Genomic DNA, 274,025 nt, shown 5'->3' on the forward strand with positions numbered 1-274,025 from the left:
CAGCATCATGCAATAAACAGCTAAAATATAAAATAGGACACCAGAACTCTTAGGATTTTGTTCCTGCCGCTGATCTTTGATTCACTTCCCTCATCTGTGCCTTGGTATCCCTTGTCTAAATGAGGGTGACAACACTTTCCCATGTCATGGTGGCTTTGTGAGGTTTAACCCTTATTAACATTTGCAAAGCAGATTGGGACCGTTGAATGGAAGCGCTGAAAGGAATTTTCAAAGCTTTATTACTTGAGAGGAAAAATATTGGGGGGAAAAAAATATCCCTGTTAGGAGCAGAAAACTCTGTCCCCCTTCTCAGAGTGGCAGGGGTCCAGTCTGTGGGACCAGTTTAACCCAGCCCTGTAAGGCTGCTCCCTGACTCCAAACAACCCTGCTCTGCAGCCACCTCTTTTCATCCCCATTACAAAAGGTGAGCAATATTTATTGGTTCAAGCAGGGCCAAGGGCTGACATTAAGCAAATTTCAAGGGTTATTTGAAGTTAATTGAGTTTAATCGTGTAATGATTTTATAATTAGTCATAGTTCCCAGTCTTGTACTGAAAAAGTCACACTTAAGAATTATTTAAAGGAAAATTAAAGCCAATTTAGAGCAAGCAGGAGGAAGCTGTATCAGTGATTGGTGGGGCTGGGTGAGGGATCAGAAAGTGCTGGCTAAATGCACTTACTGCTTTTGTGCCCTAAGCCTCTGCCTGCCAGGGCTGGGATTGTCCCAGCAAGGACAGCAGCAAGTTCCCAATGCTGGCCATGCAGACTCCATGGCATTTCTCCCTGGCAAAGAGTTGGGTGGATCCTGCCCCAGGGCAAAGGAAACTTCCATTTTTCCACCCCATTGCATCCAGGTCCACCAAGGTAATTCAAAAGCAGAGACCAGGAAATTGTGTTTATAGACCCTTCAGAGAGGACATGCCAGTGACAAACTATATTCCTCAGGGGAAGGAAAGTCTTACCACCCTGCACAGAAACATAATTATTATTAAAATTATCCTTCTCATCACCCACTGATAATTCTTCCACAACTGTCTTGCTTATTTTTACCAAATTACAGAACTGATGTGTTCCCAGCCACTTGGCAAGGATGAGCCACAAGGAAGATTAGCTGGGACAATTTTTTTTCTTTCAAATACTCAAATTGTGTGGAAAATTCAGCCAAGGAGAAAAAAACAGATGAACAAAAATTCAGAGCAAAAGTAAACTAGAACACTCTCGAACTGCAATATATTAAAAATTAAATTGATTTCTCACTTCATAAATAAGATTTTCAAGTGACACCCTCCTAACTTTGTTTACATATTATAAATATATGTATATATATTCCAGTTTCAAGTAACTGGTTCTGGTTTTACTGAGGGAGAAAGGATCTGAGACAGACAATTTGGTGCTAATTTTTTCAGAGCAAATAATGGAATCACAGAATGGTTTGGATTGGAAGGACCCTTAAAGATAACCGAGTTCCAGCCCTCTGCCATGGGCAGGGATGCCACTCACTACACCAGGTTGCTCATTTGAACACTTCCAGGGATGGAACATCCAAATCCACCTCCCAGGACAATTTCCAGAAGCCAATGCCATAATTCCAAAAGGCAGTGTTTGAAATGGTCCTTACAAAGGCTCCTTTTCATTTTAAACACAATTTTATCCAGTGTATTCTTACCCTCTCCCTACAGCCATAAATAATACCAGTGTATTACTTAATGATATGACTTATTTATTATTTAAATGATTTATGTAGAGCCTATAACCTTAACAACTATAATGATAACGATTCAAAAACCAGAAGCAACATGAAAAGGAGATGCTTAAATAATTAAAAGCCTCCCTCCTTTCCTGAAACAGAGCTGAGGAGCAGTGTGGTTTTCTTTCTTTAGGCTTCTGGCTCTCGTGCATGTGAAAGAGCAGAGTGCCATTGGCTAAACAGCAAAGGAAAAGCAATAAATCAGGATACCCAGCGCTGCTCCATTCCCTCTCATCCACACGCCTCAGAGGAGGGTAGGTGCCTCAGGACCCCTTTTCCAGAGGGTGAGGCTGAGGCCAAGGAGGTGACACAGATGGTCCATGGTCACCCAGAAGTTCATGTGCAAAGCTGGCCATAAATCTCCTCCTCCATCTGCTAGAACAGATCTCATCCACCGAGCCACATTGTTTTCACATTCCTTCTTCTTAATTTTTTTTCCCTCTCATGATCCTCTGCCTTTTCAGCATTTACCACTTTTCTTCTCTCTCCTCCAGTGCCTCTGCTCTGCACCCCAGGCATTCCCCCTCCCCTGGTAGCCTTTCCCTCCAGGTTTACCCCATCCTGCCTTTCACTTTTTGCCCGTTTTTTTTCCAAATGGGTTTTATCCTCTGCAAGTAGGCAAATACTTGGCAACTCACAGCCCAAGTGGGTAATTGAGCACAGTTGTAAGTGGATTATCATGGAAATTACTGATTATGCCCAATGCAGAAAGCTCAAGGCAGCAACAGGGTGCTTTGCAATTTAAACATTGTAAAGAGAGGGAAAATATTTTCAGGTTCCATTTTAAAACTTTCTAACTGCAAAAATGGAAGCTGATTCCCCAATGGCAAGGCATAAATACACATTGTAAACTCACATCACCAAATGTTTGCCTAGTTCTATTAAGGGGAACAGATGAATTATCAGAATCAGACTTAACAGAGCAGCTGGAGCAATAAAAAATAAAATAAAATTTTAAAATATATTCTGGGCTACTCTTCAAACAAGCCAAAAACACAGAAGTTCCTTGACATCAATCTTTGGGTGCAATGAAAACATTACCAAAGTAGACAGACAAGCACCTCCAAAAGAAAACCCCAAATACTTAATGAGATCTCAAAATTTACACCCACGTTGTGGGGAATTCACTAAAATAGCATTGGGAACTCATAGTCTTAACTAGAAATTCCTAAAGCCAAACCAAGCATCTCTCTGGTCCAGGGATCTTCTCTCTCTATTTGACACTAAGCTAACTCTTTAGCAAAGGGGATTTTTTTAAATTTAATTACGAGTAGAGAACAATAAATACTTATGGATGTTTTAAAATATTTTAATGTGTGTTTGTGTGTGTGTGTGAGAGTGGGTTTTTTTTAAAAGGAAAAAAAGACCAATTCAATATCCAGCTCTGTCATGGACATTCTGTGTGACCTTGGCAAAATCATTCAGGTCTGCACATCCACATTAGGCAGCTAATCCACCTAGACAATGCAGAGAGACAGAGGCAGGCACCAAAAGAGTGGGGATGCAGACCACCTAAATAATACATAAACATATTTTTTTTCTTCTACTCCTCATCTGCTCTATTGAGCATTGCTTGTTCAATGCTGCATTATCTTTATGGCAGAGACTTCTCTCCCACCCCCAACAGGATCCCCATTTCATAAACCATCCTGGAAAATTGCATTAATACAAATAAAAGTAAGACTCTGAATTCCAAATTGTTGTATTTATCTCATCAGAGCTGCTTACATTTAAAAGATGTAACTGTCACAGTGAACAGCTCACAAGCAATCTGCAAACGAAAAAGGCAAATAAATGTTTTGTTAAAAGTTATTTGAGGAATGATTCTAAAAACCACAATCAACACAAGAAAACCGCAGTCTGCTCAGTGACCCATTGAGAACATACAGAGATATGAAGTTTGAATGAAGAAAAAATTCACAACTTAATCTGCCAAGCTACCCTCTTTATTCTCAGAAATAGCAAATAAAGGCAAGCATTTGTGAATAAGGACTATTCATGGCTGGAAGCAGGTACATTAGATATGGTGGACTGGGGAAGCAGGCTCAGGCTGCTGGAGACAGACAGTCGCAACAATTTCCAGTGTCAAAGAAAAATCTGGCACCTTGTTAAATATTAATAAGCTGTCGGGGTCAAAATGTTTAGGTCCTCCCGACTCAATCACTTTCATTTCTACTTCTCAGAAGCCATTCAATTGGAAATACCCTTTCCTGTCTTGCCCCTCCTCATCCTGCCTTCTCACCAAGAACCATGCAGAACCAGATGAAAACGGACAGCAAATGAGTTGGCAGCCAAATGAGGTTTTTGTCTGCCCTGCCTTTGCTGCTATGAATTCTGTTATTGTTAGTGAGGCACAGAAAACTTAAATACAAGAAAAAGAACAATGTGAAGAGTTGCTTTAGCAAACCTCTGCTGCATTTTCTGCAGGTTAGTGTTATTGATTACTGACACCTAAGGGTCTGACACATAATCAATAGACCCCATGACCCACATATGTGACATGGCCTGTGGGGGCTTTAGAAACAAGAATGAACATGGCAGCTCCATCCAAAGCTTTTCATATAATATTTATTTATTTATTTGCTGGCAAAGCTGTTTCCACTCAAATTACTGTCATGGTGAAAACTAGTGTCAGAGGGGTTTGTTCATATTTTTCTCTGAAACCCTAAGACTTGGAGAAAAAAAAAAACCTGCTAGTGAAACAAAAATCTAACTCCACACCAACAATCTTAAGAGCTTAACTTCCCCTTCCCTCGTGAATTTAGTTCCTCATAGTGAGAACTAAGTCATCCGAAGGAGAAATAACTGCTAGAATAAGAGAAAGAGGCAGAAGGTGTCTCACCAGCTTACCTTTATCTCTCTGCAAGGTGCCAGGGGTGCACAGAGCAGTGTGGAAAGCACCAGTTTGCCTTCAGAAAACTGGGCTGGAGGGGCTCCTTGCTGGTGTGCAGTCCTCAAAAGCAGGTGGTGAGAAAAGCTTTTGTACTGCAGTTCGCAGACCAGAGTCTTCTCCAAGCGTAACTCCTTGTTTCGTTGTGTCTTCTCCCAGCACAAAATGGTCACTCAGGATCACTGCTGGGACTCAAGGAGCCAGATGTGCTCATTTCCTTGACTGCAGCCTTGGTTTTAGCTGGGATTTTACACTCCCAGAGCTTTCCTTCCTCTCACAGTTTGCTTTGCTGTTTCTGAATGTGTGTAGTCTCCACTAAGCGTTGTTCCCTTTTAGTTTGAGGAGTCTCGGTGCTGAATTCCTACACATATATTATTCAAATGAAGGCAACCCTCTGAAACTCTCCACCTGAATTTGCAGGTATCACTAAAGATTTTCCTCCAATTTCTCCAGAGTATACTATCAATTGCCAATTGCCTCTGTCAATTTTCTATTTTCTTTGGCTTTTTGCCCTTAAATTGATAATGCAGCATTTTAAGACCAATCCATACACATAGGCTACATGCAGGCTGCTTATGAAGACACCTGGGATAAACGCAGGCATGAGCTCAATGAACAGCTGAGATGACTCTGTAGAGAGTTAGGAGATTGTGGCTGGAAGAAGGGGAACTAGGAAAAGTTAAGCATGATCAAGTGTTCTGAATCGGGCTCTGGGTGTGCATTTTCACCCACAAAAACTGATATACTCACACAGCAGGGCTGACAGTGAGGCTGAGGAGCAGCAGGAGTAAGTCCTGGCCTAGCCTGATGTTACTGGAGTGCTCTGCTGCACAAGGGCGACTCCTCACTGTTTTGGAGACTTCGGTATCCCACAGAATGGCTGAGACTTCCATCAGCAATGCCTTCTTACAGCTTGCTTTCAAGCCAGGCCCCAGCACTCACTTGGTGGAGCTGTTTGAGGCCACAGAAGGCATCCTGCTGCTCTCTTCCCTGTAGCCTTTTTGCCCTGCTTCTGTCACATTGACACTTTCTTGGCAAATCTTCAAGGAAAAATACATTTCTGACCCAAAGCTATGTGGACTTTCAATGCTTATTCCACATCACAAAGAAGCAAACTGCTGGAACCAAGGAGTTCCCACCAACAGCAAACAACCAGGACTGACATTAAGACCTCACAACAATCCTTTCTTACATTAATGTCCTACAATAGCATCCAGTCTTGAAGTATCAGTCAGCAAAATTCAATTGAGAGGCTGTTGACAAGTTCCTCCACAGCCCTGTTCTCTGTGCCAGCTTCTGTGCAACGCTGGAAAGGTTTCAGTTCCAATAAACTCTTTGTCAACATGAGCAGAGTTTTTTAGTAGGCCAGTGAAGCATAAATTTTGTAATGCATGCAGGGTACAACACTGTTGTTGAGGGGCAAATGCAGATTAAGACAGAGGTAGAAATTAAGAGAGTGGGGAACACACAACCCCCACTCTAAGTGGCCATAGAGCCACTTGCTATTGCAACTGGTCACTGCTGAGCTTGGCAATTCAAACCTTTCCACTCCGACCATTTCCTGTCCTTCTTTAATAAAAACATCAATTCCTGATGCTGGGCAGCTTCACCTCAGTGTTGTGCTTCACATCAAATACTGAATTCAGCTGGCTGAATTTAAGGGAGGGTGGCACAGAGCATCCCTGGTCTGTAAAGGTTTCTGAATCCTTCAGGATGGAGCATACTACACATTTTAAACATAAACACACACACACTACACAAGTCAACTACTGACATTTTTCTCTAGTTTTCAATCTCTTGCAAGACACTGTTATTTTATAGAGAGCTGAAAAATACCCCCAAGTTGCAGACAAATAATAATACCCATTCAGCTCCACACTAGAAACCCTACGAAGATTTTCTCTTTCCAACAGACCTAGCAATATCCTGCAGGAGAGATGACCTGCTGCTATCATTTTAGAGGTGCAATCTCTTCTTTTTTTTTTTTTTTTTCCATCCTTCCTGCTGCAGAAAATTCTTCATCAGCTCCTGATAAACACTATTTCTGTTCTAGCCTGTTGTGCTGCATGGGGAAAAGCAGTGCTGGGTGCAGGAAGTTCCTGGTATCTATTTTACGCCTCCAGGAGTTTTCCAGCAGCCAGCAATAATATAAAAGATCACCATGGGCTGTGATATGACCAATTACAGCAGACAGCAGTTATTTATAGAAAAGGCAGCAGCACTGAGGCTTTAACACCAGCCAGCACACCCCTCTGCTTCCCATCACTCGGAGTGAGCACCAGCATCCTGCAACACCCTGCGTGGTGGGGAGGGTAAGGCAGTTACCTTGGAACCTGCCAGGACTGTGGAGACACATGGCATATGCCCACAGGACAGGGAAGGAGTAGCACTTTACACACACCGTAGCTTGGAGCTGCCACAGCAAATTTCATTTTCATAAATCCCTGACCCCAGATGTCGCCCGCGTTCTGAAATCCTTGTCTGCCCACTGAGCAGCACAGCACATTAGGGCACAGCACAGCCAGTGTAAGACCCTGGGACACACACCTTCCCCCATCCTGGCTCTTGGCTAAGTGGCTCTTCTCTTCCTCTCCAGGACCTGCTGCAAGGTCTGGCCAAATATTCCCGCTGAAAGGAAAACAACATGTAAGCTATGAACCTCCCTGACCTTCCCCAGTTATGATATAAACTAAAAGAGTTGATTCAGCTTTCAGTCCCTTGATGCAAAGGTAAAAAATTCACTGGAAAGGTGGGAAAGTCACCAAAATGGAGGATGAATCAAAAAAAAATATTAAAAGGTTAAAAATTTACCAAAACCGTAGACAAATGACAGTATCCAGGTGGGAGATGTTCCTTCCAGGGGTCAGATACTGCCTCATTGAAACCCTGCCACAGGACAGACAATGCTGATGGTCCCTAACATGCAAATGCCCATTCTCAGAGCTGACAATCAGGATCAGGACTGGTTGGGTCCTGCAGTTTGCAGCTCAGGCACTTGACTCCAGTCACTAAAGAAATTTGGGTTCAAAATGGGGTTTTGAATAATTTCCCTTCTGGAATACCTAATGCAGTCTGTAAGTGCAAACGTGCTCTTGGAAGCTGAGGGGAAAAGTTCATGGCCCCTTTCTGAGGTGAGCATTTCTCACAGAGCAGCTGCAGAATGAAATGCAATATTGCCATCTACTGCCCTGCCATGCAGCCAGCCCCTCTCTGGCTGACACAGCCAGCTGGAGATGAGATCAATGTTTCAGGACAAGGAATCTTTTAATCATAATGAAAATGTGATCTTGACTGATCCGAGGTCACATTACATTAATACAGTCTTCAAAGCTTTTTTAATAATACAATTAATGATTTCTGCCATACCATTAAGAGAATTAAAGACCAAAAAGCTTAAGGGGTATTGACCTATTCAGTTTCAGTTTTTAAAATAACCTCAAAGCAACACAGACTTTTTCCTTTTTTCACTCCCTCCTTTTAACTCCCACATCCATAATTCTTGGATGCATTTTTCTATTTGTGTTCATGGATATCACACTTTTAGTAAAGATTTGGATAAGCCAATAGAGGGGATCTCCATTCTGATGAGTTAACCCCTTTTATCTTGTGATCCAACAGGTCAGCCTGGGACCGCTTGCACTGCAGTAAGAAGAAAAACAACAACATTAATTAGGAAGGTCAAAAACTACAGTTTGATGCAGAAAGAGACTTACTTACACAAAGGCACTGTAATTCCTCACCCCCTTTTCTCCAAGCCAACATTCTCATTCTCTTCCTTAACCTACCATCTCACTGAAGTTCTCACCCATGCCTCTGCAAATCACTTGAAAGCTTTAAAGGAATTTAATAAATGCAATTAAAATACACCCTGGCTATTTTCCCTCCCAGTCAGTTCACTCCTCAGCACCAGAAGCCACAGATTCAACTGGTATTTCTCAACAAGTGGTGCTATTAGATGGCCACTGAGGGTAGCCTGAGCATCCCTGGGTTCAAACTGCTCCCTTGGCAGCAGTGCAAGGTGTGGGATGCTGGCTCCCAGGCATATCCACTGCCAGGACATGGTGAGGCTCAAACCACCCAGAGGCTGTGATCAAGCAGCCAGGACTGACGTGTCCTGGTGAGGCAGCTGAACAAGCAAGGTCAGCATCAGTCACAGCAACACTGTGACTTTCACCCTGGATGAGTTCCAGCATTCGGGAAAACACTTTAGCCAAACTGGCACTATGTCGTGTGTCCCTGTACCAACAGGGCTCTCTTCTGTGCTTCCTTGTTTTCTTTCTTTTTTTTTCAGGCTTTATATATAAAAGCTGTCAGTCCTTGCTTATGTTTTAGGACAAGTGAATCCCGGGTAAGTCATTTTCAATCGGCTGCAGATGATTCTGTAAGGGAAAGCAGCCTGCTCTAAGGATCTGTGTAACTCCTGAGCAGGATACAGGAGGGGAGAGCAGAAAAAACTGCAGACAAAACCAGGGGGCTGTGAAAAATCTGTAACAACAGTGAAGAACACAGCTCAGCCCATGCCACCACCATATGAGCTCTTTGTCCTGGGCAGGGGTTCAACCTTGGGATTTGGCAGAGAGGATTCTTTCTGATCAGTTACATCAATCCACTGCCATAAATACAGGAAATAATCCAGTATCAAAGCTGCCAGGCTTGTATTTCCCTGCATTTCCAGTCCTGAGCAATAGGATTCTGTCTGCCTCCTAGATTTCTAATACCAATGACCTTTTCCCTTGACTAGGACAGGCAATATTGGTTGTCCTGACCCTGCTATGTTGAGAGGTGAACTATCCACATATGTGTTACCTCCCCTTCAGATCCCATTGCTGGAATCATCTCTGCCACTGTAATTACACTGCATCAAAGAGACTGACTGGTCTGAGAGTAAGTCACTGCAAGGCTGCAAGCAGGCAAAAATACAGAGGCAAAAATCAAGCACTTCTATCGCTGGGAACTGGTGCCAGCTCTGTCTTTGGTAGAAACCTGCCTTCCCCTTCCTCTGTAGGCCCACAGCACCACTCCGTGAGCTTAGGCCTGTAAGTCAAAAGCCAGGCAAGGACAGAGCACAGCATGGAATATCCATCTGTGGCAGCAAAGGCTCTCTGAAGCTCTCAGTCTCAGTTACCTCAATGACTAGAAAGACATAAGGTCCCTCCCTCCCATGCCCAGCATGGCAGAGCAACGTGCTTTGCAATCTATTTGACAACTCATGAGGATATTACCTATCCAAGTGCTCGTGTCTTTGATGCCTTAACTGTTCAGGCAGGACATGCTAAATATCATCTTGCAGAAACTTCTGATGTCTACAGGGAGCAAGACCCCTTCTTGACCTTTTCTCTTGCTATTTTGCTGGTTTTGTTCTGTGCTTCTCAGAGCTGCTCCTCCATCCCAGATGCACAAAAGGGGTCAAGCTAGCAGAGGTGGCTTGTGCCAAAGGCTTTGGCTTCTGCCAAGAGACACTTTAAAAGGAAGATATTTGTGCTTGTGACATAGAGCAAAGAGGGACAATGCGTCTTTCACTCCAATTGATTTACCCATCAACCTTCTACGCAAACAAGGATAAAAGCAGCATTTCAGTCTGTATTACAGCAGATGGGCTCTGCATGCAGCACAAGAGAAATAGCTTTAAAAAAGATTGAACCAGCCCCAAGATCTGGAGAGGGCGGGGGAATCAGAAGGCTCTTTTATATCACGAGGCTTGAAGACAGCATTTACCAAAAGGCATCTTGGTTAAGATACTCATCAAATCCTTGGATGAGAAGGGACATGCCAAGCAAGGAGAAACTCAGAAAATTAGTCAGTTCAACTAATCCTTTTAGGAAGGGTTTCTGTGTTCTTCCTCCCCACTCCTTGCAGAAAGCTGGGACAGGATTACTGGTTCCAGGTAGGAGGATTGAAGGTATGCTGCACATCTGTATCTTTTAAAAGCAGCATGAAATTAAAGCCATTAAGCCAAGGGCACTGTGCTGACCAGAGGGCACGCACAGCTCTGAAGTGTTTCTCCTCTCATGGTCACTGACCTTTAACATACCACAGCCCAGAGAGGCTGAGCTATTAATTTACAAATCCAGTGTTGGTGAATGAATGCCGACATCCCCAAATGCTCTCATCATGGTGAATGCAACCTCTGATCTCCTCCCTGAGAATGCAAAAAAACAAAAAAGAAAAAGTTCAACTTCATCTAAGTGTCAGGTGGCTGGGAGAAAAGAATTCTTCCAGATGGAGTTTATTGATCTTCCAAAAATGGAGCCTTCAGTTTAAATTAAAACCAAAAAGACTTCTTAAAAAAACGCCAACAAAAAAAAAAAAAAAACCAAAAAAAAACAAAACAAAAAAAAAACAACCTTCAAAAGAGATAAAGTCAATAAAGCCTAATGCAAATAGAGGAAATTAAACTGTGACTTTACCATCAAGCTGGACTGAAAGAGGAAACAAATAGCAAAGCAGGCTAATTACAAACTCCTAATTTGGTTTCCCCTGTACTTTAATTTTATTGCATGCTCATCTATAACAAGAAATATATAAAGTACATAGGCAGTAACAAACAATGAACTACAGAGGGATGCATTCTTTGTTTATGCAGTTGAGCAACAATGTTGACAAAGCAAAAATTTAATTTGGACATGTTACTTTCCCTTTTTTCTGCAATATCCTCAATATGCAAATGTTAAGAAGTATCCAGGTTGATGAAGTTTACATTGTTCCCTCCCTTCACCCATAGGAAAGGGCACTGAAATGTGAATCTGAACATCCCTGATTCTTTTCTACTTTGGCACCCACTTGTTTGGCAGACTTCTGGATGGCTCACTTCTCAGAATCAAGTCACACAAGTCAAAGCAGTTATTGAGTGCTCATTTCTATTCCCAAACATCTAAAAATTTTGCACAAATGAGCCAGAATCTTCTGCTGGGAAACAACGAGATACAACACAGAAAATCACAACCAGGGTTCCTGATGAGATAAAAAGGGGCAAAACCTGGGTGCAATTTCCATTTTGTGCTACCCCGACCTCACCTTGACTTCACAAATATTTGAAAAAAATCATCCTGGAGCCCACTGAAGACAAATGAGCCTAATGCCAAACACCAGACAAGCTTTACCACACCCCCATCCTCCTCTCCAAGGAAGCCAAGCCAGCCCGGGATGCATTTAAACCCCGGGCAGGGTCTCCAGCCCCGAGAGATGACGCCAAAGTTCCGCTGTGTAATGGTGCCATCTCGTGGTACTGAGACAGGGGACACTGAAAGGCTGCATTTTCAGTGCAGATATCACAAACCAGGCATCAAAACACACTGGTTAAGTTTTACCAGTTATGACCTTACCAAGGGCTTGGCCATCCAAAGGAGAATTCAGTGATGATTTACAACCACAGGTCACGGCAGCCCCGCATTGCTCAGCGTGACCGGGACCAGGACAGGGGCTCTGCTGATGTTTCTGCTTCTAAAAGGAATTTGAAAAATTGGAAATCTATCTGAAAGGACAAAAGAATGCTGCAAGGTCAGCAAAAGCTGCCTCACAGAGGCAGATCCAAAATCCAGGGCTGTTCACTGATGTCATGACAGACCACAAGGTCTCCATCCCCGCACTTGAAAGCATCTTGACAGTACCAGAGCCACAGCTCAGAGTTAAACAGAAAACCAAAATCTATCACAGGAGGCTGAAACAAAATTAATTCAGACTAAAGAAACTGGATGCACTTGTAAAGACAAAACTTTAGAACAACTTGCCAACAAACATTGGGCAGTGGGAAATCTGCCACATCTGAAAATCAAAACTGCCAAATCAAAACAATTCCTCCAAAAAAAATGGATTGTTTCAACCAAAACCAATGATTTTTGACAGAGAAACCATGCACGAAATTGTCTGGCTTACATTATGTGAAACATGACAGATTAACCTAATGAAATTTCTAGCCTTAAAATCCATATGTTTACTTGTCTTGAGAGCAAATCAAATCCTTTTTTCAGTTGGCACACACCCACCAGATGACTGCTAACATTAATTCTGATGTTTAACATCTTATTTGCAGGCCAGACTTCAGTGTCTCTGCTTATAAGAACCACAGACACAAAACTCCCTCTCTACAGATCTGCCTCCCCTCTCTCACTCACCTCCTTGTCTCCAGAGCAGAATCAGCACCATGTCTCACCATGACCAAAGTGTAGATTCAGAAAGACAATAAATCTGAGCTTTTGAAAACTTTCCTCCAAAAGCTGGAATGCTCCTTCAAGCCCTTGCCAACTTTTTCAGCACACTGAAACAATCCTATCCCTGTGTAAATGCAGATTTGTTTTAAATGAAAGATCTTCCACTGAAAGAAAAATTGTGCTATTAGGTGTGGGTTTTCTACTCTGTTCTATTGAGACAGTGAAAATACTGGATTTGTTTCTGATTCTGACCCTTTTAGGATTCCTCTGATCTCATCAAGCAGTGCTTCAGACTGCTAAGAATGAGTTGAAGGTCCAAGCTTCTGCATTTATCAGATACCTTAAGGCACTAATATAACAAAAAAAAAAAAAATCAATATTCAGACTAATTGTTCTGTAAATCGGCATTTCAGAAACAACATGGAACAAGCCTCTGCCCCCCTGGAACCTGTAGCCATGGAATTTAGTACAGTTAAGTAGGAGCTCAGAATTCCTGGCTCTAATTGTCACAAGTTTTGATGAGAAGGATGATCTCTGTTTGATTAGACAGAAACAAGCACCTGCCACTACAACCTCAGCAAATGCACCTTCACTTACCTCAGCTGTCAGCTTGAGAATTCTTCATACTTGGAACACAAAGAGATACTTAGAAAACAAAAACCTAATAAAATCCAGGAAGGAGGTTCATACACAGAGGAAAGAAGCAACTTTTCTGTGAGAACAGCCAGAAGTGGTTGCTAATGTAGCTGTGGATCACTGGCCAATAGGTGAAACAGAAATTCATGTGGGGAATTTTGAAAAATTGATGGTTTTACCCTCTAAATAAAAGTGTCTCCAGGTATAGAATGGATTTAATCTAATTAGTCATCTGCCCATTCCAAACAGTACCTTATATTTCTCCTTTATCCTCATATAAATTCATTTAGTTTCTGGGGCCTTGTTAAATAAAATTTTATTGAAAGACTTAATTCAGATTAAAATTCCTAATGTTCCTCACTTGCTGGAACAACCCCAGTTTTCCTCACTCTGCCATCATAATATAATGAGCAAACTGGACATGAGTTCAGTTTGCCAGGGCACTGCAAGCCCAGATCAGCTTTCATGAGCAGAGATATAATAATTTTTTATCATATTTCAAAGCAACTGGTATTGCAACTCTTCACAATTTTTTTTAAGCATGTATTTGACCATACCTTTAACAAGAATATAGGGTGTTCCACAGGAGGACATGGAGTTTCTAGAAGTCTTCACAGCACAGTCGTGGTGGCTTTTTAACAACCTTAAGATCAACTGACTTTAAAGTTAGTCCTAAATGCACTTTCTCTGCAACAAGAGAACCATAGCAACATGATTAAGGCTGGCACACGATCCAGTGTTTTAATTCTCTTGGCAAAAACTTGTAAGTTCCAATTATAGCATTTCTTTTTCTTTTTTTTTTTTTTCAAGAGATGCTTAGGAAGGTCTGATTTCACTGTGTCTCAGGCATATGGTTTACAGAGCAGCTCAACAGGGAAGGAGTTACTTGGATACATGAATAAATGCTACATTAAATCACAACCTTAAACAAAAACAGGGTGATGGGGCTATGTGTAAGCAATTATGCTGTACAGGGAAAAAATATACATCTCTGCAGTGTACCTACAATGCCTGCCCACAGATCTGTCTCCCTGGAAATGCTGGATTAGTTTCTGGAAAGAAACAACTACCTCTCCTTGTTCCAAGGCAGCCACTTAAGAATTACAGGTTGCTGGATCTGTTCAGGATTATCAGGACCCTCCTGCTGTTAATCTCTTTGCAAAGCCTTCTCTGCCACTGGAATAAAGATCTGATCCTTACTAGTTTCACCTGAAATTCATTAACACAACACTCAGGCTTTTGAAATACCCCACTAGAAAAAAAAAAAAAATTCTAACACAGAACCAGCCTGTGGTAAAAGAGCAAAATTTCTTTACCAAGCCACAGCATGGTAATCTAGTGAAGTATATTTCCAAGTTAATTGATTGCAAAACATAAGGAAAGAGCCTACAGGAAATGAAACATGCAATATGGAATCTACATGCAGTTCTACATCCTGAGCTTGCACACAGAATTATCACAGTGCCTGAACTGAAAGGCAGTTTAATGCCTGTAGCTTGTTCACTCTTCTTCTCTGCACCAAACTTTTTCTGCATGAATGGCCTTTGTGCGCCATCCTGTCCACCACAGGGTTTAAGGCAGATTTTTCTGCTAGAAAAGCTCAAATGAAAGCAATTCAAGATCAATTGTTCACTCTGAAAGGAAGGTTACAACTGCCATTCTGATACCAACGTGTGTTGTGGTACCTCCCTTCCATAATGCAGGATGTGGTTTCCATAGAAATATCTTCTTCCATCAGTACCTACAAGCCCTCCAATTATTCCCCTTTGGACACCTCATGCAATCCAATAAAATCTTTTCAGAGCAGGGAAATAACTAGGCTCAGCTACTACTTAATTACTTGGTGAGAAGAAAAAGAAAAGCACACTTAGTAAACAAAAGCTTTATTTAAAACACAACATAAAATTAAGAACACGTACTGCAAAAAAATATCATCATACCTGGAGAAATTTCTCCATTGTTACAAATTAAGAACAATCAATTACAACTTTTAAGATCATACTGAATTTTGCTGGTTTCTGAATTTGCAATTATGGTGTCATTTTAAATTGTTTGGTGGCCTTTTCTCCATCTAAGTCCCCAGGACCTTCTCTTTTCCTGAGTCCTTTACGTTGCTGAGCATCACCTGCACTTTGTTCCAAGTTCTCCTCTTCAGGGCCTTGTGAGTTGAGAGTCCCTGCTGCTGTTTTGTCATCTTCTTTCTCCATGGCATCTCCTGCCACTTGCCCAACGCCAAGAAAGCAGTCAACACCCTGAAATTAGAGCCAAGACAGAATGATCAGCAAATTATACACAAACAAAATAAACAGTGACTTGATCCTGACATCAAACATTTTCTGTTGGCCATGGCTGCCATAAACGTGCAAGGCACGAAACTCAGCTGCATTTTTTGCCTAGAACAGCTTTATTCCTGCTGCTCTGCCTGCCTTCCCAAAGTGTCAGCATAAGGAAAACTGGGAGCACAGGGAGCCTTGATCTGGCTGGGTGGGCTCTGGAGCCATGGCCACAGCACACAACAAGAGCGTGCACCACAGGGGCTGGAGCCATCACAGCTCCCCTGGGACACCCAGGGCTGAGGGAAACAAAGTGATTTAATTGTGTGGCAACCAAAATGTGCTGGGGAAACAAGCCCTGCAGCTCTCTGCTTTGCTTCCACTCATCTCGCCGTTTTCTTTATTACTTGAAAAAGCTTCATTCCTGTGATTTGCTTTCTCAGATACATGGCTTAGGCTTCATCTAAACCTCACTGCCTGTTTTAGGCCTAGGTGCTAAAAGTACCTAAACACGGCCAGATCTGCAGGTCAGCAGTGAGATAAAATAATTAGGACAATAAAGAGTTAGGCCTATTCATTCTGAAGCCACACTCAAGCTCCTGCACAGAAAAGATCACAAGTGGAGTTCAGAAAGTCATTCCATGTGCAAACATAGAATTCACAGACTCACTAGGTTGGAAGAGACCTTCAAGATCATCAAGTCCAACCCAGCCCCAACACCTCAACTAAACCATGGCACTGAGTGCCACATCCAGTCTTTTTATAACACAATCCAGGGATGGTGACTCCACCACCTCCCCAGGCAGGCCATTCCAGAACTTTATCACTCTTTCTGTGAAAAACTTTTTCCTAATATCCAACCAGTATTTCCCTTGATGCAGCTCAAGCCTGTGTCCTCTGGTTCTTTCAGTTGATGCTTAGATAAAGAGACCAACCCCACCTGACTACAACCACCTTTCAGGAAGTTGTAGAGAGTGATAAGGTCACCCCTGAGTCTCCTTTTCTCCAGGCTGAACACCCCCAGCTCCCTCAGGTTCCTCACAGGGTTTGTGTTCCCAGCCCTTCTCCACAGCCTTGTTGCCCCCTCTGGATGTGGTTGAGTGCCTCAACGTCCTTCCCAAACTGAGGGGCCCAGAACTGGACACAGCACTCAAGGTGTGCCTTCACCAGTGCCTTCACCAGCAGAATGACCTCCCTGCTCCTGCTGGCCACACCATTCCTGGTACAGGCCAGGAGCCATTGGCCATTGGCCTTCTTGGCCACCAGGGCACTCAGCTGGCTTGTATTCAGTCAGCTGTTGACCAGTACCCCCAGGTCCCTTTCTGCCTGGGCACTGCCCATCCACACCATCCCCAGCCTATAGCACTGCAGGGTTATTGGGGCCAAAATGCAGGACTCAAGCCTCGGTACAGCTTGGCCACTGTGGTTCTGATTTCTTTTTTTTGGGGTTTGGTTTTTAGTAAAACAAAACAAACAAAAAAAAGTAAACCAAAAAAGCAACAAACAAACAAAAATACTATACCATGGCCCAGGAAAGGGGTGGGAAAAAACAAGGTATTAAGTCTGGCTTTCATCAATGTCCTTGTCAGGATCCATGGCTGCCACTTCGCTCTCCAGCTGCTGCTTCTTCCAGAGCTTTGCCATAGCCAGGAGTTTGAGGTTGGGCTGATTGGCAGCGTCTTCTGGGAAAATATAATCATAGTACTCCTCCCATCCAGCATCAGACCCATCTTCAGCCTGCAGCGTTCTCCTCTTCTTTATTCTCTCAGGCATCAGTTTGTCTATCCTGTCCTTAGTGGCAGGGGTGCCATGCTCCTCCTCAAAGCTCCTCCAGGACTCGAGCAGCACGACCCTCTCCTCCTTGTCCTTGCAGCTGCGCGTGGCCGCGTTGGCCTCCTCGTAGATGCGCCGGCAGCGCTGCAGCCGCTCCTCCTGCCCCACCAACAGCTCAAACTGGGCCAGGCTGATCCACACCTTGCTGTGCTGTGTGCGCTGCAGCAGCCGCCAGTAAAGCCTCCTGGTCCTCTCATACTCCTCTTGCTCCATCTCAAAGTCAATGTAGGATTTCCAAAGCACCTCCGGCATGTCCAGCCGGGGCTGGCCAATAGCCAGCTCGTAGATGGCCCGGGCACGGTCAATGTCCCCAAGGATGGTTTCTAGCTCAGCAAACTTAATCCAGGACGTGCAGTTTTCTGGTGCAAACTCCAGGAATTTTTCATACAACTTTCGGCAGCGGTCAAATTCGCGCAGCTGTAACTCCAGCTCAATGGAACCTTTAAACAGTTTGTTTTTTGGACATTTACTTATGGATGTCCCCAAAGCCCTTCTGGCAAGAAGGAGGTTTTTCTGGCGAATTTCAAACTGTGCATACAGCAGCCACACCTTGGCAAGTGTAACCTTCTCGTGGGGCAGGAGCTGAAGGCATGCCTGGTACACCTGTCTGGTTCTCTCTGCATCCTTTGCCTCCAGCTCCTCATAGAGCGCATAGTTAATCCAGAGGTAGATGTACCTCTTCCAGTGGCGTTTCTCCTGGATGGGGGGCACGTTGGCAATGGCTCTCTCGTACACCTCCCGCACGGTCTCGGCGTCCATATCGCTCTCCACCAGCCGCAGGTAGTCGAACCACGCGTCGTAGTTGTGGGGGTTTGCCTTCACCTCCTCCTCATACTGGAATCTCCTCTTGCTGACAATGATGTCCTCAATTCCCCTCCTGTCTCCAAATTTCTTCTCAAAGATGGTGTAATTCTTGAGGAGATCCTGGGCATCCTGCTTTGGAATTCTATCCAAGGCATACTTGTAGATAACCCTCACTCTTTCAAATTCTTTCTGGTTCTCCTCAAACTTGGCAAATGCCACATACAAATGCTCATCCATGTGCTCCTCCCCAAAGAACTCCACCGCCCTCTCATACACCTTCCTGGCATGGGCTAAGTAGCTGTGCTTCTCCTCAAAGCGGGCATACTTGATCCAGTTCTTCACACTGGGGTGAACAAGGACAAATCTCTCATAAATGCTTCGTGCTCTGTCCACCTCTTTGTATCTGAGCTCGAAGTTGATGTAGGAATGCCAGGCTTGCTCCTCTGGCTGCCACTCCATCCACCGTTCAAACACCTGGCGTGACCCAGCAATGTTCCCCAGCATCTCCTCCATGTACGTGTACTTGTACCAAAACTGGTCCACCCTGGGCAAGGTGGTGATGGCCCGGTCCCAGATGTTCCTGGCGTGGTTGACCTGGCGGTTCTTCATCTCCATCTCAGCATATTTCAGCCAGAGGGTGACACTCCTGTAGTCCACATCCAGGGCACGCTCGTAAATGGAACAGGCTCTCTGGATTTCCTTCAGGCTTTCCTCCCATTGTGCATACTTTAACCAGTTTCTGATAACAGTCCTGTTCTTTCTTATGTTATCTTCAAAAGCCTTCCTCTTCCGGAGTTTATAATCCTTTAGCTCTTCAACATCTGTGATCATCTGCTGCGGAGGTGGTGGGAGAAGCTCAAGTTCCCTCTCCTTTGCCTCTCTCAGAAGCTGCTCTGCTGTGATCTGAACTTCAGCAGGTGCCTTGTTTTTCACCTTTGCCATTTTGGGGATGTGCTGCTTCCCAGGCTCCATAGAGGCCATCTTGCTGCCCTGGTCCATAGCGCTCCTCTTCTCCCAAGATTATTTGCAGCAATTAATTTTAAGTTCTTAACTAGATCCTATAACCTTAACTGCAGCAGTTCTTTAAAGTTTGGAAATAATTTGCTCACAAAAAAAAAATATTACTGCTCAAGCAGACAAAGGCAAAATACAACCTGACACCCTGTGGGTCAGGGTGCTGGCAGCAGTCCAAATAAATGGCAGCTGCAGCTCTCCAGGAGTGACAGGAGTGGTTCTGTGGTAGCACTGATCCTGTAGAAGGGTGGAGTTTCCCTCTGAAGATCCAGTGGTGGCGTAGAAGTGTCCAGTCTTCCTCTGGGAATCCAGTGGAAAAAGGCTGCCTGTGGTACTCCAGGGCTGAGATTATATCCAGGTGGGAATGCTTGGCTCCTCCCCCTGGGCAGAGCATCTCCCAATGGGATGATGTAATCTTATCAGTCATGCGGGGAGGCTAAATGGGCCATTAACAGAAGATATCTCCTGGAGGGAGGATGGGTCATGGAAGAGATAAAGAAAAACTGCCCCACCTGGTTTTAACAGATGTTGATAGAATACACCTGGTTACATCTTGCAGTGCAAGCTAAGACAGTTAAATACTACTTTTCTATGTTGTAAGATATATAGTTGTTTTCTTTTAAGAGATAAAACAACTCCAATAAAACAGCTGTGATGAAACAATGACAAACACCTGTTTGTGAATAAAGAAGATACAGTTTGTTCATCCTTGATTTTGTCAAAGATTGTGTTGCTTGTTACAATCTCTGCTGTTTTATCTTCCATAGATAAGACAGAAGAGTCAGTGATGATTTTACATTATTGCTGTTGTTGATTGTAAGGTGTTTTCCTTTGTTTCATTTTACTGTCACAGGTACATTACTGTTTAGAAAGGGAGAAAGGCACCAAGGGAAAACAACGTCACAAGATGGCATATTAGTTACTGTACCTTATTCATCTGGTCTAATTGTCTGGGTTTAGTAGTTGGAATCTTCTCCATACAAGAGCCCACTTCAGCTTCTGGAGAAGTTGGGAGAATATTTTGCCACAGAAAGAGATTAAAAAGGAAAAATATTATTACATTTGCACAGCTATTTCCATTTAAAAAACCACCAGAAAAAGCCACCTCTCACCCACAATCCCTCTTGCCTTGTTTTTGTTAATTAACCAAATCAGATGGCCCCATGACACTACCACAAAAACCTAAGGTGAACAACTATACTAGAAACACACTGTCTGTGGATCTAGAAAGTGCTGCTAAATAGATAATCTGTTCTCCTCCTACACCTAAAAAACCCATATCCCTTTCTCCAGAAAATACAGGTACTCTGACCAATTCTGATAAAGAATTAAATGCAATCACTTGAAATTTATTTTAATAATTCTCAGCCTGCTTGGTTCTGCATTAGCTTCACATTTACATGCTTTATGCATATTACTAAACTACTTCCAAACAGCTCTGTTCACTGCCTGGTAGATTTAGCAACCATGACCAAACCATGTAAAATGATTTCTGTTCCTCCAATCAGCCCCAGAAGAGAAATGTCATTATGTTCCTGTTGCTGAGACTATTTGATGAAACTAAATCTCCTACATTTTTCAAACAATAAGAATTAATTCAGAATGAATGACTGCAGCTGTGTGTGACAACATGCTAAAAAGCTTGATTTTTATAGATATATATGCAGACAGGAATATGTGTGTGTGTGTGTGTGTGTGTACATGCCTATGTATCTGTGCACATCCAAATTGAAGTATCAGCCTCAACAGAGGGCTGCAGTTTATATGAACTGCCACTAGATGCAGCCACACCACCTTGCAAAATTGAATATTCTGACCTCAAGATTACAGAAACCTGTTTTGGAATATGCATGACTGCAGAATTCCTACAAGAACATAAATGGTATTCAATCCTGAGTACTGGTGTGGGGAAAAAAAATCCATAATATGAACAAAATATTCAATTTTTCTTCTCAGTAATTTTGTTCCAAAACACAGCATTGCACAGCATTGCAAATGTCAACAGGAATCTAAGAAATCAGAGCAGAATAAGACTTGTCTATTTTCACAGTTGTTGCCATAGATCCTGATTGGAGCTGACAATATTGAATTACATTGTGTTTTGCTTTCTGCATAACAGAGAAAGTAGGAATGACGACCTTATTCCCAAGAGACATCCCTAAAGATAGAATCATAGCATCATAGAATAGTTTGGATTGGAAGAGACTTTTAAAGGTCATCTAATCCAATCCCCAGCAACAAGCAGGGACATCTACAAGACCACGTTGCTCCAAGCCCCATCCAACCTGACCTTGGACACTTCCAATGATGGGACTGTCACAGCTTCTCTGGGCACCTTGTACCAGGGTCTCAACACCCTCATAGCAAAAATTTATTTCCTTATATCTAGCCTAAATCTATCCTCTTCTAGTTTAAAATCATTATCCCATGTCTTGTTGCAACAGGTCCAGCTAAAATCTTTATCCCCACCTTTCTTACTGTCCCTCTTTAGGTAGTGGAAAGCTGCAGTTCCCCAGCCTCATGTGTATTTTTTACTGACAGCAATTCTGGTGGAATGATATTTCCCCATTCTTTGGGTCATTCATCTATTTGTTTTTCTAGAAGATGGCAAAAAGAAGAAAGAAAAAAGAAAGCATCTTCTCCCCCAGGATCTGCTGAGTTTTGATCTGATTGTAGTTGTGTTCAGTTGCCATTAATAAACTTCACTTAGCAAGATTAAAGGTTTAGCTGGTTTAAAGCACAAGGAACACAGATATAATGGCTTCAGAGGAACCCAGCCTAGGGCTAAAGTCTGACTGAACTCTCCTGTGGGTGCTGCAGACAAGATGAAACGTGGTGTCTCAACAGAAGGTTCCCGAGCCAAAACAGAGCAGGATGGATGTGGGAAGGCATGGGAGAAATTTGCTGCACTTCCAGAAAGAGACAAAGTGTGCCCTTTTTTTGGAACCCAGTGCTTATCACAGCTTGTGGGCATGCAGCAGAGGGGCCTGCCTGGGTCCTCCAGCCACCTGAACAGATTACATCAACAAGATTCCCATATGAACCATGAAAAGGTTTCCCCATTCTGTCACTATCTTTTGTGAAGCGGGCAGAAAATGCTCCCAAGCAAAAAGGATTTACCCTGTAGGAGAGTACTTGGAATCTTCCAAAACCCATAATGAAAACCTTTGTGTTTCCATCCAAGAATGGTATTGGCAGCAACTGAAGGTAATTAAACACACTGCCCACTGGCCATACAAATTTTTTCTTTATAACAATTTCAGAGAAACAAACCCCTGTCTATAACCCAGACAATGTGTTGTGCAACAGGGATTTTTTGGGCTAACTTCTACCCTGCTCTAAGCACACTGCAACAGGAGTTCCAGCCTTTTTATGCCAAGGCTGTGCTTTGTTCAGGATCTCTCAGATGCTCTGCGGTTCCATTTCATTACCTCATAATTTCTAAGAATTGTCCTGTTTACTGTGAAAAGATGAGGAAACTGGCCTGCACACTCAGTAGTGCCTCCATGTGCAAACAACAGAGACATCACCTCTCCATGATCACTACCTAACCCTTGGTTACATTTCTTATCTTTATAGAACTACAACACAGACAAGTTCACACTGCTTGTTTTAACTCACTTCCTGAAGGGGATGACTCCATCTGAATTTTTAACCAGATATTCAGTCGCTGGCTCCAATCTCCTGGTGCTTCCACTTCCCACAGTCGCTTCTGCTCCTCAGGATGAGCCTGCAGGAATTTCTGGCATACTGAAAGAAGAAACCAAGGGGTAAAAGTATGAATGAGTGAAAAGTATATTGGAAGAGGGAGCATGTTCTATCTCAGAAATTCTCTCAGACCTACTTTCATTAGTTCTTTTAGAAATCTTTCTTCTCCCTTCTCGTCTTCCTCCCCTTTGTTTTAGCTGGGACTTTTAGGAAAAGTCTATTTGAAATGGCATAAACACTCATGAGCGCATCCTACCATCTGCTTCAATCTAGATTATTTCCTTGTGAGTGCAGAAATAAGACTTGAAATGATTTGCTGAGCACCTTCTACTGACACTGCAGCACAGAACAATGCCCAGACAATCAGTGGGTTTCACAGCAGTGTGGGGTTTTTTACCCTCACTACTCTGAAAGGAGAGGGGCTCCTCTATCTTCCAGCTTTGGCCATTCAGAATGCTACTTCAATTTCTGTTTATAAAGAAAAGCTCTGCTTCAGTTTGGTTTTGGGCCAAAGTCACCCTCCTTTTCACTACTGCTACCCTAGGCCCCATTGTTATCTTCATTTATTTCTTTGGATGTGGAAAAGAAGAAATGGGAAGAACCAAGGGAAAAATTACAGGATACATGTGACAGGTGTACAATCACCTTTAAAAACCATATTGCCACAGATTCCTACGACTGTCAGTACACACTGACCATCCAAAAATTTAGGTCTGCTTATGTTGTCAAACTGAAGTATGTTCTATTTAATGGTATCCTTAGGATGTGTGCAGTGTCAAGAGGAGCCCCACGCTGTAGAACAAACAGTTCAAAACATTTACAGGGCATTTTTCAACTTCCCTTAACCACTATCTTATCAGTTGCATCAACTGCTCTAAGATAGGGATCTGTAAACAACGAAATTACTGTCATTCTCTGTCCATTGTAGTTCATCATACTACAGAATGGGTCATTTATCTTCAACATTCAGTTGAGTTTAACAATGGGATCTCGAAACAAAAACCCTAATTCTGGTATGTAAACATTTGCCTTACACTAATGACCAGATCACAGACATTAATTTTATCCAAGGATATACAGACCAAATTATTCATTCCAATAAAAGCTACTAAAACTAACATATATACTAGAATCCAGGTATCTGCCACACAGCTTTTTCCTTCCTTCAACGCCTCTACAGCAGCTTAAATATCATGTCCATGTTAAATAAACTGTCCACAGCTTCAGAGATTTCAGTACAGAGATTTAAAGGTTGCATTCATTTGTCAAAGCATGAAAATGTGGTTCCAATGAAATTAAAAACAGACAGTAACTTCAATACGCTCAAAATTTAACTAAGAGTATTGGTATTTTTATAAAAGTAAACCTAATTAAAACATGATGCAAGTCAAATTTATTCACTACTAGCTCTAAACTTAATTGAGACAAAAGCAGAGTCTTCCAACATATTGCTAGTGTTAACACATAAGAAATGCAGCTTTCTCCTCCATGCTTTCTAAAGCCCTGAGGTCTGCCAAAGGAAAAATGGATATTATTGGGAAAAGAGAAGGAATGCTGTCAATACTATTCCCTCCTGAAATCAGAAGTAGCAGTACCTGCTCAGGTGCTTTTGAATACATTCAAGGGCACATAATAACCAAGAGAGAGAGCAAATGGGGCCAAAATTTTGTTGACACTTACAAGAAAATAACTGGAAAGCTGTAAGTCAATCAAAACATCTCCTCAAAAATGATGGTGAAGACTGCACCACACAGAGAGCAACCTCAGAAAAAAGTACTTTTCTAAAGAAGACACTTTTATAAATAACATGAGCACGGATTTTTTTCTGAATTTTACTACCAAAACCAGAGTTTTGACCTGAAGACAGAGAAGATATATGACTACTTTGTGATCTTTTAAAAGTGACAAATGTTCAAAGACAGTTGATACAAAACAAGTATTGATGTAACTGCATGACTGAGTAGAGCCTGGGTATTTGGATTATTAAATGTAATTTCTTAAACATGCAAGATCTACCAGAGCATTATGTGCACAGTGTGGGCTTGTCAAGATCTTATGAGTCTTTTCCCTGTGGTGTCAAATAAAATGTGTAAGTCCCTGTCTAGGGCAATGACATAGTTCTGAGAGAGAGCAGTTCTAGGAACACAAACTGTCAAACAGGCACCATGAGTTTTGTGCTTCTTGTTGTCTTACATAAATATTGGCCTACCTTTCCACAGGAAATTCCAGATGGCTCCAGAAAAGAACCATTTGCAGGCAAACAACAGTTCAGTTCAGACAAGGGCACTGAACTCTTACACAGTGAGGACAATCTTCCCAAGACCATATTGAAAATTATACATTATACATGACCCTTACCTAACGTGTCCACATCAAAGGATTTACCTTGATACATGGCAGCAGAAATAGGGCAGCTGATCCCCAAGGCATCCTCAGCCAGGAAAGACTGACAGAAATCATGCAACATTTTCATCCCTAGGCCACCTCTTCTGTACTTTCTCTGGACAAATATAGTATCCAAAACTGGCAGCAGGTAACACTGACTGGTTGTACCACCACACAGGCTCCCTGAAAACAGACAGGGAAAAACACATCCATTTACAAACAAAATTGGTGTTGCTGCACTAACTGCTGTGTGATTTCAGCCACATACACCGCCCTGGTACCTTTCCACAGGCTGTGAGGATGATCCCAGCTGAAGTGTATTTGCACAGACAGTAAAACACTTTCCAGGAGGATGATTTTTCCATGAAATGGAGAGGACCTGCCTAACGTGGCTGACAGGTCTCACCAGAGTCTTTTCCAGAGTCTGATTCTTCATCACACTATCTTGGTACACAGGCAATGTATATAGGAAAGCTCACTGCAAAGATTTAAGATTTATATCTCTTTGGTCTAAAACCAAACAGATATAAATATTCTGAATGTAATGTCAGTATACTCCCTTAAAAAAACAACTGAGTTGTGCATTTTAAAAAAGCACTGTTAGAGCTCCTTTGTAAGTCACTCCATTTCTACTGAGTGATAATTTATCACACATGTAGGTGCTTCTATTCCATCACTTGAATTGCCACTATCAGTGTTAAACCAGGGGTTTCACTCAAGGACAGTCCTTGCTAACAAACACATTAAGTCAGTTAACTGAAATCATGGGGTCATGACATAATGCTCTACATGTGGACAAAATACAGACTCAAGCATAAGCCTCCAAACTATTAAAACTAGTTCTCAGTGAAAATTGTCCAAAATAACCCCAAAACACAGAATGAAGGGATTTATTTTGCAATCACAAATCACAAACTCAAACTGGAGTCAAGAGAGAATTGATTAAGAACAGACATTCAGCATCCAAAATTTTGATGTTCACCCTAATCAACCTAGGGTCCTATTGCTGCATGCAGAATACCCTAAAAATAGAACTTCAAATGCCCAAACTTCAAACTACTTTACAGCATGAACACTCTGTTCTGAAATTAATAACCAACATCGGTTCCCCAACCACCTACATATAGGAGAGGGTCTCCATAGAAAAACCTCATGGATTTATTTTAATTTCTAGAAAATATTTATGAAGATTTTATGCTGCTTTTGAGCACATGGCAGGTTAAATAAAAATGGGTATCCAGACCTTTATAACAGAAAATGGTTAGATTTTCATACTTTGTTGTTTAAGTCTCATCAAGACTTCTCAGTTTATCTTTCTTACTACTTCCTAGTGGACCTGACTCAGTCTAGTTTTCAGAGTTCTGAGACATGAAGCTTTCATCACTTCACTAAGACCTATTTCACAGTTTTATCAATGCTCTCTTGATTTCACAGTTTTATCAATGTTCTCTATTGTTCCTAAATTCCAATAAAAGACTTCTACTTAACAGATCCTTTGATTTATTTTTTTTTTCACATTCCCACAACTGTCTTAAACTGGGGTCTATTTCTGCTCCTCCAGTTAGTGCCCAGCACCTTTCACTGACACTGGACAGGCCTGACTTTTACTACTCTCTTTTCTAGGATGCCAATCCAGCACAGCATACATGACTATTTTTAATTCTAGACCCTGCTTTGTCAAGCTCACCATTTAGCAAGAATCCACGTCTCACAGACTGAGCCATACAACAAAAGTGTGTAGCTACATAACCACCCATTCACATCTTGATTAAGCTTGGTTCACTCCTGCTTAACCAAAGTGCATGCTTAACTTCAAACACATGTTCCAGCACATTGTTGGAAGAGGGTGGGTTGTGGTGGTGTTTATAACCTTTCAATATTTGTAACACATGATGGGTAGTTACTCTTTTTGTCATGAGCCAAAAAATTGAGTATACCCCCGGTCCCATTGTTAGCTGCCAACCCAACAGAGATGTCAAATTCCAGCAGAATTGCACCATACGTTCTAAGGGATAAAATTTTTCTCATGAGGTCTTTAAGAATCCCTGCATGTTGCAAGTGTTCTTTTAAGTATATTATTATCTCATATAGTCTGTCTCCTATAAATCCTGAGGAGAGTGCTGTGCAGCAATCCCAGGAGCTGAGTGATTTATGTCTGAGCTCCTAATTTTGTGTTGAGAAGATGACAAAAACTTGTCATGTCTAAAGGCGCTGTAAATAAAGAAACCATGAAGCCATTCTTCACCTTGTCCCTGGGAAACACATTAGGAGAGTCACAGCCCACAGGCATTTGAAATAAAATAAACAAACAAACCAACCTTTGGAACAAAGGCCACTTTGTCCCTGTTTCCCATCAAAGAGCACAAGGTTACTGTTAGCTAATGGTGGCCCGGAGGTGGCCACTGGGCTCTCACACATTTGGTTGGAACACACAGACAAAGTTTTGAGGTGAGGGAGGAGACAGGGAAAATAAGGGCATTGGTGATGGAGAGGGAAACATTCATGCAGCCTGCCCTCTGAAAGCCTTTGATCTGCTTGGTTAGGTCACGAGTGCCAAATGACCAACTTAGGAGCCAGCAAAATGGCAAACAGATATTACAAGGGCAGGAAAGCAGACAGCCATTAGCATTCCCACAGAGCCACAAACCAGAAAAAAAAAAAACAATCCGGTCCCCACATCCAACAGACCCAAACAAAACAAGGTTGTGCACACTGACTGTTTCCCTGCTGAACAACTTGGCTTGGCACACACATGTTTGGACAGGCCTGAGCACTTGTGTAAAGGGTGGGGAATATTTCTGCAGAGCAGAACCCAAGGTCAACCCATTGTGTGAGTTTGTATGTGAGAAGGCGAACAAAGGTTCTGGCTTCAATAAAATTAAATGAATTCATGTCTGGACTGGTATGTAGTCATTTCATTTTCATTACAGCCAGAACCTTCAATCCGCCTCAGAAATGCACATTAAAAATATTATTTCTAGCAAACAGAAGGAGACAAAAGCAATTATTCAACAAGATTTCAGCTAACTGTCTGTCAGGTTAAATTCGACACCGATTTTTTTTTTTTCTAAAAGAAATTGATGTAATTGATGAAAAAATCAAATCCTGTTACGTCTTTCTACAGGATAGTACCTGGGCCACCAATATCAAAAGACATTTCCAAAGGCTTGTATGAAGAAAGGTATGAAATGAATTTGAGCTCAGGAAGCCACTTCCAAGGACCATCTCTAAGGCTCTGGTGTAGGAAAAAAGCAGAGATAGAGACAGGGATGCTTTTTTGCTTAATCCACATCTGCTTAAGAGTTTTTGCAGTCAGGTGTTCCCAAACTGTGACTTGTGGAGCATTTCTAAAGAATGAATGAGAAGCCAACAACGCACCTACTCCTGATACACCTGTATGTTTTACAGCCTTCTCAGAGGACTCCGTTTGGTTAAGGCTGGTTTGATTCACATCACTCCAGATTTTACTACTAGGATTTGTCAGGAGGGAAGGGACAAGCTTTGACAATCTGACTCTTTTGTTTTTCATACCACAGACAGCTTGGTCTGCAGCTGGGCAGCTCATGTGTGTTACAGAGACAGTAATACATAACAGTAGGGAAAAAAAAAAGGTCTATAAAAAAGGGATTTTGTTCTGGTTTGTTCTTAAAAGCACTAAGACACTCCTGGCTCACTGCATCCTCCAACTTTCTTGTTGATTTATTTGCATCATGAATCTTCTACATTCTCCTGGCATTTATGTGAAGGTGGTAAAGTCCATTTTCAGTAATTATTAGTCCTCAGTAAATAAGAAAGGAAAAACTTTCAGGGAATTACATGGTCTCACTGCACAAGAAACAAGTGTCAGTAACCGTGGTAATTAATCCTACATCACCACACAGAACACATTCTTTCTGAGGTTTTCACACAGAGCATGAAATAAATACTTTAAACAGCATAAAACAGATCCCAAACCCCAAGTATCAATATGAAGGCTTTCTGCAAAATATTTCATTTTCAGGTTGCTGCCTGTAGAGGAAGGCACAGGAAGAGGGAACTGTGTTTCCTATTGTACCTTTAAGTAGCTCCATTTAGTGAGGTCTAACTGCTCTGCTGTCTGATATGGAAGCCGCTGACATAGATAAAATTGGAGACATTTATCTTGGCACGTGACAAAGTGTCTTATCAGCCTCATTAGTGGCTTAGTACATCTCATCAATCTTTAGTATACCCAGTGGTAAATGCTGCATGCCTGTCATTGGACAGGAATAGGCACATTCCAGAGAGGCCAAGTTGATGATCTGTGCAGTCATGAATAAATTTTGCTTTAATAAAGGTGTCTAATGCTCACAAAAAGTGATAGCCTTGAAGAATGAGACTTCTGTTTATCTATACAACAGGTGCAGGGTGGCCAGTGCCAGAAAAGTGGCCAAATTGTCTCAAAACCTTGACTTGCAGTAGTTACTGCATCTCTGAGCAAGAAGGGTGCTCGAGACCATCTGTGCCTCTTTAGCTGGACTATTAAAAGAGATCCAGCTAAGGGTGGTCATAAGATGGATGGAAGCATGGAACTGAACCAAAATTACCGAGTTCACTTTGTACAGGCCACCTAGGAATTGGCAAATGGAAATGACATTACAGTATTGCCAAGATAGTTAATTGGAATCACTGAAGTCCATTGAAAATTTAGTTTGCATAACGACACATTAAATCTGCAGCAAAGATAGAACAGACTCACTGCTCCTTGGTCACCACTTCTGTGATTCACCCAGAAGACTTATGTTTGAAAGGGCCATGCTCCACAGACCTTTTCTGGCTTATTTGCCTCCACTGAAGCATGTTTTTTGTCATGCTGTAGATAATGAAAAATTCACCAATGAGAAATACAGTTGAATACAACATCAATATGAGAATCTCAATTATCCAGTGAAAAAATCATACTGGAAAGAATGGTCAGGTAATTGCAGGGCATGGAAATAAAGGGAATCAGAATCACATGGTGGGCACAAAGGAAAATAATTTTTTCCTAGGACCAGCACAATAAAAATTCCTGTAGTTAAAGCTGCCTCTACTAAATGTTCTGACCAGGACAGCAAAAGGAAAAAGAACTTATAATATAATTTCTAAAAATTAATTATGAAAATATACAAAACAACCTTGTGAAATACAGCTTCTGAGTGAAGATATTTATCTTGGTCTGTTTTGGGCCTAATAAATCCAGGGCTCTTCTAAAAAGGAGAGAGAATAGAATCAGTCACAGCATGGCTGGTATGAAATCAAAATCACAGAACTTCAGAAAGAGGAATTATTTTCTAAATGCATACATCAAATAGCAAAAAGCAGCAAAAACAATCAGCTTCAAGCTTCCCAAAAAGGCTTTGGCAAAAGACTGCAGCAATTTGTGACACAGGCCAAAAACTAACAAAAATAGCTGCCCAGAGAAAAAAAAACACTGGCAAGAAAAGGCAGATGCTGACAAAGCTGGACTTGAAGGATTTGTATTTTATGTGGACCTGGTTTAAAACCAAACTGTGACTCTCAACTTACTCAGAAACAGTTTCAACTTGGCTAATACTCCACCCATAACAGACTACTGTGCACATTCATTTCACTGGAGCATGAATCATTACAGCCCCTACAAGTGTTTCTTTCCAAAAGCTTTGCTCAGGAATATTTATGGACTTGAAGGAAAATGCACTTGTGTTTGGCATTACAAACCAGTTCATGAGCATAATCAGAGACACAGACAAGGCTCCTTGATCAGAGGCTGAGATCTGATTCCTCACTGACGGCGCAGCAGCACCAGCACGGCGCTGTACACGCTACACCTCTGTGCGCATCAGGATTTTTCCATCCCAAGGAGCAGAACATCTCTTGTTGCTGGCCTTTGGGACTGCAGCAGAGAGGCACCTTCAGAGTGTCCTCTGGAATCCAAAACAACCCATCTCTCAAGCTGGGTTTTTTTCTCCCATTTTGGATGGAGGGCTATCAAGTCCTGACTTGGGCAATATCTTACTTCCAAAGATCCCACCTTCTCTGTGTTTAAACTTCTGGTATCAAGGTGATTCCCATGAATCTTAAGCACAGGCTGGTAACCAGCTCCCACATGGGGGCACAGGCTCAACTGCAAAACTCGAATTATTCCAATTAAGCCTCTTCCACTCCAGACTGGTTGACAGCAATTATTTGCATTAATACAGACTCTGTGTTTAATAAGACCTTTACTAAAGTTAATAAAGTATCCCTAAAGAATTAAAACACATTTTCTTTTCTATGCTACTTAATCAATTAATTATGAAATCAATTAATCATCATCCTTTAAACTGGGAGTACCACAACTGCATAAAGCATTCCAGAAGTGATCTAGTGCACACACTTTCCTCTACACAACCCAGCCACGGCTCCTCACACATCCAAAGATCCTTCCTCTTCTTGCCACCACCAACTCCCAAAATGTTTATCCACTGGGAACTGCACTCCTTTTTCAGGTATCATTCTTTCCAGGATGCAGTTCTCCATCCTGTGGGTAGCCCTACATTCTTTGTTCCTAGATGTACAACCTCCTACTTGGCTGCATTGAGCACCTTTTATTGGAGTAAGCCAGTACCTCAGATCAGAATGGGGCTTGGAACTACCATGTTTAAATGAAAATAACATGGATGGCGTCCAAATTCTGGGAAGGTTTGTTCCCCAGATTAATTCTGAGGGAGATTTCATATAAAAATGTAAATGAGAGCCAGGATTATTTATACTGAAAGATAAACAAAAGGATTACATTTCTAGCTATTAGGAACCAGTGGAAATGTGTCTCTAAAATGACCTTACCTTTCATCTTGACCGAGTAAAAGGCAGCAGCCTCGCCGTTCCTCCAGAGTATCTTGGCACGCTCCGTGGCAGAGTGAGGTAGAAAGAATGCATCATTAGCTGAACTCCCTTCCAGCATTCCAAAAATAATGCAGTTCAGAACAAAGAGGACAATCCTTTCTCCAAATGTCTGGACCTAAGAGAACAAACAAAAACAGACCAAAGAAAAATGAGGCAGAGAATAGTATTTTGCATCTCATAAAAGGTTTCAAAATCAAAAGAGGCTGGGAAGGAGGAGGTCAGGAAACACATACACTTAATTTGGGGAAAATACCTCCTGAGTTGGTTCAGCTACAACAACAAAAACAGTTTTTCCTATTGTTTCACCCTCTATCCAGTGGGCATAGAATAATTTAGTACCTATTTATAAAGCTTGACATATCTCTTGTTGTCACAGAGAGGAATTCTAAAGCAGCAGAAGTATCTTGATTGCAGTCACAGATTTGGAACCAGGACCAAGGCAATCTAATCCTGCTCAAAAGTGAAATGAAGATTGGATTCACACTGTGGGCCTGGTCACCTCTCCCCTATTACCTGTGTTGCCACAGCATCGAAGAATTTCATGGGCCAGCACCTTACTGAGTTAGACACTGTACAAAACAGAGAATGGTCTGTCCCAACCAGCTGTAATCTAGGTGCAACATGAACAATTATTCTGTGTTGAATTCTTAGGAGACAACTGACAGGATAGGGAGATGAAGGAATCTAAAGGAACAAGATTATATTGATCATCAAGGTAAAAACTGTTGCAAAGCTTCATATGAATGCTGAAAAAGAAATTAGTTTCCACATATAATGGCAATTTACCTTTCAGCAATGAGCTAGAGGGGGTAAGATTTCTATTTTCAGACATTATTTTCATTCTCTGTTGATACAGAGATGCTTGAAAGCCTGAAGGCCTGTGTCCCTGCTCCAGGTTCTATCTTGCAAGGATTGTTATCTCAAAATCCCTCCAGTTCAGTTACCCATAAAAAGCCTACTTAATTCTGCAAATAATTAAACACTATGTATGACAGGAGAAAATTATAAAGGAATGGAATCATTAAGGACCAAAAATACTGAGAGTTATGTAGGAAAAAAACCTGACTTAATAACCTCATGACAACACAGCTCATACGCAGCAGGCATCTGACTTTTTCGTTGCGAACAGACTCCAGGCTACCCAAATCTTTCCAATTATGAAAAAGTAGTTCTATCTTACCAAGATAATTTATTTTGAAAAAGACTTACGGACATATAAATGACTAAATAGAAACCATTTCATAAAATGAATACAATATAAACATTATCCAAGGGGAAAAAATCATAACTAGCTAGATAAGACATTGTTCCAAAGGGTAGTAACACCTCCCACCAGACAGTTAATGTGAGAAATTATTGCTAATGTAGTAATTCAATTTATGATTACTCCTTTAGGAGGCAGTGAAGGTAAACTAAAAACCAAAAGAAAACAAATCCCACAGATGAATCATAAGCTGCATGCACAGAATTGTTTAGAGAGGGCTAATGTGCTTGTCGCTGTGTCCTGGAGACGTGAAGCACTTGGTGAGCCACAGAGCCCAGATCCCACAGGTTCAGAGCAGGAGCTGCTGGAGACCAAAGACAATTCCATATAATTGCTCTGGCTGGGAAGCTCCAGGGTAAAGGCAACTGTTCAAAATAGCATCCTCACCAAAATAAGCCCATCTCGAGCAGGATCAGCTGTCTTCACAACATCTTCCACAGGCCACCAGCGCTGGCTCAAATAAACCGCCAAAACTACAGAAACAAAAACAGGGGAGCACGTTACCCACAAATACAAAGCAGGTTCTCTATTTTTCCACAGGCAGCCTCAGACCTACTTCTCCCTCCAGCTGACTCCAGCCTGTTCTGCTGTGAGACAGAAGAACAACAATTGTATTTCAATTTCACCTCCACGTCCCTTGATATCCAATTTCCAGTACTGCACGAGGCATCAAGTGAAGGTAATTTTTCTCAGGAATTGATGTGACTTTGGTGTGACAGCCTGTGTTCCATGTCAATAAAGCACTTCCTGCTTAATACTAAGTTCAGTAGCAGAGTAGGTTTGAGTGGCATTTGGGACAGTGGAGCTACCTGGATAAAGGTTACAGTTTTCAAGTTTCTTTCAAACATTCCCCTACCTACACATATGTATTTGCATGTATTTGAGTGCACATATTTGCACTCATGCAAGTCAAACATGAAAATTCTCATATCTGCTTATCAAACAGCTTTTCAGCTCTCTCTGTGATTGAATTTCTATCTATGGGTAGCTTTAGAGTACAGACTCCTAAATCTCTGCATGGACAGATATTTTCTGAGGTTCAAATGCACACTGAGAGGTTCCTATCAACAAAAGACAGACATAGACATGCATAATAAGATACACTTTTGCTTCAGGGCAAAGTGTATCAGCAACCCACGCAAGTCAAGTCCTCATGTAGGTGTGATGTAAAACTTGCACCCCACTTCTTCCCATCCTTCCTCAATTTTTCACATTTGCAGGAACAAGTATTTAAACCCTACTCCTACATGTTCATCTACAGAATTCATTGCCTGCCAATAGATTTACAAGGAAAAGACTTGAAGCAGCAACAATGACACTGAAATTACTTCCAAGCCTTGTTCAGAAAGAAAAGTTTTGACATGGGGTCATTTCAAAGGATAGAGAATAAATTTCAAGGATTTAGATGAGGTTTTGGAATAAACACAAAAATCTGATCATTTATGACCACAAACACATCAAACAGCAAATATTTCAGCCAAAAGAATTCTTAGTATCCATGTACTGGTGACATTCACCTAAAGTACATGGCCATGATTTCAGGATTGCTCAAGAACACCAAATAGGGCACCTACCATGTCCATTTTTATATAGAAAGATAGAATATAATAGAGGAAGAATGTTGCAAAGAACAGCACAGAGTTCACATGTTTGAATCCTAAAAGAGTGCTCCAACAACTGGCTCTAACCTACCCAGCTAGGGACAAATATAAGAAAGTTCAAAACCATCTGTGAGTTAGAAACAAATTCACACACAGGGAAATGAAATGACTTTAAGGACAGGATTCATCATTTACCTGTTTTAGCCTCAGGTTATATGATTGTCACTGATGCACACAGGTTAATTTCCCTTTTTGCTTCAGCCTCTATCACTCCTGCTGGTTTTAAGGCTGGAGATTCAGCTTAGCTAACTTATATTTCCAATAAATTATTAAAGCATGTGCCAAAAAGCATTACACTTTGTGTGCTGGGTTAACAAGGAAGAAGTATTGCACGCAAGGGCAGATGCCTGTTTATAGCAGCAGACTCAATTCATTAAATATTATGCACTTACTTGCATGGGATTTTCATACCCTTTCTGTGATGGATTCAATCTGTTCCCTCAAACCCTTCCCTCTGCTTTCAAATGCAGCAGCCACTGCTCCATTACACATCCATGAAACATGCAGCTACAAAGGGAGCTGAGTCACACAAAGGGGACATCATGGGCCAAATGCTGACTTTAATAAGAGCTGCAAAGAGGTTTGGCACACAGTTCAGACATACAAGACACATAGTAAAGGTCAAAAAAGTTTTTAAAAGCTTTGAGGAAAACAGGAAGATGCATAACCACGTTGGAAGGAGCTGCTTTTATAGAACATTTACTGTGCTGTTCAATAATTTAAATGTGTGGAAGGGAACACTAGTTGACATAGCAACTGTCACATCACATTACTTGAGCAACCTTATCTATATGGATGCCTTCCTTGAAGGAAAAAACATTTCTCCAGATTTCACACAAACATATGTACTTTGCTTTTTGTTATCATTTTTCAAGTCAACATCTGGTCCACAGTTAAATCCATCCATGCTTCCCCATACTCTCATTTTCATTTTATAATCAACTTTGAGGAACACTACTTCAAATGCAAACATGATTTGTGAGACCACATGTTCCCTCTCTCTCCCTTCCCAGCCTTGTTATCCTTTCCAAAACATTCAGTCGAGTTCACCTGATCACAGGAGATGGAGTTACTGCCAGCACACATCACCTGCACCCTGTGAATCAGGATGTGACTGCAGTGACCTTGCAGCTGCAAAACCTGATGTGCTTGACTGTGCAGTTGCAAGCCCAGGTGAAATGCATTTCAGGTCACAATTAATGGGGTTTACACATGCTCAGGTGGGTGGCTTGCCCTGTAAGCACCAGCTTGCTAAACCTCAGTACTTTCATCACCTGCACTCAGACAAACACAGAGTGTTGCAAGAAGGTGACAGGCAGTGGAGCACAGGATTCCACAGCACAGGGTGTTTGAAATCCAGGACTGAACTGAATTAGGCACCAAGCATAATGCAATTGTGATTATGAAATGTCTACTTTTGCTGGGCAAACATGGATCCCTTCCCAACTCAGGCCTGGATTATATTTTTACTTCCTAGGCTATGCTGGCCAAATGTTCCCACACTGGTGTTTAAATGACTATTTAAATGAAATGTGCACATCAGGATTCTACACACAGAGCAAAGAAGAAAAAATAAAGCAACATCCAGCTTGGCTCTTCTTTTTCCCCTGCCTTATCTGAATTGCTGAAAGACATCCCTCAGTTACAAACTAAATAAAGGTGATGTTACATATAAGAGATGTAATTAGAGTTAATAAATATCTAAGATAAAGTAGTGGCACTTTCTGTCATCTTTAAAGCCATCTTCACCTTAATCCTGTCACTCTTTCAGATTGCTGACACACTTAAAGAGGTCACTTCTGTAAGACTTCCACTGTGGAAATACTCTGATACTGGAGCAAGGTCAGAAATCCTACTCTGAACTGCATTCTGCAGCACTGACATACCCTGAACTAGCTGGGTTCCACAGTTCCCTGTCTTTAAAATGGAATAAGAGCATTTCTCACTCTTTTCTAGGAATTTTATCAAAATAAATATATTAAAGTTTGGGAGGCAGGCAGATTCCTGCTGGAATGGCAGCCATTCAAGTTTCTCAGATAGATTTTTCCTGCAACCAGTTACATTTTCTTCTACTATTCAGGCTTCACTCAGCGATTTGTTGCAAATGTCTTGTGATAAATGTTCCAAGGCATCTCACAGTTATTGTGAATTATTACATGCAGCATACAGAAAATGCCACAATAAGGTATGTTTATTTAGTGTTATAAAGATGTTAATCACCCATGTTATGCTCTGTAAGCCCTTACAATGCAATTTACATTCTCATAAAAAATATCTGTACAGATATACTAACAGAACACAACACTCAGCCCATCAAAAATAAATTTAAAATGCTTCCAACCAAGACCAAGTCCTACAGAAAAGCTGCCATACTAATTTTCTCTTTGAAATATGCAGATCATTTCAAACCACAAGCTATTCATCGCTTCTGGACAACCCATCTTATAAAGATGATCAGAAATAAATCTCAGTGGTGGAATCCACCCCTCTTTAAACCAATTCTCAAGAATTAAATACCATCAAACAGAAACACAGTATCTGGGGACAACCAGAAAATTTGCTTCTAAGAGTGCTCCTGCTGTGGATGAAAACTAAAATGCAGAGGTAGAGGACAGGTAGAGGAAGAGAAGATATTAACCACAGCAAGACTGTTTCCCTCTTCCATCTGGATGAAACTTGTTTCACAAGAAAAGTGTAAAGCTCAAGTCAGGAAAAGAAAATTATGTAACTTGTTAAATGGTTTCATTTTCTGCCCTTAAAGTCAAATGTCCTTAAAGTAACAAAGACTAAGTTAAAATATATTGCCTTTCTCTGAAGGAATTGGTTTGAATTAATTTGAGCTGTTCACTGGTCAGAACAAAAGGTCATGTAGGTGAGCAAATCCAGGTGGAGTTTCCCCATTAGCACAGTCTGCCACCCTAAGAGTCAATTCCAAATCTGCTGAGCTGTTGGAAAAAAATTAGGACAAAATACTTCAAATGTATATACCCATCTGTATAGGTATGCACACACATCCCAGCAGGCTTTAAAGAACTAATGAAAATTTTTTAACACTCATCTGAAAAAAAAAATCACATCAGTCAAACCTGATGTGAGCAGGAAGACTGATCATATGTTTATAGTATATAAAATCTAGAAACAAAGAACTTCCAGAAAATCCTTTAAATCACACTTTTGGAAGGAAATATCAAAAGCCAGGTGATGTAGCAGGCTTAGAGATCTCTCTGTTCCTCTGACTCTGGACTGGTAACTTGAGCTGAGATTTTGCAAGGAGGGGTCACAACACTCAGGCTGTTGTTTATAATATAATAAGGTGTTTATTCTGGTAGGTTTAAGCTTTTAATGAAGATAGCTATCAGGTAATTTAGGCTCCAATTGGACTTGTTTGACTTGTTCCTGTGAGAAATCATTTTTCCTTGTGTGCTTGTATCTCATTAATACTTCTTGTTCCTAATATTAAATGAGATCATTTAACTGAAGAGCTGTGCTAAATGCACTTTCACCTGCATCTATTTAGTAATCCTTTGTTTCTGCACTGTAGTTACAGAACTCAATTCCTCTTGTGAAGCCTAAACTAACTCAGTGCTGTTTTCAGCCATGTTCCTCTGAACATGAGTCAGGAGATGAGCACAACTGCACCAAGAGTCAGTCTGGCCTCTGGTGTAGATGCTTCTCCCCTTTATCACACCAGTGTGTTTCTCTCTTCAGAAAAACATTAATGGAATACATAAATTAGTGTCAGAAGAGTAATTCTACATCAATAGTTTTAGAGGGACCAGGAAGTCTTTTGACTACAGCTGGAACTTGGAAAGGTCTCCCACCTTGTCCTGTGAACCACAGCCCATTAGCAAAGGCCCAGCTGAAATCCTGTGCAGAAGGAGCTGGGAAACTGCAGAGTTCACCTCTAACCACAGGTGATCTTAATCTGCTTTTTGTTCTTCTGAAGAAATTTCCTGGTCACAGGGTAGGACTGAACAATGAACACTTACACTAACAGAACCTGTTCTAGGAGTGCAAGATCATTACCTGCCACATTTGGAACTGAACAGAGGATTTTGCTCTGCCTTTGCTGTATTATTAAGAATACTGGCTATTAAAGCCTTTCAGGTATAATTTATAGCTTATCCTTTTAAAAAAAGGACACTCTTAATGACAGACGTCGTTAATGACAGACAGAAGCTGGAAGTTTAGCAGGTTTCATGTGTTCTGTATTTCCTAAGTGACACAGTGAGTCAATATAAAAGTTCATGTCCTCGTTGCAGATATTCCAAAAACTCTACAGCCCATTGCTTCACAACAACACCAACACTCCTCACCTAATCTACACACCAGTTGATAGTCCTCACACACCAGTACTGGAAATAAAAGTCAATTAAACCTAGGACTGAAAAAATATTATAAAACAAAACAAAAAAATAATATTAATAAGAATCAGTAAGAAGCAATACAATTTCATACCTGTATTTTATTGTTTAAGGATTTCAGGATTCTATCCAAACCATATTGTATTTAAATTTCACATCATTCTGAATTAGAAAAATATTATCCTGTTGAATAAATTCAGACAGAATAACAGATTTACCCAAGGAGATTTTTCAGCTATCAGCAGAGAATTTATGCATAGAATTTAAAAGCCCTGATTATCAATTCTTCCATCTAATCAGCAGCCCACTGACAAAAATCCTTGACAGATAAACTGAAACCACTTCATATTCAAAACAAAACCCAGAATATTTAAATACATAAACAAACAGACCATCTTAAAGGTAAAGAAATTACAACTACTCAAATTTCAAAATATTGTGACCAATTCTAACCTGTCTTTTTATCCTTTGGATCAGTTAACAGCAACAGTTTGCAAGTAGGATTATTTCGGTAGAGAGGGACAAAAGACACACAGGAATCTTCAAGTTTAACCTAAAAAACAAACAAGCCCTGTAGCTCTTTGTACTGCAAAGCTCACAACAAGTACTTCACATATCAGATGCACTTATGACATGTTTTGCTGACATGCATGGTACAAGCTTAGCACAACACCCTCTCAATCCTCAACTTCAAGGCACTGAAATACATATAATATTCTAATATTATCCATAAGGAAAGTTAATTTTTAAAAAATCAAGCTACTGAAGTTAGTGAAGACCTTAATGCTGACTTGTCCTGGTTACCACATAACCTGGCTTTGAGCACTGTCACACGCAGACAAATGGTGTTATGAAAGACCAGACACATCAAATGAAAACAAATACAACTTGCACTTCTTACAGCATCCTCCAGCTGAGTATTTGTGGTGTTTTGCAAACAATGAATTAAGCCTCAGGGTACAGGGAGTATCAAAGCATTAGGGCAGTGCCTGGGCAGTTTATCTTCCAGGCACAGCGAGGGTAGATAATTGGCACAAGGTGGTTAAGCTGAAGGCAAAGCTAAAATCAAAATGCAGCTCTCAAGCTTCTGCTCTTAGACTAAACTTTTAAATGATGTGACACAAACACAAAATTACTGTGCTCAAACAGCTCTATATGCATAGAAATGACGATTTCCATATGAATATTGCAAATGCTGTCATGTAAGTTTAGGTACAGGCGAAGAGCGTGCATGACTTAGCACAGTATGTACTGTACTTTCCAAAATCTGGTCCATTGTGTATGTGTGGGTGTGCCTCTCTCTCTAATTGCACCCATTTGTCAGTTTGCTATGAAACTCAAATCAGTCACGTGTTACATTTAATATTTCTTGGTACATGGAAGAAATATGAATATGGATTATTCTGGATAACAACTCTAAGCTGAAACCAGTGTTCAGTAGTTGATGAGTGCCAGAATCCTGGAAGCATCTATGCAAACACTGGACTCCAGGAAAAAAAAAAACCAACAACTTGAAAACTGCTTGAAATCTGTATTCATGAGCTTGCCTAAATCTGGGGATTCAGTTGTTCTTTGCATGCTTCAAACATAACAGCATCAATGTCATTACAGCACGTGGGAGCATTTCCATAATGAAGAGGCCAGGACTACTTCCAATACTGCCATGATTGTTATTTTGTTTGATAAGGTAATGTGCACTTTCACAGGTGTTAACAAGAGCAGCATGAGCCAAGCACAGCTTTGTGTGTGGCTGCTGCCAGCCTGTGGGGCTCTCATCCTGACTTGCAGTAATCCTTGCTATTTGTGGCCTGAATGCTTGACCAAGCCATACCAAAAAGAAGTTCTGTGACCCCAGCAAAGGGGCTGACAGCCACTTAACTCCTGCTAAATAATTACTCACTGTTGCCAGTCCTGCCACTTCAAACCTGCTTTAATTCACATGCAGAAGGGGAAAAAAAAATGTTTGGCAATGCAGCCATTATTGAAACACCAAACCCGTCATCCCTCAGGTTCTGGGTCTATAATAGAGACTGTTAGCTGGGATGTTCACTGGGAATGGGAGTTGTGCCTTATTACATTTGAATTATTTTAAATTACAAAACATCAACATTCTTTGAGCTATTTATTATAGACTATAAGGAAAAAGACAATACAGCAAGAACACTACCATTACTTATGCCCTTGACTGGCTGACTGCAGATTAGATTAGACCTGAATTAAATGAATGCAAAGAGAAATGTGTTGCTATGAGACTCAAATCAGTCATGTGATATATTTAAGGGCTGGTGACAAGCCACAAAATCAAGACAGTTGTGAATCAAAAGCCAGAAGTTCATCTTTAACTGATCTCAGTGTGTGTGGCTTTTGCAGGAATACACAGAGCACTGCCTGGGATTTTAACCTCCTCCTCCTCCTACTGGAACAGGAAATGAACCTCTGAAAGTACAAGCAGGCATGGAAGGTAAGGACACAGAAGCCCTAAACTGGGGGAATTTTGCATGTTCACTCTGTATTTAGCCCCACAGGCTCCACTAGAGGGCATTAAAAGAGTATTTAAACCCCGTTACATTCCCAGCTCAAAGCCGAAGCTGATCCCACCTGGAACGGCATTTTTCTGGAAACTACTGCATATTATTTTCCTAAATTGCAGAAAAGCTACTCTATTCCAAACATTCATTTTAACTAATCCAATTCCTGCTTTGATAGCACAATAACAGGTACCTCAGCACGCTATTTATGATCTACAAAATGCCAGATTCAAAGGTTTCATAGGTTGACTGCAGTAAAAATGTTTAATAGGCCTGTTCAGTCATCTCTATTCCACCCAGGTGTCTTAGGAACAGAATTCCTTTGGGAAAATCCACACTCAAAATTACCAATATAAGTACTGGAAAGGATGGAAACAAAAGAGAGACTGTATCACAATGCCTGTGTAAACTGCACAGCAGAGGCAGAATGCTGAGCAGCACCATGGTGTAAATCTCTCTATAAAATTCACTTTTGATTCAAGATGCAAAGTTTTTTTGGTCAAGATGCAAAGTTCACCAGAGTACTTCAAACCCTCTTCAACACTCAGACTTGGAGTTCAAGCTTATCTCTCATTTACAGCATGCAAATTGTTTGAAATAATGCAGGATTTACTGATTTTTTTCTGCAATCCAGCCATACCAGTTTACCCCTATTAGCATACATGAGCACAACCAACAAACTAATCTGCAAGTATCTAACTTGCAGCATGAGAAACATCAGCCTCCTACCTCTCCTCTTCCAGGGATGGAAAAAACATCAGGAGTGGACAGTGACTTCTTCAAGAGTTTTTCATAGTATGTTTCAGCATCTGCTTGCAGAACCCCTGGATCTCCTGTTATTGTATCAACCAAGTAAAGTCGACCTGTGATTAAAATAAAACACAAGATATTTTTACTTTTTATATTAAATAAGAAACTTAAGTCTTAAAACCTCCATTTCCCCAGCAGCTGCTTGGTGTGGCTGGGCCCTTAATGGTCTCATTAGAGCCTTTTGTATAAGCCTAGTCTAAAATAGTAAGGCTGGTAAAAACCTGCCTGTATGTTATTTTCTGTATGTTATTTACCTCTTGACATGCAACTTTACAAAGCAGAACCATGACAGCATCAATTCACATTTGTCTCCTTTGAATTCAGCAAGCACAGTCTCAAATTTCTCTAGGTGTAAGAAAATTGCTTTAAAGCTGGAAGAACATTAAAAAAAAAATTTCAAAACACAGCCTGAGTTTAGCACTGTCCAAAAATATAACAGGGAAAGAATTCCAAAGCTTCCATGCTTTCTTGGAAGACTGCCCCTTTTTGGGTCAGTCTAGGATCTGTTGTTTGTCATTAACTTTTTCCTTCTCTTTTTTGACTAACATCAGTTGGGCACTTTCACAACAATGAAATAATGTAAAAAATTTACCTACACAACTCTTTCCAAAATAGAAACATCATCTTTTATGCAACATAATTCTGAATCCATGTGACTCAGTGCTGGAGGGTATTTGTTAATTGCATGCAAACAAAAATTATATATATCTTATGCCTGTAACCTAAATGCAAAGTCCAACTTGGTGTTCCTGAAGGAGCAATAATCTCCTTCTGATCTAACAAACCAGACTTTCTGGTGGCTCATCACCAAGAAAAAGAACATGACAGGGAATTTGTTAGCAAACCAAATGGTCTCCAGCCACTGTTCTATCACAGGAATAAAATAGCTTCAATTTAAGGGGCTTTCAATCAACAAGCTACACCTGCAACTCTTGTAAGCCCAAGTGAGGACCAAATCTTCTACCCACAGCTGTTGTTGATATCTTAGCTCTGAATTCCATCCCTTTTTAATGATAGTTTGGTCTCACATGGCACCTCCCTTGGTAAATTAAATGTGAAATAACTGCACTGATAGTAAATGGCTGAGACAAGAAGTCTTAAAAGGACCAATCAATGCAAGATCTGTCTATACTAAGATTAACAAACCATGAATCATATAGGTACCACATTGAAAGTGATACCTTTCCACATAAAAGCAGGAGTATGGGATTTGTAGTACCAGCTCTGACTATTCACCCATGGTGCCTCCACTGTCTCTCCAGCAGTGATCAGCATCTGATTCCTCAGCAAAAGGATAAGAAATTTAAAATGCTTAAAATGCTTGAAACACTATTTTCCTGCCCTTTGCAGGCAACCAGCTTCCATCCTGAGGCTTGCCAGCAGAGCTGTGTACTCAGAATGCTGAAGAGAAGCTGCTCTGTAGATGGGTTTCTAGCATGCTTGTACGTGACAAAATGGGAGAAAAAAGAGCATTGCAGCACTAGCAAGGCAAGTCATATTATAAAATCCCAGGCAGAACTTAAACACCATTGAGCAAAGAGCTTATGTCAGGAGAGAAATTAAAGATTGTTATTCAAAACTTTGGTAATTCACAAAAGCAAATTTACTAGTAAATTAATCCTTTACAAAAGAGCAGCATGTAAGACTTGAGTTTAGCACAAAGAAAAATATTTGCCATGATAATAAATACTGTTCATGAGGTGCTGCTTACAAGGCTCCCTCCTGGCACGGTGCAGCCAATGCAACTTAACAGCACAGCCATGCTCTCTCCTCACTGAACAAAGCTATTGACTTTCTGCTACACAATATGCTTGTACTCTAAGGTAACAAGGACCACTCCAAGGACAAAATAAGGTCACAGATTAAATAATGAGGCATTAGAAGAAACTTCTGATCAACTTTCCATCAATACAGCTTTGCACAGAAGTAATCTTTTCCTTTAAAAAATGCTTTTAGATTTCCAGTGAACTTGGCTTTCCTGTGCAATACACTGAAAAGGCCCAAGTGAGTTAGGAGCACGTGTTCCTACACAAACAGAACCAAAAAATTTCTTGTGAAGAAGAAAACTGTCAGCAGGGGAGAAAGACTGAGGCTGTTTAGGAACAATATGGAACAGAAGTGTCACCTGAATTTCTTTTTATGTTAACTAATGTGTTTCCCAGTTTTTCCCAGTATAAAGTGACAAAATAACATTTACCCTGCTGTATATGTCCCTTTTACACTTCTTTTGTACACAGGCACAAGAAAAAACCCTCAAAGTCTATCCATAACTATTGTTACTAAGCATTTAACTAAAGCCATAATTATTGCTGGCTAACAGGGTGTTATTGGTTAAAGGTTGCTAAAACAAATGCAGAGTAACTTTGCTTTAGAATAAAAGTAGTGCTGTTCTCTCAGGAGTACTTCAGTCTGAGGCCCAATCAGCATCTTGGGATACCAAAATTACAATGTTCCAAGGACAGCCTGTTGACCTAATCGGAATTTCAGGATTTTATTTGAATTTGGACTTACCTAGCAGCAACAAAAGAGCACATGATGGCAGCCAGCCTGCCAGGACCTTGCCAGCAGCTCCTGCGAGGGGCTCTGTGCACAAAGGGGGACCCGAGGGGCTCCTGCTGCAGCCACAGAGGAGAGACCACAAAGGAAATTCAGAATGAGAGGCCTCCTGCACCAGAGAGACTCCTGGCATTGGGACTGACCTCTTAAACAGCCAGAGCTGCTCAACAAGGGCAAGGCATCCTCGAGGTGGATGGTGCAGCAGCAATGATGGGAGGGGGTGACAGACAGGTACCAGCCTTTGTCTGCATGGCACCTGCTTTCAGGGCAAAGGATGTGGAGGCTTTGCAATTGCACAGGGAAAAATTATCTAGAGGCAAATAAATGAGAAACCCAACGAGCACATTTCCATTTCAGGCGTGCAGAAGAGATTTTAAAGCAAAAACTAGCAGCGCATCTGCTTCTCTCTTTTGTTTCCATGGAGCAGTCTGGGCCACATTCTCAAGCGAGGATGTGCAAGTACATCTCCTCTCACTCTGGTGATCTGTCATCAATTTGCACAAAGAATCTGATTTTTTGAAGTGAAAAGCTACAGCTAAAACCAGCTATAAATATCAGCAGGCACTGCCCATACAACTCAGTCATCTTTAGGAGATTCTACCCTCTAAAACCTCAGCCTAAAACGTTGTCCAACTCTGCCAAAAAGAAAGAAACCAAAGCCCCTGCTTCAATCTAGACCCCTAAACTCAGCTTTTTCTACTCCCACTGCTATTCTACCCCTTGTCTCCTCCAGAAGAGAGAACCTAATTTCATGGGGGTTTCACCAAGTGGGCAAATATCCTCCTTGAAAGGTAAAAGTCAGAAAAATTTTACTTCACCTAGTACCCAAAAAAGATCAATATGTGGGAATCCAGATATATCTCACCAGCACACACATGTTCTGCACCAGGTACATAAATGCAATCACAAAATGGGAGACAATATTCTACCCTAATGTAGAATTAATTTTTATGGATTAGAGACAGACCCCCATCACTACAGATTCAGGAAGATTTCATTCTATCAGTTAAAGTAAGCAGGAAATATTTTTCCACAGGCAAAAGAATTTATTGTCAACACAACAGAAAACACATGGAGCATGCAGTCATATGTGAAATTCCAGAAGTGAAACTACAGACTGTTGTAATGTCCAAAGGTAAAGGACATCCTTCCATCTAATCACATACTCTGAAGTATCTGATTTATTCTTGAGCATGAAGCCAATACACAATTTACTAAACAAGAGATAATTCCTATAACCACGGAATGGTTTGGGTGGAAAGTGACTGTAAAGATCATCTCATTCCAACCCCTGCCATGGGCAGGGACACCTTCCACTAAACCCTGTCCAACCTGGCCTTGGACACTTCCAGGGACTGGGGGTATTTGCTTTAGTTGTTAAGAATCTTCTCTTCCTGCATTCACTTGTAGGTAATTAATACTGCTCCCTCAAGCCAGCCAAGTTGGTGATGCAGTTTTCTCCCAGACTAGACACACCACTGGCTTGATTAAGATGCACTGAGGTATTGCTGGTCCTTCCAGGAAAGTCAGACTTGTTGAAATGCCCATTTCAGAGTAAGGGCATTTAGGATGCAGCCAGATTGTAAAGCAAAATACATCAACCTCACCGTAGATGAAGCATGAAAAGTGTTATGTCTGAAGTGAATTAATCATTTATCCTACAACTACTTTTTCATGTTCTACAAACACAGAGAAGGATACTACATGCATCCATTAAGAGCTGTATGTTTACAGAAGAGCCATCAGTCACCACAGGACTTGTATCCGGATTTTGTACATTTGGGCAAATTTGTGAATAATTTTACATGTAAAAATATGAAAAATACCTCAGTCAGATTTCTAGTGGTGTAGGAACAAGAGAGATAAAAAGAACTTAACATTTCTAATTTTCAAGTTTCATTATTTTTTAATTCAGTTTTGCCATTTCTAATGCTTGCAATTGCAGCACTGGCTTTGTTTATTGGCTTTATTTTCATGCCAATACATTTCACAATAACAAAGGAGGGGAAAAAAAGAAAGAAAAAAACAAAAAAACAACTTCAGCAGGTTTTAAGTGTTTCTAATGATGTTCTGAGGGGTTCTGTCCAAGAAATATTTTCCTTTTTTTTCTTTTTATTTCAAAAATCAATCTGCAATATGAGACAAACATGCAGCAAAACAAAATGACAGTATATCAGATCAATATTTAGGAGGGAGTGTTGTAATTAAACCATGCAACTGAGACTAGAAGTCCTAAGATTTATTCTTAACACAGGTGTGTTTTTGTGGCTCCTAACAAATCACTGCATCTTCTGACTGGTTCTTTATCAGTTAAGTGTGTCTTATCTACCACTTCAAAGGGTGTGATGTTTTCCTTATCAGTGCCTCTGAAGCCACTATGTAAAAAGACCAAGAAGTCACATAACATAAATTGTTCTCAGTTCTCCACGGGCTGCCACTGCCATGCAACAGAAGCACACCCAGGACAGTGTCCAGGATTGAATAACTACTTTTTTTTGCCCTTCTGAACCATACACACGTGACTGAAGTGCTGTCTCTCACCCTCTCATAGGAGCAGGATCTCTGTGATGAACAGCAGGGGCTTCACATCAACTCCTCTCCTTCCCTGCCCATGAGCCTGAACAGCTCCAGGCATGTGGTTATCGTTAGACAACCATATTTGTTTAACCTTTCAAAGGAAGGAAGAGGTCTCTGGCACGCTCCCGGGAGTACACGCAGAACCTGACTCCCACATCCTGAATTTAACTGAGCAAATACAAGCCAAAAACCCAAATTCTGGTGGGAGTGAAACTGCAGGATCACAACAGCGTGTGGTGGCAGCTGAGCCAGCGGGTGAAAGCCGTGCTGTGGTATCTGTCCAGCACAGCAAGGCAGCTCTGCACCACGTGCTGCTCATCATCCATGAAAACAGTGTCCTTCCCACTGCTCTGCTGTCCCCCATTTCCAACAGAACAAGAACTCCTGGAACATTCAGGATGTAGGATTCAGGGTTGTAGGTTTCAATCCCAAACTTCCATTCATGTATCACTTACTATTCTATCACAACTCAAACGGCCAGAAGGGCTTCAGGACACAAACTAATAAAAGTCTGTCTGTAAACAATCTTCAACTGTGGAATTAATAACTTAAGGCAGAGGGGAAAAAATAATCCCAATCCCACTCTCAGTCAAGAAATCTGTTTGATTACATAGATGAGTTTAGCTATATATTACTACAAATTTTGTCACTCAAGTGGAGGGCAGACCAAATCCCAGGCATTGCAAACACAGGCTGCTATCCCACCAGCCATGCTATTCCCACAAACACATTTTCACTACTGACTTCAGAAAAGAGAAGGAAAAAGCTTTAGGTATATACATGTTTTTAGCTGAACATAGATGAGACAAAGGAAAACACCTTCAATTTTCACACTCTTCCATAAGCTCTGAAGGCCTTCCAAACCTTTTATTACCAGGTCCATAAAACACATGTTTTTCATTTCTCAAAAACTTAAGGTAATCCACAATTTCTGAAATGGAAAAAAAATAGACGAGGAAATTAAATAATTGATTTAATTATTTAGCTTTTTAAATAAAAAATACTTAGCTAAAACCACATTAATTAAAATGTTTTGAAGGCTAGAAAAGCAAGTGCATATTAAGGGGAATCATGTAATGGTGACTGCATACTGAAGGGATATTTCCTCCACTCCAACCTGCACTAGTCCCATAATGAAAGTTCCAGCAAATAGGTTCCAACTATATCTGTTTCTTCTCAGATGGCTCTTTAGCAGTGTTACACTCACAAATATAAATCCACATCCAACTCATAGTACAAATAAACTAAAATACATCTGTGTAAACAGGCTACCCCTGTCCTATTACACACACAATGCACATCTGGACTGGCATGTTTAGCACAAAGCTTTAACCCAATGTAATTGAAAAAAGCTGAGGTATTACAGCCCAGAAACAGACTTCACAAATAAAAACTGCAGCATACTGTTAAACCATGGAAGTGCTACCAGCTACAGCTATGACATATCAGAATTCATACTTCTGCACATTTAACTTTGTTTTTCACAGAGCTTAGATGTAAAAAAGAAAGAGGCAGCTTACAGAATAATTCAGGGGAAAATGCAGTGCTGGAGAAAAGGGAGATTCAGGACTGCCATTAATTCAGGCTGAACATGAAATTCATGTTCACATCAGGTTTCTCAAAGAAACTTCTAATGATTTAGGGTGATTGCTGCTAATACCTCTGACTTTGTGAACATCAGCATCAAGTTCTTAATAAATACTGGTTTTCATACAATCAAGAAATGGGCAAAAGTGCTCCTGGAAAAGTCTCACTTTGACTACTGAAGGCAGAGGTATGGATTTTGGAATTATAAAATGATTCAGGTGGGAAGGGACCTTAAAGATCATCAATTCCCTGCCATGGGAACCTTCCACTATTCCAGGTTGCTCCAAGCCTGGTCCAAACTGGCCTTGGAGATTTCCAGGGATGGGGCAGCCAAAGTTTCTCTGGTGTCAAACTTGTCTTTTCTTGCATATGGAAGCAAATACTCAAATGGCAAGAATTTGTCAACTTAATTATTTGCCTATCCCCTAAACAAAGTAAAATACACAAGCTCTCCAGAACAACTGGAAAGAGACAGATTTGAAGGAAAATGGCAGGAAAGGTTCTGTGAACAGCAGCAGATCTTTTATGAAGCACAAGAGCAAATGCAGATAGTGGCAATTCAATCCTCTACAAAGATGGAAGGTAGAAAGGAGGATGCATCACTCCAAAGTCCTCCTGTAACTTGAGGGAAAGGAGGAAAACAATGACTCCCATTGTGATGAGCACAGAATGGTGAAATGGCAGGAAATGACAACTGAGTTTGACAAATGGTCCAGCAGGGAGATGAATTCATCCCACAGGGAGAAGCCAGGCAGACCGACAGGACACTCAGAAAATGGCTGTGTTTGAATAATTAAAAGTTATTACTGGAACACACACGGTTACAACCTGGCACCAGGACTAGGATTTAAGTACCACATCAAATACATTTCCCCTTTACTACCATCATCCAAAGGAAGTGTGAGAAACCTAAAGCCATGCCACACACAGCCCTTAACATCGGCTCATACAAACCACAGCAGAATGTGGCACACCAGGAGGACCTGAAAGCCCTGCTCTGCTATCAGAAAGGACGATATTCCCCAAGCAAAATAGCGATGAAAATCTGAGACAACTGTCTGGATTTTCAGAGATACTAGCTTCAAATACCACATAATTTGAGCTGCAAATGCTTTACATCTGACAGGCCTACTGCTCCCACCAGCAGAGAGCATAAGTCTGCCTGAGAAAGCCTAGCAGCCTTTCTCCAAATTACTTGCAAGGACCAATTTGCACAGCCAGAATAATTTCAAAATAAAACAATTAATTTGGGTTGGGGGGAAGAAGGAAAGAAACAAAAACCAAAATCCCTTCCCCCACTAATTTCCACTTTGCTAAATTTATTACATGGCTGCAAATTAATACATCACCTGCACCAGCTATCACAAGGCTGTCTCAGAACTTGCTTTAATAAACAGCTGCCAGTAGTGGAGGAAATATGTAAACATCGCTCTCGTTTCTCTGTGCCATTGTGTCAGCTATTCTACACGTCTTTGAAGGTGCTCCAAAATCAGCATGGCTCTGCTTTTCCCTTTTTCTCCTTTTGGGAGGAGGAAAAAGCAGAGAAGGAAAGACAGGCTGGCAACAGAGGGCTAACTCTGTGCTTGCTGTGCTCTTGATAGTGAGGCTCAGTGTGTTCAACTTCAGTTTACACAGGCTCTTCTGTAAGGACAAAAGAAACCACTGCTGGTGGTTAAAAATGCAAAAGGTTTTGATTGCAATTGCTTGACAATCAGCCAAAGATATGACTAGGGGGAAAAACACAGCAAGGCAGCTATGACCAGAATGGAAGAAACAAGGAAAAACACATGGCTCGACTTCAGAGCAGAAAATTGACTTAGGCTTTGCATAAACGACAGCATACCTCCAAGCCTGCCTTATCCACAGTCTGCCTGCAATGGGAACATGCAGGCTAAAAGCAGAGCCTATTAAAAGGCATAATGTTTCTAAACGGCATCTGTTACGTCCTAATAAGCATTACTTAAAGGACACAGGCCTTAAAATTGCTACCAAACGTGCATTTATCTGAAACTGCTGCAAGGCAATCGTTACCACAGCGTCACATGACACCACTGGAATCTGAAAAATAGAAAATGTTTTTATTTCGTTTGGCTTGAAATCATTATGCAGGAAAAATATGGAGGCACTTTCTGAGATTTTGAAACTGTGCAACTTCACAGGAATGAAACACCAGCAAGAATTACATCAGCGGAGCCATTTGCCATCTGTTGTCAGTAATACCATAAAGCCCAGCCACCAGACAGCAGTTTCAAAGGTTACAAACACAACGTTTTCAAGCATCCACAGACCTCTGGGTAACTGAGCAGGACACAGTTTCCTTCAGAGATATGTGCAACCTGAGGGTCTGCCAATCATTCAGCAAAGACAACATGCCAGAGCTGGGAATTGCCAGGCGAGGCGTTTGGAAGTCTCTCAGTATGCAACCTTTACACAATGTGGCAAATGCATACCAGCCCCATCACGTAGGATCCCATAACGCGCTCGCAGCCATAATGCCTGCACACCTCCCACTTGCAAACTGAAACCGGCCAGACTTTCTCCTCTGCTGTTTGTTTTCCCAAACTTCCCCTCAAGGGAAGGAGTGTGTGCACTGAAATGCTGCTATGGAAAGGGATTCTGGTTTGTTTGCTGGGTTTGGGCTGTAATTTTCCTTTGAGGGAAGTATTTTGGATTTTGTTTCCTGATTTCTTTTCTTTCTAGACCGTAACTACATATTTATGTTAAAGACAGCAAAGTTTCAACAACTTGCCTTAGCTGTGGCAATGTTATGGCAGCCCTTACCTCTTATGTACACACAGTCTGAGTAAAATTCTACCTGTTCCATACATGAGATTTTAGTCTGGCTGTTAATCAGTCTCACCTTAGAGCTCTGAGAAGCTTTTTCAGTTGCACAGGCCACATTCCTGACAGTGCCTATGTGCTACCTGAATTTTGTGTTTCCACCTTCCAGGCTGTTGACCTCCTTCCTATAAACTGATTAACACGGATTTCATGGAGGGCAGGGAGATTTCCACCTTCCTAGAGAGACAGATGGAAATTTAAGGCTTCATTAATGCAATTGCCAAACTAGACATACAGGTTTCTCATCCACTATTTCTCAGGCTCCAGAGCTGCACAGACGTGGTTGCTCACTGTTTCTGTTAGGTGGTTCACATACAAATCTGCCTTTCAAGGTGTTCTATAATCAAAATGAATTTGCAAGAAGGCTGAATTTAAAACAAGTACCTCAAGTTCTAGGTCAACAGCTGGCCTGCTTCTCAACAGCGAGGTTTGCCTGGGACCTGTAAAGGGCTTTAGAAACCTGGAAGTGTAAACATTCTTTCCCTGTGAAAAACAGTTACAGGAACAGCAATCAAGACCGAGTTGTAGCATCTGAATCACAGCACAACATGAACTGAAAAGCAATTTTTGCACAAGAGCTAATGGCTGACTCTACGCACTCTTTAAGTGTATTGCATATTCAACCTGCTTATTGACAACTGCTCCACAATTGTTTTAAACATAATCTATACAATTACATAACCTCACCAAAACTCAGACAACACCTAAAAACAACATCAGCTGTCCCAAAAAGGAAGGGGATGGAAGAACAACTATTCTAAACATTCAATCTGAGGGTGATGAAAAAGGGAAAAATGTAGACATTAATCGAACTGCCCAACACTACAATGCTTCCTTGGACATGAAAACCCAAATTCTATTCATCTAGAGATATTTTATTTAAGAAAATCAGTAGAACTGAGAATCTTTCATCACTCCCCCCAAAAAACAGCATTATTACAATTGTTTGACTTCCATAAGTGGTTGATAGGAGGGGAAAAATAGAGCAATCTGACTGCAGTGCATTTAGCCATGAGCAGCTAGAGGAACTAATGAACAACATCATTATTTTACTGAAGGGGATGAAGTAGGTGCTTTAGATAAATGGCAGCAACTTAAAATGTGTTTCAGAAGATAAATTCACTTTCTCTCCATTTACCTGCTAGCGTGACAAATTAAGAAAGAAGAGTATAAAAACAGAGCAGGAGGGAAAGCAGTGCAAAAGCTAACTGAGGTGATGCAATGGGCCCTTATCCAAACAAGTGCATGAACAGAGATTGTTGGAAGTCCTCCTAGCCAAACACAAACCCAGAACATTGCACATGCCAGACTCCTCTGCAAATCCACGGTGGAAGGTGTACAGAAGATCCACCTATGCTAAAATCACGTTCCTTACCAAGCACTGGGAGCTTGGCCATTTGGGAACTGACACAATGTCTGTTCATTTCAAAGCACTGCAAATCCACCAGGTACTGAAGGGCTGAGTTCTGCTGGGCAGAGCAGCTCTTCACCCACTACCAGAAACATCAGAAAATCAACCCCTGCTGAAAGGAGATGAGGGGAGAGTGGCTTTTTCACAAAGAAGTTTATCCTCTATGTCCATGTGCTTCTTGTTCTAGTCACCTCGTCAATAGCAAATGAATACTTTTAAAAGGAAGGGTACTATATAGCATATGTATTGAGTAATATATTTATATACTAGACTTTGTACACTACTTTGCAGTATACAAAGCCTTTTACATCTCAACACCAAACCAGTCCAACTATTTTTGTGTGGTCAAGAACCAACTTACTGCTCCTTTGTCCCTGTTGAATCCTGCTGCTTTTGTTAAACCCTGATTTTTGCTCAGTTTGGGTAAACAACTGCTGATGTACTTTTGAAAATGGGTATTTTTATGCAATGTTTCCCATGTTCCTTAATGGCTGAGTACTTGAGATCTACTGACCTACAGGTGGATCTGATCCACCTGTGCTGAGACCCCGAACAGGAGCTCGGGGATCATCCTCTCCCCAGCATCACCGAATCACAGCGAGCAGGACCCACCAGGCTCTCTCTGGGCAGGCTTGGACCAGCCGAACACCTGGAAAAGTCACCTGGACGCTGGGAAATGGGAAAATAAACCCTGCAGCACCTGCTGAGGGCGACCCTGCGCGCAGGGCTCGGGCTGTCCGCCTCCCCCGGGCGCTGCCGGGAGCGCGGCCGTGAGGGGCCCGGCCCCACCGGGGCACGGCCGCAGGCGACCGGGCAGAGCTTCCCTGGACAGCCCCGAGCGTTTCGCGGCGTCTCGGCCGCCCGTGGCCTCCCCGAGCCGCCTCCTCCCCCTTACCCGCGGCGGCTCTTCCTCCTCCCTCGGCCGCCATCACTTCCTGCGGGGCGGCGCGGGCAGCCCTGAGGGCGGGCCGGGCCCGGGATGGGGCTGAAGGGGCAGGGAGGGCGGAAGGCGGGGAGCAGCGGGGCCGTGCCCGGACAGGCGAGGGGAGCTGGCTGCGGGCTCGGGCAGTGCCCTCAGGCTCAGGCAATGCCCACAGCCTTAGAGAGTGCCTCAGGCTCAGGCAATGCCATGCAGGCTCGGGCGATGCCCACAGGAATGCCCTCAGGCTCAGGGAATGCCCTCAGGCTTGGGCGATGCCCACAAGCTCAGGCAATGCCATCCCAGCTCGGGCAATGCCCACAGGTTCAGAGAGTGCCTCAGGCTCAGGGAATGCTCTCAGGCTCGGGCAATGCCCTCAGCCCCCGCCATCGAAGCACGGCCTTGGGAGAGGGCCGGCCCACTCTGCGTCTGAACTTAAGAAACTCCGACAAAAATCTCAAATTATTTCTTTTAAATGCAGAATTATTTCTTTTAAATGCATAAATTTCTTTTATCTTGCACAGAATGACAAACCGTAAACCCAGCGCCGGTTTGTGTTAGCGCAGGTGGCATAAGGCAGAAGGCATAGGAGGGGAAAAAAACTGGGTTGCATGTGCCCTGCTAAGTCCTTTCTCCCTATTATAAAAAAAACCCTAAATTTAAAAACCTGTCCATGCACAGCCATTAGTTTTGCTAATACTGCATGAAGACCACAACTGATATTAATAATAGCCACTCAGCAGTTGGCTATATTCAACTCATATTCAGTTGTGATTTTCCCCATAAAAATAGGTATATACCAAATCGATTAAATTGCTGAAGAACTAAAATAAATAATCAAACAACATAAAACACATGACAATTTCTATCCAAAACCAGACCCTGGCACAGCTTGCCCAGAGAATCTGTGGCTGCCCCATCCTTGGAAGCCAGGTTGGATGGGGTTTGGAGCACCTGGGATAGTCTCTGCCAAAAAATAAAAAAAGTGAGTGAAACTGCCACTATTTTTTTTTTATTTACCATTTCTATGGATTTTATTGTAGAAGAGGCCTCTTTCCTCAAGGAAAAATGAGCTTTACACAGAAATGTTTGTGTCCTCTCTTTCTGTGACACCACTTTCTATCTACATAAAGACCAGCTTCAGTCTTTCCTGAGGACCATTTATTTTTATTAGAATGGAAAAGAAATATGGAGTTTTAGATACTGAAATTTCTATTTAAAGTTCCATTATAGTTTAGTGTTAAATAGCATAACAGCTTGATTTCTCCCTCCTCTCATTAAGTGTTGAACAGCTGAGATAAAAACTGAAATATATTAAACACTTCCACTTCACAGTTTAAAACACTGGTCAGTGCCTGCCAATAACAAGAAATAAAAGAAATATATATAAGTAATAATAAAAGAGATAAAAATTAAAGAGCTGTTTCTAAATGAAGAGCCATATTCTGGTCTTCTTGCCATCTACTAAAAAGCTACCCAAGCAGTGTGCTGCCAGCTCTGCGGTGTGGTCAGAATGCATTTGCAGAAAATATATTTTTCTCTTACTCAGCAGCAGTTCAAACAATTTTTGAAAGTATCAGACAAATGTGCAGAAAAATATTCAAGGTGATAACCAGGATTTTCATAGCTGAGTTGCTTCCATTTCATCTCCACCTCAAGATGAGTGCCGTGCCAATCACATCCATGTGTAGCAAGAAGAAAAACAACCAGAGTTTAGCTGAGTCAGCTATGTCTGTGACTTGCCTTCAAATAGCAAGGGCTTGGGTTCTTAATTATGAATGGGGAGATTAATTTGCACAGACCTCAAATATCCAGTGACCCTCAAATCCATTGTTTTGGGCACAGATACCCATGGGAGTGCTAATATTAAAGCTCCAATCATACTTTAATAAAAACTTCAAGAGTGGCTTCGACTTCAACTGAAGAAATATTAGGGGAAAGAAAAGGTTTCATTTCATCTCTGAATAATTTCTGAGTAAGGCCTAATTCAAATTTCTCAATTCTTTTTTAACTGTGTGGCACAGCTGCAATAAATGCATTATTCCTCCAAGTATACTACCATGCACAGAAAGCTTGGGAATATGAGCAACCAGTTAAATCAGTGCAAAAATTAATTTCAGTGGTCTCTGTCAAATTCTGGTTTACTTAAACCACTAGCATTCGTCCCACACTTGCACAAGCATTTACCAACACTGAATCAGAATCAGGTCTCAGAATCTTTACTTCCAATTCAGCAAACATCTGCTTAAGAAAAGGTACTAACTTAGCTATTCAAGACAATACTTCTCCCCCCACTACAAATTTCTATCAGCTTCTTCATAAAGGCTTAGTGAATTAATCTTTGCTACCCTGTATTTCTTTTCTACTCCCTTTTGCCAGCTGTAAAAACTTTAAAAAGTAGTACTACATTCCAAAAAGATCATATCAGTTGTTACAGAGTGCATGGAACTAATAGACTTACATCTCCCCTCTGGAAGAATATCTCATGAAATACCTAATATTTTACAGCATTCAAGCAATACCCTTCATATATATATATATATATATATATATATGTATGTATAAAGCAGCTCTCAGGTCCCAAAGAAAATATAAATTCTCACTCTGGAAAATAATTAAGACTTTAAATCTTGCCTTATTATTTACAAATTCTTAAAAAAAACAGCGCAAATCAAAAACAACTATGAGAAGACTGGTATGTCATTGCCCTGTTCAGAATTATAGGAACTGTTTTAATGACTGGTCAAGCATAAAAATTAATGGATAAGAGTCTTTGACATAGGAGTGTGAAGGATTTTAAAAGTAATTCAGTGCTGCCAGTGGCAGATTCTGCCTTATTTAAAGCTGCAGAAAGCTCTGAAATTTCCTGTATTGGAAGCTCCTTCAGCCCCAGCAGCCAGCAAAAGTTAATTCTGCAAGTTGTGTTAGTCAGGGGAAGAAGTGGATGGTGGAATCAGAGTCTTTTAAATAAAGAGACTCCACACATCATTTTGTGTCTCAGCACAGGACAATTTAAATGACAGACACAGGTCATAGCTCCAAACCTCATTCAGCCACCACCCAACCCAAGGGATTTCTTCAGGGATTTTTCTTTTTTTTCCCTAAGGTCTCACAATTACCAGCTCTCTTGAGATAATATAGTGGCTTTCTATTCTTAGCTTATTTCTCCCCTCCCTCTCTCTTTCTCACACACACACACACATACACACACACACACTTCCTACTCAAAACAGGACCCAGTGAAACCCTCTGCCCACATAGTTATAATTCCCAAGAGAACTTGCATATGCTTTTGTTTTGGGCAGTGACAATGTGCATATGTTTTGATTTCAGCCCCCCCCCCCATTGGCTCTCGGGCTCCACTTTAATGAAGACAGACCAGCTATTAAACTCACCAGTTTCAGCAAGCTACAACCCAGCTTCCAGAGTTCCTCTGACCTTGCAAGTTGGAGTGAGATTTTCTAACATGTTGCCTGTTAAAGGGTACTATGGAGTAAATGTTTTGGGTTAGCAAATACACACATTTTCCTGTTGGTGTTTGCTTTGAAAAGTCTACAGTGCTTGGACTCTTTCATAACAAGCCTGACATAAAGATCAAGAGGAGTAAGTCAGATAAGTGCTGTGAAGAAGGACAGCAAAGTTACCTCTGAGCTTTAGTTAGTAAGGAGAAGTCCAAGAACAGTGGAAATGGACAGTTAATTTTTTGTAATTGTAATTCCTTGCTGTTAAAGTGAGTTACAACTGCTAAAAACAGAATACCCACAGAGATAATCAAACTGATTCAATTAATTTTCTGTTTACTTGCACATAAACAAGTGATGAAAAATATTGCTGTATATTTTGCAAGAAATTTCTTAAGCTTTTCCTCTTCTTCCTAAATACTCCATGCCTGGGAGAGGAAAGAGTTTGGGGCAGTCCCAGTCAGTCAGACTTCTATCTTTAATAGAGACGTAATCATTTTTGCTTTAGAAGTTACATGAGTCACAAATCATCCCTGTCATGTGAAGCCAGAGTCATCAGAGTTGGAAGAAAAAAGGTGGCCCAAATGAAGTTTGCCACAGATACCTGAATTATGATACTGCTTGGAACTGAAAGACAGGAAGATTCCACCTTCTGGAGCACAGATATCATGGATTCAAATTCCAACACTGTGGTGGTGACTGGTAAGATTTTTATTTCATTCTTTGAGCCAGAGATGGTATGCACGCATGCTTGATCTTTGTCATAAACAGTTTCCTGGAGGGAAAAAGAGTAGCAAATGGTCATACTAACATTTCCAAATGGAAAATAACTTGCTGTGCCTTCCTAAGAAAAATCAGATGCATGTCAGCGGAAACAGACTGCATTCTGCCCTCTTTCCTGCCATCCAGTTGGGTTTGTTGTTCATTCTCTCCATGTTTTAATCTTTGTTGACATTCTCTCTGATCCAAACCACATAGCTCAAGGCAGTGCAGGCTACTATTAGATAAAGCTTACCCAAAAGAAGCTCTGAAGCAAGAAAACCAGGTTGCATCACAATGTCATACAGTCAGTGTCCAGAATTAGAGCAGCACGTGGCAACTTTCAGGGGCTCAGTTTCATGGCAAGGTAAGGGAGTTTTAAACAGGAGATGCTGCCTCATCACTGCTAAACGAAACCATCCCATTTAAATATACCAAAGGAACATGCCTGAACATGCAGCACAAGGGACCAAATTTGGAATTTCTCTTGCTGGCCCCAACTAGTGCAGCATCACAGAGTCAGAACCAGCAGCTCAGAGAGTGCTGAGCTTTAAAAGGTTAAAGCTCCTAAGGAATGCTGCTGCTTGCTGTTCCTCTTGTTGCCACTGGCTCATCTAAGGGCAATCATTACACATATCTTGACATGTGAGTTGCTGGATAATTTTCCACTGCAGGTCATCTGAGGATATAGGAACGAGGGTGAAGCTACATCAAAGAGATTTGCATCTTGCTGTTTTCAATTAAACACTTGTCTTTTTTTTTTTTTTTTTTTTTTTAATAGCTGCAAGATGGGCAGAACTAGTCTGGCTTGCTCCAGCCCTAACTGCAGATGAGCTGGATGGGAGTGCAGGAAAGGGCAAGAGGTATTTGCTAACCTCCTAAAAGGCTGACAGTCTGGTTCTCTCCTATGATATTTATGGCACATACCCTTGTTGGGAACACTTCTTAGCACCCTGTTAGTTTTTTCCTCCCTTTAGATCACCATTTATGTCCAGAAATCTCCTTGGTCAAAAAGCTTTAGACTAGTTAAGACACATGTGCATCTTTAATCTACTACAGAGATTATCACAGCATGTCTCTGTCACATTTTCACCTGCTCAGAATACAAACCTGCTGGCAGGGAGCCCAGGTTATTATATGGAGCCCAGTCACATTCATGCAGTTACCTCTCCACATTGCTGCAGGAATTGCAGTAAAATTCTCATACAATTAGCTATTTTTCATAACAATTTTATCCTAAGCAGTAGTTTCTTGGGGCCACCCCTGACACAAGTGTTTCATTGTGAGCTACTTAATAACTTTATTATAATTCTGCAATTCTGCACACACAGGTACAGAAACTTGTACAACTACAGCTCCAAAATGGAGCAGGTGCCACCTGAATTTTGCTCTCAAAGCAAAGTGGGAATAATGGGGTTTTATGTTTCCTGGAAATGTGAAATGAACACCATTTTCTTTGTTCCCTCACCACAGGAGAAACTCAAACCTTGTCAAAAATATAAGCTTTTCATAACATAAAAGAGAAAAGATGGAGCAGTTATGAAATAAATATTAACAAATTAAGAAATGCTTAAAGTCCAGCACTAATTAAGCTGTCACAAGCCTGCATTTAGGCTTAATTGTCTCTACATACAAGTAGCTTTCACTGTGCAAAATAGCAATCATCTGCTGTCAAGTATTTACTTTTCCATTTAAGGATTTTAAATATTTAAGAGTTATAGCATTAAAACCATTTCACAAAATCATTTTCCTGACACCCAGTATCTAGGACTTAGCAACACTCTGGATTGAGAACATTAATTGAGATTAATAAAGATAGTGGGAGTTTTCCTGCAAACTTTTTAATGACAAAATGCCCATCTGCTCAAAATTAGGTCTTTTCCCTTTTTATTAAAAAAAATCCTTTCACAAAAAAATATGCATAAAATTGAATGCAATACTTGGGAGTCAAAGTGTTCTTTCCCCTTTTCTCCTCTCTTTTCCTGGGGGAAAAAGTGAAGACATTTTTCCCAGCATCACAAAAAAGCACATTTTCCCAGACAGAAAACTAAGTTTTCATTACTTGCTATTAAAATAAATTTTACTCTTTCAAACATTTTCATTAAGTATGCATGTCTTAATCTTCATGAGCTTTAACAATAAGAATGATACATTAACTGTGACCCAGGAGTATTTAATACCATAACTTTTAGTAGTGGTATTTCTAGGGATGATGAGCCTTCCCCAAAATTATCATTTACATGATCTGTCCTATTGGAGGTACATTTATCCAGCTCCAGTTAAGGCTCTCTCATAAGAAAGGCTTGACATGAATGAAGATTGCAGGATTAGTTCTTTTATCAGTGAATATACAAATTGAAAATACTGTTCCCTTAAGTGTTACTAAAGCTAAATCCTATCTAAAAAACTCAACCTCCATAACCAAAAATAGGAAGATAAAAATCCAATATGTGTGTGCACACATCAACACCTAATCTGAAATTGTAGAGTAAGCACAGGTTAAAACCACTTTTCTTTCTTTTCAGGTTTTGGTCCCTTCAGACAATACCTGGTTAATTCTAGCTGGGAAGCAGTGAAGGTAGGCATAAAAAGGAAAAAAATGAGGGAGGCATTTTATTTTTCAGCCATCCCAACACAAACTGGTCTTATGCTTTCCATTCCCTTTTCATGACTCATTAAACAGAATTGTGCCTCATGGAGCGGACACACAACATGGAACAAAGAGGATAGTGCATTGAAATATTACTTTACTTGCTTTATTTTTGGTTCCATTTAGGCACTTTAAAATATTATTCTTCATTTAAAAATTTTATTTTTTCTTATGGTGCCTTTTCTACAACTATTGCATGTGCCACAGGTTATGTCTGTCTGTAGTAAACCATCATCTCTCCTATCACAGTTCATTTTATCCTGTGTGAGGTGATTTGCTTCTCACACAAGTGTAGCCTATTGAGTTCTTACTGCCTGCTTCAGGAACACAGAACCTAAATACTGCCAGCTCTGAGTGGGAGTTCACATTTCAGCTTTGGCTTCCACTTTCAAATGACAGTGAATTCTACAGTTAAATTGAAAACAAGGTCATTCACAGGGGTTTTTTCCTCCATACACCTTGACCAGCAGTAATAAATCTCAAATGCAGTTCCTGCTTGTTTCCTAAATCTGTGTAGCAGAACAAATTTAGCTGGGGGATACAAAGACATGGTTTGGATACCTGGCTTTCAGCATCATCTGATTCATTCTCCCTGTGACAGACAGCAGCCTTTCCTGGAGTTCAGTTACTCTCATCAGGTACCTATGAACAGAGTCATTGTGAGAGGATCTTCCACATAAGTTTTTAGCAATCCCAAGGTAGAAAGGAGGTTACACAATGAAATCTGAAACTAGTGGGGGAACAGTCAAAGTAGTAAAATTAAATTGGAGCATTGGTCCAAAATATACAAGAAATGACAGATAATATTGGTAAAATGGAAAGTAAGACATGTAAAACAAACCAAGGGGGCTGTGTTCTCTTATGAAGACTGAAACTAGTCCATACAATTTTTAATGCTTTTGGACAATGAAGTGAGAAAGTCAACTATAGGAAAGTATTAGTAATGACAGAAAGGTGATGGCTCTATAGGACTAACCATAGTAGAAATTTTGGTGACAGCTACTGAATATCTGTTTTGAAACTGAAGTGCACTCAAGCCAAGATGATTGAAAAACAAAGAGCCAGTATGTTTTCCCAAAGACCAAAGCTATAGTAATTTCACCAAAACATACGTATTTTCTATTCTAGCTTTGTTGAGTCAAGAATGCTGAGTGCAGCTTGGTGTTTGGTAGAATAAATCTATTGCCCCTTCCAGGTCTTGAGGGGTGTTATCCCTGTAGGCTAACAAGAAACAAAAATCCTTCTGTGATACCTTTCCACATCCCAGTCATGACAGGAGACCCATAAATTATCTTAACTCCAACTTGACATGTGCCCTAAACCACAAATATTTGTCAGTTGACAGTGTTCTTGCTCATTATTTCCTGATTCCTATTGGTTCTAATTTTGGGTGCAAGGTCATCCTCTTCTGGCTGAAAATAGAGCATATTCTTTATCTGCAATCTAAACAGCCTCGTGAGGACACACCAATGGGATGAGTTTTCTGTAACAATGCCATGAGCTGCCCATGCCAGGGACTCATAACAAGGGCCACAGCATTCCCGAGCAAAACAGATGTCAGTCCTTGTACAGGGAGGAGAACAAATCCATTTCCCTCTGATGTGGCACCCTCTATGTGGAATTAATTTGTATTCAGACTGGGGATGCTGCTTTGGTTTCCTACTCCCCAGCAAAGGTGGTTAATTCAGGCAATTCAGAGAAATTTACTGCAAATCTGGAAGCACTTTGAATTTCGATAGGCTTCTCCACACTAAATAGCAATCTTGTAGTATTGTTCCATTGGCCTCATTCAGGGGAGTAGCCCTATGATCTTCAGGAAACTTATGCACATATATTAAAGATAGCAAAATTTAGTATTTACATCTGGAAGTAATCCTGCCTTGGCTTGCAGTACCTGCATAGATCACTGGAGTGACATAAAACCCTCTGGCCAAGTCTCTTTGCTGTGAACCACGCAAGTGTGCACTCAGATTCATCCTCGGCAACGTGCTGAGCAGCCAGAACAGACCTACTGAATATAACTGGACATATGGCTGAATGCCTTTGTAGCATTACCCAGAACTATCCTAATTATTACCCCAAAATGAAGTAGGTGCTTATCAAAAGCCTGGATAGCACCCTGAGTGATGATGTAATGCTGATACACACAGCCTTAGAAGTTCACATCCCAGAAGGGTCCTCATACCAAAAGCCTCTGAAATCCTGTAAAAATACAGTTAACAGTTCCAGTGTCCTAATTCCAAAGCAAAACCTCACTCTCCATGCTCTTGAAATGGATCCTTGGCCAAAGAACCATGGCTGCCCTTCTCTGAGCAATACTTGATCTTACTGTTTCCTTAAGCTCCTCCACAAGGGGCTGCTGATGGGATCAGCTGTGCCAGTCCAACCTTTTTGCTGTGCCTCCTCCTGCAGAATGTCCTGTCTGCATCTTGGCTGCAAAATGACCTTTCAGGGCACTCCACCATCAAGGTCAGAGTCTCCAGTTAATAGGGCACAAATGTAAGTTGAGTGACAACATTCATAGTAATTAAACTGTTAGTGCAAAGAACAGGTCACATTTCCAACTGCTTCTGGGAACTATGTCTGCTATCAGGAGATGAGGATCAGATCTCCCAGCACAGTTTTTCATCCTGCCACTGACCATGTGGTCTTTGGAAATCTGTCATTTAATCTGTCTCTCTCTCCCCTTCTGCTTTAGTTTCATCATCTGTGAAACCAAGACATTGCTATTTAGTGCCTTCATTTCTGTGTTGGAACTCTGACATCCCTGAAGTTTTAAGAAGGTTATCTACAGGATTAGAAAAAAACCCAACAACTTAAAACAACCAAAACCCCAAACCAAACACATAAAACCCCACTAACCAGCCACACAAAACACCTTTGTTTGCAATGTACTTGCAGTCTGGCTGGGCCAACTGAAACCTGGTTTCCTTTCTGCACCAGCATGAGCAGTTCACAAAATTAACACACACAACAACCTTCCCAGCAACCCAAATCAGTGAGAACTCAGGCAAAATCAGTGATGTTTTCCAGAGTTTTCTAGAAGTTCTAGCTATTTCCAACACACAGAGCTTCCAGCACCAACCTGAGCACAGTGCTCTGCGAATCACTTCTCGTTGGATCAGAACACCAGTGGACCAGGACTATGACCACAACTCACAATAGCTCAAGGTCAGCAGCTGATAATGCTGGATTTCTTCTCCCTTCTAAAAGAACTTCCCAAGAAAGAATCTTCATGTTTTGTTTCTAACCACTTTTCCCACAAAACAGTCCTCCAAAACTCTTCTCCTCCTTCGAAATTTCCTTTCCTGTTTCAACTACACAAGACAGGCACTTGTTTACTGAATTCACTCACCAATGTGAGTTTCCATGTGCTGTTACCCTCCTCTAACCATCTTCAGTCTCCCACCTTTAATGCAAAATTGGTTCTGGTTAAGGCTGAGACAAGGAACAGCCTTTTTTTATTTTGCTCCATGTTTACACATCTGGTCTAACAGAGTGTAAGCCCGTGGCTGGGATTGTTAGACAACACAGTAACACACATTATTGACAACACACTGAAATTGCTTAGGACATAGAGAACCATCTTCCCTTGACACAAATTCTCAGGCATTTGCTATGGCCAGCTTCAGTTTGGTTCTGCACAGAAGTATTTCTGTGTGATTCTGCCATGACAACTGGTGACAACAGAATGTCTCAACCCAGAGAGCACGAGAGGAGAGCAGCATTACAGCTGCCTTTGGGTCTCCACATTCTGCACCAAAATTAGGGGTAGTCGAGTCCTCTAAGCCTTATAGTTTAAAAGAAAGACTCTCACTAAATGTAAAAATTAAAAATGCTTTGGAAAAGCAAATGCTAATTGTGAACCAGCTGGGGTTTTCTTGTGTGGAGGCTCAGGCACAGTACAGCATTCTTCAGCAGGATGATGCAATGGGCTCTCAAAGACTGTCAGCGCCCACAGGAAAAAAGGCTGGCACTGTTCTCCAAATGTGTTTACTTCCCTGCAGGCATTGTTTCCTTGCTTGTGTCAAATAGTTTATTGAGCACAGCTAATCAATGCTTCCGCTGACAAGAAAATTGGAACAGTTTATATAGGAAGCGAGTGGTGGAGGGCAGATTTCCCAGAACTGTGGGCCTCATCCGCAGGGGTATCCTGAGTGAGAAACAAAAACCTGAGATGATGATGACACTGAATAGTTACAGGTCTCCTGGGCCAATCAGACACCTCCACTTTTGCCTGTGCCCCCTTAAAAATTTAGCCTGTACCATCCTTTGGGAGTGGTTTACCCAAATGGAACAGGGATTTTCAGCCACCATTCTGCTTTTCTGGGACAGAGCTTCCCACTTCAGATGAATTCCTTCTGCACCCTGCCGCTGCAGCTGCTTACCTTCTGCTAAGGCCTAGGCCTGGCTTGTTAGCCCTGTTCCACTGACAAAATCATTGCAAGTCACTTCCATGTGACATTTATTCTCCAGACCATCTTCCACACCTGGCCAAGCTGCTGCTTTGAAGGGTGCCCTTGCTCCATTCACCTCAATTCTGGGCATAATTTTTTCTTCAGGAAAATTGTGTGGAAACTCAACTGTACATAATTGACAGAGAAGTAACATCTCAGTGACATATCCTTTTACTAGAGAAACATTCTAGACCAAAAAATAAATTAAACTCATTCTAAATGTGACTTCCTCCTGTCGACAGTGACCTTCAGCACAGCTTACCTGAACCTGGTCAAGCCAGCAGATCTCTGGAGTGAAAAAGTCATGATTAAGGTGAATTCTCCTTGGTTTTGTCTCTTGGCAGTGCAGTTTTTCTACCAGATCTTTCAGAGAAACAGCTCTTACCTACAGCAAAGCCTATTTAGATGCTTTCAATGGTGGAGCTTTTCTGAGAGATGCTGCCTCATGGTTCCCCAGGGACCAGTCCCAAAGCAATAACCCCTCCCACCCACTGGAGGCTGAGCATCTCCTTGGAAAACACAACAATGGCTCCACACGGATAGACGTGACATTAGGAAACTGTTTAGCACATTTTAGTCTCTTCCAGTTAAAAGAGAGGGAGCAACAACAAAACCAATCTCATTGCAGACCAACGACAGGAACCATGGGCTAAGGTGTGGCTCTTTCAGGTGTTTCCTCAGTTGAATCAGCCCAGTTTGTTTATCAGTCAGAAATCCAGTGCTCCTTCATGTCTTTGGTGGCTTTTTTGTAAACACAGGAGCTGTCCAAGAGAGGCCTTGGTGAAAACATTGATCTCCGCATCATGCAGCTGCCAGTGGTTTACCAAAAAGCAAAGGAGCAAGTCTGCAAGATATGGACAACTCTTCAGCCACTGGTGGGTAATGATGAAGTTAAACAATCTCCTCCCCTCCCCTCAATACAATGAAAAAAATCTCCAAGGGAGTATTGCAAAACATCAAACAACTCTGGAAAGTGACTGTTGAAACTGTGATCAAGGTTCCAAGCTGAAATTCGGAGCACACACTAATTAGCATGCTGGTTTAACCCCATGCCAGTTAAACAGCATAACTGATGCTGAACAAAGGAAAGGAAAATATCTACCACAAACTGCAAAAAAGGTACTGCTGCTCTGCAGTCCTGACTAGACTCAACAAAAACTACAGCCTAATTTGGTTCTCATTTATAATACCTTATCAAAGTTTTCTTTAGACATGAGCAAGGCTCCCCACCTTGAAGCCAGTAATTCACATACTGCTTGGACCTTTTGCACCACATGTTTTTAAAAGCAGGTCTCATTTTTAATTTCCTATTATTCACTCTGGTGGGAAAAACCAGCTTACAGTTCACGTTGGGCTGGCTTCGTCCACCACAGCACTCATCATCCTGGAGCAGTGTGGGAAGAACAAAGGCTACCAGGAGAGGGATGCTCGTGGCTTTCACCCAGAAGGTGCCTGCTGCGTGCTAGGTGGCCCAGAAAAGATTGAATCTACAATTAATATGAAGACTCTCTGGAAAAACGTCTCAGTGGAAGGGATTGATATCATCCTTTCCAGAGATGCAGGAAGGTAAACATTGCGTATCAGGGGCTCACAAAAACAACTCAATCTGCTCATCTAACCCTGGAGAATCTTTGCCATGAGCTCTCCTCCAATCAAAATCACTCCAAAGCAAATTCTTTAGAGGGGCACAAGTATGAAACTGGGATGATTTTAAATTTTATGTAAAGCAGCCTTCATGAAAAGCTACAGCCAGTAGATATTTTTCCATAGATTTGTAAATTCCAAAAGAAACAAGTTCCAACATAGCACACCCTGTGATGAGCAACTCCAGTAAACCTCAGCTATTTAGAGAGCCTGAAAGCAATACAGACTAGTAGCAGATTTTAATCTATTTTTCTCAACTGGGAGGGATACAAAATGTAAATAGATACACTGGAGAACAGCAATTACAGGTACTGTTAGAACCAGGCCTGTGATCTCATTATGTGTTCCAGTAGCACTGAAGCAATTTTCTACTATGGTAGTCTTCACTGGAAAGGAAAACAAACCAGTAATTTTATTTTAAATAAAAATCAGCTAATATTGGCCCTTAAATTCAAGATTTGCACCTGAATTTTAAAAGGTGGAATGATCAGAAAAATCTCTTCAGACAGAGATTTTATAACTTAGACAAAAACTGTGTTACATGGTTGTAATTTCCAGTAGGGTGTGTTACCTTTCCCACCCCACAAGAATGTCTTGTGATTTTATTTTTTTTTTATTTAAAGTTCTTTGTGGGTGGGTGTCTGAGAAACCAAACCATCAGATAAGCAACATTTGTTTCTCAAACTTGGTTTATTTCAGCATTTCCTTTATTCACTAAGCAAATATGTTCTTAATAATTTCATAAACCAGATCTGGTTTGGCTACTTAAAATATTTAAATTTAATCAAGTTTTACTGAGCCTTAATTCAGATTCCTGGTTTTGTTTTGTTCTAATATTGCAGGTACATCTGTGATTACACCTACTACACTTCTCTGTATTATGGCAATGGAAGAGCTGCTTTCATCCACGTCCCTCCATTATCTGAGTTGGTAACAGCAGAATTTCTAGGAAAAGCATTACAAACCATTATCTTAGCAATGTTAGAACAGTGTGGGGAACAAAGAGAGATGGATCACAGAGGGAAAAAATGAGGATTTCTTAGAATGCAATTCCTTACCTGTGAAATGAAGCAGATTTAAAGATTATTTAAAACTCACACACAAAGGATTTTATAGCCCATGTTACTTTCAGTGAAATTTCCTTGCAAAACCCAACCAACCATTTGCATCTCTTAGAAAGGGCTTGAGGGGAAAAAACCCAAGTGATTGGTGGTTCATATTGCTAACAATAAAGTTGTTCAGATTTCAGAAATTGTGAAACTGGATTGAAAACATTTTAGGATGCTTAATCCTGGTTCTGTTGGTTAGAAAAAAACATCAATAAAGACTTGCTGACCCCAGATGGATGCTCACAGCTGTAAGGACTCAGCATGGGATGGACATAACAGAGATCCTCTTCAGCCCCTGTTTGAGTCCAGAGTTCAGCCCACAAAAAATTTGGGTATGGGGTAAATCAAAACACACTTGGTGATTCTGGTGTGGGAAGTTTTATAGTTCTCTCTTACTGACCTGCTGTGGATGCTGCTTTCCACATCAGCAATGGGTTCTGACTTAGAGTGACTTCAGAGAACACAGAAAACTGGAAACCAGCAGGATCTGTAATACCTATAATGCTGTTGGTAACTTGAGTTTCAGCCCAAAACAGCCACTTCCCCAAATTCTCAGTGCCTCTCCCAAGGAGAAAACCCCACAGTCCTTCCACAGAGCACAGCCCAAAGGCAAATCCAAGAGCTAACCTGTCCCAAGAGAGGCAATCCTGAAGCACTGTGCTGTGGGGAGGGTTAGGGCACGTGAGGTTCCCTACAGAACGGGCACCAAAGGAGATCCCAAATTGTAAAACATGGGAGCACAGAAGTGCTGGGTACCACAGAGGGTCACAGCACTGCCTTCAGCACACAGGGAATGTCCACGCTCTCCTCTGAAATCCTGCTGCCAGGACACAAGGACAAGATGAAATCAGTCAGGAACAGCACAGCAGCAGCTTCATCTGGACACCTGGGATTTCCTGAGGGAAACAAAAGCCTGTTCCTCAAGCACCATCAGTAAAGAGGACAAGACACAAACACACCAGCACAGGCTGGGGCTTCAGGCCACCACTGAGCCCTGTTTGAGTCAACACCTTGATGCCAAGAGTCCGAGGAACTGGAAATGCCAAGACAATGCTGGTTTTCTGGCCGGTCCTTTCCAGTGTTACAGAAAGCTGAAAACCAGGTGCTGGCTGGCTGAATGCTTCACCTGGGGATTGCTCTGCAGGTAAATAAATAACTAACAATGCTCACCTTATTCACAGGAACCGCCTCGTGCAAACTGCTCCAATCTCAGCCATGAAGGATCCAAAAGCTCAGTGTCTCTGGATGAAAATGCTTTTGATTTCAATCAAACAATGGCAGTACTGACTCCTATTAAGAGTAGCTCAATTAGATGCAGCCAAAAGGGCAGTGGAAGACCAGAGCAGCTTTGCTCTGACTTTTCTGACCTGTATTCGCTTTGCATAAGGAGCAACAAAATCAGAAACAAACAAATGCATACAGAATTCTTTTATTTAACTTAAATCATGTAGTACTGAAACTACTAGAAAAAAGCAGAGTAAGAGAAACTAAAGGAGCCTTAGCTTCAGCCATTCAAAATAGACAAAGTTTCTTCTTTTCATAATGTAAAGAATCCCGAGTATATCGCAATAACAGGAATAAATTCTTACAACAGAATATACAAAAACATTTTGAAATTTTTTATCTACTGATTCATTTTAATATAAACACAGGAATTTCTTTAGGAATAATTTATACACAGCAAGTCTTTTAATGTAATAAATTGGCCATGTTATTAATTTTCTCTTAAAAAAATTTAAACAAGAATAATTGGAAAATGTATTTGCAACTGCATCCATTCCTTAGCACTTTCTAGTTTTTTGTCCCAGAGGTAGACAAACTCTGGCCAATCCTTTCATCTCAAACCTCACTGGTTCAGAAAACAGAAGAAGAGAAAGGTGTCCCTGTCCACAGCAGAGAGGTTGGATCTTCAAGATTTTTAAATAACAATAAATAGGGACCCTCCCTTGCTCATTTCAACAAAGCTTCCAATGGTGCTCTACAGCTTTACACAAGCATTTAGAAGTGATAAGAAATTTGCAAAGAACTCTTCAATAGTAATTACCAAAGCCACCTTCCCTCTTTCCCTGATGCAGTGGCTCCTTCACAGCAGGTGCTGAGCAGCCCCGGGAGCCTGGGGAGCAGCAAACCCCGCTCTGCTTCCCTGACCAGTGAGGTTCCTGTCATCCATGAAGGTAACTGCCCTAGACAGCAAAGTGAAATGACCACATAAGAGGATCCCACCCCAACCAGAGGGCTCTGGAAAACCAGGATACTGAAGATACAGAACATTTTCCCACCTCCTTTACTCACTCGTTGTATACTGAGTCACAAAGCTTGGGAGGGACGGGGGAGAGGGACAAGCCATGAACTGGACAAGTCAGCGATTCCTTTTTGGCATATTGTAAAGCTAACTAGTAACTGGTACCATGGAAAAACTGATCACAGACAGACACACCCACACACGGACACAGAAAAGTGCCCTTAAATTATATTTTAGGCATTTATAAACTACAAACATTTTATAAAATTATTCTATGTACTTACAAAACGCAATGAAACATTTAGTTAGTTCTTGTAAACCAGATCTTCGTCAACTGACTACCCGTAATCTACTGGACTTGAAGCCCTATTGAAAATGCTAATTAATGGTTACTAATCAACAGAACGCATACCCAAAAAATTATATATGAGCACACACGCATATGCACACACACAAACTAGTGAAGTCCTAAGGTACTTGCAGAACAGGCCGGCTGCAGGCGAGACCGATCCGTACAGGCCGATGACCAACCACTGCCACACTCCTGGTAAGGCATTTACTGCTCCAGCTGCAAAGTCCAGAGGTTCATTTACAAGTACCAACAACCTCAATTGGGACACCTGAGCGCTGCTGCTGTCCCACAGATTAAGCTCAGGGATATTACCTCAAACTTCTGCCAAGCCCTGTGTCTCTGTAAATCCCCACTGCTGCATCCTTTGCCGTCAGGTGTCTCCCCACAAACTCCTCTGTGCTGACTGACCCAGCTGCTCCATGTCAGAGGCTGTTCAGCACCTCTGAATGAGGTGTCCTTCAAAGCCCTCCTGTCTACTTGAGTTCTGTATCTTCAGCACCCCTGGCCACTTGTGTTGTTTCTACACATCATTCTTCAATCCTTGTCTGCACATCTACTCATGGGTTAAGTTGCAATATCTGGCTTTATCACTGGTTAGTAGGGAGTGGATCCCTTGCACCTTCCTCCACTGTTGTTCAGCCCAGTGATTGAATACACGGTTGACAAACAAAATAAGAATAACAGGAAACAAGTGTTACTTGTACTAATGGAATGAAAAGGGTTTAAATATATATATATATATATCTATATTATAGATATACATATGCAGATATATATATATGTATATATAGATATATATGTATGGAGTTACACCAACAATAGGAGTGCTGTTCAGTTAGACTTGGATTGAACCCAACAGCCCTCAGCAGTTCCCAGAGGGCCTGAGAGCAGCCCCCTCTGGTCACCAGTCATCCTGGGCAAACTGGGCTTCCTTTCCTTTGTTTTAGGAGACCAAGAGGAGCATCAGTGCACCTGGAACCACACAACACTTGGCACCACCTGGGAGGAGCAGGGGCATCACACAGGGCGGCTCCACACCTTGCGCCGTGCTCGGCGGCTGCCTCTGGTTTATCGTCCCTCCGAGGAGCACCTGATTTAGGGCCACGGCTGTGTCTGCACAGCAATTGTGTTCCCTGCAAGCACACCAGCTCCTCTGCCAGGGCACTCTGCAGTGCCACTCAGGAGGGACCCGTGGCTGAGCCCTGCAGTCCCTGCTCCCCTCGGCGACGCCAGCTCCTGTCCCACCGCATCGGGACATCCTGGTGCCATTCCTCAAATGCTGCTTTTCAGGGCTGGGTGGGCTTTTGTGTTTAATTTATGAACAAACTGGATTACTTTAACTTTATTCAAACATAGCTGAAGTTCTAAATAAATTTTCCATACCAGACAAGCCAGTGGTCTCAGGGAAGAACAACATTACAAACCATATTATGACTCTATCAAGCCAACATTAATTCTCAGTTGTTCACATGCATAAACAACTCGATTTACTGTCCAAGGGAAGTCTGCATGAAAAACCCATGTGAATAAAGCTATTCAAAATGCACAAAACACAACAAAAAAAGCTATGGAAACAAACAGAACAAAAAAGGAATTAAGCTTGAATTGCAAACACAATGCAATGGTATCATGAAGGTGGTTTGGTCCAGGAGAGCTGACTGCCATCACACACAGACACGAGGCCTCGTGGCTGTCTTCTACTGAAGTGCTTTTTGAAATGCTTCTTGTGATGCTACGTCATTAGTGTTTCTTCCTAATGCATTGTAAAACCACCTACGTACAATTCTACAAACCAGAAACTCGGACAGTTTTAACAAAACCCTCCTAGCCAGCTGAAAGATCTGAGGATCTCCAGTTGTGGTAATCAATATGTGCAAGGGAGGGGAACAGCCACTGCACCCAAAGGTCACTTGAACATCAAACATGGAAAACCAAACGAGTAATAGTGAAAACTTCCAATTTTGCTGGTTTCTCAGGACTAGGGAGAAACGCTCCCTCCAAAGACAAACTGTAGTAGTTAACCACAGCACTGTGTATCCAAGAGGTTGGGTACAACTCCAAGTAGCCAAGCACCACATTACTCAGATACCACAACCAACACCTGCATGAACAGCTGCCAGAACTGGAAAAAAAGGAAACATTATACAGCAAGCTGATGGCAAGCTCATGTTAGTCCTGTGTGCTTGTAAACCAGTTACACGCTGTCAGAGGGCAGTTAAAATTTGATGGCTGGTCCATCAGAATCCACAGTTATAATGCGTATAAACAGGGGAAGAAAAGGGAACTGACTTTTTACTGGCACATTAAAAGAAATCAATTCAATGTTAGTTTAAAAAAAAAAAAAAAAAAAAAAAATCAGTGCTCTCATCAAACAGAAGCAGCAAAGACCAAAGCTGTAAATTTGATGTAGCAGCCAGTGACAGGTTTTGGTCAAGAAAGCAATGCCATCCCATAGGAGCCAATTTATTTTTGGGTTCTGATTCAGCCAAATATCTTTTTGATGCTTGTGACATCTGAGCAAGAACTGGCAGGAATGACTTAGTCCATTCTACAGGACAAACAGAAAGAACATTCCCTTTAGTATTTCTTCTGGACCTTGAAACATTGTAAACATTTGATTTCTGTAACAGATTTCAGGAAATACTCACAATTTGAAGCTCCCATATCAGGTCAGCTGCATTTCCACTCCTCCAAACACGCAGCGTTTTGCTGCTGACCCAAGGGCTGCTGTGACAGCACATTAAAAAGCCTCTGTGTTTCCTTAAAGAATGGTCACCTTAATCACACAACTCTTGGATTTCTCCTCACAACAACAGATTTTAAGAAATTGGAGAAACCCCTTGGAATTGAGGCAAATATTCTGAGGTGACCCTCTGTGACAGGCAGTGACTGTTCCCCTCCAGAACCTAGAGCATGTGGTATATGGAGTGAGAGGTTACCAGTATCAACGGCATTTATTGGCTGCTGAGAAATGTGAGATGTATTTTTTTTATATACACACATATAAAAAAATAAGAGTGAGGTAGATAAATGTTTGAAAAAAAAATCAAAAAACTGTCCCCCTGTCATACTCTAAAACCCTTATCTCAGTATTTAAATTCATTATGGGGCATCTCTACAGTGATTTAAACTGATATCACAAAAATAAATAAAAAATCCTACATAGAATACCTTCTTAATTAACTTTTTTGTCTTTTTCATTTTCAAAAAGGAAAAAATCACTATGGGACAGAGGCAAGAGAAGATAATGGGACCTAAACTACACAAGCAAAAAGCACTACAAACTTTTAAAAATCTCCAGTCAAAACTAGCAATCAGTATAATTTTTCTCATTGTTCTTACTCAAAACATTTGAACATTTCCATCCCAGAACCACCTCTTCCTGCCATCGTTTGGTTGGATCAGTGCTAAACAAAGGCCTAGACTGGAACTAAGGTAAGATGAGCAACTGCTGCGACTCCTCGGGTGTCGACTTCCTGACGGCCCCTCCTTCCCCTCTCACCAAGGCTTCTGCAACTGAACAAACAAGCTCACTCGTCTTCTTTTGTTCTGAGGTTTGGTCTGTGATTTAAGCCACAAGCTTGGACTTGTACAGGTTTCCATAGCTGCCAACACTTCACTGTTTGCCAGCCCAGCCGCCGGCCCCAGCTCTGAGCTTCCCACCAGCCCCATGGGAAGGGCACAGGGGCTGCCCTTTGCCTGGGGGTGGTTTTCTTCACCAGGGCTGGGAAAAGCAGCCCAGGTGCCCTCCAGGAGGGCTTCCCTCCAGGAGGGCTTCCCCATCAGGAAGGTGAAGAGCTGGGGTTGGCTGGAGCCAGGTGATCGACGGCCACCTTAGGAATGCCTGGCATCGCCAGCTGCACCTGGCACAGCTCTCGTTCACAGGGTGGAAGGGTTAAAAGAATCTTTTTAAGGATCAGTGTCCCAAAAGCCTGGTGTCTGCTGTTGTACCCAACTAATAATGCAAAAAGAATACATGTGTGTGTGTGTGTGTGTGTGTGTCTGTGTGGGGACGGGCGGGTGGATGTGTGAACAAGCAGGGAGGGCAGGAGGGGTAGGACCCTTGTACAACAATGAATATAAACACTGAACAAGGATGTACTAAATAGTTAACCTTTTGTTTCTGACCTGAGTTTGTATCACGCCTTGCACTGTAAGAGACTCGTGTGCTGTCTGGGCAGAGGTTAGTGGGAAGGAAGGAAAACTGGGGCTTAAAAACACCACACCACAGCACTGCCAGAGTGTTCCTGTGCGGGGTGTCCCTTCTTTCTCCTCGTCCCCCTCCAAAGCCCCATAGCCCACACAGCCAAGATGTTGTAAAACAACTAATGGGAAGGAAAATAAAATTAAAAAAAAAATTAAAAAAAAAAGGAGGAAATGTATTTATAAAAAGGCATTAAACAGTTCATGGCAAATCATATGAAAGGTTATCAGTTACTGGGAAGGAGGAAGTAAAAGTTACACACTATAGTACAAAGCATAAGAAAATTTGTTGAAGTGGAAGGGAAGGAGGGCAGACCTGAAGGTTTTCATAGATTAAATCCACAAAGATAAAGAACAAAAAAAATAGCAGCTTTTTTCTGTACAGACATATAGATGAGTATCTGAACCGTAAGAAAGTTATAAAAGTGACACAAAAGACAATGTGTATGCAAATGATCCATGGTCTAACATAGAACTGCAAGACCCTTCGAGAAGTCTTAATAATAAAGAGTAAAGGTCAACAAAGCATCGTATACTTGAATCCGGTTACTGCTTTTTTTTGTCTTCTCCAATTTATGTTCCTAGGTGTTTTTTCCTTGCAAGCCTGGGAAGGAAGGCAGGCTGCAACGATGGAGATCTCGGCCGCTCATTCTCAGCTTTTTCGTAACTCATTTTTGGCGGGCGGTTGACTTTTTTGTACGAAATGCACGTGTGTTTGTTTAGCTCACCACTGCCAGTTTTGTCCAGAATTCACTGGGATGGGGACAGGGGTGGAGGGAGGGCTGGTTCTTTACCCCATCCCTTTTATCTTCTCCATCACAAGAAAAGAAAAAAAAAATCACATTTTGTCCAGTTTTGAAAGAAGATCTAGACAATTTGACTTTTTTTTAATTTTTTTTTTTTAAATACCAGTGCATGACTGAATAGAACATATTGGTCAGGATCTGTTTTGAACAGAGCAGTTGATTACTGTGCTCCTTCCATGACTACAAAAAAACACAAAAGAAAGCAAAAAAACAAACGAAAACAAAAAACAAAGAGTTCATTTTTTTGGCAAAATTTGGCAGCGTTGAAAATGGTAACAGCCTTGGACGAATGATGGCCCTTTTTTATTCTTTTACATGTTCCTAAAAAGATTAAAGAGCAACATTAAAAATCCAGTCTTTTTTAGTTTAGCGTTTTTTTGTGTGTGGTTTTTTTTGTTTGTTTGTGGTTTTTTGTTTGTGTTTTTTTTATATAAAGACCTACAGTGTTAGGCAGGTGCTTGCAGGGGTACTGGGAACCACCTGGCCTGCAATATCTTTGATCTGATAAAAGTGCTGTACGGTTGAACTTGCACGCAGATATGTTTCCCATTATGAAGCAAAGAGACAGAAAGAAAGAGAAAGAAGAGAGAGAAGAGAGGAGAGAGAGACATCAGATCTCAAGTTTTCTGTTGCTATTAAGTGTTAACATTTAAGAGTTTTAAAAGGCCAACTGTGTGCCCCACGACTGGAGTCCTTGACTGAAACAAACATCTGCTTGCATATTGAAAAAAAAAAAAGAAAAAGACGGTAACTTGTTTACTGAAAAAAGGGTTCTCCCAAGTGCAGCTATGGCAGTTCTGAAGATCCACTGAGGTACAGTAGGCTTTTGAATATATTGTGATTTTCTTTCTTTCTTCCCCCAATGCCTGTGTTTGCGCGTGCTTCGCTCCTGCGAGGATCAGCAGGCCGAGGACTGGGGCAGCGGCAGGGCGCGCTCGTTCTTGCGGCCGCCGTTCATGTGCGCGTACGGCTGCCGCTCCTCGAAGCTGGCGCGCAGCACCACCACGCCGGGGCCGTTCTCGGCCTTGTGTCCTGAGTGCTTGTCACTGGGCTGCAGGGTGGAGGAGGGGTCTAAAGGAATGCTCTCCATGTTCTCAGTCTCCAGGTCAAGCTCCTCTGTGTCCGGAGGCTTGTTCTCTTCACTGTAGAAGAAGGAGACCTCTTTGAAGGCTGGGTCCAGCTCGTCTTTGATGCTACCGATGATTTCCAGGAAGGAGGGTCTCATCTTGGGGTTGTACTGCCAGCACATGCGCATCAGTTCGAACCTGGGCAGGGAACACACAGGAGAGACATTTACTGAGGGCTTCAGAGCCATGACTGGGTCAGTTTTAGAGAATCGTTCCACCCCCAGGGAAGGCAAAGTGACAGAACTTCCACAGGCCGAGATCCCCAGGGTTGTGGGTTCAACACCCATAACTGGTCATTTGCTTAAGAGTTGGAATTGATGATCCTGGTGGGGCCCCTGCAGCTCACAACATGCTGTCAATCTGTGTCACATTTCCACCTTCCTCTCATCACCCATTTACTCCCACACCTCCTACCTCACCTCTCCTGCTCTTTCCCACACCTTGTGTCTCATGGGTACCTGATATCCAACACCACTGCATACTTTTATTCTGACTTGGTATTTCTCTTTTTCCTCTAAATTACTCTGTGCTTACTCAGCCATAAGCTACATGATTCCACCTCTCAGAGTATCTTTTTCAAACAACTCATCCCACCCCATCAATACTGACTTGGAAAGAAATTAAAATAGGAAATACACACAAGGTAAAGCACCGCCTTTTTCCCCTGAAAGAAGAAAATTACATTAAAATTAACTGTAATCCCCAGTGGACATTTGCCAATCTCAAAGACATTCTCTAATCTTTTTATTTTAAAATTAGGTTGTTTTCATTTACGGCCAGGGATGCATTAATATTTTACAGAGTGTGAGATCATCTGTTTAAGCACATCCATGATTAGATCTGTACAATGTCCCATGCTGGCAAAACAAAACCACAAAATGAAACTGTAATACAGACATAATGAAAACAGCATTTTCATGACACAGCAAAATTGGATATTCCCAGGAGATCGCCCTGAGCTTTAAACATAACACAAGAAAGGATTTCACCGTCTGTGAAGGTGGAATAGGGATGTCTTCTGTTAACACAGCAGAGTAATAGGACAAATTTAAATAAGAAAAGGAAGATTAGCATTAATTCTTCCAGCCAACCCTCTGTGTACACAGTGCTCAGAGGAACATGCTGTGTGGAGGAAGTCACTGCTGGCCAAAACTACTACTCTGTGCTAGAGTAAGAATGGATCTAAAAATAAAATAAAGCCAAGAAAGATATCTCAGTTAAGGTAATGCACATCTCTGACTCACCTGCCAGCACTGGGACCTGCAGCCCCAGTCAGACCCCCTTGGCTTGCTGGGGTTTATTTCCCACCTCTGCCAGCCTTCCCTTAAGCCAGGTCACCTGAACTTTTAGCTTCAATTCTAGAGAACAACAACACCATATTTCCAACTTCCACAGATTTTCAGAGTGCAAACAAGCAATTCTATTTGATGTCTTCATTAGCTCTCACTGCCTTGTGCCCTCAGTTGACCAGATCTGTGCATCAGTGTGGAAAAATTTTATTTTAAAACTAAATAGACCAAAACAAACAAACAAATTCACTCTCTTTTTGTATAGGAAGTAAGTTCATCCCGGAGTAATGTCCCTGCTCTAGAACAACCCTTCCAACAGGACTGACACTGAGCTGGAGAAACCTGGGCTCCGCAGCCCATGGTGGGTCTGGAGAGAGTTCAGGAGCCCCGGCCTGAAACAAAACCCCAGCCCAGAAACTCGGGAAACTGGGAAATACTGTTGCACCTCCACTGTGCTCTCAGCTGACGTGAACCAGCAGAGAGGGCAAGTGGCTGTGTTTGGGCTGCAAACACCGCTGAGTGCTCCAACCAAACCCAAAGCAATCTTCACTGAAGTGCATCTAAAGTGCCCAACATCCCTGCCAGACTCCACTGGCAGCGCTCCGCGTGAGCAAACGTCAGCCACCTGAGAATGGCCTTGTGACACCCAACTGGGGCTGGCAAAACCAGCCCGTGCTGGGAGAGCTCCCCGGGTACTCAATGCTGCATTGTAACCGCACGTAGACACGCAAACACTGCCCAGCTCCTGCTTGTTTTTGAGTCTGAAAAGCCTTTCAGAGCAAAAGCCGAGCCAGACTATAAAACTGCACCGTACCCTCACCCACAAGGGTGAGGAAAGCTTGAGACATAAATATATAAAATCCATTTCTGTTACTTCATTGCTGTTTCCCTTCCAGCTGACTGCTGTGTCCCTGAATAGAAGCTTGGCTGGAGCCAGGAACTCTGGATATTCGCTGGCGCTGCGCCCCGAGGCCTAAGGGCAATGCTAAGGAGATACCACAAGCAGCGGAGTAATGCATGTGACATCAGCACAAACAAGGACATGTGATGTTTCTTTTAAGCCATTCCAGATTTAAAAACCCTACAGAGTTCCCATAAAAGGATTTTTTTTTCCTTTTTAACTCTGTGTGTTCGCAGGCCTTGTTTACATTATCTCAAACAAAATAAAAACCTTTCCAATAGACAATGGAGGAATTTACAGGCTGTTAATACAACCTGAGCAGATTTATAAAGTACGTTCCTGACTGGTGGCAAGTGAGCTCCAGGGAGCTGGAGGCACCACCATGGGATAGGGGAATAGCCAGCATCCCTCTGTGCATCTTTTGCTCAAGGAAATGAGCAGAAACTGAGCTCTGTTTTACACAGAGACAATAACAGAAAAAAACCAAAACCAGAAAATGGAAAGTTCCTATAGAAGCTGCATTCCATTTGTGCTTTGCAATACACTTGATTTGGTGGGGAACAGCAAAAGGACCTCTCCTCCCCTGCTGGTGCCTGTGCTGCCAGTGCCTCTGCAGAGCAGACCCCGGGTTCTGAGCAGGAACAAAGGGAAATCAGCACTGCGTAAATAGTCTACAATGCATGTGGGGGAAGCAATCCTGCTTCAAAAACAGAGTGGAATTCCAGCCTCCACAACTTTTAAAAGCCCCATGGGAACACACTGTCTGAGAGCTTCAGCTGTACCACAGCTCGGTGCCACGCAGCCGTCACCTGATGAGCAGTGCCATAACAATGGGAGGACATAAAAACATCACTGAGTGCACAGGAAGAGGAGAAAAACAGCAAAGCTTCTCCTGGCACTGTCTTACTGAACCATCTGTCTTATTGCATGGTTCTGTCTGCAGAGCCACGCCAGCTATGCCAAGAGGGTGTAGCATAAACACAACTGAGGCTTGTTTCACCCTGTGCAACAGTAAAGAGCCTCCAGAAATACCCTCCCCTTTGTGCTTTGCCCTTTTCACAGGGATTCACCACCTCCAGCCACAGGACAACCCCCTGTAAAATCCCCCTTTGCCCTGCTCAGCCATGCTGTAGAACAGAACCCACCCAGCTCCACCTAAAAGCCACCGACCCACTGTGCCAGGCTCAGGAGAGCACAGGCACTGACAAGGATCCATATGCAATTTCAGGGCTCTTAGACACTGTTAAAAACACTCTCCTGCCCATGTCCTCATCTTCCTGCAGGTTCCCAGCTGAGGAGGAGGTTATGGGCCCTGGAGAGGAACCAGAGCAGGTCTGGTCCTGCCAGCAGTGTGTGGGGCAGTGGGGAGGTCACTGAGGGTGGCACAGCATTGGCACAGCTTCCTGGGCAGGGAAAGAACTGAAAACACGCAAAGAATAAAGCACCACAGGAACATAAGACATTTTTTGATTGCCAAGTGCATGTGCAGGGAACAAAGGTGAAGGTTACTCCTGGAGCTCTCTACTGTTATTCCTACAAATGCCTACTTGAATTTCAGTAGATTTGGGTGTCTGTACTGAAACAAAGACAAAACAAGCTGAAAGGGAGCAAAAGCAAGTCACAATAAGGTCATACTTTTTTTTCCTCCCCTTTTTACATTTGGGATAAAGCCAAGATGTTTTATACTCAACTTTATCACTAAAAAAAAAGCAAACAAAAAAATTCACCACCAAAGTGGCTGTGCCTTAGGTCTGAGTTCAGCTCATTCCTTTTTCTGACAGAGCAAAGCAGCACAATTCAAAGGCAGATTTTTTTTACTCAGCACCTCTTGTCAGGCTGAACCAGCCTGTGAGCAGCTTCTCCATGAGGAGCAGCACAAGAAAGGCCTTTGCACACCAGTGCAAAGATTTGCTCTGCCAGACTTTAACCAAGCTCTCCCAGCTCAAAAGCAGGACCTTGAAAGGGGATTCATGCAGCAGCAACAGCCCCGGAGCAGAGGAGATTCCCTGAGGAGGGGGAGGAAGGAGAGCTGGGTGGGCTGCAGCAGAGAGAACTTCGGGGCTGACTCCCTCCCACCCTGCTCACACCACACACACCCAGCTTAACAGGGAATTCCTGATGCTGGATCTCTCCCCACTGAGGCTGCTCTCACTGCAGAGGTGCTTTCTCCTGGGAACCCAGGGAGCTGAACCCACCACATCCCTGCCCTTCCCAGCTGTGCCCACCCCATTACACAGCTCTGTGTGTTAAACAATGTCCAGTCCATCCAACTGCCAGGAATTCTCCTCAGCATCTCGAAAGGGAAGGAATGTGAAACCAAGGAATCACATGGCAGCTACACCTCCCCCTGCATATACCACCCACCCCCCTCAAACAACAAAACAACACTGCCTGTCATCTGAAACCACAGCCAGGCTCCAGCCAAAAAAGCTATTTTCCTAAGAATCCCAAGCAGCTGAGGCCCTTAAGTGATTGTATCCCTTCTGGGGGCCTCCAACAAATTTCAATAAGTGCAAGACGCAGTATTTCCTTCCCAAAAGTCAGTTTGGGAAGTATATCAAAGCAATAAAGTCTGAACAACTGAAACTGCTGTACACAAAGGCCAGCAGAAGTATTTCAGCAATGTAAAGCTAAAAACTGAAGCTGCTGCACTGCACACCCTCTGCTGCTGTGAGGCTGTGGGTTGATCCTGGGGCAGGGAGAGGTTTTTCTGTGGAAAACCTCACCCTGTGCTTGCAGGGAAGGAAACTGTTAGCAGGGGGGATTGGTTTATCTCAATGGGACAAGTGCCGTGGCTGAAACAGCAGATTCAATCCAGCCTCAGATACACTGATTTGTCTGTATGCTGAACTGAAAAGTTGAATTCCAGTGTTTACACACATTTCAGCTTGTCCCTCGCTCTCTTCTCTCTTTATGCTCAATTTTAAGCAGAAGAGAGATGATTTAGGCACAGATCCTCCTGATGCAGCAAATGTCACTATATAGTGACATTTTTATTAAGCCTCATTTTATTCAGTAACACAAAGCCTGGATTTTGTTTGCCTATTAGAGGAGATAGCCCAAGGTGAGATTCTGGCCACAAGCAAAGTTGTTTTCTGGAATGTCTCACCACCATACAACACTGGGTTGACAGAGACTGAGCAGCCCCTCCTGTGGTAGCTGGCAAGGGCAGACCCTGCAGGAGGCACAGGCTGTGCCCACAGGGCAGTGTGGCACTTACAGCATGTCAGGACAATTGTCTGGCTTTTCCAGCAGCCCCCCTTCCATGACGAAGCGCAGCACCTGCTCGTTGGTCATGCCCTGGTACGGCTGCTCCGCCAGCGTCGCGATCTCCCACAGCACCACTCCGAAGGACCTGCAGGAACAGCACAGCTTCAGCCTCCCAGACAGTTCACAAGGTGTAATTCTTACAAGATGCCGAGTGCTGGGCGTCCATGGGTGTTTTCTTTTACCAAAGAATTCCAGTTGCTCAAAAAACACGAGCCTGTGGTGACAGCCACAACCCCTCCCTCCAGAGACTGCTGACTTCAAACACCTCCACTCCAGTGAGAAAAGGGCTCAGGTGGGAAAAACTCAGCTACCCCTTGTGACATGCGTGTAACTGTGTTCTTGAAACACAGCTTCCAGCTCCTTCCAGATAACTACAAAGGACAGCAGAAGTGAAAAAAAAAGCAGTTTGTCTAATAATAGGAATTGATTACTGGCAAAGGAAGATAAGCATAGTTATGTAATTGGGTAGTTTGGACGTAAGTATTGACACTTTCTAAAAATATCTCCATTTAAAATTAGATTATTGAGCAGACACAGCTCAAATTGTCTGCGCTGCACTGAAGAGTCATCTGCTTTTAGAGCTGCTGGGCAAAGAAGGAAAATCTCAATGCTGTCTGTGTGGTAAAATGCTGAGTCAAGCTGAGTGAAAAACACACGGTTCCACTGGGGGGGAGTTATGAAAACAGGAGTCCAGTGCCATTAGCTGGTTATGGCCCTGTGGTTTTATCTTTCAGATATCCCTGGGATCTAAACTGGTTTGCGTCTGGAGCCAGAAGCCACAAACTGCCCTGCAATTGTTTTCCTTTCAGGGGAGGGAGGGACAGGGGGTCAACTCAACATTTGGGCGCCTTTGAAGCTTCTTTGATCACTGCAGGGATAACAAGGACAAGTCTTGCACACCTACTCGTCAGATTATCCTAACAAATAAACTCAGATTGCTCCTTCCAGGCAACTACCAGCCTTGAGAGAATGCAAGATGCTGGGGATTTATTTATAGAAATCCACCCTCACCCTGAACAGTATTACATTAATTTTAAAATGTCCTCCTTCCCTAACTACAACAAAACCAGCCCTGTTTAATTACCTCATTCTTCAGCCTGAAAAGCATTAAAAGAATGAGTTGCTAAAATAAAGCTCCACCCTTCAAACCTCCAGACACTCTTCCTTCCTGCAGTTGCCATTTCACCTTACAGCTTATAAATCCTGGACTCCAACCACTCAACAGGGTTTTGTCTTTTTGACATCTTGGCTTCTAGAACTGATCTCGAAGAACATGGAACTACATGTCACAGTATCTGCCCAGAAAGGCAGGAAAAACAATCTCAGCCTTTTGTTTACTGCTTGATGCAAATAAATGGCCCCTAAAACAGCCAAGCTCCACAGTTTACACTGAGCAACTTCAAATCTGAACAAATAAAAGGATTCAGGGAATTTTTCCTGGCATGAAGAGACTTCCAATGTACAGTGCCTGCTTTAAAAGTCACTGAGAAGGAATGATCCGTTTAGCCATAAGCAGATCAAGTAAATAGACAGCATTTCATGACAGTGTTAAGTCAAGTTCCACTACATTTGGAATTTAGATTGAAATTTCTCTGTAGCTGTGGATACATGTTCTAAACAAACAGCAAATTTCTCATGTTGAGCCTGGTTTTTTGTGCCTCCAGACAAGTAGACCCCTGTGAAACAAATTTCAGAGTAAATCACTTCCAACAATTAAGATGCCAAACCATTCCAAGGAGAAACTCTCTGAAATACCCACGAGTACTGTGAGCCTCCTCTCCATAAAACCATTTTTTCCCTCTTTATGCTTACAAGTAAAAATCTGTCAAGATTTTACTGCTCCTCCTCTTCAGCTTTCCAATCCTGTAATCAGTAAAGTCCTTTCCAGGCCAGGATATTCACTCAGATTGTCCCACTGATGAAGTGCAACACCGTTTGCACAACCCTGCTTTGGACTGAGCAACCAACAAATGCCAAATCCTGGAATCCCAGGATGGCTTGTGCTGGAAGGGAACTTAAATCCCATCTTGTTCCACCCCTGCCATGGTCAGGGACAACTTCCACCATCCCAGGCTGCTCCAAGCCCCATCCAACCTGGCCTTGGGCACTTCCAGAGATGGAGCAGCCACAGCTCCTCTGGACACCCTGTGCCAGGGCCTCACCACTCTCACAGGGAATAAATTCTTCTCAAAACTCAATCTAAACCTCCTCTCTTCCTTGTAGAGAAGCACTCATATACTTCCTGCAACAACTACAGCACTAATTTACATCTGACACCTTATTTGGCGTCACCTGGGTTTTTTTGTTTGGAATTTGAGTTATATTTAATAAAAACAGCATCAATTAGGAGTCCCAGGCTAAAAGAAGGCATGTGTGGAACACACATGGGACACCCCCAGTGCTCACCCTGAGCTGCTGCTGAACCCTTTGGAGGCAATGGCTGGACCTGAAAATTCCTGTTGTGTGGCTGGAACAGGCAGCTCTGCCAGCTCCTCACTCCAGGCTGGGTCAGTTCTGCATCTGGGGATTTTCTAGTGATATAATCCAAATTTCTGTCTGCTTTGTGAAGCCATTACAAGTCCCAAAATTCTTTCACTGGGGGGACTGCCAAAAGCATGCCTGCACTGTTCAATCAGATAAATGGCTGATACAGGGCTTCCCTTCAACTCAATGTGGCTGTTTTCATCTGCTTCCAAGTCTGAGGGTTAGTGGATTCAAAAGTAAGTTACTAGCCATATGTAAAATCAAATTTAAGCATCATTCTGGTGCTTTGCTTTTTCACTTTAATTCCTCTTAGGAACTTTTTGTTCAGAGCTGGTGCTGTGAACTACAGACCACTGACTCCAAACTCCTCAAGCTGCTCACAGAAAATGCAGTTTACTCCTAAAACACCATTCCCACTGACTTCTAGACATTTGGAGGCAATCAGCTGCCAACTCTGTAACAGATCAGCAGTAAAAACATCTTGTTAGGAAGGCAGAGAAACCATAAAAGACAGAGGAGAGGTTTTGCCAGTACACAACCACCTTCTGCCAAGTCCTCTCTACCTATCTCCAAAAGCTGGGGGGTGTGTGGGGAATTGTTCCAGGGGATTACTTCTCCCAAGCACACGCCTCTATTAATAACTGCACAGATACAGCAAGCATGCAGTGGGCTTTGAAATTTCTGCATCTTGCAGTATATAAACCAAGCAAACAAAGCTCCAAATGGAGAGGGATATGCACAAGGGAGAACTCCCCAAAAAAGCCTGCGAGTGTATACACAACCCATCTGGGGGAAAGTGATGTTATTTACACAGAAGGTTTTGATGGAAAAGCAGGTCAGCACTAGGAACCCTTCTATATTCTTGGCAACTTTTAATGCTTTTCTTGAAGGAGGACAATTTTAAAAATGACAACTTGCTCTTCCAGGTGAAGATAATGTTTTTCACTGCACAAATGATTTTAAAACTAACAGCAGGAAACATCCTGCCACCTCCAGTTCTGGAAATCCATTTAATTCTGCTCTCTCTGAGAGCAAAATTCAACCTCACGAGCTCTTGCTGAACCACGAACTCATGGAACAAGAGAGTTACCTCTGAATGGACAGGAGAAGCAGTACCCTTAGTTAAGTCTACTAAAACAAGAAGAGAGGCTAGAAAGGAGGAGGTTAAAGCAGTTTTTCAGAGCCCTGTTTTGTTACCAGACGTCGGAGTGCGTTGTGAAGACTCCGTCCTTGAGCGACTCCGGGGACATCCAGCGCACAGGCAGCAAACCCTTCCCTCCCTTCCGGTAATAATCTGTCTCGTAGATATCTCTCGTCATGCCAAAATCTACAAGGGAGAAACACTCTGGGTTTGTGGGAGAAAATGAGGAACGTCTCCCCTTCCTACAAGGCAGAGAATCACACTTGGCTGTGGGGAATCTGCGCTGTGCTCCCACGACACTTCAGCTGCTGCCTCGGGGCTGGTGACCTTCCCTCCCAACACCAACAGACTGTGCCACTGCTTCGGGGGTGACAAGTCTGAATGGTTTAAATATAGCAATGTGATAAGTTACAGCACTTATGCTCAAGCTTTGCAGTAAGATGAGTCTTCTGAATGTCACATAATTCACTAATTGTTTGTCAAATTTAGTCATTTTTGGGTTTTTTAAGGAGCTCCTTTAGTACTTATAACCATTGTGTGTCATTGAACAATCTCACATGCTGAAGGAAATACTTCTTTTGGTTTTCTTTTTCCTATTTCCAAAGGTAATTCACAGTTTCTGTACAATACTCCATTTCAAGTGCTACAGAGGATTATGATGTTCATTTGTGATTAACACACCCAAATATTGAAGACATACTTCCAGTTTATATCCATGCTTAGCTGAAACTTCATAAGCATTTCCAAGACTTGGATCTAAGGATGTTCAACCCCCTGACTGTAACTCAGATTTATTCCAGTGGTTTTTCCCTACAATCAGTCTGAGACAGAATTGCTGGGTCTCACACTTGCCTATTGACCTCAGTTACTGTGTTCTCAAAAAGTTCATAAATTAGAGGTCATCAGTCTGATATTAAATGCTGTCTGATGACACACAGGACAAAATCCATTTTAGCAACACAGACCTGTAATTGCCCCTTTTTTCCCCCAGGAAACGTGCACAGAACTCCCCCAGGTCTCTCAGTGATCACCAGTCTGTGGTGAGTGACCAAGCAGGGGTACCAGGGACACCATACCCAGGGTGATTATGACTAAAAAACCCATCTGTGCAGCTCTTCCATCACTCCCACACACCAGGGTGACCTTATCCCAGCTGAATGGAAGATTTTTGCAAAATGTAATGCAAATAAGAAACAGACACACAGTGAGCACAGGGTAGTGTGGCATAAAGCTCTTCCTCTGAGATCTGAACAGTCTTAGTTGGTGTGTTCCAGCCAAGATGCTCCTAAACTGTTTCAGCATGAGGGGATTTTCAATGCTGCTACATAAACAAGAGCAGTGCAGCACATTTACAAAGTGCTTTTGGGGTAACCATGAACACACTAAAGGGAAGAAGTGCACCATATCTTCAGTTTACAGAATTGTAAAACAAGCTGATGGGGGCAGGAGGAGAAAACTGCAATGGGAAGGATTTAGGCTGACTTCCCACGAACCTGCAGAAAATACACAAAATCCTCAAAAGATCTTATTTCCTAATTAACTGACTCAAAATGAAATCATTTTTTCTTTCTCCCAAATGACAGGATTACTTACACAAATTATCAAAATAGCTGAGTTAAGCTCTGAGAAAAAGAATTAGTTTCCTACAGCAGAAGGCTGCTGCTATACATGTTATTTTAATATGCACAACTCAAAAACAGCCAACAGCTTAAAATCACTCTCTGGAGAGAAGACTGAAAAAACTCATCTGACACTATTTTGGAAGGATGGTGAAAGGAAAAAAAAAATTGGTGATCTAACAGCAGAGCAGAAGAAAAGCCATTCAGCTGTCTGGGAAGCAGAACTCCAGTTTAGACTGGAAAGCACCCAGCTGAAGTCATTCCACTTCCAACTCAAGATACGATTTAAAATAATCCTAAAATTCTCATTCTTGAATCAATGAACAGGAGGTAGAATTATTCTTGTGCATTGTCAGAGACATGAATGACAGACCAGTGCTAACTGCACCATCCACCCAGATGTCTGCAGTACCTGAACCTAAATCACTGCCTCTTTTTAAACCCACATGCTGTACTGCTGGCTCACTGCAACAACAGCAAACAGAGGTATTCCAGAGGTTTCAACTCAGTGTTAACTGCTCACAGGTCTTAAATCACAGTAATCTTCACAAGGAACATATTTCATTCTGCAGGTATTTCAACTAGAGCTCAGCTTAAAAAAAAAAAACCCAAAAAAATATCATAAAAAGCTTTCTAAGACTGATTTTCCAGGATGATTCTACGAGCTGGGTCACGGTTGGGAGAGCCCACCTCCAATTTTGACAGTGAAGTCCTCGGCCACCATGCAGTTCCTGGCAGCCAGGTCCCTGTGCACGAACTTGTTGGCGTTGAGGTAGGCCATGCCGTCGGCGATCTCGCCCGCCATCTGGATCATCTTCTTCAGCGTCGGCGGCGCCTGCCCGGGGTTGTTCTGAGCAACACAGCGTCAAACAGTTAACACACCACAGCCCCTCTCCTGTGCACACACTGGCTTCGTGTTCTGCTCCTTTAATTTATCCATGCTGGAATTTCTAGATCAAGGGCAAAAGCTGCTGAGCTCATTTTCTACATAGGCTGCTGTGATTTCAGTGGTGAGTGACCTGTGTGTCATCTTTATCCTTCAGACTCTGCATCATATGAGGCAATTTTAGCTGTTAGACTGATGGCCTATGCATGAGAGTTTGCACAGGAGCTAAGGTAACAGATATTTACTTTCCAGCAGGGGCAACAGGCAGGACACGCAACGTGAAACAACTATCCTAACACATGTTCTTAAACCAGCCAATTTCTGTAACATCTTGATGGGAAAGTAGATCAGACAAGAGACCTAATGCAAATCTGGAAAAGAGGGCTCGGTGGCACAAGAAGGGACCTATTCCATGTGGCACCCTGGGCTGCCTCATGAAAGAGCTGCTGGAGATCACACAACAGCTCATGTTTTGTCCTTAGACTGAAGGAGAAGGGCAGGAAAGGCTAATTGCCTGCTGCTTCCAACGTGAGGCTGTCTTGTTCAAGATGATTCAAACTGAAGAAATAAACATCCAGCCACTCATGACTCACCTCTGTGTCTGGCCTCAATGATCTCAGGTAACTTTTGAGGTCCCCACGTGTCATCAGCTCCATGATAACCAATGTAGGCTGGCCCTGAGAAACAACACCAAGCAGCCGAACCTGGCAGAAGAAAAATAAATGTTCAGTACAAGTATACAGGTACAACTAATTATCATTTATTCATGTTGATGTGTAGCCCTGTGAGAAAGGTCTGAACGTAGATTTGGTTCCAATTTTTGACTGGGGTTTCATGATAATATCACAAAGCTGCACAGAGTTGAAGCTAAAATCCCAAATTCACTCCCAGAACAGCCTTGTGTCCATGAGCACAGGGCTGGTGAGTCACAGGCTGGTCCCACCTCCAGGACTCACCACATGGTGACAGTTGAACTCCTTCATCACCGAGGCCTCGTTCAGGAACTCGATCCTCTCGCGCATGCTCGCGGACTCGTTGACCGTCTTGATGGCCACCCTGGTCTCTGGCTCATCCTTCACCACTCCCTTGGCTATTCCCTCGTACACCATCCCAAAGGAGCCTTGCCCCAGCTCCCGACACATGGTGATCTTCTCCCGGGGCACCTCCCACTCGTCAGGAACATAAACTGGGGAGAGAGAACAGACCCTGGTGTTCCACAGTGCTGGGATCCCTCCCTGCTCCATGACAGCCCTGGGGCTCAAACCCCAGAGAGGTTTGAGACCTTGCACCACGTGTGCAAACAGGCCACATGTGTCCCATGCAGAGGCAGGGGGATGGTGGCACACAAATAAATCTGAAAGAAAGGTGGGCCTGAAGCGGCCTCACTATGGTACTGACATACTAAGATAGAAATAAGGAACCTCAAAGGCAAAACCAGAGTGGGAAGAGGCTCAAATCAATGCTTCAGGTTAAATCTTTTCTTGGAATCCTTGCTCTCCTAATTCTCCCAGACAGCATCAAACAGACTTGATCATCTGTATCAGTTTAGTGTCTGCTGTATTCCCTATTAACACTGAGTTTATGGCTAGAGGGAAGCAGACTCTGATCCAGCAGCTCTTTGCATGGCACTATTCTGATCCCTTGCACACACCATTGCACCAGCAAAGGCAGAACTTGCTGCTGCTGCTGCAGGTCTTTGATCTGAGGCAGAAAAGAGCTCTCAGAAGGTGACTGCCAGGAGGCAGGACTGCCTCAGGCAAGAAGACATCCAAGCACTCACTGATGCTGCTGCCTATCAGTCACCAAAGGAGGGGACAGTTGTGTCACATGCCCTGCATGGGTGAAATGACAGGATGAAAACAGAGGATTATAGCATGAACAGTGACAGACCTTTAACCTTAATGGTGTTGCTACAAAAAATAACAGTAAAATAGTCTGCTGCCACTCTGGGTAAACCCATTACTCTCCTGGGGGCTTTGGGAAATACTATTCCAGCAAGAATTCTACAACAGCAGCACCAAACTAAACCATAAACAGGAAAACTGAGGCCTCAAGGACATTTGTCTGATGCTGTGATTTCTTCAAGTAGTGGGTTTGTTTCACTAGGGCAAAACAGAGCTTAAAAGGGCAAACATGAATGAAAGACCACAAATTCATTCATTCTTCCTTCATTCCAGTGAACACATCACTGGATGAGTAGATGTTAATCTGAAAGTGAAAATACTGAATCTGCATTTGCCTCAGGTGGATAAAACTCCCAGAAAACAATTCAAAAACTCCTCAGTTTCAACAGACAAGTGGCATTTATGCATTAGCAATTGTGGATTCCAGAGTTGTCCTAATAAAATAGGAAAAGTGGCTTTACAGCACATCTTTTAGGGTTTCAGACCTTTCAAAGTCAGACACCAACAGAACACAGGACAGTAAAAGCATCACAAGCTAAGGTCACACTCACCATCTGAGGCACTGAAGTACTCAGGGTTCACAGAAGCATAAAGAACTCCATTGCCCAGTCTGTCACTGTTCCTGTAGAAATGTTGGGGTTTATTTCTTTTATCTTTAAATCTGAGTATATTTCAGACCATCTCTTGTACAGCTTTTCCACTGCTTGCTCAACCACAGAATATTCTTTACTGAACATGGAGTTTTTCAGACAAAGGGACAAACAGATCTTATCTACCTCACATAATCAATGGGAACACAGTCCAGAATAGCTTGTCAGGAGTTCTGACAGGAGTCTTCTCTATACCAAATCAGCCCCAGGAAAATGTAAACATAAGGTACTTCTAGCTTTCTTTTAAGAAAAGCTATATTTTTATACAACCAGGAGAGCCGTGGTGGAGAATGCACTTTAACATCTTCAGATCTGCTGTGGGAGTGAAGTTTTTTAGCAAAAGACAAAAGTGGGGCATTCCATTAAGCTATTTCCTAAGTGTTTCTAATATTTCATTTTAAAACCCCACAATGCCACACCTCCCAATTTTAAGAGGTGATTTTCAGAATAAGGCATGTAATAAATGCACTTTGAGAGCTTTTGCAGGAGACAGGCTCACAGAGAAAATATTCAGTTTAAACAAGGCAAAATTATCAGGAATTTAACCTAGGAGAGCCTAAGGAAGGCAAAGCAGATACTGTAATCACCAGAGACAAAGCCCTGTCTGGAGAGCTTGAGCAGAACTGGTACCACTGCAGTGCTACCAGTGAATTAGAGCTGGAAATCATGGGACACTCAATGAGCATAATTAATGTGAAAGTAATAAAAAACATCCACAGCTAGAAAATTGCAAGACCGAACATTTATAGTGCTATTAAGTTCTCATTATGTATTTCAATGAGATAAAAAAAAATACAAATCACTAGTTACAAAAAACAAACTGAGGAGAACAAATTACCAGAACAGTCCCAGTGACAGCTCTTGGCCAGAATATAATTTTTTAAGTGGATGTAAGAGTTAAAAAAACCCTCTAGAATTTGAAAAAATCAGATTATCCTAAATGGAACTAACTTTTCATGATTTATATTGACCCATATTTCAGTCAAATCTTATACAGGTCCAGTGTGTGCCACCACTGCCCCACTGAAATGTTCCTCACTGCCTTCCTCTTCCCAGTCAAACATGACACTGCAATAAAAACCCTTTTCATATCTCCAGCAGCAGCAGCAGACAGATGCTGCTAACTCTAAACCACCTCCTTTTCCATTCCAACAGGTCAGAATCTGCCTCTCAACTTCTCTGAATGGCATTTCTCTTTAATCTCTAACTCACTCCACAGGCACAGATTTGAAAATAAACAATTCCCCTCCTGCAGGTTTAAGCACATGGAACTTACCTCTTTTTGTTAAAGACATAGAGCATTATCAGCAATCCCCCAAGGATGAGCAGCAGAGCAATAGGGAGCACAATTACCAAGTGCAGGAAGTTTCCATAGTTTGCTGCTGCAACCAACAAGAAAACAATTGTATCAGGCTTTCTATAAAACCTCTGTTAACAAAGAAACATTCAATACCCACTCAGTGTATTTCCATACAGGGAAGAAATCAAAGTTCTCATTTTCTTGTCTGATGTGGAAAAATGCACTCAGAAACCCTCCCTGCCTGCAGATGAGTGAAACAAGAAAGCAGACACTGAGAGGCATTAATTTTGTACAGAACAGTGTCTGGCTGAGCTTTGTTTTCACAAGTTATGCTTAAAGGACTTGCATTCCTCAGTGAACAATATCCAATTGTTCACTTGCACATTCACCTTTTTTTCCACCTTTTGTTCACCTTGCAGCTGCTCATGTTCAGAATATACACGCACTGCTCTTTACTTCAAATTGTTCAAAGTTCAGCAACCAGAAAATCAAAAAGGGATAAAAGGTGGAGTTGCAGTTTTCTGGGGATATATCTGCTCTACAACTAAACATAGAATGTCTTAAAGAGGGTCTCTGTGGTCATGCTCTTCCAAAATATAAATTACTCCCATTGCCAGGACCAGCATCACCCTTTCGTCAGGACACCTTTTTTATCAAATGTCACTCAGAACAGGTCAACCTGCCAGCCAAAAATCTACACAAATGATTTGTTTCTCCAATTATTTTGCAGTTTTAAGCAGGTTTGCCTTGTTGCCCCAGGTTTTGTACACGGCAGCTCCCTGTTGTTATAGCTAACATTCCCACCACAGCTGCACAGCCCAGGAAGCCACAGCAGGGTGTTCTCCACCCCACACCTGGGTGCACCCCTCACAGACACCCCAAAGCTGCAGGGAAAGGACCACACCTCACACACCCCTCCTGGCTGTCAACACTTGCCAAAAAATGGACCAGAGTTCCCAAAGAACCATCAGCAAGTGAGAGGAGTGTTCAGAGTCAAGAGGCTCAGATACTCAGCCACATCAACATCAGGAATTATTAAAAAGACAATAAACCCCCAATTTGACACAGACTATAAACACTTTTCTTACATTTGGGCTGCACATAGAAAGAGATGGGCTCAGTCCAGGAGCCATTCCCAGCTAAGGAAGTGGCCTGAACTCTGGCAGAATAGTTTCCAGGGTTCAAGTGAGTCAGTTTAGCTCCTCCAAGCTTCTTGTATTCCTGTCTGGAAACACATTCACGCTTCTCCTAGAAAGAAAAAGCAATTTACACATGTTATTATCTTCACATTCTGGAGAAGGCAATACAGCTGCAGGATAAGTTCATTTTTATAACTAAAAGCCCCACCTGATCAGTCTTACTTCAAACACCATAAGGAGATACGTGGAATTTAAGAATTCAAAGGAAATGAAGGAAAGACATGGTGGCAGGTGCTGGGTGTCTGAAATCACAATTTCTGTTTGTGCAGCACTACACCAAAGCATGTTAATAAAGATCCTTTTTTGTGTATAAATTAGGAGTTATGAGCAGTAGTGTCAAATGCTCACCTCGCCATGCTGCCCATATTTGATTTCATACATCAGGATCAGCCCATTAGGATTTGCAGGCTCCAACCACTTCAGGTAGACAGTGTTTTCCTCTTTTGCTTCCCATGATACTGTTCCTGGAATGTTATCTGCTCCCTCTGTAAAATATTTACAGGTGATGTGAGAACAACACTTATGCCTGAAACGGGAACTTCAGCAAGAGTGGAGGAAAATGGAAAGTTCAGAATATTCTTCAGGTGCAGAAGAGCCATTCAAATCCAGGGAACAAACTCCATTGGTCAAGGGCCTGCTGGAGATGAACTCAGTCTGAACTACTGGTTCCCAGAAAATCAGTGCAGAGCATTCAGCTCCAGCAGGCATGGGCTCTGTGTGCCAAAAACTCCTGGTTATTAGCACCTGATTCTTCCTTCCCAACACCAAAACATTGCAGGGAGCCATTCCCACCAAATGGCTGCAAAAAGCTGTAAAACACAACATCTGCCCCACTGACAGCCTTTTTCTAAAACAGTCACAGGAAATCCATCCCCTTTTAAAACAGTCTCAGCAGCAATTCAGGAACTGTTTTATCCCTATTTGGTTCCTAATAATTTTACACAACTTATTAAAAACTTAACAGGAATGTGAAATGAGTGTCAGTCTGGACTGAAAAAATACCACCTTCTCAAAGATAACAAAAGAAAACAGGATTGTTTAGCCTTTAATTTTCAGAGTATGTGTTGAAAATCTGAGAACACTTCTTTCCTTTTCCCTGACCTCACAGATTTGCTTATTTCCTTGAAATAAGCAATACTTTTTGCTTTTTTTACTGACACAGCTGGATCTGGATTATGATAGCCTTTCCTTCCAGAAACAAAACAAAATTGCTACCATTCTGCATCCAATATCCCCAGACATCTGCTGGAGTCAGAAACTCATTGCTGGATGCATATGAGTTTACACTAAAATCATCTCTATTCTTCTCAGAAGTACAATCTGCAAAAGTCCCAATGACGAGTACAGCATTCAATGCTTCCTATTTGAAGTACTCTAGAGGCCAGGGATTGGGCACAAAGAAACACAGTATTCCTCCTGTTCCCAGGCTGGACAAATGCATGGTCGTACTGTGACAGAAGAAACATTTGGCAAACATTCCCACCAGCAAAACTCCAACATCTGCAAACAGTTCCGAGTGAGCATAGCAAAACCAAACATTAGCAGAGAAACGTTGCTGTGGCTCTATTCAGCACACAGGGAGCTGAGGAACAAAACCTTTCAGCTCACCCTGTCTGGGGGTCTCACTTCTATTGCTCGGAAACAGAATCTCTCCTAATTATCCTGGCAGTCAACTTCTCCCTTTCTCCAGCTCCCCAGCGCAGACTCAAACACATCATTCAGTGCACACAACACGCCAGTCAAGGACACAAAATAAAAAAATCTTTGCAGCTCCAATTTATCCTATTGCCTGGATTTTTTTTTACTATACCCCAATGTAATTCTCACTGGTAGAGCTTGTCCCCCTGAGCTTGATCTCTGTGAGCTTACCTGAGGGCATCGTTCTGGCAAACACGAAATTGGACGCGCTGCAGCCGAGCGTGTCGGCCTCGTGGTTGCAGCTGTGGATGTCTATGCGGTAAAGAGTGAAAGGCTGCAGGTGGGAGATGACAGTTCTCTCCTTGCCATCCACCTTGGTCTCAAAGAAGGGATACTCCACCTCGCTCTCCTCCGTGTCGGAGGCGTTGGTGAAGTGCTCGCTCCCGGTCGCGTTCCTGCTCCGCGTGGCCAAGGTGGCGTTGGCGATGCGGAACACGTCCCTCCGCTTCCGGTCGGGCCTGAGGGACACACACAGGTACAGAAAGGGCTCTTTATAGAAAATATATTTCTCCAGAAAATACACTTTCCTCTCCAGAAAACCGTGCCAAACACCCCAGCAAAACAGGCAACAGCTAATAAAAAAGCTACATAAAGGAAACTGCAAAACAAGAGGAAAACTTTCTCTATATCTGAACCGGTCACGTGTCAGCACATCTCATTTCTCTCTCTTTTGGTCAGGAATCAACCAAATCTCTGAAGCTCACACTGCACCCCGAGATGAATGTGCAAACTTCTGACCTCACACAATAAACCAACCAGCAAAGAACAGCTTCACTGTTACTCAACAAGCATCCTGGATTAGTGGTTCAATGACAGCGATGCTGATGCTTGAAATAAAAATCAGATGGTAAAGGTTGAAAAGGTTAAGGGAGGAAAAACTGTTTTGAAGTTTGCTCGATTAGCAAAGGAAGCTGAGCCTACTGAGAGTTAGCTTTGCAGTTGTGATGAAATTAGAATGTATTGCACTGAGAAGAGGAACCTTGGAAGGCAGCTGAAGGCCAGGAAGGTTCACCACCACTCGGGTGGTCATCTGTGTATCTCTCACCCAAACAAAAGCTCTGCAAAGGAACAATCCTCCTATGTAAGAAAACTCAGCACTTATATTGTGTGGAGGCAAAAGTTCAATGAGCAGCTTTGCCTTACAGGCATCTGGGTGAAATTTAAGCAGAGTTAAGAAGTTGAGGATTTACAGCCACACCATTGCTTTCTCAAGCCCAGGGAACTGCTGTAGTGGACAGCCCCAAGGGACAGGACAAGGATTAACATATTCTGAGAACCACATGGATCAGGTAACCAACACCCTGGCCCTTGCTCCTGCCCCAGATCTGAGGCTGTTCTGTACAGGAGCACCAACTACTTGGGGCCATCTGGCTTTACTGCTCCTGTCCCTTTGTCTCCAAGGGCTGCAGGAATGCTCAAACCCAGAAAGCAACACGCCAGGGGAGGGAAAGGAGAAAGGCAGAACAGTCACACTACAAAACCAATTTGGGCTTGAATCCTATCCCTGAAATCACTTCACCAGTGCCCATGGAACACCTGGCCAGTGCAACAGGTGCCAAGGGCATGAGGTCCAACAGTTCCACCAGAGAGCAAATTACAAACCAGGCAAATGAGGCCTCCCTCAAACACACAACAGGAGGAAAGATGACTCAACAGGAGAACTTAATTCACTGTCAAATATATCATCTGAGTACATGCAGCCACAGAGCAGCATGCTGCAGAGAGAGCCAAGAACAGGCTCACTCAGTTTTGAAACCTTCTGGCAGAGGCTGGATGAATTTTTTTCTTTAGAAGCTCACTACAAAAATTTCCAAAATCCTTTTACTACATAGTGAGTAGTCGTTTTGACACTCTAACCACCATGTAAACCACGTCACAGAAATAAACACAGACAAGAAAGAATTTCCTAAGTTAGCAACAAATTGTTTAAGCAATACACAAGTGAATATCTTGTCAGTTAAGGCAATTTCATAGGACAGAAGCATTTGTGCCTTGTCTACACTGGTATCTATGGAAGTTACTAAACCTATTCACCCTGCTTACAATGTATTGATTTACTGCTTTAGCTCAGTGGAAAGAACAAACTTCTCATCAGTAAGAAGTTGGATGCCTAACCCTGAACTGATGAACATTTGCACAGATTCTGTAGTTAAAGCAGTGAAAACATAAAGTTCATTTTTAATCAACCACAAAAGCATGTGCCAATGCAAGAACCCAAAAGGCCTGACTTTTCACTGCTTTTATGGGATGAGTGGAGCTTCAAATCTCAGGTGGTATCTGGGGGTGGAGGGGAGTACAGCCCTACCTTGTCTTTGGAGAAAAGGAACACAAAACTTGTGGGTGAAAACTACACTGGTGTCAGGAAGAGAAAAGAGCTGAAGGATAACCACAAGGCAAAAGTAATTAAAACATCATGAGATTTTGACCTCAGTGCTTTTTGGTCAAGCAGCTTCCTGCATTCATGAAACGCAGAGCTAAAGGCAAAAAGCTAGAATCCAAGGAAGGAAGGGAAAGTCTAGATATAAAAACCTTGAAAAATCATTTATTCTAGTAAGGGAGAAGAAGGAAAAGAAATGCAAGACAAAAATTAAAAATAACACTAAAAATTAAATCAAATAAAAAACACTTGGGATATTTAATAGCAAAGCTCACTCTTTCTGTAGTTCATGGCAATTTTAATGTTACTGCTCAGCCTACACACAGAGCCTGTCCCATCCTGCTCATTAGAGAAACAAAAACCTTGAAGAAACTCATTCTCCTCTGGTAGTGAGTGTCTCTTCAAGACTAAGCAAGGTCCTGTTTGAAATCCACCATGGCACTAACACACGTGGGGTCATCCAGAAGTTACACAAGAGATTAGATCAACAGACTTCTTAAACAATCTTCAGTCCAATACTTTCATGCTGTATTACATACTGCAACTCTTTCATAATAACCTGGACACAGGTAGAACTCTGGAAACAAATACTACTATTGAGGCTTACACTAACACATTAATTAACTTCTCCCTTGGGAAAGAGAGAAAAAAAATTACATCAAGTAACAAGCTGCTTAGATTTGTCCCATGGAGATGTCTCACCAGCTCATAAACTTTAATTTCCCTGACATACAGTCTCTTAAAAGTTGCTTGGCTATGCAGCTATTGCTGAGCATTGTCCCTTATCTGCTCCTGCTGTTACAAAACACTCTAATGGCAGTAATTTAAGAGAAAAATACAAGCTTTCAGGAAATTCTCTGTGAACTGATCAGTTTATTTGTTACTGAGTTCAAGGTTCTCTGAGTTTTCTTGGAGGGGGGGCAGGACTGCAAGAAAATTTGTGATAAGACAACATACTCTGAATTACAAGTGTTTGGGAAAATAGAAAAACTTCCTTTTCAACAGACTTTCAAGTAGTTTAGACTTGACATGTGGCTTTCAAAACTCCTCACTGTGTTATTTCATGAAGTCCAAAATCAGATCTTGTGATTTCCCACGGCTCCGCATTTCCATCATGATCAGACATGGAGGCTGGAACTTCCCTGTACCTGATCTTGGCTGCTGCTGCTCCTCATCATCACTGCACAAATGCTCAGTGTGACCCCAACACAGCTCAGATAAGACACTTTACACCTCCCAAGAGAGGCAGTATTTAGCTCATCATTCTTTGGATAAAGCTAAGAAGCATTGTAAACATCAAAGTCTCAACCCCAACAAGTCAATCCAACACATCCTTGAATAAAAGTCCAAAAAATCACAATGGAGAACGACTTGAACCAGCATCAATGAAGCAGCAATGCCACACCAGACTTGTCAAACACAGGATTTGACCATGGACTTCCCCTCCCAGGAGGGAGAATGAGACAAGGTGCACCACTGAGATCTAACAGTGCATTAAAGACTGTAACACAACAGCTGCACACTGTGTGCCCTGCCCCAGCATCCAATCACCCTAAGTAACAACACCTTACCTGAAAGATAAATTGGAAACCCAAGGATCAAAATCACCAATTAATTCAGTAGAATCTACTCTGTGTTGCAGCACAGAATCATTACAATTCCACTTAACATGTAAGCAGGTGTTTATGGTGGGAGAGTGGAAATATTTAATACTTCTCTGCAGTGCTGACCCAGGAAACACACAAGACCTTTGCAATTAGTGCAGTGAGAAAAGGAAACCAGTTTCAATTCTGCGAGGCAACTGTGCCCTTAATTGCAAAGATAAATTCACATTAGGAGCACAAGCACTTAAATGGTTATTTAGAGATAAATCACATCTGAAACCCTCTGTCTGCCTCGTGTTGCTTGTCTCTAAAACCCTTAGAGACAACGAGCTCCTTAAGTGACTCTTGAGTCTGAAAAGAAACCATCACTGAAATCCTTGATCAATACAGGTAAGAACCCTTACTATGGGCTAGAATTGAAAGAAAGAAAAGAAAATCGGCAAATAAGAGAAACTGCAAAGTAAAGCAGTGGAATGTCTCACATGAAAGGAAAGGTAATATTGAGTGTTCCAGGTGTTTCTGTGTGCTGCCATGTCCAGGAAACCTCTAGGAAATGTTAAAAGATGAAATTATCAGCCCTACCTCCAAAGAAGTGTCCAAACCCATTACCTGGGGACAAAGATGGAGTTATGAAGGAAGTTCTCAAAGACTTTCCGGTACTCTGCTTCCTCCTTCTCCGCCTGCTTTTCTGCCTCTGTCTTGGGACAAGCACAACAAGGTCCTTTTTCTCCCCCACAGCCCTCTGGCTTGGTGGGCTCAGTGGCTTCTTCTGTATCAATGGTCCCATCAGCATATCTCCGAATTGGGACTTTATCTTGAAAGAAAAGAAGAGAGCTGATTTCTTTCTCTCCAGATCTTGGATACAGTAATAATCCCTATTTACCCATTCCCTCTACTGGCTGTTATTTAGCTCTTGCCTGTGAAGAGCCCTGGCAGGCAGAATGTCCCAGGCATTTCCACACAAGAGCCTTTGGTTCTCCTACCTTTGGAGCAGTAGTTGTGTCTGTACAGGTAACTGTCCTGAGGCTGCTGCTGCCAGCGCACGATGTAGTAGGAGAGGTTCCCATTGGGAAGAGAGGGAGGATTCCACTTCACAATCAGCTGGGATGAGGAGTTGGATGCTGAAATAACATCCAGGGGAATGGATGGCACTAGAGAAAGAAAAAAAGAAAGAAAAAAGAAAGGTATTTAAATCTAGAGCACTCTACAATGTATTTCCATGCAAGCTTTTGAGTGAATCCCAATGCATTTCTATACTGCAAGGAAAAACACCAACTTATTTCAAAGAAAGGATTTTCTACTTATGCCAACAGTTAAGGATTCAACTGCAACCAAGTCCCAATCCAAAGCTGTACTTAAATAATCTTTACAAAGCCTGAAATTCTAACTCCAAGAAGCTCCCATAGGTCCTAATGAAAATAGTATCTAAAAAAACAGCTTTAATTCAAATTTTAATACTACTTTCATAATTAGTGAAACTGCTAGCACTATGCACATCATCTGCATATAAATTTTATTTCTGTATCAATAACAGAACTTGCACAATAATGCACTGATCATACCTGCAGCATTATCAACCTCTCACCCCAGAGCCCAGCATCTCACCTGCAGCATTGGTTCGAATATATATGATTTCACTTTTTGCTCCATGAATATGATGATTTTCCATCATTGTGAGGGTAACAGCCTTGACATAAATAGCATACTGAGTCCAAGGTTTCAACCCTTGCAGCAGAATTCCAGGATTGTTCTCTTTGTTTGGTGGCAGGTCAACATCAACCATGTTCCAGCTATTGGAGCCACACGCATCTTGCCCATCATACTCTGTCACATTTTTGAATGGTCTGAAATATTCAAAGAAAAAAGTAGCACAAATAGTTATTTTCTCTCAAAGACTGTCATATATGTATAAGAGTACCTTGCTTCAAAGTTGCTCAATGAAACAAATAAAGCTTACTTGCTTTCCACAGCAGAATATACTAGGGAAAAACAGTATTTCCAAGCAGTACAAAATTCAGAGTTCAGTTTTAGTCATGAGCAGTAAAGCAACATTCTCCAAAAAAACTCTAAATTTATCTTGTTTTTTTACTCAAAACAGGCAGTGAAATGCTTCAGACATATTTAGACTTTAAATAAACATATATCGAACAGAAGCAACTCAAAACAGTAGTTGACAGTGGCCAAGCTTTTTACCATAAAGAACCCAGAGTTTCAAGACTGCCTTGACCAGGCCAGTGGGCTTTTTACCCTTTTATTTCCACACAATACAAACACATTTATACAGTTCTACTTTTCAGAAGTTGTAACGCTAGTGAAAGCGCATACAAATTTTTGTTATTAATATCTGTACACTTGCCAGCACTGGCTTCATTGTAGAACATCACAACGATCTTTTCCAAGTGATGCTGGACATGAACCATTTGTGCTTCCATGTCCCACATCTTTACTCCATGTATCATTACACAGCATCCCAAACCTCCCTTTCACACCTCCAGACTGCTTGGAGAGTTATTTCTGTGCTCATTTGGTTTTTCTAGTTATTTTAAATCTGAGCCATTACAAGGGTATGCAAAGGCAGAGGCATCTCCCAAGTAGTTTGGATTTCTCCAGTAACTGCCCCACACCTTCATTTTCAAGAGATACTAAGGCAGGAAATGACCAAAGCTGGATAGTCTAAATAACCCCAAACCCTGAGCAGACAATTCATCCAGGTGGCAGGGCAAACTCCTGACCTGGCATGCTCTCTAGTCAATTCTTTGCCTAGAGAAAGCAAATATCTCAGTAAACATGGTGACTTAGGAGGAGCTCCAAATTAGACCCCTGAGGAGAGCCAAGCCATCCACCTTTCTCTTTTTTCAAATCTGAAACCTTCTGATGGATCTGCAATCCATTTGTAGGACTCATTCAAACCAATCCTCTTTTTAAAGACGGCTTGTGCTCCACCAAGAAAAGAATCAGAACAAAAGCAGGACTTGAGGATGAAATACACAAACTGGATGAGCCATCCTGCAGTAGGAACAGAATCTTCTGCCCTCCCTTGGACTGCCCTGGTTCATCCCTGATGACATCTACTTACGCCTCTTTGTAGTAAACAGTGAAGCTGATGAGGTCTCTGTAATCCGGAGGGCGATACCGCTCCCACGTCAGCTTAATCCGATTCTTGAGCGTCGTGTTGGAAACAAAATGCAGAATTTTGCTTTCACCTGCAATGCAAAGGGACAGGATATGCCAGAGTTGGCATTACATCACCTGTCAGTGTTTCTTGTTTCTTAGATATCAGTTTTAGCTAAGGAGCCTTTCCAGTAGCACCTATGACACCACCGGATACCAACAGCCTTTGTCTCTGTAGAGCTTCCTCTTTCCTCCTACTACATTTGAGTGCTTAAGGGTAAGCAGTGACCTTGGCAAGCAGTTTAAAAAATGCTTGAGCCACTTGTTATTAATTTTTTTTGAAGCGGATTTTCTTTTAATGCATCATCAGAAAGCTCTTGAAAACTACTTCAGAGTCTCCCTGAGGGAGGAATGGAAGCCCTGTTTATCCAGAGGACTGGTTTTGGAAGCGCTGAATTCATCATCTGGCTCCAAAGCACGCGCGGAGCAGTCACCGGCCTCTGTGTGCTCACTCTCCAGGACAACTTTTGACAAGTACCATTTGTTTTTCTGGAGACTGAACAACATGGAAAAGACAAAGGAGTTTACATTCCCATTCATCAGAGGCTGGACCAAGAACTCCAAAACTCAGTTCATATACGGCACAACCATTTGATGGCAGCAGCTTCCAGCTACTCTTCTGAACAGACCTGGATGGAAGCCCACAGCTTTGAAATGAATGGCTTCCCACTACCAACTCACTGAGCTTTCCAACCCAAAACAAAATAGCATTTTAAAAACTTAATTCTTGGATGAAGAAAATTGTGTTCTGTCAACTGTGAGCTGGTTTCTAATGTTCCATAGAAGCTCTGAAAATAAAGAGGTTTTCACCCTCGTGTACACTGGCACTGTTGGTGCTATCTTTGCAAAGGCAGTTGAGCTTTTGTTGATTCTTTTGCCCCTCTCAGAGTCAGAAAGCTTTCTGTGCTGGTTTCTTAAAAAAGCAGGCAGCGGCTGGCACTGGCCTCAGTGGTAGTAAGGCCTGGCTGTGTGTCTGTAACTCCTCCAGGACTGCAAGGCTTTGCTCTATTGAACGTGCAAAGAATGGAGGGTGCTTACAACCAGGATCTGGGCCATCTGCGTGTCTGCAGCGCGCCCAAAGAGACATTCAGCAGACTACGTGTCCGAGTTTTGTAAGCACCATCCACAACAAGGGGACTTGACTTATACAAAATGTCCATTTTAGTTTACTCAGCTCCAAAAACACCACTAATAGACAAAGGGAAAAAAGCACTGCCAGTTTGAAGGGTTTGAGGTGAAACTTGTAGGTATTCTTAATTCCTAGAAGAGAGATTGCTTTCAAACGTGCTGTTGCACCTGGAGACCTGATGTGCAAGCCACCAAAGCCAAGAGAGGACTTCCCAATAACTCTGACCATTGCAGAATCCAGAATTAAATGCAGATATGCTCAAGCTTAATATTGCAGAACAGTAAAAAGTCTTCTGAATTCAAAAGCAAGCAATTTGAAACAAAGCAGAGCAAAATAAGTTTGAAACAAGCATTTCTAGCAACCAGGTACAGTATAAGGCAGGAGCTTAAATGCAGCTGAATGTAACAGAAACAGTTTGTTTTGGTGTCTCTGGAATTGTTATTCAGCTGCTTCCTTAGCATCAAGAAATAATAAGTATCAGAGAAAGGAAAATCCCTATAATGATGCACAGTTACAAAGGAGACTGAGGAATTGCTCCTTGTTGGATACACCAAACTACTGGATTTCATTTTTCATTTCCCAGGTACGCTCCTATTGTTATCTGCTGCTGTTGTCACAAAAGAATTTGGGAAGACGTCATCTCAGACAAGTGGGTTTTACAGATGAGATAGGGACTGTGTAACAACATCATTTTCCACTCATGTGAAGGTACTTTCACAGCTCCAATTTAAAGCATGAACAAACAGAAGGGCTGAAAGCCTCTGTCAAATCCTAAACTGTAAATATGGCAATGGTCAGCAATACATCATCACGTTGGGTTTGTTCTTGTGACACCCCCCTATGCAGTTGGCACTGAGATTTTTTTGTCTGTTTACTTACAAGAGGCTCTCTCCCCATTGTTCCTTGGATTTATATCTCCTTTGCTCTGTCGTCCCTTGGTTCCTGAAACCTCCTCCATACGGTAAATCTCAGAAACACACAGTTTAGGATTAAATGCAAAGTACATTTTCCCCTCACTGATTGTCAAGTTATGATGGTTCCAGTCCCACAGCTGCTGAAGATTGTGGTTGTCAAGCACATAGAAGGAATAATTCCTAGAAGGGAGTTTTTGAAGAAAAAATAGTTTAATTCACAGCTCAGTCCAACAAAGTACTTTACTACAAGAAAACTTTGAAATACTGGGTTTGCTCCCTCTTACTTTAAACTGGTGTTCAGCAAAGGGCTTTCTTCTCTCCCCTGGAGCAAGTTAACCCTGACTGTTTAGGGGGCAAGGACATGAGGATGACACAGGACTCAAAGGTGACACCACACCATCTCCACCCCACTCCAACGTGTTTTAAGAGTTGTATAGGAGCTGCTATGAGGAATATATAAATTCATGTCCTCTGAACAGCAGGTCTCTACACTGGATTTTCCATTTGGTAGCAAATGGGAAGCAGTAACCTTAGGTACTTTATGGAAGGAAAAGCCTTCTGGAGTTCTGACAATAAAACACAGTCATTAACACAGCTCTTGCTTATGTTTACAAAAGCAACTCAGAGTTTGCATTGTGAGGTTTCCTTGCCTTTCTGTTCTACCTCTTGGCCCAATAAAGATTTCCTACACTGCGCCAAGTACAGCTGCACCTGTACATCAAAACCCAACAGCAAACAGTTGCACTGACTGCACAGGATCCACACTTGAGAGCACAGAACTAAACACAGGCAGCTGTGCTGAGCCCACTCCCTAAGCACAGCCCTGGAATAACATGCACATCCTTTATTTCCACAGATACTGTATACAAAGCTGTATGCAAAAGGCCTATTAAATATTATGAAAGCCCTATTAAATATTATGAAGAAATTCCTGGTACTACTCAATTGGGCTGAATTGGGAAAAAAAGCATACATGCAACAGAAGCAAGATTGTAGGCTCTACATCAGCTGCAAGACAACACCTGCAAGGACACTGATATTTGGGACAGCAGGGACAGGAATGCACCACTGGGAAATGAGATAAAGGTCTGTGTAGCTGATGAACCTAAATCAAGATAACCTACCATGGCAGCATTTATTTTACTCTGCTGGGAAGTTCCTTCATCATTAACTACAGCAACACAAAATCCACTATAAACACAATGAAGCCCATCTTACACTGCTAAGATCTTGTGAACAGAGCTACACTGGGCTTTCTACAAACCCTTCTAACTACAGAGTTTCTGCAGGGAAATGTGGCAAACAAACCACAGGGCTCATAAAAAGCTATCATATTATTCATTTATGGTTTTCCATCAATTATTCCATTTAAAATTTAGCATTACTTCCTCCCTCACCCAATCGGAAACAAAAACTTTGTATTTGGCTCCAATCTGCACAGATTTGCCATTTCTTGTAATGCAGAGCATATTTTCAGAATAATGTGAAAGACAAGTTGTTTTTCTTATTTCCATCTGTCACCTAATTACCCAGGACTTGATTTCTAATGAAGTTGCTATACCTGGTACCACTTCACACAGATGCTGAGAAGAATGTGCTCAGTTAACAAGAGAGCAGAGACATGTTTGTGCTTTCAATGCTTTCTGCCAGCAAAGAACAAGGATGTTGAAGTGCCTGTGGGATTTGACAGACACCACCAAAGCCTGTGTTGATTTCAAAGTACTGCACTTTACTAAAGTTAAGTGTTTTCTTGCCTTGGTTAAAAAGCTAAATATATGAGTTTCTGAAACCTCCATACAAATCCAGCCTCACACCTCAATGTACAAACTACCCAACTCAATGGTGTAGAAAACAGGGGGGAGGTTGTTTGGATTTTATAGGCTGTCCCCCAGTTTGCTGCAGAGGTTGAAACACAACATCAGAGCAGGTCAGTGCCCCAACTGAAACTCCTCCTCAGTCATCATCTCCCCATTTGCTCCTGAAGGCCACACACTGCTCATTTTCCAGTACCCAACCTGGGATGCTCTGGGATGTGCTGCCTGCACACCATCCCTGCACACAGCAGGGAACACACAGACCCCAGCAGAGGATGGAGGGGCCTGGCACAGTCAGCACCAGATGAGGGAACAAAACCCTACAACAGACACTGAGACCCCTCTGGCAGCACATCTCCATCTCAGCTTCCCCACCTGCAAGGAGAAACTTTCTTGCTGTGAAAGCATGTTCTCTACAGACATGGTTTTCAAAAGAGGCAACGAAAACTCTAAATACAAACAAAGCAGATTCCCTCTAAACTTTCCATGATAACCAAGGCAAGCCAACAGCAACTGAATAAGGAACAAAACATCTGCAGTGCTGTTTTGTCAGTCCAGTTCAATAAATAAAAGGACAGTGGCTGTGGGGTCAATCATGAAATGAGCAACAATCATAATGGGCCTTAAATTACCCTCTCCCTCCCCCCTCAAGGCACTGCTGGCACAAACAGCTCTTGTTCCAGCAGCCCACTGCTTTCCAGGTTAAGATCCCACTCTCTGTTGCTCATAGTTCTGCCCAAGTAATTGTTCAGGCTCAGTCCTTCCTTGTCAGGTGCCTACTTCCACCTAAGTATTTTTGGACATGTTATTTAGACTGTGGTAATGCCTAAATTATGCCAGGCATCTTCCAAGCAAAGAGACTGCCCCTGTCCCTTAGTATGTAACTGCAGTCATTTCCTAACACAGGAATTTTAGCACAAGCAACTCTTTGCTATAGATCTGGTTTACCTCCCCACTCAGCCCCATTTTCTCCTTCAAAGCTGCACCTATTTACTTCTCTGTTTGGACCCCCACCACACCTCAGCATCACACACTCTGCAGGGATAAAAACTTTTGCCTTGACAAACTTTTACCATCATAGGAAAACAGGAGTTATGTGCAGCAATAAGTATCACATGGTGAGTAATTATAGAAGCAATATAATCCACAGCAAACATTTCAAGGGATCAACTTTTCCTGACCAGTCTTTTGCATGCTCAGTAGATAATCCATGTAATGCTAACATTTCAGGGAGTTGCAAACAATTGCAACTTGCACTGTATTTCACTTCCAGTTGCACCCCTTGGCCAGTAACGTTCATATTTCCTTTCAGCTCACTTCTTCATAGAACTCTTCTAAAACCCAACAGTAAAGAGCTACAAAGAAATCCAATTGTTTCTGAAGACACTCTTTCCTCAAAAAGAACAAACAAAGCTGCTTTACTGATGTAAAGAATCTACCCAGAAAAATCTAAAGTGAAAAGCAACAGCAAAGGTACCATAAAATACTTGTCATATACTCAATTGAACATGCTGATTAGGACAGCGATGCAAATGAGCAATGCTGTGCAGAGGTGTTCATGAGGAGAAAAACCCTGCATATTAGTGGAAGAGGAGAGTCCATAAATGAAAGTAAATGGGTTTAAGGAGACTTATTCTCCACAGCTTTCTGTGAAAGAGAAATTGCAGTCACAAATATCTGAGCACTTACCCATCCACCTGCTCCTCTCCCAGGATGTACCGCAGGTTCTTCAGGAAAGACAGGGAGACCAAGGCATGGGAATGCCGAATCTTCACATACCCCGTCACTGTCTCTATCAGACCCATAAAATTCTCCAGTTCTGAGGCAATGTTATCTACAGTGAGAAAAAAGATAACCATTATTGTAACAGAATTCACAGCTTTGACTATTCTGAATATTCTGCTTCGTCCAGCAGTAGCTCAGTAAAAGATGATGTCCACACTTGCTGCTTTTGAAAATGAGAGACACTGGTTTTCCTCCCCCAGAACAGCTGCCTGTGCAGCCACATGGTTGAAGGGCAAAATAAAGCCACAGAGTAACAGTGGGAAACCAGTCTTGCTTTTCCATACTGGAACACCTGATTTTTCCATGGGCATTGCCCTCTGAAGCCAGCACGAAATGGTGAGCCAGTGTTCTGGCAGGGATGAAAAGAACCTCGTGTAAATGCACACACCATGAGATGGAATTGCTCTTTGGGTATGGAGCAAAGGTCAGGCAGAAAGCTCCACTGGAAAACAGAGAATGAGACTGAAGATGAAAAGGAGAGGGTATGTTCCTCCTCAGCTACAAAACTGAACCAGTTGATGAAACAGCAAAGATAAAACCATCAGGAAGTCCTCCTGCCATGGAGCGTGTTCCAGATAACTCACTTTTCCATACCAAATAATCAGATGCTCTTTGGCACTCTAAAATAATGTTTAAATAAAATTAAAAAAAACTCCCACATGCTTGCCCCAGCTAACAGGAACATTTCCCCTAAGGGAAGATTGTACCTGGAGCAGTGGGACCACAAATTTAAAAAATCCACCTGCTGCTGTAACTAAACCCTGGAACTTTCATTCAGCATGAGGCAGGGAATCAAACAGATCCCAATCTTTCAATCCTATTCATGAAACTAAAAGGGACCTTCCATAGGGACACACAAGTCCAATAAAAACTAACAGCAATTTTTACTCTGCTTTTAAGAGCTCATCAACTGTCAACACCTCCCTGGATGATGAATCACTGCTCTGACAAATTTAATCCATTGCTTGCTCAAGACATGTGACAGAAGTGGCCAGCTCACTAACGCTGACCATCCAGCAGCAAGCACAGTGTTAGGCTTCATAAGAGCTCTCAGCACTCTAGATTCCCTGTTCTAGCAAAACACCACACCTTGCCTTAAAAAGTGAGGCTCTGCAGTCTTACAATGCCATGTGACAAGTTATTTACCTATCCAGATGCAAGGATTTTCAACTTTTCCACCTTCTTGGCCCTTTATTAGCCCTTTGGAACCACTGCTCATCTAACTGCCTAATCTTGGTTCCTTGTCCTGCCAAAAAACCCTAACAAAAATACCAGCTTTCCCTGGGAGCTGCATACCCATTCCACCCACATGGGGCAGGACAGAGCTGCAGAGGGCCAAATCAAACAGGAGCACTGCTCTGGGCCTGGAAAGCAAACAGCTTGCTGAGTTTTTAATGTTCTTATCATCACGCTGACAACAGAAGGAAAAATGTGAAAAGCAGCCTTATCAGGGTTCCGAGAGAAGGGCGATCACTTACTGCCACGGCGGATGTTGATCAGCAGATTTCCCTTGAGAATTGTGCATCCCTGCAACATTTGTGCTGATGTGACTGAGTCAATGGTCTTTGTTTTCCCATCCTCACAAATTTTGGGGCAAGGCCCCTCACAAGGGCTGCAGAACATGCTGTGAGGAAAGAGGAGGACATAGAAAATTAACAGTGATATACAACTCTGAGTCTACAGACTGCTCCGAGTTGGATTTTGGAAGTTTTTTCCCTCTAAAGCTTTGGCAAGTCCTCCAGGCCAGAATGAAAGCTGTCATGCTTGTTCAGGATACTCTTGCCTGCTGCACTCCAGAGAAGCTGGAGCACTGTACCTCATACAGTGACCCATACCCACAGTCTGACAGCTTCTGGAAGGTTCTGTGGTCCTTCCAAAGTCAAAGGCACTTCATGTAAAACCCAGTGCCCTTACAACTGTGCATTTACTACAACTGAATTATTCCCAGGAACCCCTCCCCTCCGTTTACAAAGGCAGCCTCAGAGTGCAGGGAGGTTTCATGCTAATCCAGGCCAACCTCACAAAATAGGCCAGCCAAGAACTGGAGATGGGAAAATACTGCTCACATTCTTATAAAGTTGTCTATGTCCATGTCCATAAACCAATATTTAAAGCTCTGCACTAGGGAATTCCATGCTCCTGGCCATTTAACTCAGAAAGACAACTGTGGGGACACACAGTCAGGAGGAATGTGGAGAAAGTGAGCAGTCAATTAGTCACTACTTCTTACAGCTTAAGAGGCATTAAAGCAGCAAGTTTAAGGAAACAGAAGATTGTGTCTTGATGCAAGGACAACTAATTGGCAACAGACATTGGGAGAGGAAGGCCAGAAGTCTAAGCAGGTTCAAAATGGGTGATACAGACGGGAACATCAAGAAACACACATCCCCAAACACAGAGAAACCAGACTGCCAGAAGCTGGGAGGCAACACTGAAACACAGCCTCATTTCTCCTTATACTCACAGGCACTCAGAAGCATTTTTAGCAGCCAAACTCAACCAACAAGAACTCAGGGCAGACCAGCCTTTGGCTGCAGGAGCTTTTTAAATGCTCCATGGTTTTTTTCCTACATATTCATCTCAAAGTTGGACACTTCATGTGTGCACAACACAGGCCCTCTGATCACTCTTCCTAGTAAATGTCTTTCCTTACTGAAGGTAATTTTCATTTTCCAATTTATTCTAGCATTTTACTTAGTATTTCACAATTACTTACTCCACCTAGTATCACTTTAGAGAGGAAAAATAAAAATGAAAAGATCCAAATCCAGCTCCTAAGACAAAAACTTCTGCTGACAACACTGATGGACAGAGGCTTACTATTTATTTTTTTTAAAAAGAAAGTGAACCCACTTTCCTCTGAGGCTTAAAGAAACATGTAAATTGATAACAGTTTTCCATGCATAAACCATAACAGAAAGAAGCTCCTTTTCTAAGTAGTAAGCTCCTATTTCAAAATCCTGCTCTTTAACATGCCACAAACCACTAAAAGCGGCAGACACAAGAAAGAGGATTCAACTAAATATACAAAGAATGCTAGAAATGCTTTCCATTTGCAACTATTTGTTAACAGCACCTCTGGGGAACAGAACATCTACTAGCCTTGAGTTACGGCTCCTTTCAATCTCTGCAGAGAGCACAACACCGAGATAAGACAGGATGGCCGCGCACTCCGGCGTAAGCGGCTCAAACAGCTGCTACTACAAGCTCCAGCAGATAACAAAAGCTGCATTTCTCAGGTGAATATCTGGATTTGGGCAAAGGCTGCGTTAAGTTGCTTGTATCCAAATGCCAACTGAAGACTGCCTGGAACAGATGGATGACACGCACACGGAGACACACAACTGCTGCATCACTGCAATCACCTTTCCAGAAAACACAGCAGCCTACAAAGATATCTTTTAGCATAATACTGAAGTACTACAAATTCTAGAACACTGACTATCCTTTACTGAAAGTCTGTGATTTCCAAGGGACAGTAGGCAATGAAGGCTGCTTGTTTAAGCCACTGGAAACTACAAAAATCACAAGCAAACATTGCTCCAATTAAGAAACAGGAGGAGAGTGACACTTGTACAAGAAATTATTCTATGTGATACTGTTGGCTGCTGCATTATTTTTGTCACCATCTACATGATCACTTCCTTCTAAAACACCATTGTTATCTCCTGGAAATAGTGAAAAAAGAGAAATCAAATTAAATACACTGAAGAATACTCATGTCTACAATGCAGGCACACATAAAGCAAATAATATGCAAGGCAAGATAACTCCTGTGGTTTGCTCTGTGTGATAATGGTCATCAGCCATCTCCAACCTTGGGCTTCACTTTTGCCTTGTTACTCTCTACTTGGAGACCTAGCTCTGCATGGCATGACCTCCTCCAGCCCTCTGAAGAACCTGAGCCCACTGAGGCTGCACAGGACCACACACCCCCATCAGGTGGATTCCTCATGGAAAGGTGTAAGTCAGCTTTTATCAGGGAGCTGCGTAATCCCCCACTGAAATTCCTCGCCCCTACCCCAAGTAATCTGCCCTGAAGAGGGAGTGGCAAACCCAGAGAGGACGAGCAGGCAGAGGCTGCGTTACCTTTGGCTCCCGTTGCGGATGAAGCCCGAGGGACACTCGGCCATGCACTCGTCGTTGTGAATCACAAACCTCTCGTACTCGCTGGCGTCCGTGGCGGGGACCTTGGAGCAGAACTCCCTGGTGACGCAGCGCCAGCCCTCGAACTTGTAGGTGTTGGGGGGGCAGGTGGGCAGGCACACGCCCTCGTAGTAGTAGTTGCGGCAGGCCACGCACGCCGTGTTGTTGTCGGGCGCCGTGCAGCTCCCCAGGCACTCGGGGTGGCAACACTCGTTTTGGTCCGTGCAGGCTCGCTTCCCGCACGAGCTGGGGCACACTGCAGGACACAAAGCAAGGCAGCGTGAGCATCACCTGTCGGGGTGGGTGGCACTAGAGAAGGAACTCTGCTCTGTGCAACTCTATGGAGATTCATTCCCTGCACTCTGGAGCATCTCTGAAAAGAAACCAGACCCACTACTGTAAAGAAATTCTGGTTTTCTCAGCTTTAGTTGCCTGAAAATATCTTTTTCTCAGATCAAATTTATGACATGAACCAAGTAAGTAATAAAGAAAACTGCTGAAAGCAAGATCAACATAAGGATAATGGAAACAAGCAGTACTGGAACCTTTTCCATAGCCCTAGTATTATGGACAAATTTTTTTTTGGCATGCTGACTTATTGTCTTTCTAAGCATTTCTTGCCTTTCCTATCTGTACTTCAAATTGGTCTTTTATTGGCAAGAAAACAAGCTTCCTTCAAAACAACTTAATTACACTTGTAGAAGGAAGCACTGCTCTGTGCAGCACACATGGTTGGGCTGACCCCAGTGCAGCATCCCAATGTTGCTTATGTGTGCAAAATGCGGTTTAATAAAGTATCAAATCATCATCCACATCAAATACCAAGGAATTATGGAGCTACTATTTTCCCCTGAAGAGCATAACAGAATTCTGCCTTATCCTCAAATTCTGGGTTCACAGAACAAAATATGAAAGGGAGGGGGGAAAAAAAGGGGTGCAAATTTATGGAGACATTTGTTTTATGTGAAAGCATTTCAGCTTGCAAGACACGAACAAAGAGCAGAATCCTCAGCAGCCGAGCTCACCACTGCTAGATCAAAAGAAGTGGCAGCATTATATTTATGTAACAACAGCATTTTGATTACAGCACTCTATGGCCTTTTAGCCACACGAGCCGTGTGCCAGAGGCTCTGGAAACACACGGATTGCAAATCTGGTTTGCATTAAGTAGCTGTTTGCCACTTTCTAATTTAGCTAAAACACTGTATCACTAACAACGGCAGAAAACTGGATTTCGGTGGTGCCACTACAGAGGGATCCAAGTGAAGCAACACAGACATTTAAACTGAATGATTTCATCAGAAAGCAGAGAATCAGGAATGATTCTCAAGCAGAGAATCCCAAAATGACCACTGAAGCAGCTGATGAAACTCCACACAAGTTCTTCATTGTGATTTATCTCTCAGTTTGCAGCTACGGTGTTGTTTTAATGCAGGACTAAACACCCTAAAATTTTAATGCCCTCCTCTTCCCATAAAGTCCAGGCTCTCCAGTTTTTACAGTCCCATTCAGCAGAACTCCACCATCTTGACACAGGACAAAATGCTCAAGATTGCTATTAAGCAATAATAATAACAACAACAATTCCCCCACAAAAACAAACCAAAACCCATGAAAACCCTCATTGCTCAGAGCTCTGCATCCAGGATGTTGACATCTTACACTGACTTTTGATAATAAAGAGCCATTTTCTGACAGCTTTAAGTAGTGCCCAACTTGAAAAGGACTTGTCAAAATGCCATTGAAGAATATTGCATTTCTTGTCAGAATGATTCTGTATTGACTCTGATTAATTTTAATCACCTTATTTTGAAATAGATGGAGGGGGGAGACTGTGAGAACAAGGTGAGACCATGAGCACTGCTGGTACCTGCTCAGGTACCACAGCTATCACAGCTATCACATGAAAACCAAATTAAGAAAAATTTTGCAGAGCCTGTAAAACTACACAGAGCAGGAATGTAGAGGCAATCACTGCTAAGTAATTCACTGTCTGAAGATGCTGGATGATTTTTTTCTCTTGAAAAGGAAACAAACCATATACACCAAACCCATATACCAAAATAAAACACGTGTGCAGGTGTGTATTCTCTTTTTGACTGTAATCTGCACCAGTGCAAAAGAAATCTGCCCAGATGCCACCTTTCTAAGGCATCAAAAATTGCCTTTCACCTTAAGGTACACAGGACTTGCATCTGGCACTACTAAGGGATTAAATAAAAAAAATAAATCAGTGTGTCTTGCTAGCAGATGGACTGCTGTGCTGAGTGGGTGCCAGAACTCAGATTTCATGTGGTAGCTACATTTCCAGTTCAAAGCCCTACTAAAAAAACACACACACCCCACCCCATGCCTCCACAAAGTTCATTACTGGATGTATTGATTAAATACATGATTTCTTTGTTTTCATCTGAACAATTTGCTGGAAAACAAACCCTGCTGTACTAAGTATTGGGATAAACATAGATTAAGTTTATTTCATTCCTGGGAAAGACTCCTGTATTCCCTTAATGCCTCTGCCATTCATGAGCAGTCTGCTATAAAAACAGGATTCCCTGCATCTCCTGCTAAATCTGCTGACTCTAGTCTATGGAAATATAAATTGGAACACAGAAGGATACACAAGTTCACATGAAAAAGGCAATCAGTGAAACAGGTTTTCAAACTATAGTAATATTTTGATCATTTTAAGTGAACTCTTGAAAACTTTATGAAGATAATTTTTTAAAAGCTCAGCAGCCTCTCTTTTTCCTCAGTCCTATTTTCCGCTTGTTCTTGCTAGCGTTGGCAGAGTTTTCAGCCTGGAGACAATACGGGTATCCTGTTTCTTTGAAGAGGCAGAACAAGAACTTCTGTGTGTGTGTGTAGGACACATTATCAACAACAAAAAAGCCTTATCTGCCTTACACGCAGCTCCCTCAGATATCCCTGTTCTAAAAACCTTACTAAACAACACTGGCTGACCTCACAGTCCAGATCCATCTATCCTCCCCCCATCCTCCCAAACTGTGCTCCTTGGGCTCCCAGATTTGCACCAAAACGCGTAAAACGCAGCTTCCAAATACTCTGGCCAAAAAAGTGCCCTGCAATACACTCAGCAACTTGTTGACTTTATTCTGCAGGAACATTAGAGACACAAACAGGAGCAAACAGCGGGGCTGACATTTGGGGACAGAACTTATCAGCCAGGTACAACAGTGTCTCAGAACATGAAGGCTGATGACGAATACAAAAAAAAAAAAAAATCTCCTGAACAAATCCTTGCTGACAAGCCCAAGGGCAAAAAATGCTTAATTGTCATCACATGGAGATACCAAAATAATGGAAAATTTCAGAGACCTTGGAGGGCAGCCATGGGAGGAGGAAGTCAAAGCAAGATGTGGAGAAGGGCAGACCCTTAAGTACTTTAATAAAGAGATTATGGAGGCCTGACTAGACCAGCATCCATTTACGTTTAGGGAGTGAAAGAGGCGTCAGATCTTCAGAGAAAGACAGTACAAGACTATCAATAGCCACAAATCCAATTTCCCAGAGCAAAACCAACAGAACTTTCACTGTCCATCCATATTCCACCTTCTGATTTCTTCAAATGAGTTTTCCTTGCCAACAAATATTTTCCAAATACTATTAAGATACTGTGATCACTGATAAAAAAGGAAAAAAGGCAAAATTTTTCATCCCAAGATGCCTGTTTACTGAGCAAACCAGATTCAGACCTGCCATACATCAAGGGGACACCTTAAAACTAAATGCAAGAAACATCTTAGAAACACAAGGAGCCCCAAGAGAATCTGACTCAGAGACTCATTATCCTCAATTAAAACCCCCAAGACGCTAAACCAGAACTGCAAACACAAAGCAACGTTTGGAAATCCTCAAACACAGCTCTGGCGGGAAGAAAAAAATAAATTTAAAAACCAAGCAACAAATCATCCGCCTGTATTTACAAGAGTTCCCTCTTGGCCAGGCTGGGGCTGAGGAGGTGGCAGTAAGTTTGTCTGACATCTAATCCCTGCCCGCTATGCGGAGCGCGAGCCGCGCCAGGGCTCGCCGCGAACGCGCCGCGTTGACATCACGGCTATCGCTGGGTTCGGGCAGACAAAGTGTTCTTATCATCTCCACGACGCCATGACTTCAGCGATGCTGGAGCAGAAAAATCAGGTGAATAAACAATCAGTCACAGGGAGTGAAAATGCAGCCAGAGGAGGAAGACTCCTGGCAAGCAGAGGCGCCGGCCTCGGCCAAGGATGGCACCGCGCCAGTCACATGCGGGCGAGCAAAAGGTTGCCAAGTGTGGGATAAATATTTTTTAAAGATTCTTTCTCTCCTTGTAAAAAGATATTTGATCTTTCTTTGGGTTTGTTTTTTTCTTTTTTTTTTGGTATACTCTTTTTGGGTTTTTTAGAGCATCCTTCAGATAAAATAATGTTTCAGAAAAAAAAAAATAGGGGGGAAAAAGCACCTCGTTTTCAGCAGAAACCAGAGGAGGAAGGGAGTGTTTTCTCCTAGCCAATTACTGAAAAAAATTAGCTGTCTAAATTTATCCACAAAGACAGAAAAATACAGTCACTTTTGGAATGTTAATCCTTCTACATGACAGGATTTTAAAAATATTGCATTTTAATGGACTAAACTTTGGTACGGCCTTTCAAACAGCTGACTTCAAATGCTCCAACAGCCTATACAAGACCTGATTTCTTTTGCCCAATATTCTGTGAGAATAGAGAGACTGGAGAGACATTACTCAGAAAATCCAGTTCCAGTGATTCATGGTCAGGGCTGGAATCAAAAAGTACAAAATAAAAGGAAATACACATATTAAACACATGCAGTAGCATGTTCTGATCACAGAAATATGGGTAAAAGTCATCTCCAAGGCACTGAAGAGGCCACTCAGAGCAGCTGTGTAAATCTTTGTATTACCACAGAAACAACCATTAGCAGCTTATCAACAATGGTGTAGTTTTTCTCTTTTCTGTTCCCCAATCTCTAAAACTCATTATCTCATATTCAGTGAAAATTCTGCAGGCAAAAAATGCTGCCATGCTGAACCACTTTCTAACAGTTAAGGCACAAAGTCTGGCGGTTTTTGACATTAACTGCCAGATCTCAAAAGCTCAGTTCAACCCAGCACTGATCTAGGACCTGAAAGAGATCATCTCCTCCTTTTAAACCTCCAGTATGTAGAGTCATGTCCACCAGAAAAATTCTTGGCTATACACAAACTTACACCAAGAGGGCATGAAGTGTATGGCCCACAAGCTATGTCTGACTAGAGATCAGTCATGTGTTTCCATGTTTAAATCCTAGTCACTACCAACCCATTTTTATCCCTGGGACCTTTCCAAGGATCCTGAAATTATTCTGAAGTTGTTCAGGGAATTATTTTCTTCCCATTACACCTGGTCAGCCTCCACACAAAGCTTTTTGGTCTCTTGGTTCTTGGTATTTTTGTTTGTCACAGATGCTGTATATGCCCTGCATGAAGGAGTGGGTGTGATGAAGCATCCAGAACCGCAAAATAACCTCAGTGGATTTGCCCAGCCTGATATCAGGCACAATTTTTTAATAATATGAAAGATTGATCAAGGAATCTGTTCTTGCATTCCTCTCCTCAGGATTTCACAGGTGAAAAACAATACACAGCCAGTTGTGCAGCAGTTGGAGCCAACTGCTCGGATGGAAGCAGTAGATGGAACATGCAGATGATTCTGGAGCAAAGGAAGTGGAAGAAAGGAGTGGGAGACAGGTTAGGAGAGGAAGGTCCAGAACCACCCAGCACCTGGAAACTCTTAAGATTCCACCAGATGCAATGTGGTTTATAAAGGAGAAAGGAAACATTCATCATTCAAAGAGCATATTCCAGTTGGATACACTAGAGTTTGATGACCCCACACATCTCTCTTTTGGCCACCTCTCACTCATTCCTTACCCTAGAAGTTATACCAAAACAGCTTCCAGGCTTCCCAGCTGTGATACAAAACAACATGTGTGCCAGATCTGTTTTGCTCAGAGCTGAGGACTTGGGGACACTCTTTGGCACCACAAAGCTCCCATATCCCTTCAGCTTTCTGCAAATGAAGCAATCAACCCTGCTAAATGCTCCAGCAGCCTTACAGGAACTCCCATCACACCAAAATGAGAGCAAATGGAAACCTGAGTGAAGAAAACAACCACCTTATCCCACAGTCAACAGGAACCCATGGACAGCACAGGTAGCGTGTGTCTGCTCCCAAATGCGTAAGGAAGGTGCAAACAAACACGAGTTATTGACAAACGCAGGCAGCACAAATTGCATTCTCTTTCAAAACAGTTTATGTTGCCCAGCACAGCCCAGACTGGCATCATTGCAGCTGGCACTCAGGAGAATGAGGAAAAAAACAAGTCCATTTAGTCCCTTCCACGCCAGTATGAATTCAGCACATAAACAAACCCCACGGAGGCAGATACACAACCATCTCTGGGGACCTGGGGCCAGTTGAACTCTATCTTCAACACTGGGTAAACAAACTGGCTGGGACTGTTTTACCATCAGTATTGCACTGTTCCAGAAACATTTCCCCTACGCACAAGGAAATTTCCCACTGGAAGACGCAAATCACAACAGTAACGTTGACCAGAGTGGGGATGAAGGCAGGAACACGAGGGTCCCCCCATGGTGGTGAAAGCTGCTCCCCATCCACTGCCATCCCCCACCACTCACTGTCACAGATTTGTCCACATTCCTAAAGGGACAACTCAAGTTCCTGAACTCTGCAGTGACAGATAAGGAAAGCAAAGTGCTGATGAGGAACAGCTCTGAGGCAAATTATTTTTCTTTTTGCTGCAGATTACGAGCGATATATTGGGGTTTTACTTGTTCTTGCTTAAAGCTAGATTTAATCTGCCTGTCTTCCAAATGCTGCAAGTGTAAGGCAATAAGCTTTACAGGATTTAATTAATATACTGCAAGCAAGGAGGGCTGGTCAGCCATCTCCTGGCAAAAGCCCAGCTGGAGGAGGACTACTATTCACATTCCAGATTTATTCTGAAGGAGGAAGACAGGCTGATAACATTATCACACTGGCCTAAATTATGTAGTTCTCTTAATGCCGAAGGATCACGGCAGTTTAATCCAGGGCAAACAAGAGTCACTGGTTCCGAGGGATTCAGCTCCTGCTCCATTTCAGGAATGCCCTTTTGCTTTCATGCCTTACACCCATCAAGAGCTTAACCATTCTGGCACCAGCAACGAAACAGAATGTTCGTCTTGGAGGCTGAATCAACACTGCTCCAGCCAAAGGCTAATTACACTAAAATTGAAGGGGAAAAAAAGCTTCTTCAGGAAAACGGTTCATAACACACACAGTGGGGTAAACCTAGAAAGTTTTTGTTCATCTCCAACTCAGACGACAATTCCAAATAACAATACCTGTCAAGTTCTAAACATTAGAAAGATGCAAATTCAAGGAAAAAGTCAGAAAAAACAAAAACATTCAAACTGCTTTACTACAGAGCAAGATTTTTCAAGCTGTTCACCTGTCAGTGAGATAAGCCACTAAAACCAGGATTAAGATCCAGATGTTCAGGAGCCTGAGAAAAGAGCAGGATGATACTGGAAGGGCAAAACAAGCTGCAAGAATGCTGATGGTTTGCAAAGTTATCAGAGAGACCTGGTGCATTTGTTTTAAATAAAAAACTACTAAATCTGCAAGTATGACATCCCTTATGATATTTGTACATTGCAAGTGAAAGGCACCCTGCTAACAACAGCCAACAAAGCTCCAAACAATATTAAGGCAATTATGCTAAAACGATCAAATAAAGTATTTCCTTCAGGATTTCCAGACATACAAGAGTGTAAGCAAATCTGACAGTAGCTGAAGATTGTGCTCTAGAGATCCACAACAACTAAAGGGTGAGCTCTTTCCTTGGCTTTAATAACCATGGAATATATTTTTCATTCTAAAACTTCCTCTATTATAAACGCAGAGGGAATACAGAAAGCTCCAGAATTTCTAAGACCTAAAAGCAGACAGGAAGATTGTGCATGAATCCATTTCTTAATGTATTTTAACAAATTTTCAGGCAACACTGACAGTGGGAAGGATACAGCTGACTTTAATGCTGCATTAGAATTACTTCCCTCTCACACCACAACCATGGATGAAGCATTTTAGAGGGAAATGGGAAAGTGTTATCATTTCAGACTTGATGCAAATTGCTTTAATAATCTCTAAATCACCCTGAACTATCTGGATCTAAACTTTCAAGTCCACCCTCCATGGTTTGATCTGCAAACAGAACTGCTGCAACAGTTGGCTGTTTGCTGACAGGTTCCTGACAGCTCTGTGTGTGCACAGAAAAGTCAGTGCTGGACTGCAGAACCTGCTTTGGGAAGTGCAAGGATGCTCCCAGTCCATTGTGGCACTGGACACGACAAACCCAAAGTGAAATGCTGCAAGATCAGCAGCTCTGAATCCTCAGGCAGCTCAAGCCAAGCAAAGGACTCAAACACCTCAGTCAGAAGGCACTGGGAAAAAAGGAAAAAGTGCCTTGGGTCAGCAAGGAGCACGGATGGAACAGCAGCAGCTGGGAGTGCTCAGTGCTTCCTGCTAACCCAAGCGAGGGATGACAGTGTCATCCTGCCTCACTATCTTTAAAAACCTCCTCCGTTGTGAGACTGAACTATTTTGGTTCTCCCAACAGCTTGACAAATAAACTGTTTGCCTGTGACATCCCCCAGAAAGTGCAGGCGCACAGGATGCACTCACGGGACAAACGGCGCGCACAGCCGCGCTCACAGCTCGCACTGCCGCGCCCGAGCTGCCTCTGCCGAGACACTTCCACACGCTTTTGAGGAATTCCTGCTAGCATGACTGGGGAAAAATAATCATGACATTGCTTGGGACTTGCTAAATCCTTCCCTGCAGTAAGGATTTGTGATCAGATTAGGGAGTACCGGAGGTTTATTTATTTATTTATTTGTAGGAAGGACAGCCAAGGTGAGCTGGATCCCTGGATCTGACAGGGGCTCCAGGCTGCAGCAAAGCCAGCTCACAGACACTGCCAGGCTGCTCTGAAGCTGGAGACGGCATCACACAGCACTTATTAAAGAAAAAGAGGGGATTCATGTTTTTGATATTGGCACAAAGTGGGAAGCACGCTGCTTCCCACTCTGTTTTTGCTCGAGTTTGGCACGTTTGAGCTACGCTTTTCTTCTCCGGTACCTTTTTTGTCATCTCAAGTCACATTCACATGAACATATAAATACGCAGATCCTTACGCTCTGTGTATAGCAGATACTTACAAGGATGCTCTCAAAAAAGAATATTCTTTTCACACACTAAAAAAATTATACAGAGTTATTTTAAATTCAGAACTGTTTGTATATTCCTTATAAGTTTATAAAACTCTCACTGTCCTCCCATGACTAACGAAACTGGAATTGAGAGAGTATTCTATATTTATAACTCGTCTGGTTGCTCATGCCTATGGCCCTATTTCCACCCTCCATTACTGTACACAGAGCTATGTGAGGTATTGTGGGTTCCCAAACTTCACCGATTTCCTAACAAGGCAGGCCTGTGTCCCGGAGGAACAAGCTGGGGGCTGTTTCGTTCGAGCATTGGCCCAACTCAGAGGGAGAGGCCTTGAGCACTGTGGTTTTGGCAGCTCGTCTTGAAGCTGGTATTAGAGGCCACGTCTGGGCAGTGACACGCCGGGCTGGCACCGCGCTGGGATCGATGCTCTGTCTGCAGCACAGCCCCTCTGGGATTCCTCACGCTCACCCCAGTGACTGCACTGAGCAGCTCCCGGGTCACCCACAGCACACACACACCACGGGCACCAGGCAAATCCAAGCCTGACAGAATCACCGGCCCCTCAAAACCCAAAGGAGGCAAAACCCTCAAATTTTATCCAGAAGGCCCCTGAAAGCATGGTGTGTTCAGTGATGCTGGCCCACTACAGACCTTCAGTGGCTGGCAGAGAAAGAGACTCTATCAGGTACCTAAATGCAGCAAAATAAGGGAAAAACTGGATTACATACAAATGAGGGCTGGGTGACATATGAATCCCCTATCCACCCTAGACTCATGCCATCATATCCCATCTTTTGGACAGAAACACTTTGCAGTTCAAAAATTCCAGCAGGAAATCTGAGATTTTGTCATTGCAGAGGTGTCTCACGATGCATTTTTAACTCATGCCAGGCACCTGAGGGGCACAAAGCTTTTTTTAATTCACAGCTCCTGTATATGCTCCATATAAACAAATATTTATCCAAAAATCAGAGGGAAAAATCAGAGGAAAAAGCTACAGATATTTTTTAAAATTCAAAATATGTTGGTGGTGATTAGGATTAGGGTCTAACACTCATGGAGGTGGATTCACTACAAGGCCAGGATGGATAAAGCCTTGAGTAAACTGGTCTAGTGGAAACTGTCCCTGCCCATGGCAGTGGGTTTGGGATTAGATGAGCTTAAGGTCCCTTCCAACCCCTGACATTCTAGGCTTCACTGATTCATTGAAGCACCAGAGCTATAAAAAAACCCACAAAAAGCAAGAAACCCACAAAAAGCAAGTCTTCCTAAGAGGTTTTGCTGAAAACCAAGTTCAGAAGAATTTATCAGGAGGTCTAAATGCTTCACATACAGAAGCAAGGCAAGATCTGGACTACTCTTAGAAAGTTTAAAGCTCAAATAAAACATTACCAGGAAAGCAAGTGGTGAACATGGACAACTTCGTGTAACTGAACTGAGAATGTTTTCCCCTAGGAAAATAAATGTTCCCTTAGAACACTGTAGCTGAGAGAGAGTGACAGCTCCCAAATCCTCCTAGAAGGCAACCCAAGAACACCTGGCCCTCCCTCCCTGTCATGCCAGGGTCACTGTCTGTGCTGTGGGTAGGCAGTGGTGCTGCAGCTTTTCCCCCCTGAATTTATTCAGCCGCTCTCTTTGCTTTGCAATAAAGCTGTCAGGATTAACAGGCAGCTCTGGTGAGTCAGACGTTCAAAGAGAAAACATGAGCTGTACCTCTCCCCAGCTCTACAGCAATTCCACTGGTGGAATTGTTTTCCATCACTTGCCACACAAGACAAACTTTTAAGAGCTATTAAACACTCCTCCAGCTTAGCAAGAAGAAAAATTATCTAAATTTATCAAAGGAGCTAAAGTTCACTACACTTTGAAGAAAGTATTTAAATACGGATTATGTTTTCATCCATCTAAACCACTGAGTAAAATCATAAAAAGATTTTTGAAGAACTAAATAGAGCAAAATTTAGTATTACCATTTAATTTTTTAAAGTTTCATATTATTTACATACTTAAAAAAATATTTACGCTGAAGTACAGCAATGATGTTTTTCTACAACACGTGATAATTTGACAGACCCTTTTCTACAGGTTTTAGAAACTCTCTTTTAATGTTAAAATTCCACTAAGGATTTCATTAATTCTGCAGAGGGCTAGTATTAGTTACAGGAGAAAAACCCAGGTTCCCAAAACAAACAAGGTCTGCAATTCAGTAATATCAGTATTTACAGGTTCTTCATGCAGAATGCGCAGACTTCAGACAGACCATGAAAATTTCCACAATCTCGTTTACCCACAAATGACTGGATTTATAGGACACCCACAAACACCTACAAATGGAAAATTTATTGAATTCTAAGCTTTATTTCTCAATAATACTATAGTAACAAGACTGCAATTACCTTTTCATCCAGTTACAGGTCTCCCTGAGCCAATAACTGCAGATATCTTTGGTTACAGAGGCCAAAGGGGTGAAAGCACCTCCACACTTCCCATTTTCCACCTCCTCATGATGCCACACAGGGTTTTTACTATTCAGAGTTACATCCTCCTCCGTGCACTGCTCTATTCTGAACACACCAGCCATGCCATTCCCCACATTCTCCAGCTGTATATTTACAGAACACAAAGCAGACCAAGAACAAAATATTTCTGGCCATGCTGCAGATATCAATACCCTATCACCCCCACAAACCTTTAATGCTGATGCTGAGAAATGCTGTGACAGTTATGTACCACCTCTGCTCCAGCTGGTGCTCACTATAAAAGGCACCAGTGGCTGGTTTTGGCCAGCTGGAGGGGGACAAGGCCGTGTTGCCATCACTTAATTTGAGAGCCCCTTTCCTATTCCATCATTAGAAATGGTATTTCTCTTCCAATGTTTACAACTGCAACATAAAGCGACAAATGGATCTGTCTCTATTTCAAGAAGGGCAGGCCCTGCTTTTTCTGCAGTTATATGAACCTCAACTTCCATACCCATTAAATTTTCTTAAAAAAAACACTAGCCAGAACACACTGTTTAAAAATCACGCTGGTTAAAAAACAAACAAATCCCAGACAAATCCAAATTTGCAGACAGAACCTTCACTGAAAAACAATGAAAGGGAACTACCAAAAACAGTAGATCCTGCTTGTTGATGGCTCTGCAACAAGAAACAGGGAGGGGAAAAAATAATTAGTATTCCAGGATGTCCCACGCACACACCCAAAACTAAAAGCATTAAATTGGATGGGAATAGAATAGCTGATCTTGCCTGCAGTCAAATACAGAAGTAGCATTTAAATTGCAAATTACAGAGCAACAGATTTTTGCACAAAGTTCAAGGCTGTTCTATGGTTTGTTTTTATGAATTAGGAATGACGTGGGGAAAAATTAAGGGGTTGGGCCAGCTTAATGCATATTTCAGCTGAGATATTTCTCAGATTCATTTGATGCACTTTATGCAGGCACCATGGCTCGTTAAAGTGATGGCAGACAGCAAAGCAGCTTCCCAGAGATCATCCCCAAGGATGCAGCATCCACTGGTGGCCGTGCTGCTGCTGCAGGATTAACTGCTACAGAACATCGCCAAACTCCTCATTACTCCCTCCTCACCATGGCAAACTTTTCATCCATTTACACCTCTCCTGGGCAGTGCTTTTGGACCAACAGTTCATCTGACAAAGCTTCTGCCTCCCTTTCTCAGGTTTTAAAGAGCTTGTTCCTATCAGCATCAGCTTCTTGGCCTTGGTTCCCACAAATTAAACTCAATGAATGCTTAGTAACAGAAAAATACATACTTCACATTCATACAGTGCTTTTTAATCAGCAGTTCTCAAAATGCTTTACACAGTATGAAATCTAATCAAGTGGCTGGTTTTGATGCAGAGTTTGGGGGGATAAATGCAATTTAAAAAAAAAAAAAAGATGAGTTACTCCATGTTACAGCAAAAAGCAGAAGATTTAGGAACAGAAGAAGCTGTTTGTCTTGATATGCAAAAGCCTCTGACACTACATGACCATAATAACTTTCTTTTAAAATGCAACCAGTCCTGAATTACAGACTTCAGCACACACCTACTGAACACTATTCAGAGGACCTGGGGCTCAAGTATTTTCTTGTCAGGCTGTTAGCACATAATAGAGAAAAGACCAAGTGATCTTTTAAAAATTATTTTTGAAATCAGCTTGCTTTGGGACTACTTGTAAGAAATTCTACTAGTGAATATGTCAGTAGCCACAAAAGCTCACATATTTCACTCTAATAGTGGACACCAGCCTAGTCTAAAATGTTAAATACCTTTCAATATCCAACTTGGATCTTTTGAGACAAACACAAAGACACTCCGGTGAAGATTCTGAAGGCTTTAAGGAATGACAACAAATGGCAACATCTTCAGCATGGAAAGCAGTGAGGCTTGTCTGACCAAAGAGTATTGAGCCAAAGGCTTTACAGTGGCACATAACAGATCACAGTATCTATCACAAAAAGTAAAGGTTGAAAAGGACCTCCAAGAACATCAAATCCAATCTTTGGCCCATCACCACCTTTGTCCACTAAACAAGAGCACTGAGTGCCATGCCCAGTCACTTCAGGGATAGGGACTCCACCACCTCCTTGGCAGCCCCTTCCAATGCCTGGCCAGCGTCTCAGCGAAGAAATTCTTCCTGATGTGCAACCCGAACCTCTCCTGGCACAGCCTGATGCCATTTCTCCGCTCCTGCTGCTGCTTGCCTGGGACAAGAGCCCGACTCCCTCGTGCCAGGGAGGTGCAGAGAGCGACAAGGCCACCCCTGAGCCTCCTCTTATCCAGGCTGAACAGCCCCAGCTCTCTCAGCTGCTCCTCACAGGACTTATTTGATCCAGACAAGCCAGCACCACATCACTTCACAGTGAAATTCAGCTGAAAGGTTCATTATAAACTACAGCAGGGTAAAGAATGTAAATCAGAATCTTGGCATTCTTATAAGAAAACGTGCACCAAGTGTCTTCTCCAAAGGTTTCTTAGATATCTGAACTCAAGGACTTTGTGATTTTTTGAAGGTTTTCTAATTAATAAGCCAAATGGCTTTACAAATTAATTTCACATTTTAAAATACATTTTTTTCCTTTGTTTTGTCATTCTGGGCTTTTTAATCACATATGCAGATGGTGCCACCTGGGAAAATTTACACGCTTACATCATTAAGTGTCTTTGAATTAACTTCATGCCAATAATTGTTCTTAAGATATAACACTGCCAAATTTGTCACTCGAGAAAAGTTAATCTAATTATTTTCCTGCTCACTGGAGAGAGATGGTGACTTCTTCCATTGAGGGACAGACACACATGGATAGAGCTCAGCCACTTCCAGCCACACAAAATTCCCATCTTCTCATCTCTGGTCCCCCCCTTGACTGTCCAATGTTTGATGGAACTTCCACTGCACAACCAATGTCAACCACAACTGGATTTTCTCAGCCACCAACAGCCCCAGTAGCCTGCAGCCACAGCTGGATTTAACAACACACCAGTGGGGCTGTGACAGGATTTCACCCACGGCACAAAGATGGAACCTGGAGTCTCCATGAGCTGCCCACAGCTGCACTGCTTGGGACACGGCCCAAACCATCTGCATCTGAACCTGGGACATTGCTCCAAACTGCCTTTTTTTAAATTAACAAATGCGTCTGCCTTAAAAATTATCATTTAGAAAATGACATTACCAGGTCAATGTGTTCCTGAGCGCTGTCTTTGAGAAAGGACAATTTAAAAAGCATTTTGTGGCTGTTGGTGCACTGGGTAACAAAACCCAAATAGGCTCAGAACAAATAACTTAATAGCAATGTCTGTGGAAACCAAAATCTTTTTAAATGCAGTTTGGAATCTGCCAAGTTACACTTAAAAGAAGCTGTACAAGGCCACAAGCCCCTTTGGCCAGCTTCTCATTCCCTCAGATTTCACCTCACCTGCACAGCAGTGCACAGCTTTGCTCACGTCTTTCTCATCCCTGGACAGATGAACACAGGATGCTGCTCCCTCTGCCATCTCCTGCTCTACACTGGCTTTTCCCCTGCTCCCCTGTTGGCCTAAATTATCCTTCCAGAGCTTGCACACTCTGCAGCCTCCTCCTTAAGCTCTTAAATCACTCCTCAAGCCTCGCTCCTATCCAGACTACTAAAAATGCAACCTCATGAGCTATTACACACAAAGCATTAAAAAAGTGTCCTCATCAACCTGGAACTCCACAAATGTCCATACAGCCTACTGGGCACTCTATCAAGAACCAGAAGCTACAAAGCTGCACATGGGAATGCAGTTTTTGTTGATTTAAATCAGGGTTACCTTGATGAAACAACAATGTTGACACACATCCAGCAAATTACAGCTGAGCCCCCGTATCTAAGGATGAAGATCACAACTAAGAAGCATTCAGCAGCTCTTAAGTCTAATCTCATGATCCAAGTTATTTTCTTAGTGCAGTCCTGCAGTGTATATGGTTTCATGGACAGCATCCTACTGATGTATAATGTGCATGCTGCCAATCAAAAGACTCAATAATTGAGCTACAGTCACATTTAGAGCTAAATGCTTTTCAAGTCTAATCATTCCAAATCAAGGCTCAGCAGACCTGTCCAAGGAACCGTGTCACATCCCAGAGCGCTGTGGCTTCCACTGGGTACACAGTGGGTCTAAGTAATTACATACCAGAAAAATCCATTTTTAATAAAAACTCTATTGGTTAAATAGGGGAAAAAATGCATGGAACAAAGTTTTTAAATCCTCAAGTATAATAATTATTTTATCTGCATCTGTACACCTTCTCACATTACCTCTCTGTATCTCTCACTTCTCACGCACATTTAGTGCACGGTGCTTGCTCGTGTTAGTGTATTTTTGTCAACAAAGAAGATCAGCCTGCATTGCAAACACCTGCATTATTAGAGAGGCTTCCTGCAGGTTCAATGAGTCTTTGTGTATCTTAAATCCCACAACTGAAAAGCAACCAAAAAAAAAACCAAAAAAAACCAAAAAACAAAACAAAAAAACCCCCAAAAAAACCAACCCAAAAAACAAAAAAAAAAAATAAACCAACAACAAAACGAAAAACAAAACAACACCAAACAAACAGGAAAAGAAGGGAAGAGGGGGGGGGAAAGCGTCTTGTGTTCTTGCGTTGTTTCATTGAGCACCGATTCCAAACCATCGAAAGGAGGAAAGGAGCTCGGTGGGGAAGCGCAGCGCGGACGATGCCCGGCTGTCTGTCCGTCTGTCCTCCCACATGATGGTTTGTTTGTGAGTCTGGAGCAGCACCACGAGGAGCTGCCCCACGGCACCCGGGGACAGCTCCGGTAAAAGCTCCCCTCCCAGCCCAGCACCCGGAGCGCTCCGGCACGCAGCTCCTCAGGCTTCAGAACCAAGGGAAGCAGGAGCAGCAGCCACTCAAAGGGCAGAATAAAAGCTCTTTTCAAAGCTCACATGCACAAAACAAAGAAAAATTTAAAGGCAGAGCTTATGGTAACCTCAGTCGGATTGTGCAGGTATAGATTTCTCTTCATGAAAATCAATAGAAGATGATTTTAAGCTGTTTGATTTCATTACTGGGTATCAAATCTCTGCTCTGAATGGAACATCTGAATCAATCTGCAAAGCTGCTACAGGCTACACTGTCACAGCCTTTCACGTGCCTTTTCTCTGCCACTCTCACCACAAAGACAGTGAGATAAAAACCTCACACTGGAGGTTATTTGATACTTCCAAACAAGTACCAGCAGCAGACTGGGTTTTCCTCTTTAGCCCTCTGATTTTTCTCACTGATGCTTCAGGTGGAAAAGAGGAACTAAACACAAACTGCACACAATGCACTGGTTTGCTGCAGTGGTGGCTGGAGAACTAAAATGTCCTATTTCCAGTACTGAGAGATGAAAACATGTTGAATTAAACAAATACATATGTGCACTCTTCATGCTGAGGCTGTGGGGTTTCACCACAAAAGAAACACATTATGGATCATATAATGCATTAAAAAAGATGGCACAGTGGATTTTCATGCTGTGCTCTGAATCATAACAAGAGGCTTGTTAAAACCTGAGCAGACACACAAAAACAAATGTCATGCCAATAGGATTATTTTTTATATCTGTTTTAGTCAATATGTCACAATACAAAAATCTGGAGTTTCAATCTCTGGGCTTCTCTGAGCCTCAGCACCTAAATTATGTCCCTTTAGTTAAACTGCTGCCTTCATAATCCAGTCAGCACATCCCAAGCTCCACATTCAGAAAGGTTGTGATCCCATTTGTTTCCCACTCGTAAGACTGGCAGTGAGAGGGAGCGAGAGGCACGGCACGGCCTCCCACACGTATCCTGAACGCCCCCAGTCCATATGGGAGTCACTCCAACACCCAGCTCTGCACCTCAAAAGCTGCACTGCTCACTACCTCAAACAAATGTCTCATCTCTCCTCCCTGCATCGTTGTCAGAATTACTCAAAGAGTGAAAAATGGGAATAATTTGCTTCTTTTGAGCACAGACTACTCCTGACAGGATCAGTATGAAGAACTTACAATTTTGAGAAAAAAAGAAAATCCAGAAAAAATAACGTGAATAAAGTATCAGGCTTCAAATCTCTTAAATAACTGCTATGAAACATATTACTGATATTTTTTACGCTTTTTTTTAAATGGCTATTCTGGATTACTGTAAGACTTCTTTGTTCACTGAATCCAGACACTCCTATTACCTGCCTGGTAGATGGTACCACACCCCCTCTAAATCCTCCAAACCATGTATCTGCACATGTATTTACAGTTCAGGGAAGGCAGGACTCAGTAGGACCATGGGAGGGTTATTTGTTTTCTGTATTCAGAATAAGAAAGTGAAAATGAATGCAAATACCTCCTTTCTTGGCAGCAGGCAGCGCATTGTGAGCATCTCAGCCTCCCAGCCTGAGCACTGCAGCTGCCGAGCGGAAGAAATAAATAAATAAGAGCCCAACCCTAGCAGTGAGGTATTTCAAAGGACAAAGGATATAAAAAGAAGAGCTGCAATAGAGATTTCAGCACAGCCACAAGTGACACATCCCGAATTCCTGCGCATTGTAGCTGCTCTCATTACTCCTTTATTTTTAAGCTCCTTACAATAAGTCTTACTTATCAGTCATTCACATCTACCCCTCATTTCCCACCCTGTTGTGCTTTGCTGCAAAGGCCATCCCCCATCCATCACCCCTTGGTGGTTGTTTCCTTCACTGCACAGACATCCCATCAATTTGAAGATCCAGGTAGCAAATCCCATGGGCTCCAGATGCACTCTTATTTTAAATGCACTGAATAATGATTTATCCTAACGCCTTTCAGAGCTGATCTTGAGGTGATGGACTTTCGGTTTCTGGCTTTGATTTTGAAATTACCTGAGCAGCCCAGGTCCCTGTGAGTGAGGCAGGAGCATCAGGTACTGTGGCCTCCTGCTCTGGGCCACAAAACCCAGAGAGACCCAGGAAGCAGATACTCCAGAAATCTCAAAGTTTGCATTTGCTTCACTTGGGTTGTCTCACCAGCCAGGAACAAACATCAGCTGGGGAATGATGTGGCTTTTCCCCTTTCTGGCACAGTGAATAAACAACAAACTCAAAGATGCAGGTCACAGCCTGGAGCCTGCACAGGTAAAGGGACTCATCCCAAGCTCACAAAACCCCAAATCTGCTGGGCTCTGAAGGGAACAGGAAGCCCATCAGCCCACACAGCGCAGTAAGACAAAGCAGAAAATATATTTAAGTTTTTCTCTAACTTTTTTTAAAGCAGCACTTCTGAAAACTAAAAATTTTGGTTTAGAAACCACGGCAATTAGGATGGTTACCTGGGGGGGAAAGGCTCTATTTTTGCTCAAGAATAAGAGATAATTGAACAGAAATTGTTTTCTGCAAAACTTTTGCTGTCGATTTTGAAAGCCAAAAATATGACCACAGAACAACACTGAGTCTTTTCACAATCATTGCAGAAATGTGATACTTCATATACAGGCACCATACAGCACAAGAAAACCATTTTTCTGGTGAAAGAAGAAATTACATGCCTGTATTATTTAATCAGAAGAGAGCTTGGGAAGTCAGGAGATTAACCTCAGTGAAATAATTCTGCTAGCAGAATTCACTCAGTAGAAATATTAATTGCTACACTTAACTTGTTACAAGTTGGGCCTAATTCCTTAGAAGGATTTTATCAAATCCACAATACTCCACATATTTGAAGAGATCTGCTAGAAAATATGTTAGAGCACAAGTCAAAGGGATAAACACTAATATAATTCTTTTAATCTAAGGACCTGTCAGGTTTTCTCCTCAATAAACACATGAAGGAACTCTTCATACCCTGCCTGCTGCTCTAAGCCACACGTTTCACTCCTCACAGAAAAACACATTTCAAAAGCCACTGGTAAACTGCCACCTCACACTCCCACTCACACTTTAAAATTTTATTTTAAAAAATTAGTTAAGTACATCTGTCCTAGAAAGGAGAGCTATCACAACAAAGCAAGATGTCTCCATCCACACGTTGCCTCTGGAATCTGCTGCTTCCCCTGCAGCACGTGCATCGTTTCTGCAACATGATGAAATTCAGAGCGAACAAACAATTCCAGCAGGAACTCATACAAGTTTCACAAAAGGCAAACATTGCTTTTTGAAAAGCAAATCCTAGTTGTGAAGTTAATCTTCGCTACAGAAGACTACTGGAAGAGTAAAGCAGGGAGAAAAAAAAGCGCTTACTTGAGCAAATATGTATAAGAAAGGTGGTTAGCTGTGGGGTTTGGATACTTGAGTGGTCTAAGGATATGGGCAAGGGATTTTTGCAGCAGAAATATCTTTTAACAGATTCTTGGAGAAGGAGGGGGGAAGTAAATTTTGGAGCATACATGTAATTTTTCAGGTCAGATGCATCTGTTCCATCAACGGATTTCACTAGCACTGGTTTTCAACACAGTTTTTCTCTAGTCAGAAGTTAATGCTTGTCCCATTTGACCCTGGAACAGGGCAGACAGTAAAATATTTAGAAGAGCTGATGAAGCTGGTAACAAGAATAAAGTGCTCAAAATGAGAGAGTGCAATTAAACCACCAATAAACTAGGTCAAATTGTTGGGAGTGCAGAGTACCCTGAAATACAGCAAAAAGTAACTATTATAATTGTAATTTCCATCCCAGGTCATTTAAATGATTAATAGCAGGAGTTAGAAAAAATTAATTAATTCCTGCAACTAATTCAATTTTGTTGTATTTCCTTGGGTTGTCTGGACTTTTAAGCTCAGTACCCAAAGTCCTTTATGCTTTTATTGCAATAACCTGATGGACTTGTACTTTACACATTTTGTGGGGGCCTAAATCTCTTTCATATTATTTGTATTTACCAACACCTGCTCTGAAACTTGACTACCACCACGACCTGCATAGAGATACCTAAAGAACAGAGTTGTTAATGTTGGAAAAGATATCTAAGAGTGCAACCATTGATGCAGGGATGGCAAGGCCACCAGTAAAGGTTGTCCCTGAGTCAGGGCAGGATGCAGCCACACCTGGGGATGCTGCCACGCCTGGAATCAGTGAGGATCACCAAGCACACGGATGTGGAAGCTCTGCTGGACCTGAGCAGCCCCCAGGGAACACGGCCGGCAGAACAAACCAGCAGCACATCCACAGCCAGATGTGACCCACAGCTGTCCACATCCCTGTAACCCACCGGGCAGGGCTGGGTCACAAACACCTCCAGCAGCCAGGGAGGGTCTCACATCCCGGTAACCCACCGGGCAGGGCTGGGTCACAGACACCTCCAGCAGCCCAGGGAGGGTCTCACATCCCTGTAACCCATCGGGCAGGGCTGGGTCACAGACACCTCCAGCAGCCAGGGAGGGTCTCCATGCGTGTGACAGGGCCAGCACCAGGCGTGTCCCCGCTGGCAGGGACAGCCCGGCTGCCTTCGCCGCCCGTTCCCACGCACGGCTCCGCTCCTCGCTTGCCGGCAGCCCCGACACGAATAATTCCCATCCTCAACTCCTCCATCACACCCACTGCGAGCTCTTCGTGCTGCTGCAATGGGGGAAACCCGGTTCGGGTCACGGCAGAAGGTACAAATCCGCTTATTTTAACACGAGGCTGCCACGCTTCCTTCTCCACGCTCTCCGAGACGGGGACAAGCGCCTCCCGGCAGAAAGCCTGAGGGGTGCCTTTGCCTGGGGAAGGGAGATGGAAACCCCATCCCCCGAGTCCCCCGGGCACGGCAGAGCCTCCCCGGCCCTCTGGGCACCGTGTGGGCCCCAGTGCCCTCATCAGCAGGCACAGGAGCTGCCCCCAGTGCGGTGCCCCCTCCTCACCCGGTGGGCGCGGAGCTCCCGCACAAAGGAGCTCAGAGAGCGGACCCTCCCCTCCGCCCTCCGCCCCTTCCTTCACCTTCCCTCGCCTCCAGCCCTCCGAACAGACCTCGGCCTTTCATAAAGGGTGGAAAAAAAACCCCCAGAATAACCCACCCTACAGCAACCCCATGTTTTTCCCTACAGGGCGGCTGAAACAGCTCCTGTATTAATGAGGAGAAAACCAAATTTAGAAGAGGCGCAGCATCCAAATATAGGCTCCAGCACACCTCGCTCTTGAAAAGGGTCTCACTGTTTCCCTCCCGCCCTGAGAGGAGCCAGGGGCTGAGCTGACAGCGCCGGGGGCTGTGCCTGCCCCGCAGCTCAGCAGCATCCTGCATCCCGCCGCAGCATCCCCACGGGAATGAGCATCCCGGGCACCCGAGCCCCGTCCCGGCATCGCCCCGGGCAGCATCCCGCCGCCGCCCGGCCCAGCACAGCACAGAGGCGGCATTTTGGCAGATGCCAATAATCCTGCTCCCCAGGGAGGATCCCTGGGACTGGCCTGTTATTCCAGGCTGAAAGTAGTAAACAACCTCCCAAGGGCTGGAGACAGAGGTAAACCCCAAAGATGCCGTGTCCTTGCTGGAGCGAGTGCTATTACAGGACAAAAACAACATGGAGCTACTCAGGCTGTGCTAAAAAAAATGTAAGGCAAAAGTTAAGAATGCTGCTCCTATAAGAGGAAAAAAAAAAAAAAAAAAAGAATTTAATCAAAGTCATATGTTTCTCCAGAGGATTTTATGAGTTTGTTTACGACAAACCATGTTCACGAATGCTCTGAAATCCAGAAAATAATCTTATTCATTTTCTATCCAGGTAGATTCTATAAAGATCTTTCTCCTCCTTTTACAAACATCTGCTTTTTCTGCCAAGACAGAAAACAAGGTGGGGAGGGAAATATCAACGCACTCAAATCAGCCACAGGTTTTTCTACACATATAGAAACATGCTAGCAAAAGCAAGGCTTGGTATTTAGCTTGATAACATACAGATGAAGGAAGAACATTCCCAATAAATCTACCCCACAGGGAAGGATTTTAAAATTTGTTAAAAATGCCATTTGACCACATTCTGTTGCTATATTCGAGTGATGTCACGCTTGTTGCAAGACAGAAAATGTGCCGCTCCGAGTCACATCTAAGGCAGCTCTAAGCAGGATGGGGGGATTAGTTTGGCCTCTTTCAAGAGAATAAATTATTGCTGAAGATGTTTACACAATGCAGCTCCATGAGCTGAAAGGTTGCTTTCAGAAGAGGCCCAGGCCCTGCCGGAGGAATGCGAGCACAGCCCAAGGCAGGCCGAGGCTCAGCAGCTCCATTTCAGCCTCTGTCTTTCCCTTCAGGTGACTATTTTTGGGAGGCACAGAGTTGTGTGTGTTGGGGCTGGAACCAGCCAGCTCTGAAAACATTTGGAGTATTTTAGACACGACAGTCTCAGCATCGTGTTCTAAAAGCAACCTGCATTGCAGGAAATGCTGAAAGCGAAAAAAGGGAAAAGTGCAGCAACAGTAAATAAGAACTGAAGTAAATCTAAACATCAGATCACAGTGAGAAGTTGTCGTTCTTCCTATCACTGCACAGCTACAGTAATCAAAAAACCTCACTGTTCTATAGACACAGAGCATCATAAAGGAGCATAAATTCAGCTTCAATTCATTCCTCTGCAACACAGCATTCCCTAATTTTTACACAGCTGTATGCAGACATCCCTACCATCAGTGCCTACATATCACACATCAAGAAACACTAAATTAAACACAAATTTAAATGAAACATCATTGACATTTTGTTTCCATCTTCTCATAACAGAGAATAACCAGACTGAACCCTTTGACAACACTCAAAAATTGTGTATTGAAAAAAAAAAGAGAGGGGGTGGTGCAGGGAGGGAGAAAACGCTCTCAGATGTGTGCCCAGCTCCTCACTGCTGGATCTTTTGTCCAAATACACAGTAGAAAATAAAGAGACATGGGGATTGTCAGGGTGCTGAGATTGAAAACAGAAGGGCTTAGGAGGAGGGACAAAAGACCTGCTGTAAAAGCAGCTGCAAAGTAAGCAGGAACTACAATCCACCCAGTACCCACTTTCATGTCTTGCCATTAAATTCCTGGTGTAGTGATGACAAGAAAACTCCGGACTGACTCGAAGACTATGAAGAACCTACATTAAATCTCATGGTTTTACTGGTGCTTACACTTAGGAAGTAACTTCAGGATCTTGACCAACAAAGCCCAAGGGCCCAGGCTGCTGCACTGAGCACAGTGGATGCCCCAAATCCCCAGAGCAGGGAATGTGAGCCTGGAATGCAGAGCTCCAGTGAAAAGTAGTCTCAATAACATAACAGCAGCTAGCTTACTGTCAGTAGGCTTAGTAGAGTTTGCACTTCCTCTGTGTTGTGGGGGCTTTGTGTGTGCTTGATTTGATTTTTAAGGAGGACAGAGCCACCAGGAAGGCTGAAACTATTCCACAGACACTACACAGCAACAGCTGCACTGGGAAAGAAAAACAGATGTCAGCACACCGTGTTTCTATACCTAGTAATAAAATATTTATGGATCTTTCTCCTTTCTTCCCTCTCCCAGTTTCCTCTGCTCTGCTGGACATACATTCTCTGAAAACTCACTTTCAGCTGCCTAAGCCTGACTTTTGCTCCACTTGGCAGTGCTCCGTTTATGGCTGGATTCGACCCCAAAGCTCTTTGCCAACCTAAATGACTCCATGGCTCAGGTATCTCCTGTTTCCCAGAGCCAGGCTCCTGAGACCCCACAGCACGCTCTGTGCGAGCCATCACCTTCCATTCCCAGAGGCCAGAGCCGCTGGAGCCGCTGTCCCAACAGGTTCCTCCACAAGGAACCTTGGAAAAGCAGGATGACAATTCCTGGGGACCAGGCAAGGTTGGACATGCAGAGTCACTTGGGAGGAGTGACACTGTAGCAAGTAACAAAATACCTGCAAAGCAGTGTTTCCTGCATCCACCTGCTTGCCAGCAACACTCAGCACCTGGCTTTGAGGTGTAACCTTTCATTATGCACCCTACACCAAACAGTGCAGCTCCCTCCCTCCTCCCCACATCTCCTTTCTCCCCTTTTGAAGGGAGAGAAAGTCTCCCTTTGCAAGAGGAAAACTTCTTTTAAAAACTTAAAAAATAGCACCATCATTTAGGCAAGAGAATATTCAGAGTTTATGGCTTAGATTTGCATGCCTGCAGGCAAATCAGAGGCAAGACATCTCTGATCAGCTCTGCAGTTCTTATCTCCTGTAGACAAAGCAACACCTCCATCAAGCATATGGATCATCAACGTGCCTCTTGGAAGGGACAGGGGAGATTAGGTATCACCAGTTACACAAGCTGCACTTTACAAATCCCGTGTCAATTAAAAGATGCTGTGTATTCTGAAACTCCCACACTCTCCATGCCTACACATCTTCTGTAGGCTGTATTGGCAGTGAAAGTAGTGGCATTTGGCCCAATAACTGAGAGGATGCTAAAGCTTAATTCAATCCTCTTCCCTGCACTCTGGGTGCAAACAAAACTAACAAACAGAACATGTCAAAGCTGGCCAAAAAGTTTTTCCAAGTACTACATCATTCATGCACAACAAATGCTCCATCCAGCATTTTCTGTCACACTACAGGAAGCTGCAGTGCTGAGGCCCCCCAGAACACCTCTCCTCATCCTTCCCACTGTTGCATTCTCTCTCTGGGACCCAGAGGGGTGACCTCAGCAAAACCCACCCCAAGAAGGACTGTGAAATGCAGATACTTTGTTGAAATACTTTAAAAAAAAAATTTAAAAATAATTCTAACACTGTAAAAGTGCAGGTTGCTCACATCTCAAATACAGACTGCAACTCTGAGCCCTTCAACTCAAAAAGGATGGGAAAAAACTGGAAAAGGCACAAAGCAGCATAAGAAAGACCCAGAACTATTCACACATGCATGAAAACAAAGGCTTGTCTTCAGTACTTCAGCCTGAAGAAAAAAAACAGAATTAAAAACCAGTTACTGTCAGAGTAATTGCAAGTAAAATGCTTAAACCCACATTTAATTCCTACTAATAACTGGACTGCTCCTCCACATTCCTTCTATTACCCAGAGATACTGTTAATGCACAGAAATGAATTCTGCTTTTGAAGCAAATCAGAGTATTCAGACTCCAAAATCTTGTGGGTTGACCAAACTGTCCAATATCCTCAAGGTTACACCTCACCTCCTCAGAAATCTCTTCACCCATAAGATTACCTTGTTTTTACTGAAGGATCTCTCAAATCCAATTTTCATGTTCTTTTGCAAAACATTCAGATGTTTAGTTCAATTATGTTTTTTTATCCTGCTACAGTTAAACTAAATGTTCTCATTATAAAAGAACACATTCAATTATGAAATCTGCAATTTTAATTACAATTTTCTCTCCCCATCTACTCTGAAACAAACCAAACCAGGACTGTTGTTTGTTCATGTCTGAACAATGTTTTTATTTACTGTGGATAAACGGAGACTTATCTAATACCACTTACATGGAGTCATAAATTGATTTTTGATTAATGTTTAATCAAAAACAAAGAGACCCATCTGTGCAAAAAAAGTAGGAAGCAGAAAGCCCTGTCCATAGGAATTCCTTCTGTGTCAGCTCTCCCAAGCTCTGGGTATGGACATGAGATCCTTCCCCTTCTGCTGCTCTGAGGATGCAGCTCTGTTGACAGAGCACTTTACAATAGCCAGATAGCTTCCTTCAGGAAACACTCATTTAAAACAAGATTATTTATTTTAAATACAAAAGCTCTACAACCGACAACACGGAGTAAACATTTTAAATCTCAAAGGCTCATAAAAATTAAGAGCATTAATGACAACCCTCCCTGCTCCTGGCAGGCAGCCAGCTGCCAAAGCAAAGCTCAGGTACCCTCAGGTCCCTCCGTGCCCAGCACTGTCAGCTGGCAGGGCCACGGGTGAAAACAGCATTAAAATCCCATGTTTCACTGAGGATGAAATCACAGTTCTCGTGAAAACTGAATATTCAAGTCTTCACTGGAACACACAAGACTTCTCTATCAAGGGATCAAAGTCCAGGGGAGCACCAGCATTTAGAACCAGGCAATACTCAAGATTAATACAGTGTAATAAAATTTAAAAAAAGGATGAACATTTCTAGCTGCAATCAAAATAATAAAAGAGGTTATCTAACCTCAAAAGGAGTCTCTCTCTACCAAAGCAGAAGCACATATTCCAGTTAGGTGGTGTAAATGCCTTGACAGTCCTTGGGAGGAGTGGAGTGGGGGGAGTGATGCCAAAGCAATCCCAGGATATTTGGGGAGATCACAAACATCAGGAAGGCAGTAAGTCTTTAAGAAGCCAGGGGTGAAGTGGCTGCTTCCCCCTCAGAATGGAGCCTGAGCAACACCTGAGTTAATCCCCAGGATCTTTTCATTTCTTTCTCAGTGTTTCTCTCTTGCATTCATGGTAAGAGCCCAGAAAAGCAAACAGTGCTGCTCTAAACCATTTGGTCCCCAAACCTCTTTTTGACAAATGTAAATACACACTAATTTTTTTCAACAATTAAGACCTCCCAAAGGAAGATGGAACATTAAAAAAAGTGACAAGAACAATCTTAATTATAGCTCTGTTAACACATTATGATAATAAGTACTTGTTCTTTATCAGACATTTTCTTTAAATTATTATTGTTCTGAACTATACAAAGGCTGGTCTAAAGAACAAGGATCTTTGTCTCTTGCTGCCAGAAGAAACAGCATTTCCTGAGGCCTGTTTCTGCCTTCAACTAACAGTTTTGATTTGGGCTTTAGAAAAATAACTGCATGTCCTCAGCTGGAGGGGAAAAAGTTCCCTTCTTCCCCCTCTCCCAGATGCTCACAGGAGAACAACATCACCAGTGGTAATAACACTGTGTTTCATCAGCCTTCAGGAAAAACAAAACCAAACCTCTGCTGTCCTGGCTCAGGTAAACAACAGGAGTTCATTACAGAGTTAATATTGGGTTTGTTCTTATTCCCGTTCCTCCTCTGCACCTCCCCTGGAGCCCCCGGACTAGAATTACAGCCCAACAATGGCCCAATTGTCGCCCCCGGCAGCAACTTCCAGCCCAACAATGGATCTTCCCCTTTGCTCTCCACCCAAAGGAAAATTAATAAGGAAAAAATTCTCTGATTACAGGGTAAAGAAAAACATTTTTAAGGGGGAAGACAGAGAGACCTATGTATATACCATGAAGTTCTGAGCTTCCTTTGTACAGAAGAATGTGCACTGCCTTTCCCAGGCTGCTTTGTATCCCACAGACTCTCCTATGCAGGGGAAGAGATGGGGAGGAAGGTTATGTGCTCTGGCATGAATGGCATTTCCTAAGAAGGTCACTTTAACCACCACTTTAAAGGGTCCCTCCTTTAAGAAGTCTCACCTATTCCTACAAACATGAAGGGGAGAGCTGTGAGCCCCCTTTATTTCAGAGATAACCTGAAAGTGCATGTGCCTGCTCTCCCAAACAGAGCTCACAGGAATTCACACTCAGAGGGGAGAAGCAGGCTGGATTTACAAAGCAAACATTGTTTTTTGTGGGGAAAGAGTATTTACACATAGGAACAAATATGTTTTATTTCCCACTTTCCAGATGAAAAAATACACGTTACTGCACTGCAAATATTTTGGTAACGTGTGCCAAAAGCCAAAAACAAAGAGAGAAGCCCTTCCTTTGGAGAGGGAAAAGAATCCCCATCTACTACAGCCATGGCTGCACAAAGTCCAGCATTAGGCTCATGATTTGTTCCTGCCTGCTAAGGAGCCTAACATTTATTTCGGCAACAAAGCAATAACAAAGATTCAAAGCTGCTTTCTAAAAAAGTTCTCAAGTATTTAAAGAATTTGTTTGTGCTCTGCCAAATATCCCTCTGTTTCTCACAGGGCTCTACCCCTGCAACCAGGGCAACATCTGTTGGTTTGGGGTGACAAGACAAGAAGCAAGGTATTTTGTGATTCTGCACTGCAGAGGCTGCCCAACATGGCATTCACATTGATATCAATTTCAGCTTCTGCCTGCACAGTATTTACTCATGCAACAGCTAGTTAAAAGCTCTGCCCAAGTCCCTTTAAGTATTTGAGATTTATCTCCACTAATCAAGGTTTATTCTCCTTTAGTTTTAAGTACTTTACTAAATCACTGCTCTCCATAGTTCTGACATCTGACTTCTCCTCACTGAAACTGGTAAAAAAGGTTCTATCGCTTGGCTACTGCAATAGGGATTGTTTTAAAAAGCACAGTTCCTATTGGTTTCAACAAGAAAAATCTTGTTGATGTTTGGTAAGAATATACCCCCAGAAGAACCCAGCACCAGAGGCGTGTCAGCAGAGTTCCCACGTTAACTGAAGTCCCAGTCCAAGGCCACAGGTGAGAACATGAATAAATTCAAGGTTTGAGTTTTAACACAAACTTGCAGCTCACCAGGACCATGCCCACCTCCAGCTAAGGGAACCTCCAGGACCCACCTGTGGATCAGGCCAGAATTCCTGCACTGCACTGGCAGTGTGCAGCTCTTGGGCAGCACTGCTCAAATCCTCTTTAAGACTGTCCCTGTTCCACCATTCCAGAGCCCTTTACCCACTCTCCTCTCCAAGCAACTTCTCCAGTAATACACAGGTCCTGAAGCTGTGATTTAGCTCCTAAATTTGGGGAAATGTTAAAAATGCAAAAGCCATGCTATTCCAACTACCAGCAAGTATCTCTGTAGGAGACAGGAATTCTATTGCCTTTGAAAAAACTCTGCATTCACCACAAAAGCATTTTAACAGGCAGAGATTTTTATTTTTTTTTAATATAGAATTAACACTGACACCATTACTTACAGTTTTTAAGGAGGATTACTAACATCTCTTTGCTCCATTTCCTTTTTGGTTTATGCTTAAGGACAAATATTTTGTTTATAGTGAACTGAGCACACATCCAGCTGATCTCTCTGAGTACTTCCTGCAAGTTCACTTGGCAAAAATCTCTGGACTGCCAAAGGCTGCCCCACAGTCCCTCGGATAGCCAGGGTATGGCTGTGGAGTTGGACTGGAAAATGAGACACACCAGCTATTCTTCTTTCTCCATGAAGGCATTTATGAGGTGAGGCTGTCACGCAGAAGTCCAACATCTACAACAGCTCATAAATAATGCGCCGTTTGACACTTCCATCACAGACACAGCTAAAAGGAGGAACAAAAATGTACCACCCGTGGTTTGTTTATGTAGGTAAATTTAAAATTAACTTCAAACTCCATTTCATTTTATGGTTGTGAATAATCCTCACCTCTGCCTGTCCTTTCCACAGTTGTGATTACAAAGGAACATATGAGAAAACTGCATTCTTACAGATTTCTAGAGCTTAACCCTCCCTGCCAGCTTCTCCAACCTGCCAGGGAAGGAACACACAGGTGAAGTGAAATGTTGCCATTACAGTGTCTCTCAAAATAAGAATATTTGTCCACAAGAAAGTGATCTTGCTTATAATTCAGCCCTTTGCCTTCTGGTATAGATTGGAGCTAATACCCGAGCAGAAATGTACAAAAAAAACAGATTAAATTAAATTGCTATGATAGTTAACAATGATACCTCTCCAGAAATTCTATTTTTTTGGATAGCTGATGCCATTTGAAGACCATGCAGTGCATCTCTCAACCAGTAACTGCAACTCTACAGCCAAGCAGAACACATGGATTTCTCCTGTAGATCCTTATAAATACACTTTAAAAAATAAAATCAAAGCAAAATCATAGAAGACAGCCTTGCCCAAGATCCCCAGAGATGCCAGAGCTTCCCCAATGCTCTACACCCATCCCACAAAATTAATAATAATAATAATAATAATAATAATAATAATAATAATAATAATAATAATAATAATAATAATAATAATAATAATCTGGAAGGTGGTATGGGAGGGTTGCTTCTAAAACTGCTGGAAATAACATGTTGTGTGATTGCATCTTGCAGCCACTGTGAGCTCCGAGTGAAGACACATCCAGCTCCTCCTGCCTGTCCTGGTGCCCCTGTAGGGCACGAGTTCCCCCAGCACCTCAGAGCACCCAGAGAGCTGCTCAGCCCCAAAGGCCATGGAAGGGGGGACAATTTCCACCTGAGCTCAGTGGTGTCAGCCCAGGCTGGGACACAGGTACTGTGCTACACAAACAAAACCCTCAGGGAGGGGCTGCAGCAGGCAAAAAGGAGAGGGAGCAAAGACAATGAATAAAACACTCAGCACAGGAACACCTTTGGCTCACATGCCCCACAATCTGGCTTTGCTCTATCAGTTACAGCCACCTTGGTTTCCAGGCCAGGGCATGACCAGCTCCATTCCTCACTCCCATCTTTCCTGTACACCTCCAAGAACAGCAGCACCAAGGAAGAAGTGACCAGGAAACCCAACCCATCCCCAGGTCCCTGCTCCTCCCTGGCTCACATGCAGCCACACTTAACAATTTCTAGCAGTCTGCTGGGGCAGCTATGATCCCTCACTTCAGTTCATTTAAGGACCTTAATTGTTTGTTTTGGCTCCAACCAGCAACCGTGTTTATGAAAAACAGGTTAAGCTTTTGGCACCAAATTGTTTTCAAAAACCCTCAGCCTTTGAAATAGTGCCTTCTTTAAAAAAATGTTTTTCTACCTTGAGAAGCTGCATTTCTCTCCAGAGAGACATTTCACCTCTACTGCTCACTCCACTGGTGTTACCTTTTTGTGTTCCCATTAATAACTCATTTTCCTCAACAGTTCACAACTTGATCTAAAAGATCCTGTCTAAATTAAGGTGTAATGTGTGACATTTCAGAGAAATCTGAAATTATTATTTCCAAATAAAAAACCACTCCTGCACCATGTGACCACTCATGAATTTCAAATGTTCATGGCAAATTTACATAAATAAGGTGGACTTGTACACTGTGAGTACTCTGCATGGAAGCCAGATTGTACAATTTATCCCTTTAATTCAAGAAACTCTCCTCATGCCCCATCCTGTGTCCTGCTACTAAAAACTGTGCAGCAGGACAGTTATGCAAGACAACAATATCTCCTATCCAAAACTGGCCACAAGATTCTACACTCCCATTTGAGTTTATAAAAGCATATTTTACTCCACACTCAACAGGCTGGAATGCCAAAAAATACCCAGAATTCACATCCCAGAGTGAGAATCCATCATTCCAGGGCAGATCACGCTGATGAAGGCCCATGTATAAATGAATTAGGAAATCCTGAGTACAGATCACTCATTTGCTTTTTTAGTTTATTAAAAAGCTGCTTCCCTAAACTTTTATTCTAGTTAAATGGTTTTCTACAGTATTTTGATAGTCTCAGTACCTCGAAAATGCATTTGGATGTGGAAGAAGGGTATCAGCTATGACTCTTTTTCCCTGAAGGTGCGGTCAGAAATGAAATGGTAAAAGTTTCAACAGTGCAAAATTACCAAAAGCTTGTATTAAAACAAGAAACACCTGTTTTTCCACCAAAAAGGGTGGTGAAAACAGAGTATCAACACTGAGCTTCATTGAGCCTTGCTAAGACCGTAAATGGCCTGATGTCATTTCTTGTCCATTTGAAACGGTTTTGGTCTCCAGCTCAATCATATCCAGGAAAAAATTTCCAATAGACTAATGCCAATACAGCCACCCTCTTTTGGGTTATAATTGGTACATGTTATAAAGTTTAAAAGCCACAAAATGTTCCAAAACAGCCTGGAGTCACTAGGACGATGCTCTCTTGGGACAAAATCACTCCAATCTTCTTCAGTCTACTTCCTAGAGAAACAAACTGAATTAAAGCAGTCACCATCCCTCTACAGGCAAGAATCCCAAAGTGCAACACCAGAATCCTGCTCTTTCCAGCTGTCTGGAATCCAAGGAGGCTGAGCCATCCTGCAGCACTCAGGTGAGACACAGAGCTTAGGCTGGGCAGCTCCACGGAAACATCTCCAGGGATGTCACTTCAGCCACCAACAGAGAAGTGGCAAAGAGGAAGGAGAGAACAAAGAGCACAAACAGATCCAAGCCCTCTGGGTAACTCTGTCTATCAATTTAAATTTAGTATCAGCTTACTCAAAGCGAGTCCAACCTCAGAATGCAGCTTTGGTCAAATAACTGACATATAAAATTAAAGTTCATGCACTAGAAGGCTCTGATGGAAGGGAAGCTGTATGATTTCAACTCCTCCAGCAGTGCCAGCCAACATTTTCTAACCCACCGCCCAGCTCCTTTATTCAGCCTCTAAAATGCCAGTCTGGGTTTTAAGAGGAGAAAAATCTCACCACTACCTCAGTTCTTCTATCAAAGCATCCTGCTGGCAAAGAAGGGGCTGCTCAAAGGGAAGTGGAGAGGGAAGAATGTCCAAGCCATCTGACAAAACTGGAGTCATCTCCACCACCAGCTGAGTTAGCACCACATCCCCCAGCCCTGGTGCCACAGTGGGAGGAAACCTTCACAAATCACCACAATGAACTACTAGAAGAGAACCAGGCTGTCAAGTACGTCAGCACAAGTCAAACACATCAGCAATAGCTCCGAAATTCCTGACATGGGACCCAAAAGGACAGTCCAGAACTTCATGCAGACTCAGAGCACTGCTGTGCATACCCAATTCACACAGCTCACAAATCCCCCCTAGGAGCACAAAATTGTATTAAAGGACCTCAGCAGTTCGGTAAAAGTTCAGCATGTTACCATTCCACCAGGTTTACTTCAGAGACAAGTCATCTCCTATGTCAGTTTATTATTTCTATTCCCATAAGCAATCCCAACTGTGCCCTGTTTGCAAGTGGAGAAGGAACAAGGATACACCTACACTCACTGACTGTGCTTGGGCCACACAGGCTGCTGCATTTTTGTATCACACTTTACCAAATAACCTATTCTGTGGCCATCCTGCTGGCAAACTCAGCCCCACAAACATCTTCAGTTTTTGTTACAATGCAAAATTTACCATTTTAATGCATCAGGAAATAATGTGAGCGCCAGCTGCAGGTAGGAAAAGGATCCTTATGTCTAGTCATCAGTTTTCAACTCAGCTATGTAAGGCTTTTCCAGAATTAAACAGGCTATTAATGGAAGCACTTAAGTTTTACTGGGTTTGCTTTCAACTAACAAATGCTCCTCTAGGAAACCACATATGATAGATGTCCTATAAATTGAGACTGAAAAAAGAATTACTTGCTGGTTTTCAACAATAGCCTATAACAAGTGGCTGCCCAGTACAGAAAGCTGTAACTTCCCTGTTTAAAGGGGACAAGGATCTGCTTGGGCTTCACCTCCCTTGCTACAGGAGCCCTGAAGCACCAACCCAAGTTTGCCATGAGCAAAGGAAATGTGTGAACAGCACAGTGCTGATGGTTCCTCTGGGAGCATCTTCCTCTGCTGATCTCGTGTGAAACTGTTCAATGCCCTTGGCTCATTCCATTTTCACGGAATCCACACTCTGTATCTCTGTGCACATACAAGAGTCCAACACCAACAGACATCCATCAGCTGGAATATTTTAGTCTCTTTTGCTGCTTTGGAACACATTGATAGCTGTAAAATATGGGAAGCATCTTCCTAAGCTCAGCAGCAATGCTGCTAAACCACTCAAGATGAACTTAAACGCCTCATGTTATTTTAATTATTTTTCTGAAACATCTTATTTTTATGTCATCACAACAGGATTCTTTACCAGAAAAGAATAAAACTGTGAGAAGGACTGAAATCTTAAATCTTTTCTTCTGTTGGCCTAATAGTAGAGTTCTTCATACACCTGGCAATGAAGAAAATAAATTCAGAGATGTCTTTTGATTTATAGCTCCAGTGTGGTTTCTCAATAATACAGCTATCTTAGACTGCTGCATGCATTTAAAAAGTATTCCAGCTCCTTCAGAGATGAATTACCGTAGCTACATCTTTAACTGAAGCTCACATAAATTTCCTTTTTTTTCCCCTCCAAGAAAACAATTACAAAACATTAAATCACTTTTATAACGCACTGTGAAAACAAAAACCTCTAATTTGGGTTATGATCTGAATGGTTTGTACAGGACACTCAGGCTGCTCCTCTGCTTCACTCCCTGCCTGCAGCAGTTCCAACTCAGGAGGAACCACCTGCTTTAATGCGACCATTTCTCAGTTTATAAACACAACACACCTCCTCTTATCTTCTCATGCCCCACAGAAGGGATCTCAAACACATTTAACACCACCTTCCCCAAGCCTTGTGCTTGGCTCTCATTCCAGCAGGACTTTCAGGCATCCCAAACTGGGTCACATGGCTGTGCTTGAAGTTGATCAAACATCTCTTGTCATGGGAAATCCAGTGTAAAATACAATAGGAAAGAAATTCCATCACCTGGACTAGAGAAGCTAAAACCATTAGAGCCCCCTGACACTACTTCTCATCCCAAATGCAGATGAAGTCTATGTAACAGAACTTATAGCCTTTCTTCCTCCTTCCATCCTCCTCCTCACCATTATGCTTCTGAAGAAAAACATTAAGAAAAATAAAAGAAGGAAGTACTACAAATTATAATAGAGGACTTTTGTCTGTCCTGCAAAACTAGATTTTTGTTCTAGATCTGTTTGCTCAGATCTTTCTTTCCTGGCATCAACAATGACCTCATAGAGTAAAATCATTTATTTCTTTTAAATCTATCTCAAACTGTAGATACAGTCATTGTTTTGAATATCAGAAAGGGTGCCTCAGCTCTCTGGTTTGAAAAACTATTAAATTTCACTCAGAAATAATAAACAGCTCTTACAGCCTCCAACAGCTTGAACCACCAAGATGCTCAACACAGCCTCTGCTGAGTGAATAGGAGAGACAGAAACAACGTGAGCAATTTAGAGCTTATCTGTGGGATTTGCTAATATAAAATCAGACTTAAATGTGTAACACAAAATAAATATGGAAATAAGAATGGTGTACAATACACATCAAAAGTAGCAAACACATGTACCGTGCCCAGCACACACTGGAAAAGAAAAGAAACTCCAAAGAAAATCGCTTTGCCTGCTTGTCGTGTGCTCCACGGAAGAGCTCCCACCCAGCCCTACAGTCTTGGGGAACTCTGGAATCTCATGGACTGCAGGAGTGATGGATTGTGTTTTATGTGCACTTAACTCTGAAATAATGAACTTGAGCAGGTTTGCTCCCCGGTGCTGAGGAAGGGACAAGGGGGCTGCTGGTGCTGCCAGGCGTGTGACATCAGCCCTGCGGATTGGCTGCCAGTGACATCATTTTATTATTCAGCCTCATGTTTGCATTTCAGCTTCCCCCTTTCAGGGACCTCCGGACCTCCCACAGCTCCTGGGAGCCGAGGGCAGCGCGGCCGGGCCGCCGTCCCCACCTCGGAGCCCGAACAGCCCGAGGAGAACAGGGCTGGAGAACGGGCCCCTCCGGTGGTTCTGGAGCTGGGAAACGCCACGGTGCTGGGAGGCCAACCAGGGGTCACGGGCTTACAGCAAGAGGTAAAGCAAAATCCTTAAGAAATTTGTTGCAGAAAAAGACCTGGAGACTGGCAAATGGGAACCACATGCAACGCAACGGCAGAGTTAACAACACCCATCACACAGGCGGAATTGCACATGGATGTAACAAAACGTATGGAAACAGAGCAAAGACTGCTCATCCACAGTATCCATTCTTTTGCTAGCACCCATAAGGGATCCCCCACCAAGCAGTATCAGCCCTGCTTGCCCCTCCACAACACGAGGCTGCCTTTGTTCCAAGCTCACATCCTGCTTCCCCTTACACGCTCGCCCCTTCTGAACTCGGACGTCTGTAACCTGATACACAAGAATGTTAATTTCTCAAGTGATTTTTGTCAAAGCACAGAATGGAAGTAACTCGATATTTTCCCCATCTTGAAAAATATTATTTTATAGCACATACAAGAGTAGGAAAATATATCTGGTCTACAACAATGCTTTGGGAAAATAAACTGAAGGAAGGGCTGCTCTGCCTCTGGGTACCTACTAGGCAGTATGTTTTCTGTTCAGCACACACCAGGATGTGTGTGTGGATATCCAAACGCATATATCTGTGAATTATTCATGTGCACACAAACACAGATCAATCAGGCAAAAGATCAGTTTCCAGCAAGTACAAAAACACCTAAGTTAATGCTAAGCTTGAGTGACTGCTCTCAGGCACGGTGTACAGCACCCGCCTGCTCATGGATCCAAAAGCACCTGCAGAGCCTGCATCTGAAAAACACGTTATGAGCAATTTACACAAAATCAATTAAACAAACACAATCATGCTCTCCAAACGAGTTCATCTACAAAATGCATTTTCTGCTCACTCCCAGCAGCGTGCATTTGAGGTGTGTACCCACAACCACACCACCCCATGGAAAGAACACAACCCTGAAGGACAGCCATCCTACAAAGCCTGAGCCTCTGACCCATTCCCAGGGAGATGGACAGGCACCTTGCCATGCAGGAGTGGAGCTCAGGCAGGCTGCACTGCTCTCCCAACACAGCCTACCAAGAAAAGCTCCTTGTGCATGACAGGCACTACCACAAACCACTGTAAAAACTCAAGCCAACTAACTCCAAGTTCTACCTTAATTCACGTACAGCATCACTACCCTACATCAATTTCACACTTTATGGTGCCACTATTTCTCCTATATTAAGAGAACATCAGTATTTCAGGACACTAAATCAATGTGTTTGGTATTATTTTAAAAAAATCCCCCAAACTCCTGAACTACTTTTAAGATTGCATCTTAATTTAAATTTTATATATATTGCTTCCTTGTGGTGGTGCATCCCCCATACCCCCCCACAGCAACCTTAAAACACTCATTCATGACATTCCCACCTTGGCATGTTTTACCAGGACAATAATTCAGCCCTCTTTAGACCCAAGGAAACAATGTTTTTATGTGCAAATGAAATAAAAATGCTATAAAACTCTTCTGGCTTCAACTCCCAGACAGCAACAAGATGAGGGGAAACCACTGGTGAAATTAAGGAAATACAGAGTGAGATTTTCTTTTGTTTACCATGTGTGGTTTGGAATATGGGATTTCACAAGGGTATTTTCCACCGACCATGATGTCAGTGATCAAAGTTTTCTTCCTGCCATGTGGGAAAAGACTTGAAAATGCAGAATTTGGTCTCCTCAACACGTGTGGAGCTGGGTTAACAGGGTGAAGTCCCCATGGATCAGGGACAACACAGGTAGAGCTGCAACACAGCCTGCTCAGCAGCAGGCACAGAGAGCTGGTGGAAGTCAGATCTGCTCTCTGCTACCATCACAAGGGAGCAGGTCATGCTTGGAGCAACACACTGAGCCCTCTGGCTCAGAAAGCTTTCCCTGACTGCAGCAAAACAGGCTGCAGACATGTAACAACCTCTTCATTTATCACACACTTTCTACAATGCTCTAAAACTCCCAAGCAATCCCTTTTGGACAGAGCAGGGCATTCTCATCACTCACAAGAACACTCATTCTTCCTCCACACAACTCAGCAAGAGCACCCAACACTGCACCTGAGCGTAGCTTGGAGCAGGGATGGCTTTGTGGAACCATCCTAGTTTCCAGGGAAATGGCACTTCAGCTCTTTTGGTAAAAGGAAAATGTTTACTGGCTGGTCTGATCCAGCTTTCTCAAAGAAATTATGAAGTTGAGTTCTGCTCACCCTGATTTTGGCTATGATACTGTGAAAGTATCCAGACTCTTCCCCCTAACCACCACAGACCTCAATGAGCCTTCCTAACATTCCTTCAACCAACCAAGCAGAAGTTTCAGCCCAAAAAATATTCCAAGAGGAGGACTGGAAGGTCACCACTGCAAGAGGATCCTTCCACCACGAGCCAGTGGCAAGAACATGCAAGACAAGGCATCGTGAGACAGTTTCTATAGATGAAACAAAGCCAGCAAGCATAGACCCAAATCCAGTGAAATATCTCCCCAAACATAAAAAGAAAGCAAGCTCCCAGATGATGAAATAAGACTGATGAGCAGCAGTCTCAGGTGGATTTCTTTTAAAAACCATGGTATAACAACCACTGGTTACCTAAAACAGAGTTTCTCCAGCTCAATTTAAGCAAACGTGGGACAACCCAGCATCTAAGAAAATGGCGCTGAGATTTATTTTGCACAGTACTGGCACAAAGTGCAAGGTATTGCACCTGCTGGACATTTATTCATTTATTTTAATATTTTCTAGTTTAGTTCTCTTTTGCAAATGTGGAAAGGTTTGCATCTATTAGCAAGAAACTACACTTGCAATGCCTTCGATGTCACCTGCAGAAAGGGCTCAAGCTGAGAAAAATGGGTTCAAGTGATGCCATTTATTTTGAGTCTCTCCATCAAGATCAGCTTCTGGATCCTCCCTAGCTCCTTCCTTCTCTCACTACGCCTACACTTCCAGGGAAAACTAAGGAAAATCTAACACCTCCAAATGCTGCCACATATAAAAAACATACTAGACAAAACGTGAAGGACATGAACCAAATCCCCAGAAGGCGTTTGTGGGTATCTTTTATTTATAACACTGAATGAAATTCTGTAGAATTGGAGGTGGGGGGAGGCTGTTTTCACAGCAGGACTTTCCCTGCAGCACAGACTGCAGGCATGGGCACACTCTGCTGCTCAGAAAGAATTTGGAACAACTGGACAGGAAGAACAAAAGCACGAAATACTAAGCTCCAAACAAGAAGAGAGGTAAACTCAGCTTCCCCCACCCACCTTCCACAAAAACATCAAATATTTCCTTTCATAAATAATTGCAATAGGATGCTGTAGACTTTTCCAAGCAGACAATAGCTGGATTGTGTAATGTTTTGCCCCAGGCAGGGCCCGGGGGGAGGGGGACACAAAGGCCGGCTTTCAGGGCTTGGGGCCTCTCGCTCCTGCTCCGGCAGCCTTGCTCCCTTCCTACTCCCTTCCTACTCCTTCCCTTGCCTTGCTCCCTTCCTACTCCCTTCCTACCCCTTCCCTTGCCTTGCTCCCTTCCTACTCCCTGCCTACTCCTTCCCTTGCCTTGCTCCCTTCCTACTCCCTGCCTACTCCTTCCCTTGCCTTGCTCCCTGCCTACTCCTTCCCTTGCCTTGCTCCCTTTCTACCCCTTCCCTTGCCTTGCTCCCTGCCTACCCCTGCCCTTCCCTGCTGGCCCTCGCTGGGCCCGGCCACCGGAGCCTGCTGCTGCACACACACAACAACAGGCAGCAAAAGCAAACAAACACAACTTATGGAGCCCCTCTGGCCCTGCCACAGACCTCAGATGGAGCAGCACCTCTTTTTTTTCCCCAGGAGGGGACACTGGGGAGTGATTCGGGGTGCCAGGGACAGCACGCACGGCTCACATTGCTCCCCTGGCCCCTCGAGTGCCACCAAAGGAGCCCAGCCTCTCACCGGGTCTCAGGTCTGAGGGCAGAGCTGAGCTGGGGATATTAAAAAGAAAACAATCAAAGACCGGTCCTGCCTATAAGGGGTTTTGAAAGAGTCGCCCATTCCAACTGGGAAAGGTGAGTGCTGTAATTCCCAGACTGATTCACCTTCCTCCCTCACGTTCAGAGCTGGAAAAACACCTGCCCTGGCAACATCAAAGGAGCCCCAGCGCTCCCAATCCCAGGCAGACACTGCTCCCCTTTCCTGTGCCAGCCCAGAACCCAAACCAGCAACAGCTCTGCCTGTCCCAGGCTCTGTGCAAAACATTTCTTCCAAACAGATGATTGAAGGTGCCTGCCCCACCTTGGAGATAAGCACACTCAAAAAAATTATATATATATATTTTTATCACCTGCATGAGGAAGTACTCAGGCTGGGAAAAGCCAGAGTAACAGGAGTGTCCAACCCTCCCTGCCCAAAATATGCATTAATTCTCCTCGGTAGAGCAGCCTGTACTTGTAGCACCTCAGCACTGTCATCTCCCCAAAGCCACATGTTTACTGTAATATTGTTTATATATAACCTAGTATATTATTCTGTATAAACCAGCTATAATAGCATGAAGTCAGCTGTGAGACCAAACACACTCTTCTTTACAACAGAAACAAGCAGAGGACACTCAGCCAGTTGCAAGAGCAGGGGTAGTTGTGCCAAGTTTGCAATAAATCAGGTTGTTTTGTTTGGGTTTTGAAGTGCAGCAAAAAGACGTCAATAAATGCATCAGCGCAGGTAAAATGATCTGAACCACACTTCAAAACACCCACCATGTCAGGTGCACAGAAAACAAGGGCCAGGTGCTGGCCACAGAAAGTAAACCAAATTTATGACAAATTTATGCAAAACACCTGCTGCAAAACTGGCAGGAAAAAAAGAACCACACAGAATACAGAAGGAAAATGTATAGTCAAAAAACTTTCCAAGGTGCATCTGGAGATGGAGACACTGCCTGTTCTTCCATAGGCTAAGGCATAAAGAGGCCCACAGAAAATGTGGAAAAGCTAATGGAGCAAAATCACCTTATCATTGACCTTTCCTGGTCATGTTTACAAACGTGCTTTGAGACACGAGAGTGCATTTGAACAATGTTCTCCTTTTCTACAAAAGGAGAATTTCTTTAGGTCACATGACAGCCACAGAACACACCCGAACACCTGGAGGGTCCCTCCCTGCCCCAAATCAGAGCTGTGCGACTTCACCTCTGCCTGGCAGGGCAGCCCTGGCTCCTCTGTGCTCCGGAGCCCCTTCAGCCTCTGCCTGCCCAGCTCAGGGCACCAGCACTTCCCAAATAAAATAACAGACTCAACAAACTTCACTAAGGCGTGTAAGAAAGAATAAAATTAATGAAGCACCTTTATTTTTTTTTAGTCAGAAGTATTTGCCCCACCTCTCTACACACATGTACCTATTTTTACCTCCAGACTTATTGCTGATAATTTGCAGAGTGATTTAGGCCACCACCCATCAACTAACATTTCCAATATCTGTAAGAGCTTTGTCTGGGTTACAGTGGTTCTGTGTTTCCCTCTTCTCAGGTAACAGAAGGTTCTGACTAAAGTTAGAACACGTGGAAATGTATTTGAGAGACACACTAACATCATGTATACACTAGAGAGTGAAAATCCTGAGTATAAATCAAATTAGTCCAAAACTGCTTTAGAAGCTCATTCCACAACCAACCTCTGTCATGACAATCTCCAGCCTGGGCTCAGTAAATCCCTCTGTTCAGACCCTGGATGATTTTGGGAGAATGGTCCATCACTGGCACAGCCACACTTTGGTTTATGGAGGGCTTGGGAGATCCAAACCTTGTGCGGATCACCAGAGCCAAGCACCAGAAAACGACATTTATACCTATTCCTACTGCTTTTCTACACTTTGTAAACACTTTGTAAACACTTTGTAAAACACATGTTTTACACTTGAAAAACATGGATGAAAAATGTAAGAAGTTTAAGAGAAGCAGTTACTTAGTTAACATTTGTTTCCAATACCAAATTTCACACTTCCCAAAAACTTTTATCCTGAGAGCCAAACTGGAATATTTAGATGTGAGGCACATCTTACAGCACCTCAGTTCAGGACTGGGATTCAGTCCTTTCAATGAAAGGCTAAACCTGTGCCATTCTTGACTAGTGGGAGCCTGGGCTTTACAAGGCACCTTATCGTGAGAACAGGCTCTCTCAAGATTCCCAAAGCCAATTTCTAAACCAAAAAGATTCAGATAAGTATCTCAGCATTTGCAATGCTTATCTGCTAGCTGTTCTTCTCCTTTCTGCCTTGATGTTTTGTAGGACTCCACAATGAATGTTTGCCTAAACTCTGAAGAGAATTTAATGGCTATGCAAGTTAAAATTCCTCCACACATAAAGATAATTTAGAGGGAAATCTCCTGTGTTTTTCTGGAGAATGTAGAAACTCCATTTGCCTTCTTTACATGTGCTGCAGTCTTGGCCAACACTGTCAAGAGTCTCCTACATACCCACATGACCAGTGTTGGGGTCTGCATGACGTTTGCCCATAAGTCACATGCACATATTGCCAGAAAAATAAATTATTTCCCTCTGTAACTTCATTTTTTAGTTTGATTTTCAAAAATCTTATTTGTTGGCATAATTTATTTCTGTCATCTTGTAGGATGAGCCATTTACTTAACAAAGCAAGGAGTTTCTCACCATCCTCAATCAAGCACAGCCCCTTATGCAGTAACCTGGGGTACTTCATCTTTCCCTCATTGGTTTTTTTCTCCCCAGTCCATCCCATTTTGCTTCCAACAACAAGACAGAGTATTATCCTAGGTTAGGATCATGTGCTTAGGCTCATCTGAATGTGGAAACCCTGCTTTGCAATGCAAGGTAGTATTCCATAATTACACAGCAAGGCAGGTACCTTGCTAGTGAAAACACTCTGGGTACAAAAGCAGAAAGGCAGCAGCAGCTCCCACCCAAACTGCAACACGAGCTCTGCTCTGTGCAAGCCTGGCAACCCAAGGATTTCCAACCCAAGGATTTCCAAACCACTTCAGACCCACAAATTCTGTGCCAGCTGGGAGAGGGCAGATCGCATGTTGAAGCTTTGTAACGAAGTGAGAAGGTAAGATACAGCAACTTCTGCAAAACACCTCCTAATGACAGCCCACACAGCCATTACAGAGGCCAAACATATCAGCTTCCCACTCAGCAAAGCTGCCAGAACTCAACTCAAAGCAGAATTTATACAAACGGAACAAACAGTATCATATTCAGCTATCGCTTGTGACTGCCTTCATTTTGAGAGCGAGAAAACCAAAGGATTCTGAGTTACAGAAAGAAGGGGGAAAGGCCTTTCCCACCCTCACAAACAGAACAATCCTTCTGTTACCCTGTTTTGAAACTTCTCAATACTCCAAAGCAGCTCTGCAGCCATAAGGACTTGCAGGATTTCAAGATAGTAGTTTTCTTATCCTAAAAAAAAATGCAAGCACATAACCAAGAGCTCTTCGCATACACTCTCCTTGCTTTCACACCCCAAATGCCATAAACATCATTAGCATCTTATTGCCTGTTTTCCTCTTATTCCCCCTTATTTGTTAGATCAGAAGACTTTAGTGTGAGAATATTAAAACACAGAGGAACATCAGTATCACACAGAGAGAGAATCCTTGGGAACTTACACTGACCTTCCAAATGTGAACTAAATCCCTGCAACAACACTAAACATAAGGCATTACATGTGGCAGGAGCTCACTCCCAGGGTTTCTAAAATTTGAGATTGGGAAGGAAAAGCTTCTGTGAGTATGAAAATAAATTGCTTATACACTGGGTGTTCGTCAGATTGAAAAGCCATCTAATACTATTTCTTTTTTACTTTGAGGGACAAGCTTACATAACTTAGGATTTCTAGTGCTTCCTTCTTAAATTACATGACATGATATTACTGGAATCAACAAGTTAGATCACTAGTCTTGCACATCAAAATACATAAAAAGATATCAGGATGAAATAAAGAGGGTGGTGCAAACAAAAACAAATACCCTATGAATAAAAGCATTACCTAAGAGCCAGCTTCCCCTCTCAGTATTTTCAAGAAAATTCTAAGAGGATTTGCAGAGTTAAAGATAAGGACCAGAAGAGAGATAACAGATGGCAATGGAAAGAAAGCAGCATGTAATAACTTGATAGGGTACATTCAGTACTCCAGTACGTTAGAAGAAACCCAGAGACAACTTCCACGTGCTGTTACTTGGTTCCCTATTTATGAACAGCAGCATCATCAAGGGCTCAACACATAATATTTAGTTTTGTATTTACTGGTCTCTGTTTCAGCAGGCCAGCCCAGTAAAGGGAGACTCTGAACACGACCTGGCCACCAGCCTGGGCTCCTCACCCTGCACAGGATCTATGGGAGCAAGCCTGCAGCAGGAACACAGCACCTGCAAACACCAAGGCTGAACAAAGGCTGCTTCTGTGGTGGGGCTGCTTGGCTGGGGGATTTTGCTGGGTTTTTTGTTGTTTTCCAAGGCTGCACTTCAGAGCTCTGTGTTTTCTGAGAACCAGCAGACACAGCCTCCCAGTCCTGCCAAGCAACCGCAATATTGCTGGTCAATAACCTTCTCTGTTATCACCACAATCGTTGCTTTTTTGTTTTGCTTAAATTTCCCAGGCTACAAGCCAAGCCTTTCAGAGGCAATGCATTGCCTTTAAGGTAAAGGTTGGTGATCCTGCATTTTTCTTTACATTCCCAGCCTCACAGCCCTGGTAAAAGCACTGCAGACAAACACTGTCTAACCTGTTTGTCTCATTCCACCCAGGGAGGAGGTCAGGCACCCACAGCTTCCATGCCTGGGCCCCCATGGTTTTCAGCTCCAGAGGTGGAGGTACCTCAATAGCCACCTGAAAAATGGCAGTGAGCAAAGGCAAGAGAGAAAAGCATGTCTTGATCCAGAGATCAGAATTACTACCTAAGAGAAACTGAACAGCTCTGAAGCTGTACCTGGAGAACTGAAATGTGAAGGTATTTTGCATCCCCATGGCAGGGATAGCAACATACAGAGAGGCAGAGATGCCCAGCTGGGAGCTGCATGTGCTTACACTGTGGAGGAAGGAGACAAGGGACACAAAACTGCCATGAACTGCTGGGGAAAAAAAAAGAAAAAAAAAAACATTTATTGCTAAACAGGACTCCTTCAAAACCACCTTAGAGCAGCAAACACCTAAAACAGTACTGAAAAACCACACGAACTGTACAACCCAAGGCTGCCAAGGCACTTTGTCCCACCCTTCCCCCGAGTGTGCTTTGTGGAGTTTTGTCTTTCAATGAAGTCAGGGTGCTCAAATTATGATAAAAGACTTTCATCTCTGGCCATGAGATGTCAAGTCCCCAGTACACAGTTATGATTTGAGAAGGACAAACTGCAAGGTTATCACAGATGGGGCCAGTTTCAAAGCAAGTCATCCCCAATGGTAAGGAATTACAGTTCTGACCTACATCCAAGCCCATCTTTTTTATTTGTTGGAGACACAGGGGCACGGAGTCATGCTACAGTAGTCTAAAAAACAGAAACAAAACAAAGAACCAAACAAAATAAAAAGAAACAAAACACACAAGCAAATAATAACCTGCCCCACTGCACCTCCCTTGGCAAGTACAACATGGTCTGTGCATCTGCATGGCCAGAGGACAGAGATGTACCTGCCAAACCTGCACCTGCCCTTCCCAAGGTCACTTCAAAAAGCTCTCCAGGCTACTCTGTACAGCTCAAGCTGCTCTGCAGGATCTGCTCTTAAATAAATATATAACACACACATGTATTAAAAAACTTAAGTACAACGCCAGCCATTTCTCATGTTTGTTGTGTTTCTGTTCAACCAGCTGCACACAGACTTGCTTGGTAAAAAATACAGCTGTGTAGTAATCCCATTAAGGAGAACAGCTATATTTTTAATTACCTCCAAGGCAAAGATTCCAGCACACAAAAACACAGAAGGACAATGTTTTGCTTTGTTGATGGGGTTGGGGTTTGTTTTTTAATTTGTTTAAAAAGTGCTCAGGTCAGTGGCAATTATAAAATTCCTGCAGTAGCTTAGAATCAACTAAAGCCCAGAACAATCTGTAATAACATCACACAGTATCACCTTATTTATCAGCCCATTGCTCATGAACCACAGATAAAAAGTTTCTGCCCCAGACATAAATAAGCAAAGGCAAATTTACGTCATGCAAGAAAAGCTCTGCAGGGAAAGAAATCAGTGAGACAGGCAGAGATAGAGATAACGTGTTCTTTGGGCTCAAAACACCCAACTGCTCTGGAAGCACTGCATTAAGGGTGTATCCTACAGGAAAAAGAATTCCCATGCAGATCACAGAGATGTTTTAAAACCAGATGCAGCAGGACAGAGTTTCTTCTCAAATGTGTGAACTGAAAACTGTAAGCCTGTAGTTTGTGCAGGATTTTAACCTGCAGCAAGGTCACAGCTCCGTGTACCTACACAGAATTCTGCATGCAGCCAGCCTTGGCTCTCTCCACGTGGCTTCTCTTGGAAGAGTGGAAACAGTCCATCAGTTTACCCCAGGGGCTCACTTCAAATCTTTAATTTTCTTATGTTCGAGCTGCTCAAATGGAAATCACCTAACAAGCACAGAACAGAGGCTTGGCTCATGCTAGATATAAAGATTTAAAAATCCGGGATTTCCCCATCTCCTTTCAGCCTAACATTGGCAACAAATGAATTTAATTTCAAGAAAAGACAACCACAAAATAAAACAATATATATTTTCCACATACTAAAAATAACTGACAATTGTTAGGGGTTTGTTTGTTTAATAATATATTAATATGAGGAAACTAAGAGGTATTTTCCTTCTTTGTTTCAGCTCAGCTTCACTAAATAGCACATAAAACCCCCAAAGAACATGTCTGAAGCTGCAAAGCCACAAACACATCCCTCCCCACTTCCCTTCCCAAGTCCTAGTCCCTAATGTGCAACTAGGTAAAGCCCAGGGAAGGAGAAAGGAGTTTTATTAGCAGAGGGCTCAGAATTGGAGGGCAACCACTGAACGTTGCCTGGAACCAGAACTCTGAAGTTGCTCGTTGGCGAAGCGCGCCCGCCTTTGATCCGCCGGGTTCAGAGTCCGCTCACTTAACCTCCACAGGAAGAGCTCACTTCTGTGGTGCAAGATGAGCGCTTCCCTACACTTGCTTCCACACTCCTAAAAAAGCTGGCACACTGACAGGCTTTGCACTTTTCCAAATATATTTTAAAAATAAATAGCTTGGTGAGAATTTACAAGTGGTGATATTGCTGACGACAACACACAACCATCTATCTCCCAAAATGTGATTTTTTTTTTTAATGAGCCAGGTCCACAAGAAATCACAAGTTCCAGTGTCAAGGATATCTCCTGAACTAAACATGATAAGCCAAGAATCTCACAAAATATTTTAGTGTGTACTTTGTTGGGCATCCTACCAAAATAATTGATACAAAATTGCACAGAGAGACTGACAAGGTCCTTCCAGAAGAGATACCCAAAGTATTCCAGTATCTTCCTTGTTTATAGAAAACTTAAGAAAAACTGTCCCAAACACTTTTCCCGACACATTTGGGGCAGGATTTTGCAGATGCCCCTGCATGGTTTTGGTGGGGTCATGCTAAACATGTCTGCAGCCTACACTCACACACAAACAACATGTTGGTTTGGTTGACTCTCAGGAAAAACAAGTGGAAATAAGACTGTGCAGTCTGGGTGGAAGAACAGCCAAGTCTGTCTGGTTCTACTGCTCAAAAGTTTTCCATCAATTGAGTCTTGAAGGTACAACTCTTATGCCCAAACTATGCCCCAAGTACCCAACTCTTCACATGAAAACTTATTTCTGCACTATAATCCATAAACATCTGCGTGTTGCTCATGATCAGAACACCAACATAATCTGCAGACATCTTCTGTAGTAACCTGTAGCCTCATCCAGTTGCTGTGAGCCAGCCTTTTGTAGCCCACAAGCCTCTCAAGTCATCTCAGCTTACTCATCCCTCCAGGCTTTTCTTCAGAGAGGAGTCTGCACTAATGGATAGGAGTCACAAAGTGGCCCTTAACCTGCCAACACTAAAAAGGAGATGGATCAGAGGGAACCAGATTTTATATCATTAGAAGTTTATCACTGCTTACTTTGATATCACCAGAATGCAAACTAGTCTGGCTAGAATTTGCTTTGGGGAGGTGAGCAAAGCTCTGCTCAACTCTGCCTGCCCACACACATGGGGAGTGGAATGTAAATGCAGAGGTAAAGTGCCCACCCAGTTAAAAAATTCTTTCAGAATCCTAAAATTAACAGGAAATAAACAGGATGAACCTGTCTCCCCCACCCCTGAGACAATTCTCCTACATCCAAGTAATGACCTGCAGTGAAGCAATGCTTCCCATCTAGGCTAGGAAAATTAATTTACAAATCGGGTATTTCTGGCAGTTCTGATGAGACTGATTACAGAAAAATGATGCACTCATGTGAATGAAGTGGGAAATGAGTAATTACCATGGAATCCCAGAATAGTTTGGGTTGGAAGGGACCTTGAAGCTCATCTTATTCAAATCCCCTTGCCATGAGCAGGACACTTCCCACTATCCCAGGCTGCTCCATCCAACCTGGCCTTGAACACTTGCAGGGATGGGGCAGCCACAGCCTCTCCGGGCAATTATTTTTGAGACTTCCAAAGACAGAACGAACAAGTCCCAACACCAGAACTTCACTGGAGAAAGTGAAAACTGCAAGAGAATATAAACTCAACCCAGCACATGCTGTTTACAATTGTTCTGAAACTTCTGGCTTAGCTGAGGACATATTCTTGTTGCTGGAACTTGTGAGATCTTGTGGACGTGGTCTGGGTTACAAAAACTAAATTTGGGAAGCAGGTGTTTTGCAAGCTGTCATCAGCAATATCCTGACTTGTAAATTAGTCAATATCTTAAAAAGAGACATTAACTTGCACACGTGAAATTCAAAAGCAATGCTGCCCTGGCTTTAGAAAGGTCACTGTTGGTAATTAAGTTTCTAGCCCTAAACTGCCTCTACTGTCAGAGCTCAAACCAGCAGCTTCAACTGAGCTGCCCGTCTCTCTGTGGGTTTGTTTTGAAAGAAGCTCAATTATGCTCAGGACAATGGCCCGTCTCTTCATTTTGGGTGAATAGGAAGCAAGGGTGCCGTTGTCACCCGGCTTCAATGCAGTCACAACAAAGGGCTCTGAAGTGCCGACAATAATGGGCTACCTAAAGAGGCCGGGAGGAGGAAGGAGAGGGAGCTCTGGACAGCCACGGTGCCCCTTGTGCTGGCCCTGCAAGCGGGCTGGGAGTGCCAAGGGGCTGGGAAACAGCACAGGGAGACGGCACAGGGACACAGCACAGGGAGCTGCCCCACGGCTGCACCGAGCCGAGGACACGGAGGGGACACAGCTCTGCCCACAGGGCAGAAAGGACGGGGTGGGTTGGTGTAGAAAAAAGGCAAAACCAGGAGCCACGAGCTTTAGCGTATGGGTGGGATCCAGGGGGAAAAGGGAACGGGGGCAGGAAGGCAACAGCATGGCGGCGAAGAGAGACACACGGCAGATTCCGCGAGAAAAAAAGAAGGGATGTAACTCGTTTTTTAAAAAACCAGGACATAGTATTGCTGAAAGGCAGCGGGTGAATGAAAGGCAGCGCAGGCTGCTATTGTAGCGGCAGTCCCTCCTCCCCTTCTGGTGCCTCATTCATAAATGGCTGCTGGGGCTGGCGGCACAGCCGGGCTCGGCTGTGAGGGCACAGCCCGGCCTCCAGCGCCGCGCTGCTCCCCCGCACACAGCGCCCGCTCTCCCCGCTCCCCAGCACCGGGAACCGGGGCACCAGGAGGGCTCTGGGGAGCTCTGCTCGGCAGCAGAGGCTCCAGAGGCTCCGCACCCTTCCTGCCAGCCCTGCCCGGCCCGGCTCGCCTTACGCAGGCGGCTGCAGAGAAAAGCATCGCTACTGACATACACTCACATCACTGCTGACTGCTTTCTGTGATTGTGTTTAAAAGTAAACAGGAACCTCTCTATTTAAAAGCACCAGCCTATTAAAAAAAATCAACCCAGAAATAGAAAATTTTGCTGGAATTCTATAGAATGATGGTTACAATGCTTCCTCCTTTCAGCTTTTCCATCTCTGTCACCACAGAGCAAGCCCGGCTGAGCCATCAGCACCATCGAGCCCAGCTGGATCAATGTGCACAGAGAAACAAACGAACCGAGCAAGATTAAAGAAGAAATCATCACTCCAATCTTGGTAAAAGCTATGAAAACGCTTTGCTTTGCCTGCCCAGCTTAGGTGAATGTAGGTAGTTCTGGTGTTCCCTGTATTTGAAGTTAAGAATTGCTTCAGAACGTTTTAATTAGGAAGAACAAGGCTCAAACGTGCCATAACAATATCAGTACTAATAAATCATGGGCTATACAGTATCCTACTGTTCGTAGCTACAAAGGGGAATTTCCAAAATGTTTTTGTCAAAAAGAAAAAAAGGAAGAAAAATGAAAGAAAATGTGCACAGAAGTGATGCATGAAGGAAGGTGAAGAACCACCTGTTATGCTCAGGACTTGCACAGATCCAGAAATATTAAGAAAAGTGTTTCTAGGCATTGCCCAAAAACTGAATAATTAATGATGGATGGTGAAGGAAGCCAAGGCCTGACCAAGGACCTCATCTCATTATCAGAAAATAAATTAACTTACTGAAATTGTCACCATCTGAGTTACTTATTTCTGATTCTCCTGGTAAACAAACAAACTCCTGCTGAAAAATGAGCAATTCTCCTGCTGAACAATAAATCAAGACTTTAATCCACTTCCTACAAAGCCATTTAATAACAGACTTACTTCTACAGCCAACTTTCCAAGAAGATAAGTAATTCCCTTAAGAAAGCAGTTTCTTATTCCAAAATTAGAATAATTTGACAATGTAAAAGATGACAAATAATATCTCTCTTCCATTCTGCTAACCCTCCAGAGGGGCCCCAGCCCAAACAGCAGGCAAGTGGGAGCAGGCATCTGCCCAGCTCACCAGCAGGAAAAGGCAGCCTGCCCTCCTGCTTTTCATTTTACACTGGGTAGGAAGAAAGGAAGGATCACATTTACAGTAGTGAAAAAATAAAGGTCTTGCAGAACTAATTTAAGATCCCAGCTACATCTTTTATCACCAAAACAGTTTTCTCTCTAGACCAGAAAAAAAAAAAATAAAGGACTTGGATTAACACAAGCTCAAACTTGAATCAAACAGATTAAATATGTAAATATTTCCCTGTCAACGTTTCAAAAAGTGCCCACAGAATACTGTGAGATGGTGCAAGATCCTCAGCACTGATCCATCATCTCACAGGCATTTCAAAAGAGAATTTCCAAACTCCCAACCAGGTAACCATTAGCATACCTGATTCACCTGGATGTCTGCAGTCACCAAAAGGAGTTTACTCCCTACATGCATCAATCATCTAAGACTCAGAAAGCACTTAAAAAATGCAGGCAGTGTCCGCCCTGCTCCCACCCCTCATCACCCTTCAGGTTCCATCTCCTCTTGTCACACATCTGTGAAACCTGTAAGTTAGTTTTTTAATCCATAGTGTGGCTTCTGAAGAACCAGTACTGCTACCAGAGCCAAAAGCAAACCACAGCTGGCATCTCTCCCCTGAAGAACTATTTGTGAAATATTTTGCCAGTTGTCCAAGGCATACTTCTGGAGAGAAATTCCCACTGGCATTTGATGAATATGTTGCTCCCCACAGGTGTGATAACTGGAGATTTTCTACTCTCAAAAAAAGAGCTGAACCCACAAGCCCTGCAGGACAGCACAAACACATCAGCACCAGTTTTCTATGGGTGTCATTTCCATTAACACTGGCAGAACCATTTAACTAAAACAGCCCTAGCAAGGGCAGAAGACTATCTGTAACACCAATCTCTTGTGTTCATCATCTGGGCCTCCTGCAGGACAGGTAAATCACAGGGCAGCATCCATCCAGCTGCTTGTTTGGCCAAGAAGGAATTTTTTGTTTGGCCAAGACACACACTGGACAGTTCCACATTCCCAGTGCACAAGGCCACATGCCCTGAGCCACTGGCCACATTTCAAAAGTACCAACTACCATGAGCATTCATGCTTATATTTATGTATATACATATAAAATACATATACAGACATAATATATTTATTTTAGCCTGCTTCATAGCACAGCATCCCAGGAAACAACCCAGGGGGAAGGAAGTTCTTCAATTTCCCTTAAATTTTGTGGCTATGGCCTTAAAGTACATCTTTTGCAGAGGTATTGATAGATAGTCCTAGACAGCTTCAGAAGGGAAATAGTCCCTTCAGGTATATAAAAAATCCAAAAACATAAAAAAAATCCAAAACCCAACCTGAACTTTGGATTATGACATCCTTTAAAGCTCTGCAATACCCTGTTGTTTTGTATCAAAATCAGATCAAGTTTGGCAGATAAACAACACACTGGGTTGTTTTTGCAGCCTATAAACCACAGCTCTTCCTCCTGTTTGTGAATCAGATCTTCTCGTATAGCAAATATGGCAAACTAAACGAGGTGCTCCCTGCCTTAACCTCAATGCTCCATGAGCTCAAGCAGCAGAGATGCTTTTTGTCCACAAATATCCACGTCACCTGCATCCAAACACCATGAGCCACGAGACACACCCCAACACTCCACGGCTGAAGTCGAGCTTCTGGGACAGAACCAGAGGCCACAAGCTGCAAGTGCCAGCGATCGTACCTTGCAGGAGGAAACCTGGGCTCAGATCTCAACAATCTACCAAGACCCAAGACAACATCAGGTGATGTAAATAACTTGTTCACCTTAAATGAGAAACTCCAGGAGACAGCTTAGTACTTAATATATATCAAAACCATTACTTCTGCAGACAGCCAGAAAGCCCACATATTTTTCTATTTGTGTGTCAGCTCAAAGTCTCTTACATAGGCTGAACACTGGCTTATGACTAGTAAAACAGCTTTTATACATTCCTCTTCCACTTAAACAGCATTACATACTTTCCTGCAACTTCACCATGATCAAAGTCCTCACAAAACAGTAAAACAAAGTGACAAACAGGATGTATACTTAGAACTTCAGTTGTGCTGGCAAAACACACAGTATCATTTACGTCCCATTTCAGATCAGTTTGTCCAAAAAATAACCAGTACAAATTATATTATCTTCATACCAGCAGGAAAAAAAAGATAAGATATACAAAAACAAGCAGAACAAATGAGTTTCCATCTCTGTCACCAAACAAGAAGAGGCTATTTCTGTTAGCAAAGATAAAGCAATTGGAGACAAAAGTAAGGAATTAACATTTCCTCTACACTAGCAACCACCATCAGGAGGTGTATGGCCTGGAGCCAGGCTGTCCTGCAAAACACTGGAGAGATCACATGCAAGAGTCAAGCCAGTATCAACTATTCCCTGTGTCCCAACCCCAGAGAACAGTTCTTGAGTCACCACTGGAACAGGAACTTCACTTATCTCCATTTTATCTCAGCACCAGGTCACCCATTTTTTTGCTGTGTGGACACTGATATTCGTGTACTTGCCATTTTTTCACTCACCTGTCAGTCCACTCCTCATCACCTCCAGCCCACATTTCAGCACTGTAATTGGGACTGCAGGTGTCACCACTTGATCTCAAAGCATCTCTGTGTGGCTCAGCTAGAAATTCAAGAGTGTCCCAGTACTTTCCACAGTTGATACTGGAAGGAGAAGCAGGACACCTTACAGAGCACACATTTATTCTCATATGGAAAGAACTGGTGCTGACTTAAGTTAGTTCTCACTTCCCTGGAGGACTCCACCAGTATCAACAGGACTATTCACAAATTTGAAGGGCAGTATAGTCTTAAAGCATTTGCTGAAGACAAACATTCATCAGTTATTTTGTTTCTTAACTGAGGTTCTCCACAAATGGTTTTGCTGTGTATGACACAGAGGCCAAACACAACAGCAGGGATTTGTCTCTCTGTGTAGTTTTCTAATACTGTCACAAAGCTGCTTCACAGCATGATTACATTTACCTATCAACTTCCATATTACTTTTTTTGTGCTGTCAGATTCCTCCTTGGACATCCTTTCATCTGCTCTTCCATCAGATGGAAGATGCTCAGTTCTGCCTCCCCAGCTACCTTCTAATTTTAGCAAGGCCTCTTCCAGACCCTCTTTTTCCATATTGCCCACAAGTCACCCAGTATGATGCACACTGTACGTGTGCAGAGAGTTCACCCCTGATGTTCTACCCAGATCTGGAAGCACCTACAGGAGAGGGATCCTAATCTGGTGTCATATTTACTCCTAATATGGATTTGTACCTCAGTGTGCTGTGGTAACAACAGCCACCAAAATGGAACCTGTTTTCCTGTTTTCCTCACCAGGACATGGAACCTGTTTTCCTGTTTCCAAGCATTACCCAATGCACACAATAGTTTTAATTATTATCATAAACCAGTTTTACTCTAAGCTGTCAGCTCTAGCAAGAGTCTGTCCAAGGTGGGGGAACCTCCCCAAACTTATTTGGGTACAGTATTTAGCTGACTTAATTTGAAGCTACTTTTCCCTTCCAAACACGCACGCCTACTCAGCAAACGGCAACCACAGCTGACTCAGAGGAGGAGGACAGGCTCCTCAGCTTTTTTTCTTCCTGCACAAGAGAAAAACAAGAGGGCACAACACTCACTCCCTCCTTCCTCCCAATCACAGCCAGCTCAAACAGCACTGCCTCTAAACAGAGCCAGGAGAAACCTCTTTCTGGGATACAAGCAGCAGTAAAACCTCTGGTCCCAAGGCAAACAAGCATCCTCAGAGGAAGCCTGGGGAGGCTATGGGTTTAAAAAGCCGTGTGGAAAGCCAAACTCGGTATCATTCCTCTTCCCACACACACAGCCTCAAAGGGCAGAAGCAGGCCACCCTCTCCTCTCCCCTTTCCAGGCGCCTCACGCTTGGAGCGGCTTAAAACAGACACGGGGCCTCCAAAGGCCGGAGGAGGAGGCACCGAGCTGCCCTCCCTCATCCGGGCTGCTCAGCCCTTCCTCTGCTGCACCCCTCCTGTTGCTGCTGCTTGTTTTCCTGACTCGGAGCGCAGAAAGCGCCAGCCTGCTACAACCGCACCCTGGAATAAAAAAATCATAAACACGGGCCGATTTACATGCATGCATTACTTGGATAAACACATCCCTGGCACTGAAAAATCCTCTGGTACGGCAAAGCACCACCTCTGCCCGGAGAGCTGCTGCACAGACAGCACAACATCCCAGTCCGGCACCCGGAGCAGAAAAGGCACTTCCACATTCCCAGCAACAAGGAGCAAGAACCTGCTCCATGTACATATGAAAGCAGCAACTCGGGAGAAGCATTACAAGCATTAAAGACTGATAAACACTTATCAATCTTTATGCAAAAGAAATGCTGATGTTTTCCAAAAGTGCAAGAAAATACCATACACACACACACCCCTCCCCACAGTCCACAGAAACCTGTTGTCCAAAGCATTAAAAATTTCAGTCAACAACATCATCTCTCCTGTCTAAGGAATTGAGACTGCAAATGAAGCACAGTCCACAGCTTTTTCTGAGAACTTTTAAGTGTTCTCTGCATGGAAGATTTCAAAACACTCCCGAGATGGCCAATTCCATTTCATAAAGAGGAAAGTGGAAAGACAGATTTCCAGGTGTTGGTTTAATTACTGATGAGACTGAGGAAAAGCACTTTACAAAGCTTTGATGCCCTGCCACACCAGCCTCATTCCTCAGAGCAGCTGGTCATTCCCCACAATGCTGCATGCTGGACACAAGCTTCAGAACTGAGCCTCTCAGGACAGGACACACTTCCAAATCAGAGTTATTCAAACACATTCATTCAATACTTACACATATTCAATACTTCTATACTTCTGTGAAGTCACTGGAAGCTTAGTTTTCCTAGCATTTTGCCTTTGCAGTGCTTTAAAAGCCACACAGCAAACACAACAGAAGCACAGCATTCCTGTATGGGGTGCAAATCCTTTTTGAACCTCACTTGGCTACTCTTCTAAAGGATTCTTGGATTTTAATATCCACTGAAAAATGTACAGCTACTCCTTACAGCTACACTTAGCTCCCTGTACAGAGAAGGGTAAGCAGCAGAGCCCTCTGCTCAGGGGCTACACGAGGAGGATTTTCACAGAGGAACTCATCATTTGCCCCTGCAACACAATGGGACACTGCCAGGCTGTGACAAACCATCCCTGGGACTATCCCTTGCTCATCCTGATCTCCAAGTCCTGCCAACTCAGTGGCTGTCCCCATCAGAGCACAGGCTAAAGGACAGCCAATACACCATCTTCCTCCAGCTTTGGAAGCAACAAAACCTTTCCAACTTCTCTCAGGAATCCTCCAGCAGAGCACGGAGTAGTGCATGCCAGGAATGGAATGCTGAGGAAGGATCTGCACAACATGACGTGGAAATTGTCCTGAAACTGTAGGATGTTTGTATCAAACATTCCTCTACAATGAACTTTGGTTTCTCTGAACTTCCCTTTGTTTTTCAATGCATGGGTTTACAGCGATCTCTACCCAACAAGACCCACTTCTGACTGTTCTCCTGCAAGACAGGCTTTCTGGATTTTTGTGCTTAAGGTAGGAGGAGATGTTTGAGTTAATATGACCTTAATTACACTATGAGCTGCTCATCATTACCAGCTCACTTTCTGGCAGCAGGTCCTCACTGAGCAGACGCTCCCAGCTGTTGGCTTTGCTGCTCCTCACCACGCTGAGATTATGAAAAACAGTTAAAGTTCCCCCCCAAATTAATACAATACTACCAGGGAAAAAAACTAATTTAACTGACAAGCTGCCATTACAGCATTCATCTTCCCCTCCTCTTCTGCCACAAGTTAGTACCAGTAAGGACTTGTTTGAACTACAGAAAGTCAGAGAAAATGGTGTCATCACCAGATAATATAAACTATCAGACTACCTGTTCCTTTCAGCTACAGAAAGAACTCACTCATGGGAAAGGGAACTAATACAGAGCCATACAAGTTCACAGCAGCCAGTGGCTCCAAGATGCACAGCCACGTGTTCAGGCTTTTCAAAAGCCAAAACCACGCCGAGCTCAGGTCTCAGCCTTTCAAAGGCACTTCTGTGTACAACAAGAGATGGGAATCAGTAACTTGCCTAACAGGTAGGAAACACATTGATCCCATATCCAAAGTACCAGCACTGCTGGCTCATCACACACTGCCTGTGTGTGGCTTCACACGTAGTGAAACTCAGGTTGCCTCTGCACCATCAATGATCCCTAAGCGAAATTAAAAGGATTAATTAGCCCACTGCCAGCTCTGCAAGGATGGCACTCCTAACACAGGCTCATGCAAGGGTAAGAATGGAAAAAGAACTGAAAATCAAAGTCTGAGACAGCTAAAATGTAAGGTTATTTCCTGCAGCCAATTAGGCTAAAGATGCAGTTAAAGGTCTGCTTTTCCTAAAGTGCAAGGTGTGGTAGTTCATTCTTGAACTACCATCTAGACTGTTGTAAGCTGTGATGCTCTTTTTAAGATTTATTCACAAATAACAGATTTGACTGTCCTGAAAATTTTTTCCACATGCTACACTTTATTATTCTTCACTTCAAAGCTCTGGAAATTCAGAAGCCTGAAATACATTGCAGTTAACAGCACTTCCAGTTTCTTAGATGTCATTACAACCTGAGCTACCACTGCAAGTTAACTTCAAGTCAGTTCTGGCTCTTCTCCCATCCAAAACAAAGTTTACGTTTGCATTCTTAGTTCCCTGACTACATTTGCCTATTTTAAAGTAGCAGAAATTATTTTTATTGTTAAAAATAACTACCATAAATCAGTTGGGAGTTGCAGTTAAAATCCTTGACTGTATGATAACTAGACAATAAGAAAGTGATGACAGACTGCAACTAAACCCAGCAGAAAACAACATGCATCTATCCACTTTCTTCCTCTTTTCTCTTTTTACCTCCTTAATGAAGGAGCCAGAAACCAAATACTTACAGAACAAATGCATTATTCATTTGTATATAACACTGCACATATACAGAGAATATACTATACACATTTATACACGATCACAATATATTCAATCTGCAAATTAAGGCAGTAACTTGTATTTTGAACAAGTCAGCAACACACAAAGTGCAGCAATGAGACCACCAAAAGTGAGGTTATTTTCACTCAGCTGAGGGGAAAGCTCTGATCACAAATTATCATAAAACCTACCATATACAACAGAATATGTGTAAGTTTTAACAATTAGAAAAGTACTGAGGTTAAAGGCTGAACAGTGCAAATGCCATTGACTCTTTTAGCACTGAGAGGGGTCCCAGACAGAAATTTGCTTTGAGGGCAGAAAAAATTCAAACAAAAAAACTCCTTCTCTGGATAGCAGAAGTTCAAATGTTTCCTAAACTGTCTGGATGAGGAAAAAAACAGAAAGGTAAAACAGAGTTAAAACTAAAGCGTGGACAAACCAACATGCCATAACTGTGAGTGGCCAGTCAGATGGGTGGGGAAGAAAAACTTCCCCCATCTTAGAAACAGGAAAAGTTGTACTGCAGAGCAGTCATCAGGAAACCCTAGAGGAAACGAGCAGGTTTATCTCACTGAGCCCCTACAGACTTTTCAGGAAGTACTCCAGGAAATAATGAAAGGCTTCCCTGGCCAGCCGTGGCTGCCAGCAGAGATGCAGCAGCCAAGGGAGGTCTAAGCAGCGAGGGGCAGGGGTCCAGGTGGTAGATCTGAAGCCTCTTTCCCTCTAGGGAGCAATAAAGAGGCTTCACCATGTGGGATGCACTCCATCCCCTCTCAACAGGCTGATTTGGCCAAGGGCAAAAACCTGCCACTGATTAGAACAACGATCTTAGCCAACATACAAAGGAATTAAACTTGAGGGGGAAAAAAGAAAATACCACATTTACAGTCTATTTCCATCTCTTTTGGTAACATGAGATGCAGTTTATTCCAACAGCAAGCAAAAGCTTTCAGCAGAGTGCACAAAACATTAATATTTTCTGTTGTGTGGGTTTCACAAGTCTGCTGTGGCCTTAAGGAAAACTCCAAACCCCTGCTCAGGTACTGCACAGCTTTTGAGCCATGCAAGCCCTGCAGCCACCTCTCCAGCAGCACTGACAAAAACACAGCCCTGGGATGACTAAAGCCATCAGGTGATGCTTCCAAGCAGCACCAACTGTTGCTCCAACTGCTGCTCTGGCAAAGGGCTGAGATGGCATCTGACACGTTCAGAGACATTGACCAGGCTCTGGGAATTAAACAAACCAACCTCGCTGCTCTGAAAGCAGAGCACTGCATTTCACACCCGAGTTTTGGGTGGAATCAAGGCACCAGTGAACAAAGCACAAAGTTCAGTGAACTGCCTCAGCAGCCTTTTGCAGGTAACAGACCTGCAGCGCTGCTGTTTAAACCTGAAAAACGCTAAGTAATTGCATCAACACCTTTATTTTTAAAACATTCAAGCCAATTTTCAGAATTATTTGCTATTGATGTGTATATATACATCACTGATTGATTTAAAAAATTAGAAAAACCAAAATGTGTAGGTGCATAATAGAACCCTGTCCTGGGCTGATCCCCAGCAGGTTGAGCAAGGGGATTTTCATCCTCTGCTCCGGTGAGATCCCACCTGCTGTGCTGCCTTGGGTTCCCTAACATCAGGAAAAGGTGGAGCTGCTGGAACAAGTCCAGGGGAGGCCACAAAGATGCTTCAAGAGAGGGAGAAGCTCTGCTACAGAAACAGGCTGAGAGCTGGGTGTGTTTTTGGAGAAATCACCCATTTTTGGTCTACCCTGGCAATGAATCAGTATCACAATACACTATGCTGGTGCTTGCTGTGTTGGGATTTGAAGAAATTTAAAGGACAGTCTATCAAAATTAGTGTAACCCAGCAATACAAGCCTGGAAGCAAGCACTGAGATCATTATATAGCTCAATAAATGTGACAAAGGATCTGCTTCTACTCCAGCCACAAAACAAACTCCAGCTCTTGGGGAAAACTCCAGATGCAAAAGCTGCCCAGGAAGCTGCAGGATCCACACACGGCAGCCTCTGAACCACAGCCTGAACCTTACAGAACTCCAGGGGTCACAGCTGCCTGAAGCACCAGCATTTCTGTGAACCTCTAAAACCAGAGCTGAATGCCTCCTACTCCATTCCTCTCACTGCATCCTCTTCCCAACATGAACTGCAAATCTTCTGTACACTCAGTGAGGGGGAAAAAATAAAGAGAAAAGGTTGATATTCATCTCATGCATTAGCTTTTCATGAGCTCTGTTACAAGCTGTCCATATAGCAACGAGAATTTACTCTTTAACCTTAACTCCTAGCAACATTTTCAATTTCTGGTAGCAGCATCTTTGATGCCTGAAGACTAGGCTGACTTTGGCAGCCAGTGGAAAACATATCTATGCACTGCAAACAAATGTTTTTCCATTTCTTCTATTCAAATGGTGCAAATTATTTCTCAAGTTGCAGATTTTAGTTTTAGGCAAGTACAGATGGAAAAAAAGGTTTGCAACACCATAATGAGAAAAACCAGTAGACAGACTACCAGACAACCAGACACCAGAATAAATCCTTGATAAAGTCTATGTTTCTTCAAGTAATTTATCAAGAACTGAAGGAATTTGAGGAATACCTGCTTGATAGATCAAAAAATCAAGGAATATGATAACAGAAATATTTAACTGTTTACATTTACTTTGTTTCCAGCCTTTTTTTTAAGGAAAACCCTGCTGCACTGCATGAAGCCAACTGACTCTTAGTGTCAGCTCTGTTCTCTGCAGACACCCTGTAATTCCTGTGCCTTCACCTGGCTGCACGCTGCCTCCCTGCACTCAGATCACGCTCTGTGTGCAGAAAGCAAACCAGGGCTGGTGAAAGCTCAGTGTCTGCCTCTGCAGAGCCCTCCTGTGCTCTCAGGCTGGGAGCAGCCCCAGCTCCAGGATGCACTTGGGGAGAGCAGTGTCTGCTGGTTATGTCAGAGGACAGCAAGTCTGGCATCACACTTCTATTTCAGGCGATGCCAGGGACTGTGACCTTGAGCAAGTCACTTCAGCAGCTGTTAAGGTACAGACTCCACTGTGTGAGGAGGAGCTGGGATGCTTTAATCCTTTCAGAAACAAGGGGTTGCATGCTTTCAAGTACTGGATTAATCATTATCTAGATTACTTTTTCCCTTATCTCAAATGGATGCTTTATCCCAGGACAATGAAAATTCACAAGGCTCACTGCTATAAAATATTGTATTCATAAATACTAGTGTTAAAAACTCTTGTAATTATTTACCTATTTTAATCAATCATCTCAACTGACATCGACTCAAAATGCATTCTGTGGCTTTGCTTCATGACTACTTTTTACTCCTGCCTTTCAGTGGAGTGAAACTTTATCCACCCCAAAAGATCACACTTCTCAGTTTCCCCTTTCAGCTCCAAAAGCATCCCAGAGCAGTGCTCTGGGCTGGGGCAGCGTCTTCTAGGCATGAGGAGATAAACCAACCATTTTTGATTAAAACAGAAAACATTCTTATTCATATCAGGCTATTCCACTGCCTTGTTTCTTTTCTTAAAATTAAGTAAACAGGACTTAAATTTAGAGCTAAAACTAAATTGACAGTGACCCTGTTATAACAACAGTACTTCAACTGCTTTACAGTCCAGTGCCAGTTCAAAGTTTAGATTCTGGCCAACTGACCGCTGGAGAAATAAATTAATATTTCGTTACATAAATAAATTTCAATAAACTGTTCTGGTTTGAACTCCACATCTTTATCAGGAACACGAGGTAAAGCAAACACTCTTTTTCCAGAAAAAGAACATCCATAAATTCAAAAGGAAACAGTAGGTTTCAATGATGGAAAAATATTATTCAGCATCCCAGTTAACCACAGAATGTCACTGCTGGCAGCACACTGGCAGACAGGTACTTAATTCTTAGAGGGGTTTGTCTCAACCCCTTTATTCTATGTACACTGGAGCTGTCAAATCATTAGAAACAAGTTTAAAGATCGTTTACCCAACATGCAATTTTATTTGATCCCCCCAATCAATCCAGAACTTTAATTTCATTTTAACCACAAAAGCACTGAGAACACTTGTCTTTAGAGCAGGGCTGTGCTCACACACCCCTGACAGCACACAGACTTGGGTGGCTTCACCTGTCATTCCAGACAAGGCTCCTTTCTTTATTTACCAAATTTGCATGGCGGGACACAGCTTCCCTCCAGGATTATTTTCTATTTCCAGGTAGCAAAGCTGTCCCTGAACAAACTGCACTATTTCACAGCTATCTATAGCACATAGCAGGCAGCAAGTAATTTTAATCCCAAATCCTCTTCCCGCTTCCTGACACCAACAGCTTTCAGATACAGCATCTCTGGCTGAGAAACGCTGATGAAACAGCATCTTTGGATAAAAACCACTGGATTATTCCCTGCAGCTGAACATGAACCATCTCAGCCATGTCAGGCTCTCCTTGTGCTCTCACAGTAGCAGCAAGGAAGGGTTCACCTCCAAAAGCAACACCTTTTGTTGGCAGCTGGAAAAGCCGAATCACTGAGCCCCAGAACCCCAGCTTTGCGTAAATGCATCCCAGGTGGTGACACACATCCTGAAATCCAGCCTGAAATCCAGCTCCACCTGAAACCCCCAGCACACCCAGCACCCCGGGCAGCCCCTTTGGGATTCCAGGTTTCACACAGCACTGCAGGAACAAGTGCCAGCAGCAGCTCAGCCTCTGTTTTGGGGGCTGATCTGGCCATGTCTGTGACTTCCCCACAAGCTCCACATCTTCCTTTCTTGCTTTCATACCACCTCTCTCCCAGCAAATCTCCCAGAAGGAAAATAAGGTGTGGACAGATTTATTTGCCAAGTTAAGTATCCATAACTTGTTCCACGCTCCTAATCCCCGCTCAGAAAACATAACCTCCATAAGTGAGAGCAAAATATATGCAAGAACATGAACCAATGCAAAACGCCTCTAATTTTAGATGTTTGCCTCACATTAAACTAATCAAGCTTATTAATCTTTTTAAATTATTTCAGTCACTTCATTTTAAAAGGGCTTTTTGCAGTAAGTCTGGTTCAGTTTTGTTAAAAGTTTTGCCCTACTTAGTCAAAGTTTAATAAAGAGTTGTTTTTTTTTTTAATTTAGTAACAACATTTACAGAGCTGAGATGTGCCCCAAGAATGGGACTGCCAGAATGAAGAGAGTGATGCCATGTATAGATTTTTTTTTTCTTATTTTGAGGAGTTCTGCAACTGCATGTATTGACCAGCCAGCGAGTGCAGTTCTCAGTGGTCTATTTTCCTGTACCAATTACTAAGAAATTTGAAAGTGAGAACTGAGCTTTACATCACAAGTTCTCACACTCCCACTGAGCAACTACTACAACTGAAGAAACTGCAGAATCCCAGTATTCCAGAACAAGGAGGAGAAGAAAACATGAAGACACACAAGAAGCTCCTCTGTCCACAGAGTGGCAGAAGCTACACTGAAATCAGTGCCACAAGTCTTAACCTGTGATACTAAAATTACAGCTGATTGGGGAGGAAGATTTGTTTGGAGAGGGGAAAAGTATTAAAAAGTTAAATTTTTCTCAAATTTTCCTCCAGTACTCAGAAAAATGTTCAGTATTCCAAGAGATTTCTGACTAATACTTCTAGCATTATGCCCCCTCTCATCCCAGCTGAACATGAAATATTTCATGACTGATACAGAGGGATGGAGAGAGAGATGCTCCAAGGATGGCTGTTTTCAGTAACAAAAGCACAAATTTGGATCACTTTCTCAATTTAAAATGACTTCCAGGCTCCCAGGTTACAATCAGGACAAGTCTATTCCATGTTCCCTTATTACCCAGCCAACACTAACTGAATGCAGACTTAGAGACTTCACTCCGGGCAAAAAAGTCACATACAAAGAGCTTAAGACCTCCGAACATTGAGAGCTGCAGACCAGGTTTCAGCCCTGCTTCTCATTTCCCTGTGTTTCAAAGTGAATCATAACAATCCTCTAAATACTTAGGAGTTTCCCAAGGCTGTGCTTGTTGAAAATCTGAGCACTGAAAGAACTTTCTAGGGATTTTGTTGCGTACTTTGACTACCTCCAAGTTAATAAAAACATTCTGTCTTAAAGACTCCACTAGAAGATTGTTACTGAATCAGAGGGACAAAATGACTGAAAATGAAAAATTGGCTTTTTAGCCCTTGAGAAATAATTTGTGGGAAAAGATCACCTCTTTCCTTGTTCTTTGAAAAAGAAGCCTGAATGCATTCTCTATCACACCAACCCTACAGGAGTGAGTTGAATACAGAAATCATGGCTGAGATTATGGACTGATGCCTACAATGCTCCAATCATGCTCCTCTACAGATCTGATGGGACAGATAACTTTAACCTGGATGGTACAGGCAGCATAAAAAAGGAGATCAGAAACCCAACTATCTTTCCTCTTCTCTGGAAATTCACACCCTCTAGGAAAAACACATGTTTAATCTCCTACTCTTTTACTATCGACAGCCTTCCTACGAGCACATGCAAAGGCCCTGCTTCCCATAGATTTAAACATTACCACGGCATTCTTGTCCCTTCCTGCCTCCAGGAAATCTGAGCAATTTGTAGAAAGCATTCCTACAGCCTCCCTCCTCCTCTACTCCAACAAGCTGCTGCAGCACTAGAACCGGCGCAACTCAGCGTGCGCACCAAAGAGAAATGCTCCCAAGGATATCAAAATCACTTCTCCAAACGCAGTTCAAGGCAGAACCCACTGGCACCCCGAGTGCACAGATGAAGGAGGAGCTGCAGGAGCACTCCCAATCCACTGGAGAAGCCTGAGCCAGCCCCGCTCTTCCCATCACTTGGGAGGTTTAGGCAAACCTGACAGACTTTGCCTGGAGGAAGTTAGCACTCCAATTATTCCACCAGCTCTTGAGAGGAGGTGGAGCAACTGCTGGCACAGGAGCAATAGAAAACAGCTGGGAATCAGCAAAGTCTCAACAAGCACAGGATGTAGATGGACAACAGCTAAATTCATTTACTGAAATGACTTAAGCTCTTTTGTAAGCTTTAGCCCTGGCCTCAGATATGCCAGACGATACCCTGGTTACTCAATCTCAGGCATTTCAGCCAAGGGAGAAGCAAAACATCCAATACCCTCCCCTTCTGCAGCTCCTCCCACCCAAGCCCCCAAAAACCCCTCTTACACCCTCAAGGCAGGTTTAGGATTTCTCCTGAGGGGGTGAGGGGGAAATAAAAAATAAATAAATAAATAAATAAATAGAGTTGGCAATTCCTTCCATACTACTTCCTAAGAAGGACTTTTTTAAAAGCCTTTAAAAACCCCATAAACTAATAAATTATTACACCAGGGAGCAGTAACTCATTATCTTGCTTAGCCAAGTCAGAAGTAGCCAATTTAGGCAGCCGAAATTTCCATTGATAGTTAACCCTCACTTGCACAGCCTTTGGAGGGAAACAATATCTGTGCCAGACAGCAGGAGCTGCAGAGGTAATCCAAGCTGGCCGTGCAGTCCATCTCAGTGAGAACAAGCTGAGACAACTTGAATTTCCTCCAGCTCAGCTGCAACCTGCCATCCTTTTCACCAACACGCCTACTTGACCCCCAGAATACAATCATCATTTTAACATGCTGCAGGAAGAATTAAAGTGACAGCTTCATTTGCTGCATGTAACTTATTTTTTATGTGAACAAAAGGGTTTAGTGGTTATAAGAGACAACATGACAATAATAATCCCACCTCAGTATGATTTAGAAACACCCAATATTGGAGTATTGTTCTGCCTTCCACAGTTCAAACTCTGAAATGCCCTGTCCAAGGCAGACTTGTGCTTGGGAAGTGTTACAAGAAGATTACTCCTAGGTGTATCCCAGTAACAGCAGCACTTTTGCTACACTTATGTCCTACTTCTGCCTGACATGTCTTAACTAAATTTAACCTACTAATCCCAGCACACCTGAGACAGACAGCAGCCACTAACACTATCACTCCTACCTTAAACAGGAACACAAACCACAAAGTAAGATTACTCAGATTAAGTGATTGACTCGAGGTCAGGGGAAGTATATTGTCTGTCCAGAATGTGAGCTCTGGACATGGTAACTCCAGCCCTGAGCTTGAGCCACAGACCCCTCTGGCTTTCTGCATGCTGCTGCACCAAAGCACATCTCCCTCCCTGCTTCCTCTCCCAGCACTGCCAGTCACTGTGCAATTGCTCCTGCATTTCAGCAGGGCAGTTTTAGAGGCCGTGGCTGCCTCTGTTCCTGCTCCTTGGGCCAACACGAGCTCTGAGGAAGCATCTCCCAGCTGCACACTTGCCCTCAGCCCTCGCCACAGAGCCAAGGTTAGCTCTAACACTGCACAGCCCCACAGTAATTGGCTTTCCACAGCCAAGGAGACTTCGTGTCTCCTTCTCAAAGCACATCTTTTAGCCTTGCAGCAGCCTGAGGCACCAAACCCTCGCTGCCAGGCTCCCTGTTCCAACCAGCAGCCGCCCAGGACCCAAGGAGAGAAACAAGGGAACACTTTACATGGTATGAAGGAGCTCACTGGCAATTCCACCAAGCAAGCAGATTTAATGAGCTTTTTAAACCATTAGGAAAAACAGGTATTGGCAACATCTTCCAGCACATCAGCTTGTTGTCCAAAAGGGCAAAGCAAACCCATTTATTTCCAGTGGCATGGAGGAGTAAAGAGCTCCCAGTCTGGAGCAGCACTCTGTGTAAAGGGATTGAATCCACAACCAGCACTTCCAGTCACCTTGGAAAAGACAAGAGACCTCCACATCCACCACACTATTTCAACATAGTGACCACTGCAAATGAACAGCATCTGGGCATTGTGAGCTGCCTTGAGAAGTCTCTGGTTTGGATAGAAATGAAGCATAAGCAACAATTCAAACAGAATAACATCAGGCAAGACTGATGACTACTAGCCTGGAACTGCTCAGCCCTCTAAATTGGTAGTCTGTAGGGTGAGAGAGGGTAATTAAAATATAAAAGATTCACTAGATTAATTACCTTGCACACAGTATAAAAATATTTGTGTGCATATTATATGTCTATTTCTTTCTGAGTATGCAAAAAACCCTGCATACATTATCATCTCCAAACAAACGCCCCCTACACAGAGCATGGGCATCCAAGTATAGGTCTGTGGAGTGCTCTTCAGGATATATCAAAATTCTTCATATTTAGAAGGCTGCACTGGGCCTACAAAAAGAAAAAGCTGTGCCCTAGAACACAAGTCAAGTGAGCCCCATTCCTCAGCTACAGGTAAGGGGACATACCCTGGAGCCCCTGTTCAAAGGCAGTGCTGGAATATGACAACCACATGGCAAATGAAGCACTTGGATATGCAAGAAAGGCCCTGCTGGACAAGATTCCTAATGAAACTAGAATTTTAAAAGACCCTTCTTATTTCTGCTTGAACTCACTGGAATGAAGACTTCAAAAAACTTGCACTGAGAGCAGACCACGTACATTGTATTCCTAAAGGAAAAGGCTATATATTTTATTCACTATCCACCCTTTTTGTCTCCTCTCTTTTTCACTCTATTTCCTGCCAAAGCATCAAAATCACAGGCAAAATAGGTGCCTAATACTGAGTTCATCAAGTATCTGCACAACATCACAATGCCAGATGCTTTTGACACTGTGCTCTTTACAAGCAAAAACTGAAATTACCAAGATTGGTCAAAGTAATAAACCATGGCTCTGAAAGTCACCAGAGATATAAATATTTTTCTCATCTTATTAGTTGTTCCCATTTTGCTTTTCACAGAACACTACAAATATGGCATTTCTTAAAAATCACTGATTTTAGTCCTGTCTCATTTGTAGTTGCCATGGATGCAGTATTTTGTTCTATTCTGCATTAACAGTTTGACTGTTAACTCTCGACTCACGCACCCTAAAAACGTGGAGCTGCAGGAAACCCTGGTCCTTAGGCACAAGGGAAGGTGGGGCCGTACAGGATTCAGCACCAATTCTGAAAATTCATGCTTCATCTTCAACAGATTATTGTGGTGCAGACACTCTTAGCACAGAATTTTAAATATGAGGAAGGAATACACTCCAATATTAAAAATTCAAGGGCCTAACCCTTTTCCACATAGTTTTTATTCAAATCTGCCGGAAGAACCAAAGAAAAAAAGTACAAACAGCTTTTCTCTGGCCTGATGCATCTTGGTCCAACAGCTTCCTACTGATTTCTGTAGTTAAACAGTTGACCCTTGCCAGGAATAGGACCCAAAGTGAAAAGAGTCACAGTTTGCCAAGTGAAGCAGAATCCACAAACAAGCACCTCACACTGGCTACAGACTCTTTCCTTTGAGAGATTTAAGAGGGAGAAGGGAAGGAAGGCATACTGGGGTAGGGCTGGGTGTTCTCTGAAATGCATTATTTACTAATCAGAAATTATTACATAAAAATGTATTAGTGAAGAGAGGGAGACACAGAACTTACTCTCCAAAGCCTGGTATATTTTTCCATTTCATCTCGCCCAGTTTCACAAACATGCTTTGGCCTAATGAAATAAGTTTGCCTGCCTAACTTGTGCATTTCCACTGCACAACACTGTCTAACCAGAAAAAGTTGCCACAGAAATAATGAAACTTCCCAAGATGAAGTCTTTTCTGTGTGTACACACTGTCGAGTTGTACAAGTTCACCAGAAAATAATGTGCATTATTTATTATATGTAACACTAGGAAATCTGTAACACTTACAAAGACCATTATGATGCCATTAAAAAGATTTCATGTTCAGCTTTCTAGGCATTTTGGGCACACAGCCATCTCTACAATAATTATTATATTTATCACTATGTAAACTAACTGTAATGCTTCATTAAGATAGAGAAAAATGGTATCACTGAGGTCCCTGCAAGAGCCAGTAAGACTCTCCTCAGTGAGATGGAGGTTTCCTGTCTGCAACTGCTTGCTGGGATGCTCCAGGAGATTTTATTCTGGTAGGACAACCCAGCAACACGTGTTAAGGAGGTCCTGAGCTACCATGCATGGCCTGCAAAGGCATTTATGGAGTAACAGCACATGCAGGACTCTCCTGATGACCATGATATAGGGGTTTTAGCTCATAGAAAGCTACATGTCTTTCAAAACCAAAAATCCTTGAGAGATGACTTTTAAGGTCATTGCAGGAAGCAAGGGAAGTCTCTATCCTCCAAATACATGCTGGATGTCCACGCTGTGCTGGGAAGGGAGGACAATGGGTCTGGACCCCAATGGGTTAAAGATTAAACCATGGGCATGGAAAGGCAGAGCTGCCTGCTATCTGCTTGACCTGACAGCCTGGCAGGTACAGGCAGCTTTTGTCCTCACACATGCATCTCGTTTGAATCAGAGGGATCCTTCTAACGTGGAAAAATACTGACGTGCCTTCAACGTAAGCTATAAGCCTTGGAGAGATTTCAAACATGTTTGACACTGATAGGGGACTAATTGTACAAAGCTCCAAAGATCCACAGGGACAAAGAGCTGCCGACAAAGCCTCGCTCTCCCTTTTGACTTTGTGCAACCAGAGCCCTCAAACACAGACATTTTCCAACAAAAAAAAAAAACCCCACCAACACCACAGTGGTGTGGCCTCCATTTTCCCTCTGCCTCTCCAGAAGATTCTGGTGTAGGCTGGAGGGCAGACTGAGCTCTTTGCTGCTGGATTTTCAAAACCACTCAACACTGAATCTCTTTCATTTTAAGTGATAGGGACAGCCACCCAACCCAGCTGCAGGACACCACAGCCTCAATGGCTGACCTTACAGGATGGACATTGTACACACTGGTTCTACCTGCTCTATTAAATCAATCAACTGAGAAAAAAAAAAAAAAAAAAAAAAAGCATTGCCTTTGGAATTTTGTGTGATTAAAAGGAAGTGATGAACAAAACTACCAGAGGCAGCTGCCTGAATGACACCAGCATCAGTCGACTGTGCCCTCTGCACTGACTAATACAATTTCAGTCAGCACAGCCACCACAGGATACTGGATATGCTGGAATTTACATTGCTTTAATGGCAGAGCTGTTCACCAGTCCCACATTCAACCATCAGAAAGGCACAGTCTCAAAAGCCCAAATCTTTTTTACTTTTCTACTTTGTTTAAGTGTTCTTATCTAAAAACTCTTATCCAGCTCCTAAAGCAGGATTCAGACTGCCAGGGAGTTGGCAAGAACTGCAGTAATTTCCATTTATGACCAGCAGAATTTGCTCTCAAAATAAAGTCAATGTGGCAAGATAAGACAGAGTGGCCACCCCAATCCAGATCGACTGGTCACTAAAGCCTTGTCACTACAGATAAGGGTCATTTAGGAAGCACAAGCACACCAGAGAAATGGGGATTTGCAGCATGAGGAATTCCTGAGGAGTGACAGTTAAAGCTTCTAGAGACAGGAAAAACATGAGGGGTGATAAGTGCTGCAGTTCTTCTCTGCCACACACAGTAAACAGTGCAAACCAGCCTGCATTGATTAAGCTTTTCCAAGCTGCCTGGATTATCAGAGAAGGATGGGAAGATGCTTCCTGCCTCAAGTCAGCCCCCCTCATTACTGTCAGATAGGAGAAAGGATCAACCTCAGCGCAGTTCTTACAGAGAGCATTACACTGCAGAACACTGAGCCTCCACCTCAGCAGATAAAAATCCCAGATTTACCTCCTTTAATTCTGCATGAAAAGAGTAAGGACAGGGGGTGTTTCTTCTCCAGAGGAAAGACAATATAAATCTCAAGCACTTTAGCAGAGAGCTGAAGTACAGCCTCACAAACTGACTCCACAGCCTGTTCTCCCTGCTCAGAAGGCACAGACCAAGAGCATCCCAACTGCATTTGGGCCTCTCATGCATTTCCTTACCCAAACCCCAAATGGCATTTTACAGTCAAATCCTGTTATTTACTGAGGAATGCAAGACCTAAAGAATACAACCAAGATTCCACCAACATTCTTGCTTTCAAGGGCAGGAGTAGAGCAGCAGCAACATGATGGGTATTTCTACAGCCCCTCCATCAACACTCAGGCATTTGCACAGTGCCCAACCTGCAGCCCCACACCAGCACATACTGAGTGCACTTCTGTAAGGGAGAGAAAAGGGCCACTGCAATGGCAACTACAGGCATGGCAGTCCTGCAAGAAAGCAGTGCCCAGTTCTTATAAATGAGAAAAAAAAACCAAACCACAGGCTCAGGTCACAGGTAAAATGATGTTTCAGCTGAGAGCAGCACACACAACAAGCTCATCATCCACTCCAAGACAGAAAGTCCCATGTGTCTCTGCTCTAAACCCTGCTGTCTAGGGAAACTGCAACACCCTATTTTCTAAGCAAAGTACTTGATGCCAATAACCATATGACAAAGTTTTTCCATCTCTTTATTATAAGTAAAAAAGAAAACTACTGGAAACCTTAGAAAACTTTACTAATTTGCTGTATAAGTCCCAGGGATGGGGACATGAAAATACACACACACATATTACAGAGCTCTCCAATCACGCTGCATTCTTCAAGGTAAAAGAATAATCACAGTGACCTGTGTTACTGCAGATCTGCTGCTAACCACAGACACATTTCTTGTGAGTGCTGATTATCAGGGCTAAAGTAGCCCTGGGCCTCACAGAGCTTCTGTCATCTCTCTGTTAGTTCACTCTTACACTGAACTTGATGAAGTCCCCTCCCTGCCACCAGATCTCAGCCATGCTGCAGAGCAGGGACATCTCCACCTCAGCAGCACTATCTGAGTTGGAAAGGAAGCCCAGAGTAATCAATAATTCATGGAATTATGAGACAAACTACTCCTCTCTCTGTAAAAACGCATGAGTGGGAAAGCAATTGGTTTCAATTCTTCATAAAATTACACCAGTGGATTAACTGGTGCTCAGTCTGACCCCACAAATGCAGGCTGGGGAAGGAAAGGCAGTGCTGGAGCAGGCAGGACAAGCAGCCCTGGAGCACAGGACGGGCACCAAGGCTCCTTCCCTGGCTGGCAGGTGCCACTGGGCACTGCAGGAGCGCAGGCAGAGCCTTGCCAGTGCCCTCCACCTTCCTGCCTGGCACACAGGGAGCTCTGCCCACGTCCCCTGTGCCTGCAGGAGGGAGCTGGGTGCCAAAGATCTGCTCGGCACCTTGGGCTGTGCTTGTGTGCCTTGGCAACACTCAAAGGAGCTTCTGAGGCCCGGGTGACTCCAGGGGAGATTATAAGGTTCATGCACAGCAGGGAAAGGCAGTGATCAGCAGCTGAAGCCAATGAAGGGGAAGAAGCTGCTGCACAAAACAAAGTCACACATTTCTGAGCATGCTATGCCCTCAGAACATCCCCAGAGTTCACAGATTCTGGCTTTACTCGTAAGCTAAAATAAGCATTTATCTGAGCGCTCTACCTTCCACCTGCAATGCCAATTCTACTCAACTCCTGACATAAAATATGCTCCTTACATAAAACACCTGCCACAACTGAGAAGGTCTGGGACTTGTCCCATTTCTCTGACGGGGCATGCTGATGCTGACCTCAGAATGCAGGACAAAGGAAATGGAACTCATAACTCGAGCTTGCATCTACTGCCTTTTCTCTTTTCACAGCAGACACTAAACCTGGGATAATTCCCACCCACTGCAACAGAATGATTAAGAAGAAATTTTCTCCTTTGTTACTGGTAACCAAAGTTACAATCACCAGTTGTAGAGGAAAAAAAAAAACCCTACTTAGAAGAAAATACAAAAAAATTTCTTACGCATCCTTATCATAAACCCACACAGGTCAATCTCCAGCAGTCCCCAAGGAATCATGCTAATTAAAAAGACACAAACAAAACTACACCAAAGGAGGACTTTATTTATTCTGATACTATCATAATAAATTTCTTCTCCAGGGTGCACTGATCTTCAAACAAACATTATTCTCCCCACCTCCTCCACTCTGAAGTCTTTTGTCAAACATCTCAGCATCTGATAGCCAACACGTTTTCATTCAGCAGCAGACATCCACAAATAGTTGGGATTTTTATACATGAGAAATTTCAGGAATTGGAATTTATTTCTTCTCACCAGAAAAATCCAAAGGGAGTGTGAAATAGGGATATCTCTGAAAATCACACACACCTCCCAAGCTAGAAGATTAAGTCAGCATTTCTCACAAGCAATTCTTTAAATTTATGCTCATGACATAGGCAAAAAAAGGTAATTTTTTACTATAGCAAAAGAGAAGATATTTCTTTACCAGATTAAAAAAAAATTCAGAAATAGAAAAACATGGTAATTACGTTAAAAAAAAATAAAATCCTGATGAACATCAGGCATAATCTTCAGGCACTGGCACAGAGAAGGTCTCTCAGAAGGTCCCCTGGAGCATTCTCATAGCTACCAGCACAGATAAACCTGCTGTAAAACCCATCTTCTCACATCTCACCCTAAAACCAGTGAATTCCAGGCTCAGGCTGGTATCACACACAACAGAGTTCCAGCTAAGTGCTGCCAGGAAAGCTCCCCATGGCCCCAGATAGTGTCACTTTAAACCCTGTCCACTTGGAGCCCCCGATTACTGTGTTATTCCAGACCACAGACTGAAAAGGCCTCTAAAATAACCAGGGCCAGTTCCACAAGAGCTTTGCAGATTACAGCCCAGAGCCAAAAACATGTCTGATAACATACAGGAAGCAGATGTAGTATCTGCCATATTAGGAACCAAGGCATCCCACTGCTGGATCCCTCATTAAAGTAGATTGACCATGTTAGAGGAGTGAAGGGGGGAAAAGCAAACAAAAGAAAGGTGGTTTTGCTCCATTTCCTAACACTTCTAAATCACATTCTAAAAAAAAATTACAACAACCACCATAGCAACCCACACAGCGACTTGCCCCCAACCCCACATCATACATGGATCCATTGCTCCCAAACCACTGAGGGCTCAGCTGTGATCCTCACAGCTCTCCATTGTGATACTCAGGCAGAAACAAGTCCCAGGCAGGCAGAAGACTGACCCCAGGCACTCTCAGCTGTCTCAACCAGCTGCATGGTCAAGACCAAAATCCCCAAACCCATGGGGTGCACTCCACCCTGCTCTCCCCACACCCAATCTGCTGCTGTCCTGAGGAGAAGCCTGAAATTAAGATCTACATGCAGAAGGAGTCTGAGCCTTCTGGCAAACTTCACACATGAAAAGCAGGATGGGCTCATTCCTTAACAACTGCATGTTCATTGCTATCCATGTGGAAGATACTCAGGGCTTTGCTTTTTGCTAGAATTGAAAAAAGAAATGGTTTTGCTTCCAAAATATCCCAATTTTTACCTGCTAAAAGCAAGTCCCAGAGACCTGGGTCGTTTCTATGACACTGCTGGGACTAGAAGATGGCTCAGTATGTGTTTTCCTAGGCAGTGGAAGACATGTGAGAAAGAGGCCACCAAGGGAGGGTGACAGGAGACAATAGACAGACACTTGTGAACTGGCACATCCCATCAGGTGGATGGCACACACTTGTACCAAAGGACTCCCTGAGAGCCACGTGGATCCCTGGCAGCCCCTGGATGTCTCTAAAAGGTCTGGCTGACATTCTGTCCCCATGTGACAAGCCTCCCATGCCATCCTACCTTTGCAGCTGAGCCCACCAAGCAGCCAGGGGGACAGAACCTGCAGAACTCCACTTTGGGAGCCTCCAGAATTTACCATCTCTCCCTCCTGTTGCATGGCAGATGCTCCCCAAGCCATTCCACTAAAACACTTCAGTATTAAATGGATGGACTTTTTTTCAGCTATTATTATTGTTGAAAATTAGGCCTGATTGGTTACTTGACAAAAAAAAAAAAAAAAGCTGTTTTGTTAACACAATACTTAGAACTCAAAAAGGCCCCAAACACATTCCTGCACTGCAAGCTTGGGATACAGCTGAAAACAGTTCCCATGTCTCTTTGCAAAGCTCATTACAACTGGGATTTAACATAAAACCTGGCTTAAAGTGCCCCAGTTGCCCCAAGGACCAGGGCAGCACCTTCCTAGTGTCACTGCAAGTATTTGCAGGGCTATACAGTGTTCTGGACCAGGAAACTTGATCCAAGTTAAAAATACAGTTTATTTTCTGGGACCAAGTTATTTTTAACCCAGATGGAGTTCTCTGCTCCCAGTCACTGCTCGAGTCCATAAACAATTGTACCAGCACCAAGGCTGCTACAGGGCAAGGAAGGATTTCAGCCAGCCATGCTACCAGGAGGGGAGGAAAAAAAAATAGAAAAAGAAAAGCACAGCTGTGCTTGGGACTGATGACTGGCATCTTCAAGGTATTTTTCCTTTAATACCTATGAAATACCGATTTCATTGCCACTACAGCAATCCACAAGAAATCTCTAGATTCCCTGATCCTTCTAAAGAGCCATCCAGGGTTCCCCCTACCCTACAGCCCTCTGAACATCCCCTCCTCTCCCACCACCAGCAATACCTGTGGCTCTGTTTAGGGTGAGATTCCTAGAACTCAAACTGGGACCCAAGGAGGAAAAAAACACAACCAAAAAAACCCCTCAAAAGTTCAAACACACACAGTAAAAAACCCCACCCACTCATCAAGACTTATTTCTGACTCCACAGGTTTTCTTTTCCCCACCACCTGAAGGTTTTCTTCACAGTGGTAACAGCTGAGGGATTTTCTGTGTGTCAGCCTCACTCTGCACAACAGATGGGAAACCCATCCCAGCCCCACGCTGGGAACCACCAGCTCATGTCCTCCTGCCCAGCTACAGAGAGGAAAATCAGCTCCAGCAAGGAGGTGCTGATGCAAGCATGGCCTTGACTTGATACCAAAGCAATCAGCCACAGGCCTGAAGTATTTTCAGTTTCAAACCTACACCTAGCATAGAAATACATCAGCAAGAATGTAAATCATCAGTGAGCGCCTCCAATCAGCCTTTTTCATGGAGATTATTTTGTTTTAAAGGAAAGAAGGGCCATCTTTTTGCAGATGCTGATGTTGAGCACACAAGGAAAGCGTATTTTCTTTCTTCATTTGATACTTATAAATAAGATTAGATCATGGTTCTGCAAATAGAGACATAACACTACACATCTTCACTCTTACAAACCCCAAGTGCTTTGCCTTACTTTTTTAGTATTTCTAATCTTGTGCCTCACTGCACTGGTACTTACAGAGTAGATTTGTGTGCAGCAAGAGAGGCTTGCAGCTTTCAGCAATTCAGCACGTTACAGCTAAAGATAATTCCCAGATGAAGTTTTCTTACTTCCAACACAATCCCAAAAATCCACATTCAGTGCTGACTTACGTAGGTGTGGTCACAAACAGCAGCTGAACACACGCAGCTGCTGGAGCACCATTCCCTGTGATTACCCTGCAACCAGGCACAAAATTAAGGAATTTATCTTGTGGTGGGTGTGGCAAAATTGAAAAAACAATGTTGAGGGTTTTTAAATTATTTTTTTTTTATAAAACTGCTCCCAAATACAAGGATGAACTTTATTTGTGCATTTCAAAGAACAAGAAATTTTAAAGGCAATGATGGGTAGATGAATTAGAAAAATTAATGTGGATTAGAGCTGAAACAACAAAAGACTTTTTTAGCTCAGTAAATGCTTTTATGGTTACTTCAAAAAATTGCCAGTTTAAGTGTGACTAATTTGCAAAATATTTAATTGTCTGAAAAAATGTATTGGTTTTGTGCAAATATGAAATCCAAATACTTCACACATCTACTTAAATGCATGTAAGCATGGCTAGTTTTCTTCCTTTTACTTGCTTGATTTGCAATGACTTTTTTAAATAAAAAAACAACTTCACAGATTTAACATCAAGCATTTCAGGGTTTCAGATCAGGCAAAATGCAAAGGTAATCTCTACCAGAATTTTAACAAGATCCTAACATAAAAGTACACTCCTTAACATTAAATCATTGAGTGTTATGTGATGTGGATAATACCTTTTTTAAATGCAAAACCATCTTGTCTCAGAGCATCATCCTGTAGCACAGGGCTCAAATACTTAATAAAAAGATTGTCTGATCTAAATAATGTTGATTAAGAGTTTATTTGAAAACATCCCACCATGCTTTGCAATCTGTATCCTGTTTTCACTCACTTCTTGGGAGCAGCTGCTCTGAAAGTGATTAATAGTGCATCACACTTAAGTCCACAAAGCCACGATGACAACATCAAATTGAAAAGCAAGAAAAACACCAAATACTTGTGTGCTCTGAAGTACTGACACAGCTCCTGTAATTCTGGAGAGAAAGCACCTTTGCTAAGTGCTGATTCAAGCAGTGAAGATCTGCACTGAACTCTGTAAAACCACTGTTTGGAGCACAACAATGCCTCCAGTATTAAACTGCAGCATCAGTAATTAAAAATGGAATCCTACTGCCAATCAGTCAAGCTCTTCCAAGGCTTAAGTTTTCTTTGAAGTTCTCCCTTCCAGGACTGAGCAGTCCTGACCCTCCTGAGTGTAGACCTGACAGGGCAGCAGCCCAGGGTGGCCTGCAGGACAACACCACAAACAAGTCCACAGCGCATCTAAAATGGGGCTCTAAAAATGCAGAAACTTGGTACTTAGAGGAGTTTTGGAATGCTTTGCATATTTTTCAAGGTTTACTATTTTTGGCAGGGAAATGAGGGGAATTTAATAGCCTTACATACAATTCTGCAAGTGTAGCCTAAAGAGATTTACCACTTTCACGTTGCTCATGCATGAAAATGGTAACACCATCCTACCTGCTTTAGAGCAAGGAGGAACAACTGAAATAGTAATTTTTTCCTCACTATCTGAAGCCTTCCTTTCATGTAAGTCTCATCTAAAAAGCAAAACAAGCCAAATATAATGAATAAATTCACATAACTGTGCCAGTAACTCAAATTGGCCCAGTTTTACTACAACTTGACTGCTTTCAACAAGCAGCCACCTCCAAGCCCTCTTTTTTCCCTTGGGCATTTCCAGAAGAATCTTCAGTGTAAAACAGGGACACGGAAGATTACTAAGTAAACTGGTGCAGGTCACAGTTCAACACTGTCCAGCCCTAGACTTTGGCAGAGCAGCCTGGACAAAGAGCTTAGTCTGTGTGTGTGAGCCAAGCAAAAACACCAAGCTACAACCCAGGAACAGCGACCCCAACTCCGCACCCACAGCCAACTGTTTGCCCCCTGTGAGCTACAAAAAATCCCATTGTTGTTCTGGTTGCTTGGGTTCACTGGACGGAAGCAGACTGATAAAAGTGCTGCTGGCTGAACTCCTGTGCAGCACAGCTCCCGTCTCTCTGCGCTGAGCTGGAGGAGGATGCTCAGACAGAGGATCAGGAGCCACACAAAAGCCATGTGCTCTCCAGCCACACACCTCAGCTACAGGGAATCCAAACACAGCACAGAGAGCACTGACAGTGCCCCAGCCAGCTCCCAGGGACTCTAAAAACAACCATTCCCAATTGTAATGAGGGTTGGGGAAGCTTGTTTGTTTCTACCAATGTAACCTGACCAAGTCAGTGCTTCTCAGTCAAGGCAGTTCACAGGGATGACTCCCTGGAGGATTTTTTTGAAAAGCTCGAGCTTCTTCAGAATTCAAGTTTTCTGCATCTTTCTTCTAGCTGCAGCAAACTAAATGCTCACTATCCATCCACACTCCAGTAAATCCCCAGCTGTGACAGGTGGATAAAAGAGTCAGAAAAACAAACTCATGTCACTGTCTCATGTTAGTGGACTGTGGCTACACATAAAGCAGATGCACAAAGGGGGATTTTGAAGTTTAAAAACCCCCAGGCATCGCAAGTTCCTGGAGGGAACTCCCACTGAACGTCGTGTCCTTGCCATTGCCACTAAGCTGGCGAGGCACCAGCTCCTGGATGGATTACCAGACAAGCAGCACGCGATCCTCCTTCAATCCCACCCTGTCAGGCACATGTATCCCATCGAGATCTCCATGTCCTGCATCTCATTTTGCCCCCACACGAGCATATCTGTCCCTTCAATAGCATTATCCCACGGGCAAAGCTGCTGAGGATCGGGATGTTCTCCCTCGTGTGCAGGTCTAAGCCTCTCTGCCCCAGGGTGACTTGACCTTTACCTTTCCAAACCATGCCTTACCTTCTGAGAAAGGATCCTCCAGCAAGAGCTTTTGGTTCATTCACAGAAATTGACATCAACTTCTGTCTTTCCAACATTCTCCTACCACAATATTTAAATTTCTGTATTTGTTCCCGCAAACCTTATTCCTGAGGGAACTTGTTCCATTTAAAACAAACAAAATCTCCTCTTAGAAAAATTTCTGCTTGCTAAAGGTTTATTTTATTACAGGAAAATCTTTCCAATTTCTTTTATGCCCCAAAGAACAGTCATGCTCCTAGACGGCTCAAAAGAACATTCCAGGTGACGTGAGCTGACTATAAGACACATCAGTGTTGGTTTGCTCCATTAAAATGAAAATAAATATGCACCAAAACCTTACACATAATATACTGCTGAGTGATACCTGGGCTAACTGATGTGACCAGAGCAGTCATTTCACATGCAGTGATGCTTTCTTTGTGCTGTCTGGAGTGGCCTTGAGAGGCCAGATCAGCCAGGCAGGCAGGGCTGTGCCATGGCTGACATGTTTATCAATCAACAAAACAAAGTCACTGCTCCTTTCTGCAGGCTACCCACTAACTACCACTTACACACACACTCAGTACAGAACTGACCTATTTTCCTAGGCCAAATTTACATTATTCTTCCATAACTGAACTTGGCTGCAGAAAGATGCTAAAAGGAGACAAACAGTTTTCACACCACTGTAAACAGAAGTCAAAAAAAACCCCCATGAGACATTTCAACTACAAATTTATAAAAAAGAGGGTTCATTTACATGGGTTTTCAGGCTGTCATGGCAGATGTTATTTTTGAAATGACTGTTCTCCCTCACGAGGAGGAAAAGCAGTGTCAGGATGCACACACACTGCAGGCTTCTCACAGATATCAGCACAGCAGTTCATGTTCCCAAAGACACACCTGCACCAGCATTTCAGCAGATAATGCATTTCACCTTCCCATTCACCTTGACTGCACAATTCCAGATTCACAGTGCTTACATTCCTTCTATGCCTAACTAAACTCGCCTTGGAGATGAGAAAAGGGTTTGAAATTTGTCTTGTTCTTAATGCAGATATAATTAAGTAAAACAGGTAAGCTCCTAATAGAAGTGAATCATGAACACATTATAAAATAAAGTATTTCATTTCTTTTCAGCCTCTTAAAAGAGCTAGAGTTTGAGTGATTCATTCATGCTGCTCACAGGTAACACTGGCTTCTCTCACTGAGATGCATTTTAAAACACTTAAAAATCAGGCCTTCCAGAGCCCATACAGTTAATTCTCATTAGCCACTTCTTCATCAGTACTGACAGAGCAATTAATATGATAACCACCAAGATAATCAGAGTATTATCTAGACTGACTGTTTGTTCCCTTACTTAAGAAAAAACTTCATGCATTTTGCTGTTGCCTTACATATATGAGTAGAGAGAAGAATGAGGGAGTTAAAAATTAATAGAGATGTGGGTATTCCTTCGTGGATACTTTTCCCTCCTCTACAACACCTCAACTCCCCAGGCACCAAGCTGGAAGAAAAACCTGTAAGCTGTCCTGTTGGGTATTTATGCTCAAGTGATGAATTTAAATCTGCTCTGCTTTATGTGCTTCCAGAACAACTCCAGCATACTCAGCCAAACAAACTTCTTTTCCAGAAGCAGTTAACTGAAATATGCAATAGAGAGTCCTATACATCACTGGTCGAGGGAAACACAAGAAGAGGGTGACATAGTAACAAAAAATTCCCTTGATAACAAGCTTTTCATTAATTCTTATCTGCAGACAAAAGGTACCTGCAGCCACTGACAAACACCACAGCACTCATGGTAAATAAGATTATCCTCCTTATGGGACAGATGAGACATTGCAACTTTAGTGACTGTCCCACAAACCAAGTTTAATCTCACACCTTAAAATGCAAAACCCATTTTAAAGAGCTGCCCACGCAAAGATGTAACACAGGGAGACACAGGCACAAAGCATCAGGTAAAGTCCTTCAAAATTCAGACATGTCAAGAGATTATAAAGATTTAAAAATACTGGAAAACAAAAAATCCATTTAAGGATTTTTCAATGTATTTTACAAAGAGAACAATAGTAATAAATTACCTTACTTCTCTTACTAGGGTTAGCCAGGACAATTTTAAACCCATACACACATAAATTTCTGTATACAGGAAACATTCAGCTGACATGTTTCCCATCAGTATCAACAGTGCTTAGCATGTAAATTGACAAAGACACAAAGTGTCTACAAACATTTATTTTTAAACTGTTTGGAACACAGTAAATAATTAAATGCTTTTTCTTTTTGCCCACAGGAAAAGGGGAATGAATACAGGGCATAAGAAGCACTGCTCAGCATCTTCCTAAAACTAATATATTTAATACACATCAAATGTGCTGGGAGAAATGGCTTTGTCTTGCAGAAAAGTATTGTAAAAAAAAAGAACAAGCCCAAATTAAACAACCCAATAAAAATACAGCAAGGCAAGACATTCATCATTTGTCTGTTGATATTTTAATAATGCCAATGATCTAATGATTGAGCTTTTGAAAGATACAAGATAAAATTACGTTATTCTTTTCAGAAAGATATGTAAGATTTCTTTCACAAGCTTCAAAATCAGTTGCTCCAGCTTTCTATAATTTTGTTTTAGATGCTAAAAGCAGGCAGCATTATTTTCCCCCTTCTGAAATCCAAACTTTCCAAATGGAGCATGACAAAAGCTGAAGTCCTGAGTTAACTTCCACAGCAAGCTACAGGCATGCAGGGGAATCTGGTGTGCCAGAGCAGTTCCCAACAACATTGTTATCAGAGAAATGCTGACATCCAGCATTTCATCTACCAGCAAAACTGGAGTCTGCATTCTCCCCCACAGAACCTCCAGAGCTCATTTGCAGCACAGGCTGATCCATGCTTTAACAAGACATATTAGAAAGTAATTAAATTTATTTTCTGGTTGATTTTTGGATTCAAATAAAACATGTCCCTAGGCTATAACCAGCAAGAAATTCTTCACTTACAATTAAATTACTGGTTACTTTTCTGCACTCCTTGTTGGGGTTAAATGAAAAAAAAAAAAAGAAACAACAAAGTGCCTGGGGTTCCACAAGGCCTTTCTCTTACCATAAAACAATCAAAGCTCCATGGCCATTTTCCCACTCAAACAATAAAAGTAATAAACACTATTCAGACATTCCCAAAACTGATGGATTAACAAAAGAGGATGAAGGGTGTGGGGGGTAAAATGAGGTCTGACAACAACAAACCCTGGGGAACACACAGGACTGTGGAGATTCCACCAGCCCAATTAGAGCCACGTGGGGTGCAATTGCTCTGAAACAAAAAATCTCAAAAAAAGCCCCAAAAATCCAAGGGGATCCACGCACAGGCAGAGACACAGCAACAGCCTGGCACCTGCACCTCCTCTTTGTCCACAAAAGGACACTGCCCCATGCTGGGACACACCTGCAGCCCCCTGCCCACCTCTCTGTGCTGCCGGGGCAGCTCAGCCAGAGGCAGATACTGAGCTTGGAGCCCCTACCACGAACAGCAGTGAAATCACAAGGAGTGCCCACCACTGCCTCCAAAAGCAGTGGAATGGAACCCAACTCCACAGCTAAGCTGGGGAATTTTTTTTCTAGCCACCTAGAGAAATAGCTGCAATAATCAAAGGCTCTCTGACTTCCAGGTTTTATAAAAAGGAAAAAAAGCAATGGAAAGACCCAGCGAAACTGCTGTCAAAGCCAACTAGAAGATTAATTATAAGGTGTCTGCTTAAATAAATAAATCCAGTGTAATTGCAGAATCTAGAAATTACTACTATGGATTATAAAAGCCACTTCTGGTTGGCCTGCTCTAAACCAACCAATTTAAAAACCCATCAGATATATGAATGGCATAAAAGCCTGGGTATAAACAGCCATGTCAAGTGCATTGTCTGTCTTCAAGTAAATTATATTAATGAACCAAAATTGTTTGGTTGTTTTTCACACCATGAGACAATGTTTACACTTGGCAAAGTCCTCTGGCCTAGATTTTCAAATAGGACTACTGGTTTCAGGCACCTTACATTTGATTTGTCAGACCACCCAGCAGAGAGAGAGCTGTGGACCAGAACACTTCTTAAGAGAAATAAAATCTGTTAATCAATCAGAGCACGTCACTAACAAACCAAATCTCACCTTTTTTCCTTCTCATTCACAGAAATTGTTGATAACCCATGTCAATTGTTAAAATGTGAATCCAAATATTATGTTAGAGTATGACGCCACTGCTTCATAGGAAAAAACCACACTGATGACATAAGGAGCAGGGAACAAGATAAGAAATCAGTGGCAAGACTGCAGCAGTTGTGCCAGGGACAGAAAGCTGATATGTACAAAAATCCTTCCTATAAACTGGAGGATGCTTTATTTTATCCACATTGCCTTCGGATGGAGAGTGATGCATTCACAGAGAAACACCCAGCATTCACTCAGAAGCCCTGGTTTGCAAATCTATTTTGGCAGAATGTCCAAAGAGTGAGAATATGAGATGCTTCCTTAATTAAAGTTCACTTGATGAGGACAGGCCTCTAAAACACAGCCCAGTCTAGGCTTTACCTGAAGCTGCTGCTACCTGAATCACCGTGTCTCAAGCTAGCAAAGAGTTTCTCCACCCAAGGCACAGCCCAGAATAACAGAAATAAAAGATGTAAGAAATCAAGCAGCCCTCTATACTCCATGCTACAAAGCAAACCATCTGGCCCAGAATATTTTTCTCTACAATTACTACTTTCTTGCCTAGTCCTACAGAATAGGTAGCAAGGAAACAGACTAAAGCACGTCAAGAGAAGCTTTCCAAAGGAAATGCACTTAGAACAGACCCTCAGGAATACTTTCCTCACCTGGGGACAAGACTGCTACAGATGTAAGAGTCATTCAAGTACAGATAATGATTTATCTGGAAGTCGTTTTGAGAAGCAATTCCCTTGTATAATTAAGGCGGCTCGGCTCAGGGAGCAGGGAGGCAAAGGCAAACAAACAAGTTTGCAATCAGAATGTAACTTGTATCCCTGTTTGTGCTCAGAAGAGAAGGGCTTGCTAAACCAGAGTTCCTGGTCCCTGTTTAACTGGTTCATCACTTGCCCCTGGCTGTCCCTTCAGCTCTCACATCTGCAGCAGCACAAACACCGTGTTTTTATTATTTCTGCTAATCTTATTTTCCATGTATTACATACAACACTAAGTGTTTATTACTCCAGCATGTGGGCAGGTTAAACCACACCTGCTTCACAAGAATGGAAAAAGAAATTACTAGTGCAACAAAGCACTTAACAAGTAAATTAAAAGAGAGTTGAATACCTCCTTTAACTACTTCTACTCAGGAACACATTACTATAATCACATTTCTAGACTCTTCCTCTGCTGGTATTTCAGTTACTACACTTCAACTATCATATCCTAGAAAGTTCCTGTTTCCAGACTGTCTTTCCAACAGCACAATGACAAAATCAACCTTCTGTACCCGCAATTACAGGTAATACAGCTCAAGGTCTCTCCCCAGATACTTCAAATGCTCCATGGAAGTGGCTCAAGCTACCCAAGAGATCACCTCTCACTGCTGGGAATGCAGCCTCCTACAGCAGCACCATTTCACTAGATAGCCACTGAGAACCAAAAAAACCCACCAAAACAAACTTCAAAAGCACAGAAAGCTGAACCTTCATGTAAACTGACTCCAGAAAGCAAAATGACCAAAGACCTTACAGCTTCCAAACTAAGGGACAAACATATTCCCAAACATATTCCAGCTCTCTCGCAATTAATTTTTCATCCACGAGACACACCCACTCACCCACACAAAGCAAAACAAGGCCAGCACAAACCCTATAAATTTAATCAAGGAAGGAAGAGTAAGCATGAGATGTTTATTTCTATTTTTAAATACTTGGGAGGTGCCTCAATACTCCCTGCCTAGATAGATAACTAAGTAGGTGCTCCAGAACTGTGAGATCCAGTGCACGATCTGGCACGAGCAGGCACATCCAAGCAGCAAAACATGAGAGAAGCTCAAAAGGCGATTAAGAAAGCTATTAAGAAAGGCTTTTGAAATAATTGTTTCCTCTAAGCCAGGACAGACACTAACTCAGGGTGTTGCTACAGAGAAGAAAAAAAATACATATATATATATATATATATACATATATGTCTGTATTCAAGCACACCAAAATGCTCTAAGCAGACTATGGTTTATAAAGAACAAGACAGTCTCCTCCTTGTTCCCACAGTTTGTTTCTGCCTCAAGCAAAGTTGGTTGCCACTCTGGTTGCTCTCTCCCTCACCCAAATGGTTTGCATAGCAGATATGCTGAACAATCAAGTTTGAACCAGGCCCTAATCCTGCTGACTTTTCTCGCAAAACTGCTGGAAAGGAATTCCTCCTGGCAGCTGCAGTGCCTCTGCTCATTAGTTTACCAAGCAGCAGCAGAATGAACTGGACAGACACATCATTTCTGTGCTGCTGCAGAGAACAGAGATAAGGGCCAGGCAGGCAACGGGAAGGCTCCCAGTTTCCCAAACACACATTGGGAAGAAGAAGAGAAAAGCAGAGGTTTGAGAAGGAAGACAGCTTGCAAGAACCCCGGCAAGTTACTGCCACACGTGCTGCTGTTGTGGGAACCTCCTTTCCCTTTGCTGTAAGATTTGGGGGGTTTTTTAACTCCTTCTGTAGGGCATTGTGTTTAACCAGGCATGCCACTTATTTGCACCGATTCCAGTGTCTCCTGGATACTAGAAGAATGAGTAGGATAACATTGCAAAATAGCTGTCCACTTGCTCATGACATTCTTTGTCCAGGCAGCACCCTCGCATACAGGTCAGATCATGCAGACCACTCAGCATGCATGGAAAAGCAAATGTTTTTGCTTCTTGCTATGCAATTTCCTTGAAGTAACCCCATTACAGCACACTTAATGTAAACAGAGCTTTGCACCATTTATGGTAACAGGTGAGCCCTGTGTTGTTGAACAACATTTCCTCCTCCTCCCTCATCCCAGGCCAGCTACCATTTCAATAAATATTTAATAAGTAGACAAGAAAACCAAGAAGCTTCACAGCTTGAAGTTTTCATGTACTACACACATGATGTTGAATTTATCTACTGGAAAGCCTATGGACACTGTATCCAGAATCCAGGGGACAGGTACAGCACACTGATCTGAGTACCATTAACACAGTGCCGTGATTAAAACAGCAATGCTGGCTCACAGAGAAAAATGTTCCTTTTAGACCAGGCAAGAAGCTGGAGCTGGGACCTGTGATCCCCACAGATTTCAGGGGCCTCCCACTGTCGCCAGGGTCATGCTGAAACATTTCCAGTGCATTCTCCACTCCAAAAATGCCCTCTCACTCGCTCATACCTTTTCTCCTAAAAAGATCATCTGACAGGTGGAGATAACTCTAACCACTCAAAGCAGCACCCTAAAGGTAGAAAATAATAAAATTTTTGCCTAGCAAGACTGATTTTTTTCATCTGCAAGATGAATTCCAATTACTTATATTCTCCTGTAAACCACTTGATCCTAAAGCAGCCCTTGAATTTAAGATCTCTCTACAGCTGCTTTGCTGGAAGTGGGATTTGTTTTCCCTGCCACCACTCTCTTCATCTCCTGGTGCAAGGTATTACTGATTATTTTAATTTCTTTTCTACAGAAGAGAAATGGATGCACACAGACAAGCAACTGCAGTGAGCAGAAGAGGAAGAAGGCTTCATCTCTGAATTAGAGATTTGCATACTGGTTTTATCTGTAACACCCACTGCAGTACTTTATCCCAGACTCTCAGATCACAAAAGACAGAGCAGACAGTGACTCACTGCAATTTCAGTTCTGCATGTAGAGCTTCACGTGGACCAGTCAATTCTGATTCCGCCAAACAGCCTTCACAGGCACTCAAAGTAAACCAGCTTCTCTGAGTTCCTATTCATGTGCTGCCTTCATGAGGAAAGCTCCAGAGATGGAAGGGAATTTAGTCAATGTTTCCCCTTTGTGCTGTAATGATTTAAGATTCAATTAATACAACACAGGGAGGCACTAATTCCGAAACACCTGCCTTCGTGGTAACTGGATTAAGACCTCCAAACTTGCTGCACTCCTAGCAGTGCCAGCCTGCCAAATGACAGCAGTTGTCAATATCGACCAACTGGAGGCTGGGCTTTCCTCTAAATCCTAGAGCACCCTTTAAAGAGGATTCCCCACAAAACGGGAAGGGAAAAAAAAATAGAAAAAACACCCCACTTGACAGCTCTGAATTTGTTTAGCCAGAAGTCACAACTCCTCCCCTGCACGCTTTGAAGGCTGGAGACTGGAAACGCTCCTATCAGATCCTTTCACATCCCTCAAAGGGAAGAGATAACACCAAATAAAGGGAAAGGGCATCCTCAGAGACAGAGCTACTCCCTCGCTGATCAATATACTGCAGGCTCTAGAGAGAACAGCTTCTAGAAAGACTGTGGGGCAAAAGGCTGGCAGGGAGGGGAAGAGCAGAGCAGCTGGTTGCACTGGGAGAAGAGCCAACAGGTTTGGGGCTTAGAGCAGGGCTTTTCTCCTCTCCTTGTCCCCTTCAAAACAGAGGTTTCTTTGGATTCGTTTAAGCAGCATGAAAATAAAGTGCCTCAGAATTAAGACCATGCTTGTTTGAAATCTAAGGAGAAACTTTTGAGGCCGGTGTGCCGGCCCAGTAATTAACAAAGTGCAACACTTTTCTTACCTTTTCAACGCCACAGAAACTATTTCAACCACACAAGAAGGAGCTGAATTTTATTTTTTTTTCCTTTACACCCCTTCATCACCCTGACCTATTGGAACCACACTTGAAAGCTCGATGGGAGCATTCAGTGATACATAACTTCCATTTTAGTGAAACAATCCATCTGCTCCATGTGACTCAGAGCCTGCTTTAAGAATGCAATACTGTTTAGGCCAACGGTTGCACCGCACAAAGTGTTTTGTTCACATGCATTCCTTTGGGATGACAGAGCCTATCCACGGCCCTAACGGTTGGGGCCTGTGGTTTTTTTCCCTCATCCGCTGAATGCTGCAGTGACTAAGCTGACAAAAATTCCTAGCCAATTATAAACCCACTTAAAGAGACAGGCAACCCCCCTGCAACCTTCCCTTGCTATCCTATACGGGAAGTTTCTATACATAGAAAAACATCTCCTCCTCCCAAGGCCTGCGTTGATATAAAAGACTTTCTCTGCGCGCCCAACACTTCAAACGTGCTTCCTAAATGGCATCATTTCCCAAAACCATAACCTTTAATCATCCATCTATATCCCTCACACATCAACTGGAAAAAATAATTAAAAAAAAAACTAATTAAGACAAATTGACCCCATAATTGATTGAAGAGTTAGAGAAGCCATTAATGGGGGAAGATGAGCCTGGAGAGCCAAGGAGCAGTGTGCATTAAGGGGGGACAGTCAAGTGCCTATAAACCCAATATATTGCAACGAGGAAAAAGCACATCAGGAGGGTCACACTTGGTGTACAAAGCAGAAGTTTGATCCACCTCAGAGCATAAGTTGAACTTCAACTAGCAACAACTGAGAACTTTTGAGTTGCCCCTCAAATCCTTCTCAGCAACCAAATTCCAAAAAAACCACCAGCCTTTCCCAAGAGTCATGTGCTGAACTCATTCTCGCCTACACTGTCAAGGGCTACACAAATACATTTAATAATTAGCCCAGGCATACAGAACTGTGCTTTGGGCAGGTAACTACACGTTCACTTTGCCCAGCAAGAAACAGCAAACAAAAAAATACGGAGAGAATGGCACATGGTTTCCAGCTTTAAAAAGCCAGGCTCTGGGGCACCTCAGACTCTCCCCATTTGATGGTGGGCAAACTTGTTGCTAAATCATTTTTAGCGCTCGCCTGATAGCACATGCACATTCCATTCCCAACGCTCAAAGGAGGGGGAGGAAGAGACAGTCGACAACTGAACCAGGCTGAGTTCACCTCAGAAGAAAAAGGCAATTCAACAATCTCTATTAACATATCATTATCCCAGCATCTTTTTATTAGAAGTTAATTCTCATAGACAGACTGGAGAAGGAAATCCCACTATTAGTGGGGGAAAAGGCTAAACAAAGCCTTCTTCAGGACTGTTAAACACTGAAAGAACTTGTTGGCCACATAAAAACAATTTATGAAAATGCTTATTGTCAATTAATTCCTACATTCATGTGTGTTTGGGAAGGAAAAACAGGAAAATGGCTCCTCCTATACAAAATTTTTAGAGAACATGATTCCTATCCAGGATTTCCCTTTCCTTCAGTCCATTTCAAATTTAATTGCAGATCAGCCATCACAAAAGATGTATTTCCATACATTCTAGGAAAATGGGACAACTGGCCAGGTGGAGGACAGATCACTTGAGGGGCCCCCACCAAGATAAGAAGACTGCAGCTCAAGTTCAGTCTGACATCTACACAAGCATTACCTGCCAAAACTGAAATCCCCAGGAAAACTCACAACCCACTCCAAGCTGGACTCACTGCATGGAGAAGAGCCACAGAGAACTGTAGAAAATGCTAAGCCAGGCTGAGTTTGCCTTGTCCCTGTGACATCTGCAAGAGCACAGCAAAAACACAGCTTTCTTTTAGTTTTACACTTGACATTTCCCTGACATTTTCCCTATAACACTGCTAGCTGTTCCAAGCTCCCAGTTGTTTTGCAAATGCATCATAAAATTAAAGCCTTACATTACATCTAATTAGCTATCCAATACAATTGTCTATTCTATTAACAAACATTTGTCTAATATATATCAATGGGGCCTGGAAATCCACTTTAACCACGTTAATGAAAGATTTGGTTCAAGTTTAGATTTGTATTTAATTGCATAGATTTAACGTGGCACTGCTGCACAGGAAAGTAAACCAAAAAATTCTCTAAACAGGGCATCACTCTCAGTCTGCTCCAGGATGAAAACAAACCATTAAGAACAGCAAAGTGCTGCAAGTAAAACCAAAAGCATTCTGTTTCCAACCCGAGCTAGCACCAGATTATTAAATTTCTGAAACATCACTGTCACAACAGAGACACAATACCTCTAAAAGTAAATTTAGGGTGCCACTGAAGTTTTAAAGCAGTTCCTTTTATTCTTCTTATTTTCAGTTCAAAATAAATAAACACAATCTTAGAAATCTTCTCTGAATGTGATCACAGCCATCATGTCCCTCTCCCCCTCTGCTCCACAGCCTCAGGCCCCTTGGGCTGCAGTCATTCCCTTCTCCATGAGCTTCCACAGAACCTGAGGTCAGACCAGGACTTCTTTTCAAGCACTCCCCCTTAGAAGGTTGTCAGGCACACAGTGTGCAACCTGGTGATGCTTTTGTATCCTCCTGTAAGGAAGAACTGGCACTGTTTCCTTCCCCAGCCTTTACCACGCAGCATCCGAGAAACTCCACTGAAGAATGAACACACGCAACCCAGAAAACCAAGGAATTACCATTTCCTATCAATGACCTCCCAACTGCGCTTTTTCTGACAGTGAAACAGTTTCTTGGCTCAAGACAATCCATTAGAATGGTCTCTATGTAAAACAGTTTGTACTACTCAGAGGAACTGTGCACATCCATTTAATCACCCCACCACCAAAATGAATTGTAGTGCCACTGAAATATGGCCTCGTTTACTGTCTCATTCTACAGCACATGGATTACCCATTCCCATCACCTCAAACAGCACAAAGAAAAATAAATTTCTCCAAGAGCATGGATGGCCACTTAAATGCAGCTGCACATCACCTGGTGACCATAAACACACCTCTGGACTGACAAAAATAAAGCAAGTTGAAGCGTGTGAAATGTGATGTCTTCAGAAGATCAATGTGTGTGTGCAAATGTGAGTAAAAAAGACACACCGTATTTCCAAAAAGTTCAAACTTTTTTCATTCTTTATTCCAAAATGTGGGGGAAAGTTCTAAATCTCTTCAAAGTATTTTTAAAAATTAGTTGCTTTCTCTTTTTTCTTTTTCTTTTTTTTTGGAACACGTAGCAAAGCGCTGGACTGAGCTCACTGCATCATCTTTTCATACTGGAAAATGAAACTCCCAAATTTAAAGACCTCTCAAAACAAACAGTCTTCTACAAATCCTTGTGCCAAAAGAAACTAGGAAGCCACGATGAGTACTTAACATTATCACACAGTTTTAGGTGGCTAGTGCAGGCTGCAAGATTCTTGCCAGGTTATGCCATTTTATAACAGAACAAAGAAAAATGGCAAGTATACATTTGTTTAATTTTAGCCCTTTTCTCAGAAAATAAACCACTGCTACAGTAATTAACTGCAGATTGGCCTAAACTGCTCTGTGGCCATTCCAGCTTACTAATTAAATATGCTCTCACAGCCATAATAAAAATTCTGGGAAACCTCTGGCTGGAGAGCAAACTTCTCAGGAGGGGAGCAAAAGTCAGCAAAAAACTTCATTCAGAAGGAAAACACTAACAAATTTTTTTTAACGTACTCCAGATTTTTCTAACTCTGTGACACCAACTGTGCCTTTTACAATTATTATCTTTTTTGTCTGTTTATTCCTTTCAGAATATGTTTATTTGCTGGAGAGTTTGCATACCAACCAAATACAACCAACAAACAACCTGTCCATTCAAAATATGGTCAGGTTTATATGACACCTAATTTTTTTTAAACCAACAAAGGTAGGATTAGTGTTACATAGACCAGCACTTAGCACCATACCACATCTAATTTGCTTGCTGAAAAAGTAAAACTTAAAAGCATGTTGTCCTCTGCTGAGATATACAATATCTGCTATATTTCAGTGTTTAAGGGGGAAAAAAAAAAGCCACAGTAAACAGAAAAAAAAAAGCATGCAAACATAATTTTAAGAAAAATAAGAATAATGTGATTAATCATCTCTGGCTCCCAACTTCTTCCCCTCTCTTGCTGCCTACACAGTTCATGTATGTTCACTATTTCTAAAGGACAGGATTACAGTGAACACTCCTCAGAGAGGGGAAGACAAGGAGAGAAAGGAAGGAGGAAAAAAAGTGCAGCACATGTTTTTCAGCACTACTCTGCTGAATCAACAGGGAGCAGATTCCCAGCTGGTGCACACTGTAAGCACTGTACAAGTCAATGGAGCCATGTCAAACGACACCACTCAACTGCATTATCTTCTGAGCTCCGTGTAAACAAACAGGAGCAGATTCCGAATATTTGTGAGAATACATCATGTTACTGTCTCCATATGTTTAAACATTTTAGTAGAAGGCACATATGGACCACTCTTCCCACTCACTGTCATTCTCTCCCTCCTGCTCCTCATACACTGTATCTTCTCGGGCCATTGTCAAACTAATTCAAAAATGAATAAGGATACATTTTCATTAAAAACATTTTGTGCTTAGCTGCCATCTGCTTCATCGGCCTCCAAATCCTCACATGCCTTTTCCATGGTCCTCAGTTTCACACATTCAGAAGCTCAAAGTTTTCTCCTGTTGTATTGAGCAGTGAGGTCTACATGAGCTATTGTTTCATGTCAAATTCATCTCCTGAACCAAGTGCTTAATGCTTACAGCCCTCATCCATGTCCTCTCTACAATGCCAGCTTACACATGCTTTTTATAATGCCTAAACTCTAATCTTAAAGCTCCACACACTTCAGACACTCCCTGTCACTGTTTTTATGGGAAGCATGGCTCTTCCACCCCCTTTGGGAAATATGGGAGCTCTAATTTGCTCTCACAGGGGGAGAATTTGTTCTCATCCTGACCCACAGAAGCAGCAGCTGAAGCCAACACCCCTTTCCTCATAGAGGTAACAGCCTGTCTCCCCCATAACCAGACCAATTGTCTTTTCTGACAGGCAAAGTTTCAGCAAGTATTTGACACTGAGCACCTCCAGCTTAACTGGGGAAAGAAGACAAATAATTAAGATAGGGGGACAAACCCAACAAGGCACCATAGTATTATATACACATCACTGCTAGTTTTGCTCTTACTTTCCCAAATAGTTTGCCCAGTTCATTTCTTACAGCTCAAGCAATAGCAGAAGTGTCTTAGGAAGCTTTAGCTGGACTTGCTTGAAAAAAGAACACAAAGGTTATGGCAGACAAGGGATCCTGAACTTCCAGGCAGGCTTTCAAGGGTGTAATTTTCATTTGGTTTCTGCAGGCTTGGAAAGGCCTAGTGACTAAGGCAGCAGACCTCAAAAGTTAATCATCAGCAAGAGGAATACAGAAAACAACCAAAGTTTTCTTTACAGCAGACCACTGGACTGGCAGAGCTAGTGTGTCATCAGACACAAGTCTTGCAAGGGGTACAGCAGGAACAGTTTTTCTGGTTCTCACATCAGTTGCTGAGTGAGATGCAGGCAGCTTCCATAAACCTTTCCAGCAGTCACAACTGCCAGAAAAACAAAGAAAAACATAAAAGGCCATAGTCTCATTTGTATGTCTGGACACTCAGTTTTTATCTTTTCCATCTCTACCTGTGCCCCAAAGCACTGATGCAAACAAACAACTTCAGTACTCTCCTTTTATCTTCAGGGATTCTTCTATGTGGCCTCGCAACCCCAGTGAGGCACAGCTGGCATTTAATACACCAACATAAAAGTAGGTGCAAGTCGGAGAGGAGAGAGCCTGCCAAGCCCAACACAACATGCTGCAGCTCCAAAGAGAGCAAACTAGTACTGCTGCTGCCTTGGGGCACTCGAAGGTAAAGGAATGTACACTACACAGAAACCAGGGCAACCAAACTGGCAGGAGAGCTGCTGACGCTTTACACTGAACCTTAAAAATACCCAGAAAAATTTAGAAGTTGCAGTTTCTTTGTAGCTTGCTCTTTTATAGTAGTGTCCATGGATTATTCTAAATCAGACACAGCATATCCTTCCCTCCCTCCTCCCTCAGCATTGTTCCTGCACAAGTTATATTGAAGGAAGCACAAGCTTCTTCCTTTGTTTGTGGGCAAGAAAAAGAAGGAAAAAAACAACTTCCACTCAACAGCAAACTAAACAGAAGCCAGGCTACTTAAAGTACCAAGTGTTCCCACACAACATTTACCCACCAACTTCAGATCTTTCAGCATAAAACCTAAACAAGGACACGAGAGATTTAATACACACTCCTCCACAGAGCCAGAGCAAAGAAAAATAAAAAGGCACAAAGGAACCCTGAATGATAGAGAGCATTTCCAGCTTGACATTACTGTGACGCACAAGGAGAATGTCAGGGTTAAATTAGATACTGCACTAGAAAAATATTCCCTGGAAAATAACATAGGTGTTGTATCTTGACCAGTAGAAAACGCCAACTGAAGCACGCAGTAACTGAAAAGTCCTTCTTTCTGTGCTTTTTCATGTCTTGTGTGATTTTGCACTGCAAGAGTTCTCTCCTGATCAGGAGTTCATTGCCAAAGTGCCTGAGCAATCTAGCAGGGAAGACAAAAAGCTTCCTTTGGAACAACTGCACTTTTATACCTCCCTTGTTTTTCTTCAGAGCGGGAGTACTTAGGGGTTGTTTTCTTTTTACATGAATAGCCTACAAATTTAAAGTCATCTTCCTTCAAATCTGTGGTTTATCATAACAAACAGATTAGAAGAGGTCCAAATTTCTCACTCTGCTTATTGATTAGGACTTGATAATTTCTTTATATGCTGTACATCCTAAGATACTCTAAACCAAATTGCTTTTCCACACTGTAATGCTCTTAACAAGCCTTTCAAGGCTCTTTTCCAATACTTGCTTTCTTCTTCACAATCTCCCATGAAAGGAGATGAAAGCATATATGGAAAAAACCCCATTACCTACACCCTTGCCTTCAAAGTCCTGCTATCACAGTCTAACTATGACCTCATTTTATTTAAACAAGTTTCTTCTCATGTGTATTTGGGATCCAAATTATTTTAACAGTCACGCAGATGCCAAAAAAAGTTGTTTTGCACGTTACTTTTGTCTACTCCAAATAGACAAAGCACTCAACAGAAAGTAAGCAAGTCATTATATCTCATTAAATACACTCTCGTTACATCCATTCAAACCACCCAGGGCAATGAGGTTGCACAGGAGTCACCTTGGTCACCCTCTGTAGACAACAGAGTTACACTCTGTTAATGAAGACATAAATTTGACCTGCAGGACTCATAGAAACACTCCCCTCACCCTGGGCAAAGCACAAAGTCTCCCAGTAACAGGCTGAGGGGGTTTCTTTGCTTTGTTTAAAATAACGAACTTTATTTCCTGTAAGTATTGATAAAAGCACATACTCCAAATGCCTTTTTGTAGAGGTATTTTTGGCATGTGTTGACTGAAACTGCCCCACGAGCTGCTTTAATTGCAGTTCTAATTGAACAGGAGGACTCCACAAGCAACTGACAAGCCACTTCAGAAAAACACAACATCCCCAGATGAAGGCAACCAGAATATAGCCCTGATTCCTCTCACACTGTGCTGTTTCCTATCATTATGGCAGCTTTGGTCAAGACTGCATGTGGAATTTAGGAACTGTTCCTCCCAGTGACGACTTTGTAATTAAGCCCTACTGATACTGCAGGGCTCAGCTTTCGTAAAGTTACAGGATGAACTCAAAAAGCCTGCCATGTAATCATGTTACCTGAGTAAACTATGAGTTTGTTTGCTCTATTTTTAAAAAGCGAGAAGAGATCAGGTTTTGTTTTTGCTAATACTCGCTATCAGAAAGACATAAACCTGCCAGATAAGAACAAACCAGGCAAGAGTAACTACACTGGGAGTCAAGATATTCATGGACTCCTAGACTCTACAGACTGTACTGTGAAAACTAATGTCAGTAAACAAGTCCTTAGGTACAGGATTTACCATTACAGGAATGTCTGGAGGTGCATGCCAAGAGAAGCAAAAAACAAAGTCCAGTTAACAGCTTCAGCACGCACTGCAACAGCTCTGGCACACACGGAATGTCACTCCAGCAGGAGATGGCACTCGGTGGCCACCTCCTGCCAAAGTCCTCAAGGCAGGTAAAGCTGCCTCCAGCTCTGCTACAATGGCATTGGTCCCATACTTACACTTTCCACCTTCTCCACGAGGAAGTAACTCAGGGAGTTTGCTGGGGTTTGTTTTACAGTTACGGATTTGTTGTTTTTTCTTTTTATTTTTAATTTAAGTGAGACAAACCTTTACTGATAGGGGAAGAATCTATTTGTGTGGCAACTGGGTAACTCATGCAAACTACACACAACTAGAATAAAAGCTTCAGTTGCTGAAGAGCTTAAAATAAAACCACAAAACTAAACATTTACTTCAAAAGAGGTAACAAAAACAGGATATCTCCTTAAATCTTACTTTTCTGGCAGTGGTTGGTGGTCCAGCAGCGGTAGTTGTACTCATTGTTAATGGATGTCTTCTCACACAAGGGCTTCTCTTCCATTGTTCCCGGACACAAGTCCCCACATTCCTTTGGAGGTTTATTCCCAACGATGTAGTTATTGGACACTGCATCTAGGATGAGAGACCAGTCCACTGTGGAGAGGTAACACAGGTCAGAGTTCTTCTCGATGCGGATGGCCCCGCGGGTGATGTTCCTCAGGTTGTGGAGCCCGATCTCTTTCAGATTCGTCATTTCAAAGATGACCAAGGCATAGTTGTAGAAGAGGTTCCTGCCACGAATGACTGTGAGGTTGGGGAAGAGATCACTGAGGCTTTCCAAGCCTGCCACACGGAACAGCAGCAAGTAGTCAGTGATGACCGTGAGCTTGGGGAAGCGGAAGTTGCGGTAATCCTCGGCTTTGGAGATGAGCAGGATCTGCAGGAAGCCCTCGATCACCGTGCAGTTCTCCAGGCGCTTCAGCTCGTGGATGTCATTGCGAATGTCGACGTTTGGCCCGCAAACTGAAACGCAACAGGAGGAAGAAAAGTTAGTAAATAAGGCACTCCTAAACCTTTTGAAACTGGAATGCAAGAAGGATATTCTGATGGCCATGAGATTTCTAACTTTTAATTAGGTTGAGAATGAGTGCTTGATTTACACCTACATGGAACCTTCATTTCATTTCACCTATCACGCCGAGCACTGGGAGCAGCACAGGGATGGCAGCTCTCCCTATACTCTGCAGCACACAGAGAAATGTTGGTTTATTACTGCTGATGACAAGAGCTGCATTGCACTGAGGAATACAAAGATAAACCAAATGCATTTGCACACCTTCCTTCAAACTAAATCATGAATGTGTGTCCAGAGCAGGGTTTGAGCCACTTCCCTTCAAACCAGTCAGGTAAAACAGAAAGTGATCAATTGGTGATTAGGTTACTAATTCACTCCCCACCCCGCTTAAGACACACGCACACAACGAGGGCATTTCCCAGAAAATTACAACTTTGGCCTCAAATCACTCTTTCTTTCCAGGGTCACACACCAAACAAGCCCTAATTCTTGGAATATTCATCTTGCAGTAGGTCAGCAACAACACTAAATCCACAGAAAGCTGGTCAGCACTTCCTGCTCTGTGACTGGGAAGAAAACAAAGTGCTTGGACTTGCAGCACTGAATTCCTGTTTGCATGTTCCAGTAAACCAAGTTTCACTAATTTTGGCACCAAGACATAAAAAAGTCTCTTGAGTTCTAAGAAACACAGGATAAATTTATTTACAAGAACATGGAGCATCACAGTGAAGAATCTTTCCTTGAAAACAGCAGATTGAACTCTATGAACTCCCAAGAAAACAATGACCAAAAGGATTACTCCCTAATAAATCTATGTATTAAGTTTTTCCATATTACAGACACATCACAATAACAACATTAAAGGGACTGGAAGACGTGTGTTAACAATGTAATATTTAGACACATACAATCCACTTGGATGTAAAACAAAGAACTACAGAGTGTAGAGAGCCATTTTTCTTCAAAGCCCTCAGAGCTGGTATTCTTTGGAAAACACAGAAAAAAGATTCCCCATTAGAGATCCTAAGTTGCTTGTAAGCAAACAAAGCAAAATGGCTATTTATTTAAGCAACCCAAAACTCAAATAAACACCAAGCAATTCAATTTTGTGGAAAGGTTCTCTTTTAATGCATGCTAGGCTTAATTATTTTAAAAACATCTTTTCCTCAGACAAGGGAAAGGCCTAAACAAGCACTGGAGCCAAAAAACTTAAATTCTAACCCAGACAAATCGTCCAGAGATTCAGAAATTGCGCTGACAATAGAAAGCAGTCCTTCCATCCCACAACACTTATCTAAGGCTAATAACTTAAGCTAACAAATGATCCAGAGCATGAGCATGCTAAAACCACAGCAACTCTAATACCCAACAAGGACTTAAAGACTTCTAAGTCTTTTAAAGACTAAAGGACTTTCTGGTTAGAGGGACAGCATAGAAAAATAAAATAGGGCGAGAGCTTTGTTAGGAAACAGATGTTTCTACACAAACTATTACCTAATCTTCCTTCTGTAAAGATTCAAGCTGAAAGCAAAGGCTTTTAAATGTGACTTGCTGCACTCAAGTAGCTATGTGCAAGAAAGTTCATTCCTTAGACTTTCAAAAAAAAATATAAACACCAAGACTAATGCACCACCAGGAACGCTTGGTCCCCATGAGCACCGAGACAGGAAATTTCCATTTTTGTACACAATGATTTCAAAATAATTGGGCTCTACTGCTGGAATCTGTGTCAAGGCTTGAACTTCAGGAAAACATTAAAAAGGCTGAATGGGTTGGCACCACCCAGCTTTAGAAGCCAGATGGAAGAGGGAGAACGTGAAAGAACTCCAAGGTATAAAACTGATAAGAGATGCACTGCTTAGTGCAGAACAAGTGAGGGGTTCTCCCCTGAACCTCTAGGAAAAACAACTTCAAGCTTTATTAAATTCCTTTAATCAGCTGGTAACCACGTCTTGCTTTCAACTTCAGAAATCATCTTCTAAAGCCATGAACCCTCCATCCACCCTAGGGACTGTGCCCTCTGCCCAAAGGCTATTTACACTCTGACAGTGGGCTTCTCTTGGTTTGAAAAGGCAAGTTAAAACACACACAGTGTCCCCCATTAAACCCTTCTGGCTTCCATCCCTGCCTGCTGGCAGGCCAAGGTGAACAGTATGGCTCCTGCTATGGCAAAGCAGAAGTAGCAGAATTTATTTTCCTGCCATAAAAGTTTAGAAAGCCTAACTGCTCCAAGCCCTTTATTTTGTTAAAGAAATAAAATTTGCACTTGTGCTGACATTTTGCAGGCAAGGTTCCAGAGTGATGGGTTTAAAAACAGCTGAGTTACAATACCCTAAAGAACAATTTGTAAGAGAAATGGCAGCAACCGTTAACTAAAGCATTATATATCTGTTCATGTCTCTGTTTGAGGCTGGCCTTTCAAAGTCATATTGCTTTTAGCTTTATGTTTGTTTCAGCTCAAAAGTTACTTAATTTTAGATATTTAATGCTTTTATAAATCAATGAAATTTCTAGAGCTTTATGGCAAAAGCACAGCACTCACTTGCCTCAGTTGTGAAACATCATCCCCTCAAGTATGGAAAAGGATGAAGTCCAGTGGGGTCCCACATTAGGAATTGATCACAGATGAGTGGCTGTTGACATTGCTGATTTAAGAACTTATTAGTTCATCTAGTGAGTTATGTTTTGCAGAACTTTACACATATAATGAGAACTGCAGAGACACAAATGTGAAATAGGACAAGCATCGTGGGCCATCCTGACACTTGGAAAAATCAGTTCCCATTAAACTAGATATTTTTTAAAAGAAATTTCTTTTAAGTTCACATTGTTCACCAGAGTTAATTATACCACAATACATCATCTTTTTCTCACGTTTTTCTCTCTGCCTTGAAAAGGATTATATGAAAAACAAATTAATCAGAGCTCAAAGTCAACTCCAATTTCCATCTGGCTGTGCTGTGTTTTCTTTGGATGCCATCTGAGAGAAAGCGTATATGGACTCACAATATAAACTGGTCTGTCAGACACAATGAAGTGCACAGAAAATGCTCTTTAGAGCATTTATACTCCATTTAACAGTTTTGGATATTCCAGTTTAGAGAACTTTTTTAATATGACTAGGATAACTTGCCTTTGTTTTACATTCAATTCAGAACTGGAAATTAACTATAATGTATTTATTTTGCTCCCTAGCAGAACATAAAAACGCAACAGCTGTTTATGACCCAGCCCCGCTAGTTCTGGGTAGATTATAAACACCCAGGATAATTACCAATAGTCAGATTCATGCTGTTTTCACTCAGCTGCCTACAGATTTCCAAGCCTTTCCTTAAACTGCCTATCATTTATCAGACTCGGCCTAAACCAAGTACCTAATTCAGAGTCAGAAATTTGTTCTTTAAAGACAAGTGTATTTATTTGTTTAAAAGATAACTCCCCAATATGGTGAAATACTGAAGAGATGCAATGTAGTCTGTACCCAAGCAAACACAAATGCCTCCCTGGAAACAGCTCCTTAGTCCAGAAGTCCTGAGCTCTGCCTGGTGTCCAACAAGAAGCCCTGTTGTGCTCTTTTTTTCTGGGAGTATCCCATGGGCAAACTGCAGGGCATATAAACTTCCAAAGGCAATAGAAATACCCACTCCACACCCCAGTCATCCAGACGATCTGCAGCCCATTCCTAGTCAGAGGACAGATCCAAGCCTGCTCATGTAACTGAGATGGGGTCAATGAACTACCAGGAAAAGTGATTGCACGTAACAGGTTCATACGACAAGAGTAATTAATGCTCCTTGATCTGGCAGGGCCTCCTGGCAAGGCTCTGTGTAAGTGGTGCCCTGGCTGGGAGCAGAGCTGGGGCTGTGAACACACACACACAGAGCACCACTGCTGAGGACAGGCTGGGCAGGCTCCAAACAAGCTGTGTCACAGACTGTGGTGATCCAGCAGATTCCTCCCGACCTTAACTATGATTTGCCAAAGCTCCCTTGGATCATTAAAACCATTTTGACATGCAGAGCTGCCTTGTCACCTTGAGAAACACCTGCTATCTCATCACCATCTATTTACAAACAGTCATTTACTCCACACAGCAGCTCTTCACTCTTTTCCTAAATCCGCCAGTTACTTCAGGTCACTGGTGACTGCAGAGAGAACTTGGCTGTTGCTCTTCAGGGTTTGGAAGGGACTCTTCCCTTCCTTCTGCAAAATCTCATGCTAGCACAGACAAAGCAGCAGAGGCCTTTCTGTCCAACATTCACCTGACACTGCAACTTCTGCTTGCTATATCCAGCTGGACACAAATTCATCACAGCTAATTCATTATCAATACCAAGGCACTCGTGGGCAGCACTGGCAGCTCACACACTCACTGGCTTTAATAAGAGAAGGATTCATCTCCTACAAGAAGCAATTTCATCATGGTGTAGTTACAAGTTCTGTACTGCTCCGTTTAGAAGTTCTAAAGAAACACAACTACCTATGTTTCTCTTGAAAAAGCCACACTCCACGACATCTGAAGCCTTGCCTTTGACCCTTTACTTTTTTGGATGATATTAGAAGGCTGCACTGCACAGTCCCAATATCCTCTCAACTAGCCAGAAGTTAAAGTGGAGCAACCACCACTACTCAACACCAAAAGGTCTCAGACAAAGCAGCACCAAGGCAGCTCTGAGTCAATCCAGCACATCCCTTTCACAATCCTAAGGCCTTTTCAACACAGGTCTACCCCGGCTGGGTCAGGCTTTCCCTAGCAACAGAGACTTGTTCACCTGAGCAGTCCTTTACATCTCTGAAACGAGAATGAGGATGGACAGCCTGCCATGAGCATCTCACCAGCAACCTCGATATCAGCTCTCGCTCACCTTTACTCTAATTTCTGATTTCCCTTTGTTTTCCCCCTTCTGACTTCGCTTCTGTGAAAACTGGCTTTTTTACTTCACAGTAGAGATGCAAAGTTAATCTTAAACAAGGACACCTTCAGTGTTTCCATTTTACAAAGAGCATCCCTTGACACTGCTTGCTGAAAACAAGCACTAAAGGTGCAGAAGTTGTTTTAATACCATATTGCTTTCCTGTCCAGGGGTTGTAACACCCATTCTGAGGGCCAAGTCTGTGATCCACAAGGTTCCAAAGGGTCCTTTTTTAAGGGAGGGCATGAGGTTGCTCAACTTCTCATCTACCCTGAAATTCTGCACAGCTGGTAACAAGCACAGTGTGTTACCATCAGTGCTGGATGAATTCCCACACAAAGAAAGAACTACAAGGCTTAATACAAGAACACAATTGTGGCTGGCTCTACTTTTAGAGAGTAGCTTGCTCACACAACCACAGCTCACTTTGCCAATAATGGCTTTTCTGAGCACACTCTACTCCAAGAAGAGGTTGGCTTTCCCAGACAGCTACTGCTGCTCTCTGGTCAGCAGAGAGCTGATGTTACTGAGTGCAGAACATTGCTCTCTCCCAAACTGCTCTAATGAAAGAGGCCTGACCACATCACCCCTCAGTAATGTCAGCTCAGAGCTGTGGGTCTTTCTGGGAGATCAGCACATCTTCTGAACAGTGTTGTTATTTATTCCCAACAGAGCCACTTCCTTTTCATCATGTGTTTTTTAGTTTTAATCTATGGCAGGTCCTTATAAAGACAGAGTCCAAAACAGCTACTGAACGTGGCTGTGGTCCAGCTGCCCTCACTCATCCCAGATTCCCAGCAAGCAGCACATCCCTTTTCAGGCAAGCATCTCCAGAGTTCCCATCCCTCTCTAACAACAACAAAACATGTTTATTGCACTGAGTGGATTTAGATCTGCATAATGTACCACGGGCTGCATATTGACATGTTTACTATCTACTGGATCAACTCAATGGAGGGCTTGTCTGGCACACTGGAAAAAAACTTAGGCCTCTGAAACAATTCCTTGAAGACACTAAAAGATTGAATGATGTTAGGAAGAAGGAACTGAACTTCAGATAAAGCCACTCATCAGGTTTATAAGAAGCCTCTATCCTGTATGACTGTCATTGCTTAGAAGAGAAGCAGAAGGGCATGACTGAAAACAGAAGGAATGGTCTGAAAATGTGATGCCCATACACTCTAGAAACAGGGGAAAGTATAACTTGAGACCTTAATATATCTCTTCATTCTTATTCCTACAAATTATGCATCTTTTAAGGAAGCCATCAGGACTATGATACAGCCCTAAAAAAACCCTTTTAAGTGTTACTCAGTCATCACTGACCAAAGAGTCACTTCACCCCATGGCCTGGGTCTAGGCCCTCTTTGTTCCTGCAGTTTCAATGACACGGAAGGCAAAGCTAGAAAGTCTGAGAAGGAACAGCTTAGCAACCACAATTTCCCTTCAAGCCCATGAAAAGTTTCAGTACAGTTGCACCATTTGCAGACGTAAGGGAAAAAAAAAAATTACTACTGAAGTCTCAGGATTCTTTAATTGCATACTCTGCAAAGATGAAATTAAATGTGGAGTTCACAGAAATCAGTGGTTGGAGAGATTGCTTATGACACTTTACATTAACACAGGATTCCACCACCCACTGAGCTCTTGGTTTTGCCTCCGTAGTGACACTATGAATGAGATATATATTTTAGTGTCTTTAATGTACTTACACAACCTCCCACAAAATTTCTGTACTCTCTAAGCTCACCTATCCTGTATGTGTCACATCAATCACTAGATCTCTTCCCAGGGAAGCCAGCTTCTGTGTTACCTCTTGGGATGTCAGAACCAGTAACAAGGAGGGAACTAAATCTACATCACGATTCAAGCTGCTTCCCTACCCACTGAACTATTTCTCTTCGCTGAATATGCTACATAAACCTCTTTACATTTACCAAGATTTTATGAAGCTACATCTCTCAAGGTGGGGAGGGGATAGATAAAAGGCACCCCATGACCCAGAAAACGTCAATCATTTTAGATTTTGCTAAGCAAGACCATAACTGAATTTCAGCTTCTGTATTTCCAGCACTAGCACAACGCTGCCATCTTTGGCTTTCAAAACATGAAAGGGAATACTCAAACCCAAACAAAACCCCACTGTTTCCATTTGAATATAAGTCCTGAGAACATTCTTCATAATATATCTAAGGCCAAGAAAGTGGGCTTGGGGTTTTTTTTCATTTAATTACAAGTTAAGCTTTGGAGGACAAAGCCAGACCACTATGATCTCCAAAACACTCACAGGACTGGAGATTATATTGCAATGTAGCTTGTAATTTCTGAGAAACATAATCTATTATCATTAATTTACCTCATACTACTGATCACTCCTATCAACCTTTTACAGAATTATTTTCACCCAGATTTGGAAGGAAAAAGTGGTGTCACAAGAGGCCAATCAAATTTGGTGCAAATACTTTAAAAGGCAACTAGAGTCCCCTTCTCCACACACATTTTCCTTGTCTCCCACAGCCCTTAGAAAAATACACACATCCTACTTTAATCTTCTCTTCTGCCACTCTACTAACTATATATTCCAAATCCAAGGGCCACTGTGTTACCACGCTGACCAGAACAAAACATTCACAAAAATAACACACAAAAGGGCGACAACCCACATCACAAACTCCAACTGTCTCTGCCTTTTTGCTCTTGCAATTTTCAGCTCTCATTGGCTAAAGATATCTCTGGCATTGTTGCTTTCCATGAACTTCCTCCAACTTCCCCATAAGTTTACACAAATAAAATTTCAGAATAAATCACATTCTTGTCCCTCATCTCGCTTGGGTTCTCTCTGCCAACATTTTACTTTGAGTATCAACAGGAACAGCAGCTTAGCAAAAGTGGAGCCAACAAAATGAACTGTATCCCTTTAATAACACTGATTGATGCCTTCTCTACACAGCTCACCAGAGCAAGGAGGTCTAGAATTAGCTCAGCTCACGTGAAAGCATCCTCATGACAAGTCATCCCCAAATTAATCCTCTCTGCCCAAGGCTGCTCTGATACACCACATCCCTCAGGGGCTCCTGTGAAGCCACATCCATTCCCTGCTGCTGCTGAAATAGCACATCAGCGCCTCACTGGCACGGATTCCTGCTCATCCCCATGGGTGCACAGGGCAGGAATGGAGGCAGGATAACATCCAGCCCAGAACCCCCAGCTACCAAAGCCAGGAAAAGAGGCAGCAAACTTCCAACCCTGAACTGCAAAGCCCAGGTTATGGGCAATGCTGTAAGAGTCTCTGCTAACTGGAAGAGGAACCTCAGCATTAAATTCCTCACCCATTAACGCCCTGTAGGTGTGAACCACTGAAAGGCATTGTTTGAACCTCACCGTGGCTGGAACCGAGCACTCCAACCCCCAGCGAGCTGCTCCTGTGCATTTATAGGCAAGGGAAAGCTGCTAGAAACACCTGAATGCAATTCCAGGAGCATTCCCTGCAATGCTGCAGAGTCACAGCCTGGTCGAGCTCGTGAGAAAATTGACAAACAACAACGAAAACTGCAGAAGAAAGCAAGCAATGCCTAAATCACTAAAGATGAGCCCCCTCCTCACAGGAGACAGACTTCAAACTCCTGCACCTTTTCTCATCCCACACCTACACTTCCCTGGCAGCATCACAAAATGAGCACGTGCCATTCTACACAAAATATGTAACATACAAGTGAGTAGGTGGCACATTATGATCAATAACTATGAGAGTAAAACGTTTTTTTAATGCTGCTAATAATGTTTAAACCCAATGCCAGCAGCTTCAGTCTAATGCCTGCTAAAGTAAAAATGGAAGACTGAAATTACAAGCTGTTTATAACACTGAATTTATGTTTCACAATCTGTGATGACAATAGAGCTTAGCAAAAATTGTCTCTCCTGGGGACTGTTCTTTCCACCTTTAAAAAAAAATAGTCGTGTGCATGATTTTATTTATTTGTTTTTAAAACACTTGTCTGCACATCCAAGTGACTCAGCAACTGGCTGACAGAAACCTATGGGATATACACTTAGGTAGCTGGGATAAGCAGCCAAATTCTTCCAGAATGAAAATTCATCATGTGGCTGGGCTCAGCAACTCACATTTAGGAAGACTTTACCATGCCCTGAGTTGCCTGCCAGGTTGCCACCCTGCAGTAATCCAGGAAAGCTGTCACTCTTTAAAAGCTTTTGGGGAATTTGTTTAGTATTATTATTTTCCAAAAATGGCTGGATAATCAGGCCAGATCGTTCAGCTTCATTAGAAGCCAACTGACAAAACAATATCATAACATACAACTGCATCCATAATGGTCAGCAAAGGATTTAATAGTGAGTCATAGATCCACAGAAAAATTACAAGTCTGATGCAATTACTCTTAACAATATGCAACACAGGGCCCTACTATGCTGTGCTAACCAGCTCTTAAGCAATTAAACACAGAAATCCCACATTCTCTGGCCTTCCACAGCAATGTTTCTGTTTTAACAAACTGAACTAAGACTTCCATTAGTCCCTTATTTCCAACAAAATATGGTGCTAAAAAAAAAAATGATCTAACTGAATGGAAGAAAATGTTAATGCTATCAAACTTCATTTAACAGAACAGAGAGCTCTCCCACCCCTCCCTTCACATGGCAGCTACACAGCTTAAAAATCACATAGGTCATGCTGTAACCTGCTTTCTCAAGGCAGTTAAAATATGACCAACTTGCAATCCCCAAAAAGGGCTTTAAAGGTATTAAATTACATATATGCAGGTGCTGTGGGGCTTTCCAGCCATGAGCTAACCAGACTGAAAAAAGAACCCTCCTCTCCAAATACAAGGTAAAACACGTGGGCTGGCGCCAGAGACAAGGTAACATGGTTCAGGCCTTATCAACCAAAAACACTTGCACCAGAACACAATTTAAGGCAAATGCAAACCAAAGTAGCTATACCAGAGGAGTTCCTATGTGAACTCACTTTTCTGGTGAACTGGATGCTTCTGACTCGCTTTTAGTACCACAAACCCAGCCCCAGCAAGGGAAGTGTCCTTTGTTCCACAAGGGCAGCGTTCACACGGTATTTATTGTCTCCGAGGCATCACAGCACAATAACCATGGAAAAAGAGAACCAAACACCTCTGTGATACCACTCAAGGTGAGTCCCTCCTCAAACAAAACATCCTTGATGCACACAGGTGAGAAGCTGCCAGATAAACAAGGCTGAGCATGGGAAACCAGAGCTCTTTAGGCACAGTCAACCACTAGAACTTCAGGAGTTTCATTTCTCTGAAAATACAAGGAAAGCTTGAGTACAGGATTTTCAACATATCTATGCAGATGTTCTCATCAGCAATTGATTGAACCTTACTGTAAAACAGTAAAAATAAAAAATAAAATAATCTAAATATATATATCACTTGTTAAAAAGACAAGAGCCAACAGTGGTTTACTTCAGCTGCTTCCCACACTTACATTTAAGGTGACATTTCAGCCCATACTGTCTGTTTTACATTTACATACTGCCCAAGACAACGGATTTCCAACCTCATACACAGTTTTACACACTGCCTAGATGCACTGTGGGTGATGCACAATGCTGCAATGCTGGTGAGCAGAACAGTTTGGGTATTCAACCAGCCAGGCTCTGTGAAGTTCTATTGCTTGGCAACTGCAATTCCTGTCACCATATCCACTTTTATCTGGAAAGGCACAGCAAGCAGGAGAATTGCTATTCACCCTCTGGTAGGTGCTTCTGGAGAGCCTGGGGTGCAACAGGTTACCCTGATGCATTTCTAACAAACTCCCCCGTGAGAAAGCAGCGGGTCCAACAGGGTGACACAAATAAATCCATGGCAACTTTCATTCAGCAGCTCCTCATCAGGGATTACCACTTCCACCCCCCTGCTCAGCCAAAACTGGGGGGAAGAGTGTTGCAAGAAGGGTGTTGCAAGACTTTGGGGGGGGAAGAGGACGCAGGAAATTGCAGGAGATGGGACCAGGACAAACCAAGCAGCAGTATCAAACCTGGATGCTGCTCTGGGCACTCCCAGCTGCAGGAACCTCCCCTCACTGGGATGTGCAGCAGCACAGATTTACTCCAGAAGGCAAATCAAGGCAAGACCAAGATGGAGAGCTCAGTCCTCATCACTGGTTTTATCCTTTACCTTGTATACACACCCTCTCCTACCTGAAGGCACGGATGAAGAACAAACACTTAATCCGACTGTACCCCGCTCCCTGGTGCTATTTCACTATTTGTTCTGATCATTTGTTCTGAAGAAGATAATGTAAAAAATTAGAAGAAATTTGAGTCAGAAAAGATGGATAACATCAAGGAGAGAAAAACAACTGAGTGAAGGTTTTGCTTTGTTTTTATAGTGGATATCTAGAGAGGGATGTACACAAAAGGAGATTTATCTCAGGCACACAACTTTGAAGTCATTATTAGAATTAGCTTGTTGCTTTCACCAGGAAAAAGTGGATCTAAACATGCTTTTCCAGGTTTAACCTGAACTGATTCTTGAAATGCACCATTTTTGGAAAGATCACTACTTCAAAATATCTCATCCTCTCAAAAAGCAATTTTCCTCTTAGGCAGGGGGACACAACACACTTGAAGTTTTCAGACTCAAATTTTCTTAACTGCAATAGAACTTAACTGCCATGACCTGGTTGATGGAATTAAAATAAAAATATCTTCCCTGGAGGAACTGTGGAGTGAGCAACTGCTGTCAAAAGTGGTTTAGCACTAGAACACCTGGAACCTCAGCCTGTGAGCAGGTGTGTTTCTTCAGTAAAGTACTAACAAATGTGCACTATTTAATATTTAAATTATTATAGAAAATATATTTATAATTAACCTATGGTAAGAAATCTTTCCTTAGAGAACTTTGATTAAAAATTAAACAGTGAACTTTATCCACTGCAACAGATGAAAGGAGGAACTAGACAAAGGGAAGCAAGAGAAACCACAAGAACCCTGCAATACACTACTAAATATATAAACCTAAGTGACATATTCTTTAGTTTCATTGCATTCAGAAACCTTTTTATCATGATAGCAATTCAGACACTTTACATTCTGCAAGACAGACAAAACAATATTAGCTGTTCTCAATGGCTGCCATCCCTCAAACAGAGGGACCACCCCAAAAAGTAATTCTGAGTATCTGATGAGAAGGAAACTGACACAGGGGCAGAAGCTGCTCACAAGACTTCAGAATCAGGCTACACGACTGCATCAAAGCAAACCTCTCTCTGGACCTAGATTACATTCAAAAAAGCTCTGGCGAGACTGTTTTCTTCAGACACAAGGAAGGTTTCTCCAAGCTCTGAAATCCCACAACTAATTATAGCACCCCACATCCTTCCCCACCATCATCAACAGCAAAACCAGCTGCCAATCTGGGAGGTAGAAGAAGAATCTAATCTCCGCTGTGCCACTACAGCCGCCCCAAAAAAGGCATTCTTCTGCCTGTAGCTATGATTTGCCTGCCCAAACAACATGAAGTCCCATCAGCCAAGCAGCTCCTGCCAACACAAGCTGTGCTGCCGGGGCGGGCGTTCGGTGGCACAACCGCGCTGGGCAACGGCGCCACATCCACGGCCAAACACAAAGCTGAAAACCCAGCCAGGGAAAGAAAAACTAAGTAAAAGGAGGGGGAAAAGCACAGGTAAAAAGGATTTGGACAAGAACGCCCTCCTCTGCAGCCGCCAGCTTGAAGGTGAGCTGGTGTGGGAGCAGAGGTGATGGACAGCCCTCGGCCTCGCCTCACCCGTCTGACAGCTCGGCCGGCCCCGCGCCGCTGTTGTGAAAGAAAACCACGGTATTTGTGCAAGGCTAGTTGGTTCCATGTTAAGAAAACACATCTGAGCCGACAGTGCTTTGCTTTACCACATGCCAGCTTCATTCAGCCTCAGAGTCAGAAAGCAGGACTCGGTCTCCTCACTGCCTCCACAGTTAACCAGCAATTTAGGACACAGACAAAGTCCTGAACTCAGAGCCACCCCCGATCTGTGAAAGGACCACACTGCCTTTAACAGAAAACTTCCTAGTCCGCTTTGGAAAACATGAGTGCCCAAAGAAGGAGGTCCCCAAGTGACAGGAATGCCTGTGTCGGGTAACACAGTGTAAAGATGTGTACAATGGAGCAGATAAAAACAAAGAAATTCAAAGAAAGAGCCCAGGAAGCAATCTTTGTTTTGGTGTGAACTGGTGCACACCCATGCCGGAGAGGGGAGAAACAGGACTGGGTCTTCATGGAGACTGTTAATTTATTAAAATGTCACAACAAAAAGAGAATACTGTGACTAACAGACCCTGGGAGCTCCAGGCAGCTAAACCAATCCAAAGGATGATGGTTTATCAGAAAGGAAAGGCTGGTCAAAAGGAAATAATGAAGCAGATCTCCATCAAAGAACAAAAAGCAGGTCTGAGCATAGAGCCAGAAGCAAGACTGCACCAGAACTTACAAATGAAGTGTAAAACATCAGACTTGGCAATCCTGCTGCCAAGGAATTATTTACCACACCACGATCAATATTACGATACACACAGAGACGAGTATTTTTATCTCAACCTCCATTTGACCCGGTGGGAGCTACAGACACTTTCTCACACTAATTCACATACTTCAAGGAGAGTCAAGATGGGAAAAAAAGAGTTGGAAGCATTTCAGGTTCTGTCTTATTTCAGCCCGTTTTCACTGAATCATACCAAAACTATCTGAGGGAATAGTTAAGAATTGATTTGTGCTATCCAGGACCTGATCAGTAAAGCAAAATATTCAAGGATCACTGGAAGAGGTTTTGTTCATGCACCAAGCCAAATCCTTGTTGTGCTTTCAGCCCTTTCAAGTCTTTGCTCTTCCTTCACTGCATCAAAAGCATCTCTTAAAAATTCCTCTGAAAAGCCTGGATAAGTGCCTGAATTTCCAAGATCTATTCTCTATAGCCTTGAGCAAGAGTGATGGGAAGTAAGCTTTCCTTCTCAATGGCTACTTTTAAGTTTTTGGTGATTTTTTTTTTTTTAAAAAGGCAACTACTACTAGACCTATTACAAATTTGGAAAGTGCAGCTCAGAAAATAGAGAAGGAGGGGAAGGCAATGGAGGGAGGAAGTAAGGATTTTTCAATCAACTTGAAAAATCCTTACTTCAGTGAACTGGCAAATAATGTGTTAGACATCTTGCTTCTGAAACACAACCCCGCTAAAGGGAAAAGGGTTAATTATATCCCCTATGCTCCAGAGTATTTCAACAGGCTATGAATTATGTTCTTCTGAAGGGCAAGTTGTTCTTTTATTTATTGTTTAAAGCAAAACATAAACACGAAGTGTCCAACCCTAAGGTGGTGATTACCACTTTTACTTAAACAGAAATGCAGGGCTGCAGGCTTTCTCTGCTATAAAGCTTTTAAACCTGTTCTGTTCCTCTGACATTTTCCCCCCTCACTCTCCTCTGATAGAGATCACAAAAACAGCTAAGACATCTGACATACAGGAGAACATCCTGCTGATTAAGAGAAAACAAGAGCACATTACTCTTGAGAGGATACAAAGCATCACTTCCTAATGCGTTCTACTCTGTCAGCACAACAAGCATCTTGTCATTTCAAAGGGAAACTGGTCATATTGATTTTTCCAAAACACAAGTATTATAAAAATATTATACATTTAATTGGTCTTAACAAAGTGTTCTTGTAGTGGGCATATCAACAGAGATCCTACAAGGCAAGATATAAGGTATCAAGGTGTGGCTGTGGGTATTTGAAGATCCTCTGCAAGCAGCAGCACTGAGAACTGCCAAGATCACTGCTCATAAAGTGATCTCCTTGCAGCTCCTTTAAACCTCAGCTCGACTGAGAGGTGTCTTTAAAGTGTAAACTCTTACTCCTGAATTCACAACACTCTGAACAAACATCATACTTTGCTGAAAACCAGTGTCCTTTCCACGCCTCACCAAATTTCAACCATGCAACTCAGTGCTCCATGTTTGCTCAACTTTTTCTAGAGGAAAGGAAAGTTCTTTACACCCTCTCAGAGCAATTTATTCCTCTCGTTGTTCCCTTGCAAAAGCCAGACCAACTGAATCAGCTCCTCTGGCTGGAAACCGCACACCCTGCCTGTCAGGAAGCCGGCAGGATTTTTTTTTTCCTGTTTTGTTTACAAATTCAAAAACTGAGCTCTTCTCAGCAGGGTCAGCCATCCCTTTTGCCCCCCATTCCCAGTTTTCTACAATCCTAATTATGGCAACATTGAGGAAAATTTGTATATGCTTTCCAAGGAAAAGGTGTATTTCTTCTTCTCTTGGTTCTTTATTTCTGTTTTAACATAGTATACCAGAGTGTACAGCCAGGACAAGTTTCCATGGTTCGAAGACCATCTGAAAAGTTAGGCAGAACACAGGTCATTACTTCCCCTTTGAGAATATCCCTTCAGAAAAATTCTTTAAAATCAGAATTTTGTGAGGGATGCAGCAGAGGAGCATCCTCCCACCTGCTCTTAGTCCTCCAGGGGACTAAACTAAGTTCTCTCTTCCTGGAGTGATAATTCAAGGCTTCTTCATAGCTTGCTTCCAGTATAACTCACAACAGTGTACATCCTCCCTTTAATTTCTTCCAACAAATCCCCTTTCAGCAGAATTTACTCTCACATATGCAACGTGGGCAGAGTCTAGTAATGTGACTTAATAGTTCCTAACCAAAGGAAAAAAAAAGGTTTTGCTAACAGTAAGTTCTAGGAAGGAAAAAAAACAAATTTTAAATCTTACCTGCCCTTACCACAGCGTTTCTAATTAGTATCTGTCAAAAGAGCATTTCCATCACAAGAAAAGAACAAAGCTGCAGAATGACAGATGATTTGCTATTCATCAGAAGGTAATTGCAAACAACAACACACACACACAAAATGTTGCGTGTCCCACTCCTCTGCTGCCCCTGCATCCTCCCTCTGCCACCGTGCCTCGCTGCAGAGGAGCAGGGCACTGCCACAGCATGAGCACGGGGATCTCGGGGGAGAATGAATGGTCTGAGCCAAGCAACAGAGACACAGGTCAGTGTTTCTGACAAAGAACCCCAGCACCGAGGAGACTAATGCAAAATTTAATCTTCAGCTTCTATCATTAGCCACTTAAGACATCTCTTCCCCCCACCTGGCTGCGGGGTGAGCGTGTTTGGATTATCATTCCTCAGAGGTAACTCAGCCGGCCAGACCATCACACACACACCTGTTCTCACTGCACACATCCCTGTCCCGGCACCCAGGGCAGCGTTGAGTTACTTCAGAGAGAGTCACTTCCACATTCCACCCTCAAACTCCCCTCCAAGAAGTGATCAGTCACTCTCAGCTTTCACACTTCAGTAATTTTGGAATCAACAGGAAATGGAGATCAATTGTGATTTTACTAACTCAATAGTGACTCATCATTCAACTCCCTGTAGCCTTCGAATTCATCTGTGAAGAGACGTGATAGCGAGGCCAAATTAAAAATAGCAAATCTGGCTCACTCACAATTAACACTCACTTGTCCATCAGATTTGCCCCGGATTGCGAAATTTTGGGGATTGCGACATTCCAACGGTTTTGCGTCAGATCCCAAACGCACTCACAATGTCTCTTTCTCAACCCAACCAGGAAAAATAATCAATGGCAACATTTATTATATAAAGCAACTGTACCACACCCTCTAACATCCATCCTCGCTCAATGTGAACACGTCTAAATAAGAGTTAACTCTGCCCATCAGCGTCCCCAGCTACTGACAACGAATCTTCTATTCTTCCTATTATGAAAACACTCTCAAATCATTAATTTCTTTTTGTTTACACAACCTTCGAGCCATAAAAAAAAAACCCGAAATTTGCATGAAATCGAAAGTCAATAAAAAACAATTATTTCATTTACAAAAATAGAAAATCATTTTATATAAACCACTTAAATGCATTCTTCTAAAAATAAACTTAATTACAAATCTAACATGAAACTGTAACAGCATATATTAGGGCAAATGCCTACTGTAATTTAAATAAAATAAAAATAGTAAGCATATAATTTACACCAAAAAAAAAGTTGGGACTGGTGAATTTGCTGTACAGCGCTCTCTTGGAGCCACCCTTTGATGAAATGCTCAGAGAGCTTTTAGTTTCAACACTACTTCTGCAGTGCCTCATTTCAGTTTACTCCAGTGGTTCAGTTCAACAAGCTCTTAATCCCAAATTAAAAAGGACTCCCTGCATAGAAACCTGTGAAACAGTCAGTGGGCAAGATCTATGAACTCTAAACTTTTGAGAAACAATGACAAACTATTTTCTCTGTTTATTTTGTTTTAATCATGCCTCTCCTTCACACTTGGAGTTTTAATTAAGTCTTAAAACCCAGATCTTCTGCATTTCAATTAAAATTCCATTTTCCATCCAAATAAAAAAATAACACAAATGAGAAGTAATCTACCAGAAAATACATCATTTGCCATTTTGTCACTTAAAAATGTGAAAATTAAGGATCTGAGCCAATGCATCCAAGGCATCTAATTATTTACATGAATTTGTAGAAACACATTGCTATTCACTAGCAAAAAGGTCTGTACTTTCAAAAATGGCTGTTTGTGAATCAGAGTCCTAACAGCTGTCAGTCACTAAAAACATCCAACTAAAAATATGCAAAATGAGATTAAAACTGTATTCGGAGTGAGCTCTTCCTGCTTGCTGCTATAAGTCACTATGAAATCCATTTACTTCATCTCAATAAAAGAAAAAAAATACATACTAGTAGTGCTCTGAGGCCTTCACACTAAGGAAGAAATAGACTTTGAAGGACAAATTGGATCAAAATACAAAACATTTTCACTAGAAGGTTACAAAGCCACATGATCCCATCCCCCTGGCCTCTCGCAGTGCACTCCCATGAGAACAGAGGGGAATGCACACAACCAGGGTGTGCAGACATCCCAAATGGAGCATCCCTCCCTCCCCCTGCAAAATCAGCAAACGTGACATGGCAATTACATCCTCAGCCCCTTCACTCTCCCCTTCTCCCCATCAAACAGGATTCACCTCCTCCCATGTCAGCAGCTCTGGGAGAAGCTGCAAGGGCACTGAACACAAACTCAGGCACTGGGAGACACTGGGAGCAGGGATGGTCGTGCTGAGCTCAGAGCAGTGTTTTGGTCCTGCAGTGAACAAGGGCTGTGGCCACAGGTGCAACACGCAGCAAACACTGCAGAGCTGCACACTTCTGTGAGCAGCTGCTCCTGAAGGAAGAGAAACCCCTGGAATGAACAGAGAGCATCCCAGCACATCCTCGCAGCCAGGCCGAGCCACGCTCAACCCACCTCAACTTCTGTCTCATTCCTGCTGCACATGACACCAGGTAATGCTCACAGCTGCCTGTGAGGACCTGGGTGTATTTTTAGTGCAATATACTATCTCTTATCAGTCAGCTGATGCCAACACCCCCACCCTCACACTTGTGTTCAGAGCACAGTCATGGAACGCCTGGCAAGGAGCAGCTTCCCAGTGAAAGTGCTGTCACCTGGATGACAGAGCCACAGGAGCATCCCCAGCCACATCCCTGCTGCAGAAACCGAGCCTTTAACCACCCCCCAAGGACAGCACTTTCTGCACTGTACAAATGGGGAGGGAAACACACACACCCGGAGGAGGAATACAATTTCTTCAATACTGGCAGCTCCTGAAGCACGAGATGTGATCACTCCCTATTTTAGCATGCATGACTACCAATGCTCACACAAATTATCTGGTTCCTTTTAAAATCCAGTATTTAAAATTACAGTATTTAACCTGAGGCTTTTCTATCCAGCTAGTGGATGGAGAAAGGTGAATGCACCAGTAACAACATCTTGCTACACTTTATTTTGCTCTTCGTTAAAAGGAAGACCCTTGCTCTGAATTTATACTTTTCAAATCAGTATTTAAACAAAATCAAATCTGGAAAGAAAACAAATGTGAACACAACTATGCAGCATTGTGATACAGCATCTGATTCCCACATTCCAACTCTCTTTCCCTTCAGCACTGCAATGTATTACAGACAAATTTAAAAATAAAGTCACTGATATCAACTACAAAGACACCAAGAAAATCCTCAGACAGTATTGGCTTAGCCAGTGGAATGTGTAATTCTTGTCTATGTACTATCACTTTCTTTCATGAAAAATACTGGAAATATCTTTTTGCAGGTTAACCAACTCTGACTTCAATCTCACTGACATTTCTTAAGTAGAGCTGAATAATTCTATTCATATGCAAATGGTACAATAAATCGTGAGTAGCAGCATTTGCAGCTCCCTCACAGAGAGGAGCATTTACACTCTCCAAGTCTCATCCACAGTGATGCACCCAAAATGATATCAGGCCCTAAAGGTACAGCCCCAGCAATTTACAGAAGGAATATTTTCAGCCTTGATGTTGGCTGGGTTTTTTTTTTCACTTTGTGGGGTATTTTTAAATATTAAGGAGATGAAAGAATGGAGAACTGAGATTGCATCTGTTGCCATCACAATTTAACCACAGTCCATGTATTTATACAGTGGAATCTCCAAAATAACACTGCATCTGTTAAGATGACAGTGATTTTCCATGGGCTGCGCTGTGCTGTAGCTGAGTTACTCTAAAGCTGTCGCTTTTGAAGTGCTGATTTCGATCCACCCCAAATTCTTTCTGTAATCTTCCTCAAACGTGTTGAATTATAAAGCTGTTGTGTTCCTCAGTGCGGCTTGGGAACAACAAAACCCTCATACAACTCATCAGTGGGCATTTGGCACCGAAGCCTCGCAGCTAATGCAACATGTTTATTTAAACAATGAACTGCCCAAAGAGCTGCACAGCCCGTGTACAAACAGATGTGTGTTTCATGTGTGCTCTGCTGCAGCCCAGAACCCCAGCACACACACTCCACTGCACTTCTCTGCTGATTCCTGCAGGACAACAACTGCATTGGCTTGCAAGGGCCTTTGCTCCTTCAGAACCACAACCCAGCTAAGAATATCTAAGCTGGAATCTTAAAAGAGACCCTCACACCAGAATGTGAACATTGGATATGTATGTCATGTCTCTTGTTGAGACAGTATAAATGAAAATATTTGTCCACGTAGTCAGCCTACTCCAGTGTGACAAAAATATAAACATTTTATTAGCAGTCACACAAAAAAAGAAACAAACAAACCTTCAGTCACTCCCAGGCAGGACCCTGGCAGGCTCAAGTCAGCCTCCAACCAAGCCAAGTCCCAAGTTTGAAATAACAAACTTGCTTTTCTTACACCCCATTGCTACTCTTTTCTACAGGGACAACTGCAGAGACCCCAGCTCCACCAAGGACACAGCTGCAGGGAACACCAACATCACTTAATAACACAAAATCTCCACATCCAAGGTGCACAAGCAACAGGACTAAGAACAGACCCTTGGACTTTTTGCATCCTCCTGCACACACAAGTGGTCACACATCCTACTGGCCTTCAACTTTCCCCAGTCTCCCATCTCTCAGGTCTGAGGAAGAGGAGCAAAGTGCACAGGTGGACATTCACTCATTCCATGCATCACAGGAGACACGGTGTCTGCAAGGGACCAACAAATTGACATCCATCTCAGAAACAAACAACAAACAAAAGCTTCAGCCACAATGAACTGAATGATATTAACTGCAACACAAGCTGCTTCATCCTGCTGGGGCTCAGAACGATCAGACAGAAGTAACAGTTCATCCAGTAGTGGAAGTTGGGCTCTACCACAATTCCAGTGGGCTCCCCCTCCTATCCAGTGAAACTCCGAAATCAAAGTTTGCCTCATCACCCTGTTGAGTCTCTCTAAAGTTGGTTCTCAGCTGAAAGAAAGGTAGAACTACATGAAAGCTTCAAAAAGCAACCCATGCTATGTAAGTCCAGCAGTATTTTGGAGAACAAACCAAATCCCCAGTGGGACACATTGAATTGACTAAGGAAGACAACAACCCAACTACACATGAAAAATCCAAAAAAGAGAAAAAAAAGAACACAACAAAACTAATTTCTGCCCTGGCAGAGCACAGGGACAGGGCAAACAAGGAATTTCCATTGCCATTTCAACTCTTCACACTCCAGCCAAGTGTTACTCCGGGGTCAGCTGAGCTGAGTGAACACATGTCCATTCCTACCGCGCAGGGCTGGCTCCTCACTCCCTGCCCAACATGAACAGAGTGCTCTCTTCAAACCTTTCAAGGCTGCTCTCACACTGACATACCAAGGGGATGTGAGAAGAGCAGCAGGGAAGTAAAAAGTACTATTTGTAGAAGGTCAAAATGTGGAGACAACTCCAAAGTGAAGCCAATGGAAATAACAAGGAAAGCAGCTCAGTGAGATCCTGGATAAAGCCCTTCCTGCAAGCACAAGCCAACTCTCTTGTAAAAAGTTGGTTATAGACAGTTTCCAGGGGCAGCTGTCACCAGATCTTTCTCCAAAATGCTGTATTCCTTTGACTAAGGCTTAAGGTTTGAACTATCCCTGTCTACAAGAAGACCTTCCACTTTCAGAAAATCCTGCAATCATTTTTATGGCTGCTCTATCACACGTCATTATGGGGGCTTTTTCCCCCTATTCCATAAATTCCTTTGGGAGCTTGCTTCTCAAATATAATGAGCTGCCTGTCTACAGAATCAGGAAAATGAGCACTGAGTCAATTTATGTTTGGGGAAGCTGTTTCTGCATCCAAGAGACCTGGAATTCTCTTTCCCCACCAACAACGCTCTCCAAACACAATGGCTCAGCTCTTGCAAACTTTTCCTGGAAGGCTTCTCAAGCTGAGCACCACGATCCACATGCAAATCAGACACGGGTCCCACTAAGTACAAGCACCTTGCTAGAACAGCTCTTACAAACCCACAGCAATGCTAACAGACAAGGGTAAATAAAACAAAGCAATGCCACCCTAACCTCAGCAACACACAGCAATCAGCAGACCCTTTCAACTGCTGTGCTTAAACTTCTCATCCCATAAATGCCCACCCTGTTTCAGCAGAAATGTGTCTGTAACTAAAAACAAAGGGAGCACCTTGGTCCTCCCTGCAGCTTCTCTCATCTGTCTTACACAAGAACTGCCACTACACCACAGTTTGAAGATAATGATGTACTCTCACTTGAGAATCACACGCTCAGCTGCAGTTACCTACTGTATTCCAGTAGTAACAAATGGGAGAGATACTTCAAAGAGCACATTATCCCAGCTCTAATTTATGCATGCTCCCTCTTACCATCAAGCCATTTATTTTAAACCTGTCAGATATACTTGTAACATAGCATCATGAATAATTTAAAAAGTAATCTGTATAAACCAAGTTTATAAACTTAACAGCAGGTACAGTACCTTTCATTCAAGCAGACTGCTCTCTGATAAAGTACAAGGGATCTTTGACTACTTCAGCATGTATTCATTTCATGCATTCTGAACTTCAAAAAATTCTTCTTTCCTGCCTCCAATCAAACCCTCTGCTATTTGAACAGTATTGTGTAAGGAGCTCACTTAAATGAGTAGTGTAATAATTTGCAAATTGTTCATATTAAAGGAAAAAACTACAAAGCTGCTGGAAACAGTCAGTAAAAATGACCCATCACCAATTCAACAGCAGGGGATAACCACTTGTGTAAAGTTTGCCTCTGTCATTAAAAACTCCTAATATTTCCTGCATCTGCCAGATGCTGTCATTTTCTGACACTGCTCCCAGCACAGGCAGAAGGGATGTTCAACAAAGAACTCCAAAAAAAGCCCACCTGTTAAGAGAAAGTGTTTTGATCAGTTGATGCTCACACTTCCAAGTAAACAAAGCTATCTTTACAGCATGTAATGGCACCAATAAGGGCTTGGAGATAACATTCCCTGACCGGTCACAGAGCTATTGCAGCAACGTGTGCCTCGCTGGCAACACAGGCAAACAAACTCCTTCGGCCAGGGGACCTGCCCCAGCCAGCACACCTTCACTGACAAGGGCTCACCGAGGCAGGACACACTCACTGAGCTTATCAACTATAGCGGCAGAGCACACACACCTGCAGTGTGACCGTTTACTGCTTTAAAAGATTTATTTCTATCATGTACGCTTTTTTAAGTCAGCAATGAAACGAAGTCTTAAAACCCAACCCGGTCAGCACTTCAGTGATAGTGGGAATTACTGCTCTAAGTTATTATTAAAATGACTTTGTGCTGCTGCAAGAGTGTGCATTTGATATTCTACCCAATTAATTACTGGTGGATTTGGTCCTCTAAAGGAATAAACTTAGTGCTTGATTGGGATGCAAGATCCATTCTCCTGAGATAGGTCAAAGAAAACAGCCTCACTGAAAAAATTCTCTGGGAAGCTGCTGAAATATACAAATGTTTGTTTCTGCCCATACCATCAAGTTTACCAAGAAAGAAACAGACTAACTGGAAATGTACAGGTCTGGATATTTCAAAATAAATAAATAAATAAAACTGTTACATTAAAGTTTAGGAGTCATATGTAAATCAATCTGTAAATAAAGAAACGATTTTGCTTTTCAGCACATTTTAAACAATCTCGTGCCACAACAGCAACTTCCTGAGGATATCAACACTGAAGAAGTTAATTGGTGTCTTGCAAGATATCCTAAGGGAATGGCTCATGTTTTGCATTTGCAAAGGTTAGAAAGCAAAACTTTCAGTGATAAGGGCGAGTTAAACCTTCACAACACACCCGGGTTCGCCTGAATGCATCTCCTTAATTAATTAATAAGTCAAAGTGTTATCAAATTTAATGAGCAAAACCAACAGGTCCTGTCTAAAGGAACCAGAATCTATCTTTGAGCTCGAGGACTCGGTACAGCTGTTGGCCGAGCACAGAAACATATGAATGAACACTGAGTGCTGCTGATCGCTTGCCTGTCCTCAAAGTTTCTCTCAGACAGTTCTGGACACAAAAAAAGACAAATATAGTACTCCAGAAATCAGTCCAGATTGTACCTGTCATGACTTGGCTAACAGGGAAAAAAAGCAGCCCAAAAAAACCACACACAAGACAGGCTGGCTACCAACCACCAATGTGTCTTCATCAACTGCTGTTTGTTGAGTTCTGCTTTTGTACAATAAAAAAAAAAATGAAACTATTCTTTTTAAAGTGGCTTTCATAAATCATAAAAACTAATCCAACTAACCTACACAAAGAAGCTGTCTATACAATTTACAGTGATAGAAAAATTATACATGTCAAATAGATCAAAATACTAAAACAGTATTTCTACCTTTCAAACACATCACTGCATTCCCAAAGTCTTTTTGCACACAAACTCTTAAAAGCAGCACGTTCCATTAGCACCAAAGCCCAGAAACCTTAAAAGCTCAGCTCTGTCAGGAAGATCCAAATTAAACTGCAACTACAAATCTGCAGCAACTTTAATTATGAGACTCCCGAGACAATTACTTAAACTGCAGCTTTTTTTAAATTTAGCATCCACAATAGTTTTCAATAATAAACTGCAGTTTACCCATTCCTATGTACGCAATCACACATAAATAAAAAACAGCTGCTACTTGATAACATCCGAAAGCATTTCCAAATGTGAAAGCTTTACACTGAGATCCAAGTAAGAATGTATTTAATTTCATAAACCAAAGTTCCAGGAATTTTTTCAGTTGCCATCAGCTTTTCAAGTACAATAATGCTCATGATTTCATTAATTTTACTATAGATAATTCAGATAAATACATTAACTTCTTAAAAATAATTTAATTCAGCACATTTTGTAAGTTATGAACTTTAGAGTCATTACAGATGATGAGCTAGATAAGTTGTTTGCTGTGTGGGATCACAAAGTTAACATCCAGTGTGAGAAAAACAGGTTTCCTGCATGTGTTATTGCCTCTCTCTCTCTCTCAAAGTTCAGGACCATAAACAAACTTCTCTACAATGAAGTTTGCGGTAGCTCACAATTCACACAGATGGAATATACACACAATATAATTAATCATTTAACAAAACTGCCGCTTCTGCTCTCACTGAGATAATCGTTCCAGTGATCACTGGTAAAATCTACCTCAGAGTAAAAAGAAAACAAAAATTACTGGGGAAGAGAAAAGGCATTAGTTAAACATGAACTGAAATTATCCTTTAAAGCTAATAGTTTCAGCCCTGAAATGGATTTTAATTTTAAATGTTAGATGCTTAAAAAAAAATTCTCCTCCAAGATCTCCTTAGTAAATTGCCAGTTTAGCAGAAAATTAAAAAGGATTTGAAACAACTTTTCCCATGGTAACACATACTGATAGAAATTAATTATTTACCAATGAAAACAGATTCAAAAACCATCACGTGGATGCTCCTTAACATTAGATTTTGTGTGTATCTTTCAAGATGAAAACAATTTCAGCATCACTGGCGTGTGCTTTAACTATACCCTAGAATTACTTTGGAAGAAAAACACATCAGGGAAAAGCTGACACGAAAATTAACACAGTAGTTGATCATATCTGAGCAATTTCCCTATTAAACCAAATAAATCATGTCTTCTGTTGGGCTGAAGTCAATCTAATTGATCTGTCTTCTTGCTCTCGGCAGTCCTTTTCTTCCCTCACTTCTCAGAACATAAAAACTAAGTTAAATTTTCTTCACTTTACACACACAAAACCCCCCAGTGTTCCTCCCTCGAATGCTGGTTCAACACTGAAACTTCCAACACACCCTTTTTCCACACCCATCCCTCTGCTTCCTCACGTTCAACACATTTTGCCTGATATTAGCTAAGTCCCTTCCATTTCCTAACCCTCTCAGTTTCTGACTCACACGAGCCTTTGCTCCAGTTCTGGTTTGCAAACCAGAAGTCCAACCCAAGACAATCAAGAAATGGTCCAAGTTCTGCCTGGCTCGCTCTCCCTGCCCCGGACTCCAGGCACCCTCACTCCCCTTTCTGCTGCACCCCCTGATGCCAATTCCTCGCTGGCTCTGGCATTTTCCCCTCGCAGCCTCAATTGGAGCAGGAATTACCCAACTCCCAGCTACCAACACTCCCTAACCACTGGGTGTAGGGGAAAACGCTGATGCAAAAGCGAGGTGTGTGTAACGCCGGCACTCAGCAGGTCATGAGGGCTTTACTAAGCAACCTGGGAGAGAGATTAAGCATCAGCAAGAGCTACTGCTCATTATCAGGAACACAACATCCAGCCTGGATAGACAAACAAAAGCTCAGCGCTAACATGAGCAGACCCATCAAGATATCCATCAATCTGAAGTATTATCACACCTAAAACTATTATTTCCCTTCTAAGTGTTTAACCCTTTCCCTCCTAGACATTCCCTCTGTAAATACACGGAAGGCTGAAAATCAAAACCCCCATTATGCTCTAGGGAGAAAAGGAAGAAAACGCCGTGTTTATGCCTCATCCTAAACCCACCCCCAGCATCAAACAGCCTCCAACAATTGTAGCTTTACACATCAAACGCACGGGTACAGCACCACAAACTCCAGCTTAATGAAAGGTCTCCTCATTTCCATTTTTGTGCCGTTCTAACACAATCTCAGGGAATTCCTGGCATTTTTAAATGACTTTTTCTGAATCAGAAGCTCTCCACTGAAGTTACCTGCATTTTAAAGAGGTTTCTGTCACATAACTACACACACATTTTATATAACTTAGCATTAAAGGGATGGGTCTCTCCCCTCCAGTTGTAACTCCTTTGTATTCCTATTTAGGAATGCCTTGCTTGTTTGACCGAAAATGGAAGTGCCTTTTAGCTATGACACAGTATATATGAAAAACAAATAAAAATTAAGATTAATCTTCCTTCCACTATTGTGGGGAGAGAGAAGAATATGAAGAGATGTAAAACATCTGCTCTGGAGATCATTTTTCCCCCTAACAGCAAAATTCTTTCAGCAATAACTCGTGAAAACAAAAGCTATTAAACTGCAAACTACAAAGACAATCGATTAGAGGCAGTATTCAGCTAAGACAAGTTTTTCAGCATATCTTCCCATATTTAAATGCCTGGATCTTCTTCAGAAGATATTTCATTCAGGATGTTCATTTTAGGTAAGTGGTAACCACAAACACTTCAGAGGACTAGAACCTAAAATCCTAACATACTCTTCCTGCATTAGCTCATTGCCAGAGCTGGGTGAGCATTTTTATTTCAAGGTACTTTGTACCAGGTAAGACAAGGAAAACAATTCTGAGTGTGTATCCTAGCAGTTTAAGAATGCACCAAATCTCCTCCTCCCCCTGCTCTGTTTCTCCACGCTACTGGATCCTTTGTAAGCCCTTCCCTGAAGAAGGGCACGGGGGTTTTGTTTTTAAACTTAAAGATTAATCTTCCCTCTTGAAAACAGCTCTAGCCAAGAAGTTCAGCTCATGGAGGTAAGATTGCAGCTCTCCAGCCCTGGATGGCCCAAAAGCCTAAACTGGGCCTTAATTTGAAAGGAGTTAACAGGCATTTACTGCCTAACGAAACATAATTATTACTCAACATGCATTACAGGCTCCATCTATGTGCTTCTTGCTCACTTATCTTTTTTTGTGTGCTTAGCCTCACTGCCAGTGCATCCAAAGAACTTCCCTTTCTTTTCAATCTGAAACCACTACTTTTAGAAAAGCCCTCCTGCCTCCTGAATTCTTTCCCTTTACATTTAAAATGGAGAAATTTGATCTCCTCGTTCCTTCCCTCCAACAACGCGTATCTTTCTGAAAGGGAGAGGCACACAACAACAGCTCCAGAAGTGCATTGAAAAACACACGGCAGAAGAAATTAAAGCATCAGGATGCAGTACAGGAACATCCCTGCTTCTGCAGACGCTGAAGGAGAGGGAGCACTGTTTAAAATGGTTGGGCTCAAAGGCACATTTACCATCTCTCCGTCTACAGAGATACTCCAGGAAACAAGGGAAGGCTAATTTCATGCAAGGGATCCTCAATCCAGCGTGAGCCCGACATACCAGGAGAAAACCGATCAGCCCCGGGATTAATCCGGCGATGATTGCAGTGTAATCAATGGCAGCGCAGCCCTCCCTGCCCCCTCGATTCCCCCTGCGCCCGAGAGGGGCGGGCACTGCAACACAATCACAGGTTGGAAACGCACAAAAACAAAGTCGGGGCTCTGGCAGCTCCCGAGCGAGGCGGGCGGCCGCGGGGATGGGCCGAGGATCCGCGGCAGGAGGGAGCCGGGCCCCGCACCGCGATCCCGATCCGCGTTCTCCCGGTGTTCCCGGGGAAGCGGCTCGCACGCTGCTCCAGCCCCGGCGCTGCGTGCAACACGGCCGCTCACAAAAATGCATCACCCCTAAGATCGCAGCCCGTTCGGCCATCAAACGTTTCTATTTAACCGCAAACGTAAAGCGTCGATGTGCGAATTCATTTTTTTTTTTTTTTTTTAATTAACGGCAGCCTGTGACCTTTAGATTGCGGGATGCCGCCGTAATTCCGCAGCCGGCGCACAGCGAGTGGAACCCCTCCTCGGCGGTAAAGCGGCAATAAAAGGCAAGGCGTTCATTTCCAGGAATTCCTCACTCACTACGGCAGGTTATTGCATACAGCCTCTAAATATTGACAGAGATCAAGCTCCTTCCATGCGGGGAAAGCGAGCGGAGTCCTTCCCAGCCCTGCGAGTGTTTACTACGCAGCTCGCAGCCCTGGATGCGGCGTCTGAGCGCTGCCCCGCGCTCGGGGGTGACACAAAGGAGGGGCACGGCCCCCTCCGCCGGGCTCGGGGCTGCGGCGCTGCCGACCCGAGTGTACAAGCAGGCAGCCGCCTCCCAGGAAGGAAGGCGGGCATGGCAGGCAGGGAGACTCGCAGCCCCGGGTTGTTAAACGTGCTCGAGGAGCAGACGCGTAACAGGAGGAAAACACGCAGAGCCCCGCGGGCAGGGGCGAGACCCGCTCGGCGCCGCGGCGGGAAACGGCGGGAGCCCCCCTCAGAGCCACGGGCAGGGAGCCCCTCACACGGAGCCCGGTACGAACAGGGAGCCCTCACAACCCCCCCAAGGGCAGGGAGCCCCTCGCACACAGCCCAGACACGCAGGGAAGCCCCTCACGCACACACACACGCGGAGAGGGAGCCCCTCGCACAGGGAACCCCCTCACACACACAGGGAACCCCTCCGGCAGCCCCCTCACACACACACCCAAACACAGGGAGCCCCTCACGCATCCACACACGCAGCGAGGCCCCCCATCACCAGCCCACTCACACACATTCATACAGGGACCCCCCCTCACATACACGCACAACACCCACATAAACACACACGCGCACATTCACAGAATAACACCCCACACAATCACAGGGACCCCCTCACACCCCCCCAAGCACACACATAGGCAGCCGCCGCCCTCGCCCCCTCCCCAGCAGCCCCTCACTCGGGGGCTCCCTCACCGCGGGGTCCCTGCCGCATCCCCGGGCACGCACTGTACTCACTTTCCCCATTTGTTGGCCACAGACAAAGTGCGGCGAAGACGAGCAGGAACCCCCAGACGACGGCGAGGGACCCTCCTCCAGCGCCAGACTTCATTCCTCTTTCTTTAATTGGACAAAATCCCCCTTTCCGAAAACAAAACAAAGCAAAAAGAAGTCCAAAATTGTTCGCTTTCTTTCCTCTCCCCGTCCTCTAAAAATAACGAGCGGCGGAGGAGCAGCGGGGCAGGGTAAATAAATCCACGTTGCCTCAAGAAATGAAGGGAAAAAAAAAAAAAAACACGACCCTTCGGAGCGGCAAACCGGAGGGTTGTTGAGGTCCCTGGGTGTTGATCTTCCGGAGCAAGCACACCAAAAATACACAGATATTCACGATGTATTAACGGCAACAACAACAAGGCATGGAAGCCCCGGGGCGACGCTGTCTCCGGGGCGGCGGGGCGGGCTCGGGGCGGCGGGCGGGGGGCGCCGCCGTCTCCCCTCAGCGCTGGCTGCGGTGGTACATCGTGCACAGGAGCCGCAAACACGAGGCACATCGGGGCTGGCAGTCGGCATCTTCAACCTCCATTTTCAAACACCGCACACACGCACACACACAGAGACACAAAAACTGGGAGGGCCGCGGAGGGAGGGGAAGGGGGGGGGCGCGACCCAGACAATCCTATTACAAAACAACAACAGCTCCGCCGTCCCCCCGCGCGGGGACGGGGCTGCCCCGGCGGGATCCCCGCGGCTCCGCTCCCCGCTCCGCCAGGGAGGGTGGGGGGGACACCCCACGCACAACCACCACCCACAACAACACCGCCGCCGCCACCACGAGTCCGGCTGCCTGCAGAGGCTCGAAATGCAGAATTTGGGTCGAAAATGAATTAAAAAGGCTTCCCCCCTACTCCTCCTCTTCCTCTCCTCGGCGCGGCTGCCACAAGCTCCTTCTCCAAAAAAAAAAAAAAAAAAAAAAAAAAAAAAAAAAAAAGGAAAAAAAAAAAGCCGAATCCAGGACACACACACAAAGCAGCAGCAGCGGCAGCAGCAGCAGCAGCAGCGGGGCGAGCGGAGCGCTCAGCACCCCGCCTCCTCCCCCCGCAGCTCTCCTCTTCGCATCCCTCCGAGCCGCCTTGCCATCGCGGCGGGGGCGGGGGGGAGGAGGACGACGACAACAACAACAACAACAAAAACCACCCAGCGAATTTGTAAATCCTTTTCCTTTTTTTTTTTTTTTTTTTTTTTTTTTTCCTTTCCTCCTCTTTTCCCTCCTCCTCTGGGTGCGCGCGCGCTGCGAACCTTCCCCCGGCGCTGCCCAGCCCAAGGCAGGGGGAGGGGGATCCGGGAGAGGTGTGTGTGTGTGTGTGTGTGTGTGTGTGTGTGTGTGAGAGTGTGAGCGTGAGCAGGGGGGGCTGCGGGGGGCGAGCAAGGCGATCCGGTTTGCTGAAGGTCAAACCCCAGGAGCTTGTTGCGAAGGGTCTGTAATTCCTCCGGGGAGTGAACGGGGCGGGGAGGGAGACGGGGGGAAGGGTCTGCTGCTCTGCTGCTCCTCCCGATTAATTCGCCGCTCGCTTGCAGCAGGGTTCGCAGCGCTCTGCTGCCGCGTCTGCCTCCCCCCCCCCTCCAATCCTCCTCCTCCTTCTCCTCCGCGCTGCCTCCCTGGGCACGACGAAGAGTGAGCGCTGGTAAACAAGAGCTCGGCGTCGCTCCGCCGGCGCTTCTCCGCTCTGCGGCCGCGCGGGGACGGGGGTCGCGCCCCCCTTCCCTTCCCTTCCCTTCCCTTCCCTTCCCTTCCCTTCCCTTCCCTTCCCTTCCCTTCCCTTCCGCGCGCGCTCCCGCTGCCCCCCCCCTCGGGCTCCCCTCGCCCAGGCGGCGGCGCCGGCGGCGCGCGCGGAGGCGGCGGCGGCGCGAGCGAGCGCCGAGAAAAACCCGGAGCGGAGCGGGAGCGGGAAGATGCTGCACCTCGGGATGCTGCGGAGCCGCCGCTGCTCCTGCCTCTGCCCCAGCCTTCCCTAACGGGGGAAGGAGAGCTGGTGGTGGATGTGCAGCGAGCACCCTGCAGGGCGGCGGGACAGCCCACGAGCGAGCCTTGCCAGTGGAAATGCTGCTGTGTTCCTGACAAATTAATTAAGTAATTAATTAATTAAATAAAACATATGAAAAAAGGCAGGGATAGAGTTAGGAGGAAGGAGAAAGCCGTAGCTGTGATTTTTACACGGCATGTTTATTTATTTACGGCATTTAATGGAAGCTGCTCCTGTGTTTCATACTGAGAGCAGGGCCAAGGGACGACCCCGGGGTGCTGCTCCCAGGGATGTGGGTCAGGAGCGAGGGACAGGGATGCCAAGGCTTGGCCCAGTGCAGGGGACAAACCATGGTGAGACACATCCCCATGCACACTCACCATCCTCCCCTTGCGCGCTCACCGTCCCCATCCAAGGCTCCAACATTGTCATCCATTTCTCAGCTCGTATCCCTCAATGACATTGGACACCTGGCCCCAAATGAGGGGACTTGGGCTGAGTTGAAGCAGGAGAGGTTTTGGCTTTTCGGAATCGGAAGACGTGGGCCGTGTTCCCGCTGTTTCACCGGAGCTCGTAGTAGCCATGCTGCGCGGCATATGGGTGTCCTGAGTAATCACAGATTTGTTGCAATACTTTGGCATGGGGAGATAGCAAAATGATGCTAGAGTATAAGAAAGCAGACATCTGCGAGCATTAGCTATATTCTAGGCTGGTTGGTTTTTGTTTTTCTTTAAGAAGTACATTAAGAAATTTGCAAATGTCACATTATTAATGCAAATGTCAAAATTAAGTTTTTACATTTAAACCTGAATTCTTCTTGAGCATCTTGTATTACAATATCCTTCGGTGATGCTACCCCATAATTTCCAACAACCTTGTACTTTACATGTTTTTCTTCTTGTAGTTTTTCCATCTATTCTTCTACTGTTTGCCTTGTGAGAATGGTCCTGTGGTCTGAGTTACTCATCAACTCGTACCCCTTAGGAAAGATGGAAAGGTTCTATTCTGTGTCACAGAAATTGAAGGGAAGATCATCACTGAGTACAACAGGGCCAGGATCGCCACACGAGCACACCTATGCAGAATTCTGTCAGTAATTCAAGAATAACTCAAAACTATGTGCAGCAACCCTCCCGAGATTCCCTGTGGGAAAATCAGGCATTTTCACCTGAAACCATCCTGGACTGCCATGTGTGTGTCTACCATAGATTTTATCAACCACACACAGGCTCTCATGTCCTCAAATTGAACCACAGAGATCTTCATGTGCCATAAATTTTTACTGCTGCTGGGTACAGCTGTGGCTGCTACGGGAGCTGGTTCTGAGCAGAACAAGTGTCCTTTCTGTGTTTGTCATGGCATTGATGCAGCATAAATTGTAATGTCTTATTTACCAATTAATGTATTGTTGTGTAAAGGCAGAGCTGAAGTGGGAACTGCATGTCTGTCCTTCATCATTCTGCTGTCATAAAGAACTTTTATTTTTGTCAAATAGCCTTTCTTTCTTACTTTGGCAAATAGGGTATGTCATGGACAAGCCTGTTGTACTGGGTGATGTACAGGCATAAAGCAGAAAGAAATGCTGTGCCCCCAAAGAGTTTCCAGTCTCACATAAGCACAGTCCTGTAGGTGTTGTAATGTAGTTTGTTTCTGGAATCTGTTGGATTCTTTTAAAAAGTTAAAAAAAAATTAACTGCACATTGTTGAACAGGAGGCGTTTGCAGTGCTCTCCATCCTCCTGAGCTGCTGATGTGAAATTCATAATTTGTAATTATCTGGCTGTATTCTGCCAGGATGTCTTTACCTTTTATTCTGTGGAGGTATGAGGGAGGAATCCCTTTTTCTGTGAATGCCCAGCTGCCCATAGCTCTGTTCTCTTGACCTCTTTAGAGGAGAGCTGTGCGCAATGTCCAGCTTTCCTCATGCTTCCCATGTTCAGCAGCTTCCAGTGCTAGCCATAAATTTGCACATGCTCAGCTTTAGTGAACCCTGTTAATCAGATCTGGCTCCTGTACATTGGCATCTTTCTCCAGGAGGGTCCTGGTCTTTTCAGTGGAGATATTTAAATCAGGATTTTTCAACCTGTGCAACCACACCATGGTCATATCCTTGGTGATGAAAACCTCAAGCACACTGTACCTGTACCATGTGCAAAATTAAAGTTATAATTTGGACAAATTTAAGTGAATTTTCATAACAATGTGCTTCATGATGAAATCATAAAATGATGGCTCCTCTTCTCTGTCCTGTTGGTTCTACAATCATTCCTCCTCTCTGTTTGCACTTTGTGCTCCCCCTTTGTCCACTGCTGCTTTGTGGTCCCTGGGATAGATGGGCAGAAAGAAACACCTGGTTACACACACACATTTTACCGTCTAGAGCGTGATGCTGAATGCCACCAGCATACCTGTGTCCTGTTTAAAATGCCACTTAAGTGGAAAACTCAGGAAATGTGGCAGTGGGGATGAAACAACGTGGTTAAAACAGCCACTGACCCCAGTCTCTCAAAACATATATCTGCCCAAGGCAAATATCCTCATGCTCAGCCATACTTTTGTTTTAACAGCAGCCTCACCACTGCTTTCTGGGGCCACCACTGGGGAGGAAGAGGCCTCACTCACTCCCCTGCCTCAGTGCTCGGACTCCTTATAGGCCTGGCTAGACTTTATTTTGGCTTCTGCAGCACTTTCAGGGCAGCCTGACCTCTTTACCAGACGCTCGCTTGTCATAACCTTTATGCATCTGAACATTTTGTATTACCGGCAGAAGGGAGTGCTGAAATTTATTCTCCTGCCTTCTCCAACCGTGTCAGCTCCCCGGGATGAAGGTCAGCCATCCCAGAGCACTGCCTGTGTCTGCTCCAGGGGCTGCTTTTTGGAGGGTCTCTGCAGCTCCTGGCATGGCCCTTGCCATGGGCCAGCAGCTGAGAGCGCCCACGGCAGCTCCAGGAGCTGCTGGTGCTGCCAGCTCACCTTGCTCAGCCTCTGCTCCAGGGTGAACGTTCTCCCTGTGGGGAGGTGGGGGCAGGTAAGAGTTCCAGGTGGGAAATGTGCCTGGTGAGTGATAAATCTTTTACACAGCCCGGCTGAATGGGTTTTGTACACCTGAAAGACAAACAGAAATCCTTCTTTCTGGGAATTCACTCTTTCCCCTTTCCAAATCTCCCCTTATAAACAGCATTTTATGGACTCATAACAAGCCACGCAAAATGTGGGTTGCCCCTTTCTACCACGTTTTTCACTTTTTGCCAGTTTTTGCTCTGTCTTGAGTCACACCCTGTACCAATGACCTTCACAGGCTCCCGACTGCAGGAGGATGCTCAGTCTCCTCCCTGCACAGGGACAGAAGCACAGCGCTCCTCAGATGGATGCTGGCTGGGCAGGTTGGCATTATTAACTCCTCTGTCTGTAGAACCTCTCTGGCTTCTGACCACCCTCTCTTTTCAGACCTGCAGGAATGGGTTGAAGTGAACATCTCATTGTAACATTGAGAGGGCTGTGCAGAATCCTGCAGCTGCAGAACAACCTCTTAGGACAAAGAGAAGGGAAAAAAAACCTCCAGCAATTGGACACGTTTGATGTGTGAAAGATTTAACTACCAAAGAGCTAATCAGATAGACACAAATGAAGGATATTTCTTTGGCTCTGAGTGATTTCTATTTCTCCTGGCCCTAAAACTACTGCAAGCAGGAGCTGAAGATTGTTCCCTTCTGGAGCAAAGAAAAAGCAGAAGGAAGAAAGGGTACTGTTTATTACCTCTTTCCATACACATCCCTCCTTCAAACCAGGGATATGCAGTTACATGGATGATTTAAGGGCAGCAGCTGAGTAGGAATAACTATAAAATTCATGTTTTAATAACAACAACAATAATAAGCACACAACAGCATTTATAACCCTAGTTACAGGCCTGAGATATCATATCCATAGCAACTGCAGCAAGCGGTGAATGCCATATATTTAGAGTTTCCGTGCACCTGCCTAAAATAGCCACCGATAAATTATGCTGATGTTTGTGCCTTTTTGACAGGGTTTTAAAGGGCTGTCAGTGCACTCTGCAACCACTCTGAGCCTTTGTGGCACAGCACAGCAGCAGCCAAACCCCTTCCCTACCAGACCCTGTGCCTGTGTCCCCTCCTGTGCTTCTGTGAGTGAGAAATCTGTGACAAAAGGCACCTCAAAGGTGAGCAGAGTGAGCCAGAGGTGCAGGGGACCAGCTGCTCCCAGCGCCTGCTGGCTCCCCACTCCGGCTGTCAGAACCTGCCTCCTGTTAATGGATTGAATTAATAAACTGTTGCAAGTAATTAGGGCTCTATCCTGCTCCTGTTGCAGGCAGTGTTGAGGTGATCACGCTGCATATTAATGGTGTGTGTGTAAATAGTTTACAAAGAGTTAATGAGTGCCTGGGAGGTGTGGGGAGACGTGGCCAGTCAGTTGTGGAGATTGGTGCAGAGTCCAACAGGTCAATTGCGTGCTTGTAACCGTGGCTTATGAGCACCCACCAGGCCATCTGTTGGTGTGCTTATTACATTTTATAGCACAAACTCCCAATGTCTGCAACGTGCTTATAACAGCTATTAATCTTGTATTATTAACTCTTTCAAAGCAACGTGTGTGTGAACTTTAGCATCACCAGCAAGGATTTCACCAAGCTAACGAGGAGAGGGATCTGATTTTTACCCCATGTACTGTGCAGCAAGGGTTTGTCCCTACTGTATTAGGTGATATTTGCATTGACCACTTTGGGTTTTCACATCTTAAATGTGGACATACATGGAACATGAAGCAACCTGGTCTAGCAGAAGGTATCACAGCCCATGGCAAAGGGGCTGGAAAGAGATGATGTTTAAAGCCCCTTCCAACCCAAACCATTCCAGGATTCTGTGAACCAGGCCCAGGGATGAAGTGGTGCTGACCCACAGCAGTGAGAGGGACGTGCTCCTATCAATACCTGGAAGAAACTTGCTGCATTTTCCAATTGATTAGTAACATCATCACTAGATCTTATAATGTGTTTATAGGCAATTAAATGTCACAGTTCATTTGTAAGGAGAATAATTATTGCTGCTATGAAGAAGGCAACACAGGTGCAGAATTTACTCCAGTGACTTTAAGCTCACTCCTGTTACCTGCAGGAGAATTAAAAGAGCCCAACCTGCTTCTATTTTTTGGGGGGAGCAATTTTTTTTTTTAAACCTTACATATACAATAATTTATTTATGACAGATTTAAAAAAAAATTCTTGTTTGTCTCTACATTTGCAGCTGACTCCAGATGGAGCTGAATATATGAAAGTTAAGATTATTTGTTCTAGTTTGGCAGAACATATAAATGGAACCCAAAATAAAGTAAACAGGGGATTAAGTAGGATTAAATAATGGCATTATAGGCTGTAGGTATTAATTTATATCAAATATTTGATAGAGTTCTATACAGAATAAAAGGACCTAAACATTATAAAAGCACAGTATATACAAAAATACATGGTTTTATTTATCCACATTTCCATCACTTCAATTACGTGCTATCATCAAAACTCCTTCAAATCTAAGGAACTCCAAACTATCTCACATTTACAAGAAGAAACAAAACATTTATTCAAAAACATTATGAAAAAGCACAGCCTTAAGACTAATAAATTGTATCTCTAGCATAAAAAGAAAAAAAAAAAAAAGTTTCTGAAAATTGTTCAAGAAAAAAACCCTGACTCCTTCTTGGCTGAAATAAGATTTTTGACTTCCTACAAAATCCAGGGCTGGGCAGGTATTTTTTCAAAGACATCAAATTATGGATTGGATCAAATTGGATTTTAGGGTAAATTAATGTGCAAACCTGAATGGTTGCATATACATCTAAATCATATTGCAAATGCTTTAAAGCTGTTGGAACATATTTCCAGGTGGTTTGGGAATGTGTAAATATTAGCACATTCTGAAGGCTGGTTTTAAAAGGCCCTTCATACTTGATAGGTCTTGACATCAATTTTCCCCTAATTTGCTCTGTATGTGTGTGTGAGTGCTCTGTGTGACCACCACGGATTTTAAAAGGGATGACTCATATGGGTTTAGTGGTAGAAGAAGGAAGAATATTGGGCTGGAGATGGAGGACATGGAAAGAAAGTTGTTAATCATAAGCAGCTTGGAAAAGAAATCTTAAAACAGTTTTTTTTTCCAGGACATGCCAACTACAAGAAGTTACAATATTCCTTTGAAAGATGGGTTTCCATCAGATCAGCACCTGAGCACTCATTGCCTTTTTCGGTGTGTGAGTGTTCAGAGTGAGCACAATGCCCATGAAATGAAGTGTCTCCTTCTCCACTCCTTGTTTAGAAAACTACTGCATTTAAATAAATTACTCAAATACAGAAAGTTCTTGGTTTGTGTATCAAGGAAATGAACTAGAAATATGAATTTTAAATGCTTTCAAACTTTAGACTAAATCAGAATACAAGCTTTGAATCAAACGCTGGTTTTATTTAGAATTTTAAAAGAAATAAAACTGACTAGTTTTGTAATGCAGGGCCTCCAAGATTGTTTCTTGTGTTGAGCTCTTAACTTTCTCTTCCTGTACTTCCACTACCTCCAAACCACTTGCCAAGAACACGTGTGCTTTCCGAGGAGACTGGTGCCATTATACAGCAATTACTCAAAAAATGGACTTTGAATCTCACTTGTTTAAATCCCAGTTACCAGCCAATTATAACCCCAACAGAGACAAACTGGCTCCTTTACATAATGCCTTTGTTAACTCCTCTGTATTCAGTGCCACGTGGATACATTCAAGCTACTGCTTTTTTTTTTCTGGATGGACTCCTCTAGCCTGTCTGGACTTTTATTCTGCCCCTGGAGACAGTCACAGCTTAAATCCCATCCAAATTGGGAAGATGTAGAATAGCAGCTCTTGGGACCAGCCATCAAATAGTTTGTATAAATATAATATTCCCTCCTTAGTGACTTAGGACCACTTTTCCTGCAAGTTAACAAACATTTGGAATCATTTAAATATTTATCCAAATAATTTGGACTAACCAATCAAAGCATTTCCCCTCGTATCTCTCCCAGCCACACACTCCCCATTTTCTTCTCTCACAGCCTTTCTGGAACTGGTGTTCATGCAAATGAACTGGGGGAACACTGACAATTTGTCCTTCAGCATCGTGTGAGCTTCTGGATTTGTTTTGTGCGGGAGAGTTGTCATTTGTCTGGAAGTTCCCATAGTGAATTTATTGGTCTTCTGACGTTCCTGGCGCCAGGTCTGCATTCCCACAAAACAAGCCAGAAGAAACTTTGGAAACAGGACCTTTATAGTATCCACATATTGGGCCATATTCAACTCCAAAGTCAGCAGGTGCAACCCCCATTGATTTCAGTGGGAATTCTGTCTGCTTGGGCTGGAGCTGAACTTGGTCCATAGTATCTGGCACCTTTCCCAAAAACTCTCTTCACTGAGTGCTGGGAATGAAGCAAAGCTTAATACACTTCTCTGCTGTCCCTAGGAAAGGAATCAGTCTGTCTTTTCAACAGACTGTGCAGAAAAAAATACCTGCCAGTCTTGTAGGGCTGCTTTTGCCATTGTGCCCCAGTGTGAGCATCTGACACGTTCTCTTGGACTCACACTTCCCCTTGTCTAAAGATGGTCTGTCCAAGAAATACCTTTTCTTTTTTAACTGAGGCTTAAAAGGCAGAATTCATTTTGTCTATTTTTTTTTTTCATCATGACACAGTATTTCTTATGCAATGAATTTTAAACATCACTGTAAAAACCTTCTAATGCAAATAATTTCAGAAAGAATCTCTCCTGAAAAGGAGCATGATTTTGTCTGAAGAAATGTTCTTTCTGCTAAGTCATCCTACAGAGGAAAATAGCACCAGATAGCATTTTATTTAAATCCCTGTGAGGGAAGGGAAAACTCTCAGGTGCATTTTTAAGACCCTCACATTTTGGGATGTGTCGCTGAAACTGAACATATGCTTAAGTACATTCTTAAATAAGACCCTTTGAATGAGGTCTTACATAACTGTATCTTCATACCAGAGGATTTGCATTTTGTAGTATTTGCAACAGCAAGTGTAGAAAAATTAAAATAGCATTATAATCTCCAGGCAAAATGATGTGTGGGTTAAGGCATGAGATTCCGATTCGTCAGCGAAATCTGGTGAGAGCAGATTTTTCAGGGGGATGTCCATCATCGTAGGGGCAGGTTCTTATCAGGCAGGGCTGTTCTCACAGGAGTTTGGCATAGATTAGTTTATGTAAATTCGAGATAAACTGCTGAGTGAGATAGGAGGATGCCTGGCTACTTTCTCCACCTTCTCAATGCAGATAGAAATAACCGAGACGAGGCCACGTCCTCACCTGCTCGAGCGCAGTTGTCAAAATGTTCCTCCCATCATTTAGTGCCACCACACTCACTGTCAAACAAGCTTTTGAAAAATCCTCTCGTAGGCTTCTAGCTGGCAGAAATCTGCCCGTGGACGTTTATGAAATGTTATTTTCACTTTCCAACAAGCAAACCTGCAGGAATTTTCCTGAGGAGGCAGCAGGGCAGTTCCATCAGAGAGAGATGCATGGCAGGGGTGCTAGGGAGATTCAAGGTGTTTTCTCCCTTCATTTTCTTTCTAGGTGGTGGCTTTTCCTTCACCCCAAATACTCCCAGTAGCAGCTATAAAACCATGCTATAATTGTGGGATCTTCTAAATTGCTTTTAATCCAGATTATTGTCATTTATAGGTAGACCCCTCAGAGCAGATTTCTGGTGTAGCACATTAGCTCTGTAGTTCAAGGGCCATGAGCAAATGTGTGGAAGTTGCCCCCCTGTCCAGTGTGTTGAGGGGAAATCAAGGCAAAGGTTTGGAGAGCAGGAGAAAGGATTTCTACAAAGCACTTTCCTCCCAGGAGCCAGAGGGCAGGACTGTAACTCAGCATTGCCACTTGGTGCATCATGCACCTCAAATACACCATATAACTCATAAAATGTATTAAAGAAATATCAACTTCTTCAACAAACCCAGAGGAACCATGAACAAAATGCCCAGGGAAAAAAATTGTGAGATTTCTGAGTCAGAAGATCGAGCAGGCAATGCTAGGAGATGTGGTCTGTAAAAGGAGCCTTTCAAACTTTCTGCTCATGGTCCTAAACATCATCCTGCATCAGTTCAAACCAAAGATTTTCCTCACTAGAAATATTTGTGCAGAGTCTGAAATGGGGAGAAAAGTATTTCATGTATTACTGTGAAAAGCATTTTCTGATTTTTCCAAGTCTGAAACACCTCAGGAAAAGGCTTTGAAGAATATCAGCTTTTGGGGCTGGGGGTTGTCATTGCTCCTGCAGAACAAGAACGGGTCTATATAGTCACCTTTTTCCTCCTGGACCCCAGGTATTCATCCTGGCATTTAAACACTGAAACCTCCTGGTTTCTCCATGTCCCCACGGGGCACAGCACGAGCCACTCTGGCTGCAGTGATGATACAGGAGTTTTATCCCATGTGCTGGAATATTGTCCCTTGTAAAGCCCAGCACTGTGGAGCAGGCACAGTAAACTGAAGACAATCAAGGTCTTAGAGGGTAATATGAGGTTTTTATGGGTTTTTATGTGTTTAGCAGCCCAGAGGTGCTGTATAACTTCAGAGCCCAAAGGCGGCAGTGGCCTCTTCAGATCACACTGTCAATATCAGATATCGAGCAGGGCTGCTGCCCCTGGATTCTGGCACAGCAGGGGTGATTTCCATCACTGCCAGTCCCCAGGATCAGTGTCATCCTCTCCAGGGGGAGCTGGGCAGAGCTGCTCAGGATTGCAGTGCTGTCAGGGAGGCTGAGGGGGAGCTTTCTGCAGTGGTGCAGGTGTAGCCGAAGATGGGAATTTGGCTTATTTGCTGCTAGGGATGACCTACATTGCAGTAGCAGAGACATTTTCAAAGGGAGAATAAGTTTTCTTTGCTCATGGCAACCATCCAGGTTTTTTCTCTAAGAACAAGCTCTCCTCCACACTTTAACCCCAAGCCAGGACTCAAGGCCACCTCCATAGTGGCACATCCCACAGTGTGTACCCAACACCCCCGATCAAATCAACATTTTGAGAACTTATTTTCCATCTTCCCCAATGAGACCACTCCTCAAAATCAGCTTGTCCTTGTTCCTGCAAGGGAATAATCAAGATTTGAGCTACATTACAACCCTCTCCTCACTTAACTTAACATGGATGATGCTCTTCTCAGCTCTGGCATTTGGCACTGCTGCAGCCTCCAGATTCTTGTGAGGGTCCAGAGAGCAGAACTTGTCTCCATCTTCCCATCTGCTCTCTGAAAATAGCTGGAAATTAAGGTTAAAAACTGCCTTGCCTTTGGGCTTTACTTTCCTCTGCCTCTCTACAGGAGTCACAGGAGCATCATGCCTAGAGCAGCCTCCTGGCACTACACAAGCCTTAGCAGCTGATCACAGGCTGGTGTGCCTGAAATATTTTCCACATTACATTCCTGTGGAAGGACTCACCAAAAAAAAGAGAAACCAAAACCCGAAACCAATCTAGAAACACCCAAAACTAAGGAATCCCTCCAAAAATCAGCTGGAGAAGGTTCCTGAGGTCACTGTTGGTGGGTAGGATCAAGCTCAGCTTGCATTGCCTGTGTGGTTTTATGGGATGCTCCTGCACTTAGGAAAAGGAGGGGTTAAATTACTCTTTTTCCCAGATTTTTTTTTTTTTTTTGGAAGGATGACTGAGCAAGAAGCAGCACTGTGACTGCAATGCATCCCTTATTTGCCATCAGTGAGAGGTATGTGAACAGCAGTGGAAAATGACAGGAACAGTGTTTGTACAATGCCTTGCCACTTTGGAAAATTTGGGTGCTGGTAATAAACTGTCACATATGCAGGGCTAACACAAATTAAGTCTGTGATACACCAAATGTCATCACATTTTCAAATTGAGAGCATCTTGCTCAGAAAATCTTTTTCATTTTGAGTTCCCAGAGCCTTGAAACAACTCCCCAGCATCAGAAATGTCCCAGCACCTGAGCAGTGAGCACAGGACAGAAGGGAATAGTAGAGACCAGGTTTTTTCCCCATTAGTGGTATTTTGCTCCTTCCCACACTAATTGGAATTCAGATAATGTTAACGTTTCCATTCTTATGTTAAAATTAATAGTAGACTGCTGGTATTTCAGCTAGACATTAATTGTATAATATTCATACGACAAATGCTATTAGTTTTAGAAATCTTCTAGATAAACTTATATAAATTTGTCACCACAAACCCATGAAAAAACTTCCATGCATATTAATTAGGGCTTTTCTGCAGTAATGCCAGAATCCTGAATAGTCCAATGTTAGCTGCCTACTTCTAAATAAGAAGGGGAATATCCAGCTGTGTTACTCCATTCTTTCAGTCTTTTTTTCCTCCTAATTGTAAGCCTGGCATTTCTCACCAGTGTGCAACACTGAAGAAATTCCCTTCATACCAGGACTGTCTGCCACACAATGTGTTGTATAACAGGTTAATATTTTACAGCTATTATCTGACTGCTATTTGAATTTGAGTGATTAGAAAAGGAGAAGAAAACACACACGAGTCCTCTGTAGAGATTGAGTGAACAGCTGGGATACACCTTCCCAAATCCACAGGAGGTAGCAGGAGACTTGGAGGCCATTTCAGCCACAGGAAACTCCACGAGCCCAGTTCCTCCCAGTGAAACCTCGCTGGTACAGCCCAACAGCAGCTTTCAGGGGCCAGAGCCTGAGCTGAGCTCAGGGGCCTCAAGTGGGAAGGAAAACAAAATAAAATAATTGCAGACATGCTGGGGAAAAGTGCAGCTTAGTGTAACCTGCCAGCCCTGCCCCACCATGGCATCCTGCCCCATCATTGCCAACCTCTGTGCCCTCAGCTGCCGTTCACACTCACTCTGAGCCAAGAATTGTCACTTTAGATGTCCCCTGTACTCCTCATGTTCTGGTCCTGGAGAGAAGCACCCCCTGCTCCTTCCTTTCCCATGCACAGAGACATAAACTCATTTCCCACTGCTGGTGCCCCTGGCTGGGACTGCTGCCCACCCTCCACACCTGCACAATCACAAACCCCTCTGTGCTGCAGGGAGAGGAGCTCCCCAGCTGGCATAACCCATCAGACACCCACTGGAGTCACCTGTCTGATGATCTTCCTGGATATTCCATTGTAAAAACCTCATGGCAGGTTTTATTGTCATGCTGTTTGCATTAGAGTGGCAAGCCAGATGTTAGGATCATTATTCAGTTGTCCCTTGAAGATTCTACCAACCAGGCTTTTCTTCCAGCCCTCCATTACCTCCTCAGCTATTCCATGCCTTACCCAAACAAGTGTTTGAAGGTCAACTTATTTTCAAGGCGAGCCTGCAGTTCTAATCCAAGCCTCTTTTCTAAAGGAATGCACCAGCCTGACTATGAAGCACAAGCTGGTTCAATAGGAAACACACTCAAGAAAGCTCCTTAAAAAAAAAAAAAACTGAACAAAACAAACTTGAGAGGTGAAACTACTTATTTTAATAATGAAATGTTACATATTAGGGTAAATAAGTACTTAGCAGTGTACAAAGTGCCAGGAACTCGTAGACATCCACTCTTTACTCATGACTGTTAGAAAATGACTTTCACAAATGTTCTGCAACGCTTTGTGTAACCTGAGTTTCCCCATTTCCCTTCATTGTATCCCTTTGTGCAATTCAGATTTGTAAATCATTCCAGGAAACTTTATATTAACTCACAAGAGCCCTCCAAGACAATATCCTGTAATTTCCACTGGTCTGAGTCAGACCTAGTCATATCAGCTCAGAAATATCCGTGACCTTTTAGTGTCATTTTCCTTCTGGTGATCACAAAAAAGCAAAGTAACTTCTGGGTAAAGTTTTGCTTCTTGATTTGGAAGAGGAAGGTTTTACCCATACTCGCAGCCCAGCTGAATTCACACTGAATAATTTCATTATGCTTCTGTAAATTCCCCTTACAGCTTAAAAGGCACCGGGTATTTTTCTCCCATTGATTACAGCTGAGTAGTCTAACGCAGCTGCATTTCAATGGAAGTGAAGTGATTCCTTTATATCACAGCTATTTTGCCAAGAGCATATGGTGTGAGGTGGATGAAAAGGAGAGTATTGCAGGCAGCCACAGCAGAGCCTCATCCATCACACCCCGAGCCTCCCAGAGCAGCATTTTCCTGTCTCCCCGTCCCTCACCACCTCCTCCTTGCCGGGATGTGCAGTGACAGGAGCACTCCCAGTGTCCCTCGGGCAGCCCAGACATCCCATCCTCTGCTGTGTGTCAGCCCCAGCTCAGCAGAACCCACTTCCAAAGCAAGAAAAGCTGATGCATCATGGCTGTGGAGGAAACACGAGTGAGGGTGGCTGTGCCTTCCCATCCTCCTCCAGCAGCCGTGGCAGGAAGGGGCTGGTGGCACGGGGATGCAAAAGCTTCCATCCCACCAGTGAATATTCACTGGGAATGCAGCCTGGGCACTGAATCCAGGCTTCAGGGCAGCCCTCCCCACGATGGGATCCTGCTTTATTTCTGAGAGCCTCTGCTAGAGAACGTTCACTGGTGCATCCAAAACCTTCTCCTGACAAACCTGCTGCTTCCCAAGGAAGGGAGAAACTCATCCTCTTTTGTTTTCATCCATTTTCCCAGCATTCTTGTGCTGAGCTGACTGACATGTGAATAAGCCCCAGGAGAGCTTTACCTAGGACACTTCTACTAAATATTGCTGATGTGGTAGGAGGGTGCAAACGCAAGGGAGGCATTTGGAACAGACTTGTAAACAGTTGCCTTGGTACTAATTAGAGTGTTACATTGTCTGGTGGGATCCACTCCCAGGAATGTGCATAGCCTGGATTAACTTTTCCAGAGCCAGGGTGGCAGACTGTAAGCAGGCAAGATCAGGAAATCTCTTGTAAAAGGAGTTGGGTTACTTTTGAATCTCTTTTCCTGAGGGCTTTTTTACTGGTTAGCACAAAAGATGTAGTTATGCCCAAAATGCCAACAGCTGCACCTTCATTATCGTGGACTCCAGGTTCTTTTTATGAAAAATTGCCATTTATCCTCTGTATGTGGGGCTGCTTATGTGAAGCAATGTGGTACAAGGAACCATCTCCAGAGGAGGATTTCCAAGTCCTGGGGTTTGCTGCTGAGCTCCTTTTTGACCTGTTTGGCAACCTGAGCCAAGCCACTTCTCCTGTCCTTGCCCACACTCTCTAAACTTTATTTCCCTGGTCCTGGGCTCTGCAGTGCCCTTTCCTGTAGGGGAGCCAGGCACCCCGAGGTGCTGCTGCAGCCCAGGGGGGCACAAGCACAGAGATTCAGCTCTGAGGAGGATTCAGGATCATCTCATCTGGGCACAGTTTGAAGCATCCTCTCCTAGCACTGCCATGAATTCTTCTACACACCTTATGGTCAAAACCATCCTGTGCTTCTCATCTTTTTTTCTTTTTATATTCCTTTATTCTAACCTATCACACCTGCTTATTGTCAGCGCCTGTTATTCCTGTGGGTTTTCCTCCATTTGGCTGTGGAAGAGCCATCAGGGGAGTGAGGATGTTCTGTTTTTCAGGAATCACCTGCCCACCATTCATTCCATCAGGGAGGATGGTGGTGCTTCATCCCTCAGTGCTCTCAGGAAAAAAGAATCCAGATTTTCTCCTCAGTCAGAATTTCCAGGAACATTCTGGAAATCTTTCTGCTGAGAATACAAATGCTGGGACTTGAGGCTGGACAGGAGATCTTGTACATGTAGGAGATATCCTGGAAAAGGAAAGGAAATGCTCTCATCCCTCAACAGAGAATCAACACACGAGGTGATCTTTCCTGTGCAAAGGATCAGACCTGATTTAGGATATATGGGAAATCTCATTAGCACAGTCTGGCCATTTATTGCACACACTAATCACTTACTTAATGGTATTGCTATTTGATTATTTAATGGCTGTAGCATCTCTTTTGATCCCTCCTTTGTACATGCTTAAGTGTAACAATTTCCAATTAATTAAATGGCTTTGGATCTCATATTACTCTTTTAAATAAAAAGAAGAGAGGTTAAAGATAGCTACATGAATTAATTCTGGGATTCCTGAGACTTTTTGCAGTCTGTTTGCTCAGTTACAGAGCATTATTTCCAGGTTTTGAATTTGGAATTCTTGAGTGTACAAAGGCAAGAAGTGCAGGGACCCAGCACAGCCCACAAAATCAAGAGATGAGTTTCTGTGAGGTTTCTGATGACCAGCTTTGTGAAAAATTCTAGATGTATGATTTCAGCAATTTTCCCTACCATGGTTATTTTTCTTTTATAAGGAGAGCTGAATTGCATGTATTTAAAGTGACTTAAAAATTTCAAAACTAACCCCCCAAAAAAATTAAAATGCAGTCTAAATGTCATGCAAACCTGACACCACAGATCTGACCATGAGCTCATCTAGCATAATGTCCACTGGAAATTTAATCAATTCCACAATAAATTCTTCTTTTATTAATGAGTAGCTGATTGGATTTGGTTTCTGTGACTTGACATGTGTGAGTCCACCTGCCAGTTTTTGTGGCTTTAACCACCGGGTTTGAAAGGCTTTTCCCTCTCACTCTCTTTACATCACTATGAAAAAAACCCCAGAGGAAGAACAAAAGGAAACTCCCCGAGTGACCGCACAGTGGAAACACTGAAACCAAACACCCTCTCCGCAAAGTGATATCGAATGAACCAAGTAAACAACTTGCAAAGAAAGAGATAAACCCGTTCTTCTTATCTCTTTCAATTTTTGTAACCCTAGACATCAGTTTTGACCGCAGCAAAAATCAGGCAGAAAGGCGATTTTGGGAAACTCTTCAAGGAATGGGAGAGGATCCGGCGGAGCCGCTTCTGGCTCATCCCAGGAGGGTCCGGCTCGGGCTGGACCGGCCCGGGCTCTGTCCGTGTGTCCGTGTGTCCGTGTGTCCGTGTGTCCCGCATCCCGCCGAGCCCCAGATGGCAAAATTGGGGATGTTCGCTCCAAACGGCTCCGTTCTATCGGCGTTGAGTGAGTCACTAGCCAGGAACTGCATCTCATGCGGACCATATGCAGGGAGCTGCAGAGATCTGACTCAGAGATGGAAATCTGTGTCGTGGGGAGGCACCGGGGGGGCTTCGCCACGCTTTGTTCTTCCCGTCTTTTTTTGTTAGTGTGGAGGTAAAAAAAAAAAAAAAAAAAAAAAAAAAAAAAAATTAAAAAAATAAACAAAAAAACACCCCAAAACACCTCTCTGTTGTGATTTTGGGGATGTTGGCTTTGGGAGAGATGAATTTGGTCAGAAGCGTGCGGAAGGCGCGCTGTAGCCGGGATGCTCCGGGGTCGGTCCCATCCCAGCGCGGGGCTCCGCGGGTCCCGCCGCTCGCATTGCTGCATTCCTGCCCCTGGACCACCCACATCCCATGGGGGAGGCACGGAAAGCATTTTGCTCCTGTGTGTGTCTGTCTGTCTTTCTGTCCGTCTGAGAGTGTCAGCCCCGAGCGCTGGGGCACCCCCAGCCCGGGCCGAGCCGGTGCTCGGGGGCTGCGGGAGGCGGTGCGGAGCGGGGCGCTGGGGTGCTGGGGTGCTGGGATACTGGATACTCGGATGCCGGGATGCTGGGGCACTGGGACCCTGGGATACTGGGATGCTGGATCCTGGGGCACTGGGACACTGGGATGCTGGGAGTCTGGGATGCTGGGATGCTGGATACTGGGACGCTGGGACGCTGGGATGCTGGGATCCTGGGGTGCTGGGGCGCTGGGATGCTGGGGCGCTGGGGTGCTGGGGTACTGGGATGCTGGATGCTGGGATGCTGGGGTACTGGGATGCTGGATGCTGGGATGCTGGGGCACTGGGACACTGGGGTGCTGGGATGCTGGGGTGCTGGGGTGCTGGGGTGCCAGAATGCTGGGGTGCTGGGGTGCTGGGGTGCTGGATGCTGGGGCACTGGGACACTGGGATGCTGGAATACTGGAATTCTGGGATGCTCCTGGGTGGCTTCCCCTGGTCCCTGCCCCAGGAGTGCCCCAGCTGCTCCCGCCGGTCCCGATCCCACGGACTAGATCTGCTCCGGGTTTTGGGGCGCCGCATACTTTGCCCATGACATAGGGCGGGGGTTTGCGCCAAGACACGGGGCGGACTCTACCGGGGGAACCTGGAGCCTCTCAGGGAAACTCATTCATCCCGGGCGAAGAGAAGGAAAAACCCCGAGGACCCAGCTGTGCTCCTCTGCAAAGAGATGCTGCTTATCTTATACCCATTTATTGCAGCCGAGTGCTCTGCCCTGGGTGCTGAGGCCAGCGGGCTCTGCCTTGGTCCCTTTGTTTTTGCTTTGATTATTCAAAAAATCTTCCAAGCTGGGATGCTGAGGGGAAACAAAATGAAAGGTGTGTGGTGTGAATTATTTGGAGTTGTGAAGTCTTGAGACAGGAGCACAGTGGGCATCCCCTTGACAACATCTTTCTCAGCATGAGCAAACTTTCCCCAGTGCCTTCCCCATACAAAACCATCCTTGTGATCAGATGGAGAAGCTGCCACAGATTTCACCTGGACAGAGGGAACCTGAACTAAAGTATTGTCAGCCTTTAAATTTAAACAATTAAAATGGACCTAGGGAGCAAAGAATTAAAAAAAAAAATTACATTTCTTTCCTTCTGTCTCCCCTCTGAGGGCTGGCAGAGCTGCTTGGAGCTGCTCAGGCTGCCCAAGGTTGGGTCCTTGGGATTGCAAGCACTGCACAAATCTGTGCAAGAGCTGCTCGAGACTGCAGCATTGCATCACAGCCATGAGCTGCAGGAGGATTTTGCATAACTCTCCACTTTTAATTCTGCTGTTACCCCATGCCCTGGGTGTCTGGGATGGCTCCTCCAAGGAGTGCATGAGCAGAAGCTTTCCGGAGGCTGGAGCAGACAGAAGATCCTAATCTGGGTGGTGAAGGAAAGGTTTGTGCTCTGGGGCCGTGCAGGAACTTGCTCAGGACCAACTGTGAGCTCAGAACTCCAGGACTGTCCTAACTCATTTTCTGCTTCTCCCTGATCCCCAAAGGCTGAGCAGACCCCAGTGCAGGGAGGTCAGGCTGCCAGCTGTGTGGGGAATACACCCCAGTGGCCTCATTCCATAAACCATGACAAGGAGGAGCTGCTGCAGGGCTGAAAATCCAGAGGGGTGAGAGGAGCAGGTACAGCACGAGCAGGGCAGCAGGAGCTTGCAATGCCTGTGCACCTCCTTCCTCCTATCTCCTGCTGCTGGTCCTGCCAGGGAAATTTGGATTTCATTGTGCCACCCTTGGGAAAAACAACTGGAGGCTGGGGGCTGGCAGGCAGGGCTCAGCCCGGGCTGGGTGAGGCAGGAACAGAGGATGGGTGATAGCAGAAGGAGAGCATGGGGGGAAGAGCAGGAGCTGCAGGTCTGGGCACAGTTGTGCCTTCAGTAGGAATTTTGCAAGTCCCTGTCTGCACAGTGTTGTTGTTGATTTTGCCATCTTTGATCCAGGTAAACAGGACCTGTGCGCACAATGAAAACAAACAAGCCGGGCTGGAAAATATCATGAGTCAATGAAGCTCCTTGGGTGCCTCCACCTTCCCCAACCCCGAGTCAGCAAATGCTCCAGCGCTTGGCACATCCAGGGAGAGCCCGGGGCAGCTCCAGCCTCCCTCTCCTGCTTCATTAAAGCGCCACCAATGCAATGTTTGAGCCCTGGGCCGTCAGCCCTGCCTGGTGAGCACCGGCCTGGCAGCCCCTGTGTGTGCAGCTGAGCCTCCCCGGCTGGGCAGGATCCTCCCGATGAGAGTGGGGATCGGCAGCACTGCATTTATCGCTGATTATCACTGGCTGCAGGGAGCAGCTGCTCCCCGTGCTCCTCCTCACCTCCCTGCCGATAGCATCAGCCGGAGCTCGGTACAACCCAGAGCTCCTCTCGTCTGGAACTCTCCAGGAGTGACTCAAAGTTTGATTCTTAAAGTTTTCTGCACCAGACTGAGAGGAGAAAAAAAAAAAAAAAATCTAAACACCATTCTCTCTTTTTGCATTTTCCTTTGGCTGGATCACTTCCTGCTCCAGGCTGAAGGCTGGAATTGATGATTTGAAGGTCTTTGAATCACTCTAAGGATTCAATGATTCTGTTGTTTTTGTGATGGAGCACTCACACTTTCTGGCATCAGGACAGATGCTGGCAGGTTTCCAGGAGCCCGGAGGTGCAGGGCCCGTTCAGAGCCACCCTGGATGCGCTCTGGTGTGGATGGGAGGAGGCTGGGCTGGAGGCTCCTGTTCCTGAGCTCCATCCCTGGGCTCTCCAAGCTGCTCTCCCAGCTCTGCCCCTCAGTGCACCGCTCAGCTCTGCAGCCTGAGATGCTCAGAAAATTAAACTTATAATTTTAACAGAGCACAGACCGGTCACACACCGTGTGGGTGCTTTACATTTTGTTCTTGCAGCCTTCATGCCCTTCTCAAAACGTGCTCACCTGGTTTGGCCAGGGGGACCTGGTACCTCTGAGAGGCATTTCATGGTTGGACTTGATGATCTCCACCAATTCTGTGGTTCTGTAATTGCTCATAAACCTGTTTCTTTTTACTTTTCAATATTTTTTTGGCTCTGAGGCCAGGAAGATCAAGCACACACGGCTCGTCATTAACCCTTTTCTGTCTGAACTGAAAGCTCTGCTGTCCTTCCCCACTCCCTGGAGAGGCAGCAGCGGCTCCTTGGTCCTGCTGAGCCTGCGAGGAACCATAGGGGAGATCCGGGAAAAAATGGGATTATTGGGATGGAGAGTCAAAAATGGGATTATTGGGATGGGGAGTCAAAAATGGGATTACTGGGATGGAGAGTCAATGGGGAGACTGTCACCCCAAAAGCTGCTCCCTCCTCACGAGTGGGGAGAATTATTTCCTTCACAGGATGATTCTGGCATCCAAATGGCTTAATGGCAATTTTTTATTATTATTATTATTATTACTTCAGAGTAATCATGAGTGTTGGGTATTTGGGAACCTACAAAGACAGCTCAGCCCCTGAATGTATTTTAAATTATATACTGTGTAAAATGAACAGGAGACACTGAGCGATTTCGCATCTCTGGGTGGTTTTAAATAGACAATAAAAAAAACCCAAGATAGTAGATAACATTTTATTGCAGAATATAAATTAATCTCTGTTTAGCTAAGCAGAGAGCATATCACTCAAAAATTAAATGCTGGGCACCTAAAAAGCAATAGAATTCTTAAATAACATAACTAATAATAAGGATGTCCCACAGAATTATCTCTGTTTTCATCATATGTAGCTCTTTGATTATTCAACTGTTTTATTGTCTTGCTTGAAAAAAACCCCCAACATAATTTTATTTAGTTATTTTCATATTAAAACACCTTGCCCACAAGCAAAATTAATTTTTTTTATGCATTGCTGAAATTAAGTTACATTATTTCTACCCCAAAAGTACCATATGTAAAAGTAGGAAAATTCCAGTGGAAAGAGACCGATATAATTGGTCTTTTATTTGCCATATTTCATTTATGCTTCAGGACACTTCTGCCATTTTCAATGGAAATATTTATCTGTTCATTTCATGAAGAGGCATTAATTGTAACCATTTTAACATTTTTAATAATAGTAACTTATTTCAATATTTTCTTTTAAAAAGTTTATTGTTTTAAGCACAGACTTAATGTAAAACCTACAAACACTACAATCAATTTCTAGACAGAAACCACTTTACAAAGAATGTACCCAGTCAATTGACCCAAGAACTGTACTGATCATTCTTTTTTTGCTTTTTCAGACCAACAGGATATTTTTTATTTCTTTGTTTCCTTTAGAAAAATCCTGGAGGTTTCCAATTTAGGATTTTTCAGGGAATATCCAATAAGTGAAATTAAACCTATTACATTTTCCAACAGGCTTCTGCAGAGGCTTTGTGGAAATCATGGATTGTTCACAAAGTTAGTTTTCCTCTGAGTGTAACAGGGATTTATCTGAAAACAGGGATCAGGCTTTGCCTTGAGATAGATCCAATTTCACCTCCTACTACGAGAGTAAATCAGGTGTAAGTGCTGCGCCCAGTGGAGCTGTGCTTGTGTAAAATCACTGTGAGGAGCATTGAAATGCAGCTTTTCCTAACAGCAATCCAACTGGAAACTTGATTTTCTCTGATTTACTCCCTGGAATTTGCACCCCTTTATTTTTCAAACCTCCCTCCCTGCTGTTTGCAGCCTCCAAATTTCCATCCAGCTCCTGGGACCTTCCCCTGGGTGCTGCTGGGGCTGTTTCCAAAGGAGGCAGATTCTGTGTCCCTCCGTGGGTAACCAGGGTCAAAATCTCTGATTTGGGACACGTGGAACAAGGAGGAACCAAAATATGAGTTGTGGTGGCTCCCGTGGTGGCAGGGTCTGTCCTACCCCCAGAGCAGCTGATCCTATGGTCTGTGCCTGTTCCACTTCAAAAAAATTAAAGGAATATTTAAAAGTGGCAAACTTTATATAGTTTTATTAACACACCCCTCTTTTCCCCAATTGCATAAATTGATTTGTAAGTGAGGAGTCTGAAAAATTTCTTTAAGTTGAAAGTGTCTTAAAAATTAAAAAAAACTAAAAACTTCCCTTCCATCCCTCTGAAACCTGAGTGCTGTCCTTGCACAGCCCCATCAGCCTTGGTTGGGGTTATGGTCACTGGCATTCAAGATCTGAGAGGTCTTTCCCAGCCTAAAGGAGCCCCTGGTTCGATGATTCTCAGAATAAAGCCTGGAAAGCCCAGCTCTGAAAGTGCTGCAGTGTCCCAGGAGTGGGAGAGCAGAGCCAAAAGAGAATCCCTGAATTCTCCAACCTGATCAAGTCACGGTGGTTTTCAGGAGCTGCTTGGTAAGATTTGCTTAAAGTATTATTTTGATTTTATTTTTTTAATATCAAAACTACTGGCTCAAATGAAAGGAAAACAAAACTATACATCCTGTAGGATCAGGCAACTTTTTCTCATTGCGGTTTTATTTTATGTATTTTATATATTGTCCATATTCACAGAGTCACAGAATATCCTGAGCTGGGAGGGACACACATTCAATTTAACATTATATATTTTATATGTACTTAATATAGTCAGTATATAATATAATAATTAAATATTGATATTATATAATAATAAATATATTATTTAGGGTTGCATCAAAAAGGGAAATATGAATTCCAACACACTTCATAAGTGAAACTTTTAATAACTTGAAAAAAAAAGTGTAAACCTAAAGTTTTTTAATTTTTTAAATTTTTTTTGCAAGCAAATTAGTAACTTTTCAACCTGCTATGCATTTTTCCCATTGACTCTTGTGTTTCCTGATTGCAGCCACGACCAGGGTCAGAAACAATAAAATTCCATGAGAAGGGACAATTCCCAGAGCTTTCTGAGCCAATATTCTACACCTCAGGGGTTGGGATCACTCAAATAAAGATCAGGACGATATCAGAACTTTCAGTTCTTTGTCCAAACAGCCAAGACTTTTCCAGCTGCCCCATCACAGCTCCCTAATCACTTGGAGTCCTCTCAGTGATGCTCATTCCTATTTCACAGGCTATAATAAACACAGCAAAAATTTGATGAGGTCCCATCTGAGGTTAAATGTTTCCATGAGAGAACAATTTCTGTTTAGAGCAAGAAAAAAAAAAAAAAGACAAAAAAAAGACCACTGCTCTATTTTTAAAACCTAATTTAGAGCTGGTATCCAAAATATCAGTCACAACAGAGCATGAATGAGGCAGGATTATGCTGCCTTCTCCATGGTTTTTCATGGAAATGAGGGCACTGGGCAGGGGCAGCGCCAGCCTTGGTCCTGTCCCCAGTGCTGGTGGCTCCATGGTCACCCCCAGTGACTCCTGCAGCAGCAGATTGTCCTGTCCTGCCCTGGGCACAGCCTGTACATCCCTGTGTGTCGGTTTGTCCCCAGAATTTGACTTTGTCCCACGGAAAAGGCAGAGCATCCCCTCCTGCTCCCTCCCAGGGGGTTTGGGGTCCTCCCTGGGAGCTCCTGGCAGTGCCAGGGGAGGGTGGGATGTCATTGCTGGGGTGTCACTGTTGGGGTGTCACTGCTGGATGTCATTGTTGGGGGTGTCACTGTTGGGGTGTCATTGTTGGGGGTGTCACTGCTGGGGTGTCACTGTTGGGGTGTCACTGCTGGGTGTCATTGTTGGGGGTGTCATTGTTGGGGGTGTCACTGTTGGGGTGTCACTGTTGGGGTGTCACTGCTGGGGTGTCACTGCTGGGTGTCACTGTTGGGGTGCCACTGCTGGGTGTCATTGCTGGGGTGTCACTGTTGGGGTGCCACTGCTGGGTGTCATTGCTGGGGTGCCACTGCTGGGTGTCATTGTTGGGGTGTCACTGTTGGGGTGTCACTGCTGGGTGTCACTGCTGGGTGTCACTGTTGGGGTGTCACTGCTGGGTGTCACTGCTGGGTGTCATTGCTGGGTGTCATTGTTGGGGTGTCATTGCTGGGGTGTCACTGTTGGGGTGCCACTGCTGGGTGTCACTGTTGGGGTGCCACTGCTGGGTGTCACTGCTGGGGTGTCACTGCTGGGGTGTCACTGCTGGGTGTCATTGCTGGGGTGTCACTGTTGGGGTGCCACTGCTGGGTGTCACTGCTGGGTGCCACTGCTGGGTGTCACTGTTGGGGTGTCACTGTTGGGGTGTCACTGCTGGGTGTCACTGCTGGGGTGTCACTGCTGGGTGTCACTGCACACGATGGGAGGAGAGGAAGGACAGGGGGATGCAGTGATAGCACAGAGGCTGGGAGGGAGGGACGAGCCTGCACTGCCGGGGAGCCTCCCCAGGGCTGTGGGCACGGGGGAATGAGCAACCCCTGCCGAGGGGTGCAGGCTCCAGCCCCAGGAGCGCTGGGGCAGCAGCAAATGTGGACATTTATTAATTCCAAGCGCTCAGAGACACATCCCAGCCATGGCAACAGAGCCTGAGGGCAGCAGGCCCTGCTGGGGAGGAGGATGCTGCTGCACAGCCCAGGACAGCAGGACCAAAAGCTGTCACTGACTGTCCCTTACACTGCATCTGAGGCTTGGCTGGAGCCGGGGCTGGTGATGAACAAAGCCCAGCCCAGCCCTGGTGCCCTGACCCCGCAGGGTGAGAGGGAAATAAACGCATTCCCCTCCTCCTGCAGCAGCAGCAGTGCAGGGCACGGGATTTTCCCCAGGGCCCTACCAAAAGTCCAGGATAAACCTGAGCAAAGCTCTGGGGCTGTGATCACCTGCTCTGCTCCCTGCCTGGGGCTGGGGCTGCCCTTCCTGCCCTCTCCTTGACTCCAGTGGGTTTTTAGGACACTCAGGGAAGAAAACTTCCATAATTACAGGCACTGGTGTGTTAAGAGCACTCCAAATGCTTTCCCCTGGTTTTGCATCGGGGCAAGCAGGCATGCACAGTTTCTTTTTTTCCTAAATCATGCGGTTATTTGGAATTTAAGTATTTCTGCCTACGGAGCTGCTCATCCTGTTTTTATGCAGTGTTGCTTTTGAGCCATAGGCTGCAGTCTCTTGTCAGTAAGGAAACAATGGAGTGACTTGCTTTTGTTTCTTTTCAGAGGATTCTAGAGCACTGCAAAGTGCCTTTTAGAAACGTGGCTTTGCTTGTGCAAGAGGACTTTAACGTGTTTCAAGGATGGATGAGGCTTTGAACACCCTGGTGCAGGGGAAGGTGTCCCTGCCTGTGACAGGGGGTTAGAGATGAGCTTTGAGGTCCCTTCTAACACAAACCATTCTGGGATTCTCTTGCTCTGTGGCTTATAAAATTCAAGCAAGACAGCAAGAGCTGACTTTAACCTTCCTGGGATGGACAGAGAGGTGTCCTGGGCAGGTCCCACCAAAACGAGGGAGATCTGATGCTGCTGCCAGGGCTTGCAGGACAGAGCCCAGCCCATGGCACAGACTCCCCTGCTGCCTTGCAGCCATCCCAGACACGAGGCTTAAATTCACCTTCTGCAGGAGAAACCCACATTAGTGCAGCTGGAAACCTTTCCTTGGGGAATGGGGAAATCTCAGACACCTCCAGCAGGCTGAGTCTGCAGGCAGCAGCAGCAGAGGGTCCTGGGGGAGGTGGGCAGGAGGCCCCATCCCTGCAGCCGTGGCTCTGGGTCCCAGGGGGTTTGGGGAACCACAGCCCCTTTATTGAGCATTAAAGGCTCTGGTTCTGGGAGCTTTGCTCTCGTGGAGCCAGATAAGCTCAGAAATGTGAAGCCAAGGAGGGAATCAGACAGGCAGAAAGTGCCTTTGAGAGATGGCAACCTGGAAACCCTGTCCCCGGGGACAGCGTGAAGCTCCTTCCTGCTGAGGAGGAGCAGAACCACGGGGCTGAGGGGAAACTCGGGGTTTTTCAGCCCAAAGGGAGCACCACCAAGAAAATGAATTAATTGAATACCCCCCACCAGTGTGCTACCCCCCACCAGTGTGCTACCATTCCTCCTCCCAGAGGGACATAGCTGGAAGAGACCAATTTATGTCAAAGCCTGAAAAAAATCAGGAATTACAGGTGTTAAGGCTTCCTTCTGGGAAAATAAAGCCCATTTGGTAGAGGTTTCCAGACAGGATGTAGCTGCCAGTTCAAACAGGCAGTGAACTGAGGGAGGCAGGGAGGGATTTGGGACTTTTGAGCAGTGTTTAAATGTCATTAGATGTGGCTTTGTTTGAAACAAGACAAGTAACTGGGAAAGTTACACCCAGTCCAGTTTGGGACTGGAGAGATCCCATCTGTTCTGCACAGCATCCCCACACTGCTCTGTGTTAGCTGAGGGCTCGGGCCCCCAAATCCATTCCCCCCAAAAAGCCCACACACAGCTCTTTCCCCTCTCATCTCCCAGTGCCCACCAGTACAGGCTGGGGCTGGATCCTGGGCTCCCACCAGGCCTGGAAAAATGGGAATCTTCCATAGACAGATTTTACACTTCCAGGTGAAAAGACTCCAAGAGGTGGGAAACAGAAAGATCCTCAGCAATTTCCTCAGTTTAACAACTTTTTAATTGGATGGCATTGATTATTTCAGTGATGAAGTGTATTTGGAATATGGAGACAACACAAAGGCATGAATGAAGATTAAGTCTTGCTTCCAACCCCAGAAAATGTTAAAAAGAGTTACCAGAGTATTTGAAAATATTTTTAATAGTTTGGAACAACTAAATTTAGCTAAGCTGCAGATAGGCCTCTCTTTATTACAGCCAGAGTTACTATGGCAACATGCTACAATTATTTATCGCCATGACGATCCACTGGAGATTTTTTAAATGCATTATCTATTTTTGTTTGCATTGTCATTCCTGCCAGGGGAGGGAAGACACCAATTTGGTGCTCTGTGAAATGGTCAACATTTCACCCCAGCCATGGCAGGGTGGAGGCTGGGGGAGATTTTAAATTGAGCAGCAGGAGAAGCCAAGGAACAACCTCTATCGGGATTATTTTTTCCCCCCCGATTTTAGTCTAAAATAGGTTACTGTTTCTAACTGACAAGTGAATAAGAGCTTGTTCTTTGCCAGTCTTCCTCCTGACTGCTCTTTGATAATCTGAGATACCAGAAACAAATGGGAATGAATGAGTTCTGCAACACCCAGGAACTGTTATTATCTCTGCCACGGGGAGAGGGAAACGCGGCCGAGCTATATTGGGCAACTTGGGGAAGGTCACAGCAACAGGCAGCGATGAGGACGTGACCAGGACCTGCTTCCCTGGCCACATCCTCCACTGAGGTGAGACATCACCAACCCAGCGCCGCTGTCACAAGCGCTCTGCATCTTTATTATGGACTCCAGGTCAGGGGAAATTGGAAAAGCCTGTCAATCCCTGGCTTGCAGGAGCGAGGGAGGGATGTCTGCACAGTGCTGCCGCTGCATTTGTTTGGCTGTGGCAGCAGAGGAGCTCCACCAGCCCACCAGTGCTCCGGGGGCTCATTTTGGGTGCTGGGTGGGTTTCACTGCCCTGCTCAGCCCACACCAGAGGCCCAGGTGCTCCAAGCTGGAGATGCCCTGGCAGAGGCACAGCAGGCCTCCCTCCAGCCCAGGACACGGTGTGTGGGTAACCCTGCCTCGAAGCCACCACCGCGTCCCTGTACCCTCTGCGGGAGGATGGGGAGGACGTGCTTGAGGAAAGGTTGGTGGGTATTGTTCTGACACATCCCAATAATGCTCTGCTGGTCTTGTCCAGAGTGATGGTTAAGTAATCCTAAGGAGGACGTGGAAAGAGCTCCCTTTGTGACTCTCTGACTAATGAAAAGCCCTTTATATAACGCTGCAATCAACTGCATGGGGCTGCTGGGACGGGTAATTGGGCTAGGAGCGGGCTCCCTTTATGGGACATTATGTAATTTACCGTTCTGTCATCACCCGCTCCCAAAACTGTGACTCTTTCTCCGAGGCTCACGTTTCCAAGTAATCATCAAGGCTTGGCCCTTCACATCATGTATCAGGAGCAGGATCTTCTCAGGTGCAGCTGGTTTGGATTAAACTTGGCTCTCCTGTGCTCTACGGAGAGCGAGAGGCAGCTCCTGGTGGGAGAGTCCAGATTTTGGCTCCTGTACAGCACACGTAGATGCAAGATCCTTCTTCATGGAGGGGGTTGTTGGTTGGAGCAACACCTCCCATAAAAGCAGCTGTGGGACTTCTGTGCCTGAGGGGAGCCAGGCAGACGTTCCCAGAGGGTGCTGCTCTATTTATGAGATTATTTCCGACAGCCTTCGAGGGCTCTTGCTGCAGGGCAGCAGGGCAGCACCACAAGACCAAAACCAGGCTGAAGAACATAAAAACAAGGGAAGCTCCCCTGCCAGGCCTGCTCCTGGGGTGACATTTGCCCACCCTTGGCACAGGCTGTGGCACAGACACTCTGCTCTGTCAGAGCTGTGCGTGGTCCTGCGGATCCCCCATCACATCCCATGGCAAATCAACAGAGCTGCAGGAACTGGAGCAAACCCCAGAGCACTCCTGCTGTCATGTCAATAGTCCCTGAGCAAAGTGAGCTTGGGAACTGCTGCTTTAGACCAGAGACATTGACAGTCATTGATTTCATACTTTTCCTCCACCTTCCGAGGCTGAGCCAGTGCTGTGGGGATCCACTCTGTTGTTTTCTCTTCCCTGGCTAAATGAAGCACAGGTTCAACTACAAAATCCCTGATAAAAGCCTCAGAGGTGTTTGCATAAAGCCTGAGCACAACCAGCTCTGTGGCAGGAGCAGTTGGTGGGTAATGGCTGAGTTACACTGAAAACCAATCTGCTCTCCATCTGGCACTGGGAATATCACTGGAAGGAAAAGGAGGCAGGACCAGAACTGTTAAGACCTCCAAAGTTCATTGGTGCTGCAAGAGTCCATGAGCAGAGAGAACAGGAGCATTTGCCATTGTGGTTTGAGGCTGGATATGAGAGGTGAGAGTTTGGGTTTTCCCTGGTACTGCAGGTTTGTAGCCAGGATGGGGACAGGGTGAGCACCATCCCTCTGATGTTGATGCCCAGGTGGTTTGGGGGCCCTTTTGCAATGCACAGCATGACCTGACAGCCCAGCACAGCCCATGGAAATGGAGACTCAGCAATGCCTTTGTCCCCCAGGTTCCTCTGCTCCCCTATGGGAGCTGGAGATGTAGCTAAATTACATTTGATGTGTTTTTAGGACAAGAGAAAAGCTTTGAGGAATTAGACCCTTGTACTAAGCACTGCAAATATGCAAAGCAAAGGGCAGTTTCTCTCCCCAGCTACAAAAATGGGTGAAATTGCCACAGAGAGGTAGAAACACACATGTATTCAGTGATTTTTCACCGGTCACACAGAGTGTTCCCATTGCTCAGACTATTTACTGACATGAAAAACAAAATCCTGCTTGCAAAATCAGACACACACAGTTTGGAAAGATGTTTTCTGAGAATCAAATCTGGTTGACATCCCGAGCCAGTCCTTGCAGAGACCACGGTATGGAATGCAGGAGGACAGCTCTGGTTTTAGGCCAGGTCTGTGGGATTACAATGAGCCTCTGATGTTTCCCAAGTGATGAATTATTTCAAGGAACAACCTGGGCGATAGCAGCCCCTGTGTCACGGGGGCAGGGTGAGAGAGGAAGATTTTTAAATGTTAATTAGCAGGGAAGAGCTGTCTTGCAGACTAACCACAAAGATCTCCGGTGATGGCAGGAGGCAAAGGAGAGCAGCAGAGCATTTCATTTGTAATGCATGGTTTTATTTCACCTTGGAGATCCTCTCATTGATGGCTTTGGCAGGCAGATAATGAGACTGCATTGCTGTAGGGTCCCTGACTGCAAGGTGCTTAAGCACAAAGGGAAGGCCCTAGGAAAGCTCCTGGCAGGGGGCAGGAAGGCTGGCAGGGGCAGGGAACCACTGGGAAGAGCGAACAGGAAAGTTGTACCTGCAGGCAGGTGAGATAATAACAGTTCCTGGGTGTTGCAGAACTCATTCATTCCCATTCGTTTCTGGTATCTCAGATTATCAAAGAGCAGTCAGGAGGAAGACTGGCAAAGAACAAGCTCTTATTCACTTGTCAGTTAGAAACAGTAACCTATTTTAGACTAAAAAGGTGCCCAGTCCCAGCTGGGCAAGGGAAAGGTGAGGTGGCAGGGGGAGGATGAGGTGATCCTACAAAGGTAAGAAAATGCTGAGCTGGGTGATGGGGCCAGTTTGAGCTCAAGGGCTCCTTTCCATTGCTTCCTTTGTTCATCCCACTCCTGTGCCAATGCCATCAGGCTGGGAGCACTTCCCAGTCCCCCATCATCTCCCTTGGGAAGTGCACAGAGCTGCTGGGGCTCTCCCTCGTGGGAAGGGTTTGGAAACGTGGCCAAGCCAGAGGCAGGGTTCCCTCTGCCCAGCCCCAGTGTCCCTCACACTGTGCTCTGTGGATGGGGCTGTGGCTGGAATGCTGATGTGCCAAGTGCCACTGCAGCTGCTCAGCAGAGCCCCATCCTCTGCTCTGCTTTGGGCCCCTCCTCTGGGTGGAGGGGTCACCTCTGCCCATGAGAGCTTCAGTGGGGTGTGGGGCAGAGCCATCCTCCCTCCTGAGCCAGAGGAAACACCTCTGCCTTTGCTTGGGTGGCAAAAACCACCCATCTCCAGCCCTCCTAAACTGGAGGAGTGACTCCACTCCATCACAAATTACTCCATTGACATTGGAAGGGCAAAACACAGCATCAGACAAGAATGAAGCCAAATGTTGCTGCCTGAATCTTTCTCTCTGATTAACCATAAATTAAAAAAAAAAAAAAAAATAAAGTAAACCATGGGCAGAAGCACCAGCTGATAACATGTGCTGGTGCTGCAGGGACAGGTGACTGCAGGGACAGCAGCTGCATTTTGCTCAGTTTCACAGAGTTTTTAAAGTGTTTTTGATCCCAGGATGAAAAGTGCTGTATAACAGTAGGATTTCTTTGTCCATCTGTCTGTCTGTCTATATGTCTGTCTGAGTATGCTTACTCCTGCAGTTAAGGGGAACTGCAGTTACAGCCCTCCTGCACATTTAACACTATTTCCAAGTCCCTCTTGACTTCCTTTTTCGTCCTTCTTCAGGGCTATGTTTAGATTCCAATTTCCAATCTCCTGGCCTGAGATTGTTATTAAAATGCAGCGCTGGTAATGCTCCATGCATCCCAGGCACAACAAACCTCTGCAGGCAGGCACAGCCTGGGGAGAGGAGGGCTCTGAGTGACCACAGAGTGTTTAAAAAACATCCAGCTTTGCTTTGTATAGATCTAAAGGCTATTCCCACGTATTATAGACAAATATGGAAATGGGGAAGGGAAGGATAAGAGTGTGATCTGCAGAACCAAACAGAAGGGCTATAATTAATCAGGTAATTGCAGTATTTGCATGGAGTGTCTGTAAATATTACCTCTAGTTCTAAGTACGGTACTTTGGACCACGTATCTTATCGAGGAGCAGCCCGTCAAACAGCAAACACATCCACTTGACTGGAATATAATGAATATTAGGTCAGCCAAATGCAAACTGACTAAATTAATTTGTAGTTGTGTACCAAGTGATGTTGTGCGATAATTTAATGAAACCCTTCAAATAAAAACCCGCTGGGGAACAATGCCGGGAGCGAGCCGAGTGTGCGGGGAGGGAAGGTGGGGCTGTGGGGACAGCGGCAGCTCCTGGAGAGCACACAGGGCTGAGGGCATCCCACAGAGCACAGAGGGTGTGAGGCTGAGCAGGGAGCACGCTGGTGGCTCTGCAGGGAGCCTTGGGCCTCAGAGCTGCTCCTGAAGGAGCCTGGATGGGTCACCCAGGGCTGGCTCAGCCGCTGGGGCTCCCTGGGTGGCCCTGGGCCCCCGAGGGGCTGCCCTGATGCTGATGGCTTGTGCAGATCTCCAGAGAGCTGCTGGCTGATGGGAGGGTGATTTGGAGCAGTGTGACAAACGACTGGGTCCTGTGAGACACGCAGAGCCAAGCAAAAGGGTCTGAGTCCTCCTGTAAATGTTTTGGTTCCTCAGTCAGATCATTTGGGGACTCTGAAAAACAAAATGCTATTGCTGCCTTTCTCATATCCCCCTGATTGCTTTTTTGTTTGGGCAAGGGCAAAATAATCACTGAAACAGCTCATTTGAGGAGCCACAATGTGCTGATCCCAGTGGGAATCTGGGGGCAGAAGGGGCCTTTTTAGAAGGGGTGTCTGGTGTCTGGCATGGGAGGGATGCTGCCCATTGCTCCAGCACCCATGGGATTGGGATTATTCCCACAGAAAAGCACAGAGCAGACCCTGAGCAGTGCCGTGGGGCTGGGGGCACCCTCCTGCAGCAGCAGAGCCCAGGCCAAGCAGGGATCCTGCTGGGACACCCCCAGAGCACTTGAGGTCATTGGGGGCTCATCCGCCTCAGCAGCAGCACGGGAGCCCTGCAGGAGGGAACCCCAGCAGTGGGGGTGAGAAACCAGAGGGAAATGCTGGTCCCCAATGGTGCCATTGCCCTGGACACCCCACTGTCAGGTGGAGACCCTGCTGTCCCACATTGGGGTGTCAGCCTGTGACCCTGCAGGAACCAGAGCCCGGGGCTGGAGCTGCTCTGTCCTGAGCTGATGGATGTCACAAAGCTGACTCCCACAGAGCCAGAGCTGCTGTTCTGTGGTCACGAGAGGGGGAATTCCTCTGACCAGAACAGTCCTGGTGCTGCATTCCCAGGGGAGCAGAGTAGCTAACTTAGTGATGTTGACATAAGAGATGCCCTTGAACTGGGATTATAGGACATATGCTGAATTTATTGGGAAGGGGTTTATTAATTTGCCCACATGATGTGTCACAGGACTGTCTGCTAAGTTTACATCAGCTATTCACAGTGATATCAGGCGCCCTTTATCAGATTCTGCATCAGCCACCTCGGAGCGAGACCACAGAGGAGCAACTGCTAAGGGCTATTAAAGCCCCAGTGATAATGGCTGCCAGTAAATGAGAGTTTGGGGTGCTCCATGTCAGCCCAGTCCAGGCAGAGAGGAGTCAGAGACACAAGTGCTGCGAAGGTCGGGCAGGGTCATGCCAGCACAGGCTGCAGGAGCTGCTCAGGGCTCCAGCTGGCCCCTCTGGTGACCCAGCAGGACAGGCTGGAGCAGAGGCCACAGAGGGCCCTTGCTCCCCCTGAGGGGCTCCACGTCCCCCTGCTCCTCTGGGATGGAGGATGTTTGTGCACTGGGATGCCAGAGGGGCTGTGAGGGTCCTTCCTGCAGCTCCAGGACTCGCTGCTGGAGCAGCCAGGGGGTGGGAGAG

General features: G+C 43.4%; 4 protein-coding genes across 8 annotated transcripts; 1 reads left to right on the forward strand and 3 right to left on the reverse strand.

The window, feature by feature from the left end:
• Window positions 1-15,306: 15,306 nt before the first annotated feature.
• LOC134425032 (protein FAM169B-like) lies at window positions 15,307-54,857 on the reverse strand. Of its 2 annotated transcripts, XM_063169225.1 has the most exons (10): window positions 54,796-54,814; window positions 48,881-48,992; window positions 42,848-42,981; window positions 40,044-40,143; window positions 33,953-34,038; window positions 32,242-32,416; window positions 25,438-25,620; window positions 22,966-23,094; window positions 20,273-20,343; window positions 15,307-15,672 (listed from the first exon to the last, which is right to left on the reverse strand). In XM_063169225.1, exons 2-10 carry the CDS (start codon window positions 48,960-48,962, stop codon window positions 15,451-15,453), a joined length of 1,182 nt encoding a protein of 393 aa, XP_063025295.1. In that variant the 5' UTR covers window positions 48,963-48,992; window positions 54,796-54,814; the 3' UTR covers window positions 15,307-15,450. The 2 variants fall into 2 exon arrangements, with proteins under 2 accessions (XP_063025295.1, XP_063025296.1); XM_063169226.1 differs by lacking the exon at window positions 48,881-48,992 and having other exon boundaries at window positions 54,796-54,857.
• Window positions 17,251-19,311, reverse strand: LOC134425031 (crooked neck-like protein 1). The gene has a single exon (XM_063169223.1). The coding sequence runs from the start codon at window positions 19,309-19,311 to the stop codon at window positions 17,251-17,253; it is 2,061 nt and encodes a 686-aa protein (XP_063025293.1).
• A 3,811-nt stretch (window positions 54,858-58,668) lies between the features above and the next one.
• PGPEP1L (pyroglutamyl-peptidase I like) lies at window positions 58,669-74,791 on the forward strand. Of its 2 annotated transcripts, XM_063169911.1 has the most exons (6): window positions 58,669-58,982; window positions 61,565-61,617; window positions 66,905-67,021; window positions 67,483-67,712; window positions 68,633-68,716; window positions 74,705-74,791. In XM_063169911.1, the coding sequence occupies exons 1-6, from the start codon at window positions 58,892-58,894 to the stop codon at window positions 74,739-74,741; spliced, it is 612 nt and encodes a 203-aa protein (XP_063025981.1). In that variant the 5' UTR covers window positions 58,669-58,891; the 3' UTR covers window positions 74,742-74,791. The 2 variants fall into 2 exon arrangements, with proteins under 2 accessions (XP_063025981.1, XP_063025980.1); XM_063169910.1 differs by lacking the exon at window positions 74,705-74,791 and having other exon boundaries at window positions 58,778-58,982; window positions 68,633-69,042.
• IGF1R (insulin like growth factor 1 receptor) lies at window positions 70,313-239,783 on the reverse strand. Of its 3 annotated transcripts, none has more exons than XM_063169908.1 (21): window positions 239,331-239,783; window positions 209,412-209,957; window positions 112,854-113,166; window positions 110,243-110,388; window positions 108,669-108,813; window positions 105,131-105,345; window positions 103,028-103,154; window positions 101,557-101,795; window positions 100,935-101,102; window positions 100,561-100,765; window positions 96,142-96,428; window positions 94,621-94,757; window positions 94,162-94,321; window positions 93,050-93,152; window positions 91,675-91,745; window positions 90,176-90,405; window positions 89,813-89,923; window positions 89,024-89,183; window positions 86,771-86,900; window positions 83,040-83,174; window positions 70,313-77,767 (listed from the first exon to the last, which is right to left on the reverse strand). In XM_063169908.1, the coding sequence occupies exons 1-21, from the start codon at window positions 239,422-239,424 to the stop codon at window positions 77,401-77,403; spliced, it is 4,089 nt and encodes a 1,362-aa protein (XP_063025978.1). In that variant the 5' UTR covers window positions 239,425-239,783; the 3' UTR covers window positions 70,313-77,400. The 3 variants fall into 3 exon arrangements, with proteins under 3 accessions (XP_063025978.1, XP_063025977.1, XP_063025979.1); XM_063169907.1 differs by having other exon boundaries at window positions 93,050-93,155; window positions 239,331-239,782; XM_063169909.1 differs by lacking the exons at window positions 70,313-77,767; window positions 83,040-83,174 and having other exon boundaries at window positions 86,767-86,900; window positions 93,050-93,155.
• Between the last annotated feature and the right edge of the window lie 34,242 nt (window positions 239,784-274,025).

Source organism: Melospiza melodia, chromosome 15, assembly GCF_035770615.1.
Source record: "Melospiza melodia melodia isolate bMelMel2 chromosome 15, bMelMel2.pri, whole genome shotgun sequence".
NCBI lineage: Eukaryota > Metazoa > Chordata > Aves > Passeriformes > Passerellidae > Melospiza > Melospiza melodia.

Excerpts from the sequence above, each read along its gene's own strand:
- LOC134425032 (XM_063169225.1), bottom strand. The coding sequence starts at position 48,962 with ATGAAAAACATGTGTTTTATGGACCTGGTAATAAAAGGTTTGGAAGGC. Across the intron at positions 42,982-48,880 it reads GAAGAGTGTGAAAATTGAAG|GTCGACTTTACTTGGTTGAT; the intron begins GTGTTTTCCTTT and ends TTTTAATCACAG. Across the intron at positions 23,095-25,437 it reads TTCTGCTGCCATGTATCAAG|TATGCCAGAAATTCCTGCAG; the intron begins GTAAATCCTTTG and ends TTCTTCTTTCAG.
- LOC134425031 (XM_063169223.1), bottom strand. The coding sequence starts at position 19,311 with ATGGCCTCTATGGAGCCTGGGAAGCAGCACATCCCCAAAATGGCAAAG.
- PGPEP1L (XM_063169910.1), top strand. The coding sequence starts at position 58,892 with ATGATACTGCTTGGAACTGAAAGACAGGAAGATTCCACCTTCTGGAGC. Across the intron at positions 61,618-66,904 it reads CTAGCTGGGAAGCAGTGAAG|GAGCTGTCCAAGAGAGGCCT; the intron begins GTAGGCATAAAA and ends TTGTAAACACAG. Across the intron at positions 67,713-68,632 it reads CTTTCCAGAGATGCAGGAAG|GTACATCTGTGATTACACCT; the intron begins GTAAACATTGCG and ends CTAATATTGCAG.
- IGF1R (XM_063169907.1), bottom strand. The coding sequence starts at position 239,424 with ATGAAGTCTGGCGCTGGAGGAGGGTCCCTCGCCGTCGTCTGGGGGTTC. Across the intron at positions 96,429-100,560 it reads AACTCCATCTTTGTCCCCAG|GCCCGACCGGAAGCGGAGGG; the intron begins GTAATGGGTTTG and ends TGTGTCCCTCAG. Across the intron at positions 86,901-89,023 it reads CTTCACTGTCAAAATTGGAG|ATTTTGGCATGACGAGAGAT; the intron begins GTGGGCTCTCCC and ends TCTCCCTTGTAG.